This window comes from Leptidea sinapis, chromosome Z (genome assembly GCF_905404315.1).
Source record: "Leptidea sinapis chromosome Z, ilLepSina1.1, whole genome shotgun sequence".
NCBI lineage: Eukaryota > Metazoa > Arthropoda > Insecta > Lepidoptera > Pieridae > Leptidea > Leptidea sinapis.
The window spans coordinates 30,729,932-30,984,181 of NC_066312.1; the positions used below are offsets into that span (position 1 = coordinate 30,729,932).

General features: G+C 34.2%; 5 protein-coding genes and 2 long non-coding RNA genes across 11 annotated transcripts; 6 read left to right on the forward strand and 1 right to left on the reverse strand.

The window, feature by feature from the left end:
* Positions 1-2,350: 2,350 nt before the first annotated feature.
* On the forward strand, positions 2,351-19,166 carry LOC126978646 (uncharacterized). 4 transcript variants are annotated; one of them, XR_007732654.1, is made up of 5 exons: positions 2,351-2,507; positions 6,330-6,577; positions 7,401-7,493; positions 9,383-9,543; positions 19,034-19,166. It is a non-coding gene; the product is annotated as an uncharacterized LOC126978646 (long non-coding RNA). The 4 variants fall into 4 exon arrangements; XR_007732653.1 differs by lacking the exon at positions 19,034-19,166 and adding an exon at positions 18,278-18,667; XR_007732651.1 differs by lacking the exon at positions 19,034-19,166 and adding an exon at positions 12,552-12,681.
* Positions 19,167-24,013: 4,847 nt separating this feature from the next.
* On the forward strand, positions 24,014-59,023 carry LOC126978643 (myophilin). The gene is made up of 4 exons (XM_050827635.1): positions 24,014-24,246; positions 50,519-50,655; positions 55,113-55,317; positions 57,253-59,023. The coding sequence occupies exons 1-4, from the start codon at positions 24,193-24,195 to the stop codon at positions 57,421-57,423; spliced, it is 567 nt and encodes a 188-aa protein (XP_050683592.1). The 5' UTR covers positions 24,014-24,192; the 3' UTR covers positions 57,424-59,023.
* Positions 59,024-65,631: 6,608 nt separating this feature from the next.
* LOC126978637 (mitochondrial glycine transporter-like) lies at positions 65,632-75,160 on the forward strand. 2 transcript variants are annotated; one of them, XM_050827628.1, is made up of 6 exons: positions 65,632-65,964; positions 71,317-71,450; positions 71,840-72,103; positions 72,908-73,083; positions 73,971-74,140; positions 74,825-75,160. In XM_050827628.1, the coding sequence occupies exons 1-6, from the start codon at positions 65,884-65,886 to the stop codon at positions 74,942-74,944; spliced, it is 945 nt and encodes a 314-aa protein (XP_050683585.1). In that variant the 5' UTR covers positions 65,632-65,883; the 3' UTR covers positions 74,945-75,160. The 2 variants fall into 2 exon arrangements, with proteins under 2 accessions (XP_050683585.1, XP_050683586.1); XM_050827629.1 differs by lacking the exon at positions 65,632-65,964 and adding an exon at positions 70,091-70,690.
* Positions 75,161-78,424: 3,264 nt separating this feature from the next.
* On the reverse strand, positions 78,425-82,514 carry LOC126978634 (apyrase). The gene is made up of 4 exons (XM_050827625.1): positions 81,747-82,514; positions 79,899-80,108; positions 79,111-79,344; positions 78,425-78,868 (listed from the first exon to the last, which is right to left on the reverse strand). The coding sequence occupies exons 1-4, from the start codon at positions 82,281-82,283 to the stop codon at positions 78,665-78,667; spliced, it is 1,185 nt and encodes a 394-aa protein (XP_050683582.1). The 5' UTR covers positions 82,284-82,514; the 3' UTR covers positions 78,425-78,664.
* Positions 82,515-83,237: 723 nt separating this feature from the next.
* Positions 83,238-86,774, forward strand: LOC126978649 (uncharacterized). The gene is made up of 3 exons (XR_007732656.1): positions 83,238-83,446; positions 84,672-84,747; positions 86,593-86,774. It is a non-coding gene; the product is annotated as an uncharacterized LOC126978649 (long non-coding RNA).
* Positions 86,775-105,024: 18,250 nt separating this feature from the next.
* On the forward strand, positions 105,025-209,456 carry LOC126978640 (uncharacterized). Its single transcript, XM_050827633.1, has 4 exons — positions 105,025-105,169; positions 159,334-159,379; positions 182,870-182,924; positions 204,951-209,456. Exon 4 carries the CDS (start codon positions 204,959-204,961, stop codon positions 205,811-205,813), a length of 855 nt encoding a protein of 284 aa, XP_050683590.1. The 5' UTR covers positions 105,025-105,169; positions 159,334-159,379; positions 182,870-182,924; positions 204,951-204,958; the 3' UTR covers positions 205,814-209,456.
* A 3,405-nt stretch (positions 209,457-212,861) lies between these two features.
* Positions 212,862-249,020, forward strand: LOC126978628 (protein CLEC16A homolog). Its single transcript, XM_050827612.1, has 16 exons — positions 212,862-213,321; positions 214,707-214,846; positions 215,922-216,070; positions 217,105-217,247; positions 222,405-222,491; positions 224,430-225,481; positions 226,674-226,874; positions 228,264-228,450; positions 230,261-230,387; positions 232,140-232,278; positions 234,213-234,373; positions 237,096-237,254; positions 239,197-239,338; positions 240,469-240,574; positions 241,310-241,439; positions 244,068-249,020. The coding sequence occupies exons 1-16, from the start codon at positions 213,119-213,121 to the stop codon at positions 244,179-244,181; spliced, it is 3,240 nt and encodes a 1,079-aa protein (XP_050683569.1). The 5' UTR covers positions 212,862-213,118; the 3' UTR covers positions 244,182-249,020.
* The last annotated feature ends 5,230 nt before the right edge of the window (positions 249,021-254,250 follow it).

The following is a 254,250-nucleotide window of genomic DNA, read 5'->3' on the forward strand; positions in this document are numbered from 1 at the left end:
TCAAAATAGATTCGAACCCACGACCTCCGGCGTTCCGTGCCGGTGCTCTAACCAACTGAGCTAACCATTCGAGTACCGCCTCGTTATAAAATTCCGTTTTGCTCTGTTCACCTCTCAGGTTGTGTCACTATCACTTTACAGTTGATAACCTGCTCAACCCCAATATTTGCATATTAGGAAATTGACTCGAGATGTCGCTCTTGTAAATCTAAACAATATGTATATATAAAATTAATAATATATAAAATTTAAACCATATTTTATGTTTTTAAAGTCTTAAAAAAATTACATATTGTTTAAACAGAAGTAAGTTTAATATTATATAATCGAATGCACAAGTTTAATGTGAGATTATTAATTCACCTAACTTAGAAGTTGTGCTAATGTTTTCAGCATAATTAAATGCACACGCTAATCTGCAAGAATCTAAAACAGTCGACAGCTTGAGAAGTTTGTAACATGTGAAGGCGAGACATGTCTAGAGGATAACACAAAGTGTTCGAGACTTTACGAGAAGTCTCGTGTATGTTAATAGATTGAAAACCGCAATAGGAGCTGGAACTTTGAAGCGATTAGTAATGACGGCGGGAAAATACAGACGCTATTTGAGATGCAAAATTAATGCAAATATGCTTTAGTTTAATGACAAGTTAATAAATAAGCAATGCTTAATGGAATTTAGGAACTTGAGCAAAGACTAATACATAAAATCCCTCGTGATATAAAGGTTTATCCAATCTCAAGGCTCCACCAACACTGACTTAAAAATAATTCTATTTCATTCATATGTATGTCCATCACTGACCTGTGTAAATACCACTGGACAGGCTGTTCCATATGTTTGACAGCGAATTTTTTGTGCCTAATTGAAGCGCCACTCACGAGCGTCCAGAGAACTAATTTTGACGTATCATGCAAATGGCTGCGAGTGAAGCGTACAAGACTCTGAAATGTTTTTGCATTTTGAATTAATTTCGTACGATTTCCGTGTTATTTATACTTCAAGAATCAACGTAATAAAGTACACAATTTTATTTGTAAATAGTTTCCGACCATCTATCGATGTTCGCTGAGGTTGTCATCACTAGTTTTGGTACCGCAGACTCCCGCTACATGGCCAACAGCGCCAAAATGGCGAATCAAACAGGCACAAAAGAACTTTGTCAGCCGCCAGTCCAGTGGTATATAGTAGAGGTCAGTGATGTCTATATTGTAGACTTAGAATATTTAAGCGTATAGACCACCTGCCAGCCCGATAATGTGTGATCAATTTTGATTTGTCAATGTGTGCGTTATCTAGTGGCTAAGTAGAAGCTAAATAGATATCGGTCTAGCCTGTCAGGTCGTGTATACACTATAGTACCAAGTCTATGCTGAATTTGTGACACTGGTCACATAAGTGTTTAGATGCCCTCTTCTTCTCTATATTTTTTTTTATAGAATAGGAGGACAAACGAGCGTACGGGTCACCTGGTGTTAAAAGATCACCGCCGCCCACATTCTCTTGCAACACCAGAGGAATCACAAGAGCGTTGCCGGCCTTTAAGGAAGGTGAACGCGCTTTTTTTGAAGGTACCCATGTCGTATACGCGGTTCTGTGCCCTCCCCAGAATACGAGGGGCAGCCCGAGCGCGAATGCTCGGGGAGGGATTTTAATAGAAATACTTCACCTCTTTGTGCTTCTCCACTACTGGAGGTTGGCCGTCAGCTCAGCGAATTTTTCGCGGTCTTGCGCCAAGCGAAATGGTATAATATCTACGTTTGCTATTTTTGTCCATTCCCAGATGTAACGCAACCAGGACTTTTTACTTCTTCCAGCATCATTATAAGTAGTTGGAGTAGTTGGTATCACTCGTATCTCGAGACTGGCCCAAGCTTTCAACTTCTCTCTTCTTGTTTGCAGTAGCTCCCGGCTTCTGGCAATGCGCTGAAGTACTCTCACCACATCGCAAAGGCTTTGAGAAGAAAGTCCAAAGCCTCACTACCGTATAGCACTATTGGCCAGACATATCAGTTTAGTGTTCTCAGCTTTATGGACAGTTTATGGCTGCACAGAACCTTTTCCATCTTTTTGAGCCTTGCTTGAGCAATTTCAACCCCTAGTTTCTTGTGAATTTCTTGCTCACAGTCCCATTCTCAATTTATTTTAAAATTAATCCGGATGCTGTGCGAATTAAATAATAAATAATTTATCCTTATATAAATACTGTGAAGGCTTTATGGAAAAACCATGTGAAGTAAACTAAGTGATAAATAAAAGACTTGGCTCAAAGTATTCGTTTCCAAGCCACAACCCAATAAAAAATAAAAATGTCAATACACTTTCAGTGTAATGTGCGCAGGTCGTCAACAAATCGTCAACGCAACCAACATAGCCAAAATGTCAACGAACAAATAACTTTTCAAATCACCATAAAATCATTTTCAAATCACAAATACATAGGTTGACCATATTAATACATTACCTATCTCAGTAAAAGAAAACATGGCTAAGAAACGCAATAGTGGTAAGTACATAAAAAATAACAGGGAGAGTCGTGCGTTTTTACCATTTACTACGTATCCTCAGTGCAATACATCAAAGGGAAGAAAATTGTGACAAGACTACTTATAAAAATAATAGATGCACTACTGTCCACTCACTCTACAAAGCGCATGTCCGGTCACATATAGAGTATTGCTTTTAATCTCTGGTCTGGCGCACCCCAGTACCAGTTCGAACCATTTGACTACATGCATCTCAGAGCAGCTTAAATTGTCGTGAATGCAGTGATCTGTGAACGGCTAAATCACTTGGCGTTGCGTAGAGACGTCGCTTCATTGTGTGTCTTCTACCGCATTTACCACGGGTAGTGTTCCGAAGAGCTGTTTTACCTGATTCCTGCCGCCAAATCCCACTTTCGCCCGACACGCCACTAATTAGGAATTCATCTCCCCCGTCTGTGTAGCGCTCTACAACGCTGAACGTACAACCAAGCTGTGGAATGAGGTTCTTTGTCCTTTTTTCAAAATAGGATATGAAGTCACTTATTGAGTCTAAAACTACCACCAATTCGAAAAAGTATGCCACAGACCTGAAAATACGGGCGCAAGAAACTATTTATAACAGCAGGCTATTTTTTCTTCTCATAAAAATATCATAAGTGTTATATCGTACAGTAAAATGTATTATTTAATAGAGTGAGGGCGGTCGCTCCGTTCTCAATCTGTGTTATCATTTTGTATTACAGTAACCACACAAACATTTTTTACTATATTTTTTAATTCTTGTTGTTAATACATCGTCCCACAAAGACTTACGAACTCGACTTTGGCGATTAGTACGCTAATTAATATTATTAAAGATCTGGGTGAAACCCTTGATTCTCAATTAAACTTTAATCTTCATATCGATAACATTCCCTCTAAAGCTTATAAGCAATTAGGAATGGTATTACGTCTATCAAAACTATTTAGGCAACCAAATACTCTGAATAAACTTTACTATGGTTTCATACACAGTATACTGGAGTTTTCTTGCGTTATCTGGAACCCTCAGTACGATGTTCGTATCGCTCGTATTGAAGATAAACAAAATAAGTTCTTAAAATCATTGGAATACCGGACTGGGCATACTTTTATCTATATATATATGACGAGGAAAGAACCTCTGTATTGTTTTTAAATGGTGTGACGTCATTACTGTTGACATCACAATTTCTATCTTGCTGAAGATCACTCATTGGCTCTCCTAAAGAAAACTACACGAGTAGGTATTTTATTACTTTCGTTTATTCAACGGGCAGTGTTACGACGTCCCAGAGAGGTTCGTATCGTACGACAGCCCGAGCACGACTGACTCAAGTGTCGACCGTGCGGCTGTATCTATAGGACCCGGCGCACGTGCTAATCCTCGTGTTTTGAAATGCGGCCGTTTCTATGATGCTCGGTGCACGTGCACGTGTTTTCAATTCGTGCTGTAGTATTTGCGCCATGTATATATCATACTACGTCACAAAGGCACAGAATATCCCCACTAGTTAACAGAAGAAACTGTATCGATCAAATTTTTCTATTCTAAATTATTTAAAGTAAGGTTGACTCAGCATCCTTATTAAATTTATAACACCGCGAATCTCCTCTCGTTCTAAGATTACTTTTTATGTGTCACCTTATAAAACTAATTACATCTTACTGAAATTGATATATTTTCATTAAATATACAAAAACATGAGAAAATAGTAGGTGATATATACAGTCCATGTAATTTTTTTTAATTCTAAATAAAAAAATCATTGTTGTTGTGTCCTGTTCTTCACTATTATTAAAATATTATTTAAATTTTCGTTTTGTTTGTCGTAATTTTGTAATTTTCACTTTTGGTTAAAAATATATTTGTTGTTTTTTTTTCTATATTGTCCATTGTAAACTAAAAAAAAGTTATTAGTAAGTATTTTAATTATGGAACTGTTTTGTGTTCTAGTTTATGTATATTTGTTACCTTACTATTAAAAGACTATTTTGTTCCTGAATAAATAAATAATTATATTTATTACACTAGCTGACCCGGCAAACGTTGTTTTGCCATATAAAGTATAATTCACGCGATAGTTTATAAGTAATACATCATTTTGTTCTATTGTCAATAGTTTTTGCAGCGCACGCAAAAATAGGTTTTCGATTTTACACCTTGTGTTACAAAATAGCAATTTTACTACGGATCCCTAATTTTGAAAAAAAAAAACATAGCCTATAGCCTTCCTCGATAAATGGACTACCCAACACTGAAAGAATCATTCAAATCGGACCAGTAGTACCAGAGATTAGCGCGTTCAAACAAACAAACAAACAAACACTGCAGCTTTATAATATTAGTTTAGATTAGTATGTATTTAATAGTAAGGCTTTGACATGATTATAAATAATTAGTTCAGATCTAAAAGCCATTAGCAGACTTCAGCTTAATTAGGAACGTAGTTGCCACCAGATGTACCAATTATCCATAGAACCTATCTACTTCAATAGTATATGTCGGCGTTAAACAAGGGTTTCCTTGAATTGTCCATCATGAAGAAATACAAACACTAAGAATTTCTCAGTTTATTGAAGCACAACTGCTAGCATAGATATGAAAGGTCTTTACATAAAACAACCGCTTTTATAGCTTCCGTACAATAGATGAAACAGAGTAGATACAACTTCTTTTAAAACACAAATAAAATTAGGTATTGTATATTAATTCCTAAATACAGCTCAATAAATGTTTTAGTGAATTTATATAACTTCAAATGATTTATATAATAGTTTGTTCAATTAATTTGAACAAACATTACGAAGTAAGAAGATGGCGCTGCAAGCAAGTTTCGAAATACAATTAAGAAAGACTTATTCCATAAAATAATAAATTTTGATACAGAAAAACGATATTAATTTTAATACAAATTAATTTGAACATTTACACATTCAATTAAGTATTTTAACAATAAATGAAACATCAAACATCTTCAATCAATTCAAACAGTCAAAACACTGTCTGTTAAATTAGTTAGACCTTAATAAATAACAGTTTTATGTTTACAAATAGCTATTTGTACTTAAATCTTATATATTTCAGATATATCTATGATAATATATTCATTTTAACGATAAACTAAAACATAAACATCAATAGTCGCAAACAATTGACGGTAGGTGGCGATTTGCGCCCATATATACATTGCTATAGAAATTTTGGACACATTTCAAGGCGAGACAGCCGGTGCATAGAATATAAATTGTTATAATATATGACCCCCTTGGTGCCTCGCCAAGTATACGAGTTGTCGGTCTTGAGATTTTCAGTTATTGCCCGAACTACGGTCATTTAAAAGTCAAAGCATTTTAAGAAAATCGATAGTAGAACGAGAAAATACTTCACCCTTCATAGATTCATTGATTACTGGAATAATATTTCATATAAAATGTGTGTTAATAATAGTTAGTATATGAATTCTATCTAAACCCATTAACTAACATACAGCGTATATTTCCGCTGTATATAAATCGATACCGCAAAAAATGTCTGAAGCAAAACTTTATCCACGCGTCTATTAGGCAGGTTGTGTTTCGACCGCGCTTTGAATACAACACTAAGTGTTCAGTGTTCAAGGTATTAAGTAGGCTATGTTATTATATGATTTCAAAAATGAGTTGGGAGTTTTTATTAATTCTTCTCCCCATGTCAAAGCTCCTATACGAACTGATATAGCTTCATGACGTTTACTAAGCGTTTTTGCAAAATGTTTTAGTATTGTCACTCCCTGTAGTAAATAAACATATTTCTATTGATAAAGTGACTGTATTATTTCCAGGTCCAAGCACAATAAGCCGACGTTCCAAACCCTCGGCTGCTCCGAGCGAACAATACAAAAATATCAACATAGAAAATATCAAGGCATACATAAACAATCTTGTGAAAGCCGGCATCTCCAAAACACACTATCATTATTTTGTCGTCTTCACAATAATTCTAATGATCGTACTAACATTTTTAATACCCGACTTATCCGTACGACGAGTTGAGTTGCAACATATGAACAAAATAATGGATCGAGTGACGGTAAAACGTTTATGTCACATAAGTTTATTTTTAGAATTAGGACACACTGACCCCTACTATTTACTTCTGGACTGGCAGCTGTCAAAGTGCTTTTGTGCCTGTTTGATATAAGCCATTTTGGCGCTGTTGGCCAAAGCGAGAGTCTGCGGTAAAAAAACTAGTGCTCACGACCTCAGTTAAACAAACTTCGATATCAATCGACCACCATCTGTAGGAAAGTATTTACAAAAAAAAAAAATTGTGTAATTTATTACTTTGTAGGAAATAGGAATAACACAAAAAACGAATGAAATTAATTCAACATGCATAAATACAGTACGTTTCTCTCGCAGCCATTTGCATTATACGTCAAAATTAGTTCTCTGGACGCTCGCGAGTGGCGCTTCAAACAGGCACAAAAAATTTGATGTCAAACAAATGATACTGCCTGTCCAGCGGTATGCGTATTTATACAGTGATTAGGACACCAAACGAACAGTCATGACATCTAAAGAATTGGTTATCTGTAAAGTCGGCTTACGGACGATAGTTTTACGTGATTAAGTCACAAGAAAACATCTTTATATACGATCATATATGAGCCCAAATATTTTTTTAATCAAAATAATTGTAACTCTATCATTACTAGACTCACCGACCGATGGTACTTTTTTATAGAACAAGATGCTTTCGGCCCAGTGGACATTAAATCTCGACATTCAATGCGGATTATATGAAAAATATACAGGGTGACGCGGAATGAAACACTATTACATGGTCCTCTGGTTATTCATTAATTTTGTAACCTCATTTGAGGCACTATTTTCTTCATTTTTTTTTTCAGGAAGACATTGGACAGGCTGAAGCAGCGTGTTTATCAGCCGCTGACGAATTATGTACTCTGCACCGATCCTATGGTGTTGAAAGTCTAGAAACTGTTCGTATTAAGTATTATTCTCATATATTGCGGTTATGATAAAAAATTACGCATACTTGGACTATATGCTTACAGGACACTTATATTTCGCAAGAGAATTTAGTGGACTGTATTCACTCAGTTAAGCTGTAATTAAATCATAGGAATGAAAGGGGAAACCCAGTAGAGGCTTCTTTGCACGGGATGTCGGCTAGATTATGAGTCACTATAAAGGTGCCACAACGGCACCTTTTTCTGGTGTGAAGCAGTAATGTGTAAGCATTAATGTGTTTCAGTGTGTATGGCGCGGTAACTAGTGAAATTACAGGTCAAATGAGACTTAACATCTTATGTCTCAAGGTGGTGAGCGCAATTGTAGTGCCGCTCAGAATTTTGGGTATCTCAAGATCCTGAGCGGCACTGTATTGTAATGGGCAGGGCATATACATTACCATCAGCTGCTCGTCTCGTTTCATTAAAAAAAACCGGTACTCACATAAAATCCTGAGTTATTAATGCCTATACTGGCAATCAACAATACGGCATCTTACTGCAATAGCTACATTAAATAAACGCACCGCTATTTAACAATAATAATAAAAAATACATAATTCACATAAATAATTCAAATTTTCCATAATATAAATTTGGAGCAACCTGTAAGTAATCTAATAGCCGCGTGCTAGCGTAGGTATTTACACCTACTTCCACGCCACGCCGTAGCCGTTCAGTACTCTTAGGTGAGAACCGCTTTAAGGGTGATTAAAATTTTGCATTAATTTAAATATATAATTAGTTTGTTTGATAATTTCGATATTTCAATTATGTACTGAAAATGATAGATTTATTTTTTATGATTACGGCTTAGTAGTTTATACCCGTTTGTTCAGTTAGTGTCGCGAAATTAATACCATCTCGAGGCGGCAAATCAGTTATAACTTTTATGTAAAATCTAGGAGATCGCGGTGCTCAAGCTACGTCCCCCGCCGATAGTTTTCGCGTCTCGGAATTACTTAAAAGTTGTACCGCTGAGGTTGTTTCTATGGAAGAGTAGGACTAACGAGTGTACGGATCACCAGATGTTAAGTGATCGCCGCTGCCCACATTTAACTCTTTATATTTTTGAGGCTTGACATTTTAACGTAGCCGCTACGGACTATAAAGTATACTAAAATTATGACACGGAATATATTGCGCAATAAGCTATTCGTGGTTAAATCAAGGTCATTACAATATAGTTACGGGCAGTATTCGTTTGGAGAGAACATACCATCTGTTGGCCTTCTATTCCATAAAGAATTTATATAATACGTCATGCAACTGATGTTACAAATCACAAGTCTCAAAAGCGCCATTCCCAGTTACATTATATATGTTACCGAACAAAACCAATTTTAGGACCAACTAGTTTTTCCTAGGCCAAATCAGTTAATTTTTTAGGCGATAGGTATAACTAGGTTAAACTTGTTTCTCCTATTAACTGTTGGACAAACCCGTTTAGCCTAGGCTGGACTAGTTGATCCTATACCTCAGGATACCAGTGGATGGCTCCTTTACACAGGATGCTGGCTAGATTACTGAGCGACACTGCATTGTAATGGGCAGGGCGTTCCAATTACCATCAGCTTAACGTCCTGCTCGCCTCGTCCCTTATTACCATAAAAAAACTGGTTTGGACTAGTCTATACTAGTTCTGCCTCGATTTTTGAAGAGTCTGCACTTGTTCATTTTATCGCCTAAAGGTTAAACTGATTTGTTCTAGGCAAAACTAGTTTATCCTAATACCAGATTTGGCCGGTAGCATATATAAGTATCAAGGATGTTTGAGCCCTCATACAACTGATGATATATAACTGAATAACACTTCGACTCTAGTATTTTACATGTAGTTTTTATAAAAACAAAGGTAGGCCGAATTTCACAGTGCGCGAGGGTCATCGAGTTGTCACTCAGCACCAGCGAAGTTGCAAGCACTTAGTGTGACCCCGCTGCGAACGGATGAAAGAATACCAACAGCCAATTTTTCGTCCCACTTAGACACACACCAGGAAGAGTGACTTGCAGCCTGCAGGTGAGTTAAGTTACTGAGCACAATTTTTGACTAATCTTGATCATTCATCATTAAATGGTCATAGAATTGTAAGCATTTAGTTTATACTATTAATAGTTTAATGTATTATTGTCATTATTTTAATAACGTATATATATAATTAAAAAGTGTGTGTTTACCTATGTATGCACGCAAGAAGGTATACTTCTTTGGCCTAACAAAGTATAAATCATTAAAATGATTTATTCCTCGTGCTATTATACATTTTTAGAAAGAACGATTTTGTAAAAATCTTGCAAAGATGGCTTTGACAATTGATTATTAAATTATGAATACGGCTGTATGAGCTTGGACCCTTTGCCTGTCCTAATAATGGATGAATAAACCAAAAAAAAAAAATTGTGTTACAGTGATGCGCGCGAATTTCACTCTCATCATTTTTGCATAACGCACCTAAAGAAGTATAATTCACCTACCTATTCACCTACTTTAAACACCAAATGAAAACTTTATGTATACAGAGTAAATTATCGGATATCATTGCCATTCTATTAAATCAACAATATTTGTAATGTCAGTACTTTTATATAAGTATTACTATCTACACGGACGAGTAAAAAAATAAGGACTCCGTGTCACCTTACATAACAGTGAGGCACCATAACAAGCCGGTAAACGTGTAAATACATAGCCCCACGCATACACTTACAATAATACAAGCCGATCGGCCGCCAGTATGAGATTTGACATCGTCTGTGACAGATCAGTTTGCGTCGCAATAAAATATTTAAAAAATGCCGTTGTGCGCTGTAAAAAAGTGTAAAAACAATAATATAAAAGTATTTGTGGATATATGATTATCTAAGGGAGAAAAAATTGTGTATCTGGTATACCACGTAACCGCACACACACTAGCATAAAGGTGCTTCACTTGCTAATATAACGGCGCGGAGTCCTTCTTTTTAAATAGTCCGTGACTATCCACTTATTCAATATATTTTCCAAAATACAGAATAAGCAATTATTACCCTACGTCTGTCTGTATGTGATCTGCGGATGTATTTCTTAATAATATTTTATTATTATTATTATTTTTCTTGTGTATTCAGAAATGCTAGCACCAATATTTTTTGACAATTTTATGATAAATATCTTATATATTTATCAATATTTCAATATTTATTTAGAATTTTTGCTAAATTCAGTTTAACTAACTTTAATAATATTATATCGAGTGTAAAGTTCTTTTAATTTATTAATAACATTTATTTTTTACATAGTCGTATAAGACATTGGGTATTAATAGATGTTTGATTAAGTTTTATTTTTTAAATTTACATTATTTAAAAGCCGGCAACGCTCCTGTGATTCCTCTGGTGTTGCATGAGAATGTGGGCGACGGTGATCACTTAACACTAAGTTAACCGTACGCTCGTTTGTCCTCCTTTTCCATAAAAAAAGTTTGTTGAATCACTTTACATATATTATACACAAAAATAATTTGAAAAAATGGTGAAGCTGTAAATGATGATTTAAAAGTGTGGCAATATCTTGTGACTTCTTCTCACTGAAGCTCAACCTTTTGCGAACCAATGGTAAATAGAAGAAAAAACTTTTGACATCAATAAGTTGCTTGCTTTCGCTTGGCATTTGCTTGATCAACATGAATAAAGTGATTTTTTATTTATTTACAAGTCTTAGGTGCTAGGGATACACATAATTATATTTATAGGCAGTTACATCATGTACACAAATACAAGTCGTACAAAAAGTTAAAATTTATATAATAAGTAAAGAGGTATATAAAAAATAAAAAATAAAAATACAAGAATAAAAATAAAGAAAAAAATATTCACAATTTTAATATCTATGTGATATCTCTCGCTGCAGAATCGAGTGTCTTAAAAAAAATATCTTTAAATTTTATTACATTATCGCTGAACAGATCAATTGACTTATCTTTACTAATATATTCATTATATAGTCTAATTAATCGGGGTATTAGGGAATGATGACCGAGATTGGTCCTGTGGGTTGCGTGCTTAAAAAGGGAAATAGGATGCCGTGGAGTATTTATAGTATAGATTTTTATTTAAAATAACGGAATTGTTAATAAGTAGGTGTTCTTAGATTAAGGATTGGTCTCTGCTGCGCTCCAACTAAGAACAACAGCATTTTTAAAACTGCAACTATTAGATGAGGCATCTTTCAAATCTATCAAATCTATTGTAACATACGCTTCGTGTTATTTAAAAGGCATTTATTTCTCTCAACATTGATTCCTTTAGAATTCTTTTTGATGTCATTTCTAATAACTACTAGATACTACTATGGCTTCGGAAACAAATGGCGCTCTGAGAGACAAGAAGCGGCGCAAGAAACTCTCCCAGCATTCTTTTCAATAAAAATATACAATATTGTACAGTCATTTCTATCGCTATAAAATAATCACAATCTAGTCACAGGCTGTCCGATCATTTAGATATTCAGCAGTGGAGTAATAGGATTTACGACAGAGCCGTTTTTTTATAAAACATTTAATTTATTTATAGATAATGCCTGAACTGTGGCTGGGACTTTATTACAGAAGTGTATACATTTACCCTTAAAGCTATTATGTATCTTATGAAGCCTATTAGAATTAGTTACAAGCAATCCCTTAGTTCTAGTGTTATAATAATGAAAATCACTATTAAGAGCAAAAAGGTGACGATTTTTGTGATACATGTTTACATTGAAATAAGTAACATACAAAATGCTTATAATTTGTGATCCCAGTGTCTTTCTTATTTCTTGTAGTATTATTTTTAAAAACCTTAACTACGCATCTCGGCATTTTAGTTTCAATTATTAGCAAACTTTAACAGAACATGTGGCACGTCCACGTTATACATTGCCGCACTTTGGGTCTACGCCTGCGGTATCTAGTTGGAGCGCACCGGAGACCAATCCTTAATCTAAGTAGGTATTATTATTATATTTGAATACTATTCCAATGAAAATTCATCAAACTAGCAATTTCCTTTCAGGCATCTTACCGTGATACATGTGAGCACTATTCAGTTTTATTTGATGCTGAGGAAGAAATTATTCACTATAGTTACTGTATAACATGAACTTTTAAATATTCCATTGAATTAAAACTGTTTTATACTCATATTCTATTGTTATTTTTATTTGGGACAAATATTTTAAAGGGCCCAATTTAAAATCTATAAAACCTAAGTACTTGATGTTTTGTGAACAATTTTTCTAATGGAAGTTAAAATATTATTTTAAAAAGTGTGTGTGTACTTGCATGTATGCAAGCAAGAAGTACTTTGACCTAACAAAACCAAAATGCTTAAAATTATTTACACCTCGTGCTATTCTACGTTTATATAAAGAATAATATTGTAAAAATCTTGCAACGATGGCTTTGACAATTAATTATTGAATAACGAATACGGTTGTGTGGGTTGAACCCTTTGCCTATCCTAATAATGGACGAAGTAACCAAACAACAATAATAACGAATGTCGCAAACGTCAGAAAACTTTAAGAACCAACTTCACGCTGTTACTTTGTGTTACAGTGATGCGAGCGCATCTTAAAATTTCACTCATAGTAACATGACGCGCCTAAAGAAGTATAACTTAAGAAATTCTTTAATGATTGTCGGGGACCCAGTGCTTTGCGAACGGCTGGATCACTTGGCGTTGCGTAGAGACGTCGCTTCATTGTGTGTCTTCTACCGCATTTATCACGGGGAGTGTTCCGAAGAGCTGTTTAACCTGATTCCTGCCGCCGAATTCCACCTTCGCACGACATGCCACAAGTTAGGATATCATCCCCACCATCTGGATGTGTGGCGCTCCTCCACAGTGCGGTTTTCAAGGAGCTTTCTTCCTACCTTCGTACTACAACGCTGTGGAATGAGCTTCCTTGTGCGGTGTTTCCGGTAAGATACGACATGGATACCTTCAAAAAAAGTGCGTACACCTTCCTTAAAGGCCGGCAACGCTCTTGTGATTCCCCTGGTGTTGCAAGAGAATGTTGGCGGCGGTGATCATTTAACACCAGGTGACCCGTACGCTCGTTTGTCCTCCTATTCCATAAAAAAAAATTATTAGTTTTTAAAATATTTGCAACTTCGATAAAAAATTGAAAACGTAATAGAAATCAAGTTTGCTGTAATCATAGAAGAGTTTTGCTTGTTATCCTTTAGCTAATCAAGATTTTTTTAAGTTGTTAAAGACAAGCTACATAGTCATTCCCAGAGTTCGTTTAAAAAAAACTTACATATTATTACAAACACATTATTCAGTATAATAGATGATATAGATACTATATGACCCGTACATAATAAATAAGTAATACTGTTTTTTATGAATTTGTCAATAATATTTCATAACATAATGAATTAATTCGTAAAATATGTTTGCTCCCCGTTGTTAACCGCGTGTCAATAAATTCTCTCATTGAAAATATATCCATACAAAACAAATATATGACATAAAAATAAGTATGGGTCAAATTTGAAAGAAAAACTATCCTATCTCTTAAGTTGGACTAAAATGCACTCCATGATGTAATCGCCATTAAAATTCGTTACTTTGTTTAGGAGTTCACTGGAAACAAAAATCAGGACACTGGATTTATCTAAATATATATAAATTACGTGACACGTTGTTTGTCCGCGATGGACTCCTAAACTATTGAACGGATTTTAATGGGGATTACTTCATCGAGTGCAGTTTAGTCCAACTTGATAGATAATTTTGAATTCGATTTGGGACCCAGTATTATTTTTATTTCCAATACGCATGGTTTGACAGTTCTGCTGTGAAAAAATTTAACATTATAACAACAGGAAGTATATTTTACGATATAACTCCTGATGTTATGAAATATTAATATTATTGACAAGTTAATAAAAATTCAGTATTTTATTTATTATGAAAAACAGAACAAAGTCTATCGGGTGACGGGTCAGCTAGTATATATTAAGATATGATAATAAACATGTACAGTGGAATAAAGTTCCAATTCTAAAGGTGTTAATTATATTTAGGTATTATACTAGGCTTGCCTAGGCCATAAGGTATATGTAAAAGGTTCGGCAAGACTCTAGCTAGTAGTATAACTACGTCATCTTAATTCAAACAAACGATAGATTATACAGTTCTACCGAAGCGTAGAATATTTCTTGAGTAATAAAACCGCAAAGCTTCTCCACAGATTTGTAGTGTGTGGTTTTGTGGTTTGTACAGCTTTAGGAGTCCAGTGGCTTTATAAATTATAGCTTAGCCTTGTTAAAGTGACTTCTATAATTTGTTTATTATTTGTCTTTAACCGACTTTAACAGAGGAGGAGGTTCTCAATTCGACGGTATTTTTTTATGTTTGTTACCTCAGAACTTTCGACTGGGTAAGCCGATTTTGATTATTATTTTTTTATTTGAAAGCTGGTGCTTCCCGTGTGATCTCATTGGTCTAGTTCTGACAGTGACATCATGTATGTGCGCGACAAATGGAGGACTAACTTAATATCATACCAACCGATTTCGATAATTCGTTTTTTATTGGAGAGGATTTACTTTCAGAGTAGTTGAATGAGACTTTGATTAGGTTCTGATGATGGGATCTGTGTCAAAGTAACGGAACTCTACTATTCTTAGGAACCAATTAACAATTCGGTATTTATATATAGGATATTTGAGTCACATACCGTAAAGTCGTTATGGTCAAGTAACTGTCGTAGTCGAATATGATGATCAATGGAAATCCTTAACCTACTTCAAATTGACTGAAAATAAAAATACAAGAAAAACAACCGACTTCAAAAAAGACTATTCCAAAAGAATATAATATGCACTAAAAACTAAAAAAAATAATTGCGTATTGTTCTACAACTTAATAATTAACTTTAAACTCAAAGAGATATACTGAATATTGGGAACGGCCGTAACTAATTGAAGTTTTAACAGCCGTTCCCAATATTCAGTCTATCTCTTAGTTGAGATAAAAATCGACGGTTACTCATCTTATCCGTACACGCTGTCTGTCAACGGGACGACGTATACCAGCGATAGAAGTTTGTATGGAAATTGCAATTCACGCGTCCCAATATAAGGCAGTAAGAATGACTTATCGGGTATATTGGGACAACATCAGATTACTGATAGCTAATTACTGACAGTAGAAGGTAGTGATATAGCTCTATCTGTAGATAGTATACTGGGTCATTTTGCTAAATAATTGCATTTGAATTGCTAAAATAAATTGTTCTTAGCTCGTTTTGCGCGTCCGAGCTTCTAATGAGCGTATACAATAGACTTTAAACGTTACTACCAATGTTTAAATGTTTTCTGTATAAGTTAATGTATACATATATACTGTGGTATATACAACGCCATTCAGACATTTTTAGGCCATTTTATAGGCGATTGATAGACTTATAAGAGGGGGCAAACGGGCAAGAAGCTCACGGGATGGGGAGAGGTGAGGCAACCGCCCATGGACATCCGCAACAACAGGTGTCAAGAAATGTGTCGTTGCCAGCCTTTAAGGTGGGAACGCAGCCTTTAAGTAAGCTTTTTTCTTGAAGGTTAGTCGTATCTGTTCGAGAAAACCGCAGCTGGTAATTGATTCTACAAAGTGTGCGAGGCAAGAAATTTCTAGCAAAACGCACGGTTGTACTTTGCACGTAATGTCCAGTAATGGAATACGGCCGCTGGAATCAGCTCCTCTGAGCACTCCCCGTGATAAATGCGGTAGGAGATGCAGAGAGAATCCACATCTCTATGCAATGCCAAAGAATCAATCCGATTGGACATGACTTGATCGTCGATGATTCGAGCCGCTCTTCGATGTGTTGGCGTCAAATGGATGAAGCTGGTACTGGGGAGCACCCGCCCAGAGGTGAGAACAGTACTCCATGTGAGGCTGAACTTGCGCCTTATATAGTTGCAGGCGGTGGCTTTTAGTGAAGTACTGTCTCGCTTACTGAGTACACCAAGCTTGACTTTTTTTTTATGGAATAGGAGGACAAACGAGTGTACGGGTCACCTGTTGTTAAGTGATCACCGCCGCCCACAATCTCTTGCAACACCAGAGGAATCACAGGAGCGTTGCCGGCCTTTAACTTGTTTCTTATTGTGCGTCAATGCAGAGTTATGACTCTTTGTATTTTCATTGACCAATATCGTAATGCTTATTTCATTCACTATGATGGAACCGAAACATTTACACAAATTTTTATGTGAAAAACTTATGGGATGAGCAAGATATTCACCTCATGGTGGGTTTTTACTTGTATGAAACATGCAGTCATTGATAGATTAACAGATGACGGTTATATGGCCGTTTTCAATAACCTATCTATAAGACAAATCTATCCTTTTTCGCTTACTTAAATTTCAATAACCTATCGACAGATAGCATTGGACTGTAACTAATAACAAACTATATTGGACATAACTACGGATTGATGAGATCTTGTCATTAAACGGTGATAGCAATTTATCCGTAATTAGAGATATGTTATTGAAAACGGCCGATAATCTTGTAAAAAAACGGAGATAGCTGAAATCCACTAAGTTAGATTATAGTTCGTTGCAAATCGCTACTATAATTACTGCTATTTCAAACCTATGTCAAATGACTGCACGTTTCATACTTAACTATTTTTACTTAAGCAGTCCCCCCCTCTTAACATGTCTTTACATCCTCTATGTATTTTGATTTATGTCATGGTGTCATCACACAGGTCATCTAAATTTTATCAAACATTCGCAAAAATGTAATAAAATATATCAGACATAAGAAAAATACAAAAATAACGATTCAGTAATACTTATACATTAATTCAATATAAAAACGGAAAAATGCCTCGATCTAAAGGTGTTATGCACATTATAATGGATCTCGCTGTAGTATTTGCCGTTATTGTTATCGCAGGACATATCTCCACATCATTTTGGGAAAAACATATGTTACAGCATGAAATTTTGAGTATGAAGGCAAGCCTAAATACCCTTAAGGTAAATTCATATTTATTTTTTTAAGTATCTACCTAAGTCTGGCTAAAATTTGCCTACTGTGGCTCATTTTTATTGTTAAATGATTTTTTTTATGTTGGTTATCGCATATCTATTCGCTGGCGTATTGGTCAAATACACTTCCACGTTATCTCTGGAACTCGTGAAGCCCCCTCCTGTACCCCTTTCACCCCCTCGCACTCGTCCTGTTGCGTATGTACGGTTTGCAGTTTCATTAGCGTTTTAACTTTTGTTGTTAATAAATAATAATAAATCAAACGTAATTTTAAAGTAACTACAGACTCAATCTCATGACAGACTTAAAAATACTAATAGTTCTGTAGCTTTTGTTGTTCTGTGTCGCTATAATATATTACCACTTATTATTAATACTAATAATACTTATAATACAAAAATAAATACTTTTTGTACTTAATCCAGATTATTTCATAGTTTCTTTTATTATTATTATAATAATCAGCTTAACAACATCCTTACATCATTACATCAATCAATAATATGGAATAAATAAATCGTAGTTTATATATTGATAATATCCTAGTGATGTTCGTTTTGTACACCGTAACAAAGCGAAGATGTGCCGTCATCGACGTCAGGTCGAGAGATAATGTAACCGGGTACATAAATGCAATGTTTTACAAAAATATTAAAACTTAGTACATACAAAAAATCAGGGAAATTATTAGTGCTCATAAAAATGTATTAATTTTTCAGAGAACTATACAAAATATTGGAACCGCCTATGATCAGCTGCACAAAGAACTACATTATTTAGTAGAAGTCGAAAGTAATGGATTTGTTCAAACACGTAAACCAAGTCTAGATCGTAGGAAGCAACATGATATCAATATTCTTACAGCTTTCAGAGAAAAAGACCTAAACCTAAGAAATACTTCAAAAAATGAAAAAGGCTGCATGATAAATGCAACTACACTGACGAGATATCCGTTCAAATCAACGGAAGTTGGAAATAAAACAAGACATCTCTGTTTTATCCATAAACATGCAACATGATTCTAATTTCTAGCTACTAAACATGTGTCTTGCATCTTGTAAAAATCTTGTAAACTAAAAAGGGGAAATAAAAAAGATATTGTCCATAAACAGCTTTATTTTTATACATTTTCCTTTAAAATATTCCTTTCAAATTATTTCTGACAGAATTGATTTCAAAAGAATCTAGTCAATCATGTATTGCTTCAAGAACATTGAATGTCTCATTGTATAGTTTAGTAAAACACTGATTATGTTGTTTCGGGAGGTAATCATTGACTGATAGTGTAGTTATAGGAGTCCACCCAAAATCTCGGTTTTTAATTGTGAGCGCCAATGATTCTAGTACATCCACTTGTCCTTCAAGTTTTGGGAGTTCTTGCGAGAACTTGAAAATTTTTGTTTCTAAATCATTATACGAATGTTTCATTAGCGTAAGATTGTTCTGAAAAGTGAATTTATTAATTTAAATTACAGAATTTTCGGACTATGTCAACAAACATTATCTACGATGAGAAAAATCAAAATTAAACTGAGCTTAAAAAATATTTCCTTCCTATTATATTGAGCTGAGCTTGGTATTGAGCATGAATGTCAGAAGAGAAATGGTAAGAATTCTCCTTTAGGATATCTGACTATTTAACTTCAAACCTTCAATTCTGTTAGTCCTGGGCAGTCATCGTGATCATTTGAATCGTCATTTTATCGAGTTTCTAATAGTCCATTAGAAGATCTCATTGATTTTTAAAATTTCTTAAATAAATCAAATCGAAGTAACATTTTACTTACCGAAATACTCTCAATTCCTTTTGATATGTTATGTAGATCGCACTTATTGCTGCACATCGTACAGTGATGCTCCAACAGCAAATAAATGATGGCCATCAGACATGACATTATGACGAAACTGCACAGGCTGTGGAAGAAAGAAGACTTCTTCTGTCTGCTATGATATGAATGCAGATGCTCAGTCCTTGGCCTTCCACGTCTTCTACCATGATGCTCCATAGTTTCTACAACCTGTGCTTCAGCCTGGTCCTTTCAAGTTAAAATATCCTCATTTTGCTCTTTTTTTCTTTCTTTTGTATTTTTTGCAAACTTTTAAATTACTTTCCCATAATCATTACAAAATTTTGGGTAGATCGTTTTGTTTTTGACAGAATTTGACGTAGCTTTTTACTTCTTAAAATTGATTGTGTCAAATAATTGTGTTTCTAGAAAGTTTTTGTTAAAAAAATTCAGACACAATTTTGCAAAGCGCACAGAAATTAATCTATACCTCCGAAATGTAATAAAATTGTGGTGGTGGTGCCATGTCGTTACAATCTTATAAAAATAGTGATGTTTGTCAATACAGTTGTGGGATATAGTAAAAATAGAATAGAATAGTAAAAATAAATCAAATAATTAAATATGTTTATTTCTTCATACTTACTGTGAATGGTATGTTTTTCCAACTGGACTTTTTTTAATAAAGTTTGTTTCTTTGACCACTCCATTCTTCTTCTTCGTGTCCGTTAGTGAAAAATAAAATCCGGTCCGTCCGGTAAACAACTTACAACCTACAACTTTATCCAACATGCATGGATTCAGTATAAAACTTGATTTAAATAAGTAACATCAATTTCAATAAAATGGACAATACTTGTTAAACACACGTATTTATTTTGTTGGTTTGTACGCTGTCAATGTATCAGACTGGATCAAACATGTCATAGGTGTTAATTTAAATGCAGATGTGTTTTATACTTGTATATAGACTTGTTGGCAACACAGTGTGAATGAAAGTACGTTTCAGACAATTGCAATACATTTTTAGTACAAATAATTACGCTCAGAGTTTCCCTGCGAGATCGAATCAGAAATGAGGAGATCCGCACTGAAGTGGCAGTGGGCAAGGCACATAGTTCGCCGGACAGATGGCCGGTGAGGTAGGAAATAATGGTGACCACGTACCGGAAGACGTAGCGTTGGACAAGATGGACCGACGATCTGGTCAAGATCGCCGGAATACGTTGGATGAGGGCAGCACAGGACCGGACGTCATGGTGATCTTTGGGTAGGCCTTTGTCCAGTAGTGGAGGACTTCTGGTTGATGATAATGACAAATAATTATGTTTTGACAAGTATTCTACAAGTTTTGTATAAAACTAATATTTAACTTGTTTCTCGGTGTAAACGAGGCTTAGAACGACAGTAAGCAACGGGATTTCGAAAGATTTAATATTCTTTATCTCTAAGTACGCACTTATGGAACCGAAACCAAAAAGTGGTTTAATGAATTTTATGTGATTATTTTATATGTCTGTTTTTTTTTTGCGCGCTAATCTGTGAAACGGATAAATCGATTTAAATCAATACCACTGATGTATTGTGATAAGCGTACAGTTTAGTGTTTTTTTTTCATAAAGATTATACCTACTAGTGGGAGGCTCCTTTGCACAGGATGCCGGCTAGATTATATGGGTACCACAACGGCGCCTATCTCTACCGCAGAAGAAGCAGTAATGTGTATACATTAATGTTGTGTTTCGGTCTGAAGGGCGACTAGTAAAATTACTGGGCAATTGAGACTTAACATTTTATGTCTCAAGGTGACGAGCGTAATTGTAGTGTCGCTCAGAATGTTGAGGTGTTTCAAGAATCCTGAGTGGCACTGCATTGTAATGGGCAAGGCGTATCAATAACCATCAGCTGAACGTCCTGCTTGTCTCGTCCCTTATTTTCATTAAAAAAAAGTAACAGAAACAAAAATCGTTACGTAACGTTCTCAAATAACTTACACCCATGAGAACATAAGAGAAAACTTTATCAAAGCCAGTTTCAACTATGCTTGAATTTTCAGACCTTAATAATGGTTGAATATTATGAGTGGTAGCCCTAGGTTAAAGTAACGAACAAATATTGTTAATTACGTCACTGGCAAATGTATTGAACTACCCTCTTTTACTGTGTCGAATGTGATTACCGTCGTTACTGCGGTTTTATTTTCGAACTCAATCCGATCTTACACTTATAACGTAGTATATACATCCTTTTTGTATAGTATGAGGACTGGTAACAAGAACTAAAATTCGTCGTTTCATATCAAGACTTGAAAAATGATAAAAAAATCTAAGAACTTTTTATTTGGTCATTTTATACCTCCGCTATTTTATAGTGATTCATTATAAAGGTTTGGTTGCAGTAACCGGTTAAAACGGTTTTTCCTCTTGCCTCACTAACCAAGTAATTTCAGTTACAATTTTACAAGAAACGTTTAAATTTTAGTAAAATTTACAAGTCAAATTCAAATATTTTTTACAGCTGTAGAAGGGATAATTTAAACTTAATAAAATTAGAATATCTGTATTTTACAGTTTCCACTAATAATTATAATAACTGCCTCAATACAATTTGGGCAGTGCTATCCCTTAGAATTCACAATAAGTAATGCCTACTCGAATTTTTTTTTATTTTGAGAGGAGGAAAATACTTTTACGTATTTGGGCCCCGAAACGGGGCAATTATGTATGTGCTTAGGCTATTACCAATGTACGTAGCAAAGTAGTAGTAGGCGCCGTCGTCTTATTTCGGCATTTCTATTCCCTTCTTATTTAGATTTCTATGTTCATAATTTTGAAATCATTAATTATTTTTAATTACTTAACTATATTATTTATTTAGAGAGTCGGCAGCGAGGCCACTGAAGCAAAAACACAATCAAACAAGAACATTTAAAACTTTTTACAATTATAATTACAAGTGATAACCCGCTTTAGGTTTTAAGGAAAATCAAATTTTAATAGTTGGCTATTCCTTCATTTTTCTATTCTAAATTTCATTTATTGTTAATAGTTCGTAAAGGCTCCATCTTTCTCTTGATCTTACAACTTCGTTCGGTTTATTTGAAACTGCAACCAATGAGTTCTGAAAATTAGACCGCAAAAGGTATCAGACGTTTTACATAGATGGCGGTGCATTACATAATAGTTGTTTCATCAAATAAATTTATTTATTATGTAATTCCATAAGAAGTAAAGCGCTATAAAATGTATGAAAATAGAAAATGATTAAGCTCTTATCAATAGTGGAAGAAATATTTAAGTAGGTAATGATGTGATATCAATTTCTGAAATGGACTGATATTTTATATCATTTTATTTTCATAAAAAGTGTACATATATCTATATTTATATATATTTATCGCATTTGAATTACATAACAATTATAAATACTAATAACTTAAAAGTTGGAAGGCCACGCGATAAAGGCTTCACCAGAGTGACATCAACTCAGATATATCTGACTCTTTCACTCTTATTGTACTCCATACTTGGTTTTCATTTTACATTCATTTAGAGATCGTAGTGGTTGATTTCGATAAAAATATTTGTCGATATAATATTATCTGTTTTAATTTTAATCTATATAATATGTAAAATTCTCATGTCACAATGTTTACTGTCTTAAGACATACTCCTCCTAAACGGCTTGATTGATTTTTATGATATTTTATATGTATATTTGGTACTTATGTATGTAATGGTGCACCACTTTCTAATATTTTGAAATGCTTAGAATAATATAATATTGATGATTAAATTAATTTTATGAAGCACGAGAAATGGCGCAAAATGTTTTTCAAATATGTGTTAAAGAAAGGCAGAAAATTTTGAGATTTCATTATTAGGTTGCAGTGATGCAAAAATCAATAATATATTTTTTTTCTTGATTTTAACCTAGTGTAAAATGGTAAACTTAAAGCATTGCTTATATTTATCGACACATTCATGATTATGGTCATCAATTCTTATTAGGTCACAGCACTAGCACTAATAGCGCGTTATCTATGTATGACTATATAGTACTTACGTGTAATTAGTAATAATATTTAGGTATTTAAACTTTTTGTTTAAGTCAGTATTTACCTAATCTGATGTTACTTTTTTATAATCCTTATTGTAAGATGTATGACTGCCGAATTAAATCACTTTTAGAAATATATTTTTCTATGATCCGATCAATCAGTCTTTGACTAGTATTAGGATTTACTGTGAATCTAGTTTTTTTTTTATTTTATCTATTTTTATGGTAGAGGAGGGCAAACGAGCACACAGACGGGTCACCTGATGGTATCACCGCAATGCAGTATGCATTAGGTGCTCTTGTAGCATTAGGGAAATCATAAGAATGATCTCGAACTTATAAAGCATCGAACAAAGCATCGGAAACACATTGAAAAGTGGTGAGCTAGCAATGGGGCATTCCACCAATCAATTGTTCTACCTGTTGCGTGAACATAATCTATGTAAAAATATTGTAAATTCATATATTCTAATAAATTTAATCTTATTCTGACAGTTATATCGACTTTCCTTCATGTTCGGTATCCAAGAGTATTTTATCGATAAGTGTAACCCATAAAGGGACAGCCCTAGACCCGTGCACCGGCCGGCCGCGCTCGGCGGTCGCCGCATGATGTCATTCGAGACACACTCACACACAGAACAAGTCGTTGCTCGTTGGCTCGTTACCGCGCCTCACGCCTGTTTACTTCCATAAAATCCTACTTCGGACTTCCTATACGTTGAGACGAGCCCCGTGGCTGTGATTTAAATTATTTATTTATTGTACAAATAGTTCTATATTACAAAATGGCGAACAACAGAGCAGCGAAGTCTGGATTTGCCGCCGAAGCTCAAAGGAAGGTGAGTGACATTCTTTATTCAAAAAAAAAAAATTTTTATTTGTGGTATGAGATTACCGGTTAACCGCCAATTCGGAGGGAATCTTATTTTGCTTGCTGTTTTTTACGCGATCCAATGATTTAGAATGTTATGAGGTCCATATTAAATTTAGCGCATGACCTACATCTAAAGCAGATGGGTGATTTATAAAATTATGGCATAAATTCACTATTACAAAATTATAATTTCCATCTTGCCTTCTCACTAGAGCACGCGAATTTGAATTTTATATGTATTAGAAACAAGATACATAATTGAACGCCGTCAAACCATGTATGGATATGGTATGGACGTACAACGTGAATCATAATACTCGGTACACATCTCAAACGGTCAAAAAACAGGTTTCATCACAAAAAATCCCAAGAATACACCAGAGTAGATACATACCTACAGTCGTGCGCGGTGCTGGAAATGATATTAGGTACCTACTTATAGGTTAATTAGGTTTTAGATATTGTGTATAACTGTTCCTCCTGCTCCTTTGCACAGGATGCCGACTAGATTATGGGTACCACAATGGCGTTTATGTCTGTCGTGAAGCAGTAATGTGTTAACATTACTGTGTTTCGGGAAGGGCGCCGTAGCTAGTGAATTTACTGAGCAAATGAGACTAACATCTTATGACGAGCGCAATTGTATTGACGCTCAGAATTTTTGGGCTTTTCAAGAATCCTGAGCGGCACTGCATTGTTATGGGCAGGGCGTATCATCAGCAGCAGTAATGTCTAAACATTACTGTTTTTCGGTCTGAAGGGAGCCGTAGCTAGTGATATTACTAGGCATATGAGACTTAACATCTTATGTCTCAAGATGACGAGCGCAATTGTATTGCCGCTCCGAATTTTTAGGCTTTTAAGAATCCTGAGCGGTACTGCATTGGGCAGGGCGTATCCATAACCATCATCTGAACGACCTGCACGTCTCGTCCCGTATTTTCATTAAAAAAAAACACTGCTGAAAATGTAGGTATATTCCAATAAGAAAGTATTATTTTCCTAGCACCTATCTACTCAGTGTATACTTACCCACTAGAATTCTCCAGAATTTAATAAAGTTAGGATCTTAATGAAACTTATTGAAATTTACTTAAACACAACATTGTGACAAATGAAGTGATGTAATCGTATCACTGTAGGTATAGGTAAGTAAGCAAATTATTCTACTCTATTAAACCAGCTAGGTGTATTGTATGGTTTCATTCATTGATTTTATTTAGTAGTTTTAGAGGACAGACATGCATACATATATGTATATAAAATTTTATCGTAGCACGCCTGTTTTCAGAGGCACGTTATCCTGTTATTATTATTATTAATACACTTTTGTACATAAGCATTATCTTGTCCAAACTAGGCGTTGCCTATTAAGACAACGATATATTTAATACACTTTACATACTCAAACATAGTACATACATATTCATCGTATAAAATTTTTGCACTTATTAGGATTCGAACTGAGGAGTCGGGACCTCTAGCGCAGTGGGCAGAGTCACTAATTAATAGGCACTTGTATAACAGGATTAGTCTATGGAACAAATCGATTTGATGCTGTTGGGTTTAAGGGGTGTATATAATTTTTTTTACGATAATAGCCTAAACACATGGTCGGATTTGGTTCGAACCGCACCATCGGACGCGATGGTTGTCCATCGCACAAAATTATTATTATTACTGTCCGTACCGGACGGACCAATTGGTGAGAGGCGACAACCCATGCCCACCGGACCATCCGATGGTCCGGCTGTACCAAATCTGACCATGTGCTTAGCCTATAAGAAGAGACGAGACGCGTAGGTAAGCTCCGTATTTCGGAATTTGTCTGTACGCTATATTTTTGTATTGTGGCAATCCACTGCTACGGGTAATATTTGGTTTTTGTTGTCATTTCGTTCTATAAGTTTTTCATGGATACAATATAATTATATAGATACATATATTATGTACCTTACCTTAAGCCTAGTTTGGGGCAAGATATTGTGTAAAAGTATAACCGTATTATTATTATTTATTATTGAATTATCCTTCGAATACCTACTGCGCGAGTAAAGTTGCGGTCTGCCGCTCGTATCTAATAAGAATGATGTAACAAAATCAACGTGACTAATGAATCTGACAACATTATGGCCTGAACAATAGGAGTTATTGGCATAATACACCAGCTGTTAGTGTACCTATATGGAAATGGTTTGACTGTGATAATAATTACAAACATGGATTACAAACGCTTCGGTGTGCATTAGTGAGACCACATACGTCATACGCCATGTTGGTCGGCAGTTTGTGTTACGAGAATTTTCTGAATACGACGAGACTAAAGCTACAAATACATGAGCAGATTTGGTACGGCCGGAACATCTGACGCGGAACGGTAGTGGACTATAATATTCGACGGTATGTCTTATGGTCCATCGTACAAAATTATTATTATTACCGTCCGGACCGTACCATGTACGACGGTGGACAAATTGGTGCGAGGCGCTAACCCACGCCCGTAATACCGTGCGATGGTCCGGCCGTACCAAATCCGATCATGTGTTTAGGGTATAAGACGAGACGCTGCAAGTCACTGCTACAGGGAATATTAGTTTTTTGTTTTTTTTTTATGGAATAGGAGGACAAACGAGCGTATCCACATTCTCTTGCAACACAAGAGGAATCACAAGAGCGTTGCCGGCTTTTAAGAAAGGTGTACGCGCTTTTTTTGAAGGTACCCATTTCGTATCGTCCCGGAAACACCGCACAAGGAAGCTCATTCCACATAGTTGTAGTACGAGGAAACAAGCTCCTTGGAAACCGCACTGTGGAGGACCGCCACACATCCAGATGGTGGGGATGATATCCTAACTTGTGGCGTGTCGTGCGAAGATGGAATTTTCATTTAGTACAATCAGTTAACTTTTTATTTTTTATGGATACAATATAATTGTGCATAATATTATGTAGTGTAGTATGTGTTTGAGCTACAACATTTTACTATAGCTGTCTCATGTTGGATTTAAAGACTCATTTTGCTCGTTCTCAACTATTTTATTGAAATTTGACAAATTATTCTTGACTAGCTGCATGTGGTGGCAAAGAAGATGTATAAGGGATTCAATATAACTGGTTACACGAGCCAGATTCTTTAATGGTTGAGCTGATATTTGGTCGCCAGTTAAATTATGTTGTCATGCTTAAACAAGAATGATAAAATTGATTTTTTTTTTTAAATCAAAGTCGCACTTAATAAGTAACAAATCAGAAAAACAAATACTGTTAAACTACTAGGTACCTAGTAATATTGTACCTGATTATTGATTGTTTATCGATATAACAGTCTACACACATAGTTTCTTACATATGTTTTGATTTTAATTCAATATTAATTAATCTGTTGTAATATTATGATACTGATATTTTTAATCGTTAAATCATTTACCATAGAGATGCCAAATTATTGACCGCCAAGTTAAATGGTCTAATTTTATTTATCTGGCAATTATAGCTTTATTTGATTCCACGACACAGTCCTAATATAATATATATAATTATCATGTCGCGGTGTTTGTTGCTAAACTCCTTCGAAACGGCTTGACCGATTGTCATGAAATTTTGAGTGCATGTTGGGTAGGTCTGAGAATCGGACAGCATCTATTTTTCATCCCCCTAAATGTTAAGGGTGGTCCACGACAATTTTTTTTACATTTTTTTTTAAATTTGTTTGATTATGAGTCAGCTTAAAAAGATACATGCAACTTCAAATTATCACCCATCTACGATCAACAGTTACTTTTGTATCGCGATTTTAATATCGGCAATACAACGTTTGCTGGGTCAGCTAGTATATCATAATTATAAAGGAAACTGTTATGGGTATACAAGTAAACTAGCTAACCCGCCAAACGTTGTGTTGCCATATAAATTAAGTACCCCTCACCCGCTCATTGTAGGAATTGTCATATGTAATGAATTATTTGTAACTATGTATTAATCTGATCGGTTCATTAGTTTTCGCAACCAAAGTTTTAAAAACCGACAATCCGGTTCCATTTCTCTTAAAGCTGTACCTAAATACATATCACTTTTGTATTTTAACTCTGTTGAAGTTATACTTCTTTAGGTGCGTTATGAAAAAATGTAATGTAAATGTAACACAAAAGTAACAGGGTTAAGTTGGTTCCTAAGGTGTTCTAACCTTTGCGACATTCTATATTTTTTTTGGTATCTTCGTCCATTATTAGGATAGGCAATGGGTTCAAGCCCGTACAGCCGTATTTAATAATTAAATGTCAAATCCATCGTTGCAAGATTTTTACAATATTGTTCTTTCTACAAACGTAGAATAGCGTGCTATTCGCGTGGAATAAATAATTTTAAGGATTTTTGCTTTGTTAGGCCAAAGACGTATAACTTCTTGCGTGCATACATAAGTACACACCATTTTTCTGTACCACAGAGTAGATAAACATACTTTTACATTACATATCTGTCAAAATTTAAACCGTCAACAGCCGGCAAGTACGGGGTCTCAGTAATAGGGTTTCTGTTGGTTATCTTTGGTTACGGAAGGAACCCTCAAAAAGGGTTCTGTTCACTAATTCATGGAATATTTGTGATCGGTCGTTCAGTAAAGAAATAAAACAATAGCGATGTGTGTGTGTATATTGCTTTAAATGATATTAGAAAAGGCTTGGCTGTCGTTATTAACAGCATAGGGGTCATAATTGCATGCGCATGTTTGTCTTTGGCATGCTTATGTGAAGGGTGTGGTTGTTTGAGCGTGTTCCTTCTTACTAATGATTCATGTTGAATCTAATGAGAATTCACATGATAACATACAAGCTTATACTCACGACTTTGCATATAATTCCCAATTAAGTTCATACACAAATGGGAAATTAATTATTGAAAAAAGGCATACATTTTTATTAAATTACAATTAGATGTATAAGTACACTAAACATCAGCTAAAGAGTCATTTTTTATTTTATTTTAATAAGCACTTATACTATTTACATGTATATTAAAAACTTGATCTAAAAAGCACATAAGTTTGTTCAAACCTAAGTAGGTTTGAACAATTAAATAGAATTTCTTTATGGCACTAAGAAATTCTTTTACAAGCGCAACTAGCGATAGATGTTAATTATTAATTAATAAATTAATAAAGAATTATTCAGAACCTGGCTTCAACTATAATAAAATATTATTGGTCTTGTAAAAAAAATATTTTTTAATAATATACATAATTCAGTACCTAATTATATATTAAAGCAAATTGTTTAATATATATCATCTCTGTTAATATCTATACTAATATTATAAAGCTGCAGTGTTTGTTTGTTTGTTTGAACGCGCTAATCTCTGGTACTACTGGTCCGATTTGAATGATTCTTTCAGTGTTGGGTAGTCCATTTATCGAGGAAGGCTATAGGCTATGTTTTTTTTTTCAAAATTAGGGATCCGTAATAAAATTGCTATTTTGTAACACAAGGTGTAAAATCGAAAACCTATTTTTGCGTGCGCTGCAAAAACTATTGACAATAGAACAAAATGATGTACAGGCTATAATATAGGCAATATTTTATTACTTATAAAACTATCGCGTGAATTATACTTTATATGGCAAAACAACGTTTGCCGGGTCAGCTAGTTATGATATAAAATGGTACCTAACAAAGTTTTAATATTTAAACTTGAATATTTTTTTAAATATAACACTCAGTGTACTCGTATGTTCTACAAACAATGCTGAAACTGAATATGGGAATGGAGTGACCGCCCTCAGGCTATTAAATAATAAGTTTAATTGTACAATATTACTTATTAATTATTGTCCTCTTCCTTAAATAATCCAATCTTTAGTAAGATAATATATACGACCCATATAGCCCTGTGGTTAGGGACCCTGAAGTAAGTCTATTGTTTTTAATATATCATTGTCTTGTATGTACCCCTATACATGCTATGCCTAGTTTGGGGCAAGATAATTTGTGTAAAAAAGTGTCAATATTATTATATTATATGCCCAATTTTACTTACACCCCCTTAAATCTGTTAAGGGGTTACCTTAGGTCGTTCATACGTTTCAAAGGTTTGGAGTCCCCTACTGTTATAAGGTTAATTTAGTCCCTTTCTTAACAAATATAGTTATGTAGAGAATTGGGGAACTTTAGTGATGTCGGCCACAAGTTTCCTAACTTATTAACTACTCAATGCAACTTTATGCTATTGTACAAACATCACCACGCCATAACCCACAAAGCATGGAACAGCCTTTCGTATGGAAAACGGAGTGCGCTGCACATAACAGGAACAAGCATTTGAAAGAACATCTATTCCTCACACAATTCCACTTTGCTATCTCATATATATTAGACAAATGGGCTCAAGATCAAAACCCTTTAGACATTTGTTCAAATAACACCTCGGATTATAACCAAACCATAAGAGTATGTCGCTCATATAATGAAATAGCCAAATTAGACATAGATATTTTCGATTCTAGACTTTCGTTATTTTTTATTAAACTACTAACTGACCCGATAGATGTTGTTCTGTATATAATAAAAAAAACCGTTTTATAGGAATTTGGCAATAATATTTCAACACATCAAGAATTATTTCATAAAACATGCTCCTGTTATAACGAAATTGTTTCACAGTGGAACTGACAAACCGTGCGTCACTTAATTCTCTCATAGAAAATATGTCCATACAAAACAAATATTGAAATTGATTAATTATGGGTCCCAAATCGAAATAAAAACTATCCTATCTCTCAAGTTGGACCAAACTGCACTCCATGAAGTAATCCCCATCAAAATCCGTTCATTAGTTTAGGAGTCCATCGCGGACTAAATCGCGGTTAACTAATTAAGTAGATTAGGAATATTGTAGTTTATTTAATTTAAAAATCTTATTCAAGCTGTGCTACTCTATAGGATTGCAATAAGGTTTAAATGTAACTTAATTAAGACTTTAGTTTTGAAGTTATTTTAATCTGTTTGGATTGCCTAAATAAATAAATAACTTTAGCCTGCTCTTCTAAGTGTTATGCTAAAAATATGTCTAATAAAAATATATGAAAAGGTTTCGAAAGTGTGTGTGTGTTTTACGTACTTAATGTATTATTTCAAAACAATTTTAATTAATCTCTAATGAAATGGTTTACAACGATTAGGCACGTTCGGTGCCTCGTTGCATGGTGTTGTAATTTGATTCAAGTTTCAAATTCCTTTGGCATGTGTTTACTTTGTTATGTTTTGATACTTTATAATGTACATTATATTTTTATGTACCTGTATGACTCCTAGACAAATAACTTGAGATTTGAGATGTGAGGGCCCCATGAGCTGTAGCCCAGGACCCTATGGATATAAAAGCCTACACTGCCCATTGAAATTGGGCAATCTAGAGCTGGGGGCTATTGGGCTGTCTAATAAAACATCTAAGTTTTTTTTATAACAGTAAGGGACGAGACGAGCAGGACGTTCAGGTGATGGTCATTGATACGCCCTGCCTATTACAATGCAGTGCCGCTCCGGATTCTTGAAAAACCCAAAAGTTCAGAGCAGGGCACTACAATTGCGCTCGTCACCTTGAGACATAAGATGTTAAGAGTCATTTGCCTTCATTGCCCTTCAGACCGAAACACAGTAATGTTTACACATTACTGCTTCACGGCAGAAAGAGTCGCCGTTGTGGTACCCATAACCTAGCTGCCTTCCTGTGCAAAGGAGCCTCCCACTGGTAAAATGTTATCTGAAGTAGAATTGTCGTATTTCGGTTACGGCCCTCTTCAGACCGAAAGACGGCATCCTGTTCAAATAAGGCTTAACGAGACCTCCGACCTTACAATTTTTTTTTTACAATAAAAGAACAAATGGTTCCTAAGACAATTTTTCTCTGTGTTTTAGATTAAAATTACCTCATACTGTCCCAGTTTAAAAAAAACCAAATAGCAAACTGTATCTCCGTGACGTAACAGAAATACCACATTACCTATTACATATTACCCCACATTAGAGCAAACATTCTTTAGTTGTAACTAATATTAGTATTAGTAATATATAATAATAATAGTAAAATAGCAAAGCTATAAAATTTAGAGTTACATGAGTCTGTGACGGGCTTAACGCGAAAATAAAATACACGGTGTTTCGCTACAGCTAAGTATTTTTAAATTAAACATTTCTACCACTCTGAAAACCCTTGAATTTAAGTACAGGTGGAGAGACGTAGAAAAAATTAACATTTACCAGCGGTAATTTAAACTCAACTCTACGTATTTATGTATGTTTAAGTTTCTGTAATTTCGACTTATGTAACGCTAGGGTTTAATCCAATTAAAGTCAAAATTACGTATTTATGTATTTGTAGTTATATCTATACAAATAAAATCCATCAGAAACGTTCTGAAGAATAACGTACTTTGATATTCTGTACGTCTGTCTGTATTTGGTTGATTTTTTTTTTTAAATTTACATTTACTTTTTTGACTTACTCGTGTAAGGCATTGACTATTTGACGTTTGAGTATGTTTGTTGCATCATTTTACATATTATATTGTAAATGAAATTATTTGTAAATCGATGGAAATGTGAACCTTTATTTAAAAGAGTGGCAATGAGTTTCTTGCTACTTCTTCTCATTAGCTCAACCCTTTACGAAGTAGCGGTAGATCCAATAAGAAAAATATTTGTTTGACATCCATAAATGTCATTTCCTTGACCTACATGAGTAAAGTGATTTTGATTTGATTTAATTTTGAATCAAAGTCTGAAGTGGCAAATAACATGTAAATATTATATATTTTTAAAATATTGATTTAAAATAAATCTTTACCATAACTTCGGAAACATTTTACAATTAACGCTCTTTGAGAGAAGAAGCGCTTCAATAAAATCTCCCAGAATTTTTGTTTGTTTTTTTTAACAAATTCAGGAACGATTGATGGCATAAAATTTGCATTTTAAATAATCCTTATCGTAAATTTATGTTGGAAATTATTTTTATTTTTACTATTGTATAATTTATATTATTGGATATAATAAACTCCTTAAATTGGAGAGAATCACTTAACATCTGGACGACCAAGCTTTACTGGGATTTTTAACCGGGGTCTTCTGCTTTCCGGATCACCCAATGTCCCATCTGAGCTATTATAGTGTTGTATATGAATAGTGGCGAAATTTACCTTTATATTCTAATGTTATAGTAGCAGTTTCTCATTAAAACACGGATTAAACTAAATTTTTTAAAATTAAATTGAATTGTTTTTTCACCCCCGAAACTACCTGTATACTAAATTTCATTAAAATCTTTTGACCCGTTTCTGATATTCATATAATATATATACAAGAATTGCTCGTTTAAAGATTTAAGACCTATAAATGTCGTCACAAGAATTGCTAAAGATGGACACTTAAAAAAGTGGTTTAATACCATCAAGCACCTTTCTTCCTTCACGGTTATGTGGGTCAAGGAGTATCAGTCAATACGTGTAACCGGCTGCAACCGGTTTTTAAACCGTTATATGATAGCACCAATGAGACGCCAGTGCAACAATGCAAGCTTTATAACTTATTTCACCCACAGGAAGGAATTTTGACGCTACACTAAAATTTATAACTTGTTTTGATACAAAATGTATTCTTACAATTTAATGATACTAAAGGGTTTATCTCAGGCTTACTTGAATAACTTTAATATAAGAAAAAATAAGGTGTGCGTCTCGGGACGCCCGATACAAGTGATAACTTAACATAACCTAAATTGAACTATATATTGAAATTGTTTAACTTAAAAGCTTAGGTTAATACTTAAATTTGATGTATATTATTATGTTAATGTAAGTAATGATTATAAAATATATTTTATACTTAGTTACAATTCTTGGATATGTAGTATATACTTTAGAATTTTGTTTGTGTGCATTATTAATTTATAAGTATCATTATTTAATCATACAAGAGTAACAATTGGTTAGAGTGAGAGATGAAGAGCCTGCCAAACGCTGCCGTGAGAGAAAGGGAAGCTAGATAGACTGGCACCGTAACGCGCTACGTTACGAATCGGTTTACCCTCACATAAGAAGTTATCACTTAAAAAAATGAAGAAAAGGGGGAGGATAAATGCTGGAACAAGTCCATGGCCACCAAGCGAGAGCAAAAGATATTTAAGGCGACTCAAGAACTTGTTCGTAAATTGAATATTTTTTTCTAAATACCCATTGTATGGTAGGTGATGAAGAGAGTGTATTTGAACACAAAAATACAAATCTTCAAAAATTTACCATCTGTCTGTCTTTCTATACACGCTAATCTCTGGAACTACTAGACAGAAAATTGATAAATTTTAACCCCCTTATTCATAATAGTCTGCTAACTTAAAGCATCACTAATTCTCACTCTGTCTTCTTCTATTCACCTAAGTCAGAATGAGAAAAAACACTCCTAAGCGGCTGTTTAAAGTTGGCGGACCATTATGAATAATGGGGTAAATGTCTATACAATACCTAGTCTTGCTATAAGTACTGAAGAAAAGAAAAAAAAATAGTGTGTTAGTTTAATACATAAATATAAAACAATTTAAAATATAAAAAGCTTCATCGAAGTCGGCTCCATTGGCTGCAGTACAGTCCTTTAACGTTGAGGCCAGTTATCAATAAAAGCAGGCACTCTTTCCATGGGAAAATTCTTCACTGCCAATCGTACGGATTATTTTAGGGACTCCAAATTATCATGTCGTTTAGACCAAGCCGTACTCTCTATAACTGACCATAAATCATTCCAAATTCAAATATAATATATTGTTTATTTGTAACAGTATATAACTCCAGAAGATACTCCTTAAGATGTCCAGAAAACATTAATGTTTCTATTATTTATTTACTATGTTAAATAAAATAATTGTTATTAAAATATATTTGTGTCACTGAATTTCAGTTTCGAGAAAACTGCCTTTTTTGACATTTCGAGAGTTATAGAGCACTACATCAACGCTTCAATTATGAAACGTGCAAAAAATACACGTCAGAAATTAAAGAAAAGTATTTTATTGAAATAAACAGTCATTTAACCCGGCGAAAGTTAATGTAGTCAGGGCACATATAACTACTATATACAGAGCCTAACCGTTAAGAATTCAATTTACATACAGAAGTAATAGTTAACTCGTTTAGATAAATATTCAAAGTCGTGAAACACCTGACGCATGGCCTAGAACAAGTGATAACTATTTAATTATTTCGATGTTCAACTGAATAGTTTAACAAGCCTTTATTCGCTTTGTAAAATTTGTAACGGAATCTTTTTTAAACACAATTTTCGTCCCCTTCAAAACGGATTAGTTTGAAATTTCGCATACTTCTCAAGAACCGATGCCTCTTCAATAATTTATAAAGCATGCCCCATTTTTCTTATCATAATCTATACGATTAGCGATTTTGTTATGTCCGATACCCGGTATTTTTACCCCTTTGGTTCTTTTCGTGCTGATTACATGCGCACCAAGCAGTCGATTTTCAAATTATTTTCTACTCTAAATACTACTCATTCAGAATAGTATTTTTGGATTCAGTACCCAAATATAATATTATAGATATAATAATAATATTGTTACTACTTTTAGCTTTTATTAATATGTTTTTATTGTTTAGGAAACCTTTCATAACAATAATTACAATCTAATTTATATTATAAAACACCATTAACACTGCTTCCATCAGAACGATATAGCGGTCAGAAGATATTCTTGAATATTTTCTGTGATAAACAAAGTGGAAAGATGAAACAAGTGTAAAATAGAGGAAAAACAGATTTTTCAACTGGTATCATCAGTTATTGGCAAATTAGTACCAGATTGAAAGGCTCCTTTGCACAGGATGCCGGCTAGATTATGGGTCCACCATATAGTTGGCCGCGGTGGCCCACGGCCAACTATTTCTGCCGTGTAGCAGTAATATGTTATCATAATTGTGTTTCGGACTGAAGAGAGCCGTAGCTAATAAAAATTACTGGGCAAGTGAGACTTAACATCTTATGTCTCAAGACGAACGCAATTGTAGTGCCGCTCAGAATTTTTGTATTTTTCAAATATCCTGAGCGGCGCTACATTGTAGTGGGCGTATCAATCACCATCACCTGAACATCATGCACATCTCGTCCCTTATTTTCATAAAAAAAATACATTCATAATCTTAACCAACAAAAATTAAAATAAACCTCAAAAAAACAGAAACAACAATCGATAAATTGGTCATCTTAGTCAAAGTAATTCAACGAATAGCCTTGATGAGCTCGTCAATAGGAACAGATGTTAAAATGTGCCAAAGAATGTACACACTCATAGTAATTCACCGCAAGTATCGTCTGAGTCACTTAAGGCTTGGTTACTTACAACACAACACTGCCTTATACGGTATGGCCTTTACGCAGGACGTATTTATAAGGCTTAAATATAGGCCACTTTCAAAACACCGCCATATGTTCGAGATTGAAGCCTGACCAAATTTCTCCATAATCACAATTTAACTTTGTTGTATACTTAATTGTATTTTGTGCCAAGATAGATTATTATATATTTTGTTTATGGACGACTACAAGGCCCGATTTCAAAAAGACACTTAAAACTGAGTTTAATAAAACAGTCTTGATCTCAGTTAAACACAAAGCGCTTTCACGACAACCGAGTATTCATGAAAAAAATAATAGAATGTATCAAATAGCTGTCAAAACTGTCATCGATAATTCTATTCTATTCTCGCCTGTGGATTCTGTGGAAGACACACCACAGATTGCCAGTATCACGTTAAAGTAGACTACTAAGCTTTGAGTATGTGTCTCTTAAGTTTAACGGTAATTATCGGTGTAATATCTGAAAGAAATAATACATGCTGTTAGACATACACAGATAGAATTACTTAAATTATTAGTTAATATAACTACTTAATGATATTTACAACTTAATCTTATTTATTTTAATATATTTACAAAAGGAGTGTAAACAAGGAGAGGAGACAGACATCGATAGTTATGAACTTAATTAAACTTTTTACAGGACACATTACGATAACGACAGTGACAGCTGTTGCACGCAATCAAATATGTTAAATGTCCAAAATTCAGAGGTCAGAATTTAAATGCTTTAAGGTTATAACTGCGTATACTTTGTGTTGGGTTTATTTATTTATTTATTAAGGAAACAAACAGATACATCACTTTAGTAAAAAATAAAGTTAAATAAAATTTAAAAATTACAATATTGGTTATATATCCTAGAATAGTTTCACTGAGAACACAAAATAATACATTTATACAGACATGACAGCAGAACGTTAAGATAAGTAAAAGGTTAAAATATGAGGACTGAGTCTGTAAACTCAAAAACAGGCGTAAACTTAGTCCATAGTTTTCTAATCGCGGTCTACTTCAATAGTGAAATCAGCCCTAAGCATCACTTGATGCTCACATGTCACACATTGTTCGAGACTGGCTTGAGTACGCCCGCTCGGGCGTATTATTAGTTGCCGCACTTTGCGACTACGCCTGCGGTATCTAATTAGAGCGCAGTGGAGACCAATCATTAATCTAACGTTTGTCACTCATTTTCGTTTGAATTGAATTTATTTATTTTATATAATGTATTAACGTATACATTAATATTATTTATAACATTGTAAAATGCAGTAAAAAATAGCTCATCTGACTTAACACGTTTCTTTAGCGTCAAGGTAGTGCCGTGTGCAAATTCAAAGCCAAAATTAACTTTAACCTTACTTAATTTATGCGTCTCTATAGAGTCTCTTTCTGTTAGACAACCGATAAAAACAGGCCAGGAATATTAGTTTAGTGTGCAGGACTAGCTATGTCTTACACAATTCAAGACAACAAAATAATTTAAAATATATTATCTTAAAGGTCTCCATTGACTGCAATACAGTTCTTTAAACGTTGAGGGCAGTTATCAATAGAAGAACGAACTCTTTCTATGGGAGAATACTTCACTGCCAATAGTACGGATTCTTTTAGGGACTCCAAATTAACATGGCGTTTAGAGCAAGTCGTAATCTCTAATCGATCACAAACAGAGGAGGTCTCATTGTACCTATTAATACCCCGCTACACAAACATTTTACTAAAACCAAGCGTATGGAGAGTTTTGAAAATTGCATATGGCTCCATACCTACTTTGTGTGATGCAATCACTGTGATTCGGTTCTCTTTGTCGCAAAATATTGTACGCCAAAAAGAGGAAACTCAATGAACATTCATATTATAAAAATGACAGATTCCAAATTCAAATGCGATATTTTCTTAATTTTTAATTGTGACAGTATTTTTGGCCAGACTATAAACGAAATTTTGATTAATGTAGACCGTACAAAACTTATTCCGATTATAAAACTCGAAAGATCTCAATGTCCCCTTCGAGTAATTAACAATTTCTCTCGCTTTACACAAAAACTGTAAACAATGGTTGCGAAATCTCACACAATTATCGAGATTGCTACTTTTTCGTGCAATACACTGTACATTGACTTATCGACCTTAAATTGACCTCAATCTTATCTCCATACCGGTCATTTGGTCCCATTGTCGTTCTCTAGAAGGTCTGTCTGTATGCAATTTACATAACATCATAATTTTGCTGTTGTTTTTTCAATATAGTTGTTTTTGAAGTTATACTTCATTTGGCGCGTTATGAAAATATAATAAGAGAGAAATTTTAAGATGCGGTCGCATCACTGTAACGCAAAAGTAACAGGGTGAATTTGGTACATAAAATTTTCTGACGTTTGCAACATTCGTTTTTTTTTTGTGGTTTATTCATACATTATTAGGTTAGGCAAAGGGCTCAAGCCCGTACAGCCGTATTCGTTAATTAATAATTAATTGTCAAAGCCATCGTTGCAAGATTTTTACAATATAGTTCTTTCTACAAACGTAAAATAGCACGAGGAATAAATAATTTTAAGGATTTTTGCTTTGTTAGGCCAAAGAAGTATAACTTCTTGCGTGTATACATAAGTACACACACATTTTTTTTATAAATTAATATAGTATAGGACTAAGTTTCGTCTATAAGACATCTTTCTAATATAAAAAATATTGCACTTTTTAAATTAGGAACATGTCATGGTTGGTATAGGAAAGAGGATAGTATAATAAATATAAGTATTGACAATTCGAATTAGATAAAACCGCTGCCATAAATACGTTTGCTTCAGATTTCTTTTTTACACTTCTCGTTTTACCTTGCAACATTGTTTACGGTAGGTAAAAAATGCGCAATGTAACTCTTGCAAGCGAAAATAGTAGTATGAAAGTGCGTTTAAACCTCTCTCCTAATAAGGACATTGTGCTTTCTCTGCATCCAGTTCATTTCGTTTTAGAGTAAACAAGTCCTAAATAAAATACACACTTATCCATATTTTCAAGAATAAGTTTCCATAAAGATTTATACCAGCCTTATGTATACTGCTTCTCGACTTTTGAATAAATAAATAAATAAATAAAATAAAAAAGGGTACGTGTCGAGACGTACGACAGAAGTTATAATTTAAACTGTCAAAAAAATCGAAGTTGAACTATTTAATATTGATATTTTCTAAAGGTTATATTATATACTAGCTGACCCGGCAAACGTTGTTTTGCCATATAAAGTATAATTCACGCGATAGTTTTATAAGTAATAAAATATTTCCTATATTATAGCCTGTACATCATTTTGTTCTATTGTCAATAGCTTTTGCAGCGCACGCAAAAATAGGTTTTCGATTTTACACCTTGTGTTACAAAATAGCAATTTTATTACGGATCCCTAATTTTGAAAAAAAAAATTTTTTAAACAAAAAAAAACTTTTATTGATTATAAAATATATTTTATTCTTAGTTACAATTCTGGAATATGTACATTAGAATTTCGTGTATAAACATTATTAGTATCATTATTTTATCATATAAAAGTAACAATTGATTATTGTTAGAGTGGCCTGCCTATCGTATGCGTGAGAGAAAGGGAAGTCAGACAGACTGACGCCGTAACGCGTTACGTTACGAAGCGGTTTACATAAATAATTTAAATAGTACATTTATTAAATTTGGCGTTACTTTGCGGAAATCCATAATTATACAAATGATTTAATTTTTCTTTAGTGTTAATTCCGCCAATATTTTTTTGGCCAATTAATACTAAAGAAAACTTAAATCATTTGTATAAATAGTACATAACAAATAATTTAAATAGAAAATATTTTTTTAGAAGTTTTAATAAAACCAATAGATACTTGTGATTTAATAAAAAAAATTTTTTTTTTTATGTATTTTCGTATATCAGATAAATTAAAAATAAATTGAAAAATATGGCCAATAGATCAAAATATGTAAATGCAAATGAAACTGCGAGGCACTGTCAGTAAACAAATGACCACACAACTAGTTGCTTACGTATTATAGTGTAATTAAATAACAAATTTCGTCCGCCTTATTGAGTCATAGCTATTTATGATATTGTGTGTTGTTACAAACGGACTTATTGTGCGAGAAATTCTTGATCAGTAATGGTAGTTCTATTGACATTGTTGAATACGTCAGCATTGTATTCCTTTATGGGCCCCCAACGGATTTTGGGCACTAATCCCATCGCAAAATGAAGTCATTTGTCTCTGAAAAAAATGTATATAACGTTATACCTGTAAGAAAATCTCAATTTTGGTCGAGGTACGACCTGTCGCCTACATTTAGTATGTAATGATTATTGATACACGTGTACCTATCAACTGGTATCTCTGTTTGAAACCAATCATTTTTTTTAATTTTGGTCGAATTGCAACCTTTTGGCGACCTTTATTATGTAATGATTATTGGTGCACAGGTACCAACTGGCATCTCTATTTCAAATCAATCCAAATATTTCGTATAGCATTGTGCCTATAGTAGAAATAGGACATTGAAACAAGTCACTTCCTTCGTCTACAAACACAAATTAACTAACGCTTCGGAATATTAATGAGCTACCAAATAGAGTCCTTATCATAACATCGCTACGTCCGGTTGGTACTTAAAGTATTTACCCATTCAAAGACGGCACTGACAATGTTCCCGTTCAGAACCAATATCACTGGTATCTGTAGTTGGTACATAATCCACGCTTCAAGCCTGTCTTTGTCTGTTACTTCATTACATTGTTATAACCGATACTTAATACTTACAATCCGTGAAATACGTGGTTTTGAGTCCGGATTTCGGGGATACACATACAGGCGTTTGTTGTCTCTTCTATGCACAGTTTTTTTTTTTTGCGCCCAAACAAGGGAAAGGGCTACGCTCCGGGAGGGAGGTGGTGAATGCTCATGCATACCAACGCAGCCTAAGTCTGCGTTGGTTATGTGGGACTCACGTGAAAACCTAGGTGCCTACCCACTAAACACCACCTGCAGTTGGCTTTACGCAGGTGCCCTTTAAGCCTACATCGAAGGCGACCTTCTCTTGGGGAGAGAGAGACGCAAGCGGCACTCCCTATGGAGTTTCCGTTGGGATAACACAGACAGTTATTATAATCATTTAATACCTTACTCAGGTATATAAAAGTGCTAGGGTGCGGCTTGTATCCGTCAATGTAAGAACAGGGTTTCAAGTGTTTTGGGTGTACATAATTACATTAATTAATAGTTACCACACGAGCAAACCAAATGAGAGATCTTAAACGAATAACAAAAATACAATCTGAAAACCAGCCAAGAGAACAAGCTGGATTTAAATAAAACTTCTCCAACGTTGACAATATATTTGTAGTAAAACAAATATTTGAAAAATGTTAAGAATATAACATTCCTTTTTATTGCTGCTTTATAGATTTTATCAAGGCTTTTGATTCGCTAGATCATGAAGATATTTGGCTAGCTTTGAAAAATCACGGGAGAGGAGGAAAAATACATCAGGATTATTCGCAATGTATACGTAACCGGCACAGCAAAAGTCAAAGTAGAAAGAGAAGGAGAGAAAACGCATATATAGAGAGGAGTATGACAGGGTGACAGTCTGTCACCAAAACTGTATTCAGCAGGTTTAGTAGAAATAAATGTTAATAAAATTACACAATTTTGAATCGTAGACGATCTTGTAATATTTGAAATACCAAAGAAAAAATCCAAAATATGCTTATAGATATGAATAAGAAGGGCAAGGAAGATGGACTAACAGCATAGAAGGAGGATTACAAACAAACAACAATGGCATAAAATATTTAGGCGAATATTAAATACCTAAGCCAAATAATTTCACCAATGGAATTGTCTGTATACTCCTCATGACTGAAATTTTGCTGTCAATCCTACAGACTCCTCTTACACTTATACTTAGTTTTGCGCATCCTGACTACACTATATTAAAATTTTAGATAACAGTAAACTTGCTTTTGCGCAGATATGTCACTTTATTTTGTGTCCTCTACCGCATTTATCACGGGGATTGTTCTAAGGAGCTGTTTGACTTAACAATTAGAAGAAAACAATTTAACATCTGGAAATATTACAGCTTTACGTGTCATGGTCATGGCATGTCCATTTGGCTTATTACTCTAATGTTAGAAACAAGTAACAAACTTAAAGAACGTAGGGAGTACATGACTTTAACGTTACTTGGTTTCCTATTGTAGCTTCCCAAGACCCCAGTCCCTTATTGCTGTGAAAACTAGTGTGTGAGCGTTCAATGCTTCAGTATATTGTTTCCATTAGCTTAAGTACTTAAGAGGGCCCTTCCCGGTACTGTCTATCGTCAACGCGAACATGGTCGAAAAGCATGTTGTCTCATCCAACGCATACCGCCTGTTGACAACAAGCAAGAGAAAGCGATTAGATTGAACGAAAAATACTGTGCAGAAATACCATAAAACTTCTTCCAGGAAATACGTGTTTTTGAATAATTCTTACAAGTTTGTGAAATAAATATTAAATCTCCATAAATGCAAATGCAATAGTAGATATCTATTGCAATGTTTTCTTTACTTTTAAAATTTATGAGTACACTAGCTGAACCGGCAAACGTTGTTTTGCCAAATAAATTATTTTTATTGTTAGATCGTTTCTTTGACATTGCAACATTACTTTATTTTTCTAAAATATAAGAATTTTTCTAAAATAAACGTAGCCTTAGTTACTCATTTCTTACATCAGCTACCTGCCAATAAAAGTCCCGTCAAAATCAGTCCAGCCATTTCAGAGATTAGCCGGAACAAACAGAGAGACATACAGACAAAAAATTGTAAAAAATGTTATTTTGTTGTATGTACCGTATATATATTCATATAAATATAGCAAAGAACGGTTATTTCAATATTACAAACAGACACTCCAATTTTGTTTATATGTATAGATAATGAACGGCTAAATTTCAGGTAAAATTTATGCAAAAAGCAGAAATTTGTGTTTTCTGCATTGATAGAAACCTTGAAACAATTCACAAGTTATCTATTAGTAAAAAAGTTTTACAGAAAGCTGCGTTAAAAATTAAAATGCCATAACCAAATACGAGCGTTTATTTGTAAAATACGAAGGTTGGCGGCTATTAAGTCAAAACTCTTAAGCAACTTGCGCACTAGACACTCGGCTTGTTTACGCCCTCGACTACGGCTTGTGCTACAACCCATCGTATCTATTGAGCTATACGATATACGGATTTAATATTACATAATTTATGTATATGTATAATTATGTACCAACCCTAGCGCTCCCCCCAAACGTAGGTATAAAGGAGGTGGACCCACAAGTTACAAGTCTATATTGATTATAAACTAAAGTTTATAAGATGTTTAGACAAAAATTATGGAGGCGTTAAGATATGTGAGTCAAAAGAAATAAATTATTATAATTTAATAAAAAATAGGTCATCTTGCATTGATACACCCTGCCCATTACAATGTAGTGCCGCTCAGGATTCTTGTAAAGCCCAAAAATTATGATCGGCGCTACAATTGCGCTAGTCACCGTGAGACAAGATGTTAAGTCTCATTTGCCCATTAATATTATAAGCCTCGTGTATTATGAGCAATTTAGCACAATTGTTCCATAATTAACTATTTTTTTCCACTTAAATCATATTAATGAAACAATGAACAACATTCTTATATCTTAGATCGTTATTTAATAGTATCGAATTATATTTGTTTCACTTCTATATCAAATCAATGAATTATGAAACCTTAGCTCTAACTCTGTTTTTTTCAAGTTGAAATTCCCCATATGTTATATACAATATCAGAATTCAATTTGAGATTCGTTTTACCCGTTGAGTTTCTTGTATGTTCTTCTCACGATCTCTACTGTTTATTTGACTTTGACTTATGTGATGATTGGTTTAATCAGTGACGTACATAAGTATAGATGGAACATTACACAAATTACACTACAATGAGCCACGACTGATATATATATACATTGCCGCATTTACTTCAGTTGTATAAAATATTCTTGGTCAATAAGCAGCAATGTAAAACATTTATTCAGTTCAGGTTACGTATGTTGAACCTAGAATCCGATTCGGATAGTGACAGTTGACACACGACTAAGGAGAAAAGTGTGCTTACATTGTCTTTAAGTACACTTTTGCCGTTCCGCTATCAGACTGCGAATGATATGTCGTCGATGTTTTTAATCTTAGATTATTTATACGTCTAGATAGAGCCTTTCGGTGTTGGACAACCAATGAAAGCAGGCCAGGTTTATTACTTTAGTGTGCGTGACAAGCTACGTCTTACACTCGCGATTTGTATTCACTTGTCTTAGTACAAAAGGTTAACTGAAGTTAATTAAAATAAAGGTTAACTATCAAACCTCAAAATTTTTTCGACGATTTTACAGCTATCTAGTCTAAATAGTATTAATGATCTATGGTTTTAATCTGTAGCATCATGAAAATTTTAAAACTTTAAAAATAAACACTGACCATGAAAAGTGCGATATTTTCGCATAGAAAACTAAAATTGAAACCAAACGGCGTGGTATTCCAACAAGATACTTTAGTATTTTATTAACAGCTAGACTCTAGCCGTTGAGTCATGGAATTCTTCGAGCATTACGTCATCCTGCGCATGAGTTGAATTTTTCGGTTTCATCTTGATACTCGGTTACATACCTACCAGCGAGAAATATATTGTGCGAAGGGGCAAAATTGTATAACAACCTACCAAAAGATATTAAAGAATTACAATCATTAAATGTTTTTAAAAAAACGTTAAAACACCACATTTTGATGGATTTCTCATAACTTATTTTGTTAGACCGCTTCCGGCTATGACTATGAACGAGACCTTAATAAACAAATACCCTCATAGCTGTCATTATAACAAACTAGGTGACCCGGCAAACGTTGTTTTGCCATATAAAGTATAATTCACGCGATAGTTTTGTAAGTAATAAAATATTGCCTATATTATAGCCTGTACATCATTTTGTTCTATTGTCAATAGTTTTTGCAGCGCACGCAAAAATAGGTTTTCGATTTTACACCTTGTGTTACAAAATAGCTATTTTATTACGGATCCCTAATTTTGAAAAAAAAAACATAGCCTATAGCCTTCCCCGATAAATGGACTACCCAACACTGACGAGAGATTAGCGCGTTCAAACAAACAAACACTGCAGCTTTATAATATTAGTATAGATAATAAAATAGTGTAGGTATTTCATTCATTACTGTAAACATTTATTTTATACGTTACCCACCTATTTCGTTATTAATGTATCTACCTAATTAGTATTTATTGTAACTCTGTGTAATTATTGTAACTTTAAATATAACGTCTTAAATTATGTATAGTGTATGCACTACGATTTGCCGCTCTGTCTCCTTCCCTCAAATATGTGCGAATGGAACTATGGGTAGTCCATGTGTCAACTCGTGAAAGGGAGCTGCAAATCGTGCCAAGTCGGCCTGTTATCTATATATGTATATAAAAATGAATTGCTGTTCGTTAGTCTCGCTAAAACTCGAGAACGGCTGGACAGATTTGGCTAATTTTGGTCGTGAAATATTTATGGAAGTCCAGAGAAGGTTTAAAAGGTGAATAAATAGGAAAATGCTGCTAAATTAAATAAAAAACAACAAATTTGTTTTTCCTTTGATGTGTCCATACATAATTTCTATGAGAGAATTTATTGACCCACGGTTTGACAGTTCTGCTGTGAAACAATTTCATTACGACAGCAGGGTGCATATTTTACGAAGTAATTTTTGATGTTATGATATATTATTGATAAATTAATATAATAACATTATTTCATTTATTATATACAGAACGACGTCTGTCGGGGCAGCTAGTAGTTAATAAATTATTGTATTTATTTGATGCGATTACTAATTATGACAGTAATTACGACCGCCACGAAGCATCCTTACACAAACAATTAATTCAAGTTCTAAAGGTTGATGCATCCAATATACGATAATTTATATTTATACAGTTTATTTTGTAAAATAAGTTTGTTTTGTACCCTTACAAACTAACTTATTTTGTATATTACAGCCGTTGTAAAATACTCTATTTGATTGAAAAGAGTGGCCGTTAAGTGTCTTGTATATTCTTCACACGAGCTCTACTTTTTCCGAACATAATATGATAGATTCAGTAATAAGAAAGAAATATTCAATGAGGATTTCAAAGCGCTCAGTTTAAGCCTGATTGAATAATGTTTATTTGACTTTGACTTTATGTGAGTATATCCAATATATAAAATTCTCGTGTCATGGTGTTAAACATTGAACTCCTCCGAAACGGTTTGACCGATTCTCATGAAATTTTGAGTGCATACTGGGTAGGTCTGAGAATCGGAGAACATCTATTTTTCATCCCCCTAAATGTTAAGGGTGGTCCACATGAAATATTTTTTTTAAATTTGTTTGATTATGAGTCAGAATTAAAAAAAATATGACTTCAAATATTCACCCATCTACGATCAACAGTTACTTTTGTATCGCGATTTTAATATCGGCAATGCAACGTTTGCTGGGTCAGCTAGTTATTATTATATAAACCGTCGTTATCAAATGCCTCTCGTAGGTCTTAAGGCACATTTTAATGGCATTTTAATTACCTACAATGATTTAAAATATCATCTCGGTTGATTGAGTGGTACTAATAATAATATTGACACAGTTTTAGAAAAATTATCTTGCCACAAACTAGGTATAGCCTGTACAATTTATTACAATACATCGACATATTTAATAAATACATATAAACATCCAGGACTCGGAAATAAACATCACTATTCATCATATAAATATTTGTACCTACCGGTATTCGAACCCGGGACCTCCAGCTCAGTTGGCAGGGTCACTAACCAAACACGTGTAAAACGAAGAAACTGGAATGAACCGGTTTGATGTAGGCCAATCTAGTTACGTCCCAAATTGGGTGTCTGGTAACATTGGACACAGAAAACATAAGTCACACAGAACATACCAACAGCAACTGCTCGTACGATGCCTGTTAAGAATGTGTAATAATTAATTATTCAGATATCCAACATCGCAACCGTACTATTACCATAAGTACGCTAGATTCTACCTCACCTCATGAATTGCTAAGTAGATTCCCCGACAAACTTGTCTCTGCAATCTAACACAAAGCTTCTGCAATACAGCTAATCTGTGAATTAAATGAACGATGCGTGACTCGAACAGTTAGCTCAGTAGAAGAGCTGAATGAAAAACAAACCGAACTGACGTATCAGGACGAGCGCGAGGGGGTGAAAGGTGAACGGGAGGGGGCTTCAAGTTCCAGCGAGGTCCAGAGATAATTTGGCCTTGTAGTAACCATACATTGTAATTTCCAATCAAGCCTATTTATATCAATGACATTGGCTTCACATATTCTATTAATAAATATTACATATTGCCTTATAAGTAAACGGCTCACTATAATAACATTCGCTGTGTTATGTATGACAATTTTGTCCTTATCAGTGTGGCCTTGTCGCAATGGTTACATTAGCGAAACAGCTACATAAGGTTTCATGTAATAATTTATAATCATATAATATCGTCTGATTGAAATCGTATTACGTCTCTTTGTCAGCATATAAAAAGTAGTGTAACTGAAGTGTGTCATACATAGGTCATATTTGAAGGTGATTTTAATAGCATACTTACTTTTGCACGCGGATGTCGCGTAGTATCTATAGAGCTTACTTAGACTTTACTTAAGTTACGCTGATCTTACACTTAGCATGATCTTTGATTTCGTTTTTATAGTCATTTGACAGCGGAATATATGCTGAGCTTAAGCTGAGACAGCCAATCCTAAAGTCAAATTCGCGTTATATCACACTCAGCTAAGTCTTACATATACATACATACGGCGCCTATTTCTGCCGTGAAGCAGTAATGTGTTTCGATCTGAAGGGCGCCGTACCTAGTGAAATTACTGGGCAAATGAGACTTAACATCTTATGTCTCAAGGTGACTAGCACAGTTGTAGTGCCGCTCAGAATTTTTGGGGTTTATCAAGAATCCTTAGTGGCACTGCATTGTAATGGGCAAGGCGTCAGCTGAACGTCCTGCTCGTCTCGTCCCTTAATTTCATAAAAAAAACATAAGTAAAGTCTTAGCAAATTCTAAGTACGCTCTATAGATCACAGCCTAAGTAAAACAGACAAGTTTCGGAATAAGACTATCTATATTATATCCCATTTACCCTTGCTTGTGCGAAATTTTATATTCATATTTATTCATTCATTTACCGTTCAATAGAGTGGTATAAATCAGATCTTCCAATAACTTAAATTATCTCCTATTTCTTGTAATAAAGTCAAGCCAATATGGTACAATACTAAGTAAGGTACATAAAAAGTAAAATTTCTTTTAGCCAAACAATTTATGATATGCATGGTATCATGGTATGTGGAGTACGTACACTGCTGAATATCTAAATGATCGGACAGCCTGGGACTAGATTGTGATTATTTTATAGCGATAGAAATGACTGTACAATATTGTATATTTTTATTGAAAAGAGCGCAAAAAAATAATGCTGGGAGAGTTTCTTGCGCCGCTTCTTCTCTCTCAGAGCGCCATTTGTTTCCGAAGCGGTAGTAGTATCTAGTAGTTATTAGAAATGAAATCAAAAAGAATTCTAAAGGAATCAATTTTGAGAAAATAAATGCCTTTTTATGCCTTTATGTGAAACTAAAGTAATTAATTGTTTGGTGTCATTAAGAACGCCATTTATACTTAAGCACCCTTTACCACATAAATGCTTTTAAACAGTGCTTTAGAATTTCGTATAAGACATTTATTTTGTACTTTTTCTGTGTTCATGTTGTTAACGCATATTATATTACATCGCGTAACTAAATACTTACTAACTCGAATTATCTTATAAACCTATAATATTACTAGCTGACCCAACAGACGTTGTTCTGTAGATAATAAAAAAATACTGTTTAATATGAATTTGCCAACAATTTTTCAAAACATCAAGAATTATTTCGTACAAAATGATCCCTGTTGTTATAATGAAATTGTTTCACAGCAGAACTGTCAAACCGTGCGTCACTAAATTCTCTCACAGAAAATATGTCCATACAAAACAAATATTGGAAATAAAAATAATTGTGGGTCGAATTATTGGTATGAATCGAAATAAAAAGTATCCTATCTCTCAAGTTGGACTAAACTGCACTCCATGAAGTAAGTCTCCATTTAAATCCGTTCATTAGTTTATGAGTCCATCGCGGACAAACAACGTGTCACGTAATTTATATATATTAAGATTATGTATGTAAAAGTACGTACTAAATATATTGTATTAGATATATCGTTGTCTTGTATCCATAGTTCAGGCTATGCCTAGTTTGGGGCAAGATAATTTCTGTAAAAGTATGTCAATACTATTATTATTATGATAATTTATATAATATATAATATTAGATGTTTGAAAGTAATCAAGAACCCACCTATATTTGAGTCAATAATGTCGCTTTTCGCGTCTCCCGAGTTACGACCTTGCTCTTATTGTCTGACCTTATTTCTCGAGCAAACAAGGGTTGGGCCTCCTGTTGATGTGTGTAGAATATTGCCAGGATTACGTCATCCCGGCCGATTTCAGCCTTGGCGACTGTTTCAAACAACATAAAGTAATTAAGATTGTTTTTAGGCTAGGGCACATTTTAGTAGGGGAAAATCTTGCAAAAATTATCTCTCCTATCATCTCAACCTTTCTAAGCAGTGCATTTCCTCTATTTTCAGATCAATAGCAAGTACAGCGAAGAGTTAGCTGAAGAATGCTTGGACTGGATCAGGGTGATAACTGGAGAGCCAGACAACACGTCGGGAGACATGGACAACTTTTATGAAGTTCTTAAAGATGGCACTCTACTATGCAAGTGAGTGCTTCCCTTACTGTCTTTGGATACAAACTCTTTCAAATCTAAACTATCTGTTGTTTTAAAGTGATAACCCTCACTTCTGGGATTAATTATACAAATAAAGTTTGTAAACTAAATATAAAATCCATGCGGGACTCGAACCACATTAAAATAAAAAATTGTTTAGATTTGAAAGAGCGACATCTCAAGTAAATTTCCTAATATGCAAATATTAGGGTTGAACAAGTAATCAACTGTAAAGTAGATCCTGTATAGTTGAACACGACATATCAAGAACTAAACATCATTCGAACGGTTGGCTCAGTGGAAGAGCGCTCGCATGGAACGCAAAAGGACGCGGGCTCGAGTCCCGCATCGTTGATAAATATTATTTTTAAATTTAATTTGTGTAACTTGGGACTAGCTACTATTTGTGTAACTCTTTCAAATCTTAACAATTTAAATAATAAAAAATATATAACTAGTATGAATAATATCATGACCCCAAAAAATTAACATATGGCGGTCCTCCAACAGTGCGGTTTTCAAAGAGCTTTATTCCACGTACTACAAAGGTGTGGAATGAGCTTCCTTGTACAGTGTTTCCGGGACGATACGACATGGGTACCTTCAAAAAAACCGCGTACACCCTCCTTAAAGGCCGGCAACGCTCCTGTGATTCCTCTGGTGTTGCAAGAGATTGTGGGCGGCGGTGAACACTTTACAACAGGTGACCCGTACGCTTGTTTGTCCTCCTATTCCATAAAAAATATATATATATACCTGCTTATTAGTAAATTTAGAGCGCGGGCGTTGTCCGTTCATTCGGATAAAAAGTAAAGTAGGTCAAAATATGAAGCTATTTTGTGGAAGGCAAATTTTTGACTGACCTATATGTACTTGACGCCACACTTGTTACTTAATTTCATTGACGTACTATACAGAACTAGACTCACAAAAAAGGTCGTCAAAAATGTCTTAGTGGCGTTGTGTTTACGTATTTTCTTTTAAAATTAACAGATATACAGATAACAAAAAAATATATGTGTGTTGCACACACACATAGTCACACACGGTTGAAGTGAACTTCAGTTCGATCTCTCGTAGCCTACCCCTAAAAAATATAATAAAATACTAATTGAAAAGTTTGAAAGAAATAAAGACTTGCGTCATGTTAACTGTTTAATATATATAGAAAACAAAATAGGATTATCAAAACAATTAAAATTTTTATCATTTTCAATTGAGTATTTTTAATCAGGGGTAGGTACGAGAGATGGCTCTAGAGTATCAGGAGTATCAGGATAAATGTAAGGTTTACTATTTTTTACCAAGCTTAAAAATTATTTAATAGTTTAATGTAATTTATTACTATCTAATTCTCTCGCCGGCTGAATCCTTTACATTTACCTCTTTATGTCTCTATCGCCTCGCTTTTTCGTTTCATCGAATTTCACAACGATTATAAAGAAATTTCATTTCAATAAAGCATTCAATCAAATTAATACCTTATTTCGTGGAGGTAATGTTCAAATTTAATTATTTAGCAAAACGTCAAGTTAGTCACATAATTTTTTTAACATAAGGGTGACTTACTCTATCCTTTTTAAGTTTGAATATGCTGTTATTTAGACATATTTTCACTGAACTCTTTGTTTCATTCCGTGGCGTTGTATTCAAAGCGCGGTCGAAACACAACTGAGCTCTGACTAATAGACGCGTAGGCAGAGTTTTGCTTCAGGCTATTTTGAGCGTGAATGTGAGTCTACTTGTTTATCGTACGTCAATGCATAATTTATATATTTTTGAAGTGAAAATTCTTTAGCGGCGTTGAGCACTTTTCTTGGGATAGGTATAAAATGTTAAACTCGCGTCAGGACACTTGGCCTGATCGAAAATTCGTAAGACAATCGTTGAAATTGTGGATGAAAGATATATACTTGGACTTTGTACCAGTTATAACCAGTTATAGTCATTGGGCCATTGCTGAAACACCGCGAGGTCGAGGGATCGAACTCAGCCGTGAAATATTTTTGCAGTTTAATTATTTGGTTTTCAAGCTTTTTCATTAGCCAAGGCGTTGCGAATCATTAAAAGCATTAGCGAATATCCCTAAGGCGATGGTTATACGTGTTTTTCCTTGTTACTTATTATTTTTTATTTTCAAATTTTGTTTGTTACTCCAGCTACCATAAACCTAGTGTATCAGTTTTAGAGATTGGCGATGTTGATGCTGGTAATGAAGATGGTGAAAGAGTCGTCGAAATTATGGATAAAAGTAGATTTTTCTGAGAGAAAAACTTTTTAATGAATAATTGTAATAGTTCTCAGGTGTTAATTGTTTTTTATGTAATATAAATTGTCATTTTTGTGTACGACAGCGCAATAAATTAATATTCTATTTAACCACATAAGTGCGAAATGATTCTCTAACTATTCCGAAATATTTAACAATGCACAACGTTAAGGTTCAAGTTTTGACTTCAGCCGGCTTTCCCGGAGGGCAACCCGTTTTGTACACTACACGCTTGTGTGTGCATCATTTATAACGTGCATAAAGGTATGCGTCCACTAATGTTGTATGAAAAACCATTTATCTCGTGATTTTACGGAAAGAATACTAATTGTATGAAAATCTATTCAAGCAAATTCCGTTCAGGATTTTTGAAAAATCCAGAATTCTGGGTTTTTCATGAATCCTGAGCAGCAATGCATTTTAATGGGCATGGCGTATTAATTACCATCAGGTTAATGTCTTTATCGTCTCGTCACTATTTCTCATATATTTTTTTTTCTATATTAGCCAAAATATACGAGAGACAAAATACGATTAAAATAAATTTTCTCGATACACAAAACATAACTTACTGTCACGAGAGTGGGTCAGGGATTGGACAGTAATACACAGCTTAAGGCGAAGAGTAAGCTGAAAACACGCAAACATGGTGTTTTAAGACAAGTTTTGTGGTGAAAGTATAGCATTTCGAGCTAGGAACACTACTTAATCCTGTTACACATATCCTTAAGTCTTATTTGTAGGTTGCTAATGCTTGCTGTTGGTTATGGTTAACACTGCCGAGCCTTTTTGAACTTCCACATTTCATTGAAGTTAAACAAGTTTTTTGGCATGGCGTGACGCATTTTATGGTATTTCTCTCAGAAAAGTTATTCTTATGGTTTGTCCTTTTTTGTGTAGGTTAATTTATTCAGATTAGTTGTGAATAACGAGGATTGTAAGCATATAAACTGTTTTCCACGCAAGAATTTTGAAAATATTGGCTTTGTTACATAGATGGCGGGCCGGCAGCCGTGAACTCATATCGCTCAAGGTCGCTGACATTTAGTGTCGCCTTAGAGGAACGCGCCTTTATTTGCGTCCACTTCCACGAACTTGTACTTCACCGGTCTGCCGCTGTTCTTCAGATGGCGGTGCCTTCAGCAGATCACACCGCACCGAACATTCATTCTCTTCTATCTTCTCCTCACTGAATCACTTTTCATACTTTTATACCCATTTTATTTCCATACGGACATTGGACCAGTGGTTGAATCATTGTGTTTGCGAAATATTTTTATAGATAATATAATATATTTAATTGTTTGGTTTTTAAGCTTTGTACTACTGCGAAGACCTAAGGCGATTGTTATACTTATATTTCTTTCTAACTTATTTATTTTTCTTAATTCAGCTACTATAAACCTAGTGTATACGTTTTAGACAATGGCGATCATGATGCTGGTAATGAAGATGGTGAAAGAGTCGTTGAAATTATGGATGACAGTTGATTTTGTCTGAGAAATAAACTTTTTAATGTAAAATAATTGTAATAGATCTGAAGTGTTAAATTTTTTATGTAATATAAATTGTCATTTTAGTGTACGATAGCGCAATAAATGAATATTGTATTTAACTACATAAATGTTTGTATTTTTATACTGATTATTAAAGCAATCCGTGCGAAATTATTCCCTAACCATTGCAAAATATTCGAAAATTCACAACGTTAATGTTCAAATTTTCACTTCTGCCGGCACTCCCGCAGTGCAACTCGTATTTTTTTTAATTTAAACGGCACTTACCTTTAATGCGACACCTCATCCTATTTTAAGTTTGGATATGCTGTTATTTGGATAGTTTTTCACTTAACACTTTGTGCGTGGCGTTGTATTCAAAGCTCGGTCGAAACAAAACTGAACAAAAACTATGCCTAATAGACGCTTAGGCAGAGTTTTGCTTGCAATTTTTGAGCGTGATTGTGAGTCTAGTTTTTCTGTACGTTAATGACTTAGGTACTTAATTGAATGTCTTATTGAAAATGTTTTACGACATTGCCTTCAGATGATTTGCACACTTGATGTCTCCTTTAAATAGCTGCGTGGTAACCACGCTATCAAGTTGTGGATATATATTTTCAATCAATATGTTGAATTTTTGCCATTAAGTGCAACAAATTTATATTAATAAATTATTCCAGGCTCGCCAACACTCTTCAGCCTGGAACAATCAAGAAGATAAATGAATCGAAAATGGCGTTCAAGTGCATGGAGAACATAAACGCTTTCCTGGAAGCGGCGAAGCACTTTGGTGTTCCAGCGCAGGAGACGTTCCAGACCGTAGATCTGTGGGAGAGGCAGAATTTAAACTCTGTGGTCATTTGCCTGCAGTCTCTGGGTAGAAAGGTATGTCCGTAACGATTTCTTTTCATTCTTCTTCTAATAACCAATGGGAAGAATGGGAAGTTTTTCTGCACATGATAGCTACTAGTTAAATACTACAGTGGAGCCTTTTTGAAGTAAAACTTCTTTACTCATACTAGACTTGGGACTTCCCAAGTCGGATGCGTGCTGATAGCAATAAGAACTAATGCTAGCGTTATGGGAACAGTGATTTATTAACTTAGCGAGTACGCTTTACGTTACGCGATCGGTGATTTCTTATGTTGGGGGAGTAAGTTGGCAAATGCGTGACGAACGAATTCTAGCGTTATGCTAACTGATCCCTTAAGTATTTCGTAATTTCATTTCGTTCTTGAACAATTTTATAAATTAATATTTTGTTGTGCTTCAGTCGTGTGGTTAAACCACTTGTTTTTTCTGCCGTGTAGCACTAATGTGTAAGCTTTACTGTATGTCACTTGGTAGGGCACCTAATGAAATAAAGGGGGAGTAATGTGGCTTAACACCTTGTCTCAAAGTGACGAGCGTAGCTCCGTACCTTGAGGTTAATCAAGAATCCAGAGTGGCATTTCATTATAATGGGCAGGGCGTATTACTCAACATCTTGCTCTTCTTCCCTGTAACTCTTAAAAACACACCAAACAAAATCAGTGTTATACAGTTCATCAAATATCGTACGTGTAAAAAGACGCAATATTCCTTAAATCGAAGGCAGGACAATACGACATGGGTGACACCTTTAAAAAGAGCCAGTATACCTTTCTTAAAGGCCAACAACGCTTCTGTAATTCGTCTGGTGTTGCAAGAGAATGTTGGCGACGGTGATCACTTAACAGGTAACCCGTTTGGACTCCTTTTCCACAAATCAGGATTGTTCACTCATAATCGGGCTCGTACAGTGTACAAATCGTCAGAGAGGCTCGTTCGAGAAAAGATGGCTCCAGTCTACTAAGGGAGTGCTATCTATCAGTGCAACACTTACTGGAGTAATATATACACAATAATTACTACTACCCGCCGCGATGCGACGACGGCGCGACAAGCATCCTGATGGAATGACCCTGGTGGCTTGGGCACGGGGAAGGGCGCTGGTGTGGGACGCGACTTGCATTGACACTCTGGCTGCTTCTCATGTCCAAGTAACGTCAGTTGGTGCTGGGGCTGCTGCTTCGACTGCCGAAGACAGCAAGGGTCGTAAATATGTCGTCTCACCGAGTCTTAAATCTTTGTGCCGTTTGGTATCGAGAAATAAAAGGCGTAATAATACTGGAAACCCAAGCGCTGGCAGCTATTTCGGTCAACGGATCAGTCCAGCTATCCAACGCAGAAATGCTGCCAGTATTCTTGGTACACTTCCCCGTAATGATAGTTTTAATTTAATGTATTCATAGCATTGTAAATTAGTTGTAAGATTTTTTTAAATGATAGTGTAAGTAATAATAACCTCGGCTTGGTGAAGTTTGCACTTTTTGGTCTTATAAAGTGAAACTTTTATAAGATCGCCTCCAATTTTGCACCCATCTATCGCATGTCGCATTACAATGAAAAAATTGTAGTAGGGTTAAAATTTAATCATTAATTTCAACTTCAGCTCTCAAGTCAGTTTGGCTGGTCTAAGGCGCCAAATTTTAGCTCTGGTTACCGAGAGAGTGTATGTTCGAACCCCACCAAGGTTTTTTATCACATTAAATTTAAATTTTTATAAATAAGTCAATCATTCGTTTTTTTTTGGAATAACTCTTTTTTAAATATTTCTTTGGAATATTTGTTTTTAAACTTTGTTCGTTGGAGTTTCACTTCTACTATGTATCTCAACTCACATTTCGATTTTTTTATACATGGGGCAATCCCATGAACATCCGTAACACAATGGGTCGGGAGCTAAAATAAAAAATAATTTGTGAGATTGTATCATAATATTTATTTATTTATTTACAGGCGGGCAATTATGGAAAGCCTACAATAGGGCCAAAGGAAGCTGAGAAGAATGTCCGTAACTTTACTGAGGAACAACTCAGGGCAGGCCAAGGTGTCATTTCTCTGCAGTACGGCTCCAACAAGGGGGCAACACAGAGTGGCATCAACTTTGGAAACACAAGACATATGTAAAGTCTTACTTAAGGGCTGTTTTGTATCTCAAACTACAATCTATTATCGAAAAACTCATAACTGTTAGCACAGTATATTATTTATGCTAAAGCAGTATGCAAACTACTTAAAAACGTTGGGAACGACGCACGCACACAGACACGCGAGCCGTGTTGAGACATGCATGACACTGCTTATGTGTGCGTGCGTTATATCTAACGTTGGTACATAGTTTCTATAGTGATTTTGCTAATATATGTACTGTGTTATTAGGGTCCTATGTAGCCCCTGACACTATATCGGTGCTAACAACAAAATTCATTAAGTTCTAAAGAAAATACTACTCCCTATATAATTAATACGTCTAGATAGATTGAGACAGCGTCGATATAATAGCGCCAAACTGTTAGCTTCTATTTCTAGCTACGCACGCACACTAAAACAATGTGGCTGACATATCGCGAGTGTAAGACGAAGCTATCTCGCACACTAAGGTAATAAACTTACTTCATACGTCGCCTAAAAACAAGAGGCTTCTAGACGTATCAACTATCTTAAATGCTGTCAAAATTTATCATCAGATGTCCTGGTTAAGTCTTATTTCTTTTTATTACAACAAACGGTGCCGTGGTAGTTATATTTGAGATGCATTACATTGCCCATTCCGCTAACACCGATTATGGATTTCGGCAGTGTTGCCACAGTCATAAAATAATGTTCAATCCATAGATTATTTTGACTAACAATTTTATTAGATTTACACAGAATGTACTTAGACGAAAATTGAGTCTCGTAATTATAAGGAAACGTAAAACAGATCTAACGTAAAATCTCTAATACAAATTATTTTACTCTTAAGTCATTTGTGAGCATTCCGGATTCATTCCAAGTTTGGAATTATTTTGTATTATTTTAAAAAATTACACACGTAAGCTTCTTTTGGACTTACTAGATTTAAGTTAGCATTTGTTTATATATTATCCCGAGAAAAATAGTCGACGTATGCCAACAAATTACTATTTGATAATAGTATGGACTTTCAAATGATATCATAGCCTAGCTGAGGGTCAATAAGAACGAAACAAAATGGCGGCACGCCATAATTACCTTACGCTTGTCTACACCTGCGTCCCGCGTACCACAAAATCAATGTTAACAGCGATAACGACGCCTCTCATACAGAGTGCCATAACTGACCGATTCTATACTATTATTATTTATTTGTCAACCCCGTCAGACTATTTATCTCGATTAAAATAAGGTACATAAATGTGTTTATTAAAGTGCCAATATATTTAGCTTTCTAACTTATGTATCTTTTAATGCAACTTCGAACAATGTGCCTTCAAAACCCTACATGATATGATCTATTATTGTTCTTTGAAGGTTGAAGAAAAGTTTTCGTAACTAAAAATATACGAAATCACATAGATTTTTTTAATGTGAAATTAATTCATTCCATGTTATAAGTATTTATTGTTTCATAATGTGATTAACCAATTTATTATAAATTTCTCTATTCTTATAGTTATATTTTTATGATTCTTTTGTAAGTTTCAGAAGACGACGCGTCTTTTTGGAAGTACGTAAATGTAGTACCTAATAAAGAATAATAATTATATGTTATTCATTTCTTTATACCTTAAAATGTTCTGAACTAAACAATATGTTATTTTATTTTAAAGTGATAACCCTCACTTCTGGGATTAAATACACAAATTAATTTGAAAAAAAATACTTATAAACGATGCGGGACTCGAACCCGCGACCCATCGCGTTCCTTTCGAGCGCTCTTCACTCTCAGGTTGGGGTTTCATCTACAGGACCTATTTTACAGTTGATAACAAGCTCATCCCCAATATTTTTATGTAACGAAATTGACTTGAGATGTTACAACTCTCATCTGATTTTGATAATATGTCTTTGTTCAACTCTCAGTTGTTGCTTTGAAGAATTGAACAAAGACATATCAAGATTTATGAACTTTACGTCACTCGAACGGTTGGCTCAGTGGAAGAGCCTTTTTTTGAATAAGAGATTTTCGACAATCAATAAAAAGATTTTTAATCCAATTTGGATTACGAATGCCTTCATGGAAGCCAAGGAATAGTACCGTCGTAATTACACGCAATTAATTCGAGCAGATTCTTTACTAGTGTACACAAGAGTGTCCTAACAACACCTACACCGCCGCCTACAATCTCTTGCCACACCAAAGAAATCACAAGAGCGTTGCCGCCATCCACAGCTTTGTTATACGTGAGGAATATCCTAATTTGTGGCGTGAAGGTCAAACAGCTCTTCGGAACACTCCCCGTTATAAATGTTGTAGAAGACGAACAAAGACGCGATGTCTCTACGCAATTCCAAGTGATCTAGCCGTTTACAAACCGCTGGGACCCTAATTCGAGCAGCTCTGCGGTGCACGCCGTCAAATGGTTCTATGGGTATCTTATACTGGGTGCGCTAGACCAGAAACGACAGCAATACTCCATATTATGTGGTCGTACTTGCGCCTTGTAGCTTATTTATGACGTCCAGATTCTTCCAAGCCAATTTGGCAATAATCATTAATAAAATATATATATAATATAATATACCGTTCCCGCCCGCTTATCTAGGCGAGTTTTAAAAGGAAGGAACGAAAAATAAGTAGCCATAAATTTCGCATCAAATGGTGGTAGTTCATGTCGATACGATCAGTGCTTTAGGTGTCATTGAGCCTCAAACAAAGACCATTTTCATTATATATATAGATTAATAAAACATATATATGTATATTAATAAAATACATATTATGTATTGAATGGGTGAAATCCTATTTTGAATAAAACTATTTGAATTTGAGCATCGTGAAGCAATTTTACACTTTTTTAACACATGTGCTGGAAAAAAAACCTTCTTGTTGACGTAGTAACTCTGTCGAAGCTGCATCATATATTTCCTAATAAATTGTTTGGCAGAATATTTGCATGGAAAATACATTAATAACGTGATTCAGCGTTATCCATTTTAACGTGTTTTTCGATTATTTTTTGTTTGCTATTGAATATTTTGACTGAAACGACACGGGCCACAGCCAATAATTTATTAAAAAAACTATACAGCTGTTAATATACTTAGAGGTGCCAAACAGACTTTAATATAGCTCTCTGCACTTATTGAATATTGTAAGGTACATTACAGTTTATTTGCTAAAGTAAAAATACTTAATTTGTTTTTATTTTCCTCGTAGGTGTAGGAAAATTCACAGAATTAAGTCACAATACCGTAAACTATTACTGCTTAAAATTAAGAGTACTTATTATATTGAATCTAGGGCGATATTAGGATGTGCTTTGTCAGTCGTCAGCCAGAGGTCCCGTGTTCGAATCCCGGTAGGTAAAATCATTTATATAATGAATATGATTGTTTGTTTCCGAGTCATGGATGTTTATTTGTATCAATATATGTTTAAGTAAGTATGTTTATTATAAACAATATGTTATGTTTTTAAAGTGATAACCCTCACTTCTAGGATTAATACACAAATAAAATTAGAAAAACAAAATTTTATGAACGATGCGGGACTCAAACCCACGACTTCCGGTGTTCCGTGCCGGTGCTCTAACCAACCGAGCTAACCGTTTTAATGAAATCTTGTATGCTTTGTTCAACTCTCAGAACGGTTAGCTCAGTTGGTTAGAGCACTGGCACGGAACGCCGGAGGTCGTGGGTTCGAGACCCGCATCGTTCATAAAATTTTGTTTTTGAAATTTTATGTATGTTTTATTTGTGTATGTTTATTATATAAAATATACCTTTTTTTGCACCCATAGCACAGGCTATGCCTAGTTTGGAGCATGATATGTTGTGTAAGATGATAAGTTGTGTTGTGTCAATATTATTATTATTAGTTACTTTGTCATACGCGCAACTTGATTTACGCGATTGGTTCTCAACATGACATGATTACGGTAACTGGTTCGCGTGCTTGACATGTTGTCAATGTTTATCAGATATGGGGACGATGTATGCGTTATGTGTAAGGGATCAGTCATAATATTTTAAATAATATATTGTATATTTTATAAATATATATATATTGTCCAGGGGCGTGCATTCCATATATGTCTTTAGCCATTGCCTACCTCGTTATGAAAGTATTAAATAAAATAAATAAATACATTTACTCAATAAATAATAAAAATAAAATATTAAATAATAAAGTTGATTAAGTTTAATTTGCTTCCGTTATTCTATAACCAAACTTCTATTGAATACCGACTCATTCAATATTTTCTTACGCTAGATACATACTACATTCGTAGGCAGTCCCAAAAATGCCTATACGACGCAACGAGTATTTCATAGATCTTATTTAGAAAGGTATTGGTCACAGTTAAACTATACTTAGCAATGTATGGGCGGCTAGGTAGGCATGCCTGCTTACGATTTGTAGTGAGATAAACCGATTACCCCACATCTGTCTCACTCCCTCCATATTAGGAGTTTATGGCTATTTCGGTTTTTGGCTTAATTAGTATCACGAGAGTAAATAGGTCTATTCATTGATTAATAACTAGTATTTTATTTGTATTATGGTTATTCCGGCATCTGTGACCCGTGTTATGTTTTACTGTGATAAAAAGTTGATGTGTGATTTGTGTTCAAAATAGGAATTGGGTTTTAAAAATATAAGTAATAGAGAAATTAAATTAGTGTGACGGTTATGATATAGGTACAGGTTTCAATTATAAATAAAATAAAAGTTGTTTCTTTTAATAGACCAGCAATTTTACGAGTGATGTGCAAGCATTTTTGAGAGACCTATTTGTGTTGGTGAAAATTACCGTTCGACCGACCCATAACTAATGTTATTGTAATCAAAACTAGTTACAGCCCGAAAAAACCGGTAAAAGAAGTGGTAAGTGAATTTAAATATATTATATCGAGTAGGTATAATAATATTATCTTGAAAAGCTAAAGGATTATATTAAAATTATAATAGGAACTATGAAGCCGACAGCGCTGTGCTATTTTGTGGCCATAAGTTCAAAAAATATATAATTTGAGTCTTTATACAAAGGTCCTCTGTGATTTGCGTTTAAAGTTCTTTTTCGAAGCCACAAACGTTTCAAAAAAATATTACTTTATTTAGAGTTTTCAATAATAATTAAAGGTATAAATAGTATCTTATACCTACGCATGAAATTTTAGGTTTGACAGTAAATGATTGCAGTATGGGTGTTTACCGCTAGAGGGCGGTAAAAATGAAAATAGGTATGTGTCATCTTAGAATTTTAATAACAAATAATTTTTGATAAATAAACACGCATACTTAGGCTATTGAGATAACTAAAATATTAGGTTCACCATATAGTAACGGAAACTACATGCGAAACACAAACAACTTCAGTATGTAGATTTTAAGACCTAGTACTGTCAGACTAGAGCGTGATTCTACGACTAGTTAGATCTACAGTGCTTACCTTGCTGGAAAACCAATGCACGCCACTGATATTTTCAATAATAACTTAATTGTCACCATAATATTTATTAAAAATCACAAGAAGTATGCACCCAAAACTTACAAACAGAAAAACAAAAATGTAGAGAAACTGTTATTGTCACAATACTGAATATATTTTTGTTTGAAATATTTATATGACGCACTTTATTACAAGCATATAATTTATATTCCGTGAAAAATCATAAATTAATTTAGTTTCTGGCAAGATGACTATTTCAAGCAGTCTCATTCTGCAATGTAGTACACATGATTGTGAGTGAGAGAGAGTAGTGAAAACTTTTGAAAAACTTTGTGTTTGTTTAAGGTATAAAGTGTATAAGTAAGTGATAAATTCTCCTGATACTAATTGCTACAGCACTTTTAGAAAGCATTTCCAATTCATCATTTCCATGTCTCTTATTGAGCAGCTTTTATACATAATCTTTACGATCCCTGAGATCGCTAACGATCGCTAAAAGCTAGCTATACGAATCTAAATTTAAAAAATTATGTGAAATAAGAAAGGCACTAGGATGTACACATTTTTTTTACATAGGATGGGCAGAAAGAGTCGAATAAAAGTGAACATTTCAGAAAATTAAAATTATACAGCCGAATATAAAAAAAGGCAAAATATAAACCAAATGTATAGTAAATAAATATATATTTTAGTTTAGTAAAGATACTACATATAGTATGCATAATGCCATCCCTTAAATAAAATACATTTTACTGTAATTTTATATAATTGGCGGACTTACACGTGAAAAGTGATACAATTCCCCTTGGGATGACGATCCGTATAATTTCTGTACCACTTCATTACACATGAATGTATCTTAAATCCTTATGTTATCTGTTCTTAAAATTCGGACTGACCAGGATGCGATCGTACTCACTCGCCACACCGAAATAATCCGCGAGCCGGGACACTGTAAGCACTGTAAGCCCTGCCCACTAACTGTATATAGTTTTAGTTGCGATTTTTAAAGCGTCAGAAATGCTTCCATGTTTTATATGGGTTCACTGCCAAAAACGCAAAAAAAGCGTACCTAAGAATAACATTCAACAATAGCTCTATTGTTCAATTAATGAACTGCTTTATTATGTGATATAATATATTAAAATAACTGATTTATGTGTCATGACGTAATTGGAAATAAAACTTAATCAAGTCCAAAAAATTTCACTCATAAACAAAATCAACCTTACCTGGGATGAGCGCCAATGCAAACAATTCTTTCAAACTTAGTCTAATATGATGATCAATGCAACTCCTTAACGACTCACAGTAAGGGATTATTGCTACATTGCAAAATTTTGTAGATTTATACATATTTGGACCAATTATTAGTTACTTATTGAAGTTTAATTAAAATAAAAAAAATTAACAAAAAAACAACCGACTTGAAGAACACTTCCAAAACAATAGTTAAAATGTATAAAAATAATTGCGTATTTTATAGAATCTAATTAATTAATTAATTAATTCTATTTACTATTATTGTTATTTTTGGAGTTGATGACAGCCAAGGTAGGCTTGTTGTCGCACGCGCGACGGAAGAGGCGAGAAACGGGCCGCGGCGGGATGATACCGATTCCAAAAATTACAATAATCGTAACTAGAATTAGATTAATTAATTAGATTGTATAAAAACACGCAATTGTTTTTATGCTTTTTAGTGTATATTATATATACTTAAAGTAGGTTTGTTTTTTTGTTAATTTTATATTTTATTTAGTAGGTACCTAGATGTTTTTGTACAATTGTTTTAAGTAAGCAATCTGAATTGCAGGTTACAAATATCTTTCAAGTTTCATTTGCAGGATCTACCATAACTAGTAACTACTATACAATAGCCGATGACAGAGTCAGCTAGGGCCATCTACAGGAGATGTAATGTCTCGTATGGTAATTTAAATTTGAGTATGCTTAGTTTGCTGAATATTGAAGAAGAAGTCAAGAAGTCTCATTAGCAGTAGCAAATACGAGTCAAGGCTCAGGCTTCAGTCTACATCTTTTATGAACAAAGTTTCGTGTACACATGAACGTCTCTGGAATATTTCGTCAATTATGAATTTTCCTCTGCATAGGCATCATAGCTTTAGTCGCCACGGTATATCTTTCTATCTCAACAAGGCTGGCCCATCACAAGATTTTTTGATGTGTGATAGATAATAATCGTACGTCCTTTGATACTAACGTAATTTAATGTGTCGGCTATCCTAGAGCGTAATTGTATGATGATGGCAAAAGGCCTAATCCTTATATTTCATTCTTTAGGCATGACGGTACGACAATGATTTTTCTGTAGTTGTGGTATACTGCAGGTGTGGTATGCATTTGTTAAGAAAAGATTGTGTAGCTAGAAATATATTATAGAAACCAATATTTTTCCAATTCAATTCAATTCAGTGAATACGTACTTAACTACTTTATAAAAACTGAAATAAGCATTTAAATTTTTTAAAACATGAAAACACCTGTTATGGCAATTCATGAAGTTTCATTTTACATATCTTATAGCACTTATATTATTTTTTGAGATTACGTCATAATTATTATTATATAATATGCCACCTCAGCTAATGACAAGACAAGCCGGTCCATAATAAATTAAAAAAAATATTTTCATACGTCTATCAACGATAGGTAGGTAGTTGATAGCAGCTGATAGTTGCTTGTCAAACTGAAACACCTTTCAAAAGCAAAAGGTACCTACACTTTTACAAAACAACAAACTTCAAACTGACAAAAAACAAATTTTATTTATTGCGTTTTAGTAATTGCGATTCTTTAATTTTCATTAAGTTTACAATATAGGACCTCAGAAATAATACATTAGCAATATACATTATACAATAATAATGTGCTATTCGCTAATTAATGACTGTCATGTGTTTTGTTTACAAATATTTACCTGAAAATTCTAACCTGTACAATTGAAATTTTGCAATAAGTAATTAGATCATGTAAAGTTTTTACTGAGATGTCGGAGTTAGGAGGGGCGTATTCGAATGGATGGGCCATCGATACACCGCCCGTTGAACTGAAGAATACTGATAACGATGTAAGTGGGCCCCCTGTAGACTTGTTTTGCTAAAGATAACAGTGTCCTCTCACCTCTGACCTCGCTATTAATGCCGCTATGAATACGTTTTATTATTCCTGCTTATCGACTGTCATATTTCATCATTATTTTTCAATGATACTGGGTAAGTAAACATTATTTATAATGTACTTAAATGTAGTCAACACAGATAGTTACTAATGAGGTTTTTGCACGACTCATGGAAAGATCTTTCTGCTTAGAGGTATAGTATTTAACTTAAGTTTTTAGTTTATTTTATACAAAATCATTACCCAATCCAAAAAAAACTAATTATTCACTAATTATTTTTATACTAGAAAAGAATATTAACTATAAAACAATAACATTGGTTCGTGTGAGTTATAGTAATGTTATTTGTTTAATTATTCAAGAGTTGACTTTCCAATAATATTTAATTATGATAACTTATTTGTAATTTTATAGAGGTACATGATATATGTAAATAATTATACAAGAAAAATAAATACAATTAAGAGCTAACTGTTTCAAGATAAATGTCTCATGTCAAAGCTCTCTGTGGCAAGTGAGTTATCTGAATGTCAACAGAGCGATTGACACAAAACAACTGTATTAGAACTAGAAAATAAAACTGTTTAATCTTAGGACCAATTATTACAGTAAACACTTCTAAATTTTTACCACAGATCAAATAACATACTCTAAGCCTGGTGGTCTATTTACACATGACATGGCTGAATTGTTGTGCCCCTTCCAAAGAACCATATATAATAGTTACCATTGAATATGTCAAGGAAGTGCTCACTTAAAAAATCATGTTGCATTTCCCATAGTTCCATATCTTAGTCATGCTGAAAATTATTTTAGAACCACAGATTATGAGATTATACATTACATGGTGATTCCACGGTGATACAACCTGGGTACCTTAAAAAATGTTCTAAAAGGCCGGTAATGCTCCTTTGATTACTCTGGTGTTTTAAGAGAATTTATATTTTCAATGATACAATACAGTCGATCAATGAATATCTAAAATAATTGATTGATATAAGATCATATCATTTTCAGTCTGATAACGGAATGGCTTAAGTGTTCATAAAGACAATGAAAGCACACTTTGCTCCTTAGTCGTGGGTCAACTGTCATTTGTTGAATCGTGTTTTAAATTCAACATAATATGTAACTTCTGCTGAATAAATGTTTATTATGTGTATTGACCAAGAATCGATTAAAGAGGTGTAGTAAATTCGACAATGTATAGAAATAGAAGTCAAGCTTATTGTGGCATAATTTGTTTAAATTTTTAAATGTTTTCTACCTTTAAAATAATCAGGTATTAATATCTCACGGATATCAACTAAGAATAATAATAATATTAATCATATAATATTTTGGACTGGATAATTTTTGTATGGAGGGGGGGAAAAGTATTTAATATCAGTCACCCAATAGTATTTGATCACCACAGCCTATGCTCTAGTCTCTTGTTACAACAGAGGATACCCAGGACCGCCACTTTTTAATCTAAACATGATACAAACTAAAATATAATACTACATATAATTATTGCAATGAGGGCTTTTTCTTCAATAATATCATTCATACCATCACTTTGAATTTTAATGATGCAGCTATTTATTATTATTTCACACAATTTGTGTTTTGATTATAATGTGACGTTCATTGTCGTCACAGTCATTAATATTATGTTGTATTTAATACTGTTCTAGGTCATAGAGTTGTTATGTATAATATTCATAACACTCTAATGTGTATCTACGCATGTTACAATAATAAAATAATTGTGGTTTGTAATAGTTAACAATATGTTATGCAATATATTGTTTATGAGATGGCTGATAAATGATAAAAAAATTACATTGCATTTTATATGAAAATTCAATTCATTGTTTTTTTAGTTTATTTACTTTTAATTACAATATATACATATGTGCGATTTTGTTCAATGGCTTTTTGGCTACTTGTAGGTAGCAACATAATCCTATTGCTATAAGTTCAAAATTTTGGAACTTCTTATCAGAAAATCACGACAAGTAGTTTTGGCAGTTGTCTCTTGATATTAACCGGACATGTCGTGTTTTTAATTGATTAGTTCGGGCCGCTTTCTCTACTTGCTTCATTTTCGTCAGTTAGACAATAGGGATCCGATTCGATGGTTCTGGTCGGCGGTAAAAATCTTTATTCATAATTAATAATGCCCATCCAATTCCACCAAACACATAGCATAACTTTAAGGCGAGTTAACCTGGGTTTTGCCAAAGTCGTTGAAGCCGAACTTAGATTACGAACTTTTTTCCGCTCTTGTCGTACGATCCAATTGTCATCACCAGTTCAAAAATTATCAATCCTCGGTGACCCCAGGTGCTTGGACTGGTATGTGGCCAAACTTTGGAACTCCAAGAAAATGTGTGTGACCATCACTTTTGCCTCCATGCAAGCTATGCACAGGGGACTGCCGGTGACACCTATATTAAACAGATGCTTGGTAAAGGGGCCCGTTATCACATGAGATATTTTACTTAATGTTGATCGTGTGAATTTTATTACCTTCTAGAAGACGTATAGTATTAACGCTTAGAAATATGCTTGGTGGATCTTCTTTCGCCTGTTTGCATCCATTCACCTCAGCATTATCTTTAGGGTCAAATTGCTACCATTTTGGAGCCCCTCCTTGCCAGTTGATCAGCAGCATCGTTACCTATTGAGCTACTGTGTCCTTTGATCCATTGCAGAGTTACGCAGTTGTTGTATAACATACCTCCATCAGCGTCATCACCCAGCCAAGGGTGGCAGTTGTATATGAGCTTTAAGGTGGTAATATTGTTTTATAGGGCTTGTATTGATTTGGTACTCAAAAGGATCTGAATGGTAACTTAAAAGTACTTTTTTATCTTTCGTTTCATGGATGCTTCGATGATGCCCATGCATTCTGCTTGGAAGAATATGTACTCTAAGTGTTGCGGCTATGTTTAGATCTTCTGAGAACGCTCCATATCCTGTGCCAGACCTTGTTTTCGAGCAGTCGGTTAAAATCCGGAGGTCTTTTATATGGAGACCCTTGATCGATTTTTCATTCAGCTGTAGTTTATAAATTATATTTCGGTTTGAACATCGCCGTAGCTAATGAAATTACTGAAGATAAGAATAATAATCAAAGTGCTGCAATAAACAAACAAGATGCTAAGTCATTATTAAGATATGAAATGGTATCAACGTTATTTATTTCTTTTAATTGTCATAAAGAGGTGATTAAATTTTTTAATGATAATGTCAGATAGGAACTTATTCTATCACGCTTAAGGTGAATGAAACAGGTGATAAGAATATTTATCTAGTCATTCTTAGCTTATTCTGGCCTTGCTTCACGACGTGATACCACAGAATCAAAAGTATGTATTATAATACCTATTCGGGCAATGCTGGATTTAGAGGGAAGCCTTGAGGCAACAAAGGAGTGTAGCCCCCCAGGCCCTAAATTATTTTCCAAATAAAATGGACACCTTTATTCAGTCGAGTTTTCCAATAAATAATTTATTGTGAAAACCAAGTATAGATTTTTATATTTTAACAAAGTATTGAAGGTAAAGGTACAACGTGAAAAAAAAAATGTCAAAGAAAAAGTTGTTTATTAGTCCGAATTTGAATTTTTGTCTGTATTATGGGGGCTCCTCTTCTTTTTCGAAGTTCCCGGGGCTGTAGCCCTGGTCGCCCTCCCTTAAGTCCGGCCCTGTGTGTGGGGAGTTCTACGAATTGACGAAATAATACTCAAACTCTCTTCTGTTTTGTTTAATAGTTTTGACAAATCGATATTAATCAAAAATAATGTATAACCATTTAAACTTAAACCCACGATACGTCGCTTGCGCAATTTAAATAAATTATAACTTTTATCGTAAAATAAAACAAGTAGGTGCCTAATCTTTTGTTATTGACTTTGTTAAAACAACAGGCAACAGCCGTTATAATTATTCCGGTAGCCTTGATAATAATTGTTGCAAAAAATCGCTCAATCATTAATTGATACAGTCAAATGAGCGTGGCTCGGTTTTTCAATGCAAATAAAAGACAAACATATATATCACAGCTCACACAAGTGATATGTGTTATCAGGCAGACTGTACCTACTCGTTACCCCCTGGCGTGGATCATTGTTATCAGCTGAGGTTCTCCGGCCTGACCTTCGGCCCCGATCACCCCAGTGTATCGATAGCGGCGTCTATATAACACTAATATCACGTTACCACACTCTCGCTTCCCACTCTTTGATCGAAGCTCTGACAGTCATCACGTCTACGTTCTTCGTTAACTTCTTTGTGCCTTTAACTGCGTTCTAATGGCTAAATTCGTGAACTGCAGTGATTTTTTATCTCCCTATTAACTCGTGTTTTGTTATCTGAACGTTCTCGCGAAGGACTTGAGTCGTTTTAAAATTAATTTTGGTAGTTTACATGTATCTATATTTCGAGATTCTACTTCAAAAAATGACCATTGCTTTGATGTATCGCGTCAACCCCATATATTACTCGGATTACTCAGATACGATTTAGGCTCGTTTCTGAAGATATTATTGAGGAAATACGTCTTTTGCCATTGGCTGTATCATTTCGAGTACTACAAATTTGGTGTGTTTCCGAAAGATATCACTTGACGAGAACGTTCTGCCTTCTTTGGAAAGGAATCCAACAAAATGGATATTGTGGCTAATGTAAGTGATGAAAATGCTTTACTGTCTTATTTACAAACGCAATGTAAAGTTACTCCAAGTTTATAATTACATCTCTCTGTCATGTAATTCTGTAGTGACAAAGGTAAGATAAAGACAAAAAGTCTTAAACTTGGAATAACTATTTCTGCCGTCCAGCAGTAATGTGTAAACTTTACTGTTTCGGCCTAAAGGGCGCCGTAGCTAGTGAAATTACTGGTCAAATGAGACTTAACATCTATCGTCTCAAGGTGACGAGCGCAACTGTAGTGCCCCAGGGATATTTTGGGTTTTTCAAAAATTCTGAGCGGCACTGCATTGTAATGGGCATGGCGTATCAATTACCATCAGCGGAACGTCCTGCTCGTCTCGTCCGTTATTTTCATAAAAAAATTACTTTACTTTGCGTTTATTAACACAGATAAAGTCCATAAAACTTTGTTTAATATTAAGTATAACACACAATGATTGCTTTTATCTATTGAGATTCCAACTCTCTTGTGGCTCAACGGTTAAAGTTTATCATCGAATTGATTCGTTGACAAATCAAATTGTAAAATGAAGTCAATTTCACAACATCCAATGAGACATGTTAATTGTTGGTTTATCACATTATTTTTTAATTTCAGTACCATCCAGTGTTGAAAGCATTCCTGGCTGGCTCATTTTCCGGGACATTCAGTACAATATTGTTTCAGCCGTTAGATCTTGTGAAGACAAGACTTCAGAATCCAAGCCAAAATGTTGTTGCGGCGACAGTCGAGTAAGTTTTAATTTGTTTCTACTCCTCTACTTGGATCTGTCATTTATACAACCACGATCACTAATATAAGTACATACTTTATTGAATCTTTGAAAAAGTCCATACTCTATGGCCTAAAAAAGCATTGTAAACCTTGTGTTTTTAAGTGCCACAGACAACTAAATAAATCTAGGTTAGGTATGGTAAATTAAATTACCTAGTTGTAGAAAAATTATTGTATGCGACACGTTGTATTCATTCCGATGGAACCACTCCATTTTTGCGACACATTTTATGCAACTGTTGCAAATAAATACTTTTATATATATTTGAAAATCTTTCCTCCAAACCATTAGTCTAACGTAAAAGACATGCCTAGAAAAATGATGTTACGTAAATGCCTATTGCAGCGGCAGAATTCAACCCGGCATGATGACCACGTTTGTGAACATAATACGACAGGAGCAGATTGTGGGCTTGTGGCGAGGCATGGTGCCTTCCATAGCCCGCTGTGTTCCCGGCGTTGGGCTCTATTTCTCTTCTCTTCACTGGCTGAAGACCAAGCTCGGCAAGAATCGGCAGGACTTGACCGCGATTGAGGCAGTCACGCTGGGTGTGGTCGCCCGAACGATGAGCGGCGTGGCTCTGATACCGATAACAGTTATCAAGACAAGGTAAGAGTTCTAAAAAAGTGTGAGCCGGCTGCGAGTTATATTTCTTTTGGCGCGGTAGGGAAAGATTATCAGAGTGATTTTTTACGATGCGCGCGCCGTCACCTTGACATCGCTAGTAATGTTAAACACATTGTAAACCGAAGGGAGAATGTTTAAGATGACCCTACAAGGGTGTAATTTGTAGGGGGTGAAACTTAGTTCAATCGTACTATATACACATTGATACTTGGCTCTTTATTATCTTACCTACTCATAGAAATGTAAATAAAAACGATCTTTATGCAAGGAAGGTGGTCCGAATTTATTCATTCAAATTAACACCTTATTTCGGGGCAGTAATGTACAAATTCACTGAATAAAAACTCCTCCTGATAGACGCGTAGGCAGCGTTTTGTTTTGAGTCTAGTTGTTAATTGTACGTTTTTTATGAATATAAGAAACGAGACGAGAAGGACGTTCAGCTAATGGTAATTGATACGCCCTACCCATTACAATGCAGTGCCGCTCAGGATTCTTGAAAAATCCAAAAATTGTGAGCGGCACTACAATTTGAGACTTGAGACATAAGATGTTAAGTCTCATTTGTCCAGTTATTTCACTAGCTACGGCGCCCTTCAGATCGAAACACAGTAATGTTTACTCATAACTGCCTCACGGCAGAAATAGGCGCCGTTGTCGTATCCATAATCTAGCCGGAATCCTGTGCAAAGGAGTCCCACACGTCTATGACATACAGTTAGTATCTTGTACCAAGGTTCACATCTTTTCTATACGACCCATTCAACTGTATTTTATTATTTTCAGATATGAATCAGGGGTTTACAAATACAATAGTTTATCTGGCGCTCTGAAGGCTATTTATAAGGCGGAAGGTATTCGTGGATTGGCATGCGGCCTGGGACCTACACTAGCAAGAGACGCTCCATTCTCCGGCCTCTATCTGATGTTCTACACGCAGACAAAACAATCTGTGCCTAAAGGTAACGATGTTTGTATTATATATTCATAAATAGTTGTAATTAAGTAATTTTGACTAATTGTAATTGAGACTTTGTAAAATTTTGCAATATGCATGCGTGTCTGAAATAAACATTATTATTGTTTTATTATAACTGCCTTGAGGCGTATACTTCAGAATTATTCTTTAATGCCGTTTAACTGTATTTAAAGTGGAAAATTGTATTTACTTGTAGCACGAAAGATGAGACACCAACGACACTGATTTTTGAATATACAGCGTGAAGCGACAATGGCGACACTAAATAAACGCATCGATACAGCTACATAACCATAATCGTAAATACATAATTAAATACTATATATATTAAATACATAAAACCAAAATAAATCAATTTTCCATAATATAAATTCGGAACAACCTGTAAGCTAGTCAATCTAGTAGCCGCACTCAAGTGTAGGACGCCTACTTGTCTTACGCTGAGCCCTAGCCGTTCAAAACGAGTTAGTGAGAAGCGGTGATTAACTTTAAAAATTCAATTATTGAATATTATTAAGTTTTACAACCAAAGCTGTGTATGAAAAAAAAAACCTAAAAAAAAAATATTGGCCTAGTTAACTTAACCGAAAGTCAAGCAGAAGTGCGGACACATGGACCTGTCGGTGCTTGCGCTTAACTAAGAAAATAGTCGGCACAGCTCGGTACCAAGCTGTAATTTTGGGAATCATTGTAGTAGAGAAATTTGTCTGTTAACAAACTATTTAAGTACATATTTAAATATAACTTGTACCAAAATTCATGCATAAATTTGTATGTTAAAGTGTCCCAGAAGTGAGGGATATCACTTAAAAATAACAAACTAAGTAAGTAAGTATTACACTGAGAATCTATCATTATGTTTGTTCACAGAATGGCTTCAGTCTCCGACTGCAGCGAGCGGTATCCACTTTATGTGCGGCGTGGCTGCTGGTATCGCAGCCTCGCTGGTCACCAACCCTGCTGATGTGCTAAAAACGAAGATGCAATTGTACCCCGAAAAGTTTCCAAATGCTATGAGCGCGGCAATCTATGTACATCAAGTATGTTGTTATGTAAATTTGTAAAACAAAATAATCATTTATAGAAAAAAAAAATCTGGTTGAACTATTATACCAATACTTACCAGTGGGAGACTCCTTTGCACAGGATACCGGCTAGACTATGGATACCACAACGGCACCTATTTATGCCGTGAAGTAGTAATGTGTAACCATTACTGTGTTTCGGTCTGAAGGGCGCCATATATAATAAAATTTCTGGGCAAATGAGACTTAACATCTTATGTCTCAAGGTGACGAGCGCAATTGTAGTACCACTCAGGATATTTCGGTTTTTCAAGAAACCTGAGCGGCACTGCATTGTAATGTGCAGGTCGTATCAAATACCATCAGCTCAACTTCCTGTTCGTCTCGTCCCTTATTTTCATAAAAAAAAAGCAACACAGAATAACAGAAACTACAGTACTAGAAATAACAATAGTCATAACGTTATAACGACAATTTCAAAGAAAAAGCAGCAAAAGCTATCGCTGCTTTTCCTCACGACATGTATCTAACGGTAATGAAATTGCAAACCGTACTGACGCAACTGGAGAAAGGGGAACGGGAGGGGATCACGGAGGGAGATCTAGAGATAATATGGCCGTGTAGTAGATATTTTTTTGTTAAGAGATTTATTTCATGTCATATATCATTGGATATGACTAACTTATGATAAACTTACAGAATTATGGCGTCCGAGGGTATTTCAAAGGTGCTGTTCCAAGAATGCTCCGAAGGACACTTATGGCAGCGATGGCGTGGACCGTATTTGAAGAAATAACTCGATCAATAGGCTTAAAATAAAACTAGTATTCGCGGACGAAATATTTTCTACTTTTTTGTTTTAACAGAGCTAAAATGTTACTTTTTGTAGATTTTAGTTTGACGTTTTTTATCTTTGTATAACCTTGTTTATTGCAAATATTTTGTTAACCAGTAGATTCGAATTGGAAAGCGTTGTTATTATGTAGGGAAAAATGTGATATTGTGATTAAAAGAAATATTTTTAAATTTTTATAAGTTTTATAAATATAATACCATTTCACTAAATCTTATATGATCCTCTTCATCTGGGTGGGTCGCGTTCCTTGAATTTATTTATATATACTGTGCTGCAAAAAAACAATTAAATGGTATCTTTCTTTTAAATAAATATTTTTTTATGGACAAGGAGGGCAAACGAGCGTACGGGTCACCTGGTGTTATATAATCACCGCCGCTTATATTCTCTTCCAACACCAGATGAATCACAGGAGCGTTTTCCGCCTTTCTGGAAGCTGTACCTACTCGCTTTTTTTAAAGGTCACCCATGTCGTATCCTCCCAGAAACACCGCACAAAGAAGCTCATTCCATAGCTTTGTGGGATGTGGAAGAAAGTTCCATGAAAACCACACTGTTGAGTACCGCCACACATTCAGATGGTGGGGATGATATCCTAATTTGTGGCGTGTCATGCGAAGGTCGAATTCGGCGGCAGGAATCAGGTGAAACAGCTCGTCGGAACACTCCCCATGATAAATGCGATAGAAGACGCAATGAAGCGACGTATCTACGCAACGACAAGTGATCGATATTTCCAGATATATAACTATAAGCTATTGCTAATATTTATATATCTCTAAAAAAATCATAGAAATTTAATCATTATCATCATCATTATGTCATATGAGGGTAGACAGAGATTTTTCACATATTCATGAATTGACTTCTTTACAGTACATCTCCGATATGATCTTTTCTCAGATCGATTTTTCCCTATACTTCCAATTTAAAGAAAACGATCGGCCACCCTGGACTTATGGACGATATCAAATTAAAACCATTTAATTCATGTTGGTCAGGGCAATCTCTATCGGACCACAAAACCTGAATTTGATATAAAATAATTTTTAAATCTGCTAGGAGCCCTTATCCATCTTTAAAATAATCATATCCGTAAAACATAATGCTAACTGACTATATTGCTGTTAAAACAGTTTTGGAAATTAGCAGTAACAAAAAACAGACAACTTTTTATTAAAGATACAACTGAAACTGTTTACCACACTACATACTCATTATGCAAACAAGTAAAAAACAAAATTAAATGTTTAATCAAATTTAATATTGAAGAAAATTACAACTAAGTAGTTTGCAGAAAAGGCATTATCTATTTAATCTAACTTAACATCATGTAAAATCATAGACAATTCAACCTAAAGGCGACCCGCAAATATACATTTAAAGGGTGAATTATTCTCGATATTTTACTTTAGATGATTATCGCCCATCACTAATGAGTTGTCACTGACATTGCTGACTTTGACAAGTCTTTGAAGGACCCAATGAAAACTAATCGACCGGGTGGCCGCACCCCGTCATTGCTTCGCGTTTTGTCACAAGCGATGTCGTTTAAGTTGAATTTTCTGTGTCCAACAAACAATAACAAAATGAAATATTAACTACACCGGCGTGGAACGAAGTTTATTAAAAAAATGATTCTTATATTCAACTACATGATCACAACATTCATTAAAGTTTAACAACAAATTAAAGCATTTATCAAATAAATACAATTAATATTTAATATATTTACACAAATTGTGCTATTATAGAATATATATATTAGCTGACGCCTATTTTAGATTTAAGAATTCTGAAATAACATACTATCGCGCTAACTCGGGCGAGACCATCATCAGTGCCATAAGGACAAATACAGCTCCGACTAAAATCGTTAGTTAAAAAAAAAAACAAAAATATACAATCTCAACTAAATTCTGAAAATTTAATGGAAAGGAAATATTCTGTATTGAACTGTTTTGATTTTTTCGCTTAATATTGTCGGATTTGTATGCTAGGCATCTGTTTGCGGCCAATATTATAATGAGCGATAGTGGTAATATTTATCTTATTTTAAAATAATTTTGATCTAGGCTTAAAAACCAAAAAGAAAAGAGATTTTCTGTGCCCCTTATGTCTAGTTTAGGTCTTGTACACCACACAAAAATATGAAATAAATAAAGAACCGTAATGTATTTGCTATTTCGATAAACTTTACTGAGTATTTTGGATACTACCTGATCATTTAAAAAGTAATAGTAATACTCATAAAATATTGTTAGGATGCGAAACAAGAGTACCCGTAAACAGGTAATTTCAAAAATTTGCCCCGTACGTGTAATCCATGCCTGCACTCCAGCTTTTCTGGCAAAACTTAGGATTATGGATCTCTCTCTGTGTGAGCCTAGATGAGGGAAATGTGGACCATATATTATTTATTTGTCCTTTAATGCATTCTTCGCTATACAATTTTATACTACCTGAAATTCTCCGTCCTACATCTTTTAAGACTCCTTTCCCTGGTTTTTTCTCCATTTATCATACTTTATGTAAATATATTAGGAATAACAAGATTAAGCTTTAAGTAACACTCTTAACCTTACCATAAGAGTTTAAATACTTATATATAAGTGTGTATTTATTAAAGTCATTTTCTAATTTTACTAACAGCTTGTATATTTGTTTGATAACTTAAAATAAAATTGTGTTAAAAAATTCCTGCACAATATCTTAAGGCGTATGTTGGTATCAAGTAGTACATGTAAATATCGATTTTCAGGAAATAATCAATAGTTAAAAAAGAGTAATAACGTACCATATGAAAGTTTGGACACAAAGCCTGCGGCCGTATTCATTTTTCCCCGCCCACACACCCATTTTATTCTTGTTACCTGCGAAGGGCGTTTGGGCGGAGACAAACAACGAAAATTTTGTATTAGCGGCATCGGTCAAAGGACAGCGGCATACAACGGTGCGAGAGGCGCCGCTCTATTTGTTTGAGCCCCGCTCAGCTGATAGCTACACGCCATTGGACCGAGATTAGGGCGATGACCTTAGTTTACTGGTAGAATAAATAAGTCAGGGGTTATCAAGATTTTTGAAACCATTCAATACGGAATGTTCTTTTTACTGTAGTTGATTTATTATTTTATTTTTAGTTGTGTCTCCACATTCTACTTCATATCCGTGTCAATTTTCGTGAAGATAATTTTTAACACTAGAATGCTCATCAACACCATAGCTTTACCTACTCATGACCTGTACCTGACATTGCCTCAATTATTGTGGTGACCTTTTCGCAAGAGTCATAATATAGAGAATAGAATTGAACTATTTGTCGATTTGATACTGGGTTCCAGAATCCAGACTCACTCCGGGACTCAGGAAGGACATAAAATGATGTTTTAGCTAAGCAAATATTTTGTCGATTCCTTATACATAAATGATAAATAACTCTGGAATGGGTACTTATTTTTGATAGTATACCTGTATAATCATAATCTTAACATGACATGGATTTATAGAAAATGGCGTCTCCATTTGAAATTCCTATATCTCATACACATAACCACTTAACTATTAGTGAAATATTTTTTTTGTATTTTTGTGATATTCCTTTTTTTTTTAAAGAGGTGGACTAGACCCAGCCTACTCTGGAATTTCTTCATTATGGAATGGAAAATGGCCACTAGTGTTGTCTCTTAAATGAATTCTAAACCTTCATATTTGAGGTTTTCAATAAAGGTACTCTCCAGTAGAATGCTACCATCGGTAGTAAAGGCTGATATATATGTGGCCGTACTACCATCAAATTCTGTTGTCTGTAATGCAACAATAGCTTCATCATTTGTTCCCGGTATGAATTTGAACGAAGAGAAGCCATGTTTTGGTTGGTGTTTTGTAATCTGTAAATGGTTACAATTATTAATATACCTTGTAAAAGCATATAAACACACATATGATGGAATATGTTACTTAAGTTGGGGTTTTATTTCGATATTGTTAGAACCCTTTTCTGAATTGTTACTCTTTCGAAGTGAGGTGTCGATATTATGCATTTAAAAACCGAAAACAGTTTGGTACATGGGGGGTGAGGATCGTACTGGGGGCGCCATGGTGAGAGTATAATAACATAATAAATACTAACCTCTACTGCTTTGATCTTATTGAAATCACTATCTGCAGTAATAAGATAGTTGCATCCCATAACTTCATCCCTTGTTTCATTATATGGCTGCTCACTACACCTTCTCGGCAGAAAATGCCATTTTTGAGTGTGCGCAGACCATGCTCCGGATTCATGAATCATATATCCTGGCCATTGTATCCCTATGGAGTGCCTCACAGCTTTGTATTGATGAACCCAATTCAAATGTTGAACCTGTAAATTGGGAGTATTATATATTATGTTATTTAAAAAAATATGTGATAACTTACTACATTCATGTTAAGGAGCAAAGCAAGAAGCGAAGGTGGAAGCAAGAGAATGAGCATCTCAAGCTGTACCAACAGATCCGATAACAAATTTAGCAAGACATGGAAAGCATCAAAAGCTGTAAATGTAAGTTAGATAATAAGGAGACTTCCATAAATTAAACTTAAATTCTAGTGCACTGTTCTAAGAAGAACTCTCTGCATGGAACCAGCAAAGTGAAAGTTTGCCCGAATAAGCCGTGTCATCAGAGCATATCTACAAAACAGGACAATTATATGTATTGAGTTTCAGTCTAAAGACCGCCGTAACTAATGAAATTACTGTGCAAATGAGACTTATCATGTTATGTTCAAGAATAAATCAATCAACATATCAATTGCCACCAGCTGATCGTCCTGCTCGTCTTGTCTCTTATTGTCATAAAAAAAGGACCACTCCTCTGGTGGATGGGGATCATACAATACTGAGTCTAAAGACATTAATTTAAATAGTTTAATTACCTCTCCATGGATATTTATTGCTTTAACCCACATGGGGTCATATGTCTGAAATTCACCACTAGCAGTTGTCCATTCCTTCCCCATAGAACCAACATACAATATTTCATCTTTGATTGTGGCCCATTCTGCTTTGAAACCCTTTTCCTCACTGCCATTCCCATCAGAGAGTATTACCCAAGGTATAACTTTATTGTTCTTGAGTTCAAACACCTGCAATTTGTTACGAATATTATATTAATTACCTAGGCTTATAAATAAATAATCTATTGTAATATAATATGTAAACTTTATGGAACAGCACCGTTAAAGATATGTCTACAGTGCACTTCATAAAATATATTCAATATAATGGCCTCTTATGGTAACAGCTTTTGGGGATCCAATACTATATAACAACTTATGTAAGCTGGCTTGCAAGACTTTAGAGCTATAGTACGAAACAAGTTATGTAAAATAGAGTGATTGTAATTACCCAAATACGTAATAAAAAAAAAATTGAACCATTATATTATTTTATGCACACAACTAGTAGTTCCACTAATTTTGTGCTACAGTGCTGTGAAAATAAGGTTGAGTAGTACACCTCTGATAAGAAAACAATCTTATATCAAGTTATTTTATATTTTGCAGGCAAAAAGTAGGACACATATGATTGTTATTTTGATAATTTGTTTAAAAAAAGATTGTATATTACTGGTAGTTCTCCTACTAAAGAAACTTTTATTGATATTATTTTGGTAAAAAATATTTTTTTATCATGTTGGGTAAAATATCTTCTCTGCATTATTATAAAAGCAACCTGTATAATGTATGTACTAATGGTTTCATATATAGCATAGTTTCTCAACCTTATTTTGCTCACCGCTCACTTTGAGAATATGTTTTTTTCTAGAGTATTTTTGTGTATTTTTTTGCCTTTTTAGACTATATTTTTTAATCTACCCACACCCCATCTGCGCCATCTCAATGCCCCCTAATTTTCTCTGGGTCTTCTACTGCCCTCCGAAAGTCTCAACTCTCAATGCCCACAAGGGGCGTTATCTCCCATGTTGAGAACCTATGAATTATATAGTAAAAGCCACATAATTTAACTTTTGCAGTGTGTCTTTGCTTTGATTTAATTAAAGAAGCTGCAGGACATCTTAAATCACTAACAGCTGATAATGCTTGGGCGACTGACAGAATTGGAGTTGACTCCTCTTCATCTTTATCATTCTCACTCAGGGCACCTTTTTAGTATGTTATTTACTTTCTCAAAAAGATCTAAATTCATGGTTGTATAACATCCGGGAATGGACAAGATCACTAGCTTAGAAATACTATTATGTTTGGCGCAAGACTGCAAATAATCGCTGAGCTGAAGGCCAACCTCCAGTACTGGAGAGGCGGAAGAATAAGATCTTCAATTCATTGAATTTTGCAGGGTGCCACATTGTCAACAATGGAAGAATATCCAGGAAAACCCTGCAGTGTCAGGGGTTCTTGCAGTTCTTCCAAGTAATTACTATTAGGGTGGTACATTCATTTTTGTTATGTATTAATTATAATATTAGATAGACAGGTCCCACAATGTGATTATAAAAGATATGACCTAGGTGGACTATAAAAGATATTGAATAATAAATAAAGATACAATTATTAAAATACATAGAACATATTTTGCTATGCAATCATTTTCTTAAACATAATAAGGTTGTCAGAGAGGTTCCTTTTCTTCTTCTTCAAATGTACTGTTATACATGCTTATTACCCATTGTCAACAGAAATATTCTACTTGTATTGATATTAATTATTATATAGTTAAAAAACAAAAGACAAATAAAGAGAATAAATAAAAATTTCACTCACCATGCCTGACCTATCATCAAATGTGAGTAATCTACCATCAAATACAATTAACTCTGAAAGCTCCATCCCACGTCCCTTGTGGGAGTATGTCGAAGAGAGCAATGTAGTGGGTTGTTTATCCCATGACACTGTTGCATACTTCTTTGCAGCATTGTAACTTAAAAATCCTCTCTTCAGATAACTGTTGTAAGTATTGGACTTCTTTTCACTCTTTGAATTAGTATCCAAGTCTGCAACTATTCCTATTCTAAAGGTAATTATTTGTCCCGAATGCATAACAGGCGATAAAGGGTAAGTGGTGTTATATGAACGGGAACTTTTTGTCCATTTGCTATATGTATGCGTGTGATCTGTTGTCCACCAGTTATAGTAAAATAATAAAAGAAGAAATGCAGCTAGTAATGTTATGAGTAAAATAAATTGAGGTTGAATTCTTACAGTATTTCCTACTCTGTATGTTGTTGGGGTATTTAAGGCTTTGCGCCAATCTCTAAGGCTACGCATGTTTCGTTCTTCACTCTCGTAGTATTCATACATAACGCACAAATTAATTCATAATTAATTTTAACACGTTGCCTTTTTTGACTAGAGCATACTATGCTTATGTGTCACTTACGATAATGACATCTTATGTAAGATAGATAATATTCGATATGAAGAAACTTGTTTAACCATAAAATAATTTAACATTATCATTTCTAGTTCCAATAATTACATGAATTTTTATAAATTATTATCTAAAGATAATGATGTCATGTGACACTTGACATGTTAGAATCAATAGAATGACCAAAGAGAATTTAAATACTATGAGAATGACAAACAGTGCCAGCAGCCAGACTTCAAGTGTGACGTTTCAGTTTTTTACACTATATTACTTGACGTTGACAAATATGTGCATAAGTTTGTGGTTACCTAGTCCTCTTTCTACTCTTTAGGTAGGTATGTAGATAGATGTCAAAAGTGATATTATTATTAAGTCGTGGTATTTCCTTAGTGTAAACTGGTGGTGGTGGTATTTAAATTTATTTGTTTGTTCGGACTTCTAAAGAAATTATTTAATAAAATGTGATACATTAAAGTCATAAATGAAAAAAGATGGCCATAGAATGATGGATTTTAATATTAGCTTCATTAAATTATTAAAAACTAGATGAAAGTAAGTAATAAATATTTAACGGCGTAATAAATAAAAATTAAAGTAATAAATAAAAATTTAAATATTTAAAAGAGAACCCCGTATCCCATACTCATCAGTTACTTACAACCCACCCCCCTATTTATTTCTGAATGTAAAAATCATTTAATAACTTTTTTTTACTATAAATGCGATTAACCAACTAACTGACTAGTCGGCCTTATTCAATAATTTAATAATGTGCTTACTAGATAATATAAATAAAACGTGACAACAACTGGAAAACAATAAATTATTTTGACATAGGTAAGTTTGACGTTACAAACTTGTTACTTTAACGTTATTATTTAAAAACAACAACAATATTACTGTCGTACATGGGCAATTATTTATATTTGATTTAAAGTAAATCGATCGAAATGCATGGCATGTTCACAAATGTTCTATGGTACTTAGAATTCTTTGCTTTCGTTGGTATATTGGTTGGGTTTTTTTGTTTCTTCTTGTATTTGGCTAGTTTAAATTACGTTACGTATAATATGCGGTACGATACACGTCCAAAGTAAGTAATTGTAATATTTTATTGCATATAAGTGTGAGCCGTACAGCTGCAGTAGGGAAACAACCTTTTACCAAGTTACCTATTAGCCAGGTCCCACAATGTGAGTTAACATTTATGAAGGGGGATGCTGGAAAGGTAAAATTTTTAGAAAAATATTTATTGCCCCTAAAAGATGGAATACAAAAGATATTGAAAAGGTGATTCAAATTCAGATAATATTTTTATTATTGAACGACAAAACATACCACCCATTCGAATAAGTATGCCTCAGACCTGAGAAGAACGGGTGCAAGAAACTAAATTACATACATATGATACAATAATTTAAAAAAAAGAAATGTCTAAAATTAGTAATTAGTCATCCGATTATCGGATGAATAAAATTAAATTAATCTTCCGCTAAAACTTCTTCATAAAGGGAGATGCCTTCTGTGAAATGTGATTGATGAAAAATTTTTTTTACTTATTTCTATGCTATGTACTTCAGTCGGAAAGTGGTTTTATTAATTTTATGGTTCTGTTTTTATGTATTTAAAAAGTTATCATAACACATTTGTCTGATTTTTAATTACCTATTCAAATGTACCTATGTTCTGTGTTTTATTTACGTGTTTTATCTGTTTTACTGTGCATTGTAGTGAGGTTAGTAGCACTATAATCGTTGACCGAATCTCTATCAACTATAATTTCTAAAAATTTATTAGGTTAGGTTATGTTAGAACAGTTAAAACAAAGCCCGAACCGAGAGTAGCAGAAAAGCCTGGCGAGTGCCAGAAACGAATTCTAAGCGTTTCCCTTTTTTTCCTCCCCATAAAAACGTCCCAACCCTTGAAAATGTCATAATTTGTGGTTAGGTTATAATGCTTTTTCTCTGACACGGTGCATTACCTTGCAATTAGAGTGAGCTAGAGCTCTATCAACTACAATATTTTTTACCTCATAATTCGTGCTACGGGATACTAAGTACTAACCCAAATTTCATTCAGTGATGTTTTATTCTCTCTTATTCGCATAGATCATAGAACATATTTTGCTAAGCAGTTATCTTCTTAAACATAACAATACTGTCGGAGAGGATATGATAATTATGTAGTAGCAACTACATATATATATATAAAGGAAGCGAATCTATATGTCTAGGTTTTTTTACACTGAACACTTGAAAGGTACAACTTAATGAGATGGACACTTTTATGGTATTAAAATATTTTCGAATATTTTTCAGATATATGGCTGATGATACCTGGTTAATTCAAGGTTAACTCAATGAATACTAAGGACACTACGCTGAAAATTTTACTGTTAGTATCACGCAATAGATTAGGTATTTTTATGTAGAATTCAACGTCACAAAAACAGAATTATTCAGCTTTTCAGGAAATACCGCACAAGGAAGCGACTTAACTACCCTTTGGTTAAAATGTTCAAAAAAGTTTCATACTACACAATAAGTATCTATTTGTAATTTAAAAAAGGAATAATGAAGCGCGGTCTCTACGCATACCCAAGCGAACAAGCCATTTACTGTACCCACTGAATCCTCGATAATTTGAGCAGCTCTGTATTGCACTCGTTTTCCTGATCATAAGTAAGGTCCATAGCACATTCCAAATCGAAATTATCAAGAATGAATAGGACTTTTGTACAAGTGTACTCTCAGTATTATTTTTGATCACATCTGACTGCTGTTTTAACAGTAGACAACTTATTGAATGCTGTTATAATTATATTAATTAAAAAGATTATACGTTTTAATGCTGTAATAACTATATTAATTAAAGGAGTAGCAGCTACTCTTACCATTTTATGTCTTTTTTTAAGGGAAAGCAGGTGGTTCGTAGTGATGTACTGTCATGCTTAAACACTAACTTTTATAGACTAATTTGGCTTTCTCTTCCAAGTGACCACTCAACTAAACGTCACTTGATACATCGACGAAATTAAACAAGCGAACTGCTTGTCCGGTACCTACTCAATATTTAACAACCTAAACTTTTAACTCCTTACACCTCTCCATTGCTTTTCTGTCCTATGCAATAGAAAAACGAAATTTATTTTAATCGCCTCCGCGGAAATTTATTGCAACTAGTTTTTATAATATCATTACGCGGAGATCAGTTGGCTGAGCTTAATTAATGTTGCCTGTAATTATAGGCGTTGTTGTTAAGTTTTTCTGATGCAAATATCGTGGGCGTTGAGACATTTTTACGAGTGTTTCAGCACTTAAACCACTAACTTTGCTTAATCACGCAAACAAAACAACTCAATAGAGCGTCTGAACGGTAATTGATGTTGGTGTCTTTTTTTATAATATATAATAATATATTTTTACCGACGACTTATCTTTATATACCAAAAGATATTAAATTGTAAATTGAGTCGTCTCAAGGGATATCAAGTCGAACTGTCACCTGTTAAAAGAATTGTTAATTACGTTTGTGCGGTAAAGGTTAATTAGTATAACGTATATGACCATGATACCACAGATTGGGAATGGAGCGACCTACCCTCTATTTTCCAATGGATTTTGTCCTACCATTATTTTTTTTGGTTTAAAAATTTTCGACCCTGGTCTACGATATGATAAAAATAGTATAGTACACTTACAGGCTAACTCAATATGCATAATTAATATGTAAATAAAAACTTAAAAACAATACAATGCATTCTTTGCAATTAGTAATTTTAATAACTTACATTACTAAAAGCATTACAAAAACAACTAAATAGCAATTAACAATTAAAATTCAATATGAACTATGAAATGTTGGGAGAAATGATGAAATTAACTGGTAAGATCTCAATAAATTTAATATTTGTTAGATATTGGGTTCACTTTTCGTTATTATGAAACCAACAGATACAAAAATACTTATACAAACGCCTCTATCGCTTCATTTTGCCCAGAGACTTTCACTGTGTCTCTACTACCGCATTTATCACGTGTAGTTCTGGAGAGCTGTTTGACTTGATCCCTGCAGCCGAATTGCGATGCCACTTAAAATTTTGGGTAACTTTCATCAGTAGAATGACTTGCTCGGATCGTCATTGATTTTACGACCCCTAAGTCGTATCGGTTTCGAAATACATATAACCAGCAGATAATAAAGGATATGGCTTTGATTATGAATTGTGTCAATTTTCAGACACAATCTCGCCGACACAAAGTGCAAAGAGAAGAAGTGCGAGCCTAAACAAAGGCCGGTATGGTGTGACCAAGGCTGCATTTGGTTTTGTCGACTCATCGGCAGCATCTTAACAATAGCAATATGCTATTATTGCGCCTACACTCTCATCTCTGACACTAAACTCAAGTTTGGATTATTTATCCCGTAAATTAAATGATATTAAAACAATCATATAAATAAATAAAATTTATTACTTTAGTTCAAATTCAAATAAGTAAGTAATAGTGTAATCTAACTATTGGTGTTGCGGGGAAGGGAAAACACGTGAGAGTGCCGTAAATCAAATCAAATCAAAATCAGTTTATTCATATAGGTCACGGAAATGATGCTTATGAATGTTAAAAAAATATTTTTCTTATTGAATCAACAGCTACTTCGTAAAAGGTTGAGCTAATGAGAAGAAGTAGCAAGAAAGTTATTGCCACTCTTTTAAATCAAGATTTACATTTTCATCGTTTTACAAATCATTTCTATTATAATTTAATATGTAAAGTGATGCAACATACATACTCAAACATCAAATAGTCAATGCCTTGCACGTCAGAAAAGTCATACAAAATAAAAGTTATTGAGTATAGTAGCTGCATCATCCATACACAACGTAAATAAGTTCAGGTATTCTGTGAGCATTTTAAGCGATTAAATGAAATAATATAATAATTTATAAGAATCTGAAGCCGAGCCTCCGGAATCAGGATCATCCTGCCACCACAACCAGCGCGCGTTCACGAGCATGACGCAGTGGCCAGCCATCGCCTCCCTCAACCATATTTTAGAAAAGGGAACGACCCGTCCCATGTCTCCGTAACCCGCTACCAGCTGACATCTTTAGTACCCCGTCCCCGCCACAACCCCGTGGGACGGTCGCGCATGAAGTTGTCGGAATATATATTATCAGTTAAAAGGAGCTCTAAGGAACCCCTATATATTCCGAGGTTGTCACATCACACCCTGTAAATACAAATGAAATTTTTAATTGTATCGAGAAGGCTAATATGAGATTAAATTAAAAGTTCAATTTAAAGAATTGAAACCCAGCTAAAAATAACAACATGTCATCCCATAGATGGCTTGAATAATTATCATCCGTAGATCGGTTATTGAAATGCCAAAAGCCGGAAATGGATTATAATATCAGGCACGGCTCGCCAATTTAAGATTGCAATTTAATATAGAAATTGGCTTTTAGTCGATCGACTCGAACTTGAGCGAACGAGTTTACTTGACGCCGGTGCTCATTTATCTTCTTATTCGGATACTCATACTGGAAAGGCGTAGTCCTGGTCATGGCAGGCAGCCCTTGTCCATGCGATTCCAAGAAAAGGAAGTAGCTCTCGGTAGCTAACTATGTAGGTAACTATAACAAGCCTATTGCCATTAACTCCCTGCTCTCCAAAGTCATGGAGAGCTGATTAACCAGTCATAAGTTGATCAACGACTGACAGTACAGATTTCGCTATGATCGAGCACATAGATGGGCGGCGGCCTTGCAGTTAATCTGGATATAGTGAAGACCTTAGATCTTGGTGCCATTCCTTTCAAAACATCCAACATTTGGGTTTCCCAAGAGTTTTTGCAAGTTGACCACCAACTTCCTCACAGGGCGCAGCATACAGGTCGTTGTTGACAGATATTGCTCAAACTCGAAGGCCGTGAATGCTGGAGTGCCCCAAGGCTATATTTTTACTCTGAACTGTTACTTCTGCATATTACACGATACGATTACATTAGCAGAAGACACAAGTTTGCACGATAACCACAAAAAAAAACATTTAGTATCAACGCTGTTCGATAACCCTCCCCTTAATGTCTCGCCCAGTATCGAAATACTGGATCCCGAAATTTTGAGCAATCTTGGAGCACGGCAAAGCTTGAAGCTGGCCCACATGCGCATTGCAAAGCACGTGCAAAGCAGAGCTGCTCGATTTGTCGGGGAGCCGATTTGCTCTGTGAACGGCTAGATCACTTGGCGTAGCGTAGAGACGTCGCTTCATTATGTGTCTTCTACCGAATCTATCACGGGGAGTGTTCCGAACAGCAAATTGACCTAATTCCTGCCGCTGCATTCCAACTTCGCATGACACGCCATAATCTAGGATATCATCGCCACCATCAGAATGTCAGGCAATCTCCTACAGCTTCCTCTACGATTTTCAAGAAACTTTCTTTCATATACAACAAAACTATGGAATGGGATTTCTTGTGCGGTTGTACGTTGCAGTGGTGCGTTGGTGCACCTTCAATAGAAGCGCGTGCACTTTTTTAAAAGGCCGTCAACAAGGTGTTGCAAGAGAATGTGGGCGGCGATGAACACTTATTTATCATATATACATTTTGCTGCAACTACTTAATACTCATAGAAATAACGAACTAATAAATAGATGAATTAAAATATGAAAAAAAAAAAAATTAAAAAGTCTTCAAGTTCCTCAAAGAACAACAACGTTTTGGTGTTTAAAGAGTAAAATATATGTCATCACATACCATCATTTGATCTATAACTTCGTTTGTCTTCTATGAAATAGAAATATATTTATTTACCACTAGCTGACCCGACAGACGTTGTTCTTTATATAATAAATAAAATATTGTTTTTATATGAATTTGTCAATATCATAACATCAAAAATTACTTCGTAAAATATGCACCCTGCTGTCGTAATGAAATTGTTTCACAGCAGAACTGTCAAACCGTGCGTCAATAAATTCTCTCATAGAAATTATGTATGCACACATCAAAGCAAAAACAAATTTGTTGTTTTTATTTAATTTAGCAGCATTTTCCTATTTATTCACCTTTTAATCCTTCTCTGGACTACCACAAATAATTCAAGACCAAAATTAGCCAAATCGGTCCAGCCGTTCTCGAGTTTTAGCGAGACTAACGAACAGCAATTCATTTTTATATATATAGATTGGGAGTGACAATAACATAGCATATTGCAACAACACTTGATAAATGTCATAAAGCTACATCAGTTCCTAAAGGGGCTTTGGCATGGCGAGAAGAACTGATAAGAAACTCTCAGCAATACTTTAGATCAAAATTTAACACTTTAGCCTATGTAATATAATATTAGTATTTACCAGTCTGGGAGGCTCCTTTCCACAGGATGCCGGCTAGATTATGGGTACCACAACGGCGCCTATTTCTGCCGTGAAACAGTAATGTGTAAGCATTACTGTGTTTCAGTCTGAAGGGCGCCGTAGCTAGTGAAATTATTGGGAAATGACACATCTTATGTCTTAAGGTGACGAGCGCAGTTGCAAAGCATAGAGAGGCATAATTCAGAATTTTTGGAGTTTTTCAAGAATCCAGAGCGGCACTGCATTGTAATGGACAGGGCGTATCAATTACCATCAGCTGAACGTCCTGCTCGTCTTGTCCCTTATTTTCATAAAAAAAATAGGGAGGCATACAATTTTAGGGCGCTTGCGTAGAACTAGACAAGAACCATACATCATTATCCTCTATATAATCTACTAAGTATCTAATATACTATAGTAAGCCTTTTTTGTCAAAGAAGATTTAATATAATAATACTGGGTGACCCAGCAAACGTTTTATTGCCGATATTAAAATCGTGATACAAAAGTAACTGTTGATCGTAGATGGGTGAAAATTTGAAGTTGTATGTATTTTTTATGCTGACTCATAATCAAACAAATTTAAAAAAATAATTGGTGTGGACCACCCTTAACATTTAGGGGGATGAAAAATAGATGTTGTCCGATTCTCAGACCTACCCAATATGCACTCAAAATTATTTCATGAGAATCGGTCAAGCCGTTTGGGAGGAGTTCAAAGTTTAACACCATGACACGAGAATTTTATACATTAGATGTAATTAATTAATAATTAATGCAATTTTTATAAAGCTTCCCGTTGTTATTATTAGGTAAGGAACCACGAAGCAAACAGTGCCATTAGGTGACGCCAGTGTCTATTAAGTATAATTGTTAACTTTCTTGCCTCAGGGTATTAGACAGAAAGTGTTATTAACAGTAGATTAGGACTAAATCGGCAATGTACACTAACCACCAGTCACGAATGTGTGATTGTGAAATATACACTACAATAAAAACTGTAGTGAAACTGTGTTCATCTTAACGTCTTATATAAAACATACGAGCGAAAGACTTATAGCAAACATAAATATGTCGACTGTTAATTTATATCTGCCATTTTGATGACTTGCAGTACACAACCGATGATATATTTAATACAATATACTCAATTAAACATACATATATTCAAATAAACATACATAAATACATTTAAACATCCATGACTCGGAAACAAACATCTATAATAAATATCCCGGTAGGTGCAAGCATTTATATGATATTCATCATGAGCACCTACCGGGATTCGAACCCGGAACCTCTACGGAATGAACTGCCGAATTTTTCCGAACCGATAGATCGTTCGGTAGATAGATTGACACCGGAATGGCGCTGGAGCAGTTTCGGCACCGAGACTTCGTTTTTCTACTGAGCCAGTGTGAACCGGTTTACGCCCGTTTTTGGGTAGTTCACAGTAAGTAGGTACTGACAGGGACTGCAACACGACAATGATGTTTTCACCTCTTCCGGGGTAATACGTCACAACAATCGATCAATTCATGAGACGAGGATTTAAAACAGCGGGTTCCGGCTTACTCAATCAGTCTCTCCATAATTTGGCAAGACAACATCTCCTGAGGATGCCCCGTGGCGAATTAATTGTGTGTCGAACTGATAAAAGATAAAACTTGGCGGAATTTACGCTCAATAAATATCACAGCATTTGGATAAGAATTGGTGTCGTCAAACTATCGACTATATTAACGAATATAAATATAACTATATTTACTATTTGTTACGTATACGATGCAAATACGAACACAGAGATGTTGAATCTTGGATTCATCCAATACTGAATTAAACCCTGGACAATTCATATACAACACACATGCATTTTTGCCGGACCGGTGAGTGGAAAAACAGCCATACGATGTACGAAGCCGGCAATGCCTCTTTAGACCTCTAGTATGGTACAGGTGACCTTGGGCGGTAGATTTTCGTATTCAATAAGGAAATATATTAAAAGGCAGGCTACCAAAAGATGTTTTATATTGAATACATAAAAAAAAATAACACAGAACTAACATTTTACATTATAAAGTTTATCTCACAGAAAAATCAACTTTCATCCATAATTTCAACGACTTTTTTACGAAATTTTGATCAGGTAACGTGTCCTGCGAGCTTGACATTTTATACCCATCGTAACAAAACTGCTCAACTCCGCTAAAGATGCTTGCCAAAAAATTACAAAATCTTTTGTTTTTTATCAGTCAAGAAGTGCTTGGAAACCATCGCGCCGTTGGGATGGCTGAACAATGGTACAATGTTTATTGCCGATGAAACAAAAATTTCTATTGGTATATAACATTTTTAACGAACGCTCACTGCTGCAAAAAATTATCTGAAATTCACAATTCTTTAATGTAAGATATCGTAATCAGTAATTACTAATGATTATAAAAGATATATGATTTAGTTTTTATACCACGTTGCTTTTAGTTTCCTACCATTATAAAGTTTTGCTTTTATTTTATATTAAAATATTTTTCGTGACGTCACAAAAGGGCCCAACGGAAGACCAGGATTGGTTTTCAAACCAGCAAACATGCTGAGTTGGGACCATTTTTTGAATCGTATATAGTAGAAATATTCCAGTCTTCTTGTTTTTAGCATGTTTAATCAATCTGAAGTTTATATTTATTTTTATCTTATATCTTTTGGATTTATACAAACTACTTATACATTTCCAAATAAAAAAATGTCTTTCCTTCTTTCTTCCATATATGTTACAGAAATTGTTATGCTAGAAGTCAACTGACTTCAAACTAACTAACCATTAACCGGAAATAGTAAACAAATTAAAAATTAAACAATTTAAAGTAACATTAAGGAGATGGCTTTTTTCTACAGTCAAAATGAATATTTTAAATATAAGTAAGTTTATTGTTAAGATAAGGTAATTGTTTTATGATATGTAAGGTTTTTCTTCTTTAGCCATTAGTATTTTTCTTGTTGCATATTATACAACAGTTGAACGTGCGGACTCTATTATAATCAAGCATTTGACAGTTCTCAAGCTTCTTTGAAACTATTACAGTATTCTGAAAGTTTTTCAATGCCATGGATGATAGCCTATTGCGATACAGGCTTGACTTAAACTAAAATATTAAAATTGTCTCATATAAACATAATATCTATAGCAATGGAGAGAGATATTCTCGGAGTTTCCCTGCGAGATCGAATAAAAAATGAGGAGATCCGTAGGAGAACCAAAGTCACCGACATAATATGATACTCAAATGATTGCGAAACTGAAGTGGCAGTGGGTAGGGCTCATAGTTCGACATAGCACATAGATCTGGTCAAGACCGCCAGACTAGGTTGGATGAGGGAGGCGCAGGACCGATCGTCGTGGAAATCTTTGGGGGAGGTATTTTGTCGAACAGTGGATGTCTTCCGGCTGAAATGAGCAAATAAATTAGCTCATGCTCGTTGTTCTGCTTCAATTTTCATTGCCTTTATGTAGTTAGCAAGATTCTAGATGGCGCTGACATACCGACTTTATAGTATTTTCACTACACATAGTATAGTTTCTAAATAATATAATAAAATTTAAGATCTATAATGTATGCTGTATTCGACGCAATTAATAAATTTCATATATTTATACAAAACTTGAATTTCTGACATAATAAAAAGTTTTCTTCCGTTGACATTAGCAACTTATCACGTTTGAGGTTCAAAAAACTGATATTAAACTGTTTAAATTGCAGTCAACAGTTTATTCAGGATAATTTATTAACCGTCAAACATATCGTTACACCCTAATTTAAACATTACATTCGAACAACAAACACTCACATTCACTCACATCACACAACCTACTCCCCATTTCAGTTACTCAATATGGTTACGATTTCTTCTTTTCTTTCTATTTAATTTTTTCTTGTAAGTTTTCCAAATTTTTATAAAGTACTTGCTGACCCGGCCGATTTCGTACTGCTTCAATAACCTTTTGTATAAAATAAGTTTAAAACAGATATTATGACACACACAGTTATTATCTAATTAGTTATTCATTATAAACTATTATTTTAATATGATTTCTGAATGACGGGGAACGATTCAAAGAAATATCAAAATCGTTGTTTTTATTTAATTCTGAGGTTTTATATATTTATTCACCTTTTAAACCTTCTCTGGACTAGCTTAGATTAGCCAAATCGGTCCAGCCGTTCCCGAGTTTTAGCGAGACTAACGAACAGCAATTCATTTTTATATATATAGATTGTTCGTTTTTGTCTTATGTCACACACTATAGTACTGTTACTAGTATTCCTTTTAATTGGCGTATCTATTCTCTATTATTTTTAATATACTCAAAAGGAATCATAAATAAATAAATAAAAAGAAATTGATCGAGTACATTTAAAGTGGTACTATATATTATATTGTTTGAGAGTCAACCCATAGCCTTAACTTAGTTCGTCTAATATTTCTGACAGGTATTCATTATATACATCTAGTTCGGCCGGAATAGATTCAATTAGAAAGAATATTATCACTTCTCTGTTCTTTTTGTGATCGCATTTGAAAGCAGACTAAATCACTTTTGCAGCCAAACTAATTGTACTAGGACCTACCTAGTAACCAGATGTGTTAAAAGAAAGTAGAATCTCAATATGTCTTATGTAATTCGTAAATTGATTTCACCAACAACTCTAACCGAATCAAGTAATGAAATGTACAATTGAAGTGTTATGTGTTACACATTCAATTATGTGAGTGTGAGAGTTATAATAAAGATGCAAATAATACGGTTGATGACTTTACAGTAGTTTTTTCGTGAGATAAAATCATAGAATAAGGCTGGGTTGCATTATATTAGCTGTTATAGTTAGGGTTTAAGTCAAACTTAACGTTAACAATAACGCTGACGTTAACATAGAGGAGGAATGTGTTGCACCATCGAATTCCTTGTTATAGTTACAAATTTTGTATGGAATGGTCTGACAAGTGTTATGCATGGGTTAAATAATAATAATAATACATATATTCCCTTACAAAAATCAATAATTATAGATACTTGCTCTATAGTCCGCCCTTTTATGAACCCAACTTCTTTGACAATCCAAGACGAAAATCATACCAATCATCATTCATTAACACACAACTCATCAACACCACATCTTCATACGCAAAACGCTTGAACCAAGTTACTTGGCATATGCCCGTACTTAGGTTCATTACCGACCTAAAGTCGAGGACAAAATCTGTTGAAATACTAATAATAGTATTCACACACTTTTACACAAATTATCATATACCGCATAGCCTGTACTATGGGTACAAAACAACGATATATTTAATACATATAAACATCCATGACTTGGAAACAAACATGTTCAACAATGTTCATCATACAAATGATTGCACCTACCGGGATTCGAACCTGGACCTCTAGCTTAGTAGGCAGGGTCACTAACCACTGGTCTATAGGTGTCGTCAAAAACTTTCATGTCATGCTGCTTTACGTGACGTAGGGCAGATGGTGGGGCTTTAGAAGGGACACGAAGAGCAAGAAATTGTACTCATGGTTATACATACTGCCGCTATCCTGCAGACATCCTATCTCTCTCTCGGCGGTCATACTCTCTTTCGGCGGTCATTCTCTCATGACTGAGGATCATGGTCATCGTCGGGTGATGATGATGTGATCAGATTTTATGATCAGCCTCAAACGGTGCCATGGCCTGCAGAAATTCTATGCTTTACACAATAATTTAAAAAGTTGGTACATTATGTATCTTGTATTTTGTTGTGGAAACACCTCGTTTGACTTGCCTTGGTTTTTTAATGTCAAATAAGTAATATCTTAATATAATATATAAATTACGTGACACGTTGTTTGTCCGCGATGGACTCCTAAACTAGTGAACGGATATTCTATTTTTTAGTCTAACTTGAGAGATAGGATAGTTTTTATTTTGATTTGAGACCCATAATTATTTTAAATTCCAATATTTGTTTTGTATGGACATATTTTCTATGAGAGAATTTATTGACGCCGCACGGTTTGACAGTTCTGCTCTGAAACAATTTCATTATAACAACAGGACGTATAAATTGCGAAATAATTCTTGATGTTATGAAATATTATTGACAAATTCATTAAAAATCAGTATTTTATTTATTATGTACAGAACAAGGTCTGTCGGGTCAGCTAGTATATATATATATTATATGCATCTGTTGTGTATTAAGGATTATTAAAATACGAATGCGGGTTTAATGCGGGAATAATAGTTACACATGAGTGTTTTACTACCTAATTATCAACAGTTGCATACAAGACTTTATCTATCCATAATATGAATCGTCTATAAAAGATTCTGAAACAGTTAGCTTACTGCAAACATTAAAAAAGCGAGTCCGAGTTACGATAATATCATCCAAAGGAGTGTTATTATGAAAACGGATGATATAATGTTGTACTGAATTCATTACAACACTCGGTTAGATGATGTAATAGTTATTAGGACATTGGGTGTTTTATTTTTGGAAATAAGCTAACTATTTAAGATTCTTTAATAGAGGATTTAAAGCATGGGTGTAGATAAATACAGTTAAAAGCATGCACATTTTGAATGAATCAGATCAAATAGAGTCCACACGTCGATGACCTGGAGATGGACACGATAGTTACTCGTATTTTAACATTCGAAATTTGAATTTGAGTGGACGTGACGCGTGACAAAAATAAATAGCAGTTAGCGATTGGTTCTCGAGTCGAAAACAAGTTCCTTTGTTTTATCAGTGGGTTAAAGAGGTGTTTGTTTACACACTAAGTGAAATAGGGCGGATGTATTAATTGACGGGGTCTGCTGTTCATCAGGCATATCTGCACTTTTGTTATTTTTGTATAATGAATATGGGGAAGTCATATAAGTTTTAGGCACAAGGGTTCCGTACTGGGACACGGGAGCCCTATAACCGGCAGCCATTGCCCAGTGGTTAGTGACCCTGAGCTCGCAGCTTAACTGTCCTGGGTTCGAATTTATATGATGAATATCTATGTTATACAAACGATTTAAGTTTTCTTTTGTGTTAATTCCGCCAATATTTGTGCCGAGCTGACTCGTGCCAGATTTTGGCGAGACAACACGTCCTGAGGATGCCTCGTGTAGAGGCGAAACACGTGTCGAATTTGTTTAAAAACAAATATTGGCGGAATTAACCCTAAAGAAAACTAAAATCATTTGTATAATTATGGATTTCCGCAAAGCAACGCCTACTTCAATAAATATCTATGCTGTTAAATCATTTATACGTCTAGAAAGACTGTGACATCTGTGAAAACGTCGAAAAAAATTTATGTCGACAGTTAATCTCTATTTTGAGCAATGCACGCATACAAAGTGCCATACATATCGCGTTTGTAAAACGTAGCTTGTTTCGCACACTAGGTTTTCTAACAACCAGAGGCGCCATCTAGACGCATAAATTATCTAATGTTTATATTTTATGCAGATATTATATTTATTGGATTAAATATATCATAGACAGTCTGGTACCCATAGTACAGGCTGTACCTAGTTTAGGGCTAGATAGTTTGTGTTAAACTGTGTCAATATTATATTATATTATATTATATTATATATTTTTATTGAGAATGACTTAAAGTACCAGCAATTTTTATCTGAAGCTTTTGAGACTTTTTTTTAATGAAAATAAGGGACGAGATGAGCAGGACGTTCGCCCGATGTTTGCCGCTCAGGATTCTTGAAAAACTCCAAAAATTCTGAGCTGCACTACAATTGCACTCGTCACCTTGAGACATAAGATGTTATGTCTCATCTGCCCAGTAATTTCACTAGTTACGGCGCCCTTCAGACCGAAATATAGTAATGTTTACACATTACTGCTTCACAGCAGGAATAGGCGCCGTTATGGTACCCATAATCTAGCCGGCTTCATGTGCAAAGGAGCCCCCCATCAGTCTGACAGTCAGTTGACGTCTAGTGTTTCACAATCGCGCGTTTCACAAGAAACTATTTACTTGTATACCAGGCAACCAAGCACTCATACAAGAGTTAGCTCATTGACGAGCGATAGTTTTCGTTGCTAATGTTTTAGGACACAGGCGAACCAGCACACGTCATCGACTATTTTTTTTTAAATGACTCACACTCGTCAGATCATTTCTATTTCATAAAAAGGAGTTTGTTCAGTGAATAAATGAATGCAGCTCATTTGGTCTTTTTTACGTACTTCCCTAGCATTATGTCATAGTTTGATATTGTGGGGAAATGCCGTGTATATTCATGGTATATGTGCTCCAAAAGTGGCATATTAGAGCAATTTATAATATGCCACCATACTAAATATAGGAAAAATTGTGATTTGAGTGAAGATATAATAAACTTTACGTGCCGTTTAATAAGTTAACTACTGTTAAATTTTACAATACCCGAAAGTATACTAGGACTTACTGAATCAAAATTTCAATAAACATATTAGAGCTTCTTTGACACACTTTTACACAAATTATCTTGCCCCAAACTAGGCATAGCCTATACTATGGGTACAAGTCAACGATATATTTAATACAGTATACTTATTTAAACATACATAAATGCATATAAACATCCATGACTCGTAAACAAACCTCCATATTCATCATATAAACCCGGGACCTCTAGCTTAGTAGTCAGGGTTCACTAACCATTCGACTATATGGGCGTCCAATAATGATGGTTCTTGTCTAGTTCAGCGCAGACCACCTCAAATCTATAGGTATATATAAATAAAATTGGAGTGTATGTTTGTTATATTGAAATAACCGTTTTTTACTAAATGTATATGAATATATATACGGTACGTTTTTTTTTATGGAATAGGAGGATAAACGAGCGTACGGGTCACCTGGTGTTAAGTGATCACCGCCGCCCACATTCTCTTGCAACACCAGAGGAATCACAAGAGCGTTGCCGTCCTTTAATGAAGGTGTACGCGCTTTTTTTGAAGGTACCCATGTCGTATCGTCCCGGAAACACCGCACAAGGAAGCTCATTCCACAGCTTTGTAGTACGTGGAATAAAGCTCCTTGAAAACCGCACTGTGGAGGACCGCCACACATCCAGATGGTGGGAATGATGTCCTAACTTGTGGCGTGTCGTGCGAAGATGGAATTCGGCGGCAGGAATGAGGTTGAACAACTCTTCGGAACACTCCCCAAACGTATACACCAAATTAACATATTTTAGAATTTTTTGTCTGTCTGTCTGTTTGTTCCGGCTAATCTCTGGGTGATGGGTGAACCGATTTTGATGGAAATTTTATTGGCAGGTAGCTGGTGTAATAAGGAGTAACTTAGACTACGTTTATTTTAGAAAAATAATCTTATATTTTAGAAATATAAATTAATGTTGCAATGTCCAAGAAACGGTCATACTCTAATAAAAATTTATTTGGCAAAACAACGTTTGCCGGGTCAGCTAGTTGTATTCCCATTGCCATTCCCGCCCACTACGCTGGGCGAATTTAAAAAGGAAGATACCATGGATTTTAAAACGTAGCCATAAAGCATCTAGGATAAATTTCGCATCGAATGGTGGTAGTTGCATGTCGATACGATCTGTAGTTTAGGCGTGAAAGAGCTTCAAACAAAGACGATATTCATTATGTCCCAAAGTTATGGGACATTAAGGGAAAGTACCTTAAATATCGAAGATAGGCTATTTTACTGTAAGGAGACTATGTTATTTTAAAAAGTTATTAATTCTGCATTCAAAGATTTTCTAAAAATTTCATGCCTCGCCTGGGAATCGAACCGACTTAAATGTAAAAAAAAAACACCCCTACTTTTATGATGCCAATCGAAAGAATGGCCAAAAACTAATAACTCTTCTTAAGTAACATAGTATTTTAAAAGAAAGTAGTCAATTAAGTGGGTATTTTTTTGTAAATTAATTAATTAAATGCTCAAAATGTGATCTACTGTCTCAAAATGTCTTACGCAAATCGCCAATCTTTTAATGAGTCCGCTGCCTGTTGATTTTCTTATAATTTTATGGTGAATACTCTATATGATATGGCACAATTCTGTTTGTAACTCGCCCACGTTTTGTATTTATTTTGTATAGCATATCTTTCACGTATCCCCAAAAGAAGAAATCTAATGGTGTAAGGTCCGGGGATCTGGCCGGCCATCTAATCGGTCCATTCATACCAATCCAAGTAGGAAAACATTCATTTTACGTTGTTCCTTTCTTTTAAAATACTATGTTACTAACTTTGGGACACCTGTATATATAGATATCATGTAAGCTAAGTTGTTATATGATATATAAGATGGGCTGGGAGTTTCTTATCAGTTTCTCCACATGTCATAGCCACTCTACGAACTGATGAAGCGTCCTGACGTTTAGCAAGTGTTGCTGCAATATGTTATGTTATTGTCACTCCCTATGGTAAATAAATATATTTCGAAGTGTACTCCATCTGTTGATGGCTGACATAAAAAGAATCTTACGTTTCCCGTTATAACAATAGCATGTCTGCAGTGAAATCCACAGATACAGATCAGCTATAAGAAACGCATTAGAAATGAGAAGATACGTATTTTTATTTTATCGCGTAACTCTCGCGCGTTATAGACGCACCTTATTAAAATTTCTAGAGCATTATTTAGTGCGTGTATTATGGCAGGTTCGTGAAGGATTAACTTTGATGTACAGTTGTTAATTATGGCTAAATGCTTCCCTGCTTGCGTGTTTCTTTATACACAGTATAATTATGTTGATAATAATAATTGTAAGTCTTAAAAGGAACATGTTACTAATTATTATCATCAAAGTGCAAGAAAGTTATATGGGGTATGTTAAGAAAACTTGAAAAATGATTTTTTGGTTGTTTTTAAGCTATTGCATAGCTTCTATCGCGGGCCTTGAGCGTGGAGACCAAATCCAGAAATTCCGTAACGAAGAAAACCTAACACTTACTTACAAGATGTATATAGATATTTCGACACGGTCATTTCAGTTGCCGTGGAACAGCGGTTATCACGTATGCTTTTTGTGCAGAAGGTCCCAGGTTCGAGCCTGGGGTACGTCTAGACATTTATTACATTTTTTTTTATTTTTTATTATTATGACAAGCATTTTTATATAGTTTCATCTGTCCCGTTGTCTGTCTGTAATCAAATCTTGCAAGTTAAATTTTACTCACTTCTCGTTTGCTTTTTTTTTTAATTAATTTTATTAAAATATACTGCATAAATAAAATAAATAAATAATTATAATTGCATAAGTTGATAAAAAATACTATGCAATAGCTTTACCGCGGCAGTCCCCGAGTGCCACACGTCTTTTTTTTTGGAAGCTTTGGCTTTGTAGTATACCCCACACAAAGATAAGCACCGATCATTTAAAAAAAGATAGACATTTTCTTTTCTCCTTTGATCGAGTAAAGTAGCAAGTGCTTCTCAGAAAACTTCGATTATTTTGGCTGCCTGAGTGTTTTAGGGATCAAATTCAATACTAATATATTTATTTAAAATAGAACTTTAGATGACATTTTAGTTTCAAAATTTACCAAGTATTGGAAAATTTCTCAACCATTGGAAATGTCTGAGAAGAACGTCTGTAAGAAAATCAGTAAGAGTCTTTATTTTTCAATAAATTTTCCCCATGTGTGTGGTTTTAAACATTTTCTGACAAGGATTTCTAAAAACCACTCGTAATTAAAGAGTACACGTGTCATTGAATTCGCACTATTTATTAATGAATTAATGCAAAAAGATACAATACGATAATTTCTTTACTTATAATTACAAGTTATACAAAATACCTAGATTATTTAAGCCTACTTATAAAACGATTACTAATTAATTTACTTAATATATTATTTATGCCACTGTTGGGCAAATGCCTCCCCCTTCTTCTTCCATTCCTCCTTATTGTTTGCTGTACGGGCCCATAGAACTCCTTCGTAGTTTAAAAGATCGTCTTTCCATCTATTACCAGGTCTTCCTCTTCTTCTCTTGGTATCTAATGGGTACCAGTTTGTTGCTATACTGCTCCATCTTCCGTTACTGGCTCGTGATATGTGGCCTACCCAATTCTATTGTGTAGTTTTTGCAATTCTTAGTTTATCTTTTTTCTGTATTTCATTCTTCGCTATTTTGTCTTTTATCTAAAACTTGATAAGTTCCTTTCAATATTTCTTTGCGTCACTTATCACGGGGAGTGCTTAGAGGAGCCGTTCGGGTTGATTCCAGCGGCCAATTTCCACCACCGGACTTTACGTCAAAATACAAAATACCACCCGCATCACGTTGACGTCTGGTATTCTACAACGTGCGTTTTGTAAGAAATTTCTTGCCTAGCACAGCCACTTTGTGGAATAAATTACCGGCTGCTGTTTTCCCGAACCGATACGACTTAGGGCCTTCAAGATAAGAGCATACTCCCACCTAAAGGCCGGCAACGCATCTCTTAACACTTGTTGTTGCGGATGTCCATGAGCGCTTCACCACCTCCCATTCCGTGAGACTCTTGCCCGTATGTCCCCGATCATATAAAAAAAACATTGACAAATCAAAATTGGTCTCTTATTATCGGTCTGTCAGTCATATATATACTAGTATATTCTAAGACTACAATATAAATCAAGCCACTCTGTCTGGGTAGTCTTGGCCGTTAGAAAAGACACTAGAATCCAATACTGTTATTCAAAAAGTCAACAATCTCTTATTACCTCTTAGCAAACCAATTCAAGCATAATTTGTTTGTCAGAGAAACAACTTCAGGTGCTTGACTATTTAAGATCGTTTTTATCATACATTGAATAGCTGTAAAACAAAGTTATGTAAACATTTAAGTAATAATAATCGTAAGATGTTTTATTGTTTTTCATTTACATACTCAGCGTTACTTTATAAAGATAACTTAAAAAAAACAACGTGAGCTTGTCATAAAGTTTTTATTCATTCACCAGTACAGTACAGAAGATTCACAATTAAATTTAAAATTGTTTGCGTCTCGGGACGTCCGACAGATGTGAGAACTTAAAGTAATATAAGTTGAACTACTTATTTAATATTGAAATTGTTTAACTTGAGAACAGCTTAGGTTGTTACTTAAATCTTATAATAAATAATATAATTATAAATTATTATGTAAGTATAGAGGTCTCGGGTTCGAATCCCGGTAGGTGCATACATTTATATGGTAAATATGAATGTTTGTTTCCGAGTCATGGATGTTTATATTCAAACTCAATTTCAAAAACACTTTATTCATGTAGGTCACGGAAATGACACTTATGAATGTCAAAAAAAAAATTATTGTTTCTTATTGAATTTACCGCTACTTCGTAAAGGGTTGAGCTAATGAGAAGAAGTAGCAAGAAACTCATTGCCACTCTTTTAAGTCAAGATGTACTTTTTAATTGTTTTACAAATCATTTCAATTACAATATATGCAAAGTGACGCAACAAAAATACTCAAATGTCAAAAACTGAAAGGCTTACACGAGTAAGTCAAAAAAAATAAAAAAAAAGTAAATTAATACTTATAAACAAGAGTTATTGACTATAGTAGATGCATCAATCCACACATACCGTTAATAAATAGAGGCATTATGTGAGCATGACGCATGGACCAGCCATCGCCTCCCTCGACCATATTTTAGGGAAGGGAACGACCCGCCCCACGTCGCCGCCACATGTATTTATGCAATAAAATAATAACCTAAGGGTTCTTATGCATTAGAACTTTAGACATTTTAGAGCTACTCTCCAGGACTAGTGAGAATTTATCTTTTTAATACATCTAATTCCACATCCGTTGATCATGTAAAAATAATAATAAAAAAAGTTAATTTTCGGAAAAAAAACTTATGTTAAAATTTAGTTTTTAGTTAGACGCGATATAAACTTGTAAAAAAATATTAATTGATTAATTTACATATAAGTATAAAAGGATATATAAAAACATGATTCAGGGGCAAATTAGCCCCGAAAAACATTATCATCATGCATCGTCGTCACGAAGAACTTTAACTTTCAAAGTGATTTGTGTTAGCACCACGGACCCCCGGTTCGATACTCGCTCGCTACGTACTAAAATATGCTTCTCGAAATCGTAATACTAAAACGTTTATTCGATGTCTTACAAGGTTGGCAATGCTCCGTAGTTTCTCTGGTGTTGGAAGAGAATGTAGGCGGCGGTGATCACTCAACATATGTTGACCCCGTATAAAGCCTTCCCACGAAGCAAGGAAAAACTGCAATTTTTTAAAGCATTCATGACCTTAGTCTGAAAATAATAATTAATCGATATTCGAATCAAAAACTTCAATATTTATTTTATGTATTGGTCTTTTTTTGTCACCTCAGAACATAATATATAATCCCATATAATTTAACGATATAAAGCTCCTTAAAATTTTTAGCAATGGCCCAATTATTATAAAATATAATAATAGACCTACCGAGAGTCTAAAAATTTGTATTGGAAATTTCCTCCCTTTTTCAAAATTAATAGCATTTCAATGATTAACGAAACATTAATCTTTTTTTCATCCTAATTTATTAATAACATTTGCAGTTTTTTTATGTGCATACATACTAGTACATACATTCGATACATTCTTCTAGATGTCATTCCGAATGGAATGAGTGTTTAATCAATAAAGCCCCTAAAAATACAAGCGAAAGCTTCTTGAGAATCAACACATTTTAGTATAGTAAACTAAATACTTACTAACTTTAGCTCCTTATCTGCGCTTCTTTCATTCTCGTTTAACTGCGACCAAACTGCTATATTCGCGGCTAAACTACTTCGGTACTATATATAATAATAAAATGGCAATCCAATAGCAATCCAGTCCAATATCCTTTGTAAACGCGACGTCAATTGAACTAATAATAATAAAATAGACCTTATTACAACCAATTAAAGGCGCCTTAAATATTGCCTAGCAAGGAAAAATTACAAAATTCTTTAAACCATTAGGTACCTTAGTCTGAAAGTAATAATTAATCAATATGGTCAAAAACTTCAATAAAAATGATTTTTTAAACAAATTTGTTCTTTTTTTGTCACCTAGGAACATATAAATTACAATTCCATATTCACGGTTTCAGTATTCGCGGCATATTTACGGAACATATACCCCGCGAACAAAGAACTTGTATTGTACTTGTTAACTAGACTGTATAGGGTGCGATCAACCCTTTGCCAAGCGAAAGTTCAGCCCTTGAATGAAGGTATAAACGCGCGCACGAGACGCGACAAGTCACTCGTGCGTCGTGTCCGCGGTCGTTCGCGCGTTATGCTTACACGCAAACATTCTTTATCTACTCACTCGTACGTGCGTGGCTCTGAGGTGGAATTCCATTTTTGAAATTTAAAATTATATTTTTTAATTTTGTGCTTCTCCGTTTGTATTTCTGCGAAGTGGTAAGTTGTTTGTATTTTTTATTTCTAGAATAATAAAAGTTAAAACCTTAGGCGAATAATGGTTCAATTCGGGATATAAAAAGAGTTTACATTTTGTTTTAAAAATACATAGACTGAATAATTACTTAAATCCGTATTCCAAAATTTAAGGAATATTTTATGAGTTCCTATTTAGAATTTAATTTCTAACTATTGAAATTTATAATATCTATTCGTTCCAAATTTAATAAATTATTATTAGTAATTATCAATGAAAATTCGCCCACACCTTTAGAACTTCTAAAATTATATTTTTAATTCAGGACTAAAAAAGGTAATATTGAAACAAAAATTCAATCTTGTAATAAGATCAAATCAAGTGTAAAAATAAGTATACCACATCTTTATAAATAAATAATTAAACAGTAAATAAAGTAACGGATAAAAATCTATTTTTGAAAGGATTTTAAATTAATTTTAGTATTTACCATATTTCAATCTTTTAAGCCGACTATAAGTACATGAATTTAACTTCAATATTATAACTATTATTAATAAAAAATCTGTTTTCTACCAACAGGCAAACTAAATTAGGTACAATATTTATTTAACCAATTAAACTTAGTTCCCAATTTTTATCGTATTTTTTTTCTTTACTATATGTTAGAAAAATCTAAGTAGATTATAGACAAACAACTCACCGGCCACTCGAATTGAGATCTCATCATTTTATTGTATGCTACAAATAATACAAGTATACGTGCTGTATTTGTATCAAGGGATATCCTGTCGGGTCAGACGGCAGCCAGACAAAATTAAACAATAAAAGTGGGACGTATACATCCCCAACAATATGCCAAACAATGATCACTGCAGTATTATACACACAGCATATTAGCTGTTAGACAAAACGCTATTGTTCCTGGTCGCATAATACTTCTAATTGTTTCAATTAATACTATAAATGGTTTTTAAAAAGTTGGAGTTCCTTTTGGAATTCAAATTCAAATTTTTTTTTCAAAACAGGATTTGAAATCATCTACTTAACGTTTATAATAAATTAATTATTTGGATAAATGTATGCTGAGCATTATTAATTAATCTTCATGTGATTCATTAGTCCATTATATAATCTGCTTTATATGCAACATTTCACCAGTGGGAGGTTTCTTTGCACAGGATGCCGGCTAGATTAAGAGTACTACAACGGCGCCTTTTCCTGAAGGGCGCCGTAGCTAGTGAAATTACTGGGCAAATGATACATAACATCTTGTCTAAAGGTGACGAGCGCAATTGCAGTGCCGCTACGAAATTTGGGTTTTTCGAGAATCCTGAGCAGGAATGCATTGAGTTATCGGCAGGTCGTATCAATTACCATCACCTGAACGTCCTGCTTGTCTCGTCCCTTATTGTCATAAAAAAATTAAGTTACCGTAGTAACAAATTCAAATAGCACATATTTGAATTTGTTACTACGTACTCCCGAACCAACTTGTGACCCTCTAACTTAGAGCAAGCACCTACCGGAAAATTAGTAACGCATCTCGATTCTATTACTATTTTATATACTACATTATATTATAATGTAACTAAATTAAGGGAAAAAATACGCCCGCTGGAATCTTGCGCCCGTTCTTCTCAGATCTGAGGCACGCTATTTCGAATGTGTGGTATTTTTTTTTAGTGATATTATATCCTATTTTGAATAAAAATATTTGAATTTGAGTAAATAATGTATGCTATATAGGTATAAGAATAAGTAAAAGTGAAATCCTATAAAAGAACTCCTTTTACTTTTTTTAAATGAAATTTACAAACAGTTGCGATTGGATTATACGGAGAACATTTTTTTTCTAGTATAATTTAATTGTTTTCTGAAAGATATTTTTTTTGATAACTTAATAGTAATGAATTATCCTATCAATTGCATCACTACTTTTTTTAATTGTGAAAGTATGGTGTTTTAGGTACGACTCGTATAGCTCAGTGGTTAGTGATCTTTCCTACTGAGATCTCTCTCTTTTTGAGGGTCCCGGGGTCCATTACCGATATGGATGTTTGTTTCCGAGTCATGAATGTTATAACACATTTATTCAAATTTTTTTTCTTTCTATTACATTCTTAGGAGTACTCTAGTCTTAGATTAGCACTATAATCTACTCAATACTATTTCACATATCATTTGTGCTTCATTACTACATCGTTTGCCAGACAAGGTAGTTGTAGCTGTCTAGCTATTGTCTACTAAAGATACAAAATAGGTTTTATTACGAGACAGTATTGCCACAGAGTACATAATAGTACAGAGTATTATTGCCTTAAATATCTAATAATAGTAACTTTCATTACCTTGTACTGGATAAATTATTCAGGCACAGATATTCTAATTTAAAACGGGGTGGGGAGTCGCGAGACATAATCGTAGTCGTATCGGATACGTCACTTTAGGTCATTTTAAATCAAATCAAAATCACTTTATTCACGTCAAGGAATTGACACTTATGAATGTCAAAAGTTTTCTATTATTTTTATATGTACCGCCACTGCCGAGCTTTAATGAGAAGAAGTGGCAAGAACTTATTGCAACTTTTTAAAATCAACATTTACAGCTTCATATTTTTACAAATAATTTCAAGTCCATCATATGTAAATTGATGCAACAAAAAATACTCAAACGTCAAGTAGTCAATGCCTTACACGAGTAAGTCAAGAAAGTAAATGTAAATTGATAGTTAATGCGTAAAAACAAGAGTTATTGATTAGATGAATCAATCTACGCACACCGTAAATAAATGAAGGTATTTTGCGAACATTTTACTTGCGATTATAAAAAATATAATAATTAAACTTTTAAACATGAAGCAGAGTTTCTGGGATAAATGATTTATGTATTTTATATTTTTACTCTTAGATTAAGGATTGCTCTCCGCTGTGCTCTAACTAGATACCGCACTACCTAAGAACAATAGCTTTTTTATTAGGGCGACAATTAGATGCTTGTGTGCGTGGCATCGTGACACTCAATGGCATCTTTAAAATTTTGTAACATACGCTTCGTGTTATTTTACATTGAAATTAATAAAATACAAAATACTGACTGATGTTATGTGATCCCAGTGTCTTTCTTATTTCTTCCGGCATTTAGATTTCAATTATTAGCAAAGTTTAACAAAACATGTGGCAAGTAAACGTCACATTATTCGAGACTCACTCGAGTACGCCCACTGTAGTATTAGTTGCAGCACTTTGCGACTACGCCTATGGTATCTAGTTGGAGCCCAGCGGAGACCAAGCCTTAACGGAAGCAATAAACTTGAAACTAAAAGCAAATTCTTTCTTGCTACAATGACCATAGCTATGATTCAGTTATTGACAGCTCTACGAAACCCTTCTGAATTCGAATGTTGTCTGGTTACATCCGGTATATTATGTGACAATACACAGTATTCTTCTTCTTCTTCTTCTTCGCGTGCCTCTCCGACTAGCGAAGGTTGGCAGTCAGCTTTGTAGTTTCAATTGTTTGTCCTTCGCGAGGCGAAATAGTTCTGCCGCACTCGCGATGCCAGTCCACTCTCGGATGTTGCGCAGCCAAGACTTTTTTCTGCGACCTACGCCTCTTCTTCCGGCAACTTTTCCCATCATGATGAGTTGTAGGAGTTTGTACCTCTCGTGCCCCAAATATGCGACTTTCCTCATCTTGATAGTTTGCATAAGTTCGCGTTTTTATTTTACGCTGCGCAGCACTTCCACATTTGTGAAAGGGTCCAACTTATGGCCAACATACGTCTATATGCCCACATTTCAAAAGATTCTATACGTTTTCTGAGGTCTTCTTTTATAGTCCACGCCTCACATCCGTATAGAAGTATGGGCCAGATGTAACAGTGCAGTAAACGAGTGCGCAAGGAAATCTTAAGATCACGGTTGCACAGTACTTTTTTCATTTTACTAAAGGTGCTTTGAGCCACTTCAATTCTGGTTTTAACACAGTATACGTAGCTTTATACAGTTCCCACGGAATAAATCACAAGAAGTGTATCGAGTAGCCAGAATAGCTCCTTACTTGGATTATATACATCTTAATTACCTGTTCTTAGGTAATTAATTTGCGGAAGAATTTTCAATTGCAAATGATTCATGAACGAACTACTTACCAAACCAATTACATCTCTATTCTATTTGTGTAAGAGTCAGATTATGGTGCTGGTGAGGGATCCCAAGATATAAAAACAGAATGGTTTAGCGGTTGCAGAAAATATTATGCAAAGGATGGTTAAGAGAAAAATTAAATGAAAAAAATATTTTAACTGTTGCATCTCAATATATTGTGGATAATGTTGCGTATTGTACATAGGCACATAAGCGAATTTTCAAGCAACTGTGTTAATGCCATTAGCGAATTTTCTATGAATTGTGTTAACCATAATATTAATACCAAGAATAAAGATAAATTTATTATGTCCACTACTCGGTTTTTATAACTTGATCCCAGTACATGTGTTTGGTACGAAACAAATGTGTTACGAAACTCTAAACAATTGTACAAAACCTTGGTTTGGTATATAAATGACTGAGCGACCACCCTCAGGCTAATAATTAGTAGGTACTCTGACACTTCCAAAAACAAAAAGATGAGAAAATCCAAAATGGAGAAGCACAGATAATGATGATATAGATCTTTATTTGAAAATAATTTTGATCTAGGGTCAAAAAACCAAACACAAAAGAGTTAAGAAATTTTGTATCGAAAAATGTCCTCTAAAACACTTACTAAGTATCCCTACTCTATGCTCATAATGTTTTACAATTATCGCAATTGATTTTATCGTGCCAACGCCATCTGTCTCGGGTAGATAGACTATACAATTAATAATTAAAATGGCGGCAGTAATAAAGTTTAACAAAATGGCGTCAACGTTACTCGATACAAAGACAGGCAGATGTTCGCAGAGGAAAATATAGGGGGTCCATTATCGGATTAAGATACCCTTACATATATTTTATTTATGCTTATATATAATATTGTTCAATTTATATATATTTTAAAGTGGAAATAATATAACTCATTGACGGCTAAGGTACCCAGTAAATCTTAATATACAAACAAATAAACTTGTACACAAAAAACTTATATTAAAATAGAGTGACAATTTTTACATAAGTATAAAACACGCGTTTTAATCTATTAAAGAGTAATAGTTAATAAAAAAAATACGATGAATTTTATCAAATCGGATGTCTCCCCAAATAATCACTTTCGATGTCATAAGTCTGAAACACTTTCGCGGAAATATGCGTAAAGCGATTCTATAATCGATTGCCGATGCAACGGTAACTGAGTTAGTAATCGATTTAAAATTTCGTCGGTTTGTTAATGCATTGTGATTTGGTGTTTTGTGCTCGTACATTTATCATGATTATGACACGTGTATTCTACTTTGTGCATATATTCTGATTACCGTTAGACTGCAAATTAATTTTAATAAAAATAATCGAAGTAAAAACTCATGGTCGTAGAACCGTACGCCAGAATTGAAATCATTAATAATATACATATTCTTTGTTATCTACATAAGTATCTATCCCTATTCTCTACTCTGTGACGTTATTATTAATAACAGGTTTCAAGTATTTTGATTAGAAATTACTTTAATATCGTATATGAAATCATAGTTATAGAGAACGTTACATAGAAGGCTGATGATTATTAAAAAAAGGAACTTTAATGTGGTATGGTTCCTTGTAATTTCTGTCTAAAATCAAATGCGAGACATTTAAGGCTGACATCTATAAAGCGTACTGAAATCAAATCAAATCAAAATCAAAAATGTATTTATTTAGCATTTTAGTTAATGCTATTTGAAGGACTTCCCTTTTTCCTTTATTATTATTAATAGGCTCCTTTCCACAGGATGCCGGCTAGATTATGGGTACCACAACGGCGCCTATTTCTGCCGTGAAGCAGTAATGTGTTAACATTATTGTGTTTCGGTCCGAAGGGTGGTGTAGCTAGTGAAATTACTGGGCAAATGAGACCTAACATGTTATGTCTCAAGGTGACGAGCGCAATTGTAGAGCCGCTCAGAATTTTTCGGTTTTCAAAGAATCCTGAGCAGCACTACATTGTAATGGGTAGAGCGTATCAAATACCATCAGCTGAACTTCCTGCTCGTCTCATCGCATCATTTTCATAAAAAAACTTGGTGTATCTCCGTTAGAGTTTTTTTTTCTCTCTCGCACACATTGTCTATACGCCACTATATTGTATGTATGTACTGAATGATGCATCGTTTAATAGAATGATTACTTTATTGCCAGTAATAACTTTGACCTTACTGATTCGAGACTTTTCGTAACTTCTTTATATTATGTGGCAAATTACAGTTAGCATTATTTTCTCGAAGGACGCTTAATTATATCAAATATGCATGAATAACAGTAGAATGTTAATATTTATTTTAATATATGTGACTATTATACCGTATATACTTTCATTAAATACAAATAAAACAGAAGTAAGACTTTGTTATTTATATAAACTTAGATATATAAAACTCATTTAACCTTTATTTTAATCAGTTTTTTGAAACACTATGTGATCACTGGTCAACGAAAATAAATCTTAGACTAACCCTGTAATCAACATAGATCCCTCCTTTTTTCGTGGAGAGTCATCTGAAAGTAAGTTATCACCTCCGCTCATTTTCCCTTCAGCAGAGAATTTACTGGATGTCTTACCTACATGGAAAAATTACTACAGGAAGCTAAAGGGCTTAGTGTAAAAATTATTTGCAAATCCTTTTAAGTACGAGAAAACTAGTCGTATAAAACAAATATAACTCCAAAAATTTTATATTTAACTATTATGAATTGCCCAGACAAGACAGACAGAAATACCCAGATGTGGCGCTAAAATGCAAATCTGTACCTTATCGCAGAATATGTCCGCAGGATAATTATTGGTTAGAACTATTTTGAATGCAAAACTCTGGTGCAGGTTCTATGACGTCTGTGTCGACAGTGTTATTTCCTATATAAATATCTATCGTTATCACACTAAGGTGTGAATTGATATCTGTATACAGGTCCCGGTTACCACTAACAATTCGTCGATATCCGAATACTAGTCTGAGTAACTATTGTAACCATTAAATTGTTATAGTAATTTAAGAAGTGTTATAGTTTAGTTTAATATTATAGATAAACAAATATGAAAACCACTACATATCCTATCCCTAAGTGTACCCCTTTTCATGGTCCTTCGAGCCGGATTGTTTAAACCAAAGAAATTTCAATATGAAAGTAGTGAACGACGGACGACTGTCAAGTATATATACACATTATATTGATACGTACGCTTACAACGCTCCAGATATTGAGGGACTTGTGCAGTAATGGTTTGGAAAATGATGGCAATGCGAATAAAATAATAATATGTATATGTACGCAGCTCGGACATTTTAATAGGGGTTTGGGAGTCTAGTTGTTAATTGCACATGCTGTAATGCTTATCATATAGCTATAGGTTATGGAAGAGTTTCCGCAGTTAATACTAAATCACAACTCCATACACCATCTTGGATGTGTGGTATTCCTCCACAATGCGGTTTAAGTTCCTTAACTTCCATGTAAAACAAAGTTGTGGAATGAGCTTCCTTGTGCCGTTGTGTGTGTGGGCTACCTTCAAAAAAAGTGCGCACACCTTTCTTAAAGGCTGGCAACACTCCTGTGAATCCTCTTGCATGAGAATGTGGGCGGCGGTGATCACTTAACATCAGGCGACCGCTACGCTCGCTTTTTCTACTTTTCCATAAAAAAATATCTCAAACATGTCTACAATATAACGCCAAGTTACTTTACAGCGGCCAAGAATTTTAACATTTACTTCCATTACGGCCAAGCAAATCACTAGTATTGGCGATAAGTTAAATTAATGTTTCATGATACAGGAAATGAATGCAAATGGAAATAAGTGCGACGTGACTCAATGCGGGCGTCTCAACTTGAAGCGAATCTAGAACTTCTCTTGAAACGTAATGCCGGTTAGAGATAAAACGAATTTTGCATGCTTGGAGGTGTTAGCTAAGCTGTAACTGTTAATGTAAATTCTAACCGACTTCTAAAAAGGAAGGTTGGATCTAAAACTAATTTGGTTCTCAGTAATATATTAACAATTTATCTGAGTATATATAATACTAAGTACTTAAAATGTAGATTAATAAAATAGATAGACAAAACGTGGAAGAATGCAGTAATTGTTAATGTTAATTCTAACCGACTTCTAAAGGAAGGTTGGTTCTTGGGCTACTATGCATCTAACATCTGAGTTAATTTTTGTTACTCATTTTATTGATAGTAATATATTAACTATTTATCTGAGTATTAATAACACTTAGTTACCAAAGTAAAGTTTAATACAGAGATGGAAAAAATGTGAAAAAATGCAGTAATTGTTAATGTAAATTTTAAAAACAACTTCTTGTCTTGGATTGTATGTATTTTAGTTATGTTTTTGCACTCACTATGGTAAATCTAGCTATTCTATTCTATTGAAATGAATGAAGAATTTAAACAAAGAATTAAGAATTATTCTTCAAATGTTTGAAATACAGATGTATTCATGGAAAATGCGGTTAAGTTAAAACCATTTATGACAATATTTGATCTAGCTGTGCTGTTATGAATCACGTTTTCACTGTAAACTATGACCTCACATTGTTTGAACGATCTCAATAGCTTAATATCTGGAATTACTTTTGAAGTATAACTTCAAACTTTCTTTAGGCGCGTTATGAAAAAATTATGTGAGTGAAATTTTAAGATGCGCGCGCAATTGGTTCCTAAAATTTTCTGACGTTTGCGACATTCGTTAATTTTTTTGGTTTCTACGTCCATTATTAGGACAGGCAAAGGGTTCAAGGCCATACAGCCGTATTCTTTATTTAATAATTAAATGTCAAAGCCACCTGTGCAAGATTTTTACAACATTGTTCTTTCTACAAACGTAGAATAGCAAGAGGAATAATATGACAATAGAAAATAACATTTATCGGCTTATACCTTCGTTCATCATTTACTTTTAAACACTGGCCTGTATAAATACCACTAGATAGGCTGTTCCATATGTTTGAGAACAAATTTTTTTGCCTATTTGAAGCTCCACTCGCGACCGTCCAGAGAACTATTTTGACGTATAATAGTAATACGCGAAGGAACGTACAATACTCTGAAGTATTTTTGCATTTTGAATTAATTTCGTTCGTTTTCCATGTTATTTATACTTCAAGAATCGACTTGATAAAGTATACAAATTTTTTGTAAATAGTTTCCCACCATCTATCGATAATTGCTGAGATTGTCATGTCAGACTGGCCGCTACATGGCCAACAGCGCCAAAATGGCGAATATCAAACAGGCATAAAAGCACTTTGACAGCCGCCAGTCCAGTGGTATATAGTAGAGGTCAGTGCTTTAAAGCCATAGGAAAACAATAACGAGATTCCGTACCCGCAAGTACGTTGGAAAAACGGAATCGAAATTATCCAAGGGATAAATTCAAGGTGTTTAATTATCCCTGTGTAGTTATTATACTTGTTTAACATTGTGATTGGTCGAATCCGCCCAAAGTTAACGAATAATTTGAATCTTAATAAAATATTCTAACAGTAGATGTAAATTGCATGGAGCCCATAGCAATGTTATGTTCAATTAATATATAATTACATTAGCATTCATCTGAGAGTGATTTTTGGTGCATAACGATGGAATTTATACGTGTTCTTTGAAAATGAGCCTTATAACATCGCAATAAGGTGCATTAACGTGTGTTAACGAGACGAAAGTTGATTCTATATAAGAACATGATTACATCTTAGTAGCGTTTACAATTACATAGCTCTGGTATTTTTTAATCTGTTGTGATTAAAAACTTAACATACACAACCTTCTTGCTCGGAAGAGGTAAACAGAGTTTTTTTTTTAAATAAATAAACTACTAAATAACCGACTACCCGACGGAAGAGAGGTCAAACGTATAATTCAGTACATGTACGTTTGCTTGTTTCTTTGAGATTTTACATCCATAACTAGTATTTGTTTATGTAGTCATTGTTTTATATAAAAAACTATCCTTGAATTTGAAATTATATATAATTATAGATAAAAACAAGCTTTAAAAGAAAACCATACTAAAAAATAGAAAATATATACTTACATTATATAAGTTTATTGGGAATGGATTTAATGAATAATTTAATTTAATAACTAACAAAAATGTATTTATTTTACTGACAATAAAATTAGTAAAAGTAGAATCAAATTTGTAACCAAAATTTACGAACGATGCGGTACTTGAACCCGAAACAGGGTACGGGTACGGATACGAATACGGGTTCCGTAGAGCGATTTGAAAGAGCGACATCTTCAGTAAATTTCCTAATATGCAGTTATTGGGATTGAGCAGGATATCAACTGTAAAGTAGATCCTGCAGATGGAGCCACAAGCTGAGAGTTCAACAAGACATTCCAAGATTTCCGAACCAGTTGTCTCAGTAGGTAAGAGCGCACGGATGGAACCCAAGAGGTCACGGGTTCGAGTCCCGTATCGTTCATAAATTTTGGTTACAAATTTAACTCGTATAATTAGTCTCAGAAGTGAGAGATATAACTCTAAAATAACAAATTGTTTAAAAGTAGAATCATTTTGAAAAAAGTCTTAATGTGCAAATTCTTATTGATAACGGGAACAAATGACTTGAAGGTTACATAAAAGTCGTTGATATATGTTCGATCGATCTGGAAACACCGCAGGAAACTAATTCGTTCCTCAATTTAGTGGTACGTGGTACTCAGAGTGCAGAACCAGAAACCATTTGGGTACCACAATGGCGCCTTTTTCTGACTATGACAAATGAGACTTAACATCTTATGACTCAAGGTGCCAAGCGCAATTGTAGTGCCGCTCAGAATTTTTGAATTTTTCAAGAATCCTGAGCGACACTGTATTGCAATGGGCAGGGCGTACCAACAGCTGAACTCCCTTATAGTAATAAAATTGACAATTATTCAATGCAAGTACAGTTGGCATATAGAAACCTTGCGATAGGAAGTCCGTTCCACAAATATACAGTATTTGGGAGAAAGTATTATTATCTCCTGAATGCTAAACCAAGGCGTTGATTACCTAAAAAACTGTTAATAAAACGAAAGTGTGTACCAAATAAATTTAATCTATCTTTTGTTTTATATATAACAGTAATTTGACGCTTCAACCACGCAGTCCGTATTACAAGTGTGTAAGGTCTACAATAAGATTATAATTCGACACTCACTTTCGATTCGTGATGATTGACAATTTGATGTCTCTGTTCTTCTTGACTGACATTTGACACTTCACCTAGGGTTGTCATCGTTTCTATAAGTACGAATAAATATTAATAATTAATAGTCTGCTTTTGATAATAAAATAACTTATAGTAAATATATTTTTATAAACTTTATAATACATAAATGAATGTTTATATTTTTAGTACTTACATACCGCAAATAAAATCCTGTTGGTTTGGTTAATTTGGCTGTATTAATCATTAGGGCTGCAGAGATATTTGACGGGAACTTCACTAAGTTTTAATGTTAAAAATGAATAATATTCCGCATTTAAATAAACCCCATGATATAATAATATTGAGTAGAAAGAAACTGTGACATTCATAATGTTAACACGAGGAACAAACATAAACTTGTTATGCCTACTACTCGGTTGGGTCGAGTTAGTAAGTCTTTTGTTGGGCGATATATATGCTTCTACAATATGATCCCAGAAAATGTACAAAACAAATGTGTTACGAAATTTAAAAGAATTGTTAAAAAACGTTTGTGTGGGAAAGGTTATTATAGCATAAACGATTTTCTTAATGACACCACGGACTGGGATTAAAGCGAACACCCTCAGGCTCTTTAATTATTAATGTTTCTTGTACGATATTAAATTGTAATCCATATTTTATATAAAAAAAAGCCTGCTGAGTTTCTTGCGCCCATTCTTCTCAGGTCTGAGGCAGTCTCTTTTAAATGGGTGGTAGATTTTGACGTTCAATAAGTGATTATAAATCCTATTTTGAATAAAAATATTTGAATTTGAATTTGAATTGACACACTTTTACACAAATTATCTTGCCCCAAACTAGGCATAGGCTCTATGGGTACAAGACAACAATATATTTAATACAATATACTTACTAAAACATAAATAAATAGAGAAAAACCATCCATTACTCAAAAACAAACATCCCTATTCAACATATAAATGATTGCATCTACCGGGATTCGAACCCGGGATTAAGCTTAGTAGTCAGGGTCATTAACCATTCGGCTATATGGGACATCTTTCAGTCATTAGTCGTGAAAATTTTAAACAATATACGCTTTAATGATCAGATTGCGAAGTGTAAGCAATGTCGCGTGTTGCAACTCGTCTGAAATAAATCGAAGAGTAAATTTCATCGCTGGCAGCCCTAAGTCCGCACCTTGTAATAGGCTAGACATAATAATTTGTTAGGATCGCGTGCTTTGAGCACGGATGTTTTGAATTAACTGACCTTTTCACGAGAATAAATTAAGGCCTTAGTTCCGTGGGATATTGTTAGAATCTAAAATGACATGTTGTAGTTTACTTAGCTTTCAATTTTCTATAGGCCTTGTCGCCTGACTTTGCTTACGCTGAATATTTTGGTAATTAAAAGGCATAAAAGTCATTTATTTTCGCAAAATTGAAAATTTTTAGATTTCTATTTGATGTCAATTCTAATACTACCACCGCTTCGGAAATAAATGGCACCCCAAGAGAGAAGAAGCGGCGCGATAAACTTTGCCAGTATTTTATTATTTTTGGGCTATTTTTAATTAAATGTATAATATTGTACTGTCATCGTTATTGCTGTAAAATAATCTAGTCCCAGGCTGTCCGATCACTTAGATATTCAGCTGTGGAGTAGTAGGATTTACGACTGAGCAATTTTTTAATGAAATATTTAAATTTATTTATAGATAATGTCTGAACAGTGGCTGGGACTTTATTATAAAAGTGTATACATTTACCCTTAAAGCTATTATGTATCTTATGAAGCCTCTATCCCTTATTTCTATTATTAATATAATGACTATTAAGAGTAATATTTAAGAAGTAAAATAAAAGTTGCAAACCACTATTGGTTACGATGCTTACTTATGCGTTTTCTATATTTTTGCTTTAAAAAGGCCATTTAACTTAAAGCTCTATATTATGATTTTCATTCTACTAGAGAAAATTATTGATTTTCTCAACAACATAAATGAAAACGTGAAATACGTCAATTTTAAGTGTTTTCCAATGCTTTACACTTAGCTCAATGATTTTTGTTCGAAAACCAAACAGCAATTTGGATATGCCTGTGTATTTGATATGTGAATCGAGATAAAATATCTTGCCCCTACAATATAATATGTGCTTGTACCTTTAAAATCGAAATACCACAGTATAAAAATCCGACAGTTTGCGGCAGAAATAGTTGTGGTGGCTGGTAACTATTGTCCCGTTCGAACACTGCACATACCGTTTGTTCCTTCGCTACTTTCTATTAATTTATTAACACTCAAGAATTATTTAAATATCGATATCATGTTTTTAAAATTAAAGTTATTATATTTTTTATAATCGCTAATGAAATACTCACAGAATACCATAATTTATTTACGGTATGCGTGAATTGATGCATCTACTCTACGCAATAACTGGTTCTCTGGTCTACGCAGTAATTGGTGGTAGATTTTGACGTTCAATAAGTGATTATAAATCCTATTTTGAATAAAAATATTTGAATTTGATTTTGAACTCTTGTATTAATTTACGTTTACTTTTTTGATATACACAGACACAAGTATGTTGTAGTTGAAATTGTTTCTAAAACGATGAAGTTGTAAATGTTGATTTAAAGGAGTGCCAATTAGATCTTGCCACTTCTTCTTATTCAAACTCAACCTTTTACGAAGTGGTGATAAATATAAAAAGAAAATAAAACTTTTAACATTAATAAGTGTCATTCCCTTGACCTACATGAATTAAGTGATTTTGATTTGATTTAATAAATCGTGTTGTTTATTTATTGTACAGACACTAAACAGGACGATATAAATCATAATAATGTCATTTAAATAATATTTAATCAACTTGAAATAGTAAATCAGTATATAGAGTTATATAACAGGTAGGCTCTCTCTATACACTCCGTCTGAAGGTATTTTAGAATTCATAATATTATAAACCATATCCTATGTTTACTTATAAATGGAATGCCGTTTTTTCTTTTGATATAACTGGAAAAACTACTGAACCGATCGGAATAATACTTATATCATAAGAGGCATCGTGTTTCGGAGAAGGTTTCAAGATTTATTTGTTGGTGATCACTTATCCGACACCTTTATTATTAGACTTAAAAATACCGTTATTTTCTCAATACAAATTATTCAGTCAATGACATTCATACTATTTATATATTTTTATATATATAGCAAAACAACGTTTGCCAGGTCAGCATTTGTATTTTATAATTCTTTAAACGATATTCTCGCACGGAGAGTTTTGGCAAATTTACAAAGAAGAGAAAGAAGTGCAGAAAGCTTATAGGAAGAACAATATAACTAGTATAACAATTATTAATTTAGATAATTTTATACATTTTTATAAGTATAAATGCAGAATTAAATCTCAGGCGACGAAATTCATTACAAAACGATTTAAGATATAATTTTTCTCTCCTTACTATTAATCCTACTTAAAATTACGATCTACGGGCGAACTCTATTATACTTTCGATAGTGATTACGTAATAATAGGTGTATTGGGTGTCGTAAGAAGCTACTAAGGGCATTTTCCAGAGGGAGGCTTCTTTGCACAGGATCCCAGCTACATTATGGGTACCACAACAGCACCTTTATCTGGCGTGATTCAGTAATGTGTAAGCATTAATGTGTTTCGGTGTGAAGGGCGCCGTAGCTAGTGCAATTACAGGTCAAATGAGACTTAACATCTGATGTCTCAAGGTGGCGAGCGCAATTGTAGTTGCTCTCTCAGAATTTTTGAGTTTTTCAAGAATCCTGAGCGGGACTGCATTGTAATAGGCAGGGCGTATCAATTACCATCTTCGTCTTGTCACTTATTATCATTAAAAAATATTAATAATGAGAGCTCCATGATTTTAGTAGCCTGCAATATCTATACCGTTACGGGCCTCGTTGAAACCTCTCCATATTTTTATACAGTTCCGAAGTATCAAGATGTATAACGTCATCGACCGTGGAGTAGCGCCACTGACCACATTATCTTGAGATAAGTCTCGAGATAATCTCGTACATGTAAATAATGGGTGCAGTTACAAAGACTCTCGAATAATTGTTACAATTAAACGCCAACAATATACAAGCCGTGTTAATTTAGCTTCTGATAGTGTATAGTGATTGTTTAATTACTGTGATTAAATGCTATTAATTGCACGCATTTAATTACATCAAGTATGATACTAGATATATAATATACGAAGATTTTATACGTGTAAATATATATTATCTAATATATAAAATTCTCGTGTCATGGTGTTAAACTATGAATTCCTCCGAAACGGCTTGACCGATTTTCATGAAATTTTTAATGCATAATAGGTCTGAGAATCGGACAACATCTCTTTTTCATTCCCCTTAATTTTTTGGGGGGGTCCACACGAAATTTTTTTTTAAATTTTTATGACATTTTTTCTAAAAAAATACTTAAAACTTTAAATTTTCACCCCTCTACGATCAACAGTTACTTTTGTATCGCGATTTTAATATCGGTAATATAAAGTTTGATGGGTAAGTTAGTATTTAAATAAAACCTTAAAAAAATGTATCGAAATTTTATTTGATATTTGATTATTATTATTATGAATAATTTTAAAGCATATCTTTTAAACATTAGTTTTATTTAATTTATTTTTTACTATCAACAAATCATTTTTAAAAGTGATTGTAAAAGGCTCAATCTCTTCTTAGTTCTTGGTGTTTCTGATAAAAGCTCAAAGTATTTCTTTTTTGATGCACGAGGAGATACAAATGAGCATAAGGGTTTCATGTTAAGTGATTACTGGCCATACCAGAGGATCACAGGAGCGTTGCCGGTCTTTAAGGAAGGTGTACACGCGTTTTTGCTGAGCAACATGTTGTAACGTCCCGTCACTCTCATACTTTCCATCTCTTGTAAATTTAGAACCCAGATACACAAACTCATTAACCTGTTGTTTAAGTTATGGCGTAAGTATTATCACACAAGTACCTACGACAAATATATATATATAGAGATTTAATTGTCATACATATAAGATAGATTTTCACCCATATATTGACTCATCGCGATATCGCTGGAACTATTAGGCATAGAGACTTGAAATTTTGTAGGAATATTCTCTCCGCTGAGTAGAGGTCAGCAAAGAACGTATTTTTACGAAATTCCATCCACAAGAGTTTTTTATTCCAATGTACAGAACAATGTATATGGTAAAAGAACCTGTAACTATGTATTACCTAGGATATTAAATACATTACTTGATTGACAACATTACATATCTGATAGATATACATCTGCAAAAGAAAAATTTCAAAGTAAAGCTAAAAAATACTATCTAGAAGCTAATAACCTGGAATACCTATGATGCATATTTTTAATATTACTACTATATGTTATATTAAGTCTTAACTAATAAAAACAATTATAGTAATGCGAACTTACCGCCCGCACATAAACCTTAGAGGTTTTGCGAGTATGTCTTTATTATTATATATATTAAGATAATTTTGTTCTTTGAATAAATAAAATAAATAAATAAATGTCTGTCGGGTCAGCTGGTAATTTATAAAGTTGATCCTTATTTGTCGTATTTTCCCAGGATCTTCAGGATAAGCGATATTTTATGTCCGATCCTCGGTAGTGTCTTTACATACTTGAGCACACCAAAAACTATTCGTTTCTACGAAATTATCATCATTTCAAGACTAATTGAAAATCAAACCAAGAAGTATATATTATATAATTTTCAATAAGTTTTAATTACTTTAATGTGTAAGTGTTGTTTATAACATAATTGTAATAATGATAACATATTTCATGATTAGTTGTAACAATATATATTTAAAGCTATAGGTTAACATTCGTACATTAGAATGTATATTTAAATAAAATGTATTTGAAACATTACTAAGAAACCGCCACAGCCTTGTTTCTTTTATAAAAATAAATATATAATTCGTAGCTTCCTTTATGCAAAGAATTTGTAACAGTACAATTACTTTAAGTTTCTTTCGTATAGGATTTTTAATACAATATTATAGTTAGCTGATGATGTAACTTTCCATGGGTAAAATTATTATTATAATAATTGGTGAAGAAATTTCTAACTTGAAAGTGTAGCCTTTAGAAAAAAAATTAAATCTAATACATACATTTCTATATATAGTAACAGTTTAGACTAAATTATAAGGTATATTTATATTTTATTGACGAATGTCCAAACATAATCATGTTAGGTGATCCACATATCAAAAGATACAAATCTTTTCTCTTTTATATTTTACTTTAGAAATCAGTCAAACAATCTCATGCTCCGTAAGGTAAGCGAAACGCGACTGCAAATCAAATTCTTATTACTCATCCTTTCACGCTTAAGCCTTTTATATAAAGAATTACTTTAATTTAAATTTGAAAGTACTACGTATTATTTGGTCAATTTAATTTCAACACGATACACGTGCTTAGAGACCGCAAAGGAGAGAGTTCGTAACAGTTTAATTTTCGCGTCTTTGCAACAAGATAATTATATGAATTCGCAATGCGTCCTATTGCTTTCAAGTCTTTTGTGATTTACTTAATCGAGCTTAGAGGTAATGATGGATTCTATGTTGATATTGTAATTAAGTGAGAGTTTACAGTTATTGTGTAGCTTCAATGAAATGTTACTTACGTCTTAAGTTTTGTAGCGAGTTATTGTGAGATGAGAGTTTGTAATAGGTTTGTGGTAGATATTAGTAGGTAGGTTATGTGAGATTTCTTGGAGGTTTTCTTTTTATAAAATGAAGGGACAACACAAGCAGACATTTAGCTGATGGTAATTAATACGCCCTGCAGTCCTTCTGAGCGGTACTACAATTACGCTCGATACCTTGAGACATATGATGTTAAGTCTCATTTGCCCAGTAATTTCACTAGCTACGGTGCCGTTGTGGTACCCATAATCTATCCTGTGATAAGGAAACACCCACTGGTTACACTAAGTCGCCTCTGACGACACCCTTGGGGCTGGGATTTCACAGGGCAAAAGTAAAAACATTGGACTAGGTGATTGTTAACTATTGCGGATTGAGTATGGGTCTCGTAGTTTTATTTAACTTAAAAATAAGGACATATATCTGCTTTTCGAAAAGGACTGTCGCTAATAATTTATTTGCATTTTCTGTCACAAATAAATTAAATCGTGTTTCTATATTGGGACTTATGGAGACACCAAAATACGGACCTCCCAAGAGTTTTTGCAAATTCACCACAATATTCTTAGAGGTACATGCAAGTAGTTGTCGACGATTTCTGCTCAGATCATAAGTTCAGTAGCGCTGGTTTTACCCGAGGCTGTGTGCTATCTGCTACACTGTTTCATCTGCATATCGATGATCTCTTGAAGGCCTCCAACATGCATTTTTATGCAGTTGACAGTACAGATTCCGTTTATTCGAGCAGTGATTGAAGAAACTTGAATCTTATATCGAGACCTCTTTTGTGGAATATGATAAAATGAACCATGTTTAATTTAACCCCCCAGAAGACTCAAGACTGAACCTTAAAAAGTACCCTGTCTTTCGTTTTACTGCTCTTCGACTACACTCTTATATACTGGGAGAAGCTACTTAAAATCTCGAGCAATTGCCAATTCCGCGGATATCGGGAAGGATACACCAAATTGACTTCTAAGAAACTGGGAGTCATTAATAGAGCAAGGGAATACTTTCTATGGTCCATATTTTAGCGTTCCAACAAAGCTGAGGCCCGGCCAAATATGGAGTACTCCTCTTATCTCTTCACATAGGTATCAGCTCATCTATTGGACCACGTCCAACTTGGAGCTGCTTGAATTATCGGAGGTCCTGTGCTGTGGAAATGGCTCAATGAATTAGCAATGCGCAGAGATTTCATTATATTTCTTCTACCGATATTATCACGGTGTTTGTTCCCAATACCATCACAAACTCTCTCACCATCAAGTTGTGGGGCGTTCTTGCGGTTATCAAATGACTTTTTGCCACGTTTAACCAAATTGTGAAATGAGTTTCATTGCACACTACCTATTTCCAGGATGATACGACATGATGATACAACTTTTCAAAAGGGCGTATATCTTTCTAAAGGATCGGTAACGGTCTTGTGATTTCTCGGTGAAGAATATGGGCGGTCATGAAGACTTAACATAAAAAATGAAACAAAAAGCGAGAGTGATTCACCAATTTACAATCAAGTTGTATTAAGTGAATAAATATATACCATTATCAATATAAATCCAACTAACAGGCTCTAACGTACCAGTTTATCTTTGGAAAAACTGTACACAAATCGTTTATGCACACTACAAGTTTTTGTGTGATGTATAAAAGTGAAACGTTTCCCGAGGAAATTCCTAGAACGACAGTGAAGTGAACGATAATCTTACGTTGTTGTACATAATAACTGTTATTCGACTGTTATGTCTTCATAACCTTGTGAAACGTGCTATGTCTCAGTGTCTGCGAACTTTTACTTGAAAATGTCTAGCAAACCTAGATTCGAAGCGCGTCTTTGTCCCTTCTTGACGTATTTATTTTAACATATATTAAAATAGAAGTTACATACAAATAATAACCCTCGAAATATTATTTTCTACCACGATTTCATCCGTTTGATGAAAAATATATTTGTCTCACTAAATACATCTATTCTCCCATGCATCACAGATTTTTAATCTGGTTGCTTACAATGCATCATCGAGAAAAGTTTGCATATTATCAAAGAGTCTGATAGACATTAAGAAAGAGGATAGATTAATTTTAATTCAATTAATTTCCACCTAATGCAACTATATATACACCATCAAAAATAAACCAGCTTAAGTTGAAATGGACATGTCACATCGACCGAAGCATGTAGTATACATGTTGATTCTGTGAAATATATTGTCACAAAAGAAGCTATAGTTTTATCTATCTTTTTTTTTAATGAAAATAAGTGAAAAGACCTTCAGGACGTTCAGCTGATGGTAGTTGGTACGCCTTGCCCATTACAATGCAGTGACATTAAGGATTCTTGAAAAACCCAAAAATTCTGACCGGCACTACAATTGCGCTCGTCACCTTGAGACTTGTTAAGTCTCATTTGCCCAGTAATTTCACGCTACAGCTACGGCGACCTTCGGACCGAAACACAGTAATGTTCACACATTACTGCTTATCACGTAAATAGGAAAGAAAGCTTAGCAGATGGATAAAATATAACGAATATACCACACGGTAAAGTAGTTCGTTTCCTAACACGACACACTACAAATCGTACGGCCAGATATCGGGTTATGTAGTTTATTGTTCTAGAAAATATATAGTTAACTCGTAACTAATTCAGTTCATATTCAATTTGGATTAATCAATGAAAAATGCAATGTCGCTTACATCGTGCGTGTTCAAAAGTAATTGATATCGAATTGCACGTAAAATACGTGTACTTTCTACAAGTGTAACACTATTGATGTCCCCGTTTCAATTGATTTGATTGTAAATGTCTGTCTGTCTAGTTATAATAATTATTAACACAATAATGTAAAGGGAACAGAAAAAAAACTCTGCATAAGATAATAAACACAAAAATCAAGATGAGTTAGAGTTGTTAGATAGATTAGTAAATTATTTTTTTTAGTAAGTCATAAAATCTGTTTACAAAAAATACTAACCTCAAACTTAAATGTATTTTAAAACAAGTTAGGAATTAAAGTTTTTATTCTCGACAATATTTTAAAGCTTGGGTTAATTTAAACATTAAAATTAAGACATTTGATACTTATATATATAATGTAATTCTAATATGATTTCAGTTGCCTTCTTGAATTATACTTTAGAGTGATTAATACATACATTAATATCTATAATTGATGTCTTGGAAATTCAAATAAATTAAAAGCGTTGCAATTTGCCGTAACAAATTTCAAATAAAAGAATGATGAAAGTGACAATTTTCAAACAATCCTTTCCGTTTGTATGTTTGTTATTATGATCAACATCACTGCTCACGCATGACGTCAAAGACCGTGCTGTTTGTGAAATGTATCGGAGCCTCATAAAAAAAAGAAACGCTCTATCCAAAAGTACTATGCAGGAAAGCTGTACAATTTTAGTTTTGAAAAGCGAATACGAAGCTATTTGAGTTGTTTCCGCAAAGCTGGAATGAGCATATACAGATATATAGTATTAGGACAATTATGTTTATCATGTTCTGTAAAATCAGGAAAACTTGCATCAGTGTAGATCAGGAATAAAGTAGTAAGAATTGCGTTCACAAAATGTCAATGCTATACTCCTGTAAATACATAATTTAAAATACATCTAAGCAGCTCTTTTTGTTTGTGAATGGCTAACAGAATGATAACGTAAGGTTTACAATAAGATATCTCTCTAATTAAGTAGTATAGAATGATGTTTAAGTGTATTTAGTACCTATAGTATGGTACTACATAGTAAAGATTTAAGGTATTTATACTATAGTATAGTTAAGACTATACTATAATGTCCTGAGTGTAAGCACTCAGGACATTTTCCAGACAATAATGCTCATATAGTAATTCATATCGCATTTAAATTACACTAATTTAAATGGATTATAGCAATTCCCAGCCGTAAATGAATACTTATATTGCTATTCTTATATTTTGTACTCAGTGTGCAATGCTTTAGCGTGAGAAATTATTAAAAACAGTTTTAATTTTATTTTATTATTATAATTATTAAATTTAAATCTTAATTATTATGAATAGTGAACTGATATTAATAGTTTTTTAATTTGTATTGTTATCTTAATTCATTAATTACAACTTTAGTACCCACGGCAAGCTGGCCGAATGGTAAGAGGCCCCAGATTTTGGTTGTTCCCGAGAGGGAGTGTCGGTTCATAGTTTTGTGTGAGTTAGACCCATACAAAGGTTTTTTTATTTTATTTCATTATAAACCACACAATTGCTTCTTTTATTATTTTATTAGTATTATCAACGTTAATCGTTGTTTTAATTTAAGATTAATTAATTCTCAATTCATAAACAAGGCATTCCATAACGGAAGAGCACATTCCTATGTGAAGTGACGGTATTATCCAAGGAACTATACAATAATGTAGTCGCGAGATATGCTATCAATATTAATGCACTAAATAAAGCACGCTGAGTGACCGTGTGAACTTAAAATTAAATTTCCGTATCGCGCACGTGATACGTTTAGTTAAATGCGTAACTGTCTCACTCTTGTGAGGTACGGTCTTATATATAGCGAGATATCAACAGGAAACTAGTGCAAACTTCTTAATAAGGCAGCCATCTTGTTTTCGGCTAGCTCGTTACTTAATTATATTTCAAATTGGTTTTTGAATTTGCAATATCAGTAAGCATATTATTATATATTTACACTGTAATTAGGCTGAAATGAAATTTTTTATTGTATTCCTTTTTTTATGAAAATAAGGGACGAGACGAGCAGGACGTTGAGACATAAGTTGTCAATTCTCTTTGCCGAGTAATTTCACTAGCTAAGGCGCCATTTAGACAGAAACACAGTAATGCTAACACATTACTGCTTCACGACAGAAATAGGCACCGTACTGGTACCAATAATCTAGCCGGCATCGAGTGCAAAGGAGCCTCGTACTGGTAAAACTGGTGGCTGAAATGAAAGGATATCAATATATACATTTTCTATCATATGTAAGTATATATATATATATATATATATATATAACTAAAGCACGCACAAATAATGAACCTTAAATCATTACCGCCCTTCCAATTTAACAGGCTTCAATATATTTTAAGTTCGTAGGTATATTATCAACTAATTATATTAAGTAAGTTTATATAACAACGTTTTGATTTTGACTATTTATTATTGAGAATTGATTGAATATTAAGATGATTAAAATTTGTAAGAGCGAGCTAAAAGTAACGCTATGACAATTAACATGATGGACTAACATACTGAATACAACATACGGAATACAATGGAAAATATGATCGCGTTTTAAAATTAATCGCTTGTTATCGCGACCTACCTCGCAGTTTATAACACGGATTTCTTAATTAACAAACCGTAGTAGAGTGAACACGGGGCGTTACACATTCGCATTGTTAGCGGTATTATTCATTTATTCATCATATATTTGCATATTGACCAACGATGGAATAAAACGCGAAAACTATAGAAAACCATTGCTACGAGTATATGTCGGGGTGTGTCTAATATTAGTGATATTCTGCCCAATACAACTATTAGAGTTATTATTATAAGTTCATTATTAATACTTCTCAAAGCAGATATAAAAATCGGTTTTAATAATGTACTGCCAATTCTGTCATGACAAAGACCAATCGATCACTAATGAAATTCTGTGATCTGCTGAATTGGTCATAATAATAATGGTGAGCGATATATAAAATATGTAAAGGAACATTTTGTGAACATGTGAAACATTTGCGGGCAAGAGTATGCAAAAAGTTGACTATATCGCTGACAACACTGTCAATATGTGCTAATTCTGAAGTTTTCCACTGAAACCACTGGATAGGCTGTTCCATATGTTTTACAGCAATTTTTTGTGCCTATTTGAAGCGCCACTCGCGAGCGTCCAGAGAACTAATTTTGACGTACAATACAAATGGCTGCGAAGGATCGTACAATACTCTGAATTATTTTTGCATTTTGAATTAATTTTGTTCTTTTTCCATGTTATTTATACTTCAAGAATCAATGTAATAAGGTACACATTTTTTTTCGTAAATAGTTTCCTACAATCTATCGATGTTTGCTGAGGTTGTCACTAGTTTTAGTGCCACGACTCTCGCTACATCCCACGCCAACAGCGCCAAAATGGCGAATATCAAACAGGCACAAAAGCACTTTGACAGCCGCCAGTCCAGTGGTATATAGGAGAGGTCAGTGATGTAAACGCGATACGTCCGAATGTCCGAATAAACCAATAATAACTAAATGTCTATTTGCAAACATTTTGCATATTCTTGGTTTATTTTCATGCATAACTTTATACTAAGTTTATTTGCAAGGTCGTTAGAAATAAAACATTGTCATATTATAATATAGCTTTAATTTGATTAAGTGTTTAACTGTGTGGCCCTTGTATAACATGTAATGCAGATTAAATTTTTGTATTAAGTTTTGACCACATTTTACATACACAAATACATGTAGATGATACGAAGTTCACTGGGTCATCTAGTCATGAAATAAATCCATAAGGCAATTTCATCTTGAAAGAAAAGTCCGATCAGTTCTGTTCATCTAGAACTTACTACTAATTACTAAATATAATCCTTTATAATCCTAAAGGATTAGATTGGGTAGTAGATTCTAGCTTTCAATAGGTTACACAAAACTCCAACATTGATTTTGAATTTCAAGCATTGGAAGGGTATATTTTTAAAATTACAGAACAGGTAAAAGACATTGAAACTGTTCTGTGTTCGAAACATACTCGATTGGTTAATGATGAAAATGATGTCCAAAGGGGACCGAACTGTGATAGTTTAAAGCTGAGATCTTTAGAGCGTACATAGACTTTGCTCAGACATTATTTACGTAAAACTTAGCTGAGTGTGATACAACGTAAGTGTCTTAGCTTAAGCTCTTCAAATCAACGATAATGCTAAGCTTCACTCAGCTAAGTTTTACTTGAGTAAAGTCTGAACAAAGTTAAAGTACGCTCTAACGATGTCAGCCTTAGACTCGTAAACAACTCAAACGAAACGCTAGTCCAAAATAAAGACATTAACTCTTCTATTCTCTTCACATGTAAGTAGATTGTTCTTTATTCTAATGGCATAACAACACGATCGACGCTTGGATAATAATATGTAGGTGTCTGGGTCAACATATCAGTGCCGATTCTATTAAAAATATCGTCCATTCTCATTGTTTCACCTCTCGCAAGCTCTTAATACCATTAACACATCACAATGCAAGTTTCCACGCCACTTATGTCAAAAGTCAAAAGCCATTTATGTTTGAATGTAGGTCAAAGTTCTGAATAAAATTATGTTGTTAGTTAATTTTCTGTATTTAATTGTTAAAATAACAAAATGGTGTTTACAGCAAAGAAGTATAAAAGTATAGTCCTGGAGGCAGCGTTGCAATTTTTTCTAGGAATTTTATACGGAATGAATTGAAAATAATTGAAATGAATAATATAAAATTATTGAAATTAATTGAAATGAATTTATTGCGAACAGTTGTTAAATGTTCAGAAATCAGTAAAGTGAAATCTGCTCCGATGTTTTTTATATCAAGCGAAACTGTATTAAAATATTGTTTCAATCACATTTTAAAAAAAATCGTCGTTTTGCCCTGTGCTTCTCTCTCTTTCCGCCCCAAGGGAAGTAAGAGGCGAGCTAGTAAAATTACTGAGAAAATTAGACTTATATCTCAAGCTGATGAGCGCAATTGTAGTGCATTGCATAGAAATGTGCAGGGCGTATCAATTACCATCAGCTGAACGCCTTGCTCGTCTCATTCCTTATTGCCATAAAAAATCATCAGCTGTATTGACGCGTTGGCCGCTCTTAAGACTCATTAGCCTGGTTTCACTGAAACAACTTGTACATAATAGCTTCATAGAATAGAAAGGTATTGCTGTAGTAACCACCCAGAACCTCCCTCAAGTAATGTTATTTGATACTTAAGCGTAACCGCATCTTGACACCAACAAAAACCACACCCGGAAGGTTCCACTTAAAGGGTCGTAATTTATCAAACACATTCGCTAAAAAATTCACGGTAACCTCAATTACTTAACAAGAACAATTCTAACTGAACTTTATTTAAATTAGAGGTACAGTTAAATATCATGGTCAGTAAGAGGCGTTAAGTCACTTAATATTTAGCTTGGGGTTCATTGCACCAATAATAAATTCATTATTAAGTTAGCCGTAAAGCACCGGGACAAATGGTTATATCTTTAAAATTGTTTCAGTTCTAGGAACTCGTTGCTATGGCAACTGTGGTCATATGGCGTAGCTTAAACAAATATTTGCAATTGATTCTCATGTTCATTGATGACTTACGGTGGTTTTCAATAACGTATCTCTAGTTACGGATACATTGCTATCACCGTCTAATGACAAGATCTTATTCATCCATAGTTATGTCCAATATAGTTTGTTATAGACCAATGCTATTTGTCGATAGGTTATTGAAATGTAAGTAAGCGTTAAAGGATAGATTTGTCTACTTCTAGGAAGTTAAACTAAAGAAAGATAGATTATTGAAATTGGCCGTTACAGGACTTGGATGAGGCTGTCTAGGTAAGAAAGGCGTAATTTAAATATAATATGGAAATAGATAACCTTGATAACTTCCAAATTGCAATTTGACCCATTGTAAGATTGGCGAATAGGCTTAGTTCTGTAGCATATGCGGTTAAAAAAATTAGACAATTAACTGACATAGATACGACGCGACTTTAGTTATTTTCATAGTATTATGTCCTATGGTATATTGTTATGGGGCTGCAGAAAAGGGCTATTCGCGCTATTTATACCCTAGGTCCTAAAGAATCATTAAGAGAAAATTTTTAAGAAATAAACATATTAACTGTTGCTTGTCAATATATTCTTAATAATATTCTTTATGTTCAAAAACACATTGAGGAATTTGATAGAAACTGTGACAATCATAATGTTAACACAAAGAACACACATAAACTTGTTAAGCCTACTCGGTTAAGTCGAGTTAGTAAGTCTTTTATATTGGGCGATGTATTTGCTTTTACAACAAGATCCCAGAAAATGTTCAAAACAAAAGTATTGCGATATTCAAAAGAATTGTGAAAAAACGTTTGTGTGGTAAAGGTTACTATAACATAAATGACTTTCTCAATGATACCACAGATTGGGAATGGAGCGACCGCTCTCAGGCTATTAAATAATAATTTTAATTGTACAATATTTCATTTGTAAATATATTATTTTCTCGATGAATAAAAAGCCCGCTGAGTTTGTTGCGCCCATTCTTCTCAGGTCTGAGGCGAGGAGAAAATTTTATTGTATCTGCATAAATATCCCCAGGCGACAGTTAGCATAGGTAGGGTTTTTTATTTATCGCTACTTTGAAAAGGACTGAGCTCTTAAACGACCACTATACTGAATAAATGTATGATATGTATACAATATCTCTAGAGAACAATAAAAAAACCGATGGAACTGAGATAAATCATGCGGCAACAAGTAAAAATATTTAACGCAGCGATCCTACAATTACATTCAGATTAAATACGAATAAATAACATTTATTCTCATATCGCAGGAATGTAGTGGAGAATTTAATGATACAGTAAATATACTGATACAACGATATCAACAAGTTTTTTCCTGCCGTTATCTTAAAGAATATCTGCAGCTGTTGCAGTTTGCGATTTTTCCCATCGACAGATAAAATGTAATTTATTTTAAAGGACATTGTAATTATATGTAAGTAGTAAGTATTTATGTATTGTTTGTTAATATTACAAAGTCATATTAAAAGACACTTTACTGTTATAAAAGCATTCGGCCTTACAAATAAACTTGGTATAAAGTTATAACTGATGATAAACAAAGGAAATGCAAAATGTTTGCAATATCGTTGACAACACTGTCAATACAATGATAATTTTGAAGTTTTCCGAATGACAAGCTGCCTTGCAAATAAACGCGGGAAACGTTATACGTCCGAACAAACCATTCGTAAGCAAAATGACAATTTATAAACATTTTACATATTCTTGGTTTATGCTTAGTTATAACTTTATGCCAATTTAATTTGTAAGGCCGAATAAGTTTAATCGTCAACTTCAACCACTAAAAATAAAAAAATACAAATGTTTTTTTGAATAAGGGACGAGACGAGCAGGACGTTCAGCTGATGGTAATTGATACGTCCAGTCCATTACAATGCAGTGCCGCTCAGGATTCTTGAAAAAACCCAAAAATTCTGAGCGGCACTACAATTGCGCACGTCACCTTGAGACACAAGTTGTCAAGTATCATTTGCCCAGTAATTTCACTAGCTACCGTTATTTAGGTTATATTAGTTATAACTTTTATGTTACAAAGGTTCATAGTGAAAATAAATATATGTACATTTAAAACAATACGTAGACAATGTTTTAATATAAAAATATCTGCAATTTAGTAAAATAATACAAGATTCCGCCATAAAATGTATTAAAAGTAACAACTATAATAATATATTATAATGTAATGTTATTCACGTAGTCGTTAATATTGTGATAAGCCTTCGACAGGGAGTGTTCCGAAGAGCTGTTTAACCTGATTCCTGCCGCCGAATTAGGATATCATCCCCACCATCTGGATGTGTGGCGGTCCTCCACATTGCGGTTTTCAAGGAGCTTTCTTCCTCGTACTACAATGCTGTGGAAGGAGCTTCCTTGTGCGGTGTTTCCGGGACGATACGACATGGGTACCTTCAAAAAAAGCGTGTACACCTTCCTTAAAGGCCGGCAACACTCTTGTGATTCCTCTAGTGTTGCAAGAGAATGTGCGTTTGTTTAATAAATGATTTTAATAAACTTATATTTATTGACAATTCAGTTACTCTTTTAGGTAATTTATTGTAAAATTTATTACCATTGCTTGCAAAACAATAGTTTCAAAGAGTCTAGTAGGGGCACTAATACCTTGTAATTAGTTGTAGTGATTAAATTATGGTTCAAAACTGTTTATTCCGTCGTACATGGTACAATGGTGACAAATTGTTAATCTAATATATAAAATTCTCATGTCATGGTGTTAAACATTGAACTCCTCCGAAACGGCTTGACCGATTCTCAAGAAATTTTGAGTGCATATTGGGTAGGTCTGAGAATTGAACAACATTTATTTTTCATCCCCCTAAATGATAAGTTGAAAAAAAAAAATCGTGTGGACCACCACACGTTTTTTTTTTTAATTTTTTTGTAATTTGATTATGAGTCAGCATTAAAAAATACATACAACTTCAAATTTTCACCCATCTACGATCAACAGTTACTTTTGTATCGCGATTTTAATATCGGCAATACAACGTTTGCTGGGTCAGCTAGTTATTATAGAGTTTTAATTTCGTACGGAGATTTTTTAATGAGGAGAAGAATTAATAACTTAATTAAAAATCTTACAAATTATAAAACAACTAGTTTACCCTTTATAACTCTTTGGCCTATTTGAATTTATCCGTAAGTCATTATTATTCCATTTAATAGATGTATTACTGTATCTCAAATCCTACTGTTACTTCATTTGGTATTGGTATAAGTAGCACTTCGCCTTCTGTTTTAATATTAGTTATGCTTCTTTTAACGCCATGTTGGGTAATTTTTTGGAGAAGTCATAAAAGTGCTTTAATATTTGGAAAAATACCACATGAAATCATCATGTTATCATTTGAATCACTATCAAGGCTTCTGAAACAAACTGCGTTGTGACAGCGAAGAAATAGAGCTTCAAACTCTCCTTTTTTAAATCTTTTAATAATACTACCATCAATGGCTAATTCAGCTTGTTAATAAATGTTAAGATTTGTTTTGAACAAATACAATATTTTGTAATATCTTTCTAGTTCACTACAATGTAAGGCATCCTTTATTCGTGAGAAATTGATTAAAAGTTGAAATCAATTGCGACCATTAACTAGTAGCTTACGTCCGTAACATAATGAAAACCTTCATTAAAATTCTTCAAGCCTATGCTTATACGGCTAATAGGAGCTAACCTGTCGAGTCCCTGTTTCCCTGGGGATCTTATACTAAGGAGATGCTAATTGCTCATTTTATAGCGTATAATAGAAACGTGAACTAGTTAATTTCTGGATAAGATTGTGAGTGATTTTTCTTGAATCAAACTTTACTGGATTCTGGGTTACTATATTTCAAATTTGCTAGTACCGCTGATTTCGAAATCGTTAACTAATCTTTACTCGTACTATTTTCTATAACGCGATTAATACACATATTTTATTTGAATAAAATACTTTTTAAAAGACTGAATAGTACGCGACGCGTGTAATAGTAACAGATTTTTTTAAATATGATTTATTTACGAAACAGTTTCAGAAAATGAGCACGTCGGTGGCGCGATAAATATTTTTCCCTTCTCTAAGGATCTCAACGCATATAAAAGATTTTATTATTATTAAATAATTACATAATACTTTTGTTCCTGTTAGTAGGATTAATTAATCTAAAATAAAAAATATATAACTAAAAACGAACTATTTCAAAAAGAATTGATCATAATATCTTTTCCTTACATAAAATGTTACTTTTCTCGATGTGTCGCTTGGAAAAAGCCCCCTACAATCATATATCTCCATCAAATTCTATCCTTGTCCAAATTCGCACCAAATTCAATCAGCTTTCAGGGACCTTCTAGGGCCATCCTAGGATACCAACTCTTTTGCTCCATTCGTCTGTTATGCTATGTAGCATGTTTTCAGTCGAGTTCCATTTCTGGTGGTCAATTCGAATAATTTTATTGGTCACTTTAGTTTTATTTCGTATCTAGTTCTAATTAATGTAATTTAATTAAGACTTTAGGTGAGAAATGACTGTAATCAGGTTGGATTGCCTAAATAGATGAATAATTTTGTCCCGAAGTTTAATTCTCAACAGACTTCTATCCATTGCACGTGGACATTTGGCTGATCTCTTTCCATACTTTATTTTTTTATTTATTTAAGTATTCCTGCTTAAATCTTTAATCAACTACCAGCTTTTATTTTTTTTATTTCATTAAACAAACACACGGTAGATGCAAATCTTAAGAAACCTAAGGACAAAGTTGTAGTAACCTATTTCTGACTTATGAATAACTTTGGTTCTGAGTATAACTGAAGTTGCAATACGGTGAACTATTTGCAAGACTCATTTCGTTTGAACGGTAACGAGCAGTAAAATTAACGCGGAAATCAGCCAAAACAATCATACTGAAGTAACAGTTTTGAATAGTTCCGAGTATTCTTTGTCAAAGGACGGTTGTGTCGCGTTTGTAGGATTCATTTGTGAAATATTTTGCATTGCTACTAACTTTATATTACTTAACTTTATATTAATCACTCCATATTATATCGACGACTGTTAAATGTCGTTTTCTTGAAAAAATACTTTATTAAATATTACTATTAATACCTGATGTAAGTTTCTTTTTAATATAAAAGGGGGCAAACGGGCTCGAGGCTCAAGTGACGGGAGGTGGTGAAGTAACGGGTGCGTTGCTGACCTTTAGTGGGAGTATGCCCTTTTCTTGAAGGTCCCTAAGTCGTATCGGTTCAGGAAAATAGCAGCTGGTAATTGATTCCACAAGACGAGATTAAAACTTCAAATAAAAGTTTGGTTCTATGAAGTACATAATATAAAACAAAACTTTTGCCAAAACTAGATAAGATAAATATTTTATATTTTTGTTTTATTACGGTGAAAGTAAATTCTGAATGTGTCTCTAAATTAATTTCTTATGCCGAGTTAGCTTAATATTGAATAATTATTTTGGAATAACAATGACAGCATTATATTTTCCGAGTCATCGATGTTTATAAGTATTTATGTATGTTTAAGTATGTATATTGTATTAAATATATCGTTGTCTTGCTTGGTCAGGCTATGTCTAGTTTGGGGTAAGATAATTTGTGTTAAAGTGTGTCAATATTATTATTATTATATAGGGAATTTAATTTTTTAGGCACTAAAGCGGCATTGATTGAAAATTGCAAATTTCTAATAATTTTTAAACAAATAATCCAAAATACACAATGTAAATCCGCTTGATTGCTCAGTGCCTTGCTTATCAACATGAAACGAAATTGCATTTTTGTTTTGCCATATTATGCCCTTGCAAGATCACCATTGTTTCATATCAGAAGAAGCAGTCTTAAATTATTACGAACAATATACAATTTTTTATCAATTTATAATGCCTACTACTCGGCTAAGTCGAGTTAGTAAGTCTCTTGGGGGGCGATGTATATGCATTTAAAACAAGATCTCAGAAAATGTACAAAATAAAAGTATAACAAAATTCAAAAGAATTGTTAAAAAAAACGTTTGTTTGGGTTACTATAACATGAATTTCTCAATCATACCACAGATTGGGAATGGAGCGACCGCCGTCAGGCTTTTAAATAATAAGTTTAATTGTACAATACTACATTGTAACCATATTTTTTATGAGATAGAAAGAAGCCCGCTGAGTTTTTTACGCCTGTTCTTCTTAGATCTGAGGCATACTTTTTCGAATATCCTATTTTGAATAAAAATATTTGGGTTCGAATTTAAACAACCAAAACTATGTCATGGTAAATTATATTGGTTAACAGTAACCACATTTTCTTAAACTTTTCTCTTAACTGAATTATCAACAATTAAAACTGTAAAAATTTTGGGGTATTTAGATGTTCGTCTCTCCTACTCGCTATACGCTAGTATTTTGTGTGTTTATAATAAGAAATATCCGGACGACCGAGCCTTGCTCGGATTTTTAAGAATGTACAAAACTTGAACAAAAAAAAAACTAATAGGACTTCTGGATTCGAACCGGGGTCTTCTGCTTTCCGGATCACCCAATGTCCCATCTGAGCTATAATAGTCTTGTATATAGTGGCGAAATTTACCTTTGTATTCTAATGTTATTGTAGCTGTTTCTCATTCAAACATGGATAAAACCATTTTTTTTAAATTGAAACCTAGCTAGATTGATTTATCACCCCCGAAATCCCCTGCATACTTAATTTTATGAAAATCGTTGGAGCCGTTTCCGAGATTCAGATTATATATATACAAGAATTGCTCGTTTAAAGATATAAGATAAACTAATGACGTATTACCCAATTGTGTTCAGCTATATATATGTATAGTAAATACACAATTATGTATACGGCGTGCTACCGTGTAAATAATAACTCTATTCTGTATCCGCGGTGAGGTGAATGTACTCATTTTATGCATCAATAGGCACCGGACACATCTAGTGATTTATGTAAAACTAGCGGTCATCTGCGACTTTGCCCGCTCAGATTTCATTCATATAGCAATATATATTTATTTAATTAAGGTTTTTTTTATGTAAATAAGGGTTGAGACGAGCAGGACGTTCAGCCACTCAGGATTATCGAAATAACCAAAAATTATGAGCGGCACTTCAACTACGCTCGTCACCTTGAGACTTAAGATGTCAAGTATCATTTGCCGAGTAATTTCATTAGCTATGGCGCCCTTCGGACCGAAACACAATAATGCTCACAAATTACTGGTTCACGGCAGAAATAGGCGCCGTTGTGGTACCAATAATCTAGCCGGCATCCTGTGCAAAAGAGCCTCCCTGGTAGGTACAAAAACGATTACACAGTGAAACATATGAAATAGAAAATGCTTTTAAATAAAGTTCTCATCACTATAAAATTGCAAATGTAACTATTGTACACAGCATATTTATTTACATTCATATTGATAATATGTAAGTACAACTAATACTCGAGTTCTATGTTACTGTGTTTCATTATTGTTATCTTAAAATTATACAAACTTTGATTAAATATGTCGATTTTACAATTTTTATTACCACTTAACTCATTATATAATTAGAACATACGATGAAGTGGATTTAAGTTTTGACAAAGACCAAAGTGAGCAGGAAAGACGAACACCTAAATACCCCCATACTTTTACAGTTGCAGCTTGTGGTGATAATCCTGTTATGACAAAATACATATAATATAATAATAATAATATTGACACACTTTTTACACAAATTATCTTGCCCCAAGTTAAGGATATATAGCCTGTGTTATGGGTTTCAAGACAATGATATATTTAATACAATATACTTACTAAAACATACATAAATTCATAAAACCTAACATAAATACATTTAAAGATCCATGACTCGGAAACAAACATCCATATTCATCATATACATGTTTGCACCTACCGGGATTCGAGCCCGGGACCTCTAGCTTAGTAGGTAGGATCGCTAACCACTCGGCTATACAGGTCGTCATATGACCATTAAATCGGTATTTTTTGCTCAAAAATCCCAAAATCTAGTCGACCGTTTCGGAGAAAAGATGGAACAAACAGAATAGAATAGGCAATAATTAAAAAAAACATATGTTTTCACGACGCCCGACAGATATGATAACTTAAACTTATTTAAGTTGAACTATTTAATATTGAAATTGTTTACTCGAGAAAAGGGAAGGCTTTAATCTTAAAAAAATATTCATAAAATATCGTCGTTTGTCTCCCATTTTTAAAATTGAACGGATAATTGGACGTAGTTCCTGAAAAAAGTTCCAAGCCACAAACATCACATTTTAAGGAATTCGTCTTTAAAAATTTAATAAATATTAGTGTATTCCATACATGTGGGTTGGGCTACTAAGTCATGATGTCATTTAAAGAGTGACAGTAGGGCTGCCATTTTTTGTCAGTCCGTTAATATGAATCACGTGACCAGAGTTTGAGTTCTTAACTCAATTTCGACATGATGGTGGTTTGTAATGTTTTTCTGGAATTACGTCCAATTTTTGTTTTGATATTGATAAATAACCGGTGTTTTATTGTTTTTATAAATCAGAATAAAACATTTGATTTAAATTGATACTTTTTTTTGGTTAATTTTTTTGGTAGCAATTTTGGCTTTTTTTTTAGAAAAGCTCACAAATGGTTCAATTTTTAATTAAACATTATGGGGGTTAAAGTTATCGCAAATATATACCCCTATCTCATGCTAAAGTAATAATAATAATACGTCGAATTACAGAATAACCTGTATATGTGTACGCCTAAGATAATGTACAACTACCCACTATAAGTAAAAAAAGAAACCTGTAACATGCAAATTTATTAATTCAAATAATTAAATCATCTCAGCAAATCAAGCAATGCTCAAAGAAATTCTAGGTGGTTTGTTCAATAGACCGGATGACCTATAAAAAGGCATAAAATTTTCTCAAAATTGATTCCTTTAGAATTCTTTTTGATGTCATTTCTAACTACTAGATACTACTATCGCTTCGGAAACAAATGGCGCTCTGAGATAGAAGAAGCGGTGCAAGAAACTCTCGCAGCATTCTTTTTTTGCGCTCTTTTTACAAATATACAATATTGTACAGTCATTTCTATCGCTATAAAATAATCACAATCTAGTCCCAGGCTGTCCGATCATTTAGATATTCAGCAGTGGAGTAATAAAATATATTGAATAGGTCGAACATATCGAACGAATTTCCAAGTTAATACGCCGAACACATGTTCAGATTTTGAACGGCCGGACAATAGTGCGGTCCGGCGTCATACTCGATATGGTCCAATAATAATTTTGTGCGATGGACTTGTCATATAATCGACTCAGTGATGTAATGAAATAAACATGAACGAACAATATCTCTATCCGTTTCTCAATTTAATCCTTTACCATAACTATTCATTATTATAACCTATATTGTTCAATAATAGTACATACGTTAAATTGTCGATTAAATTTTACAACCATATTCAGAGAAATATTGAACAGTGGCTGACAAGAAATCAACAAATCCTAGCTAGAAAGCGCTAAGGAAATTCAATTTCATTTTATGATTTATTCAAAAGTTCTGTTTTGCCGTTATCGTAGTGAATAGAAAATCATGTTAACTAGAATTCAATGCCGATTTATTTACATTGAATATAATAAAATAAATTATAATAATAAACAGAAATATGTATTTCAATGAAAGGTTAGTCGAATCATTTTATCTTCGAAACGGCTTGACCGATTCTCATGAAATTTTGAGTGCGTATTGGGTAGGTCTGAGAATCGGACAACATCTATTTTTCATCCCCCTTAATGTGAAGGGTGGTCCACGCAATTTTTTTTTTGACATTTTTTTTAAATTTGTTTGATTATGAGTCAGCTTTAAAAAATACATACAACTTCAAATTTTCACCCATCTACGATCAACAGTTACTTTTGTATCGCGATTTTAATATCGGCAATACAACGTTTGCTGGTTCAGCTAGTATTATATATAAAATTCTCGTGTCACAATGATTACCTTACTCCTCCAAAACGGCTTGACTGATTTTTACCAAATTTTATATGCATATTCAGTAGGTCTGAGAATCGGCTATTATGTATTTTGCATCCCCCTAAATGTTAAGGGTAGTCCACCCCAATTTTTATGATTTACACTTTTTAAAAAAAAAAAAAATTTTTTGACTATTTGTTTATTTTTATTTTTATTAATTGAATTAGGCGTTACTTTGCGGAAATCCATAACTATACAAATGATTTAAAGATGAGTCTCGTGCCAGATTTTGGCGAGACAACACGTCCTGAGGATGCCTCGTGTAGAGGCGAAACACGTGTCGAATTGTTTTAAAAACAAATATTGGCGGAATTAACACTAAAGAAAGCCTAAATCATTTGTATATTTTTATTTTATTATGATTCAGCATTGAAAAATACATACAAATTTAAATTTTCGCCCTTCTATGATCTATTCTATGACCTACAGCTATTTTTGTATCACGATTTATTTATATTATTTTGTTGGATGGAACAAACCAAACCGATATAGGGTTGCAAGATGGCAATCGAATACAATAATTGTAGTACGATATATTTGGTAGGTCTGAGAATCGGTTGCATAAAAATTTTAATAATTGTTTTTTTTTTTATATATTATATGGCAATACGACGTTTGCTAGGTCAGCTAGTTAATATGTATATATAAATAATATTTTCAAGTAAGTTTATCAGCACCACGTGTAAATGTACTTTTTCGTTTGTTTGGGAGCGTGGTTTCGAATCCCACACATGACAAAGTTGTTTTATTACACTATAGTTTTAGTTTATGAATATGTAAAGCACAATATCTTAGATAAAGAAATGGTCTCCGCTGCGCTCCAACTAGATACCGCACTACCTAAGAACAATAGCTTTTTTATTTCGGTAAATATTAGATGCTTGTGTGCGTGGCATCTATCAATTAATAATTGTAACGTACGCTTCGTGTTATTTTACATTGAAATTAATAAAATATAAAATGCTTACTGATGATATGAGATCCCAGTGTCTTTCTTATTTCTTGTAGTATTATTTTTACAAAGTTTTACTACGCAACCCGCCATGTGAGTTTTAATTATTAGCAAGTTTAACAGAACATAATATGGCACATCAGTAAGACCAATCCTTAATCTAAGCATATTATATATAAATTTGTTTTTTTTTTTATTTATTATTATGCTGATCTTAATAATGTTATTTTGCGAATGATTTTTTATGTATAGGTTAAGTTGCTTTTAAGCAACAAGTTATTTTTTCTACATATATATAGGTTACTAGCTGACCAGACAGACGTTCTGTACATAATAAATAAAATACTGTTTTTTATGAGTTTGTAAATAATATTTCATTACATCAAGAATTATTTCGTAAAATATGCTCCTTGTTGTTATAATAAAAGTGTTTCACAGTAGAACTGTCAAACCGTGCGCCAATAAATTGTCTCATACAAAATTAACTATACCGTCATCGGTCCATACAAAAAAAATTTAGGAAAAATTAGTAATGGGTCCCAAATCAAAAAAAAAAACTGTCCCAGATCTCAAGTTGGACTAAACTGCACTTTGATTATCTCGTCCCCAAAAATCTCTAATCGACTCTCATCGAATTAAAAAACCTTTAAAGTTGGCAAATAACATAAAAAATAAATAGTAAACAACTGTAGTTTAAAAGTAAATTTGTATTTAAGTTTACCGGAAGAGATATTTTACTTTGTGTAACAATATTGAAATAGGCTCCATATAACCTTTACTTAATTGAAGCATCATACTATGTATTACCTTACCTTGTATGTTATCAAGTTTATTGATAGTTAACACAAAATAAACAGCTTTCAAATAAACAATTTATACTTAATACAATATATGCTGCTAACATTATAAAATTTATACTGACATTAGCTGACCTGATTTTTATATTCGATTGCTACCTTTTAACCCTATTGCTGGAACGGAACAGAATAATATAAAAATCACTATACAAAAATAGGTGTTGATCGTAGACGGGTGCAATTTGGAAGTTGTATGCATTTTTAATGTGGTATCATAAAAAAAAATCTAAAAATTAAAAAAAAAAGTGGGGTGGACTACCTACCTATTTAGGGGGATGAAAAATAGATGTTGTTAGAGTCTAAGACCTACCCAATAAACACACAAATTTCTTGAGAATCGGTCATCCCGTTTCGGAGGAGTTTAACTACAAACACCGTGACACGAGAATTTTATATATTAGATAATGTATCTATATCAAATAACCGCAATTTTTGTAGTGGAAATTCCTTTAGCCGCTTTGGGCACTTTTCGGTAAGGGAAAATTCTATTGGTTTGCGTTACCGACATGCTCATGACGGGCGCACGCGATAAATAAATAAATATAAATCCCTATTACCTATTAACTTCCTGTCTGCTCACGTTGCCACATAGCAACGGCATGAGACCACCGTTTAGTACGCTGTTGTAAAGTTAGTACACAAGACATAATATTATAAATGTGAATGTATGTTTGTTTGTTACGCTTTTACCCCTAAACCACTGAACCAATTGTTTTGAAATTATATAAAAATACATGCTGTCATAGACGGATGGAAATTTGAAGTTGTATGTATTAAATTAAATAATTGTCATGATTAATAATCGCATCCAATAAATACAATGATTAATTAACTAATAACTGGCACCACATCTAGCACCCGCTCACGAGTTGACGCATGGACCAGCCAACGTTCCCTTCTCACATATATGAGGAAAGGAGACCACCCAGACCCGTGAACCATGAGAGCCCAGAGCATATGTGGAGATGAGCAATTGAATAATACCAGAATGTTCGTTCGTTTCCATAGCAGAGTAAGAGTTACAAATACAACACAGAAAGACTGAAATAATTATAGTTATAATCAGGTAGTGAAACATTATCTATCAAGGTTAATATCCCAATAAGAATGCATGAGGCACTTACGCAGTTTATTGCCATTTGTGAAGTAATTTATAATAACCGCAAGCGCCTGTGAAAGCTTCCTATTATAACTCTGTAGTATTAGTGTTAATACTTAAGGCTATTTAATTAATGAAATTATTCCGTTTATTGCATGGCTTAAACGCAAAGCGAGTAGGTAGGTATGTCTTACTAGGGCCTAAAATCAAAATATTAATCGTTTTGTTGCAAAAGATCATATATATATATACTAGCTGATCCAGCAAACGTTGTATTGCCGATATTAAAATTGCGATACAATGGTAACTGTTGATCGTAGATGGCTGAAAATTTGAAGTTGTATGTATTTTTTAATTTCATAATCAAACAAATTTAAAAAAAAATGTCAAAAAATTAAAAAAATCGTGTGGACCACCCTTAACATTGAGAGGGATGAAAAATAGATGTTGTCCGATTCTCACACCTACCCAATATGCACTCAAAATTTCATGAGAATCGGTCAAGCCGTTTCGGAGGAGTTCAAAGTTTAACACCATGACACGAGAATTTTATATATTAGATTATATAGTGCATATAAATGATATAAAAAGCACATTGTCACAAAGATAAGTTATAGATTGATGGCTATTTTTACATTAAAAAAAAGGTTTTGGTGGCTTATGGTGTGGTTTGTTTAGATATTATTATAATATATTTACATATAGCTTACGTTTTTGTACATTTTATGTAATAGAAATGCAATGCGTTAGTTTAAGCTATACAGGGAAGTAAACAACAGACATTACATACTACATGATTCAAATTCGTGTTACAACCATAGACTATATTATATACTCGCGTATAGACGAGCTGACAGCCCAATATTGCCTGACTAACTTTTATTTGTTGATGTGTGCGTTAGCTAGTGGTTTTGAATTCAAAATACTGATACAGTAATCCACCCTATAACACGTTTTCATATAACGCGATCTCAATATCCCATTTAACGCGGGGATTTCCCACATACATATTTCTGTTACGTGAAATTTATAATTATTTGTACAGTTCATAATTCGCTTCACGTACCTTTGCATGTGTCAATTATTGTGTTATTACAAAATTAATTGGATTTATTAAATTTGTGTATTACAAACCTAAAATAGTAAAACTAGGCAAATAGTTGGAAATACTTGTTACGAATTGTGATTAATTATTATGCCGAATCACAATATATATATAAACTAGCTGCCCTGACAGACGTTGTTCTGTAGATAGTAAAAAAAATACTGTTTTATAGAAATTTGCCAATAATATTTCAAAACATCAAGAATTATTTCGTAAAAAATGCTCCCTGTTGTTATAATGAAATTGTTTCACAGCGGAACTGTCAAACCGTGCGTCACTAAATTCTCTCATAGAAAATATGTCCATACAAAACAAATACTAAAAATAAAAATAATTATGGGTCCCAAATCAAAATAAAAACTATCCTATCTCTCAAGTTGGACCAAACTGCACTCCATGGAGTATTCCCCATTAAAATCCGTTCATTACTTTAGGAGTCCATCGCGGACAAACAACGAGTCACGTAATTTATATATATTAAGATATACGGGACTACCACTATAATGCGTTGTTCTATAACGCGGAAGCACTATATCGCGAAAGAGATTTTTCAAGAATCAAGAATCCTGAGCGGCAACGCATTGTAATGGGCAGAGCGTATCAATTACCCGAACGTCCTGTTCGTCTCGTCCCTTATTGTCATTAAAAAAACACAAAAAAAAAACTAAACTGTTTCGCTTTTCTTTTTATCTTGCTGTATCTCCGTTAGAGATGTTCATCTCTTTGTGTTTGTCTAAACGCTAGTATACCGTAAGTCTGTGGATATAACTACACTCTAAATTCAACGATGATAGATTCACGGCTTAAAACTTGACTGATGCATCCGGTAAATGTCAGTAATTAGGGTGAAAGTTAATTTCACGGTAATGTACATTGTTTATGGTCATTGCTTAAGTGAATGGGAATCATTTGTTTTGTTCATACAATTAGACTAAATAATTAATATACACCCGCCTTTTGAACCCGGGTGTCAATTATGTGTTTAGTGTTATGAGGTTTTTTGTTTCATTATTACTGGAAGGCTAAGCCAAATTGGCTTTGAAGAAGTCATAAATAGAGCACGGCAAAACGTCAAGCCGGCACACATTCTTGTGCTGTACATAGCGCAAATCTGGCTACATATGGAATAATGCTGTCATGTCTGGTCTGGTGCACCTCAGTATCAGCTCGATCCATTTGACCGCGTGCAACGCAGAGGACCCAGTGCTCTGTGAACTTGTCTTGTGCCGCATTTATCACGGGGAGCGTTCCGAACATCTGTTAGACCTGATTCCTGCCGCCAAATTCCACCTTCATTCGACACGCCAAAAATTTGGATATCATCCCCACCATCTGGATGCGTGGCGTTCCTCCAAATTGAGGAAGGAACTTTCTTCCACGTACAACCAAGCTGTGGATTGAGCTTCCTTGTGCGGTGTTTCCGAGATGATACAACATGGGTACCTTTAAAAAAGCACGCACACCTTTCTAAATTTCAGGCAAAGCTCCTGTGATTCCTGTTGTGTTGCAAGAGAATGTGGGCGGCGGTGATCACTTAACACCAGGTGACCCGTACGCTCGTTTATCCTCCTTTTCCATAAAAAAGAGTAAATATTGTAAATTTAAGTATGTTGCTGAAATCTATGAAAATATTTTTCTCAGAGCTTCTCAACTTAGCTGAGTGGGATGAAACGCGAACTTGATATTTGCAATGGGCTGTCTTAGTTTAAGCTTTAAAAATCAAATTAAAGATTGTTCTAAGTTTACACTCGGCTAAGTTAACATAAGTAAAGTCTGAGCAAAATCTACGTAAGCTCTATAGATCTCAGCCGGAAAATCTTCCACAACTACAATACAATCTACTTTATTTTTTTAAACTCCTGTTTTCTTTACTGACGATCATTTGTCGCTATAATTTATTTATACTTAAGTCAAATGATATGCCAGATATTTTTACATGGACGCCTGATTTGAGGCTGAAATAGTTGCAATGAATACTGTTAACATATTCTTATATACAGTATCGCCTGTCTAAAGGTTTTCAACCAGTGTGTGTTGCCAGTGATGACTTACGGCATGCAGACGTGGTCGTTATGGGCCTGATGAGAAACCTCATGGCCGCTCAGAGTGAGAGGGCTATGCTCGGAGTTTCCATGCGAGATCGAAATAAAGAGATCAATAAGGAAACCAAAGTCACCCACATAGCGCAAACATTGCGAAATTGAAGTGGCAGTGGGCAGAGCACATAGGTGGACGAACAGATGGCCGGTGGCCGGTAAGGCAGTGAAGTCCTCGAATGGTGACCATGGTAGATGCAGTGCTGGTAGACCCCCACAAGTCACATGATGGACCGACGAACTGGTCAAGATCGCTGGAATAGGTTGGATAAGGGCAGCGTAGAACCGATCCTCATGGAGATATTTGGTGGGGGCCTTTGCCCAGCAGTGAACTTCTCCCGACTGTTGATGATGAAGATCCCCTGTAATATGTGACATATCTTTCAATTCTCCATGACGTTATACCGTGCATCAACAAGTACACACATGCATTTTATCATAGCTAAGCATGTGGAGATTAACAATAGTCATTAATCAGATTATCAATGCGGTTAGATCAGTATGCAGCAAGCGTGTACAGCAACAATTAATACTCCGACATTGTTAGAACATAACTGATGACGACGAACGAAATAATTTTGTAGGGCCGACACGTACAAAAAAATATTTGTCGTGAAAACTTCTTTGTATGTGTTGTAAACGACGACCATTATAGCCCAGTGGTTATTGTGCGCTGAGTTAGAGGTCCCATGTTCGATTACTGGTAGGTGCAAAAAATTACAGTCTTCAATAGAAGTACAACTAAATATAGGGCTATTTGCTAATTACTACCCCTTTGTTAATTAGTACACAACAAGTAAATCAAATCAAATCACATCAAATCAAAATTATTATATTTCGATGGAAATTCACATTACACTTGAAATATTTGTCATTTTTTATACTACAACTCATTCGGAAGGCAGATTTCTAACTAACTCTAAGGTTGCTCTTTTCAAATTAGATTATTAAAAGTTCTTATTTAATAATAATTACATTTATCAATCTGTGACACACATGTAACAGCCCAGCAGCTCAGTCTCAAGGGCTATTTAGATACAGACATTCTGATATTTTATATTACCCTTTCTTAATATAAAACCTTTTCTTCAGAACTGATTTATATTTGTGTAAATATAAATTTTGTACGTCAACTGTATCAAATGCTCTTATATAACGTAGTATTTTATAAAATTATTTTATATTTATAATATAGGAATTTGGTATTGTGCAAATTTCAAGAAAGTCCCCTGCACCGCATAATATTCACGTTAAAGAGGACGACATATCCAATATATACTTAAATATTTAATCGAAGTAAAACACAATGTATTATTTATTGCTCTGTGTCAGCGCTACACCGTCCGTGAAGTTGGAGTGGCCAAGAGTAGCGAAATCTTCTGATGAATATTGGTGTTTATTTCCGAGTCATAGATGTTACTTCATGTTTACTAACAGACAGCTAACAAACAGATAAATAACTGTATTTTATATAAAACTAGCTGACCCGGCAGACGTTGTACTGTAAATAATAAATAAAATACAATTTTTTATGTATTTGTCAATAATATTTCATAACATCAAAAATTATTTCGTTACGTATGCTCCTTGTTGTTATAATGAAATTGTTTCACAACAGAACTGTCAAACCGTGCGTCAATACATTCTCTCATAGAAAATATGTCCATACAAAACAAATATTGAAAATAAAAATAATTTTGGGTCCCAAATCGAAATAAAAACTATCCTATCTCTCAAGTTGGACTAAACTGCACTCCATGAAGTAATCCCATTAAAATCCGTACATTAGTTTAGGAGTCCATCGCGGACAAACAACGTGTCACGTAATTTGTATATATTAAGATATTAATAGGCGAATACTTCGTATCGATAGTGGGCATACATAATATAATAATGTAAATAATTATTAATTTTAAGGATGAAACAAACAAAATAGCAATGAATCGAATGTTATATTAACATTTCGAATAGTATTATTAATTGTTTTAAATTAATTTTTCAAACCTATAATAGTACGTAAAACCAAAATTAACAATATAAAAAAATTCGTTCATTAATCTGTCAACAGATTGCGCTGTTAATTTTTAAAGTTTTCATCATTAATTGGACGCCACAAACATCACATTTGAAGGAATTTTAAAGTTAAATTTAAAGTTAAATATTAGTGTAATCCATACAATATGTGGGCTGGGCTACTAATCATGATGTCATTTAAAGAGTGACAATAGGTCTGCAATTTTTTGTCAGTCCGTTAATATGAATCACGTGACCAGTTTTGTGTTCTTAACTCAATTTAGACATGATTGTGGATTGGAACGTTTTTCTGGAATTACGTCCAATTGGAGAATCTATAATTTCAAGGAGTTTGTATATTTTTCGTGAATACCGACGAAAATAGATTTTAATTAGTCTTCGTATCATTAATTTTAATGAAGAATTGTGGTGGGTTCCAAAAAAACACCTTTGTGATAAAATACATTTGTGCATTTATTCTGTAGGTACAATTTACGTAAAATTCTATAACGAACGTCTTCAAATCTAGCATTATATTACTTATAATATTTTGATTTTACGACCGTAAAATTAAACATATTATTATTAAAAATAATTTATGCTTGTAATTTTATTAGTTTATTTACTTTACGTGACTTAAGCTTCGTTTTAATCCGATGCGCTCACTTGAGCAAATTTTATGCCTGTTTTTACATCAAAACCGCAAATTTTATGCAATCCATATCTATTTCCTTGATAATACTTTGATGTTTCCGTGTTTATTCGTTTTTTAACAATGTATTTTAATAAGTACAATTGATACTTCGTAAACTGATGTTCATTTTAAAATTCTGATGCTTATGCAAAACTTTTCAGTGATGTAATCTATACTTAAAACGGAGAGCTTTTTTTTTATCGCTTATACTGGCAAAACTACTGAATTGATCGGAATAATATTTATGTCATATTATGCATTGGGAACCTGTATTTTTTTTACTTAAAAATACCTATATATATTCACCATGCAAATTATTCAATGAGCGGGCGCGGAGTACTTATTTTTTTTTATATAAATAAGGAGAGACGAGCAGGACGTTCAGCTGATGGTAATTGATACGCCCTGCCCATTACAATGCAGTACTCTTCAGAATTATTGAAATATCCAAAAATTCTGAGCGGCACTACAACGGAGCCTTCGCTTAGGGTAGGGCCGCCTGTGATTGTGTACCTACTAAGATACTGACAAATGCTTCTAATTATGATCTGTAATATCCTTCATTGCAAAATTCAACAAACGTGCTAACAAACTGTAATAATAAAACGTAAATTAACAAATCAATAGTCAAAAACCAATCATTCTCCCAGGTTGCAGTGATAAAAGTTAACAATGCCCTATTAGGCACGGCACTCACTGTAATCTACTAACACTTCCGCTCATACGGCTGTTCAATTTATAAAGAAGCCACAGCTTTACACAGCCTAATCTATAATCATTGATAGAAACATGTTATTACGTGTGTTTTAAATGCGAACTATGCACTTATGCGTATACGAATGCCATATGATTAACATAAGACGAACTTAGCTATTGAAAATTAATAGATTTATCTGAAATTCCTGTTGTTTTTAGTGGAGATACTTTTATGACGAAATTCGAGTGACAATTTAATAATTTATTCACTGAGTACGAATCAAGGATATTATTAATTTATACCTTTATTTATTTATGGTGTATGTGGATGATGCAGCTACTGTACTCAATAACTTTTGTATTAATTTACATTTACTTTTTTGACTTACTCGTGTAAGTCATTGACTATTTGACGTTTGAGTATGTTTGTTGCATCATTTTACATATTATATTGTAAATGATTTGTAAATTGATGGAAATGTAAATCTTGATATAAAAGAGTGGCAATGAGTTTCTTGCTACTTCTTCTCATTAGCTCAACCCTTTACGAAGTACCGGTAGATTGAATAAGAAAAATATTTTATTTCTTTTTGACATTCATAATTAGTGTCATTTCCGTGACCTACATGAATAAACTGATTTTGATTTTGATAGGTATGAATGAGAATCGAGTTTGAAACTATTTTAAAGATTATTATAGTCTGGGATATTCTTGTAGGTTCTTCTCCCCACGTCAAAGCCCCATTACGAACTAATGTAGCATGACTTTTACCAAGCGATGTTGCAATATATGTTATATTTTTTGCCGATTTTTTTTATTTTCATTTTATGATGATTCAGCATTGTAAAATACATACAGCTTCAAATTTTCGCCTTCTACTTTTTTTTTAATGGAATAGGAGGACAAACGAGCGTACGGGTCACCTGGTGTTAAGTGATCACCGCCGCCCACATTCTCTTGCAATACCAGAGGAATCACAAGAGCGTTTAAGGAACCCATGTCGTATCGTCCCGGAAACACCGCACAAGGAAGCTCATTCAAGCTTCTACGATCTATAACTATTTTTGTATCGTGATTTTTATATTAATCTTTTCCATCCATCCGCTATAGGGTTGAAAGATGGCAATCGAATACAATAATAATTGTAGTTATATATTTGGTAGGTCTAAGAATAGGTTGCATCTATTTTTATACCCCAAAAATTTATTGTATTTTCTTTTTAATTACTTTATATGGAAATACAACGTTTGCTGGGTCAGCTAGAATGTTATACTTTTATTATTTTAACTCCCTTTTTTAATGACAATAAGGGCCGAGACGAGCAGGACGTTCAGATGATGGTAATTGATACGTCCTGCCCATTACAATGTAGTGCCTCTCAGGATTCTTGAAAAACTTGTTATTGTTACTCCCAAAGGTAAATAAATATGTATTTATATTTCAATCATGCTTAAAAATACCTTTCACATAACATATTTGGAATAATTAAATTATTTCCACTGGAAAATCTTTTTATTATTATAATAAACAGCACATTAAACAATTTGGTGGGTTCTTATTATAATATTCCGTGGCAATAGAATTTTAAAACCATTTATTTAACGTAGGAAATATTCTGCGAGTTAGAAACCAAGTACTACAACATATTTATTGAGAAATAAATCTTTTAGACGAGATTTAAAATATATAAAACTGTGAAGATAGCTTCAACTCTGACCCCCTTATTCATAATAGTAACGCTCCTGTGATTCCTCTGGTGTAGCAAGAGATTGTGGGCGGCGGTGATTACTCAACACCAGGTGACCCGTACGCTCGTTTGTCCTCCTATTCCATAAAAAAAATTCAAAATTCTCAATTTTAAAAGTCTCTTTATCTGTATGTCACTTGACCGAATCACCATTTTTTTACGTCACTTCAGCAGAAATAATTTGTTTTTTGCTACACACCAACGAGACGGACTATGACCGGTCATTTTTATTTAAATAAAAATCAATAAGTGTTGCACTGGATATATTTTGACGTTTGTTTGTTTATGATATTAAAACGTCACGAACATGGCGGCTCCCTTTATGGCGGGACTATTTATCATTTAAATTTAAAACAATTTTTCGAAGTGCTAACTGGTATTATTTTCAGACAATAAAAATACCAGTTGGAACATTTACAAAAATTTATTTTAATCAATAGCCAATTTCGTAGTTCCACAAAATAAACGCCTCATTGAATAAATTTTCTGTGAAGCTATTGTGAATAAACTGATGGATAGAAGAAAGTCAACTCAGATAAGGCTACTTTGTAAATTGATTTAGCATTAGAGAAATGAGTTGGAAAACCGCAATTATTTCCAGTAGTCGAAGCGTATCTGATATTATAAGGCAGAAAGTCTAAGGAATCCATTAAAATGGTCAACTCTACAATTACTTTCCACGGACTAAGTGTCACTCAAGCATTAACTTAATTAACAGATATTATTCCCTCTGGTGGTCTAAAAACGTTGGTAGATCATTCCTTATACGTTTTTTTATTAATTCTTTGTAATATCCGGTGTGACTATATGTAATTTTAACTCTTTACATTATTAACAATTTGCTTTTTAAGAGTTAAAGAATTAAGAGCGCTCGGATGGAACCCGAGAGGCGCGGGTCTGAGTCCCGCATCGTTCATAAATTTTGGTACAAATTAAATTTGTATATTTACTTAAAAAAAGAAACTTTGTGAAAAAAGGATCTTTTATAACTTAGGAGAAAATGCGTACAGTAGCTTAAACTCGTCATACTTTTACAAAATGTATCTGTATCTGGATTTGTTTCAGGATAACGTGTGTGTAAAATTTCAAGATGGCTGAACGGATCCAAACTCAACGATTTTAAACTTATGTCATCCAGACCTTTCCAACGGCATATCTGTATCGTGGTTGCTAAGGAATAAAACTTCCAACACGGTCTTAGATCTTTTTCGGTTTTCATTTGTTAATCTAAATGTTATAAAATGGCTTTAAGTTTCCCAAATAAAGTAAAAATATCCGGACGACCGAGCCTCGCTCGGATTTTTAAGAATGTGCAGAATTTGAACAAAAAAAACTAAAAGGGCATCTGGATTCGAGCCGGAGTCTTCTGTTTTCCGGATCACCCAATGTCCCATCTGAACTATTATAGTCTTGTATATAGTGGCGAAATTTACCTTTGTATTCTAATGTCATTGTAGCTGTTTCTCATTAAAATACGGATAAAACTACATTTTTTTTAAATTGAAACCTAGCTAGATCAATTATCGCCACCGAAATCCCCTGTATACTAAATTGTATGAAAATCGTTGGATTATATATACCAGAATTGCTTGTTTAACGATATAGGATTGAAATTACTGCTACCTAGTGCATCTGTATCAGTGGTAATCTCATGAGTTCTCACTATCATATTATGTCGACTTTATCTTTCATCTAATAGTATCATCAATTAATCGCTACCAATTACAAGAAACCAGCGTAATACGTTCGGTTTGAATTCCTCGCAATTATCGTAACTCACGTAGCTCGTCACGAGGAAAGCACAAAAATATTATCAATAGTAACATCAGAGACAAAAACTGGAATATACCATAAATTGAAACTACATATATCAGATAGGTTTATAGGTCATATCGACTCATTATCATCAACTGGAAGACGTCCAGTACTGGACAAAGGCCTCCCGCAAAGATTTCCACGACGATCGGTCCTGCGCTATCCTCATCCAACGTATTCCGGCGACCAACACTATTCCATGTACGAGGTCCACATTCTAGGACTTTTCTGCCACACCGGTCATCTGTCCGTCGAGTTTGCAATCATTTGGGTGATATTATTATATATACATATATATTATACTATACCGGTGAATTTGATTGACATATCGACTCACTGACCTTTTTGGTCAGTCAAGAAATATTATTAAAGCATCTTTGAAAAAGAAGGCTTACTATAGTAAAATAGATTATGTAGAGGATAATGATGTATGCTTCTTGTCTGGTTCTGTCGACGCCACCGAAAATTATGTCATATTAATATCAAGAAGCCTATGTTATTATATGATTTAAAAGATGGGCTGCGAGTTTCTTGGCAGTTCTTCTCCCCATATCAAAGTCAGAAAACATTTATTGCGTAGATGTGTGATGTGCTTTAAGTGTTGTAAAACTTTTCACATAAAAATACAGAACAGTTTAAACACTTTTTCAACTTTTCTCCCTTAAGAGATGATTCTCCTTACCTTTACCCCTCCATCATCACTAGCTAACGCACACATTGACAAATCAAAATTGGTCACTTATTAACGGGTTGTCAATTCATCTATGGGCTAGTATTTTCTAAGCCTATGGGTATGAATACAAAGTGTCCAGCTTTGGACAGGTACAGGGTTTGGTGTGAAGTATGGTGAATGTAGCAACTGTAAACGAATTGAAGTATGCCGTGTTAACAACTTACGTTTAACAAAATAATGTAGTAAATATAACCTTAAAGAGTTATCATGAGAAAACGTGTAGCTAGCTAGAGTGATTAGTATTATTTTAAATTTGGCGCTTGGTCTAAGATTTACCCTGATGCTAATGTGGTGCCACCCTAATTTAATGTATTTTTACTTTTTCTTATACACAGATGACCTCTACCCTCCATAAATAATGTTTAAGTATTCAAAATAGTGCGGAGTATAGTAATGTCAAAATCTGTCACAGTAACAATATATTTGCTTACTTTTTCTATCTAGCTGTATCTTCGTTATATATGTTCTTCTCCCTCGCACACTATGTTATCTATACGCTGTTATATTGTGAGTCTAATGTCACTCCTGTTTTGTGACAGATGTGAAAATTCATCAAGTTAATATTAATGATACTAAATACGAAAATTGTCGATTCTATAAATATATATATAAATAACTATAACTAAATATAAATTATTCTGATAATTAGGTTTTTACATACTGTGCGCCATTAATTGAATCAAACTGACTAAAATTAGCGTTACATTAATAAGCATGACAGCTCAGTCTATTTCGATTCCTACAAAATAAATTTCTGAGCGCACGTAAAGAAATCTCCACTTCAAAACGTAAAAGATAATATATTTTGGCTAAAAATACTTAAGTAGATCAATTAAATATAAAAATAAATCAGAATCATGGTATAAATGTATAAATAAATATATGTACAAAACAATCAAACCAAAAGCGTATTAAGATAATTATTTTCAATCATTGCATAATGAGCTATCTACATTTATGGTTATACTATTATCTGAGTTATCTAAAGAAAGATCTCTTCTGAGAATCTGGAACTTTTTCTAGACATTGCCAGTGCATCCGACACTAATTATTATGGTAATAAGTATAATTATTAAATCAATTTGCTATAAGCAGTCTTACCGGAACTAAATATATTAGTTGCTTGAGATAGACTTTACCATGTGTATAATATGCTAAAGGCCAAATCTGATTTTAGGACAAACTAGTCTTTCTTAATCCAAATCAGTTCATCCTTTATGCGACAGAATAAACCGGTACAGACTAGGTTAAACTAGTTTCTCCTATCGGCCAACTTGAGCATAACTACCAAATTAAACCGGTTACAAATCTGATTTTAGATGATACAGAATGAGTATAGACTAGGCCAAACCGGTTTATCCTGCGGTGTACTTATTCATGTTAGGCTCAACTATACTAGCCTATGTTAATACGGGTTTGTCCAATGGCCGGTAGGTTATCCTATCATCTAAAGGGATAAACTGTTTTGGCATAGGAAAAACTAAATTTTCCTAGAATAGTGTTCGGCAATTAACATCTTATATATAAAATTCTCGTGTCACCTTATTCCTCCGAAACGGCTTAACTGATTTTTACCAAATTTTATATGCATATTCAGTAGGTCTGAGAATCGGCTACTATCTATTTTTCATCCCCCTAAATGTTAAGGGTAGGCCACCTCATTTTTTTTTTATTTTTTTTTTATTATGATTCAGCATTGAAAAATACATACAAATTTAAATTTTCGCCCTTCTACGATCTACAACTGTTTTTGTATCACGTTTTTTATATTATTCTGTTCCATCCACCAAACCGATATAAGGTTGCAAGATTCCAATGGAATACAATAATTGTAGTACGATATATTTGGTAGGTCTGAGAATCAGTTTTATCAAAATTTTAATAATTGATTTTTTTAATATGTTATATGGCAATAAGACGTTTGTTGGTTCAGTTAGTATTATATATAAATAAAGTTAAAGCGTCTATTTCTTAAACATAGCAGCTTTTGGATGCATAATCCTAGAAATAAACTTATAATTTAAACAATTGATTAATTTTTGTAGGAGGAACTTATCGAGACTAAAATCCTGATTTTTACGTTATTAGCCCGAAATTTTAGGCAGGCTGATATTAATTGTCTCGCTCAAGTGAGCTCGTCACAAATATTAATTTAAAGTTTTTTTAAATCTGAGACAGCCTTACCTCTTAATAGTTATTGCATAACATCGTCCGCCTTATATCATTCAAACGCCAGCAATCAATTTACAAGTCAAATTTGTAAACACGCAATAGAAACATTTCGTTCTCACAAACATACTTAACTCTTTCCAGTTCATTTATCTAAATTATGATTTATTGAACTGTGAGATACTCACCGTTACAGTTATAAAAACTTGATATTACTGTCGGTGGTTTAGTAATTAGAACCTTTGACTCATACCACGATGCCCCGGGTTCGATCGCCTTCGGAAAATGTGTATTTTGGGTTCCGCACCACAAAAGGAAAAATCGGGACCCTTAGAGGATCACTGCGTTGTCTGCCTGTCTGTCAAGACCCTTTAGCTCGGAAACGCGTGAACCTATTGAAATTATAACTGTGAGATAATGACGAGGTTTTATTCATACGAAATCCTGTTCCTCATCATTCAGAAATACGTTTTTATTTAATTTTTTTTAAGCTTTTTTTTTTAAATAAGTTTACACGTTTCTGTTGGCTTCAAACTAAATTATTCCTGAATAAGTACTTAAGTATATTTACATCATATTTTTTAACCGAACTCGAGAAGGAGGAGGTTTCCAAATCGATTGGTATTTTTTTTAAGTATGTACACCGATTACGCTGATTTTCTGAGATTAGATTTATATCCGATTTTCGAGATTCTTTTCATTTGATCCCATTAAAATTTGACATAGTTTGGCCCCGTAGTTTTCATTTTATAAACATTTTATATGAATATTTTTGTTTAAGTGGATGATGTTATTTTAGTTTGTGTACCGCTTTTTTAGGAGTTTTCATTTAGATTGATTATATATTATTACTAGGTGACCCGACAGACGTTGTTCTGTATATAATAAATAAAATAATGTTTTTTTATGAATTTGTCAATAATATATCATAACATAAAGAATTACGTCGTAAACTATGCACCCTGCTGTCGTAATGAAATTGTTTCACAGCAGAACTGTCAAACCGTGCGTCAATAAATTCTCTCATAGAAATTATGTATGTACACATCAAAGGAAAAACAAATTTGTTGTTTTTATTTAATTAAGCATTTTCTTATTTATTCATCTTTTAAACCTTCCCTGGACTTCCACAAATAATTCAAGACCAAAATTAGCCGTTCTAGAGTTTTAGCGAGACTAACGAATTATATACGACGAATTACATAGTTTCTTAAAAAAATTACTATTTAATATATGACAGTAAAAAGCAACGATATCTTATAGTTTAACTGATAAATGACAATAAAATGTAAAAAAAAAACTACGTTTGAAAAAACCGACTTCAAAAACTGAAAAGTATAATATTACTTTTTTTTGTATCAATTACACATACAAATAATAGTATTTTATTAATATTAAAGATATAAGTTTGCATAAGAGTTCTATTCAATTAAATCTTTATTAAGTTATTTTATGCTTTTTAGTTTTTAAAGCCGGTTTTTTTTTCAAATCAAAATAAATAAAATAAAAATTTCTTTATTTGTACACAGTCATTTACAATCACATATCAAACTCTCCTGGTAGATTTAGATAATCTGTGTTAGGAGAGAATTTTTTTAAACGTAGTTTTTTTTCTATTAACAGAACAGCTTTGTATATTCGCTACCCAGCTTTCTAAGAAAATACCTCTCTATGGTGAATGATGTATGTTCGTTTGTCCTCCTCTTTGATAAAGAAAGTTCGTATGAATGTTTTTATTTCATAAATTTACTAACGTCTTTCTTTTTTTTACAGTTAATCGAGTTGTGCGTCGAAGTTGCAACAGAAAAAATAACCAAAGGTTTGACCACTTGTATATTTCACGGCCCATATAGCCCAGCGACCCTGCCACTGAGCTAGAGGTCCAGGGTTCGAATCCCAATAGGTTCAAACATTTATATGATGAAATGTTTGTTTCCGAGTCATGGATGTTTATTTGAACTTATATATTATGTTGAAGTAAATGTATTTTTGTCGTTGTCTTACACTTAAGATAATTTTTAAAAAAGTGTGTCAATATGTATATGTCTTTTTTTTTTTTAAATTTCGTGTGATAGATTTTAATTAAATTTAGTACACTTTGTGCAGTTTTATGAAACTTGAGAGATAACAGTAGGTTTTATTTCTATACTTAACCATTATTTTTTTTCAAATTATGTTATTGCATGAGCGTTTCTATGCGATAAATTATTTCCGCACAGTTTGAAATTTCTACTGTGACTTTATTTTATTGCAAGAACAGGGAAATGATTATCGTAATGATTGTAATTCTACAAATAACGTAATTAACAAAAAAAAAACATAATTATGAAAATATTAAGTATGGTAATTGAAAAAAAAAAAACAAATGCATTACTTCTTTATAAAAATTTAAATATAATGTGATAAAAACCTTAGTCGGAGGTGTGAGATTCCAACATTTCCATCTTGCAACTTAGACCGCGCGCGGCCAAATTGACTTAAATGCATAAGTTGAAAGTAATGATAAAACCTCACCTCTACTCAAATCGATTGTAATGCGACATGCTATAGATGGACGAAAAAATTTGAGGCGATGTACAATTTACACTTTATAAAGATTTAAAATTTTTAAATGAAATTTTGTATATAATATGCATTTGTTTAGGAGAAGCAAAATACGCCGGTAACCAGCTACTTCTCGTGTCATGACACCATGGTGTTAAACTTTGAACTCCTCCGAAACGGCTTGACCGATTCTCATGAAATTTTGAGTGCATAGTGGGTAGATCTGAGAATCGGACAACATCTATTTTTCATCCCCATAAATGTTAAGGGTGATCAACACATTTTTTTTTTATTTTTTTACATTTTTTTTAAATTTGTTTGATTATGAGTCAGCATTAAAAAATACATACAATTTCAAATTTTCACCCATCCACGATCAACATTTACTTTTGTATCGCGATTTCAATATCGGCAATACAACGTTTGCTGGGTCAGCTAGTATTATATATAGACTAGCGTAATTACTATGCCATCTAGAATTTTTGGTTCAAGATGGCACTGTATTGCAATGGCCAGGCCTTTATTCTTTCCAACAGCTGAACGAAATCCTCGAAACTTTCAAAAAGATAAAAGCGGCCAAGTGCGAGTCTGACGCGACCACTAAGGGTTCCGTAGTAACAAATACATAATATAAAAGTTCTTGTAGTTCGTTGTAACGATTTATGGAAAAAAGTGGCTGTGACATACACGGACAGACAGACATGACGAATCCATAAGGCTTCCGTTTTTTGCCATTTGGCTACGGAACTCTAAAAGAGTGTGTTTGTACTTATGTACGCATACAAGAAGTTATACTTCTTTGGAGTAATTAAACAAAAATCCTTAAACATTTTTATTTATAATAAATTCGTAAATTCCCAGTTGACGTTCAGGGATAATAAATAAATTCAAGACAGCCCGGTACTAAATTATGATTATTTTATAGCAAGTACAATGACAGTACTATATTGTATATTTGATTAAAAAAAAAGAATCATCGACTTACAAATTTAAGACTTAGTTATATGGATTTCTGATGCATGCCGTTGTCAGAACTGAAATAATTTAAATGGGACGACACGGGAAGCACCAGCTTACAAATAGAAAAAGAATCATCAAAATTGGTTCATTGGTAACAAACATAACAAAAAAAAATAGCAAATTGCAAACCTCCTCCGTTTTTAAAGTCGGTTCGAAAAAGCGCAAAAAAATAATGCTTGTAGAGTTTCTTGCGCCATTTCTTCTCTAGAACCCCATTTGTTTCTCCTAGTATTAGACATGACATCAAAGAATAATTATAAAGGAATACATTTTGAGAAAATAAATGACTTTTACCAATTTTAACCAATGAAAATATTATTATACTGCATAACTTAATTAAACGTTAAATTATGTTATTTTATAAGTAGGAAATGTTAATTGCTATAGCAATATCGTGTTAAACGTTATAAGCTGCCACATATTGTTATGCTTCATATCTTTTATTTACGTTTGAGTAACAAAACCGTGTTTATGCAGATTAATATATTAACTGTTTATGAAAATATATTCAATACTCGTTGCATGATAAAATATATAATTAATCATATATAAGCTTTATATAATATTGAAGAGAAATTATAACCAAGATTTTATGTTATCTAACTTTAGTCTGTTAAGACACAGGTTGTCGTTAAAATAATGTAAGTTTATTATGGCTTAAGAAATCAAGTCAACATACTGAGAATAAATGAGATTTTGTCAGAAGAGATTGATAGCATGTTCTCCTCTCCATAAAAAAATAAAATTTACAGCGGTCTACGCATGGAGTTCTTTCAATAACAATCAGATCATATTAAACGAATACCAGTTAAGGGGGAACATGCATATCAAATACGACGTACATAACTTTGCCAAATAACTCTGAGATAATAATAATACTAAATGATTTTAAATATATAACTAATATTATTTTGTTCTGATATAAATACAACTAAATTGGGAAATGCTTCCAAATCTTTTTCTTAAAACTATATAAAGAGTCATGAAACACTTCCAACTCGATGCGACCATTTATTAAATTATACTCATCAAGAATGCGCTTAACCGGAGACTGAAAGCCTACATTTGATCTACAGGGTGGGGTATAGAAACTAGACTTGTTTTTATAGCGATAACACACACGCTGATACAATTTCAGCTGTCTATCTAGGATACTGTTACTCATCGGTAACAATCCCTATAAAGGAAAATCAAAAAGTTTCGTTAGATGCCAACTGGATTAGAATTTCTCTTTTAATTTATGTATACTTAAACATTTAATGATTGTTGTGTAAGTTTGGTGCGTAACGATAATATATTAATTAATAAAATAAGAAATGCAGCGGAAGGAAAGTAATGAGTATTACTTGAGTTGGAAGCCTCTTTAATGTACTTCCTGACTGTTATAACGTTCATGTTTATAATTAAGATATTATTCGTAGATTTATTAGGTTTTAATGTTAAGTGTTCACACGTTATTGAAGTGAAACCTTCCGTAGCCGTGTTGGGCACTTTTTGGTAGGAAAATGTTATGGGATCGCGTTACCGACATGCTCTGGCATTTTACTGGCGTACGGGATAAATAAATGATTAAAAAAATAATTATCTTAATATTATATACCTATATATAATATTATATATTTAGACAATTTTTGGATGGGTGAAATCTCGTTGTGCAGTGCGTGTGTATCGAGTACAATCCACTCTCATAGCTTTTTCGTTTACCCAAATGTTTTAAGTTTTCTTAAGTGTTAACAACTCGACACGTGTTTCGCCTCTGCGCGAGGCATCCTTAGGACATGTTGACTCATCAAAATGTGGCACGAGACTCGTGAATTAACACTTAAGAAAAATAAAAAATATGGGGATAATTATGGACTTCCGCAAAAAACGCCTACTTCAATAAATTTTTCGGTTATTTTTTTCCAAAAGAACTTATTTTTTTTATTTGAAAAACGAAAAAATATACAACTTTGAGGTTTGATACTGTACAGATTCTAAGATAATTTATACATCTAGATAGTCTCTTGCTGTTAGACAACCGATGAAAACAGGCCAGATTTATTACATTAGTGGGCATGACAAGCTACTTCTTACGCTCGTGACTTATGTTAGTTTGTGTAAGTGTGCGTGCATTGCTCAAAATAAAGGTTAACTGTCACATCAATTCGAATTTCGAAACTTTCACAGCTGTCACAGTCTATTTAGACATATAAAATGATCAAAGCATAGATTTGAATATATTTTTAATTTACGATCACATTGTTTTAAACTTCTCAGTCATAACAATGCGTTTATAAATAAAAGCCATTTCAAATACTTTGAAGTAGTTATAATTTGTTCTGGCACATACACAATCCCAATATAATATCTCCGGTATTGTTTATTGAAGTAGGCGTTACTTTTGCGGAAATCCATAAATATCAAAATTATTTGAGTTTTCTTTAGTGTTAATTCCGCCAATATTTGTCCTTAAACAATTCGACAAGTGTTTCGCCTCTACAAGAGGAATCCTCAGGACGTGTTGACTCGCCAACATCTGGCAGCCAGATTTGACATTAACACTAAAGACATAAAAACTCAAATCATTTTGATCTCCGGTATTCATAAGATAACCTATTTCAAAAACTTTAAATAACAAGAGAAATCCAGGAAAATCGTATATTATCTTGAAGCTACTTAACCGGCTTAAGGATATCAAAACCAACCGACATTCCTTTCACATTTTCTCCAACATTTAACGTAAATATTTTATGATCACAGGCGATTATGAAAATATTTTATTAAATTATATTTGACATTGTCATTCATTATTCACGTATGTCAATTGTTTGAACAATAATAGTTTGAATGTCTTTTGCCCTAAAGTTCATAGTTTCCGAGAAATCGGACCAAAACTTTTATTCAAGATGGCGCTTGAAATTCCACATGGATCTGTTAGCATTCTGTGATTTTATGCTCAATAATTGACGCTAAGCCTTATCAAAAAATGGATCGGAAATATAGTGCGTGGTTGACCAAAAAAATGGCTACTTTAACTGGCCTAAACTCAGTCAACTTGTCAGTCAGAACTTTCTTCCATTTATCATTTTTATTTACCAAATTGACAATTAAGTTAACATACAGTTTTAAAAAAAGAGACCTTTCACCTGCGCCCACAGTGTAAATCAGTAAATCTAAAATCTAAAACCACTCGTTGTCACCCGATACCGAGATACACTGCGACGTTTAATATTATTAAGTTACGTGAAAGTTTATTTTTATTTTTAAAGTGAAACTTTTATTACATCGTCTCAAACTTTTTCGTCTGTGTGTTGCATGTCGCGTGACGGTCGGGCGGCGCCTATACTTCGCTGCAGCTTACCGTGTAGTATATAGACTATTACTTATTTATGCCAGTGCTCCACGCTATATTGTTTGTTTATATCTTATGAATATGTAAAGTATAATATATAAATTTGTTTTTTTTCTATGCTGATATTAAGGTTATTATGTGAAAAAAAATTGTTCACTTACATCGTGGTTTCATGAAACCACACAGTTGCTTTTTTTTAATTATTTCAATTTTATTTTCTTTTAGTTTTTCAATAGTTTCCCTTACAAACTAAAAGTAGTTACATTTAATATTATCTTTAGGGCGTCGTCACCAAATGGCCCAACGGAAAACCAGCGCTGATTTTGAAACCAGCAAACATGCTGAGTTGGGACCATTTTGTGACGTTTAGAAAATAATATTAATCAAATTTGTACACATTTAATCATAAGTTTTAATTTTAAATCTTTTGTATTTAAATGTACTGTACTATATCGTCACAAATCAACATTTTTCTTCTAAAAGTTGGCGGGCCCATTTTTTATATGCACCATGTTAAGAGTATCAAAATAATCAGTTTTTATTTTTAATTAATTATAGTGAAAGCATCTGTCTATTTACACAATAATTGAGTTTACAAAGAAGGCAAGTATTTAAGCCTGCTAATACGAATTATGCTGTCATAATTCGTATTAGCAGGCACTTAATTTAATTATTTGCCCGCACTTGCATTAAATTTAGATATAGAATATCATAAATTCTTGTGCTACCTAATAAATTTCACTTAAGTTGTTCCCAGAAGAGAAAGCATTAAAATTAGTGTCTAAGTAATCCTTATAAGGTACCTCTTAAGCATAACTTAGGTAAACTAAGATGTATTTAAATAAACCTGTGTTCATTCTTATATGACTAGTAGGAGAATGCTTTTTATCTGTAAGCCGACATGAAAATAACGTTAAATTATAAAGATTAGCATTATTATGTAGGTTTCAATATAGGTTGTCGTATTTTAAGACTGGTTTTTTAATAACAATATATCTGTTATAAACTTACTCACTAAGAATGATATATTAAACAATCATAAACTTAGTATACTATCGTAATAGACGAACCCTGTGTGAAAGTCAGACAACTATCCTTACATAAAAACCATTTTGAAACAATTTAGTGTCCATTAGTCTCCTGTCAAATTGTACCGCGATTTAATTTTTTATTTTTTTTTATTTATGGTATAGGAGGACAAGCGAGCGTACGGGTCACCTGGTGTTAAGTGATCACCGCCGCCCACATTCTCTTGTAACACTAGAGGAATCACAAGAGCGTTGCCGGCCTTTAAGGAAGGTACGCGCTTTTTTTGAAGGTACCCATGTCGTATTGTCCCGGAAACACCGCACAAGGAAGCTCATTCGACAGCTTCGTAGTACAAGGAAGAAAGCTCCTTGAAAACCGCACTGTTGAGGACCGCCACACATCCAGATGGTGGGGATGATATCCTAACTTGTGGCGTGTCGTGCGAAGGTGGAATTTTATTGTTTTTATCGTTATTGTTCTGTGTTTTAAAGAATATTAATTAAAAAATTGTGATATTACAAAGAATCAATGGAACTAAAGAAACATTTACACAGGTATATACTGATTCTTCGATGATACTTTCGTGATATTTATTTTCGTAAAACATAAGCACTAAAATACTACATATTACATTTTATGTACGCAGTATGCAGTCAGATTTCTTAACATTAAATTTTGATTAATTAACATATAGATAACTGTAAGTACCTACCTACCTATATATGTGTAGGTTTTAAAAGTTTTCGCAAAGAAAATCCCTATTCTTTTACTGTTCCTTGTGTAATTGAAGCCGCAAACAGTCGCTCTAGTTATTTTTGTATTGGGTGACTCGTCAAACTTTAAATTGTAGTTTCGTATATTATGGTTTTGACCCAGTGTGTTTAAAGTCACGCAGACTTTACGATGTTATATTTGGTAAGATCATAATTCATATCTTAAGACCTACATTAGCTTACTTGCCTTAGCTTTTGTGCATATTTTAATGTTTTATTTTCTCCGAACAAGTACAATAAACTCAATGAAATTGTTACCTCCATAGATGTGTGGATTTCATACATAAGGAAATTGTTAATTTTTTTTATACTTTCACTCAAGATTTTTTTTAATAAGGGGTGAGACGAGCAGGACGTTCAAGTGATGGTAATTGATACGCCCTACCAATTACAATGCAGTGAGTTCTCATTTGCCCAGTAATTTCACTAGCTACGGCTCCCTTCAGACTGGTACACAGAAATATTTACACATTACTGATTCACGGCAGAAGTTTCTGTAGGCATGTATTATACCCGACTTCCGCGTATGGGAAAATCACGCACAACTCTCTTAAAATTTTACTCAATGGATTAATAATATTAAATAACAACAAATTCAAATATTTTTATTCAAAATAGGATAAGATATCACTTATAGAAATTAAAAAACTATCACCTATTCGATAAAATATGCCTCAGACCTGAGAACAACAGACAAAATTAATATCCTGACGACGGTCGCTCCATTCCCAATCTGTGGTGTCATTAAGAAAGTAATTTACCACACAAAAGTCTTTTATCAATTCTTTTAAATTGCGTAATACATTTCCTGAGGATCTTGTTGTAAATCCCCCGAAAAGACTTACTTACTCGAGACTTACTTACTTGCTCAAGAGCAATGCACGAAAACTAACATAAAGTGTCATACAAATCGCTAGTGTAAGACGTAGAATGTCACTCACACTAAAGTAATAAACCTGGCCTTTTTTCATCGGTTGTCTAGCAGCAAGAGCGTCTATCTACACATATAAAATATATAAATTATCATTCAGTTAAATTCATTTACCTAACCATACGTAGGGTATTGTAGAAACGTATGCTTTTCATTGGATATTATACGATTTATTCAATGCATACAGATGCCAGTACAAATGTAGCATAAATCATATGTGACATTACAATGGTTTGGTGAAGTGTTTCACGCCCCTTACATTCACTTACTTACATAAGCTAGCTCGGTTTTATTACCGGAAAATATAGTAGAATAGCTGTTGCCGTGTTTTCTTTCAGTTCGAAATTGACACCAGCTTCATACTTTAATCATTATCTGTTCTAAATTTTATTAAGATCACTTTAGCTATTCTAGCGTGGTTTTGAAACAAAAATAAAAAGCCCGCATCTCAAATTGATCATGTTACGTTATGTACGTCAATTTATTTAAGGTCTCAAAAGTGTCTAACAAGGAAATATAGAAGAAGGAATATTAATTTTTAATTTAATTTTTATTTCATATAACTAATTAACCAAAAAAATATAAAAAGGATATTTTAAAATAAGAAATAACTAAATTCCAATATTATGTTTTTGTAAAATTAACTTTAATAACTTATTTACTCAGATGTTTTGTTAATTTCCCGAATAGCCTACTGGACACACTAATTATGTCACGCGTTGGAATTTATAAAAAAGTTAATAATATTGTTTCTACCTTTACGCTTCATGGAAATTAATGTTCTATCTACATATACATTTAAAGTCGCATTTTCAAATTTATTCATCATTAGTTAGAATAGAAAGGTTATTTTTATAATCACACATATTTTCGGATGCGGTATTCGCCTTAAAACTTACAAGGTAATGGCAAAAATAGCTTTAGATAAGCATTTAGCAATAAGTCCATTATAACTTAACATAACTATAAGTATAATGATGTAATAACCACTCGTGAATCTTAATAAATAAATTAAATTGTATTTCGATACGATAGCTTCAATTGGCAAGGGAGAAAGATAAAAAATAAATTAAAGTGAAAATAGAGTCTGTGAAGATTCGCAATAATACCAAAAATTAACGTACATCCGTGATTGGCATATCTAATTAGACAAACGATCAAGCAATTAGAAATATAGTACACGCAACATACAAAGCTATTATACGACCAACAGCAAAAACCACACAAGACCACTTTCTTCAATTATAAAAACGTAATATTAAAAAAAGTCGTGTAAAAAGTTAACTTTAATTCAGCCTCACGGGACCCCCTACGAAGACACAATTCGTCGTTTTGCCGATTTGAAAGACGTCTACCGTTTTCACTTTTATTCACAGTTGTTAGACGAAAGTGTTAATTTGTGTCTATTGCGAACTAATTTGTTTACAATTGTACGCATTCTTCAGTTCGTTATTGGAATTTATTTAAATAGAGCGCTTGTCTGATTTATAATGTCTATTTAAATCAAATCGAAAGCAGTTTTTAAACTAAGGCGATCTTTTATACATTTGATATGTAATGCAAAAGTCAACAAAATAACCGACACTTTCCAAAAATATCAAGCGCGTTAGAGTTGTAAAAAGTCCTATGCTTCCCTGGGCATAAAAATAATAGCGAAATCTCAGGCCCAAGGGTATTGTAAGAGGCTACAAAGGGCATTTGCCAGTGGGAGGGAGGCAACTTTGCACAGGATGCCGGCTAGATTATGGGTACCACAACGGCGCCTTTTCCTGCCATGAAGCAGTAATCTGTAAGCATTATTGTGTTTCGATCTGAAGAGCGCCGTAGCTAGTGAACTTACTGGGTAAATGAGACTAATATCTTTTGTCTCAAGGTGACGAGCGTAAATATTGTGCCGCTCTGAATTTTTGGGTTTTTCAAGAATCCTGAGCGGCACTGCATTGTAATGGGCAATTACCATCAGCTGAACGTTCAAAACTCCCTTCCTAAACATTCTAGTTATAACAATGTTACTTAATATTCTAGTTAAATGTGTATCTTAATCTATATCTAAAGAAAAAAAGGTATTAAAAATGTAAAGATTTAATTGATGGCAGCCGCTGTCTTGAACAATTTACATCGTAAACACAATCTTTGACAGCCGTTTAACATCTTTTTATATCGTGTTGATTCTACATATCAACTGGTCTTTAGCCGCGATAAAAATAGATCTCTGCTATCAATGTGTGTTGTTTTATTTATCTTGAGAAAAACAAGTTCTTTGTAGAGTCCTACACGGCAAGGATATATAAGTATGTGTATTATAAAATTACTAGCTATGCCGCGCAGTTTGACCTGCTTATAGTATTTTATAATTAGAAACTGAGCTGTTGGCTCAGGTATGCGACACTCGTTCGGCTAAAGCCGACTCGAGTGCAATAAGGGAGTGCGTTATAAGAGCGAAATTTACACGTCACTACGCTTTTATTTACGACACCCCGATGAAGTTGCCATTTCTGTCTGTTTAGAGTAAAGCTCAACCATTTTGTAAAACACACGCTTTCCAAAGAGATCCACCATGAAAAAACCTTCTCACAACGAACTGACACTACGACTTAGACTACGGAAAAGCTTTCGACCAATTTTTAGTTAAAGTATTTAATTTCTAAGACTTGAGTACCTTAGAATTAATGGCCAGCTCATCCAAGAATTCATAACAAATGGTAAATCCATGCTTAAATTGGGAGATATATTCTTAACAGCCCACAATGTTGATAGTGGAATGTCCCAGGGATTAATCTCGGGCCTATCTTTTTGGAATCTTTTTTACTGATCTAAAAAGTGCTTTCTTATCAATCTTGTATATATTTGCTGATGATAATGGAACAATAGAAATCCCCTCATGAATTATATCAAACGCAACCTGGATCAAAAAGCAAGTCGGAAGCACTGAGTTCTTCATTTCTAATTCAATTCTAATTCTAATATACAATTTACAAACAATAGAACAATTTCTAAATTGAATTAAATTTGTTTTGCTGCCAGAATGCGATTTATATTAGAGTACCAGCCCTATTAGTGAACTTGGTGAAGGCCGTATAAAGGACGGCCATTGACCTCGCTATTAATACTATTGCGGGCACCAAACCTGTAGTAGGTTGTTAGGCTCCTACAAAGAGGGCTGGACTGGCTCAGAAATATCGTTAATAGGTAAACCTATTTAACTTTTATTACTTTCGAGTATTTATTTACATTTTGGTAATTTATTTATTCCAATTATCTCCTGAGTACTTAAAGTTATTTCAATATGACTTTTAAATTAAATTCGTTTTGGCGATTAAGGCGCGTATAATTTTAATTTAATACATTATTTGGTGAACATTAACAATATCACATTATTTATCATTTTCCATAACCGACAAAGAGGTCGTAATGGCAATCCGCTCTTACATTTGTTTTGGACGGTTTTCATTCCGATTTTCCCTTGTCGATTCAGATTTATTAAGCTCAATGAAGCATTAATATTTCTTCTAAACGAAACAAAAACAAATAGCAATAACAATACCGAAGCTATAATTGTTACCCATGCCAATTTGCAACAACATGTCAATAAATATACGAGTAGTACTAAAAACATGTTTACGGAATACTCCAAAATTTTACTTGTTTATCTAATACTATATATTCTGACTATAACACATATACAATTGATTTTGTTGTCAAATAAATTAACCGTGCACAATCTCTAGGTAATGTAACCCATTTCTGCGATAAATCCCGTGTCAACACTTGTCCCACAGAACGGGTTATAGAAATAATGTTGATGCTAGATTTACATGACGTGCATTCTGTATACTGGTGAGCGCAACTATTCAATAAATTTAAATATATTTTAATCATATAAATTTGCTAGAGAATCTGTTGACAGCATTATCGTGTTGATGGTTTTTATAGAATACTAGTTGACACAGCAAACGTTGTATCGACATATAAAGTAATAAAAAATTTGGGGTATAAAAAATAAATGCAACCGATTCTCAAACCTACCAAATATATCGTACTACAATTATTGTATTCGGTTGTCATCTTGCAACCCTATAGCAGATTTGTGGATGGAAGAGAATAATATAAAAATCGCTATACAAAAATAGTTATAGATCGTAGAAGGGTGAAAATTTGAAGTTGTATGTATTTTTCAATGCTGAATCATAACAAAATAAAAAAAATGACAAAAAAAAATTTGGTGGTGGGCCACCATTATCATTTAGGGGTATGGAAAATAGATGTTGACTGATTCTCAGAATTATACGCACACAAAATTTCATACAAATTGTTTCAACCGTTTCGGAGGAGGATTGGTAACAAACACCAGGACACGAGCATATTATATATAAGATAATTATAAAGTTAATTCAAACAAGTCATCAGAAATAAGTTCGTGAAATTAAATGGACAATATATTGTCTATTGCAACCTTATGTTTAGTGATATCGCCTGATCAAAGCAATGGTAAAATTATATTTGTCAAGCCACAGCGAGAACTGAACCTATATCTCGACGACAGATGCAAATAAAACCAATCAATGGACTGAAAATTAACTTTGGCATGCAAAACACCATAATTATGTAGAACATGACATTCAAGATTCTCCGACTCTCAGAACGGACGTAGCCAATAGTTTTGAATTTACATAGTAATGTTTCAATTACGTGTCAAGTAACCTTTAAGTTTTATCGAAATTAACATACGTCTTATCACTTAACATTATAAAAAAAAGTCCGCGTCTGTTTGTCTGTCTGTTCGTGATAAACTCAAAAACTACTATACCGATTGTCAGGCTGTTTTAACTAATGAATAGCATGATTATCAAGGATTGTTTTAATATAAAATTTATATTAAAATAACCCGTCTGGGAGTTTTTAACGAAAACACTGTCTAAGCCCATTGAGATATAACAAAATAATGTATGGTGGAATTGAGTATCTTATATAGTTCTGCAGAAAACCCTGCGATGGCATACGTCTCTTCAGGATAATGTACTATATCCATTTTGATACCTTAAAAATTGGCAATTATAAAGCGGAAATGTAAAGGCTGTTAACACAAATACGATATAAATAATTATCAGTTTATTATTACGTAACATTATAAAATCATAAATTTGCTATGGCTTTAAATTAAATTATTCCCGAAGAATAAGAATTTACCTAAGTAAGGTCAGGGGCTAGTAAAAAAAGAAGGACTCCGCGCCGTGATATTAGCAAGTGAAGCACCTTTATGCTACGTGTGTATGCGGTTACGGGGTATACCAGTTACACAATTTATTCTCCCTTAACTAATCATATATCCACAAATACTTTTACATTATTGTTTTTACACTTTTTCACAACGCGCGACAGCATTTTTAAAATATTTTATTGCGACGCAAACTGATCTGTCACAGACAATGGCAAATGTCATAATGGCGGCCGATCGGCTTGTATATGCGTGGGGCTATGTATTTACACGTTTACCGGCTTGTTTTGGTGCCTCACTGTTATGTAAAATGACACGGTCCTTATTTTGTTACCCGTCCGTGAAGTAATGTATATATTTTTTTTATATTGACAGAACATCGTCAATCGGGTCAGCTAGTTTTTTTATACGTTGAGCATTTGAAGTTCCTCTCAATGAAACCAGATTCAGATATAATTATTATATTATAAAACAATGCACAATGCAATCATTTATTCTTGTCTTGCCCTTTCATTGTTCGAAGGCCAAAACTAATGCAAAACCAATCATTGATTGTAACACACTGTAATTTAAGAAAATTACATTAAGCTCAACTTTCCAACATTTAATGTTATTAAATATTTTCAAACTTTCTAGCATTCTTTAAATAGCAAAAACAGATCGGAATTCATATTTTAATAACGCGTATTTTTATAAAAATCTATCTTTAGCTATGCATAAGAATCTATTAGTTTTAGAACTGCGCGACAAAGTTAGAAACTAAACCATCTTAGTTTCACAATGTTAACATTTTAGGAAATATTTTATCAACTTGCTTATAAAGTATTGTTAAAACTAAACATATAATTAATTATTTAAATAAAAAAAACAAATTTATTTAAAATAAATAAGCAAAGCTAGTAAAATTACTGGGCAAATGAGACTTAACATCTTATGTCTCAAGGTGACGAGCGCAATTGTAGTGCCGCTCAAAACTTTTGGGCTTTTCAAGAATCCGGAGCGGCACTGCATCGTAATAGGCAGGGAGTATCAATTACCATCAGTTGAACGTCCTGTTCCTCCCATCCCTTACTGTCATAAAAAAATGAACAGCTTAAAACATAATATTAACATTAAAAGGAGCGAAAATTACAATACTTAATATGAAATGTATGTAAGCCATTATGGTAGGTTCTTATCAATATTAAAACCTGGTTTTTCAATTTGATCTTAAACGCATTCAATATCACATGGACGGAATATCGCATACTAAGGGCATAATAACAGGATTACATTGTAATAATTCAATATAGGTGCGTTCGCTGTCAGCAGGTACTATTACTACCACTTGCATAGTAATTCATAATTTATTGCACCGCTTTTGTTGCCATATTGAGGTAGTAATATAAATTGAGGCCATTGTCGGGTTTAACAATCTTAAAACTATACACATACACATATAATTTGGTACCAAAATTAGGATTGAGAAAGTTGATAAAAGCGAAAAAAGAAAATAATTTTAATAGTTAAAGAGTGACGACATGACAATATTAAATCTTCAAGGAAAAGTCTTTCACTAAATAGTAATTTGTATATGATAATAGATATATATATAAAATAATATAAACAAAAAATTCATGGACGGTGCTGGACTCGAACCCGCACCTCTCGGTTTCCTTCCTAGCGCTCTTACCAACCGAGCCAACCGTCCGAGTTAAAGTTAAATTTGTATATTTAATGAGGAATATACCTGTTGATATTAAAATGTTGAAGACTATTTAGGTGATAAAAATAGCTGGGACTGATATATATAATCTAACTTCTGCACCGATATTTAGTTCATATAACATATATTATATAACTTGTAAAAGTTTTACAATTAATAAAGTATTTTAAATGTAAATAATAAAAAATATAATGAATTATTTAATTATCCCCATTGTATCTCACATGCAAACTCAAGACACTCGATATAAAAGTAACTGCTTTTGTTTGCACTCAGTAACCAGTTTGTTGTATATTTTTTCCTAGGTCGCCATTTTGTCTTAAAATGCTCGAATTACTTGGTGCCATAAAGAATTCTCAGCGACACTTACTCGCGAAGATTCTTATCTCAATGTCATTTATGTTATTTATTAGCGCAGCTTCTGACAGCTACTAATACAAGTGGCCGGTGTGAAATTGTAATTTAAAAAATTATTATGAAGGTTTGCGATAAAGCGTTTAGATTAAGTGCTAGGTGAAGCATGATTACAGTTTCAAATTCTTAAAAAAAATGTTGTTAGCAAAAAGTTGTGTTAACCTTAGAGTTGCTAAGAACCACTTTTGTCCAATATGGATTATTTCTACACCAGCTTGTCACTCATAAATTCTGCTAGTACATGTTCGATTTTCCTGAAATAACTAGATGAAATGACAGATGTTTTTCTGTACATAATAAATAGCATATTGTTTTTTTTTTATGAATCTGTCAATAATATCACAAATTATTTCGTAAAATATGCTGCCTGTCTCTCATAGAAAATATGTCCATACAAAACAAATATTGGAAATAAAAATAATCTGTTCATTAGTTCAGGAGTTCACTGGAAACAAACATCAGGACACTGGATTTATATATGTTAAGATTATGGTTCAATGCACTCATCCAACTTGTCTCAGAATTAATTGTGTTTGCAATTACTAAGTCTTCTTTTAACAATTAACTCATAAAATTTTTACCAACATCTCGGAAAAATTAGTCATTAAGAATATATTACAATATATTTGCAACTTATTATATAATAAAAAGTGAAGCAACAGTAATACTCAAATGATTCGAAGGGAAAAGAAAAATTCTAAAAACCCCAATAGAGTATTCGATGACTCTACATGAATCTGTTCGCACACTAAAATATGTAACATTTTCACAAACATGCTTGTGGCGAAGACGTGAGGCGGGTCGTTCCTTTTCGTAAAATTTAAGCGCTATGCTCGTGAACCGGTGCTGCTTGTTGGCCGGATGAAACTTTTATCGATATTTTATGTTTAAAACATTCTTTTAATACTTTTATGCTGTCAAAAACATAATTTGTAAAAAAAAGCAAGTATCCCAACTCAGTTGTTCTATCGAAAACTTTGTAAGATTCATTAATACAATGTCAGTCAATTTATTCAGTCACAACTTAAGGGTCCTTCCTTTAGTTATTACATTATTAGCTAACATAGCAACATCATATAGTGTATATATAAAATCTTATACCATATCAATTTTAAAAATCCTTCATACATGATGTATTAAATAAAGAACAATTAAAATAAAGCATTATAAAACTATCGTGCACCCAACATTGCGGGTGATTTATTCATATTTTAATTTTATTGACTCCCAAATTAACATCATTTGGAAAATTATACAACTGTGGATATCGATATAACAGATAAGTTATTCTTTAGAGTTACTTTTTTTTGTTAGTCTCCACGTGGTAGGTGATAGTAAAATGTATAACTTTGATATTCATATGCAAATTCAGATAGGATTTAAAATCACTTATTGAACGTCAAAAACCACCAATACGAAATAGTGTGCCTCAGACCTGAGAAGAACGGGCGCAAGAAACTTAGCGGGCTTTTTTTGTAAAAATTTGGATCACAATGTAATATCGTACAATGAAAATTTGTGATTAAATAGAGTGTGTGTGTTCGCTTCATTCCTAGTCTGTAGTATCATAAGAAAATCATTTATGTTATAATAACCTTTACCACACAGACGTTATTTTAACAATTCTTTTAAATTTCGTAACACATTTCATTTTCTGTGATCATGTTGTAAAAGCATATACATCGCCCAATAAAAGACTTACTAACTTGACTTAACTTTCGAGTAGTAAGCATAACAAGTTTATGTTCGTTTCTTGTGTTAATATTATGGTTGACGCAGTTTATAGCCAATTCCTTAATAATCATAAGATTTTCGACTTATATGGAAATACTTTTGAGTATAAATATATTAATAATTATATTCAAAGAAAAACCAAACGACAATTATATATATATAAATATACCTAATCCAATAAAATATTAATATACCAAAGTATTGAAACGTATCTAATAATTACCGGCGTCAGATTATTTATAGCTAACTTGTAAATGAGCTTTCGTAACGTAAGCTTTAGTTGAGTTAACTTTCATCGGAAGTAGCACTTACACCAAAGCTAACACCATTTGAGACACGCGATTCATGTTAAACTACCAGCTATAAGACGCAAACGAATTTGATTATCTCTAGTGAACAAGACTGACTTGACATAATGATGTGATTGTTATGTAATAAAATAAATTGTTTTACTTAAAGTAATTAAGATATTTCTCATTCATGATATTTTTTGGTTTATTTGCCACGAACTTTAAGGGTATAGCTTCTAGTGTTAGGATGGATATAACGTGCGGATTAAGGTTTTTCATATAACCTACATTGAAAGGACGAGTTTCAATGCCTGTTGAGACACTCGAAACTATTCAACTCCAGAACAACGCAGCTGTAGCCGGGCAGAAAGCCGTCGTTTTCATACTTCATAGTTTTTTAGCTTATGACGGCTCCTAGCTCCCTTGCCGCTTGGACCCGCACACCAGCCCTCTTACATTGGCACTTTTTCATACGTAAGAGTATCTTTCATATTGGTTTATTTTCTTGTGCCTTCTGTTTTTATTATATCCTATAGCCCAGAGTTTTTCTCTACCAGATTCCGTACGCTAGAGATTTGCCTTGTCGGTCACATGAATGGTGTATAATTAAATTTTAAATGACTGCCATAATTATTGTAGAAATTGTCAACGTGTTTTGAAGGAAAAGAAAACAAGAATATCCAGAACTAGAAAGCTCTAAAGATATTCACTCATTCTCTTACGGCCGTTCCCAATATTCAGTAGACTGAGATAGATCTCTTACTTGAGATAAAAATCGTAACTATCGTTGACATTTCTGTCCCAATAAACTTATCGACGGTAACTCACCTTATTCGTACACGCTGCCTGTCAATGGGACGACGTATAGCTTACCAGCGATAGAAGTTTGTATGGAAATTGCAATTCACGCGTCCCAATATAAGGCGATAAGAATGACTTATCGGGTATATTGGTACAGCTTCAGATTATTGACAGCTAATTACTGACAGTAGAAGGTAGTAATTTATCTGTATCTGTAGATACTATATTGGGAACGGCCTTTAATTAGTGGACATTAAAACTATAAAGAGACTTCAAATGGAAAATGATTTTATTTTTAACATTTCAAAAATAGCACCATGACTTAGCTATTGTTTGAGAGATTGAAAATTAAAGGGGGTCAACGTCCTCAAAAAATTATGTTTATATTACAATAACTATATTATAAATAGATTACAGTAAACCTTGCTTTTGACCCCCCAAGTAAGGCTTTGCAACCCCCTAGGTGTCGCGCCCACAGATTCCAAAATAATATTGAAAGTCTAGCATTTATGATACTCCTTACCATGAATAATATCAATTTATATAATATTTTATCGTCTTGATCTTAAGTAATATATTTGATCAATTTATTAAATTAACTTCAATAAATTTTTGGATGATATCATAATAAGTAATGGTGCGATCGTTTGTAAGATAAAACTACACAAAGCCTTATTCGATGAAATATTTGCATCTTCATCAAGAAACCCAAATATCCTTAATCGTTCCATTTGTAACCGAATATAATCCTTAATAACAACCTACTTTTGATAACGGTATATTAAAAGCCTTTGTGTTCGTAAGAACGACAGGTTAATGTTATAACTTAATCGGGCAGTTATTTATTCGACTGAAGTTGTCATATATGTAAATTATGATATATAAAACTGTTATTTAAATATTTTAGTTAATCATGCCCAATGTAGGTGTGGCAAGAAAAGGAAATTTTTTACATTGACAGGATCATAAAGAGAGTAAATTAATTATTACATATTGCTTAAATTAAGTTACTATTTTAATTATAACTTGAATAATATCAAAAACCAAACATATATATAATAAATACATCATATTTATAATAATACATCAGAATTCGGATTTTTTTTTCATTTTGTTTTATTATACTTATACTAATTACCTTAGATAATTTTAAATTCTACATAAATCATCTTGCTGGTAGGTCGACAAAAGGCCAGGTTTATTACTTTAGTGTGCATGACAAGCTACGTCTTACACTTACATGCGGTGTACGTCACTTTGTTTTATTATTGTGTTTTTCTGTTTAAGAGTTATTGGTGACGAATGCCACCGCGGTGTTACTCAGAATTTGTGGTGTTCAAGAATCCTGAGCGTCGCTGGAAAGTAATGGGCAAGGTGTATTATTCACCATTAGGTGAACGTTTTTTCGTCTTGTCTTCTTATCATAAAAGTCCAAATTTTCTCTTAAATTAAATCTAAAATAAAGTGACTTTCCAACTATTTCAAGCGTCGTAACTTTACTTTTCACGTTTCTTGTTACTTATGATATAAGATGTAATTTAAAATCTCTAGCGTGACTGTAAAATCTTGTTATATCGTAAAAGCGTAGCAAATGCAAATTACGGTTGGACAAAATATATTTATCCATAAACATGGGTTCTGTACACAGTTATCAGAATAGAAAATACATATTTATTTGTAAAATATGACTATGTCTCAGAGGGATAGATAAAAATCATCGACGTTTATTTGCCATGGCCCTAACATTGTTCCCTGGCTCATTCCACTTTCATTACTATTTTATATAAGCTCTCTTGCTCTGAAAAAGTCTATTTATAGTTTATAAGTGCTTTTATCGTGGAATAAGTTCGTAATTTGTTAGACCGATCCCACATTTTTATGGAAGATGAGGACAACTAAGCGTACGGGGGTCACATTATCATGAGAAGTCCCGAGCATTGTCGGCTTTTAAATAACTAACACATTTTTTGAAAGTGGCAGGGCAGTTCATTTCATAGTTTGGCAATATGGAGTTAAGTCCGATGAAGACTGCACAGTGAGGAAAATAAACACATCCAGATAATATCCCAAGTTTGTGGGAGACGGTGCGGTTTTTATTTTCAACCATTCAGAAATTCTCATATCACTTATTGTCACTAACTTCTTTGACTCCAGCTCGTTCTGTTTGAGGATTGAGGTGTTTTCAATTTTTATGAACAACAAATATAAATTTAAACATTTAACGTTAACAATAACATACATTAAAGTTATTGAAAATTAATCTGTCAATGCGAAATTATATAATTACTTAACATTATCTCGCACAGTTTTGTGTGGGAGATAATGATTTTAACTCCATTGAGCGGAAAATATCGAGTCGCTCTAAAATATAATTTTCATACATGTAGGCTGAAACTAAGCATTTCTTAGTATTTTCTTTGATTAAAATAAAGTTTCCAAATCTCGTTGCTCTTGTCGTTCTCAATCCCCCTGAAAACGAGATCTGGAAAGGTCTTGAAACGTCGAGTTAACTAAAATAAAAAATGTAACTTTTACGCAAAAATCTAATTTACAACTAAGAAAAGAAAATACAAGAAACTCTCTTGGCCAATGGAAACGTAGTATATAGTCAAGTATTTTACAATTATATTTTAAACACATTTTCTCGAAATATGTTGCATCCAACACAATCTATTAAGAAAAAATATTAGACATAAAAATAACGCGAAACCTTAGAAGATGAACACGCGAAAGGAATAAATAGATCCCATGACATTAAATTGTAAAGATCGTGAATTCTTACGTCTGTAATTACCAAATCGGAAGCGAAACCCGTGCCGCCGAAGTGCTAGAAATTAACCGTTTAAATTCAAATTATTCGGTTTTTACGAGCTGCTACACGATAATAACTGCAAATTGTCAAATTTCAATTTGACCCTTCGTGTATGTCTCACGCTAAAAAGTGTTTATGATCTCTCATTCTATTAATACCTTTAATTCAATGAAGAAAGTTATTTTTACACAGTGGTTTATATAATCTATATATAATATAAATAAGAGATTTCCACCTATGTATTGACTCATCACGATACCTCTTTTCAGAATCATGGGACTTGTTTTCAATGTTTTAATTTTTTTTATTAAAAATATTATTTAACTCACATATTGAACGTCAAAAACTACCATCCATTCGAAATAGAATGCCTCAGACCTGAGAAGAACGGACGCAAGAAACTCAGCGGGCTTTTTTAATATAAAAGTATGGGGATTACAATGTAATATCTTCAATAAAAATTTATAATTAAATAGCCCGATGGTGTTGGCTCATTCCGAGTCTGTGGTATCATTTAGAAAATCATTTATGTTATAAATTTATCAACCTTTACCACATAGAGGTTTTTTAACAATTCTTTTAAATTTCTTTTTCTAATTATGTTGTAAAAGCATATTCGTCGCCCAATAAAAAACTAACTAACTAGATTTAACCGAAAAGTAAGCAGTTGTAGTTGTTTTTACAGCCTGTATATCCTTTAGCTTTAGTCGTCGTATATATTTAAAATGAAGATCATTAGACACGGTCGCAAACTTTTTATATAAATAATTTATGAGTTTAACAAATAGTCATCAATAACAAAATATGGTAATACAGTAGGTAACTGTAACCACTCAGCTATAGATACATCTACAATTGTTCATTGACCCCTGGTACCCAAATCTTTGAGTAGATTATTTTAATGAAGAGGAGTACAAATGAGCGTATGAATCACATGATGTTAAGTGATCACCGCTGCGCAGATTCTCTTGCAACACCAGAGGAAGCACAGGAGAGTTGCCAGCCTTTTAGAAAGGCGTATTGAAAGGTATATGGGAAAGGATTTTACCAGGGGGAGGCTCCTTTGCACAGGAAGCCGGCTAGATTATGGGTACCACAACTGCCTATTTCTGCCGTGAAACAGTAATGTGTAAACATTACTGTGTTTCGGTCTGAAGCCCGTAGCTAGTGAAATCACTGGGCAAATGAGACTTAACATCTTATGTCTCAAGGTGACGAGCGCAGTTGTAGTGCCATTCACAATTTTTGGAGTATTTCAAGAATCCTAAACGACACTGCATTTTAATAGGGCGTACCAATTACCATCAGCTGAATGTCCTGCTCGTCTCGTCCCTTATTTCCGAAAAAAAGTATTTATCAAAAATACTTCGTATTATAATAAACTCGTATTGTCTCTTACATAGAGTTGGAATATACTAGCGTATAGAACACCCTGACAGCCCTGTTAATGTGTGAACAATAATGTCAATGTGTGCGTTAGCTAGCGCCTTTAAAATCAAAATATCACTGTTTACGACTTGTTAATCTAAATCAGTTACAGTAACAATAATATATTCGATTATCTTTCTTGCTTTTCTATCTTGCTGTCTCTCCGTTAGAGATGTTCTTCTCTCTCGCAAGCTTTGTTGGTATGTACGTTAGTATATTGTATAGTCTAGTCTCTTATAACTTTTGGATGGGGTTTCTCCGCTATCCCAGTCAGTGAATAAGTTTTTACTTCATATATATTATAATATAGATAAAAAAATTGTTGTATTTTGTATAATTTATATGAAAGAGGAGTATAATCGAGCACACACCTGATGTCAAGTGATCGTTCGTCGAACCTAGTGAAATTACTGGGGAAATGAGACTTAACATCTTATGTCTCAAGGTGACGAGCGCAGTTGAAGTGCCCCTAGAATTTTTGGGTTTTTCAATAAACCTGAGCGGGACTTCATTGTAATGGGCAGGGCGTTACAATTACCATCAGCTGAAAGTCCTGCTCGTCTGTCCCTTATTCTCATAAAAAAAAACTCAAACGTCAATTACTAAATGCCCGATACGAGTAAGCCAAAAAAATGTAAATTCATAATTAAACAAAACACTTTTTAAAGGATTAAAATGCGTTTATTTGCGGACTGACGAGATTTGGAAAGGTCTCGAAATGTCGGGTTAACTAAAATAATAATAGAAATGTAACTTTTACACAGAAATCTAATGTAAAACAAAGTTACAATTAGGACGCGTTTTAATCCTTTATAAAGTGTTTTTATTAGATGTGTAACACTCGCGTAATGAAAGAAAATACTATGGAAATTAATAAATTAAAAAAAAGAGTTATTGAGTACAGTAAACAAACGTTGCTCTGTAGATAATAAAAAAATACTGTTTTATAGGATTTGCCAATAATATTTCAAAACATCAAAAATTATTTCGTAAAAAATGCTACCTGTTGTTATAATGAAATTGTTTCAAATATGTCCATGCAAAACAAATATTGAAAATAAAAATAATTATGGGTTCCAAATCGAAATAAAAACTATCTCTCAAGTTGGACTAAACTGCACTCCATGAAGTCACTCCTATTAAAATCCGTTTATTTCTTTAGGAGTCCATCGCGGACAAACAACGTGTCACGTAATTTATATATATGAAGATAAGACTTTAAGCTCGTGAAAATACTAGGTACATAATATGAATATTTATAGTTTTCAATTTGTTCCAGATAAAAAGGCGTTGCACGAGAACATAAGAAGATCGTTGTTCTACTAATATTGCAGGTACGCATAAAAAGGTGTACATTGATTTGTGGAAAGCGTATAACATGAACAAATTAGTTACAAGAAAATCTTTCTCCCGTTAGAAGAAGCTATGCAATTTCTATTTGTATGCATATAATACGAAAAGTAAATTAACATTAAATAAAAACAGTTTTCTATTTTTAAGTGATATCCGTCACGTTTGGGATTAAACATATAAATTTAATTTGTACCAAAATTCATGGATGATGCGGGTCTCGAACCTGAACTAAACAGTTAATTTACAAGAGCGACATCTCAAGTCAATTTTCCTATTATGCAATTATTAGGATTGAGCCGGTTATCAACTATAAAGTAGATCCTGTAGATGGAGCCATAACCTGAGAGTTGAACAAGACTTACCAAAATTTTGGTCGATGCGTCAATTGGACGGTTGGCTCAGTTGGAAAGAGCGTTCGCATGGAACCCGAGAGATGCGGGATCGAGTCCCGCATCATGATTAAATTTGTATATTTAGAAGAACGTCACTTACATGAGCGTTATATTACATTACACGTACATAAAATATATTTGCAGTTCCCGCTGCGATGGACATTTGTCCAGTATTTAGAAATGGGACAGTTCACACTATTCGGAGAGGGTATTTAGGATAGTATTACCCGAGGAGCGAATGTCTAACTAAAAGAGGCAATCCTGTATCATTCGCAAAAAAGTCGTTCACACCGGCGAACGCAAACATACTTGAAGCACTATTTCACCTCAGTAATTTCATTAAAATGATTCATAATCATGATACTGCACCCTTATGATGCTATGCGCTTCTCTGCTGAAACTTGTCCACGACAACATAATATATAAATATTTTAATTGTAAAAGACACGCTTTCTGAATTCACGAAACATGCCACCGAGATCTCTCACCGATACTCTTGTTAAATAATTATTATATTCCATAAAACAAATGGGAAATTATAGAAAGCGGTCCCCATTAATCTCATGTAGCTCGTTTGCAGTTGTAAAATTTAATTGTTCTTGTAATTACAAGCGTTACGCGTGTGTTGGAAATGAGCTTTTACAAATCATAACTCAGTGTGAGACAGCCATTACAAATACTTCGTTACGAATTACGATACTTCTTTTATATACTTATATTAAATAGGGGTAAAGTTTGTGAAGTTGTTGGATGCTATCTCTGGATCTACTGAAACGATTTAGAAACTTCTCTTACCAATAGAAGCCACATAATTTGTGAGATGAGCTACATATACGGCGAAAAATTAAAAGAAAACTGGTCACCTGGTGTTAAGTGATCACCGCTGCCCACATTCTTCTGCAACACCCACACCTGCAACTGCCCACAGTTTTCGCACATTACACCGACTTAACGTCGACTGCACTCCAACTCAATTCATTGAAATGAAAGCTTTATATTGTGTCACTTAAGAGTGTATTTGCCAACTAGTAAGCTGAAAGTATACGACGCGTGGTCCACGCACTGTTCACCTTGACCACCCTTGAATGTCACCGGCCCGTTTGCCCCTCGTTGTCGACGAATAGGCATGAATTGACAATGTGCTTACGGCAAGTTTGCGACGCGTTGTAAACTCGTCGCCCCTAGAATGCGCCGAAGCACACGGAATAAAGAAGAGTCTTCTTCGTTCCGTGTTTGGTGAGGTCGAGCTAGTTGACAGAGCGCATCCCACTCGTTGATGACACAATGCCCACTCATTGACGCTAAGTTGTCCACTGGTGACCGTCCATGATTGGGGTTGATTCGGTGTAATGTGCGAAGACCTTAAGGCTATCAATATTGAAATGAGGAAAAACGTAAAAAAATCCGAAATAAATATCAGTTCTGAAATAGTTGCCGTGTCTATATGTAATAGGACTCTCGTTTGCTACCTCCGGACAATCACCGCAGGCTGCGGCAGGTCGCATTATGAACTACATCTATACTAATAAATGGAGAGCTGTTTTTTTTTCTTTTTCTGCAAACCAGTGGGAGGCTCTTTTGCACAGGATGCCGGCTAGATTATGGGTACCACAATAGCACCTATTTCTGCCGTGAAGCAGTAATGTGTTAGCATAACAGTGTTTCGTTCTGAAGGGCGCCATAGCTAGTGAAATTACTCGGCAAATGAGACTTGACATCTTATGTCGCCAGATGACGAGCGCAGTTGTGTGTGAGTACCGCTCAGAATTTTCAAGAATCTTGAGTAACACTGCATTGTAATGGGCAAGACGTGTAATTACCATCAGCTGAACGTCCTGCTCGTCTCGTCCCTTATTTTCATTAAAAAACACTTCTGAACTGATCGAAATAATACGTATACCATAAGATGCAGCATGTTTCGGAGAAGGTTTTAGTATATGATTTGTTGGTGATTACTTGTCTGCGGAACCTATATTTTTTTGAAAACCAGCGCTGCAGCTTGCTACAGCATGATGCAGCATGATGCTGGGTGGGAGACCTATAATAGGTCATACATTAAATTATATTTTTTACATAGATTGATTTAATTAGTTTTAAGGTTTATTGTAGTGTTCATTGTAGTCTAGTGATCAAATAAAGTTTTCTTTCTTTCCTACTACAACACAATATGTCATGGAGCGAACCTTACAGCTGATGTCCTTGAACATGCAGTAAAAATGAAATGGCAATGGGCAGGACAAGTGACTAGGGTCCCAGACCAAAGATGGACTTTAAACTCGACAAGATGGAGCGGTCCCTCAGGTAACAGATACCGAGGTAGACCCTAAATGAGGCAGAGTTATGACTTTCTTACAGTGGCAGGTGACTGACTGGAAAAGCAAAAAATGGGGAGTTGTGGAAGAAAATGGAGGAGGTTTATACCCGGATGGGATACAGATCATAATTTAAGTAATAACATTAGTATAATTTTTAAGTAACTTACATATTAAAATTATTATAAACATTATCAGGCAAATAATGCAGTCAATGACATTTCATTATAGTTCCCGCAAACAAGACCTATAGTATACAAATCCAAATATATCTTCAAAGATATACTTTTGAAAAAGTAAAGATTACCTGGATGAATTCGACCCGGAAACACTGCCGAAAGAAATTAATTGTCCCATAATTAGATATTAATTAGTTATAATATTCTTATAAATATTTAAATTGGTGTCAATACAACGTAAAAGCAATTTATCACGAGACATACGACATGACACATTTCTTGTAATTATATCGAAAGTAAAATTATGAAACGGATACTTTCGTTTCTTATTACCTACAAGAGTACATACACCGACAAATTTTATAATTTGGTATGTTGGCTCGCTTTGATTATGAAAAAATTACTGATTAAAATGTTTCTGTTAATACGCATTGCATGTGAATTTATCATTTGACATTTAAAATGTTGCTCAACTCGTTTTCAATTACTCTTACTTAACGCGTAAGTCAATAAGTATATCTTATATTGTTGCTATATCTATATATATTATTATTCATCTATCGTCATCAACATCAGCCGGAGGACGTCCACTGCTGGACTAAGGCCTCCAACAAAGATTTCCACGATGATCGGTCCAGTGCTACCCTCATCCAACGTATTTCGGATATCTTGACCAGATCGTCGATCCATCTTGTAGGGGCCTATGCCCACTGCGTTTCCGGTACGTGGTCGCCATTCGTGCTCTTTACTGCCCCAACGGCCATCTGTCCGTCGAACTATCTGCTCTGCCCACAGCCACTTCGGTTTCGCAATCATTTGGTCTATGTCGGTATCTTTGGTTCTCCTATGGATCTCCTCATTTTTGATTCGATATCGCAGGGAAACTCCGAGCATAGCCCTCTCCTTTGCCCTCTGAGCGACCAAAAGCTTTCTCATAAGACCCATAGTTATCGACCACGTCTGCTTAGCGTAAGTCATCACTGGCAACACACACTGGTTGAAAACTTTCGTCTTCAGACACTGTGGTATTTGGGACGGGAAGATTTTATCATCTATACATACAATTAATTATTAAGACTTATAATTCTCTTTGACGACCCATATAGCCCCTGAGTACTAGGTTAGTGGCCGAGGGTTGGAATCCCGGTAGGTGCAAAGGTTTGTGTCATGAATAATAATAATAGTTTCCGAGTCATGGATATATAACTCATAGTACCTACAGGCAATGCTTACTATGCCAAATTTGACGCTAGACAATATGTGATTATTGTTATATTTTTTTTATTTATATTTAATGAACACTGTTATATTATAAAACAAACTCCTCCGCCGCGTCTGTCTGTCTATCGCGATAAGCTCAAAATCTTCTGCATCGATTTTCATGTTGTTTTCACAAAAAACAATGATGTCGGAAAAATAAGCGTTCTGGGAGCTGTCTAAGCCCTTTGAGATATAACAAAATAGTGTATGGTGGAATTGTTTATCTTAAATAATTTGGCAACTGTCTATTTCTTAAGGATATTCTTTTTATAAATTCCATCAGTCGGTAACGATTATAATTATAGAAGACTTCTGTAGAGTTTAGTTTAACGATTTGGGTTTTGGAGGCCATCGCCTCGACCAGCCCTTAATCTTATGAGACTTGCTTTCTTTTTAGTCTTCTCACGGCTTGAGAGGACTCAAGCAGTTTAGTAGCCAAGGGATTTGGGCGAGTGGCTAGGCGTTCGGTGTACCGTTTAGAATATTTTTTTATTTCCTCCTTCATGTTACCTGCTTACGACTGACACAGGTCGTAAGCATTCAGCCACGCTTGGCATTAGCTCCTTAGTATTTGAATATTCAACTAGCTAATCACTAGCTAAAGCACACATTGACAAATCAAAGTTGGACACTCATAGTCATTATCGGACTGTGAGCTCGTCTGTGTGCTTTATCTAGTAGTTAGCTAGTACTTAGCTAGTTTAATATTCAAAATAGTTCACGACTTGTCATTAAAAATCACTAGTTAGAGTCACTATAATTACGCTTACCGTTTCTATCTTGTTGTATGTCCGTTACAGATGTTCTTCTATCTTTCAGGATTTGTAAGTCTATACGCTAATATATCGTAAGTCTATGGTATCATGCGTGAGGCAGCCCCGGGAGCTGTTAAAAATAAAACTGCTGTCAGTCAATCCGCAAGCTGCAACATAATATTATATGTAACTGGTAACACAATACGTGCCGCAGTTAAATATAATTACAGTCACTAGGATATTTATAAAACATCTAAAATTACATTGGTCTCGACATTGTATCCGTTCGGCGATACTCTTTTATTTCATTTACTATCTCAATTATCATAACTTTAAAATAAATATTAACTTGAAATGATAGTAACATATCATTAAAGTTACAAGAAGTTGTGTTGATTTGGGTGCCATTCAAAATAATAGGGAAAATATATATTAAACTTATATACACTTCTACACAAATTACATTGCTTACTAGGTATATATAGTCTGTACTAATCAAATCAAATCAAATCATCAAATCCACTATTCATTCACTTGCATTAGCTATTTATCGAGACCATGTTCTACTTATAGATTTTTTACTGGCTTACAGACTACTACACTGCTACACTATTACATGAAAAAGTCTTATTTACTTAAACAAAATAGACAAAGACATTAGAACACGTTCGTTAAATCTATTTCGTTTTTAATCAAAGAAATCATTCAAGTTATTGTCGATCGTCAACATAGGCTTACAAAACCACAGTCAGAGTCCACGATTATCTCAGCGGGTTAATGGTCCGGAGCTTGAGCTAGGGAAAGCCTTTACAAGTTAAGTTAATATGCGGTTGGAATAACTTGTTCATTACTCTGTGCACGCTGGTTACTTCGACCGCTTGAGCACCTGTTGTTGTCTTGTTTTCCAAATGCAAAAATAATCTTTGGACACCATAGGATAATTCAACGAAAATTGTTGTAATTTACATGACTTCAAACAAAATCAATCAATATCTAACCACCATCCACCTATTCAAAGTACTCTTTGCCTCAGACTTAATAAGTACGGACGCAAGAAATATATCGACCAATTTTTTAATAAAATCTGTTTGTTAAATGGCCTGAGGACTCTTTATACCGTTTTCTACTTACAATGATACCTCAGCCTGTGGTATTTAATAGTTCTTTTAAATTACGTTATACTTAACATCATAGATCAAGAAAAAACTCAATAACTCGTCATAACCAAGTAGTGGACATAACAAGTTTATATTTGTTCCTGGTGTTAATATCATGATTATCTCAATTATTGAGCGCATCAGTTTTTCATCGTTATTCGAGCATACAGTTGCGAAGTAAAAAGTCTGTTAAAGAATATTATGAAGACCATATTATGAGCTAATATAAAAATTCATAGTCATGTCTGTATAAGGTACATTTGATTGAAAATATAAGTTGTAACGGCAAGTATCAAGTCACAAGCCTGTACATACCTTTAAGGTAATACTGTTGTAGCCTGTTGTGGTTACGGAAATGCATAAACAACGAAATTCCTATGGGGTATTGAACTAGAACTTGTAAGTAACTGGCTACCTAGATGTTCTTCCTAATTCCAGTCATAAATGGAAACTTAAAGTAACCAATATTTATGAAGGATGCGGGACTCGAAACTGAGACCTCTAGGGTTCCGTCCGAGCGCTCTTTCCAACTGAGTCAAGCGTTCGAGTACGCACGGATGGTTAATTTTGCTATATCTTGTTCAACCCTCAGGTTGGGGCTCCATCTACAGGATCTACTTTACGGTTGATAACCTGCTCAACCCCAATATTCGCATATTAGGAATTTGACTTCAGGTGTCCCTCTTTCAAATCTAAGCAATTTGCTATTTTACTGTGTATCCCTCATTTCTTAAGGGATTCATTTTGATAATTTTGGTTATTTTTAATTAACCCCAGAAGTCAGGAATATCACTTTAAAATAACAAATTGTTTTTAAATAGAAACCAATTATTTTTTCGAATAATTGCAATTATAACAAATTAAAATAAAATATTATTTCACAGGAACAAAAATAGTGATGACTATCAATAATATTTAAATTATTAATGGAGGGTTAAAAGTTAAAATGTTCACTAATTATGTACTTTCTAAAGCTTTTGGCCATTCTTATATCCGAAAAAAATTAAGTATACGAAAGATACCGACGAAGAAATGGTATTATTGTAATAATCTAAACGAAAATTATCTAACTTGGATTTAACTTTAACCGTTAGATATTATATTGAACTAGCTGTTACCCGCGAATTCGTTCGTATTTACCTCACTTTTTGACTTACTCGTGAAAGCCATTTAGTATTTGACGTTTGAGTATTTTTGTTGCATCACTTTGCAAATAATGTAATTGAATTGATTTGTAATTTGCATTAAATATATACTTGTAATACCTAATCTGTTTTGAAAAGAGCAACCTTAGAGTTCTTCCCAAGGAAATATGCCTTCGAAATGAGCTGTATGGAAAAAAAAATGACACATTTCATGTGTAATATGATTTATTTATGAAATAAAAAAAAATTATTTGATTTTACCAGTATAACCATATTAGTTGGGTTCGAAAGTATATACATAGTTCCACAAATATATACATAAAATTTCTTCTCAATTCGACGTATGGTTAAAAAGATAAAAGATCACCACCACCAGCGCCACCTATCTGGTATTCACATGACTATGTGCGTTGGAGTGGCCATATCGATCTTTTAAAGAGTGTAAAGTTCACTTCAGTCGGGCAAATCGTTCTCGACTTTAAGATAATGTACATACATTCTCTTTTGTATTGATTACTAGCTGATACATCACGATTTCGGTCGCGTAGGTACTCACAGTACTGAGCACGTAGTAGTGGCAATTCAATTAAATTTTTAAAATAAAAGAACACATAATAATAAATGCTGTCGCGACACTTTTTACACGCTTTTATTAGCTTCACCTGTATGTATGTTTGTTTGTAACCGACTCATTTGGGCGCGATTTTGACCCACTTTAAACGGCCAGATTTCGTTCAAACTTCGTTGATTTATCGACGAACGGTGACAACACATTAATTTGATAAAATTGTACCAATTTTTAATTTGCAAAATAAGATTTTTGTAATTTATATAATTTTTTCTTATATCGTCGATGAGGCAGGAATTGATGTTCATTTTTAATTTCAACGATGTGTTGTGCAAAGCTGTAGTACCTACATTATTCTATCATCAATACTTTTCGCAGTGCACGCGATTAATATTTTAGGTAATTTTTCACACCTTGGGTTACGTTATTGGAGTTTTAGTAAGGATCCCTAATTTTTTTGATAATATAATATAGCCTATGTCACCCGGGGATAGTGTAGCTTCCTAACAGTGAAAGAATTTTTCAATCGGTTCAGTAGTTTCGGAGCTTATTCAATGCAAACAAACAATCAAAGAATAAAAGAAATTTTTCCTCTTTATATTATTAGTATAGATAGCAAGCGCAGTTATATAAAACTATTAGGTAACTATATTATGCAAATTAACAAAAAATCCATCCAGCTTTTTTGCCGATACGGCCAGTAAATACAATCATTAATCTCAATTTATTAATATCAGTTCAAGCGCCAAATAACAGTGCATTGTTTATTAACAAGTGTGATCAAATGAATACTCTGTGTAATGGGACGGAATTACATACTTATGATTTAAATCTTGTTTTAATGCCAATTACGAGGTTATTGATCTCCAATTATATCATATCTGAACTAGAACCGGTCCTATTGGGCAAAAAATCGTGTTCGACATAATTAAATATAAATAACTTTGATCAATTAAATTAATGTTCGAATTAATACAAATTAAGGCTTTGGATAAATTATTAGGTATTGCGATGTTATTTTAATCAGATTTATATTACCTCTACGTCTCCCGGTTCATAAGATTACTCGTTTATCTATCTGTCTGCGTTATTTGTAAATTTTGCCTTTTTTGTTCCGTCTTACTCATGTACGAATACACACGTATTTTATTGTATATTTATACACTGTTTATTATTTCAAAATTCATTTAGTATATTTTTTTATTTGTAACAATTTTTTCTCGGTTGCTGGATATTTTGATTTACATTTATTTTGTAGAGTTGATTTCTTGAAAAGGGGGGAAATGCGTTACATGATACTGTGAGATGCTAACCCATTTTGCGAACAGAATACAGAGCAGAAAATATGCCAAATTATCGATAAAAGCTTAGGAAAATATTTCAAATGTTACACATCATATGTGACTTTATTAAGGCGCTTTTGTATTATATACTAGCTGACCCGACAGACGTTGTTCTGTATATAATAAATAAAATAATGTTTTTTTATGAATTTGTCAATAATATATCGTAACATAAAAAATTACTTCGTAAACTATGCACCCTGCTGTCGCAATGAAATTGTTTCACAGCAGAACTGTCAAATCGTGCGTCAATAAATTCTCTAATAGAAATTATGTATGGACACATCTAAGGAAAAACAAATTTGTTGTTTTTATTTAATTTAGCAGCATTTTCCTATTTATTCACCTTTTAAACCTTTTCTGGACTTTCACAAATAATTCAAGACCAAAATTAGCCAAATCGGTCCAGCCGTTCTCGAGTTTTAGCGAGACTAACGAACAGCAATTCATTTATATATACATAGATAGACTTGCACCTATATAGACTGGGGACACCCCGCCCAAGTGTGGCATATCACATACGCCAAGGGAGCAAATTATTTTTTTTGTAAAATTCTTAGCTGACCTTAACTTGGCGAAAGTAATATTCATACTAAATTTCAAGTCTCTACGCCTTATGGTTAAGGAGATATCGTGATGAATCAATACATGGGTGGAAATCTTTCATTGTGGCATATCCTTTGTGAAACTAATAAGTCTAAACATGTGGAATACATAATAATTTTATTACTCGTTATTTGAAAGTGATATTGAAAATATGTTCAAATTTTAACTTTTTGCTTCACAATACTAATATTATTCAATGGTTGACGGAGTAGCTAAAGTGTCAAAACAAGTTGAACATAACAAATCGATATTAATTAATCAAAAGTAAAAAAACGTATCAACAATTACCATCTAATCACAGACAACTTTTGATTTATCTTCCACGGATTCAGAATAAATTAAAATCTAGTCTTAATTACATCTAAAACAAGATTAAATGAGTCATAATATACTTTTTTCATTTATTATCACTAACGTTCTTACGCGCGATAGATTGCTAGCTAGGACAGCTTGATTAATAACCACATCAAAAGTCAAATTACTGAACTTGCGGTCAGTAAAAAATGTGTCCAAGGAACCATTGGTAGCTTGCGTAAGTAATGTTTTTATTTCAATTCAAGACTTGTTGGACTAGGCTAGACGACAAAAGATGGCAAGACGGGTAGGTTTCTTACTTCACATGACTGGTGTTTCATAGCTATATAGTTATAATGAATGTTTTCACACATTTTTTCTATATTCAACTCACTACACTGGATGGCATGTGTCTCGACATTTCTTTAAGTATAATATATGAAAGCTATTTACAGTCGAATGTTTTATGAAAATAAGGGATGAGACGAGCAGGATTCAGCTGATGGTAAATGATACGCCCTGTCCATTACAATGCAGTGCCGCTCAGGATTATTGATAAACCCAAAAATCCTGAGGGGCACTACAACTGCGCTCGTCACCTTGAGACATAAGTTGTCAAGTCTCATTTGCCCACTAATTTCACTTGCTACGGCGCCCTTAAGACCGAAACATGGTTAGGGAATAATTTCGCACAGATTGTTTCTTTCATTAGTATAAAAGTACCAGCATTTATACATTGTTTATTTAATGCGCTATCGTACACAAAAATGACAATTTATATTACATAAAAAATTTAACACTTCAGAAATATTACAATTATTTTAAATTAAAAAGTTTTTTCCCAGAAAAATAAACCTTCATCCATAATTTCAATCACTGTCTTACGAATTTTCGATCAAGCCACGTGTCCTGACGATTTTTAAGCAGCTAAAGAAGTGTCTACTTCAAAAAAAGAAATTTTATACTTTTTTCGGTATAAATCTGCGTAAACATTATCATACATTAAGAAAAATAGTTTTATTTTATTATTACCAACAGCTATATATTATTATGGGTAATTAATTGATAGTGACTATGACTTATCAATAGTTAAAACTGTAAAGTTAGTTCTCATAAGAACATGAATTTATTGGTCATAAAAGAAGTAGAGGTTTTAATTAATATCAAACTTTATACGTACAATAATATTTAATATTTAATTGAGTTCAACAAACGTTTAAAATATAATATTTTTATGGAACATGACATCGTTTTCTATATCGAAGGGGACAAATGGGTGGAAAAGATGTTAAGTTAAAATCGCTGATTATGGATACCTGAAGTACAAATTAAAGGCAATAGGCGTTTTATAAAAGTAGAGGATATGGCACGTGACGGACGTTCCCGATATACTATCTACAGATAGAGATAAATTACTACCTTCTACTGTCAGTATAATTGCTGCCAATAATCTAAAGCTGTCCCAATATACCCGATAAGTCATTCTTATCGCCTTATATTGGGACGCGTCAATTGCAATTTCCATACAATTTCTATCGCTGGTAAGCTTTACGTCGTCCCATTGACAGACAGTGTGTCGCAAAAAACTTTATTGCGACAGAAAAGTCAACGATAGTTACGATTTTTATCTCAAGTAAGAGATAAATTGAATATTAGGAACGGCCGTAAGACCATCAATCTACACAACCTGTAAATAAATAATCGTCTTATTCGAGCACTTTATTACCAATTATAAAGAATATATCTTTGTTATAATTTGAAATATATTAAATAACTTTAGTTTTGGATGTTGTCCAGGCATTTTTCGATGAAAGAATCATAATGCAACCAGAGTAGCGCCCGTTCACCAACATGCCTCGTGGACTATACCCTCGATAATACTTTAGGGAAAGAAGCGACCCGCTTTACGACGCCGCCACAAACAATGACTTCTAAGCGAATATGACAAAGCTCGTATATGATATGTATTAGCCGTTACACAAAAATAGATTTAATCGACTTCTCAATAATCTATACATATAAATAAAATTGCAGTGTCTGTTTGTAATATTGAAATAACCATTTTTTACTACATTTTATACAATTTTTGTCTGTCTGTCTGTTTTTTCCGGCTAATCTCTGAAAAGTCTGGACCGATTTTGACGGGATTTTTATTGGCGGGTAGCTGATGTATAAAATAAAGTAATGTTGCAATGTCCAAGAAACGTTTGCCGGGTCAGCTAGTAGAACAATAAAATTGGATATTTATCTTAGAAAGTGATAAGTTATGCTCCGGTAAGTGAGTCGATCCAGATATTTGATCGTTATTTATTATATTTGTATGGGCAAATTCCTGTTGATGAATAAATTGAAACATCAGCGGTCTCAGAATTGTGCTTAACTTATAACCAACTTAATACTTGTACACTTTACACAATGGTGGCAGAAAGTGTTTGAAAATTATGTATTACGGCTATTGAGTCAGTATATTACTATATTTTAAATTTTCACTCGTTTATTATTCGTTTAAAGACCTATTCGCACATATTATATTTGTTCATAAATATTATATGATTTTTTTACTAAATATAAACTTAAATGTAAATTATCGGCGTTTAGTTAAACAGCTTGTCTGTAGACATAGGCATCCAAAAGATTTCCATGTCTTCTTTCGCTATTTGGATTTTTTAAAGTTAATAAGGTACGAGGCGAGCAGGACGTTCAGCCATTGGAAATTGATACGCCTTGCCCAATACAATGCAGTGCCGCTCACGATTTTTGAAAACTCAAAAATTCTGTGCAGCACTACAACTGCGCTCATAACATGCGCTCATCAGACATAAGATGTTAAGTCTTATTTGCCCAATAATTTAACTAGCTACGGCGCCCTTCAGTTTTGGAACAACTGCTTCATGGCAGAAATAGACGCCGTTGTGGTACCCTTAATCTAGTCGGCATCCTGTGCAAAGGATGTACTAGTAAATAGTAATAGTATACGGGTAATTATTGTAGTAGATTTTATTGCTTAAATTTCTAAGTTACTAAGGCAGTATTGGTTCAATTAAACGCACAAAGGCTTACAAACCATGTAAGGGTCGTTAAAAGCTTGCTCTACAGTAAATCGGATATGCCGTTTAATAACAGTGTAGTAAAGGGTTTAGATGGAGCCAGTAATTGCAATGTGATAAACATCATACGCTTATGTTGGCATATGAATACGTCAGTTGTTAATCTTTGTGTGTAAGCCTGGGGCATCCTATTTTATATCGTTATTTATTACAAGTAAAGCTAGCAAATAATAAATCAACTTCATACATATTCAAATTGCTTCGTGAGTTTTTAATATGCAACATTTCGAAGTGTATTTGGAACCTCCTAAGCCATTTATGGAATAATTTCGTTGTTCATCTATCTGTTCAATCATCGTCTTTAAAATATTTTTGATGTTATGTAATCACCGCCGCCAACATTCTCTTACAACACTTTGAGGAAGGTGTACGCGCTTGTGGGTACCTACACCCACGTCGTATCGTCCCGCAAACACCGCACAAGGAAATCATTCATATTCACTCATTCCACAGCTTGGTTGTACGTGGGTGAAAGTTCCTTAAAACCGCACTTCGGAGGAACGCCATACACCCAGATGGTGGGGATGATATCCTAATTTGTGGCATGTGGTGCGAAGGTGAAAGGTCCCCCCTTTTTTTTGAGCTGCGGTCCTCGACACTAATCTTAATGAGAAACATAGCGATACTAGGATGTTACTTCAGGCTGGTATTCTGTGCGAGAGTGTTACTTAACCTGGATCAGTCGTGCTGACGTCATAAGACGGCAGCGTGACTCTCCCACTTATAAAAGCCTTGTCGCCTCTTACGGACACCCCTGGGCATGTGATCACGTATTCTTTTTACGCCCCGGTTAAGCACAGGCAAAATATTTTGAAACTTTATTGTTTCTTATAATCTTATACGAAATTTTACAAGGACTAGGGATTAATTAGATTTAACAAAATGAAACAGCTCTACCAAGCTACGCACATCGGAAAAAGTTGACTTTGCTTTTGCCAAATATGCGTTTTTCAAAACAGTCCTTACCTTATTAAAAATGTCTTGAAATGTTAATTAATGTCTTGCATTAATATCGCTTAACATAAGTAATACCTTCAATATATTGCTTACAATGTATGTATATCGAGAGTTGATAATTATTTTGAAACGTCTATGATAAGCGACTGTCGCTTAACTGTCGCAATTGACCATGCACTGAGTTTTATGGTACGGAGAATAAAATCGTTGTTAACAAAACATTTCATTATAAAGTAATACTAAAGCCTAGAGGAATTAAAATAAGCTAAGAGGAAGAATTATACACTTTCATTTAAAATATTTATTAAAATTTCAATCAAAGATAAATTAACTTTAAATAATGATTATCTTTCTTATCTATACAGTTGGAAGATTTGATCATTAAGCTTATGTGCATTAGATATAATGCAACATAAATGGATTTCGTCATTAACTTTGCTGTAGCTACACCACACTGCGAGAATTATTATTTCCAGATTAAAGTGATTTCCTACTTACATCTTGATTGTCTGCTGGGATTCAAGAAGTCAATTTTCTACTGCGGAAAGCTTACCCGAACCTAATAGCACAAATTAAAAAGTTTTAAAATTATTATGATTACAAAACAAGAGTTTCTTCTACGTACTACAAAGCTGTAGAATGAACTTCCTTCTGCGGTGTTTCCGGGACGATACAATATGGGTACCTTAAAAGAATGCGCGTACACCTTCCTTAAAGGTCGGCAACGCTCCTTGTGATTCCTCTTGTATTGCAAGAGAATGTGGGCGGCGGTGAACTCTTAACACCAGATTACCCGTACGCTCGTTTGTCCTCTTTTTCCAAAAAAAAAAAAAAATTACGAATCGATCTGCTTAGTTTTTAAAACATCCCTTATCATAAATATATTATATCTCTATATATAAAAATTTCGTGTCACGTTGTTTGTTCGCGATGAACTCCTAAACCACTGAACCGATTTTCGTCAAATTTTGTACACCGTGTGCAGTTTTATCCAACTTGAGAGATAGGATGTAGTTTTTATTTCAATCATCGAATTTCAATGATAAATCGATGTATTTCCGCCCTCATGGTTAGTCGCTTCAAGTTTAGGTAAAGGGCCCTAAGTCATATCGGTTTGGGAAAATGATTAATAAATAAATAATCGGTAGTCGGTAATTGATTCTATAAAGTATCTGTGCGAGGCAAGAAGTTTCTCACAAATCGAGCAGTTATAATAATAATAATAATAATAATAATGACACTCTTTTAACACAAATTATCTTGCCCCAAGTTAAGCATATATAGCCTGTGTTATGTGTTACAAGACAACGATATATTTAATAAAATATACTTACTTAAACATACATAAATTCATATAAACATACATAAATACATTTTAACATCCATGACTCGGAAACAAACATCCATATTCATCATATAAATGCTTGCACCTACCGGGATTCGAACCCGGGACCTCTAGCTTAGTAGGTAGGATCGCTAACCACTCGGCTATACAGGTCGTCGTAGGTTGTGGAATGCCCGCTTACCAAAATTGAAATACGAAGTTCCGGTTGACGGATCGTACATTTCCTATGACTAAAGTGTTTCGGATCCGAAGACCGATATGACATTTTGTCTTTTGTTTGCCTTATTTCCAAATTCACTTGATATTTATTTCTTTCTTATTTGACATTATAATGATCGTAACTACAACTTCACTTTTTATGGTAATATCTATAGTTCCGAAACGAAATCTGTCCGCACTACTCGGATCCGAAGTACTTTGGTACTACGATTTACTTTGAAATTCGTGACATATAATGCGGTTAGAGTTTCGCATTTGACGTAATGTCCGGTGCTGGAATTCGACTGCTGGTATCACCCCAAACAACTTCACTGAGCACTTGTCGTAATATACATAGAAAACTCAAATCTCCACGTAACACCAAACAATCAAACTGATCGGACATGACATGATCGTCGATGTTTCGAGCTGCTCTTCGTTGTATGGGCTCAAATGGAAGAAGAAGGAAGGACTTGGGAGGACCCGCCCAGAGGTGTCAACAACACTCCATATGAGGCCGAAATCGCGCGTTATATAGTTTCAGGCGGTGGCTTTTAGTGAAGTACTGTCTTAAGGCACCAAGCGTTTAAGAGGCCTTCTCTTTAAACTGACCACAGAACTGAACGTCGCTAGATATATCGACGAAAAGTATGCTGATACAGGCTGTAGGAAGCAGAAAACGTACAATTTTGTTGTAAATTGTGTCTTCTTAGGGTTGAATTGGACTAAATTGTCTCTTACTACGGCATCATCATACCTAGTAAAAAGGACGTGGTCCCAAGGCTAACTGAGCTTTTATGTAATGACATCATAATCAAAGTTGACTTAAAGAGTGCATGTTTTAGCATCATTTTAAAGAAATTCTCCTAAAAAGTTCTATTTCCTCTATTTAATGAAAACTTACATTATGAGAAAGCTCATGGACGTTGCAGGGGGCTATGATTTGAGTTTCCCTGCGAGATCGAATCAGAGATCCATAGGAGAAGCAAAGTCACCGACATAGCCCAAATGGTTGCGAAACTGAAGTTGCAGTGGACAGGGCACACAGCTCAATAGACAGATGGCCATTGGGGCAAAAAACATGATCTGGTCGCTGGAATAGGTTGGATAAGGACAGCCCAGTAACGATCATCATAGAGATTTTTGGGGCTAGCCTTTATCCATGTCTTCAAGTTGAAATGATAATGATGATGATGAATGAAAAACTTATAGCTTCTAAAATAACTTAAACAATAATATTATATCATGTCTTCTATTAATAAATTCTCATTTATTAATTATATAAATCTAAATATAAGTTAATCAAAAACCTGAATTCAATTAGAAGTCACTGGCACTTTGAAGTTTCCGAAGAGGATGTTGAGAAAAGCCGCTATCATTACAAACTTGATTTTATCAATATTAGTAATGCATGATTAAATTATTTGATATTACGTCTATAAATACGTTTTGAGATGCTTAGAAATTGTATGTTTTATTTAAGTGCATTAACTTGACATAGGAAGTCGCTTTATTGTGTGTCTTCTAGCGCAATTATAATAGGGAGTGTTCCAAAGAACTGTTTGACCTGTCGCCGGATTCCACCTTCGCACGATAAACAAACTTGGCTATCATCCCCGTGGATATGTTGCGTTCCTCCACAGTGCGGTTTTCAAGCAACTTTCTTCCATGTATTACCAAGCTGTGGAATGAGCCTCCTTGTGCCGTGTTTTCAGGACGATACGACATTTACCTTCAAAAATATCATATAATACGGTGAACTATATGATATGTGTGAAAAGTCAAATTCATTAATACAATTTGTATCAAAGTTACTTGACAAAAAAATTCAATAGTAATAATTATTTCCGAAACCTTACAAATATTGTTAGATTTATTTCAACTACCATACTTGCAATAATAAATCTACAAGTTATAAGAGAAATGTATAATGTACTTTCGTGCCACTTCTTATCATTAGCTCAACCCTTTACGAAGTGGCGGCAAATTCAATAAGAAAATATTTTTTTTTGACATTCATAGGTGTCATATCCGTGACCTACATGAATAAAGTGATTTTGATTTGACTTGATTTATATCTAGTAAGCATAAATGAATAAATTAACATTTTGGTATGTATAAAAAAAAATATTGAATTAGGCGTTACTTTGCGGAAATCCATAATTGTACAAATGATTTAAGTTTTCTTTAGTGTTAATTCCGCCAATATTTGTTTTTAAAACAATTCGACACGTGTTTCGCCTCTACACGAGGCATCTTGAGGACGTGTTGTCTCGCCAAAATCTCGTCTGAGTCTCGTGCCAGATTTTGGCGAGACAACACATCCTGAGGATGCCTCGTATGTATGCAACAAGTATTGGAGGAATTAACACTAAAGAAAACTTAAATCATTTGTATATTTTGGTATGTATTATGTTCAAATGTTTTTAACAGTTACGTTATATGTCGACAAATGATAGATGAAATATTACACAATCAGTCAAAAGCCAAGCTAACATTTAAATAGCATCATACATCAATAAGATTAATGCCCATAGTCCGCTGTTTATCACTTGCGATGCCGCTTTGAGGATTTCCATGCTCATCATTTTAAAATCAGTAAGCTTAAGCATTGTAAAGACGATTGAATTATATTTGAATTATATCGAAGTGTTAATGTTGTTAAGTACCACTGTTTAAATGGTTATCATTTTAAAATCAGTTAAATTAAGCTTTTAGAAGATTGTACTAAATTTGTGTTATCACTACATAATCATAAAACAAAGTCCTCCGTCGCGACTGCCTGTCTGTTCGTGATAAACTCTAAATCAACCGCACCAATTTTCATGCTGTTTTCGGCAATAGATAGCGTGTTTCTCGAGGAATTATAGTTGTATATAAATTCTTAAATTTTGTACACATTTAAGTATACATTATCGATATTTGTTGGAGGTGTCGGAAAAAATAATCCATCTGGGAGCTTTCAACCAAAACGCTGTCTAAGCCCTTTCAGATATATTAAAATAATGTTTGGTGGAATTGTGTATCTTACATAGGCCTTAAGAAAAGCTACAAATTAACTTTTATTACACATTTTAGATGGCCTTAGACTACATTATTCCGGAATACTTACATCATTTTTCTCTAATGACAGAACAGCGTCTGACGTCGGTAACGCAATCGGTCGAACCGTGGACTCTCACTACCTAGTCCCCGGTCCGATGTGTTTTCAGTTTTCAAATTTATATGTACGTTTATTTGGTACTTGTAATTCCTCTGGTACTAGAATGTGGGCGGCGGTGATCACATTCATCCTTTCTTAACTAGTTGGAACATTTTTTCTAACTACCAGGCATGTATAAGCGGGCAGGAGATACGCGAGGAGCAAACGAGTCGGCACTAGTAATAAATAAACATCGAAACTATTTCAACACAAGGAAGCAGCTACACTAGTAGACGGTGAACAAATGCTAACTAGATCTATGCGGTAACCACACGCGTCATTATCAATCACCTCTCGTGTAATTGAAAGTGTTTGTTTGCATATCTTTGCATACCTAGCGTAAGCAACCGAGAGGCCACATATCACTTTGACAGACAGAACAGACGGCGTAGTAAATTAGCAATTTACACAAGTATCTCCGCTTTTGAATAGTGTTGAGAGAGATTTTAGAGTTAGATTAACTGGTACGCGCTAATGCGGTTTGATAGTAATGGTCTTGGTGAGCAATAAATCTTTATCTGTGATAGATTACTTGATAAGGGAGTTTTGTTGCTACAGCAGGGGTACAACGATACGATTACTTCGTTTCCATTTATTTATGATTTGTGATCATATGGCTATTTACAACTGCAAGCTCGCGACTTTAATTAACATTTGGATTAATACCATAGACAATTTTGATTTGTCAATGTGTGTGTTAGCTTGTGGCTCTTCAAAATACTTTGGATCTAGTTTCTGACTGTTCCTGAAGTGGCTGACTGTTTCCGACTTGTCAATCAAAGTCGGTTACAATAACAATAGATTCGATTATCTCGGTTAGAGATGTTCGTATCTCTGGCACGCTTTGTTTGTCTTTACGCTAGTATATAACGCTATGATTACTACAGAGTTGTCAACGTTTCAGAATAGCATAGTTTTAAAGTGAAACTTTTATTACATCGTCTCAAACTTTTTCTTCTGTGTGTTGCATGTCGCGTGACGGTCGGGCGTGCCTATAGCTCGCAGCAGCTGGCCGTGTAGTGTATAGATTATTACTCACTTGTGCCAGTGCTCCACGCTATTTTGGTTGTTTTTGGCAGTGCTTAATGTAAATAAAACCAAAAATTTTTAGTTAAATATCTATAATGTGATAAAAAGTTTCACGTTTACCGTAGTTTCATAAAACCACACAATCCTTTTATTTAAATTCAGTATCAAAATTACGTGAGCTACTTTTTGAGAATTTAATTCGGTTGGTATGAGTAGTTTCAAATTTCATATGCTTAAAAACAATTATAAATATACTTTCGATATACAAATTCAATATTTGGACCTCAAAACCTATGTACTCTCGGACTATAGCGCAACTAGGACTAGTTAGATCTTCAGTGCCTGCCTTGCTGGAAAATCAATGCACAATTACCAGTGGGAGGCTCCTTTGCACTGGAAGCCGGCTAGATTATGGGTACCACAACGGCGCCTATTTCTGCCGTGAAGCAGCTTACAGCATTACTGTGTTTCGGTCTGAAGGGCGCCGTAGCTAGTAAAATTACTGAGCAAATGAGGCTTAACATCTTATGTCTCAAGGTGACGAGCGCAATCGTAGTGCCGCTCAGAATTTTTGGGTTTTTTGAGAATCCTGTAATCCCATCCCCAATGGGCATGGCGTATCAAATACCATCAGCTGAACGTCCTGCTCGTCTCGTCCCTTATTATCATAAAAAAACAGTCTCAGCCTGTATATACTAAGTACATATTACCTTCTTAAAATTTTATTTTTATTATAATCACAGCTTGCTACACCAGAAATATGTCTAATTGTGCACCCATTTGAGGGTTTAAATAATTGCTTCAATTACTGCCAAGACTGGTTCTGATTCCATTATGCTTAGCAAAATGAACTAGAAAAGATTTATGGTGTCGATACCGCGCCTCCCACAAACCTTCTTGTTATTTATCTTATTTTGCGCTGGTCTGACGTTTGTTTGTGTGGCCGGTGAAATATCAACACTAATATATCGAGTTTACTCTCAGTAGTAAATGTGTCTTATAAACAATTTATTATTTTAAGAAAATAATTTAATTTGTCTAAATAATTATTAAAAATCCATAACTATCCATATGTTGAGTGTTAGTTCCGCCAATTATTGTCTTTGCGCCAAGAATTCGGAGAGTCAACAACTCCTGAGGATGTCTCGTGTGTAGGCGATACACCTGTTGAATCGATTAGAGACAAATCCTAGCGATCAACTGTAAATTAGATCCTATAGGTGGCGCCATAATTCGAAAGTTTTACAAACATACCAAGATTTGTGAATCATGCGTCATTCGGACGCTTGGCTTAGTTGGTAAGAGCTCTGGGGCGTATATCAACAAGCACGGTGGGAAACCCATGTCGTGCATAAAGGACAATGACCACTTACGTTTGGAACACCGTCTCAAGTTGTTGCACAATAAATCTTTATATATTAGAGACTACGCTTTATAGACTTATTAGTAAATAAATGTATTCTTTTACCAACAAAAACCGGAATTTTTAAGTAATTAGTACCTACAAAGTGTATTTTCCTGTCAGAATTTATCAATTAAACATTACTACCAGGTACTTACATATTCAATAGTCAAGACATGGAGAAACTATGCAAAGATCCAATCAAATCTTTTCATATATGTCTTCTACCGCATTTATCACGGGTGTTTCGAAGAGCTATTTCACCTGATTCCTGGCCTGGCTTTCCTAGTGTGGTGATTCCAGGACGTACCTTCAAAAAAGAGCGTACACCAGCAAACCTTCTGTGTTTTTGCAAGAGAATATGGTATATATACCCGTACGCTCGTTTATACTTTTCTTACTTAAAAAGTACTACAAATATATTTTGTTAAGGCCCGATGGGGAACCTGATAAAGTGATCACAAATAGAAAATAGATGGATTTAGGTTAAACGAATAGAATGGTGTATTTAAGTGCCTTTAATTCGAATTTATATACTTCTTCCGATAAAAGAGAGATTTGAAAAATACTGGTCTAATACTTACTTCAATCTTAATTTGGATTCTTAAAATTGTTTTGGTATTATTTTTATTTAAACTATCGGTATTAATTTTGTATGTTCCCCGTAATTTAAATTTTAGGTGAAAAACAACATCTTATAACTTCCCCTTTATATAAATTATAAACATATATTGATTCAATTTTATCTCATTTCAGGTATCAAGATGGGTCATGCCAGAATTTTGATCAAGCTGGTCCTCCTCAGCCTGGTCCTCCACACGCAGAGCGCGCCATCACGAAGATCACGAGATGCCGCCCTCCCAGAGGAATCCGCCAGACAGAGCAAACTACAGGATAAATTCAAAGACATAACGTCAACAGAAGCACCATCACCATCCAATCGAAGAAACAAAGCACTCAACCTATTTGGATACTTCCCATCTTTCCTGTCTTCCGGCCTAGACTACACAGAAGACGACGATGAAGACGTCAGGTTCTCGGTTAACGACGACAACTTCGACGATGATGACTTATCACGAACCATACCTTCAAGGAGACGCCAACAGAACAAGAAGAAGAACGGCAATGGAGATTCCTTTCAAAACGATAACATAAACTCACTTCAATACGATAATTCTCCTATTTTCTACATTAGGCTGCCACCCACACCATATATGTTCGTTCCAGGAATGGGTTATGTGTCACAGCCACCCAGTCTAGGACCAATGGCTCCAATGCTTCCAAATATGGCCCCTCAGGATCCTTTCATCAATCTTCCTCTCGACTTTGTCTCTAATGGGAAACCAACTGGAGTATATCAATGGAACGGAGCGCCTGGATATCCGCAAGCGCCTCAAATGACTGATCCATTCGGCTACGGTCCGCCTATGATGCCTTCTCGTCCTAACTTCAACGCTCCAAGCTATCCACAGAAGCCAGCACCAGCTCCATCCAACTCAAAGGTCACAAATTTGAAGGGTCCCTACGTATTTAACGGAAAACCAAGTGACAGTGTTTATGTATTGAGAGATACTTATAACTCTATTTATTCGGACGCTTTACAAAACTTCTATCCCTAGATATCAATTTTACATTAATTTAATTATTTAAAGTCTGGCTCGTATCGAGCCAAAGTTTCAAGCGGTATAACACGTCCAAGTTTTTTTTATGCCTTTTTAAGTGTAAGAGCGAGTAAATGATCCATCTAATGCTAAGCGGATCTTGATCACATCACTCTGTGCCTGTCAAGCGTACACTTAAGGGGGAATGCCTCATGTTTCTGCAACTTCATCCGCCCTCTTTAAACCAGAACACAAGTGTCTTAATTCTTCAACTTTCTGTTAATTTGTGACTCATTCGAGTGAGGCTGAAAATTGCTCAAAACTAATCTTGATAGAAAGTTACAAATGTTTGAAATTTTGTGATAGGACAGCATTCCACTTAGGTCTTTTTTTAGTTATGTAGGATGCGGTATGGATTTGAGCATCATATGCCGATAAGTAAAAAAATGCGATTCTGTAAGGCGCTGGAAACGACAAATAGCATTATAGTATGAATTTGTGTGACACAGTACAGTTTTTTCATTCCCCTTTTTGAAAGAGGGATGTAGTCTTATATTATTATTAATGTCTGCAGCAGACAGTTGCCATATTGCAACTGGTCCTAATTCATGAAATGATTGCCTGGACCTATCCTCACTATGAGTTCAACAAGATAGCCGCTTGTCACTCTTTCAACTCGCGGGGATTAAATAATAACTAAGTTTATATTGTACTCAAAATGATACCTACGCTTTGAGAGGATCGGTCTAGGAGACAATATAATAATAATATGTAATAACTCTCTAATAATAACAAGCTTTCGTAAATTAGGAAAAACACTACATAGTAATAACGAATTAAGCATTTATATTAAATTATAATATTATGATCTTAGTTGGTTTTTGTAATGAAACATAAGGCAGATTTTGCGTTGTGTTATATATAGGTCTAAATTTCAGACAGTAAAACGTGGAATAAAATATTTGGGATTGAAAACTTGTCACGAAATTCAATTATTGTAGTGTATCGGATCGTACCTAATGCAGGCTTCGACGAGAGGTGGGATGGTCTGCATCCAGCGCTTGTGTCTTTCGATATCATATTATATACTCTGGGGTCGGTCCTTCATTTCTGAAGATTGTTGTCAGTATTACGATTTCAACTCGAGAGCGTGTCTCTTACAACCGTGAAGGTTTTGGATGACGAGTCTTTGATCGGTTCATTTATTGAAGAACGACCTTGCCTTCGGCATTATATTATGTCTATTTAACTTATACAATTTTTCAAAAGTTTTACTTACTATTAATAGTGATTGTTACCTATATATAACAATTACTTCATCTTTCTTCTTATAAGGGTTTATCTAATTTTTCAGCTTATTCGAAACTCGTAGTACAATTGTCATTGTAAATCTACATTCGAAAATTTGATGGCTTTATTTACCATGTTATAATCTATATAAAGTATGTATATTGTAGTACAATGAAAAATATATTTATCAGTAATAATATTCAATTTAAAATATCTATAATATTCTGTAAAATACTTGATTTTCCACTGAATAAGAAGCAATAAAATAATTTTAATTTAACAATTAGTAGTAGTAGGTTGGTGAAAGCCCTTCATTATATATGTGAATGTCGCAGGTATATTGTCAAAGACGTGATATTACAATTTCATAAGTGATACTATAACTTAACGGAAGATTATCAATCTACTTCATTTCTTACAATTTAACGGCCCGGTTTTAGTGTGATTGTAATGTCACGGGTACAATGTAGTGATATTATAATAAATCTAGGTATATCACGAATGAAGCAGTGTGAGACGTTGAACGATTGGTAATTTTTTTTTAAATATGCAATATGCAAAACAATTATAGTAAACATTTGAGAGTGTATGCAATTTTTCGTTTGAAATAATTATAATAGGTATCACTAGTGAAGTTGTAATATCACGGCTTTGACAATATAATTGCGACATATATATTATAAGCGGTGTAGTTGAATGCGCATTGGCAATAAATAGGGTCTCAGTGGCGGATGGTGTGCGGGGAATCTTTAGTACTGTGTAAGTACACAGTACTAAAGATTCCGACATATATTAAAGTTAATATTTGTATGGGTATGAAACTATAAACGTCGTGATCGGCTTATGTTATTTATTATCTTTATTTCTCCTTTAAAGTCACTGTCGTTAATTCATCTCTCATCAACAACTCTTTATCAGCTATCGTACGTGCGAATTTTCGAACGAAAAATGTTATTATATTTCTACTGAAAGCGAGGGATGTAACCACTGACCTCTACTATATACCACTGGACTGGCGGCTGTCAAAGTGCTTTTGTGCCTGTTTGATGTACGCCATTTTGGCGCTGTTGGCAATGTAGTGATAGTCTGCGGTACTAAAACTAGTGCTGAAAGCCTCAGCAAACATCGATAGATTGTGTAACTATTTACTACTATTTAGTTGATCCTTGATGTATAAATAACACGGAAAACGAACGAAATTAATTCAAAATGCAAAAAATGCTTCAGATTATTGTACGTTCCTTTGCAGCCACTTGTATTATACGTCAAAATTAGTTCTCTGGACGCTCGCGAGTGGTGCTTCAAATAGGCACAAAAATTTGTTTATTTTGTTAAAAATGGATTAGCCTGTCCAGTGGTATTATAGAGGTCAGTGGATACAGTACCTACTGCACAGATTTAAAATCATTGGAACGCTGAATATACATGTTAGTCTTAAAAACTGTTGAACAAAAGAGGTTGTAAGACTAAGGTATCCAGTATCACTTCGTACAGCCAGAGGAAGTGTCATTACGGCCCAGAGAACTCAAAGAAGCACCGGGAACCGCGGGTCCAAATAGTAAAGTTTTAAGGGCTGTCACAATAGATCAATCTCTTTTAGAACTGCCACAAAAATGGCTTAAAATACTAATAATAATAAAACCTTACTGGATTAAAAAGCGCCGACACATCTCTAATTCCATTGCCTAACTTCCGGGAGTCGCTTTTCCGATCCCTTTTATAATTATATACTAGACAACCGATGAAAACAGTCCAGGTTTATTACTTTAGTTTGCGTGTCAAGGTACGTCTTGCACTCGCGATTTGTTTGTCACTTTGTGTTAGTGTGCATGGATTGCTCAAAAAAGAGGTAAACTGTCAACGTCATCTTTTTCGACGTTTAGACAACTGTCACAGACTATCTAGATTCTAGATATATACATGATCTAAGGCTACATGTTATAATGTGCGCATTCATTTTACTTATGTTATAACGCTGGGGCCAATACTCGTACGTTTAGTAATCTTAATATTTTAATATATCATAAATATTACTAGATGTTATATTGCTTATACTATTTGTAAAACGTAGTAATCATGTACTTAGTCATTATGTAGACGCAATTCTTTTAATTTATTTTCTCTATTTAATAATAATATTTAAGGCGTACAAAAAGTTAACTTTGTAAGTATGCAAAATTGTGATTAACGATCCGTCCAATTAATTTATATGTACCCAATGTACAGTTATTAAATAAGTTTATTTTTGTCTGAACAATGTAGATAATTATTGTGACTTAGGTAATTAAGTTGGTATTATTTTATTTAAGGTATACTATATTAGGATATAGTATTATATAAGGTTTACTACATTAATAAAGTAATATGTATTATTAAGGTATATTAAATTGATATAATAAATATATATTTTTTTCATAATATCTTATAATTATAATTAAGATAATTCATAAGTATTAATTGTAATAAGTATTAAAAGCTATTTATAAAATGCAGTTTTTTATTGTACCTATTTGTTTTTTAACAAAAAAAGTGTCTAGTCTAGCTAGAAGTTGCTCATACCAATGCAGGGCCATCTGAGGCATTGCAGTTGCAGTCATATCTTTGATGTATAAGATGTTAAGTACCATTGGCCCTAAAATTTCCACAGCTACGGCACCCATTAAATGAAAGACAAACTAGTACCACAGACGAGTAAAAAAAGAGAAAACAAAATGAAATCGTGACCTACCTTAATGATCACATTTTCCTAAAGTCATAATAAAGAAGTAGGTCAAAATTCGCTTGAACATACCACGTCCACGTCCGATTTTTATGATTTTAAAAGAATTATCAGCAAAGTGGGTCATGAACAGATGAATCACTTTCGTCGATGGTACTCGACTGCTTGAAGGAAGAAAATGGCGCCGCTCCAGCTGGTCTCCCGTGCAAAGAAGCTAGTTCTATCATCTTACTACTGGTCCAATCCAACAAACTGAGACAAATCTGAAATCTGAAATCTGGAGGATGATCTGCGTTTGACTAACTATTTTTAAATTATCCAACACGAGAAGCAAAGATATCTAGATGAGTATAATTGTTATTGCGTGAAAAATCTTCAGTTGTCAGCATAGAGCAAGAATTCAAGAAACACCAATATAATATGATGTAAGTATCTATATATATATAAAAGAGTTTGTATGTTCCCTAATAACTCCTAAGCTATTCAACCGATCTCAATGAAATCTTTTGTAATACATTCGTTGAACCTCGAGGAAGGCTTAGATAATATATAATTTATATAGCAAAACAACGTTTGCCAGGTCAGCTAGTATCTTAATATACAAATATACGATTTAAACCATCGCATCAAATTTCCACGAATGCCATTGAACGCTAGTTTCTCTATTAGAATTCATTATGATCCATCGTGTCAAAAGCCTCAGGTTAGTCAATGTAGATAAAACATATTTGTTTGTTTTTTTTTTGTTTTTTTTTTTTATGGAATAGAGGACAAACGAGCGTACGGGTCACCTGTTGTTAAGTGATCACCGCCGCCCACAATCTCTTGGAACACAACCTTGTTTATTCGCATTAAATCCAGAAAGGTAGCTAGTATATGAGCAATTTCAGAACAGCGTTTTTTTTCTGCGTGCGGTATACGGTTTCAGCATACAGGCTAAAAAATTCTGAGTGTGACGGATAGTTGCATCAGACTGACTGTGGCATGTATCCACTACAATGTAAAGTTGTTAAGGTGTCAACTACAAACTAACTGGAGATGCTAAGGCTGACAAATTAAATCAAATCAAAATAACTTTATTCATACTCAAACGTCAAATAGTCAATGCGTTAAGTTATTGAGTACAGTAGCTGCATCATCCACACACACCGTGAATAAATATATATAAAAAAGTATATATTATTTTATAAATTTTATGAATCTGAAGCAGAGCCCTCGGCAATAGGATCATCCTGCCCCCACAAGCATCGCCCGTTCACGAGCATGACGCATGAGCCAGCCATCGCCTCCCTCAAACCATATGTTAGGGAAGGGGACGAACCATCCCATGTCGCTGCCAAAAGTAGTGACATTAAAGCGAGCTATGAAGCATGTGACGAGAACTCAAGCAAACAACAAAAAAATAATCTTAATCTACATAATATCATGCATTACTCACCAAATACCTCTACTTACTTACAATTTGACAATTCTGCTTATACTTGTAATTAATATTATATACAATTAATATTATATTTTTACAAACAGTTATCAAAACCTCAATCCTTTAGGGAAATCAAATCAAAATCACTTTATTCATGCAGGTCAAGGAAATGACTTTTCTTTTTATATCCACCGCCTTTGAGGGTTGACCTTTAATAAGACGGAGAAGTGGCAAGAAACTCATTGTGACAATCACTCACTTACAAATTATTTCAGTTACAATATATGTAAAGTAAAAAAAAGTTATAGTTATAACTTATTATATGGTTTACGACTATTCAAGCTTAAACGCGCATCATCGCTCGTTACACTTGTGTCCTATACCTTGTGCCTTTATGTTTTTCCAAAACCGAGCTAAAACGGGCATATAAAACGCTAGTCTAAAACTGCTCTATATTAATAAATTTGTGTTTGTCGAACGAAATAAAATGACAAAAAGCATAGAGGCTGCCTGATGATAAGGAAACACCACACCCTGTGCTCTCACGTACACCAGAGGACCTCTGTGTTGCATGCGGTTAAATTGATTGATTGCAAGCAGAAAGCAACTATTCAAATTTTGATGTCCTACTTTCTTTAGGAGCATAGATTTTATTTAGAATTTTTACAACGCAACGATTGAATGCAATCTGTCTATTGGCATATGCTGCACGTTTTACTTTTACGGGTTTTTGTTCCTGTAGATGTCTTAGCCTCTTCAGAGGTACCAGGTTCAGTGTCCGATAATGTACCAGGGCGTGCAAGGTCTGCCCTAATCGACCGAAGCTGAGTATCGTAGCAATTCAAAAACAATGAGGATGTTCGCTTCAGCTAGACATTCTAGTTACTGCCAGCCTTACTTTCAGCCAAGGTTCTGTAAGCTGTAAGTATAATCCTTTCATGAAATCTCTGGTGGGTACAATCTTTTGGCCCATACGTGCCGGTTTCAAACTCTAATGTACGCTGGTACCTGTATAATGCGCGAAGATCTTTCAATTTAATTTATGGAACACCTACAAGAAAGAACTTGTTCCTCAGCTGGAAGGTATTATTCGGTGTCCAAGGATTCAAAGATTTCAACTTCTTGAACGTCATTTTCAACGATGAAGTCTTCCTGTTCACTAGCAGAATCGTCCTCTAAATTGTCTGAATGCAGCTCCTCACTTATCAAAGCGGATATTTAGTTACAACTAAGCTGAATTCTACTTCTTCACAAAATATCTCCAAAAAGTAAACCAATTATAATACAAAACTAACTCACACTTTAATACAAAATAGTTACGTTAAAGCTAACCATCCGTCATAACGACGGACAAAGTAAGCATTTTCTCGACACCTAAAACACTTACGTCGTTTCGACGGAGGTTAGTCTTCTAAGGTTAAGACTGATATTATGATGTGAAAATGAAAAAATTCTGCCTGTAACAATAAGATGACAATAATTATTGTCAATGGGATTGATTATTCAGTTACATTTGTCAATGGCTGTATGGCTTTGCTTTTGCCTTTCCCAGTCATTGGACAAAGTCTAAGTAAAATATGTGTGTCAACTGTCAACTGTCAAGTTTCCAATGTCCTCAGACAGGAAGTGTTTTCAGCTGTTGTGTTGTGTGTAGTAACTTAAATAAAATAAAAATAACACATTAAAAATTATTTCTTTCTCGTTCTACTAGTATTTGTGAACTCTCATTTATTGGTTTTAATTTTGCTGTCTTTTAAGCCTAATAAATTATTGTAACCATGTCTCTAAACACTTATGAAATACTAACGACGATACGGAAATCGAGTATCATGTTTTAGCTTCTTCCTCATGGTCATAGCTTTGTTATGCTTACAATTCTAACAAGAAAGTGATGTTTAGAAGTAGGAGTTGGTTTGGAGGCGGGTGGGGTCGCCCGAAAAACCCACATTCTTTAGAACGCTTAAAATATCTACACAATGTTTTGTGCAAGAATACAACTGTTTCTGAGAGTAATCGGGGTGTATTAGTCGAGTCATTGAGGTGTATAGCTGAAATATTAATATGGGGTGATCAAAACGACAGCTCTGTCTTTGAGTGAGTATACTATATTATATTTACAACACATAAGAAAGTACTTGGAAACTTTTTAATTTTCTTGTTGCTATACTTATCCAATTGTAATATCCTATGTAATTCAACATAAAATTTTTATTTCTTATAGGTAATTAGTGCTATATTGTGCTAGAAAAGATATACAGTAGAACCCGCTTAATACAATTTCTTGCATAATATGCTATTTTATACTAGAACAACTTAAGACATTTTTTCATACATTTCTTAATGCTTCATTTGATTCTTCATCCCGTTTAATACACCTAATATGCCAACAATAGAAGAATGAGAACCCCTGATACTATAGAGTTTTCCTGGATATTCTTCTTTTCATAACAATCTGGCACCCTATAAAATTCAATCATTTGAAGATTTTATTGAGAATTTGCATAATACACAAAAAGGAGCACTAAGTGAGTGATGAAACAACTCCGATTTTATCAATCACCCAGGCATTATCAGCTGTTAGTGAATTAAGATGCATTGCAACTTCTTTAAAGCAAAGCGAAGACGCACTGCAAAAGTTTAATTATGTCAAACCAAAATAAGTGATTACTTTTAATAATGCAATTAAAATTACACTATATATTTAATTTAATTTATAAATGTATAATTTAATACCTACAAATATGATGTTAGAGCATAATATTATGTTAGTATGTTATATTTCCCTATGGTGTGATGTTTGTTGGGTCCCTGTGAAATGAAATCATCCTAAGCAATTTTTACTGTACTTGTGCTGCCTATTGTCTATTCTCAATTCAAATTAATTCAATTCAATAAATTGTTAAAACAATACCTGTGGACAATAAAGAAGTGACCATGACACCAAGTTATCATTGTTTATCAACTTACTTCATGTATTTTTACTTCTCTTAAGATATTTGCTGAGGTACACATTCGCATTACTTAACTTCACTTGTTCTGTGAACTCTTACCCTGTTATTCATAATGGTCCGCTAACTTTAAACAGCCGCTTAGGAGTGTTTTTTCTCATTCTGACTTAGGTCAATAGAAGAAGACAGAGTGAGAATTAGCAATGCTTTAAGTTAGCAGACTATTATGAATAAGGGGGTTAAGCTTTCAACTTTTCACCTTAAAAGTATTTTACTATTTATGTAAGCATAATAAAAGCTTTAACTTCTAATATGGCACAATGGTCCAACTTTTAGTAAATAGCAATAATAGTATTCAATAAATAAAGTATTCTTTAATAATGCTACTATCAGTACTATAAATTTGTATGCAATATCTTAATTCTTATTTCTAATGTGTTAAAAAGTTGAAAGTTTCAGGATAAATAAGATATTCCTATAAAATATCTATTTTTGCACAGATCACTATGTTATATGAAATAATTTTTACAGTTTCTTCCTAGAGAAAAATATGCTATCATATTTCCTCAAGATAATGAGACAGAAGTGTGGAGGATCGTCATTTGTGTGCGTCCAATTGCTGCAGACACTAAATATATTATTTGAGAACATCAGAAATGAGACATCTCTTTGTAAGTATTATGCCTATATAATATTATTATTCTACAACATTTAATTTGGTTAATAATCAGAAGAGCTGGTTGACTCGATTGGAACACATTGGATTCGCTGTAGTCTTGGTTCTTAATCACATGAGTTCATTTAGCAAATCAGACATTAATAAATAATCTCTGTACAACAGCACACCATAATGTGGTTACACAGGAGTGTTGTACACTTGAAATTTGATACCACACACACTTGACATGTTAACAAGAGTTTCACAAATCATATAATATTTTTTTTATAAATCTGTGATGATACAGGCTGCAACATATTAATGTGCTGAATGAATCTCTTACTTTATCCCTCAGGACTAGCCAAGCTCTTATTAATTGCAATTGATCAACCACCCGTATTAATAATATGCCTCCAGCCAAGTTATTATTTAACTTAAACAGGCCTCATGACTTCACAGGTTTTTTTTATTGTGATATTATGTTACTGTTTGGGAGTTAATAACAAGACATTGATTGTGTTGAAGTTGTTGGGTGGTTCATTCCCTTTCCTAAATTATGTCACAGGGATGGCTGGTCCATGTGTCATGCTCGTGAACAGCTGCTAATTGTGGCTGGATGACCCTGTTATCGGAAAATCAAACCAAGAAATTATATTTAATATATTTATAGTTTCTTAAATTTATACAAGTATTTTTTTTAATTGTTTTATAAATATAATAATACCTTTATTTATACAGTGTGTATGGATTGCTGCATCTATTATACACTATATCACCTGTGTTGTTATTTATTAATTAACATTTATTCTTTGACTTAATCTTGTTAGATATTGAGCATTTGATGTTTGAGTATTTATGTTGCATCACTTTGTGAAACATTGATGCTTTAAATATATATTTAAAATAGTGGCAATGAGTTTTGTACCACTATCTCTCATTGGAGCTAGACCTTTTCCAATGGTGGTAAATGAAAAAGAAAAAAAAATCTTATAACATTCATAAGTGTAATTTCTTTGACCTAGATAAATAAAGTGATTTTGATTTTATTTGATTTGTACAATAATAATGCTACATACTTTATTTTGCAGATTATTTACTTAGCAACAACCATGTCAATTCAATTATTGTCCATAAGTTTGATGTGTCTGATGAAGAAGTAATGGCATATTATATATCTTTCCTAAAAACACTCAGCCTTAAGTTAAACAATCATACGATACATTTCTTTTATAATGAGGTAAGTGATGTTATATATTCTGATTCAAATGCTTTATTCAACATAGGATTATAATTCTCTTATTAAATCAAATGATTAACATCAAGGTGATCAGCCTCAGGGTGATTGCTACATTGCCCATATGTGGTATCATTAAGAGTCATTTATGTTATAGTAACCTTTACCACATAAAAGTTGGTTCACAAACCTTTTGGATTTGTATCTGTTGAAGTTACAACTGGAAATTTTTGTTACATATAATAAAAAGATAAAAACTTTTAAATAAAACTTTAAAACTTTGATTATGTGAATATGAATAAATATGTGGCATCCATTAACAATGCCAGGCATTTAGGTGACATTTTGATGATGGTATCTTCAATGGCACGCCTTTAATGGCCCTGTGCTTCCCCGGGGCATATAAAGAATAGGGAGGCGACTAAGTGCATTTACCAGTAGGAGGCTCCTTTCCACGGGATGCCGGCTAGATAATGTGTACCACAACGGCTCCTTTTCCTGCCTGTGTGAATCAGTAATTTGTAAGCATTTTTGTGTTTCGGTTTGAAGGGCGACGTAGCTAGTGAAATATCTGGGCAAATGAGACTTAACATCTTATGTTTCAAGGAGGATGAGGAGTTTGAGGAACGCAATTGTAGTGCCACTCTGAATTTTAGAGTTTTCCAAGAATACTAAGCAGCACTGCATTGTAATAGGCAGGGAATTGTAATATATACGCTAAACGTCTTGCTCGTCTCGTCCCTTATTATCATAAAAAAATACGGGTTACACTCCGGGAGTGCCGACAGAAGTGAAAACTTTTAACACTTTCCTTGTGCATTTTTGAATATTTTGAAATGGTTAGGTTATCAATAATTTCACACTTTTTGCCTTATTTTTCTGTATAAAAGTACTTGCATTTATGAGGTTAAATTCAATATTCATTTATTTTGCTTTCATAAACACAAATGACAATTATGTTACAAATTAATTATAATTAAATTTATATAAAGCCATCCATATATCTTAATAAAATATAATGTAAAATATTATTTCAGCATACAAAAGATTTTCCGCTCTACACAGAAGCAATCAAGTTTTTCAACCATCCAGAGTCCATGGTACGGATTGCAGTGAGGACACTTACGTTAAATGTTTATCGAGTGCAAGATGCAAGCATGCTTAGATTTATTAGAGACAGGTAATTAATTAACTGAACTACTAACGACTTGGTAGGACAATAATGCATCGGCCGCACTTATCATACCGAAGTAATGTGTTCGAGATCGATTACACAGGGCCAATATCGGCATTATCTATGTTTACATCGTTTGCCGATAGATGGTGCTAGCACAAATGTATGTATGTAATCTAAAACGCGCTTTCAGTATTTGTTTCCAAATGGAAAATAATATTGTTAGCAACAGTAAGTGGCGGCTATCGGTGAACGTTGGCAAAACCCAGGCGCTCGCGACTGGGAGTGTGCACACTGGCCAGCATAGGTTGCAGCTAAACGGACAGGACATTTCGTGGTCCCCGACGGTAAAGTACCTCGGGGTCACCATCGACCGCCGGCTCAACATGAACGAGCACGTCACGAAGACCATCGCGTCGACAAACGTCGCGATGGCCTTACTTCGTCCAGTGCTCTCCTCAAGCCTCCCTCTGAGGGTGAAGGTCTTGGTGTACAAAACCCACCTACGCAGCCGACTCACGTACGCCGCGCCTGCATGGTACGCGCTCGTGAATCTAACTAACCGGAAAAGGTTGCAAACCGTGCAGAACAAGATCCTCCGCCGCATCACGGGCGCACCATGGTACGTGAGGAACCAAACAATCCAGAGGGACCTAAGAGTCGAGGGCTTGGACGACTTCACTCGTCGTCTCGCCGTCAACATGTTCGCGCGTGCCGACTCGTCCGATCTCCATCATCTGCGAGATCTGGCCCCCTGGCACGCGCGGCCACCTGACAGCCGCCGCTACCCGCGTGATCTCGTGCGGGACGAGGATGTAGAGTGACGTGTTTGCGCGCGGCTCGGCTGATCGCCCTCCCTCTTCTTCGGGGCTGATCGTCAAGGCCCGCGCAAACCGGCAACAATCACCGGATCTCAGCTGAGGGAACAGGCGCTCCCTCAGCTCCAAAAAGATGACCACAAAGGGGGGGGCGCTCCCCCAACCATACCATAAATTAAAGAAGACGACCGCAGAGAGCAACGACTCTCACCCGCAATGACCCGCCCGTTTCAACGGGCGGCGAGTGATCCTTGCTGCAGGGGACGAAAAGTCCTGATCAGCATTCCCCCACCGCGCCCATGTGGGCGCGGCGAGAGAAGACCACGAAGTTTAGTGGAGGTATGATTATAAGGGATGTGGGAGCATCAGAATGAGCTGGAATTCTGGTTACAAGTGTTGCCTTCTGTGACGATTGGAATTTTGAACGCTTCTTGATAATATGACGCCGTCAATATGTATTACTCAGGCTAGGTATAAAACTGAATGAACCACTTCACATACCACACTACACGACTTCACTTAGCACATAAGTGTAGATGTGGTGTTCAGGTCTACCTGAACACCACATCTACACTAGAGCATCTATGCTCTTGGGCGTCACGGGTCATTGATGAAGTCATCCGCAGGGCATTTGCCGCTCTTAATATACCAGCTGTTTTAGAGCCAAATGGTACCCGCCGCGTTGGCAAGCGTCTTGATGGAATGACCCTGGTGGCTTGGGCACGGGGAAGGGCGGTGGTGTGGGACGCTACTTGCGTCGACTCTGTGGCTCCTTCTCTTGTACAAGTTACGTCGTGCTGGGGCTTCTGCTTTGACTGCCGAAGACAAAAAATTCGCGAATATGTCGGTTTATGTCGAGACACTTGGCCTGTTTCAGTGAACGGTGATCTAGGCTCATGGCTAGCTATCTAACGTGGAAATGCTGTCAGTATTCTTGGTATGCTTCCCCGCAATGACATTTTTAATGTAAAAGATTTGTTTTGTTAGCATAGTTAATATTTATTTTTGTTAACAGGTTAGCAGCTAATTATAATAAGCTGGAAGCTAAAACTTGGTCTATTATTATTATTGGTGTTATTATATTATAATAATAATAGTTACAGCGAATCCGTAAAGTTTCATTTATTAATAGTCAACCTAGATCATTCTAGTGAAAGTTCAATCTGAGCTATCGTTTAACGCCGAAGGTTCAGGATTGGTGCGTTTTGACACTTAAAAGTAAACGTAAAAAGGGCGGTGGTCGTATTAACGGCTTCTATATTTTGCATGAATTACGTGCAATAATCCAAGATAGCCGAAATCATTTCCAGACGTTAAGTTACGGACGACGACTTTCTGGTTTCTCTATTTTAGCCACCACAAATGTATTTTGTGGTGTACATTTTTTTAGATTTAGAAGTATTGTGGGCTTAGCTTCATAATAGTTATGGAGGAACTCCAACATTGTTTCATTGCTTCACTCCATTTTTTTCTATTTAATAAATAAATAAGAGTAAAGTAAAATAGAACTCAGCGGTCTCCTTATAATCTATACCTTCGTCTGACCGTTAGGGTCGATACATTTATTTATTTTTATGAAAATACGGGCTGATGGTAATTGATACACCCTGCCCATTACAATGCAGTGCCGCTCAGGATTCTTCAAAAGACCAAAAATTCTTAGCGGCACTACAATTACGCTCGTCACCTTGAGACATAAGATGTTAAGACCCAGTACATTTCACTAGCTACGGCGCCCTTCAGACCGAAACACAGTAAAGTTACATATAAAAAGATTGACGACGCGGACTGCGCAGCGCTGCTAATTTAACTCGGACAGTGATTAGACTCGGCGGCGTACGGCGTGGCACTCAGTAATAATAATATTGACACACTTCTACACAAATTATCTTGCCCCAAATTAGGCATATAGCCTGTGATATGGGTTGCAAGACAACGATATATTTAATACAATATACTTACTTAAACATACATAAATACATATAAACATCCATGACTCGGAAGCAAACATCAATAATCATCATATAAATGCTTGCACCTCCCGGGATTCGAACTCGGGACCTCTAGCTTAGTAGGTAGGATCGCTAACCACTCGGCTATACAGGTCGTCAATAGTTTTGTCTTCCCAAGATAGACCGTGTAAATGGTGTTTATGTATATGTGCGTCGATTCGGGCGCCCTGTATGAAGTTAAAGTACTGTTCTATTACTGTATTGTGACGCAACCCGAATGTTAGGGACGATAGCCGATAATAGCCGGACACATCTGCGTGTGTCGTGTTATACGAAGATTCGTGACCATAGACGCATGTGTGTCCCCAGCATAACAATATGCTATTATAATTAAAAATAAAAATATTCTACATTTACAATAAATACAAGTCGAGAGTATAAATTATATTGTTGCAATTAATTATTGCTCTATATGATTGAGATAACCGGGGTCATGGCTGACTAGAATTAATGCTTGATAATAAAATTGTATACACTAAGTGTCATGTATTTTTATCTTAATTGGTGAATAATGATTTATTCCGTAGGTAAGTGTCGTATTTTTAACCGACTTTAGATGGGACCACTATTATAAAAAACGATCTTATAGTGGTAGCTGTATTGATTAAGATTTTTGTTTATTTCAATAACAACTAAGGCAGGTATACAGAAAGTTTAATTTAGTGAAGTGCAATTCATGAAGTATTTCAGGGTATGTTAGATTGTGATGCAAATATTGTACTTATACTTGGAACTAAACTCCTTCCTAGTTATACTCGCTTCTCGTTCATGTGAGTATTCCAGCGACAATACTGTTGGAACTAAACTCGTTTCCTAGTTATTCTCGCTTCTCGTTCATGTGAGTAGCCCAGCGACAATACTGTTAGAACTACACTCGTTTTCTAGTTATACTCGCTTCTCCTTCATGTGAGTAGCCCAGCGACAATACTGTTAGAACTACACTCGTTTTCTAGTTATACTCGCTTCTCGTTCATGTGAGTATTCCAGCGACAATGCTGTTGGAACTAAACTCGTTTCCTAGTTATACTCGCTTCTCGTTCATGTGAGTATTCCAGCGACAATACTGTTGGAACTAAACTCCTTCCTAGTTATACTCGCTTCTCGTTCATGTGCGTATTCCAGCGACAATACTGCTGGAACTAAACTTGTTGCTTAGTTATACTCGCTTCTCGTTCATGTGAGTATTCCAGCGACAATACTGTTGGAACTAAACTCGTTTCCTAGTTATACTCGCTTCTCGTTCATGTGAGTGTTCTAGCGACAATACTGTTGGAACTAAACTTGTTGCCTAGTTATACTCGCTTCTCGTTCATGTGAGTATTCCAGCGACAATACTGTTGGAACTAAACTCGTTTCCTAGTTACTCTCGCTTCTCGTTCATGTGAGTATTCCAGCGACAATACTGTTAGAACTACACTCGTTTTCTAGTTATACTCGCTTCTCGTTCATGTGAGTGTTCCAGCGACAATACTATTGGAACTAAACTCGTTACCTAGTTATACTCGCTTCTCGTTCATGTGAGTATTCCAGCGACAATACTGTTGGAACTAAACTCGTTTCCTAGTCATTCTCGCTTCTCGTTCATATGAGTAGCCCAGCGACAATACTGTTAGAACTACACTCGTTTTCTAGTTATACTCGCTTCTCGTTCATGTGAGTGTTCCAGCGACAATACTATTGGAACTAAACTCGTTACCTAGTTATACTCGCTTCTCGTTCATGTGAGTATTCCAGCGACAATACTGTTGGAACTAAACTCGTTTCCTAGTTATACTCGTTTCTCATTCATGTGAGTAGCCCAGCGACAATACTACTGGAACTATACTCGTTTTCTAGTTATACTCGCTTCTCGTTCATGTGAGTATTCCAGCGACAATACTGTTGGAACTAAACTCGTTTCCTAGTTATACTCGTTTCTCGTTCATGTGAGTAGCCCAGCGACAATACTACTGGAACTATACTCGTTTTATTGTTATACTCGCTTCTCGTTCATGTGAGTATTCCAGCGACAATACTGTTGGAACTAAACTCGTTTACTCGTGAAACTTTTTTTCACAAAATAACATATTAATACCAGCATCATAACCGAAATATTTGTACATATATATATTTTGCTAAAGCAAATTGATTCGAACCCACGCACTTTCCCAGGAACCAGAGCTTAGATATTGGGCTTTGGACTACTCTTCCAATCAGACTTTAAAGTAGTAGCTAAAATTAATGATTGTACTGCACCCCTACTCTGTGGCCGACTGTAATGCGACATGCGATAGATGGACGAAACTATTTGAGGCAATGTAATAAGAGTTTAACTTTAATCATTTTTTTTACAGAACTGCGGCACCGTACTTCAGTAACCTTGTGTGGTTTATAGGAAAACATATACTGGAGCTCGATGCATGTGTCAGGAATGATGCTGAGTGAGTATTATACTAGAGTATTAGACGACCTGACAGCTCGATAATTCGTGACCAATTTTGATTTGTCTATGTGTACGTTAGCACAGGAGCTAATTCTAAAGTGGCTGACTGTTTGTGACTTGTCGATCAAAATCGGTTACAGTAACAATAGGTTCGCTTTCCTTTTTGTATCTTGCTGTATCTACGTTAGAGATGGTCTTCTTCTCTCTTGCATGCTTTGTTTATCTTTACACTTTTTTGTAAGTCTATGAAATTATTACTCTTGAAATAGTTTTATTGTTATATCTTATTTCCATCAAGCGCAGTAACAAATATGATTATAATTTTGTATTCCAAATAAAATTGCTCAAATATTTTTATTCGATTAAAAGCACATTCTTATCTTTAATACTCCCAACCTGCTTTTCTAAAGCTGCTTATGTTTAGAGGAATCAGCAAGAAATTCTAAATTGTTGATCATATAAATAAAATTAGAAAAACAAAATTTTATGAATGATGCGGGACTCGAACCCACGACCTCCGGCGTTCCGTTCCGGTGCTCTAACCAACTGAGCTACCTGTTCGAGTAACGTATCGTTATAAAATCTTGTATGCTTTGTTCAACTCTCATTGATCAACCTTGTTGATCATAGTATTATTCTTACCTATTACGATTCGATTTAAACAAAGATGAAAACAGTTTAAATAAAATTACGAAAAAGAATAAATAAAAAACGCACGTGTGCATTAACAGGACAGAAGTGACAACTTCGTAAAGTTAAAGTTATTTAATAATAATAAATACCTCTGTATCGTATATAAAGTGCTCAGGAAATTAACTTTACAGCGACATCTCAAGTTAATTTCCTATTAAATATTCCTTACCTTATTCGACTTAAGATCTTATGTCTCAAAGTGATGATCGCATTAACGGTTAGAATTTTGGGTTCAATCATTGACGCATAATAAACATCTAGACTCCCAATCCCCTATTAAAAGGTCATTAAAAGTCCGTGGGGCGTGGTGTATACGTATACATTAAGGCGAAGAGTAAGCAGAAAACACGCAGTTTTGTGGTGAAAGTATAGCATTTCGAGCTATGACTTATGACGAGCCACTACTTAATCCTGTTACACATATCCTTAAGTCTTATTTGTAGGTTGCTAATACTTGCTGTTGGTTATCGTTAACACTGCCGAGCCTTTTTGAACTACCACTTTTCTTTGAAGTTAAAAAAGCTTTTTGGCATGGCGTGACGTATTTTTTTGGTACTTCCCTCAGAAAAGTTATTCTTATAGCTTGTACTTTTTTGTGTAGGTTCATTTATTCAGATTCGTAGTGAATAACGAGTATTGTAAGCATATAAACTGTTTTTCACCAAAGAATTTTGAAAATATTGGCTTTGTTACATAGATGGCAGGCCGCCAGCCGTGAACTCATATCGCTCAAGGTCGCTGGCATTTAGTGTCGCCTTAACTTATACAGATAATATTAAAACATGTATCCAAATTAATGCCCTATTTCGAGGCAGTAATTTTCAAAGTTTATGATTGTATACGCTCATTAGAAGTTCAGACGCAAACACGTGACACGAATATTTTTAGCAATTGAAATGTCTCTAGCATTATGATTAAAAACGTCAAGTTTGAAAAGACAATTTTGTTAATTTAAAGGGGCACTTACCTGATATACGACACTCCATCCTTTTTAAGTTTGGATAATATGCTGTTATTTGGACAGTTTTTCACTTAACACTTTGTCAATGCGTGGCGTTGTATTCAAAGCGTGGTTGAAACAAAACTGAGTGAAATTTCTGCCTAATAGACGCCCTGAGTTTTGCTTCAGACAATTTTTAAGCATGATTGTTAGTCTAGTTGTTGTACGTCAATGCAAATAATGAATTAATATTCAAATAACGTCTTTATTTAATAGTATTTAATATTGGATTGTCTTTTCCAGCCACCAATCACAGCAAAAGCTGGATGATCTCGTAGCCGAACATTTAGATCACTTGCACTACATTAATGATATCCTATGTCTCAATATCCCTGACTTGAATGGCGTACTCACCGAACATTTGTTGCACAAACTTTTTATTCCACTGTATATCTATTCTTTAACGTCAGAGCTCAAACGTCCCAATACTACATCGCCTTACAACAGAGACCACATACAAAGCATAGAAGTAATAACAAGGAATTTGGAAGCAATAATATCTGGTCGAAGTTCCGATGCTCCTCCGAAGCTAAAGTACCCCATCCAAAAATTTGATTCTGAAGATGACTCCAAACCGTCCGTTTCATGTGTGGTTGCCCTATTTTTACTATCACAAGTATTTCTTATCATAACCCACGCTCCAATAGTACACGCGCTAGCTTGGATTATATTACAAGCGGACTTATCTATATTCGACGATGGGGCAACAAAAATATTGGATAATTACGTTAGTAGTGCAAAATCGAACGTTAAATTGGAGTTTGCCAAACCCCAATTGAGCCTGGAGAAAGCTCTAGAAAACACAACATGTCATGCCAGAGATTATACTACCCCTGAATATAGCGGGGCTAAAGGCTTAGCTTATGACACGGATCATTCTAGCTGTGATTTGGATCCAGAATTGGTATCTACGTCTCTTCCGTCCACTTCGCATATTAGCGAAACCTCGAGTATAGCTAATGATTCTACCGAAGATTTAATAACTCAGATACAATGTGTGAAATCTGTTGTGAAAGAGAATATGCCTGATTCGCCGTTACCAGATTCTGGTATCGATTCTACCTCTTCAAAAGCTGAGCTTAACAATATAACAGATGAGGAAAAGCAAAAGTTGCTGCGGTCGATACCAACTGCATCTAAAGAGATGAGTTTAGAAAGTGTTCTTGAGAATGAGAGTAGGGATATAGAAACGAGGCCTTTTATGAAGACTGTTCTAGATTCGTTGGATTGTAAGGAAGATGATTATAAGGCGCTGTTTGCATTGTGCTTGCTTTATGCCCTAATAACTAATAAAGGTAATGTATATAAACATACTGCCCTTTTCTATTCTGTTAAATCGAATGAAATTTTGATACAATTTATTAGTTATTTCCATATGTGTAACAACTACAAATAGTGGGTCAACTACTCTATTCTGCTGCTAAATATCTACAACAATGTTTAGACGTCTAGTCACTAAAATACACAAGGGTTGTCACAAAACTTGCTGGAGGATATTGACGCACATCCATTTCCTTTAAATGTAGTAAGCGTATTTAAAATAGTACGAATAATTGGATAATAAATTTCACTAAATAGTTAATTATACTAATACTTATAAGTAATACCAAACGTGTGCAAATAATTTCGTGTACGTGACACCCCTAAATACGAGTAGATACTACTCTTTCCGCACCTTCATACCACACCTTGTCGAGTCACTATTTGTATTAATTACACATATAGAATTACTTATCTTTGATACTGTATATTTATTAAAACTTTGTTTCCATTTCCGCCACAAACATGGATCATTAGTGGGTAAGATAAATTTTATGTTATAATTTGTCAATAGTCTAACGATACTTGTTATATTTGTTATGTAAGAAGAAAAGAAAAACATTAAAACTAAATATTAATCGACTACTTGGTAACCCTAATTGAGAGTTAAGTAATTATTTTCCCAACGGACGTCGGCAGCGGGTAGGTGGGCACACGGACATGTCGGCGCTTGCGCGTAACTAACGAATAGTCATGCAGGGCTGTGATTAATCCATATTCATATATTTACTTTATCTTTTTGTAAAACTAAGTATCTAATTTAATTACATAATAAAAATGAGAATTGAGAAACGAATACTCTCCATAAATTTCGCTAATTTGATAAAGTGACAAGAATAAAAAATATCGCGCTTGTGTCAAAGATTACAATTTTAATATACTTGACAATTTCGTTGGTACTGTTCATTCATCATCCGCTCAGAGTTTTTTGGGTTTTTAATAATCAGCGTATCAATTACCAACAGCTGCACGTCCTGCTCGTCTCGTCCCTAATTATCATAAAAAAAATTTCAATAAAATGAAACTAATGTTATCTATCTAGTAGGTAGTAAGTCAAACAGAAACACCAAATTTGAAAAATATATTACTTACATAGCTTTTATAGTATGTGAAGAAAGTCTATTAAAAGTATTATTATAGAAACTAAAAACGCCCAATTAATTTCAGGAGTAAACTCTGATTTACTAGAAACATTACTCAAGTCAGAGTTTGGTGATTGCAAACCAGATGAGACAAATGCAAAGGAAAGTCGTGAAGGCTGTTCAAATGACGTGGAAGAGATGTCAAGTCCGGTGAAGATTAAGGCGACTTTTAACGCACTACTCATCAATAAATTGATAGCGATAGCTGTCTTGTGTTTTAAGCCTGGTAAGTTATGGTGTTACTAATTGAAAAAACCTCATTTTCGATGTAACTCTATGGGAAATAGTATTTTGATTAAGGCGTGTTACAAATTAATGACTGTTCATTGTCAGTGCATTTATGAAAATTTAATATATGTTCACAAAAATCGTCACCTTTTTGCTCATAATAGTGATTTTCATTACTGTAACACTAGAAATAAGGGATTGCTTGTAACTAATTATAGTAGGCTTTATAAGATACATAATAGCTAAGGGTAAATGTGTGCACTTTTATAATAAAGTCCCAGCCACTGTTCAGGCATTATCTATAAATAAATTTAAATGTTTTATTAAAAAATAACTCTGTCGTAAATCGTACTACTTCACAGTGACCGACACCGACAGCCTGTACAGACATACAATATTGTATATTTCATTAAAAAGAGCGCAAAAAAAGAATGCTGGGAGAGTTTCTTGCGCCGCTTCTTCTCTCTCATAGCGCCATTTGTTTCCGAAGCTTAGTAGCGAAGTAGTATCTAGTATATTAGAAATGATATCAAAATTAATTCTAAAGGAATCAAGTTTGAGAAAATAAATGCCTTTTTATGCCTTTTAAATTAAACACTTTTTAAAGGATTAGAACGCGTGTAATTGTAACTGTGTTTTACATTAAATTTTGCGTAAAATTTACATTTTTATTATTATTTTAGTTAACCCTGCGTTTCAAGACCTTTCCAGGTGTCGTTTTCAGGGGGACTGACGAAATGGAATGCTTCTATGAGAAATATTAAAACCTGAATAGCTTTTGATCCTGAATACCTAGAAACTCAAACTCGATTTTAAACGATTTTCAGGTTTCCTTGTCAAGATCTGTCCAACGATATATTATGGGCATTGGTACCTATTGTGGTTACTTAAAAATAAAATTAAAAATAAATGAATGTATTAACTGTAATATTTAACTCTACGCCATTAGTTACCTACCGGCCTATATTAAAGAAACTGTCGATAATTCTCTGTTTTTCAGCATTCTTTAACTGACAAGACTCTGTATTCTAATTATTATATATTAATAACTCTACTCTAATATCAGTCGAGATGACGTTTAGTTCGAAATGAAATGTCAATTTGCAAACAATTTTGACAGATGTTGCACGTAAGTAAGATGATATGATAGTTGGGGCCAAATCAAGTTTGTCTCTGAATTAAAAATAAAGTGACAGCTGCCAGAAAACATTTCATTATCGCCATTACCGGTTAATAGTAGTCATTATATGTGGCTCCTGAATGCATCATGGAGGCTTTTGATATGCGGGTAGAAAAAGTAGTGTGTGTCACTTAAGATAATTAGGCATTAAACACTATTAAGAAACTTAATAACAAGTTACATAAACTATTATCATGTACTTCATAGCTTCTAAGGTGCGCTTGGTAACGTGCGAGTTGACGGCGCGACTGCTCAAGATATCAATGGAAGGCTCGAGCGGCGTGCCGAGCGCTCGTCACTTGACCGCCGCTGACAACCTGCGGGCCAGGGCGGCGGAGTTCGCCAGGAACTTCTACAAGTGTGACGACATCTTTCTAGACATGTTCGAGGATGAGTGAGTGCATGCATACTATACCAAGGCCAGCGAGACAAGGTAAAGAATGTAAACAACCGGACCGTTACTGAGTTATATTGCGATAGCGAGCGATTATAATCTCTGTCCCGTACTCGTACGCAGTAATGGCGACAGTTGGGCGACAAAAGCTTTCGTGGCGTGTTTCGTGGTACAGGAAAGCATTCAATACCGCAGTTGTCAACATTTGGTCCGCCATTTTGTGAACAAGTGTTCTTGTTTATAACAATCGAAGTGATACGTATTTTTTTACTTAGTTTTTTGTTATTATGAATCCGTAACTGTTTGTTTTTGGTTGATTTTTGCTGTTATTGTGAGTCGTTGTTGATTATAATTATGGATTCACAGTCTGGTAGCTCTAGACAACAAAATGTTTTCAACCCCTGAAACTTTATTTACATTCTTGATCTCTTCTTGTTGGCCTTACTGTGGACATAATTTGCTATGATTGAGCTCTTAGGTTTAATTCCAGGAATGACGTGATATATTTATTTAAATAGGCTTTACTCACGTTTCATCGTTGTTGGTACGGACTAGTCGCGGACCATTCGGAAGTCCTTCATCAGGGTGAGTGTAGTGAGTTCGCGTTCACGCCCCGTCTCGCACTATGGTTTTGCGCTCTTAGTCATGGCTTAACAGGGCGGGGTACGCGCGTGATGACACGCACTGAAACTTTTGTGTCACATTTTGTAATCATCGGCACTATGGATTCCAAAATATATATTATTTATTTATTCAAAAAGGGTTGTCAACTAAATACATTTTATTTACTTATGCACTAAGAATTTAACAAATATAATATAATAATTTAAAAGTACTTGAAAGCAGGTAGGCATAAAATTACATTAAATACAAGTGATATTTTTTAATCTAAAACTAATATTTTTGGAGAACAATACAAATCTTTTATTTAAAATAAAGAGAATTTAAAAAAAGTTATCAATGTTTTCATATATTTAATAAATACTGTTAATTAACTGTAACATTACCTGTAGGGTCTTCCACTGAAGAATTAGCCCTCGCTGAACTCTTGACTAAACGACCAGTTAAAATGCGCAAATTAAAACTACTTCAACCAATTCATCTACGAACGAGGCCTTGTTCCGGCATCCTTAGGAGATGTTTAATCGCAAAACTCTAGAACTTTCAAATTCAAATATTTTTATTCAAAATAGGATGTGACATCACTTATTGAAAGTCTAAAACTACCACCCATTCCAAAATGAATGCCTCAGACCTGAGAATAACGGGCGCAACAAACTCAGCGAGCTTTGTTTTTTCATCGAAAAAATGTTTACAAAGTAATATTGTACAATTAAACTTATTATTTACTAGCCTGAGGGCGGTCACTCCATTCCCAATCTGTGGTATCATTAAGAAAGTCATTTATGTTATAGTAACCTTTACCACACAAACGTCAACGAACGAGAGTAAATATCGAGTAAGTAAACTAGAATTAATCAATTAAACCACGTACAACAAAGCTGTGGAATGAGCTTCCTTGTGCGGTGTTCCCGGGACGATACGACAGGAGTAGGTACCTTCAAGAGTACCTTCAAAAAAAGCGCGTGCACTTTTTTAAAGGGCCGGCAACGCTCCTGTGATTTGTGGGCGGCGGTGATCACTTAACATCAGATGACCCGTACGTTCGTTTTTCCTCCCCTTCCATAAAAAAAAAATCTTGTGTTGCGAGACACCTCAATTCGCGGAAATGGAATAAACTCTAGTTTATTACTATGTATTTAAGGGAATTTTAGTGCCTACAAATTACATATCGGTATTTTTTTTACAGATACTCGGAGATGGTCAAACGTCCGTTGAATGTAGAATGGTTGTGTATGGACGCGGCGATTTTACTGCCGCCTACCAAGACACCGATGTCCGGTATTGCTTTCGAGAAGAGACTGCCCAGTGGTGAGGTAATGACCGGCTGAGTAATTATTATAATACATTATGATATAAGCCAGCCAAGTTGACCTAACAACAAGAGAACAAGCGCTTTAAATCTTCTGGTTGTTTACCAGTTGTCTTACCCGGTTAAATTGAAAATGCTCTGTTTGCTCTCATATATTTTGCAGTTAGGTTCTAACTTAACTTTGTAAGGATAATTCTAGTGTGTAATAATATAATGTACGTGTGTGTTATAGTTCGGTTTATAGCCCTAAGGATTTATATAGTACTGACGTTGGACAAGTGTAGCTTGAAAACATATGATCGCATTCAGTCCAGCGTACGCGCGTACATCTACGTCGCGCTGGCGAGAATAGTCGGTCGAGTTCGTCGCTCCTAAATTAGTGCGTACTGCGTTCAGTGCGGCGCTGTCCGAGCAATCGACCGCACGCGCGTTCGTAACACCGTCATCAAAAATCGTAAACAAAAATTCGTGTCCTGGCAATTTCGAATATATTGTCTAAATTTTTTCTTCAATTTGACGCTCTATACCAGGGGAGCTCAAGCTTGAACTGCTCGCGATCTACCTCAAAATTGTTAGACTACGATTGATCGACTCTGAGAGGCATCAAGTATGTGTGATGAAGGATTGTCGTCTATGTAGAGTGTCACGAGGACATAGATATTAGTTTTGCTGCTCTAAAATATCAATGAAAAACACATAATTATGCAAAATTGCGAGTTTATTAGTTCTTATAAAACAATCGCGTCTAGTGTCTAAACTTAAACTAAAGAGTGACTTTGGATGTTCAATCTGCATGACACTGCATGTCCTGAGCATACTTTTCATAAGATAGTACGGAAATTACCGATTTTAGTAACCTAAAACATAATCTGAATAGTTCTATATCGGATTTTTTTCTCGAGATCGACTCCAAAAGCACTTGCGATAGACCTGTCGTTCGCGATCGACCGTTTGAGCACCCCTGCTCTATACCTAATAATTGGGTAAACATGATATCTTCTCCGTCTTTTATTCCGTAAGCACAAATGGATACATGTTTTTTCACAATTGTACACGCGCAACAGTGTTTTCTGTCAGCCTCGTCTGTCGGCTACGCTTGACCGAAGTCATTTTAAGAATTACAGCACATTTAACTACAGATAATATAATACAATACTTCCCGAACGCTCTATGTGAATGATAACCTCTTTAAAACCAGTTCTATGAAATAGTAAGGCCAACGAGGCGGGATAATGAATGTAAATAAACGGACCGTTACTAAGTTACGTTGAGATATCTCTGTCCTTATCACTCGTAGGTTGGTCGACGACAGCTATTGTTGCGTGTTTCCTGGTACAGGAAAACAATCAGTACTGCAGTTGTCAACATTTGGCCCGCCATTCATTGAAGAAGTTCATTAATCTGTTACTGTTAATTTTCTTCTAGATTTTAATTTATTAAACACCCTAGTTCTAGACAATTTTTAAAAGATAGCGATACACCACTCAGAAAACGTCAATATTAAGTGGATCACATCATAAAAGAGTAGGACAATTTTTGTAAAGCAATATTGCCAACATAACTGATAAAACAATATATAGTTTTGTCATAAATACAGCTGATTCGTGTAATACAGACGACAGCGATTAGAATAGGGAATCCAAAATTTATACATAATTAATTTAATAAAAAAATGTTTATAACCCCTGAAACTTTCTTTACATTATTTATCTTGTCTCGTTGGCCTTACTATAGTAATGTATAATTACGCTTTCAGATGGAAAGAGCTCGTCGCGCTATAAGAACATTCTTCTTAATACGAGATTTATACATGAAGCTGTCCGGTAAACAAGAAACTCAGCTGCCGTTAGCGAATCCAGCGCCGTTCGTGCAAGTTGGGCAAGTTTTAGATCTCAGTAAGTATCATTGGGTATTTGATTCATTTTTTCATTATTATATACTACGATAATAATAATGACGACTAATATAGCCCAGTGGTTAGTCCCCTGCCTACTGAGCTGGAGGTTCCGGGTTCGGATCCGGGTAGGTGCAATCATTTATATGATGAATGTGAATGTTTCTTTCAGAGTCATGGATGTTTATATGTATTTATCTATGTATATGTCTATGTAAGTATATAGTAAGTCTGGTGAGGCGATATGCTTTTACAACAAGATCCCAGAAAATGTTCAAAACAAAAGTATTACAGGCTATTCAATAATAAGTTTAATTGTACAATATTACTTTGTAAATATATTTTTTTGATGAATAACAAAAGCCCGCTGAGTTTGTTGCGCCCATTCGTTTTGGAATGAGTGCTAGTTTTTAACCGACTTCAAAAAAGGAGGAGGTTCTCAATTTGTCGGTATGTTCTTTTCTTTTGACTTTCAATAAGTGATGTCACATCCTATTTTGAATAAAAATATTTGAATTTGAATTTCCAGAAAGTGTGATACTTAATCATAATGTTACGAAAGTCACTTAGAACGTCGAAATTTTGCGAACGCTATAGAATTCGATAGGCGCAAAGGAAAAATTAATAACTACTTTTTTTATGAAAAAAAGGGACGAGACGAGTAGGACGTTCAGCTAATGGTAATTGATACGCCCTACCCAATACAGAGCCGCTCAGGATTCTTGAAAAACCCAAAAATTCTGAGACACTCGTCACCTTGAGACATAAGATGTTAAGTCTCATTTGCCCAGTAATTTCAATAGCTACAGCGCCCTTCAGACCGAAACACAGTAATGCTTACAAATTACTGCTTCACGACAGAAATAGGCTCCGTTGAGGTACCCATAATCTAGCCGGCTTCCTGTTCAAAGGAGCCTCCCACTGGTAAATGAGTGTCAGAATAACTAGTTGTTTACAAACAATCGAGAATAATAGTTACGAACAAGTATAAATTGAGGCGGAATTGATTAAATGGGTCATATACGTGATAAAGATAACATTAAGGGGGATATGCATCACACTTATCTTTGGGTGGTTATAACAAAAATATTGTCACTTATAAACCGTAGAATATCTTGGGAATAGAGCCATGAAATATAACTATTTGTACTACAAATTCAGTATATGTTTCTGACTTTAAATTTTTTTCAAAACTTTCCAGTACAATTTTGAATTCAAATGTTTTAATATTATTGAGACCGGAGATGAGAGCAATACTTATAGATTCAAAGATTTACAATATACTAGCATAAAGACGAACACAGCGTGCCAGAGAGAAGAATATTTTTTATAAAATTATTTATTTATATCATCAACATTAGATACGTTACACATTTATATAAATTTATGCTAGGTACAATTCTGATATATGTAACAATTATAATGAACACATCATTCGATGGTAACAGATTATTAGATTGATAGTACTTTGAATATTAGACCACTAGCTTACATTGACAAATCAAAATTGGTCACTAATTATCAGGCTGTCATCTACACGCTATTATGTTTCAAGTCTATATACAGAATAGTTTAATTTTACGTGAGCGGATGTATGACAATACATAATAAACAAATAAACAAAACAAATCTTATAACTATATTTACAATACTAAGACTTCATAACATTAATACTATTATTACTGGGAAGTGTACCAAGAATACTGGCAGCATTTCCGCTTTGGAATGCTAGGCAGTAGGCTGATCCGTTGACCGAAATAGATGCCAGCGCTTGGGTTGCCAGTAACCTTATTGAGGCGCGAAGATAGTATTTTCTAGATTCTCCGCGCCTCTGGGCTCCACGGGCAAGTGGCACACCAAACGGCACAAAGATGTATGACTCACTGACACCGACATATTTGTTATACTAAAAGTATGTGTGTGTATTTGTCGCAGATGATTCGGACTTGATATCCTGTGACGTCACACAGAAGGACGGTACGTGGCACCATCGATTTCTCGTCGTGGATAGCATTCAAATAATCCTGGTCGAGCCGGAGAAGCACAAGCTGGGCTTCGGTGTTGCCAAACTTATCGGCAGTTTGCAGGATTTAGAGGTATTATCTTATTGAAATGATAACTTCTTATGACAGGTTAAACCGCTTCGTAACGTAACGCGTTACGGCGCCAGTCTGCCTAGCGTCCCTTTCTCTCACGCATAATTCTCAATTAGCTCCCCGTTTCTTATTTGTATTTTTTTTTTTGCGATGAGGAAATACTGTTACGTATATACGCCCCGCAACGGGGCGTAATATGTCGGACTCGAGTGGCCGCGTAAGCGGACGCCCCATACCGACTAAAACCTCCTCTGTGCTGTTAGCAGCCCTGGCTTTCACAGCGAAGTAGGACGTGGGCCGTGGAGGCCGCAAAGACTACGCAACAACAGTCGCGGGGCGTCTCCTAAGGAGACTCGAACCTCAGACCGGCTGTGTGCTTGTGGGAAGCATCGTTGTCGCGACGGAAGTGTTTAACACAATAACACCACCGTCTGTCCGTATCTTAAAGGTACGTAGACGTGCTCAAAAAAAGCGTGCTTTTAAGTATGCTTATAGTGAGCATGCTCATGCAACTGTTCACATTTGCCAGCAATAAGCATGCTTGCTTAAGCATACTCATAATAAAGCATGCTCAAAGCAAACGTACCGGACAGACGTGCTGCTATTTGGCACCAGGCTCTTGGATAAAATGGATGTACAAAGATATAGTGACAGTGATATCCATACAGAACTCAATAAAATAATCATTGTCGCCCGCCGCGGATCGAGATCAAATCGATAGTAGCATGCTAATAAGCACACCTGTTCAGACGCGCTCGGACCACGCCCCTTTCTACCCGCGCCTCAGGTAGCATGCTCGAAAATCAAACGTTGTTTGATTTTTAAGCACGCTCTAAATAAGTATGCTCATTACAGTACACACGTGCTACTAATGAGCACATGCTCAATAAAAGCATGCTTTCGTGCTAGTAATGAGCACGTCTGTCCGTACCTTAAGTCATTGAGCGTTATAAAGAACCATTGAGTTCTATGTACGTATTAACTTTAAACATTAACATATAAACAGATAACATTCATTCAAATTTACATCTTATTTTGTGGTAGTAATGTTCAAAGTCTATTGTATACTCTCATAAGAACCTTATTGATGGTGGTTGGTGGTCGGCGATGTATTACTTTGTTCTAGCAATTGAAATGTAATTATTTAAGTTAGTTAATTTAAAGGGGCACTTACCTGAAATACGACAATCCATCCTTTTTAAGTTTGGATATTATGCTGTTTTTTGGATAGTTTTTCACTAAACACTTTATCATTGCGTGTCGCCGTATTCAAAGCGCGGTAATAACACAACTGTACGAATGCTCTGTCTGGACGCGTAGGCAGAGTTCTGCTTGTTGCACGTTGTTTATTGTACGTCAATGCAAGGAACCCTCAGTTTTGAATCCTTTAATCAAAGATCGAAGGACCAATCACAGAGTATATTAAAATATTTTGGATGGTTGTACTGTTATTCTTTATTGTACATTTTCATTGACAATATCCACGGGCGAATATTAAGTACCGAGAATCGGTAAGTATTACGGTGATAGAACGAATAAAAAATATTTTTATATTATGTAATAATTATCTTTGGAGGGGAACGGTTGCTAAAATGTGTATATCTTGTTACTAAAGTAGTACCTATTATTATGAATATTATGAATTGATATAGTAAGACTGTACTATCCCCCAATCAAACTGTCTAGACGGCGTTGGGCGAAAATGTATTGTAGAAAGTGAGAGATGGAGATGGTTAAGATGTTTATAAAATGCGATGTCGTCCTGGTGTGGACACACTAGATAGCAAATAGCCAGGTTTTCCCAATTTCCTGGATTTTCCCCCACAAACCGTATGTATTAGTTTTTAAGCATAATAAAGTTTTATCCCCCAATACGTAGATAGGGTTGTAGAAATAAGTTTTCTGAACCTACATATATAAGGCTTAATTGTAAATTGCTTCAATAAGTAGATTATAAGTAATTTTGTATATATATTTTACTATCAAATATAGAAATTTGAATTTGTTTTTTTTTTTGTGTGGACACACTTCCGCTGCAACCGTTGACGAGTTAGGGCGTTACTCTCTCCGATTTCTGGTCCAATATTAGTCATTCTGTTATTCGTAATTTGTTCTTAGAAGATTAGCAAATTGTTCTATTAATTTTACAGTTAATTACTTAGCGTTGAGCTTGTTTGTGAATTTTTAGTAGGTGGTGTTAAAATTTTGTTATAGAAAACTCCTTTTGATTTTATTTCCTAAAGTATATTAATCACATGTCTAATATCTTTATATATAAAAATGAATTGCTGTTCGTTAGTCTCGCTAAAACTCTAGAACGGCTGGACCGATTTGGCTAATTTTAGTCTTGAATTATTTGTAGAAGTCCAGAGAAGGTTTAAAAGCTTGAATAAATATGAAAATACTCGGAATTAAATAAAAACAACCATTTTGATTTCCTTTAATGTATCCCCCGTGCGTCGTTCAGAAATCAAATAAAAATAATAGTTTAAAATGAATAACTAATTAGAATTTTTACACCTTTCTAACTTTCTTAGGAGATAAAAAAATAAAATTCCTTAAAACACGGGTAATAACACTTTTGTTTCCTTTTGTTTGTTTTAAGTTTATTTTATACAAAAATTTAGGCCTTTTATTGAGGCATTGAGGTAGTACGAATAAATAAAAAGTAATTAAATTATGTAAGTCTGTTTTTCATATTAATAACGTTTTTTTTAAATAGATAGCCGGTGACAAAGAAGATCCTAGATGTCTCCACCTGACGATACACAAGCCGCGGGTGGGAGGCGTGTCCGCGGGCGCACGGAGTGTTCTGTTGCGGGCTAAGTTCAAGTTTGACGATCACATACGAAGTATGGCGGCTAAGCAGAGACTCACTAAGGTAAGTCGGATATTCTAAACAACAATCTATTAATACCTACATCTTGTATATAAAATTCTCTCGTCCTGGTGTTTGTTACCAAACTCCTCTGAAACGGTTAAACGTGTGTATATCGGGTAGTTCTGAGAATCGGACAACATCTGTTTTTTAATCCCCCTAAATGTTAAGGGTGGTCCACGCCAATTTTTTTTTAAATTTGTTTTAAAAAATACATACAACTTCAAATTTTCACCCATCTACGATCAACAGTTACTTTTGTATCGCGATTTTAATATCGGCAATACAACGTTTGCTGGGTCAGCTAGTCTTGTATACAAAATTCTCTTGTCCTGGTGTTTGTTACCAAACTCCTCTGAAACGGCTGTACCAATATGTTTGAAAATTTGTGTGTATATCGGGTAGGTCTGAGAATCGTCAAACATTTTTCATACCCCTTAATGATAAGGGTAAGCCCAAAATTTTTTTTTATTTATTTTTTTTGATACTTTTTTTTGTTTTATTTTATTACGATTCAGCATATACATCCAACTTCAAATTTTTACCCGTATACGATCAACACCTATTTTTGTATGGCGATTTTAATATTATTCTATTTCATTCATCCGCAGATACGCAATAGTGTTGCAAGATGGCAACCGAATGTAATTGCAGTTGAATTGTAGTACGATAAATTTTATATACGATATATTTGGTAGGTCTGAGAATCGGTACTCATATATTTTTTATACCCCAAAAATTTTTATTACTTTATATGGCAATACAAGGGTTGCTGGGTCAGCTAGTAGTATAATAAAATTGTAATAAAGTCAAGACTACATTAATATATTTTTAAGAATCCTTGCGGTGTGTTCTACAAACAATACTGAATCCGAAAAAGTTATTTTTTATGTCAACAAGGGACGAGACGAGCAGGACGTTCAGCCGATGGTAATACGACCTCTATATTATCTATAATAGTAACGGAGTAATCGCCTAGTAATCCCCATAAACAATTTACGATTACACTCTGTATACAAATCCGATAGTGTTTTTGTGTATAAGCGAACAAATTTAAACATACAAACAATCCAACATAGAATATTTACTTTCCATTATGTTTCCAAAATTTCATTCATCATCATCATCAGCCGGAAGACGTCCACTGCTGGACAAAGGCCTCCCTCAATGATCTCCACGACAATTGGTCCTGCGCTGCCCTCATCCAACGTATTCCGGCGATCTTGACCAGATCGCCAGTCTATCTTGTGGGGGCCTACCATCACTATGTCTTCCGGTACGTGGTGGCCATTCGAGGACTTTACTGCGCCAACAATTACGATCGGTTAAATTACCGAAACAAAGCGTTTTTCATTAGGTTGTCTTCTTGTATTTAAAATTGTTTTATTTTGTTCTCTTTTCTTACGTTAGGCCTTTTTTTTTAGAGAATGTACTCTTTTTTTATTGAATTCCATAATTATCCAAATGTTGTGATTTCCGATTTTAAATTTCGCTTTAATTCGTCAATATACTAATAACCCTTAGACTTAGATTAAGGATAAGGTATTTTATTAATTTCATTGTAAAATAACGCGAAACGTATGTTACAAAATTTGAAAAATGCTATTGAGTGTCAAGATGCCACGCACACAAGCATGTAATAGTTGCCTGGATAAAAAAGCTGTTGTTCCTAGATAGTGCGGTATCTAGTTGGAGCACAGCGGAGACCAATCCTTAATCTCAGCCGTTAGGGTATAAAAGAGCAGTCATTTAATTCAGTCTCATGCCAGAGTTTGGCGAGTGAACATCTCAGTTTGCCTCGTGTAGAAGCGAAACACGTGTCAAATTGATTAAAGATAAATCTTAGGATTGATTAGGGACCAATCTTTTGGATAACAATGTGGTTACTCTTCATTAGAATATTAGGGTTGTCACTGTGTATTTAGTCTCAATTTTTTTTTCGTAGGGTCGAACAAAAGCCCGCCAGAAGAAGATGCAACAGATCGGGCGACTTTTAGAAGTTTCTGGAATCTCCGCGCCATCCATAGTGCAGAGACATCGTCCGCTTTTCGGGAAGCCCTCGCTTTCCGCCGTTCGCAGACATATTGGTAATTAACAAGACCGTTCTAGGTTTGTGTGTTCCTCGATCCTACAAGAGACCATTTATTTATTTACAGTGTGTGTGTTGATGATGCATCTATTGTACTTAAAACTTTGCAATTAATTGGCAATTTTGTTTTTTGGAGTGAAACTTCTTTGCATGCTTAAGGGTAATTTTTTTACGGATGAAACGCAATAAAGTGACACGAAAATGTAGGACGTTTTTGTCCGAGATGAGGGAGAGAGCGGCTAAGACCGATTGAGAGAGACTGAGAATGGGCAAACGTAGCATGAAGCGTAAGTAGAACATCTACCCTACTAGCGTTGTATCATTCAAGAAATTTCACTTCTAACATGTACGCACGCAATTTTTTTTACTCAAATAAGTCAAAACGTTTGAGTATTTTGGTTATGTCAATATGCAGAGATTGTGTTTAAAATAAATTGTAAAATTTTGAATCTGTATTATCTATTGATTTAAAAGAGTGGTTGTCGCTTCTTATTAATGTTCCACTGTTCCTACGTGCTGTGTTAAATGTAAAAATATTAGATAATTTATACGTCTAGATAGAGTCTCTCGGTGTTAGACTACCGATGAAAACAGGCCAAGAATATTTGTTTAGTGTGCGTGACAAGCTACGTCTTACACTCGCGATTTGTATGGTAATTTCTGTTAGTGTGCGTGAATTGCTCAAAATAGAGTACCTATAGTTAGCTCAAAGTAGAGAATTAGTATTATACTCTAGTCGTATAAAATATGACCTAAGGGTAAAATGTACAACTGTGACATTTATGAGTGTAATTTTAAGGAACTAATCGAACAAATAACTTTTGATTTGATTTGATGCGGTTGAATTGTTGCATTAACTCAACTCGTGGCGACTTTTGGAACGGAATTAAGTGGACTCGGAACAGTCATTACAAAAATTAAAATATTAGACGGTATCACAACTTAAGTATTAACGCGATAATACGGTAAGCGCAAACTACGGCATAACACTACACCGTAGGCGAGGCGTGCGGAAAGCGGCGGGAGATGAATTCAACTCGCTCGCTAACTGTACACCAATGGTAGTGAGCTAGCCCTTTTAATAACTTATTTTCATGATCTTAATAGTTCTTAATTAATGTTGATCAGGTGTCGATGGTGAGGAGTCAGATCGACGGTACCGTCGCGTTGGTGGCCACGTGCTTAAAGATGGCGTCGTCGTCTACAGAGAACGTAGCACCACTACCAGGGAGAGGTACAATAATACAAAACTTATAGGCTAGCGGTCTTATTCATAATGACTTATCGGAGGTTTAAAACATAGCTAATAGACGCTACTTAAAGATGGTATTATCGCAGAGCAGACCTTAGAAGCTCATTATCTCTTCGATAAAGCTTACTTATAGTAGCTTGCAGCCGTCTATAAACCTATTTTAAGCCTTCGATAGCAAATAAGATGGCCGACGTCGATCAGCTGTCTCGTATCTGACGTTAAAAATGTGTAATATAACTTATTAATGTGTCAGTTTTGTTTGTGGTTCAACTGATCCTGAGAGAAAATGGGCGGTGGTTCTAACCATCAGATGATCCGTACGTTCATTTTTCCTCCTATTTAAATTATTTGTATTATCTTTAAAACCCTCACTTGTGGGATTAAATACCCAAATAAAACTGAAATCAAAATTTTATGAATGATGCGGGACTCGAACCCGCGACCTCACGCGTTCCGTGCGAGCGCTCTTACAAACTGAGCCAACCGTCTGAGTGACGTATCGTAATAAAATCTTGTATGCTTTGTTCAACTCTCAGGTTGTGGCTTCATCTACAGGATCCACTTTACAGTTGATAACCGGTGCAACCCCAATATTTGCATATTAGGAAATTCACTTGAGATGTCGCTCTTGAAAATCTAAACAATCGCGGGTTCGAGTCCCGCATCGTTCATGTCCTCCTCAACCTCCTGTTCTATAAAAATAAAAATCTTTAACAGTGTATCTCGAAGCAGCAGCCAGGGTTCTCGGGAGAGTTCACCACGAGGTCGATCGGAGGAGATACCCCTCGAAGACATCAGACGTAACCCAGGCATTGCTACTGCTATACCCACCACTAGTGCAATTCAGGTACGCTCAAGATATAATGGGTCTTTCATAATTTATATAACATTCTTTTTAAAGCATTAAAAGTTTCCCCAGGTACACATTTACTATGGTAGCAGTTCGCATGTTATATTTTTAAATTTAGATGACAATGTTATTTGAAATTTTAATCAATATAACAGTGGTAGCAGTTTGCATGTCCTATCATATAAATGCTCGTTGCTCGCTGGTGACAAACAAAGGAGAATAGTTACATATAGGTACTTAGGTACGTGGGAGTCTCCTTTGTACAGGATGCCGGCTAGATTATGGGTACCATAACGGCGCGAAGCAGTAATGTGTAATCATTACTGTGTTTCGGTCTGAAGGGCGCCGTAACTAGTGAAATTACTGGGCAAATAAGACTTAACTTCATATGTCTCAAGGTGACGAGCGCAATTGTAGTGCCGCTCAGAATTTTTGTAATGGGCAGGGCGCATCAATTACCATCAGCTGAACGTCCTGCTCGTCTCGTCCCTTATTTTCATAAAAAAAGACAGCTTTTTGATGCTGATCAGCTGAATATTCATAAAAATGTTGGAAAGGCAACAAAATGCCTGTTAATCTGTCTTTAATGTTTTCTAAAAATTTTCGCATTGTTTAAAGCTCTCACCATAGAGCCCCGGTTCGATCCTCGCCCCCCTAACGTACCAATGTGTGTTCGGTATTCGAATTCAAATGTACGTTACATATCCTACTCTTCCAAAAAAAAGTAAGTGAGTAATTACATTATTACAGGTGTTTTAGTTCTTACAGTAAATATTCAAGCCAACTTTGATTGGCCCCTACTCTCTTAATCGCGCCCCTCACCCCCTTGGGTACTTACTCTACCCAATAAGTATGTAAGTACAAGTACATCGTAGTGTGTGTAATCTAACATATTGTCACGTAGCGACGCTTCGACGTACATGACGAGAGTTGCCAAACTACAAGACATAGATAATTTCAACAGCTCCGTCAGCAATACTCGTAGCTCAACGGAAAAGTATTTACATGTAGATGCTGTAGACCCGGGTTCGATACACGTACCAGTGTATGGAATTTTTTGGGCTTTCTAAAGTTAATAGAAATTTCTAGTAAGCTCAGGATCAAATCGAACAAAAAAAAAAGGATGTTAAATATGTAAGCATAATTAAAATAGTTAAAAGAATTTTCGAGTACAATTTAAATTTTAAGATGGAACGGGAGAATCATTTTGAAAACAGAACAGATCCGGGGGTATATACAAGCTGTACTAAGCGTGGCTTACGTCAGTTCTAGTATATATATACTATAAATAGTAAACGAGGAAGATTTATGAAAAGTGGAAAGTGATCCAGGTGAAGAAGAAGATAGAAGAGACTTAGTGTACGGTGCGGTGTGACGCGTTGAAGGTACCGACGCCCGCGGGGAACAGCGGCAGACCGGAGAAGTGCATGTTTAGAAAATTGAACGCAAATATAGACTCGTCCCTATAAGCGGAGTATTCATTTCCAATACCTGACCCATTCTCGTGTCAATATCAATGCGTTATGAATCCAACACAGCTACGAACTTAGTACGGCTTAAAATGAATTTTATTGGTGGGCATTTAAAGTACCATTTTCTTTAGGAACTGTAACTAAGTGACACTTATTTTACCATTACTCTCTATTCTCTGACGCGAGTCTCTAGTCTCGGTCAATGGTCGGAGTAGCTCACTCTGCCACAGGTTCGACACGACAGCAGTATAGCAAATCCAATGGAATTGCTATACTGCTGTCGTGTCTGCTGTCTGCTGCCGTGTTCATAACTAAGTGACACTTATTTTACCATTACTCTCTATTCTCTGACGTGAGTCTCTAGTCTCGGTCAATGGTCGGAGTAGCTCACTCTGCCACAGGTTCGACACGACAGCAGTATAGCAAATCCAATGGAATTGCTATACTGCTGTCGTGTCTGCTGTCTGCTGTCGTGTTCATTTATACGTCTAGATAGACTGTGACAGCTGTGAAAACGTCAAAAAAATAACATTAATTTTGAGCAGTGCACACAAACTAACAAAACGTGACATACAAATCGCGAGTGTAAGACGTAGCTTGTCACGCACACTAAAGAAATAAACCAGGCCTGTTATCATCGGTTGTTTAGCAGTAAGAGGCGCTATCTAGACGTATAAATTATGTAAGCTTTTAACACTAATAATACAATTTTATCGACACCCATGCTTTAAATCTTCTATTAAAGATTCTAAAACAGTTAGCTTACTGCCAACATAAAAACACCCAATGTCCTAATAACCATTACAACATCCAAACGAGTGTTGTAAAGAAATTCAGTACAACATTACATCAACCGTTTTCATTACAACACTCGTTTGGGTGATGTAATGGTAACTAGGACTGGCTTTTAAAATGTTAGTGTAAAATGTTTTAACTGTTTCAGAATCTTTTATAGAGGATTCATATTATGGGTGTAGATAAAGTCTTGCATTGAATTGTTGATAATTAGGTATTAAAACGCGAATGTGGGTTTATCACACAAGGCGAAGCCGAGTGTGATAATAGTATCACATGAGTGCTCACAACTTATTACACAACAGTTGCATAAATAATTATTACTACAAGCTTGTAAATCATATCGGTCCTTTTACAGAACACACCTAGCACGTCGCAAATACAAAAGGTATCCCGGACATCCTCTGAAGAAACGTCGTTTATCTCCGGTGAGTCACGCCCTAAGAAGAAAGGTATCGTTGAGACCATTTGATCTTAAGCCATTATATATAATACTATATATAATTTGGAATAACGGTGGTTCCCCAAACGAGACTGGGAGGGTCTAACAGCTAGACTTGACCAAGCTGAACAATACAGACTTTTCCTCAACGACTTCTTTGAAGAATTTCATACGTACTACATACCACGGTAAGGATGAATCGAGTTGTATCGCTTGAGTTAATGTACTCTAAAATTAAAAAACAATTTTCCAGAATTTTTGCAACTATTATAGATAGCTTTATTAGCGAATTTGAAATGTTAATGTTACTAGGGAAGCAGTTTCATGTTGTATTTTATAAGAATAAATAGATATATGAAAAAAATTATACAATTTTAAATCAATTTTACTATGAATGTTAATAAATATTACTGTGGTGGTATTTTTTCAATGTAGATAACGATGTTATTTAAAATGTTAATCAATGTTACATTGGTAGCAGTTTTCATGTCATATTTCATAAAATGTAGATAAACATCATATTAAAAATGTTAGTGTGGTAGCAGTTTGCATGTCATGCACACAAGCTTCATAATATACTTTTTACACACACAGTTTTCAGACTTGTTTTCATTGTGCGATAATTGTAAAATTTGGTTTTTAATCATTTCTGCTAAGGAAGTTGCGAGATATTCCCAATACAAGTGTCCTAAGACAACTTACTGGGAAGTCTCAAAGAATAAATTTATTTATAAATTATTAAAATAAAAATAAAATTATAAAAATTAACTTATTTAAATACTAGTTTATTCTTATTTAGAAGGGGATTATTTAGGGGAACCACCACAAGGCTCTAAATTTGGTAATTTTTTTTTTAATAGGGTGTGAAGAATTATTAAAAATGTAGATATTTTATTGTATATAATAATAATACCTAGATACGAGAAAACGATATATTACAATATCTGAATTAATTTTTTCTGAGAAAATGATTTGTAAATCATTATATACATATATATATATATATTTGCTGTGTATGTTTTGTCTTCCATGGGTTTATTTTTTTAAGTTTCTTCGTATAAGTTTAATGTTTTAAATATTGAATTATAGTGATAGTTAAAATGTTTGAATATCTCATTAAAAATGTGGTGTATTTTGTCCGTTAATATTATTGGTAGCTCTGGGAACACAAGATACATCTTTATTCGTAGAATCCCGCAAAATGCTACTGCGTACGGCGACCATCCTACTGACGTCATAACATATAAAATGACGCATAAACACAATAATTTTCAAAGTTTAATTGCTTTAGTATGCTTATTTTTTAAACCATCGATTTTATATTCAATGAATAAATGAAACATACCTGTAATAATTCTTTTTATATTTAGGAATTAATCGTTTTCGATCGATAATGCGAGTATAACACATTAAAACATTCTTTTTATATAATAACAGTTATTTAGTTAAGTACTAGCTGACCCGACAGACGTTGTTGTGTCAATAAAAGGTTCGAGAGATATGGTAAATGCGTGGGTGAGTGCGTGGGTGGGATCGTGACACGACAATCTATATATATAATCGTTCCTTGAGGTTCAACAAATCTATAACAAAAGATTTCATTGAGGTCGGTCGAATAGTTTAGGAGTTATTAGGGAACATTCAAACATACATTCTCTTTTATATTTTAAATAGATGACAGTTAGCGATATAGGGATACATAATGTTAATTTTGTGCAATAAATATTTACAGAAGCAGTTATCATTATATGCTTTTTAATTCATGTTTTTTTTTTTAATTAATTATGACGGCATTGTTGTACCTACTTACATTGTATTTTGGATCAGCCAATAAGATTACCGAGATCAATTTACATTTTGTGTAACCTATGGTGTTCGAAAAATATTAATGCCATATATAATTAAAATATTTATTATATCGATTTTGTAAAGCAATGATTATTTTAAGGCTTCTAACGTAACAGTATTTGATGTGATTTATAATAGGTATAATGTAAATACTTTTTAACCGACTTCAGAAAGGAGGAGGTTCTCAATTCGATTGGCATTTTTTTTATGTATGTACACGGATTACGCTGAGATTTATGAATAGATTTATGTGATTCTTCTATAGATTGATGCGAAATAGTTGTCATTTTCACACAGAAGTTTTCATTTTATGAACATTCATGTTTATGTGGATGACGTTATTGTTTTTACGTGGACGATTTAATTGTATTTTGGGTACAGATTTTTTAGGAATTTTCATTTGCTTTGGTTGTTTATATAGTATCATTATTATCATAGGCTACCTGTAATTCATAGCTAACAAAGTGTTCTTTACGATATTTCATTATCTCACAAGAACGTGAAATAGAGTTTCGAACAGCACCTTCGGAGTCGATTCATTTTTCCATTCTCGTTTATTGGGATCTATATTGTTAAGGCGCGCGCCACCTTTTCTAGGTCTACTCATAACTACTGTAAAAAATGAGTATTTAATATATGAAAAAATGAAGCAACGAAATATTATAGTTTACGTAATGTAATCGGGAAAAAACCTACTGCAGTTTACACAACAACTAATTAAATAACACTAAAAAGTGATAAATAAAACACAACGATTTAGAAAAAGACTTCTAAAACTAAAAATTATAAAAAAAAACTTAGTAAAGATTTAATTTAATACACCCGTCGTATCGTCATGACGTCATGTAACCGAGAGTTGCTAATCGCAACTGAGCCAGTGTCGAGGAGCTCCGCATAATTGTGTCTTTTGCAATGGCTGTGTGGCACTTCCCTCATCCTCGTAATACCGAAGGTAATTCGAGAGCGGGTTGTAATAATGACCGACAGTACTCCGTAAAGGTCCAAATTTTTATATTCATAAACGCTGAGCACTTCAGCATGAAATTAAGTGGAGGCATTGTTTAAGATTTTTGAAGAGATTTTGGAAAAAAAAAATAAGTTTTCTTAAAAGAACTTCCGGTTTTAACCACTATTTTAAGCAATAAATTAAAAACAACACCATTTGAAATTCTTGCAGAATTTTAGCTTTTAAATTCATATTATGTACCTACTTGTATATTATAAATATTTTTATTTTTATTGCACTACCCTTAGGTATATTATAGCTATTCCGTGTGGAACCCTTTATATAAAACTAATGTTGTTAAACTCGTGATCCCTACATCAATTTTATCAACCTTCTCTTAAAGATAGGCCGTTTTTATATACAATAATTGTAAGAACTTAACGTTACGTAAAATCATAAAGTAAAATATGCCATTAATTCTTCAACTTGTTTATAGATAAGTTAAATTAGATTACATTTCTCGTCCATATCCCCATTACAATAATCTCAAAACGAACATGTCTAAAATAATTTAATGATACAGAAATTTATGCGGTATATTAATATTTTCATTGGACGTATTTAGTACCTTGTATATTACAATATTGTTGTTACGATAACCTTCGTTCCTTAAAGGCCGACAAAGCTCCTCTGAATCCTCTGGTGTTGCAAGAGAATGTGGGCGGCGATGACGTCACCTTAAGACGTAAGACGTTAAGTCTCATTTGCCCAGTAATTTAACTAGCTACGGAGTCCTTGAGAACGAAACACTTGAGGCGAAAGGAAAAAATCTATCAAAGACGAGACCTTTAAGAGAGATATTTAAGATCTAAACTGAAGGCGATATCATTTGAAGTGTTATTGAATACTTAAAGCATTCGGTGATCGATCATGGCTGGTAGATCTGATAAATTTATACTTATCATCACGTAGATCAAAGATGGTATTTAAGCGTTTAGTTCAAAACCGTTGAAGTACTGCAACTCTTATAAATTGATGTAAAATAATTTACTGTGGACAGTAGGTATTTTACCGCAAATATAAAACCAGTTTCACAAAATTGTTAAGCGTATACAGTATGACTGCAGTATAGTAGTCGGTACTCGATTCTCATTCAAAGTATGTAATAAAATTATGTACTATATTTTGAACAAATTTCCCAATTTCGTTAGTTGAGCGCAAGCGCCGTCAGGTCCTTGTGTCCCTTCCCGCTTCCTACTTCCGTGCCCCGCGATTAGCGTCTAATCCGTGTATCCGCTCGGTGTTACTCAACTTAACTGACCCTTACATGACCCGACTTTGAAGTTATATTTCTCTTAAGGCGCGTTATGAAAAAATAATTAGTGTGAAATTATAAGATGCGCGCGCATCATCATTTCAACAACGTAGAATATCACGAGGAATAAATCATTTTAATGATTTTTTTTTGTTAGGCCTGAGAAGTATAACTTCTTGCGTGCATACATAATATGTACACACACACTTTTTTGTAATTATATTTTAAGTACAATGTATCTGATGTGCAATGACTAAAGATCTCAAAATGGCTTACATATTTGATTTAAAGGAAAAAAGAGGAAAACAATGTATTTATAGAACAGCAGTATTTCCCTTTTCACTAATTGGAAACAACGTTTTCATGTAAGCTATATATAACCTTAATTACGTAAATTTATGTTCTACCTTCATGGATTAATTTTAAATATCAATTTTGTAAATATCTTAAGTGCTTTCAAATTAATTAATCACAAGTTACTTTAAAAGATTCAAATTTAATTGTTCTGTAGTAAGATAAGTTTTAATTCTGCTATCCTTTATCAGCAACTTATGGTTATTTAAAACCATTTAAACATTATTATTATGTTGACTACCACTGCTTGAACATAAAACATGTTGTGAAATTTTGGTTTAGGTACTTTTATATTTTACAATCGCAATGTGTCAAAATATATTGTAAATACGTCCTTGTAGTTAGTTGTGATTTTATTTCATGCAAAAATGTGTTGGTTTGGGGAAATATATGATGTGTTATTTAACTGGTTTTATTGATTTCTCCTTAGATAATGTATTCGTCTAAATCATAGGTTCTCAACGTGGGCGATAACGCCTCCTTGTGGGCGTTTGAGACTTTTATGGGGGGCAGTAGAAGATCCAGAGAAAATTAGGGGGCATTGAGATGGCGCAGATGGGGCGTGGGTAGATTAAAATATAGTCTAAAAAGGCAAAAAAATACACGAAAATACTCTAGAAAAAAACATATTCTCAAAGTGGGCGGTGAGCAAAATAAGGTTGAGAAACTATGGTCTAAATAAGAGTCTCTTGCTGCTAGACAACCGATGAAAACAGGCCAGGCTTATTACTTTAGTGTGCGTAACAAGCTACGTTACACTCGCGATTTGTATGATACTTTGTGATAGTGTGCGCGCATTGCTTAAGATAGAGGTTAAATGTCAACCTTAGTCTTTTTCGACGTTTTCACATCTAGACGTATAAATGATTTAAAGATTTCTCCATGAATCTCATTGATTAATTATATTTTCACAGCGTACAGGATGTAACTTCCACGTGGATCTAGACGAAGAGACCCAAAACTGAAATAGTACATTATATATCGTGCGCACGAAGGTCATCCTGCACTCGCTTCGCTCGTGCGGGAACGACCTACTTTGCGCACTCGTATCCTATACTATTTTTCATATTAAGTTGCGCAAAGTTTGACCACTATAATTATTTTCAAACATTACCGCACGCTCAGCTATATTCCCGCCCGCTCTAGTCAACGTGTGGGAAAGTAGTACTTTGCGAACGCAAATGCATGCGCAAAATCGAACTTTGCGCACGATACCTGTGGATCCTCTAATCTAGAACAATTTTTTATGACATTAAGGGACGAGGCAAGACTTTCAGCTGATGGTAATTGATACGCCCTGCCCATTATGTTTTGTTGATGTTTAGTTTCACTTGCCCAGTGATAGTAATAATGGTTACATATTACTGCTTCACGGCAGAAAAATTCGCCATTGTGGTACCCATAATTTAGCCTACAGTATGCTAAGAAGCCTCCCACTGGTAGATGCCCGAAGTCGCATCCTACGATACCATTGGGTCTGAGATTCTTTATTCTTTTAATGCCCCGGGGAAGCACAGGGCAAAGTTTCTTGCCACTTCCTGCTCAACCTTTTCCAAAGTGGTGGTAAATGGTACAAAAAAACTCATTCATAAATAAATTTAATTTTTTTGTACTTAGTGATATTGATTTGATTTGTTGCTGCGCATGTTCTTATGAAACAACAGAAATAAAAAGGACGAGCAAATAAAACCCACAAATGATCTATTTTTCATCTAATTTATTGATTAATCATCAGCATTATACACATGATATGCATCAACGTCTATAAATAATACCAACCACCTGATTAAATAAGAAACAAACATTAAAATTGCTTATATTGAGCTACGTTGATACAACAAATCTTCCATCTTTGTCTAACACATACATCACAGTGATTCCGTTCCACTTTACAACAATGAGATATTACGCAACTGAGTGAAGGAGTAAGTATCTAGCATTTTAATTATTAGAAACTATTGTTCAAGCTGTGTATAGTGTGGGTAGAATACGCATTACATGTAATGCTTATGAGTTTTTATTAGGGACGTAAACAAGCAGTCATCTGACAACTTATGATTCCCTAGTATTTCAAGATAGTGTAAATCTATAACCATCTTGAAATACCAGTACATCATAAGTTGTTTGTGAGTTTTAAGGGTCGTATCCAAGCGTTTTTGATGATATATATATATTATCGTCACGAGCTTGGTGTATGTATAATTTTATGAATCAAAAAGATAAATCTCTCTCAATACTCCCGCTGAGATTTTAACACCGGTTGTTCTCAGGACTGAAGCATTTCTCTTCCGAACGCTCAGTAGATTCTGACATTTAATAAATTAATAAAATATATCAATTTGATTTATTCATCTGCACCTCTTTTATGTCTGTAAAAATTTCGAGCAATAGAACCAATTGAATTATGATATTCGGTAACTCAGTTATGTAAAATCCCTACATACTCTCGTACATTACCATATTAGCTAGATAGAACAAAGATTATGAAGAACAAGTTGACAAGTTAAATCATACATTATCGTCATACATAACATTTATAATCTGTGACAATTACAAGATAGCTATGTCGTTTTGCGGATGCAAATCGTACGAAAGATTCTATTTCTAGTTAGTAAACTAAGCTGAGAATATATAATACTCAAGAATCCATTATAAATTGATATATTCCGTTAACATTATTTGAAAACATTAGCTGTCGAGTCTATTGATTATACTAAAGATTTCTGGAAAAGTTTACTCTCTAGAAACACAATTAAAACTTTACAAACGCTAAAATGTAATCTATACCTTAAACAAATAACTTACGTGTATTGAACATTTTTATTGGTCTGCGCAACTTATGTAAACCTAAAGATGTAAGATATATTTGTAAGGTAAACATTAATTATTGCTAATGTTCTCTATAAAGCCCTGTACAATCTAATAACACACAACATATATTAACAATTTCATGGTAAGAATAAGATTTGAGAGCCGAAACTGCGGAAGACTTAAAGTTACACACAGTTAAGCTTAGATTTTACTTACGTAAAACTTAGTTCATTATACAATCTCGGCTCGTTTACTTAGCTCACTTATGTGATAATATCATTGTACGATAATACATTGTACAAACGATATTTTATTAAAAATAAAGAAGCCCGCTGAGTTTCTTGCGCCCGTTCTTCTCAGGTCTGAGTCATACAGTTGCGAATCGGTGATAGTTTTTGACGTTCAATAAGTGATTTTAAATCCTCATTTTAATAAAAATATTTGAATTTAATGCATGAAGCGATATGAAAACGCTGCTAGACTTCTAAGTAAGCGCGTAGAAGGCCAGTCAAACTAACTTACTAAACGTGTACCTATAAAATTTGATAACCGAAAACATTTACCAGAGAGTGGCTCATTTGCACAGGATGCCGGCCAGACTATGGGTACCACAACGGCGCATATTTCTGCCGTGAAGCAGTAATGTGTAAACATTATTGTTTCGATCTGAAGGGCGCCATAGCTATTGAAATTACTGGCTAAATGAGACTTTAAAACAACTTACGTCTCAAGGTGACGTGCGCAATAGTACGGCTTGTGCCGCTCAGAATTTTTGGTCATTTACAAGAATCTTGAGCGGCACTGCATTGTAATGGGCAGGGGGTATAAATAACCACCAGCAGCACGTCCCGCTCGTCTCGTCCCTTACTGTCATAAAAAAATTGGTACGTGGCGAGCGAGGATCGAACTGGGGGCAATGAGATTAAGGGTAAACGGTGACGGAAGTATACTAAATTAATTATTTTGTCGCCTTGTCGTGGAAACTGTGTATAACATTAAGTCATTAAAATAAATGAGACGCGATAATTAGGCCGATAAACTAGCTTACAACTAAGACAAGAGGCTAACATTGACGTATAATAAACAACTAGACTGAAAAATACCTAAAGCAAAACTTACGCGTCAATTAGGTGGAGTTTTAGGAGTTTTGGTTCAGTTATGTTTCGACCGCGCTTTGAATGCAACGCCACGCAATGACAAAGAGTTCAGTGAAAAACTGTCCAAATAACAGCACACCACACACACTTCAAAAGGATGGAGTGTCCTACTTCAGGTAACTGCCTCTTTAAATTAACAAAATTGTGTAAATAACTTGACGTTTTAATCATAATCTTAAAGAATTACATTTCAATGGCTAAAAATGTTCTGGCTACGTGTTTGCGTCTTTAATTTGAATAAAAGTTTTAATGTTATCTGTATACGTTTATGTATACGTTTATATAACGCCGCTCAGACATTTTTTTACGACTCATTAATAGTTGATGGAAATCTAGTTGTTACTTGTACGTCATTGGAGGCTAAGCAGTACATTTTATATACGAAGAATGTCTAACTAAGCATTTGGAAGCACATGCATTGTTTTATCTAAAATCTGAAGTATCAACTATAATAATTGCATATAATATCTACCTACTTGTATCGAACTAAACATTATAATATGCTTTCTATATTTAACATTAATTACATTTATATTGTATCTGTATGTGTTGTTACTTCAGCTTTTAGCGGTTGAAAGAAACGGATAAAAACGAATAATAGATAAGTCTATCATTCGAGGAACAGACATATTGTGTTCATAAGTAAAACATTACTAATTATTTATATTTTTTGTTTTATATAAGTTTTTTAAAAAACATCACATAATATCTATAAATTACATAAAATTTGGGTGCGGGTTTAAAAATTTACAAATACACGGAATTCAACGCTTTGAAACACGTGGTTAGTTAAAATATTTATCTTTTAAAGTCAAATATAAGTAAGTTTTATTTTATAATTTAAACTAACTGAGAGCTATGATGGCGTTTTTCATTAAATAGTGATACGACGACTGTCGATTTATTATCGATATGTCCATACATTGCTGCATTTTTTCCAGTTGTTTACAATATTCTTGGCCAATAAGCAGCAATGTAAAACATTTGTTCAGTTAAGGTTTGATTAGGACAGTGACAGTTGACACACGACTAAGTGTGCTTACGTTGTCTTTAAGCACACATCTGAGATGTGTCCTTATATGTGTATAGAACTTTTGGCCTGAAGGGCGCCGTAGCAAGTGAATGTACTGGGAAAATGAAATTTAAAATGACGAGCGCGATTGTAGTGCCGCTCAGAAGTTTTGGATTTTTGAAGAACCCTGAGCGGCACTGCATTATAGAGGCCAGGGCGTACCAATTACTATCAGTAGACCATCCTGCTCGTCTCGTCCCTTATTGTCACAAAAAACGGACGTCATTGCCAATTGTAGTTGAAATTTATAGGGAATTCATTAGCGTGTATATCAAAACTGCCATCATAGCCGGCCGTTAGTGTAATGAAGAAAACTGACCAAAATATCAACAAGAAGAGCCGGAAAAGTGCACCTCTCAGAAACACTTCTATCCGTTTTGTATCTGTGATTATATAAAAGATATAGAATAATTTTGAATGAAGAAGGTACGAAAATAAGCTCCATTTTGATTTTCGCGGCCCTGTATTGAAAGTTTTGCTGGTAGAATACTACCCTGTAACCAGACTATGTGCGCTTAAAAATTTAAATTAAAAATCAGTATTATGAGGGTGAAGAAAAAAGATACAAGATAATGAGGTGAATTAGTGGTCATACC

Excerpts from the sequence above, each read along its gene's own strand:
- LOC126978643 (XM_050827635.1), top strand. The coding sequence starts at position 24,193 with ATGGCGAACAACAGAGCAGCGAAGTCTGGATTTGCCGCCGAAGCTCAA. Across the intron at positions 24,247-50,518 it reads CCGCCGAAGCTCAAAGGAAG|ATCAATAGCAAGTACAGCGA; the intron begins GTGAGTGACATT and ends CTCTATTTTCAG. Across the intron at positions 50,656-55,112 it reads GATGGCACTCTACTATGCAA|GCTCGCCAACACTCTTCAGC; the intron begins GTGAGTGCTTCC and ends AAATTATTCCAG.
- LOC126978637 (XM_050827628.1), top strand. The coding sequence starts at position 65,884 with ATGTCGGAGTTAGGAGGGGCGTATTCGAATGGATGGGCCATCGATACA. Across the intron at positions 65,965-71,316 it reads TGAAGAATACTGATAACGAT|TACCATCCAGTGTTGAAAGC; the intron begins GTAAGTGGGCCC and ends TTTTAATTTCAG. Across the intron at positions 73,084-73,970 it reads AAAACAATCTGTGCCTAAAG|AATGGCTTCAGTCTCCGACT; the intron begins GTAACGATGTTT and ends GTTTGTTCACAG.
- LOC126978634 (XM_050827625.1), bottom strand. The coding sequence starts at position 82,283 with ATGTATGAATACTACGAGAGTGAAGAACGAAACATGCGTAGCCTTAGA. Across the intron at positions 80,109-81,746 it reads TTGATGATAGGTCAGGCATG|GTGTTTGAACTCAAGAACAA; the intron begins GTGAGTGAAATT and ends AACAAATTGCAG. Across the intron at positions 78,869-79,110 it reads ATAAGATCAAAGCAGTAGAG|ATTACAAAACACCAACCAAA; the intron begins GTTAGTATTTAT and ends AACCATTTACAG.
- LOC126978640 (XM_050827633.1), top strand. The coding sequence starts at position 204,959 with ATGGGTCATGCCAGAATTTTGATCAAGCTGGTCCTCCTCAGCCTGGTC.
- LOC126978628 (XM_050827612.1), top strand. The coding sequence starts at position 213,119 with ATGTTTAGAAGTAGGAGTTGGTTTGGAGGCGGGTGGGGTCGCCCGAAA. Across the intron at positions 217,248-222,404 it reads CTTAGATTTATTAGAGACAG|AACTGCGGCACCGTACTTCA; the intron begins GTAATTAATTAA and ends TTTTTTTTACAG. Across the intron at positions 226,875-228,263 it reads TGTCTTGTGTTTTAAGCCTG|CTTCTAAGGTGCGCTTGGTA; the intron begins GTAAGTTATGGT and ends TGTACTTCATAG.